This window comes from Somniosus microcephalus, chromosome 4 (assembly GCF_052327205.1).
Source record: "Somniosus microcephalus isolate GS21.2 chromosome 4, FLI_Smic_1.0, whole genome shotgun sequence".
NCBI classification, from domain to species: Eukaryota; Metazoa; Chordata; class Chondrichthyes; order Squaliformes; family Somniosidae; genus Somniosus; species Somniosus microcephalus.
The window spans coordinates 330,695,623-330,983,980 of NC_140990.1; positions in this window are offsets into that span (position 1 = coordinate 330,695,623).

The following is a 288,358-nucleotide window of genomic DNA, read 5'->3' on the forward strand; positions in this document are numbered from 1 at the left end:
TCCACTGATGGGTGAGATTAGAACTAGGGGGCATAATCTAAGAATAAGGGGCTGCCCTTTCAAAACTGAACTGAGGAGAAACTTCTTCACTCAGAGGGTAGTAAATCTATGGAATTTGCTACCCCAGAGAGCTGTGGAAGCTGCAACATTAAATAAATTTAAAATGGAGATAGACATTTTCCTAGCAGATAAGGGAATTAGGGGTTACGGGGAGAGGGCAGGGAAGTGGACGTGAGTCTAGATTCAGATCAGCCATGATCCTATTGAATGGCGGAGCAGGCCTGAGGGGCCGTATGGCCTACTCCTGCTCTTATTTCTTATGTTCTTATGTTCTTATGTTTGCAAAGACTGTGATTTAACTCGTAACTAATATGTTCAGCAATTAATAAGATATTATCATGTATAATCAGTTTATCTATGATTTATTTAGAACTTTGGTTATGATAATATTAAATGTATTCATCATAAAATAAGTGAATGAATAATGTGTTTTTTATTTTTTAATATAAGACACTAGTTTATACCAGACAATGTCAGTGATTTTTCTTTTAGTTCTTTATACTTGTGCTTTACGTAATGTAACTCCAAAACTATTGGCCTTAAAGTGTATGCAATGCTATGAAAAATGACTGCATTACTTTTGAAATTGATTCCATGCAGTTTAAAAATGTTCAATTTTTTCTTTGTAAATTAAAAAAAAAACTACACAATGCAATTGATTACAAGCTCACCAATTAACAAACTGCAGTTTGAGGAGGGGGAAAAAAAACCATAAGTATTATTGCAGAGCTTAAAAAAGACCTGCTATACATAAAAGAGGAAAAACAGAAGCTGCTGGAAATGCACAGCACCGGCATCTGAAAGAGAAAGATAGGTAGGTTGGCATTTCATGTATAACCCTTCAGCGGACTCAATGTTAATGAAAGGTTGCAACTGAAATGTTATCCCAGCTTTCCCTTTTAGATGATAATTGACTTTTCATTGTGTATTTATTTGCAGCATTTTGTCACATATCTGTCATATTATAGCATCTCGCTCACAGTGAGCTGCCTGAAGTGCAGTTACACGGTATACCATGGAATGCAGAATATAGTATTCTACTGCTAAGATGGTGCCTTCCTTTTAAAGTCACAAAGTCTAATTGCTGTTAGATACACACTGGGTAAGTCCAAGAATTTTAAATCCCTTCAATTAGACAAACAGACAGACAGACAGAGAAAGCAAGAGTATACACTATTTGATTAATTACTACAGTAATTATTTAATTAAAGATTTATCCTCTGGGGGAAAAGGAAACCTATTAATCACAATAAAATAGGCAAGAAGCTCTACCCACAGCTTGCATCTATACCTAGGACCATTGGCAACAGATCAAGGTTTAAGCCTAACAGATTAATATAACTAACTGCCCCACTTTCACATTCTTCCTCATAAACCTGGAGATGATGCAAATATCTTTGTAACCCTATGGGTACAAATGTAATAATTAAGCCTTAATATTGACAGTGCAGCATAATACAAAGCCTCGTAGACTAAAATCAATTGGATTTCAAAGGGAGTCGTGCAGATTTTCTGCTATTTACTTTCAAAGCCTGGGGAAAATGCTATTTTGGACTTGCACACTTAATAACTTTGCTGGGTTCCTTGGTTGAGCATATGATAGCTTGATTAGATTACCAATAGCAGGGAGGGAGCTGTTCAATTCTATCCATGCAGTTCATGCTGGTGTTAATAATGGCTTTCTCTACCTCTAAGACTGAAGTCTTTAGTGCGTACTTTACGTGGAGAGAACTGATTGTACTCCATACCAGATTTACAGTGTAAAATCAAATTGAAAAACTCTGCAACACAGATAACATTGTATTTTATTAATTTTGCCAAGTATGTTTTATTTGGAATCTTCATTCTGTAAGCAACCATATGGGATTAATCATATTTCTTGTTATCTAAATATTAAAAGCTAAGATACTTTTATGTTATGTATCTGCTGTTAAATCTGACTTTACATTTGAAATTGTATGTCACAGTTTATTGAGACTGCCCATATTGGTAAATGCATAACAGTAAAATCAATGCAAATTTCTGCAGAAGCACATTTTAGGCTTTCAAACTTCGATTTAGCTGTCAGTGAGCATCATACATTTACCTCCATGGATAAAGTGTCACTATCATAACCAAAGATTTTGCATTTGAAACTGCCAGCAGTAGACAACTTCATTTCGATATGGGAATTTTTCGCCAGCAGTACTTGGGTGCCTTAATACCTGAAATGCTCAATACCAGCATAACGATTGGGACATCTTTTCTCATCCAAATTGTCACTGAGGTTTATAATGGGTAGGTAGTCATTTCTGCTAACCCCGTCTGGATTTAACACATTCCTTCCCAGGCAGGTATTTCTGCCAGCGGGGGGTAATACTGCAGAGATCACGTAAATTAATCCTGCAGTAACACAACAGAATCGACCCCTCCTGGAAAAAAAAAGTTTTAAGGCCTAAGCAAGCTGTATTTTCCCATCACATTGGAAGTAATGAATGACAGGGAGTCATTACAAGGCAGTAATCTCATCTCTTGGCTTACATGACATCTCAAACTGTCAGAGCTAAGCTTTGAGTGTCTTATAACTGTCATCTGAAAACAGACATGAGACTGCAACCTTGAAATAACTCTCATGCATCTGTTACTTTTCTCCCCCTCACACACATATATATAATATAAATATTGTGGCATTCAAGGAGGTAGCTTCATTCTGAATTAGGATCGCTTCTTCTGCAGGCAATTCGCAAAGGTCTCCGACAGCCAGTGCACGCCAGTTAAGTGATGCACAATGATATACTCACGAAAGAATTGCGAATTGCGCTATGAGGTCTGCACTTTTAGAAAGTGATAAGCAGCACTCGGTTACAAGAAAACATTATGGCCGGTAATTTAGGGCTGGATTTTCTTTTGATTTACCGCCCATTTATAGGCAGTTTTGAAGCACTTATACAAAGTAAAATGAGGTGATAGGCCTGTGATGAAATATATGTCTTCATCAGCCCCTGTGTTTTACCTGCATTGTATTGTGTGTACCGCCCCCTTTTCCCCTATTGTGTGTATTGGCTCCGCCCCTGTCTTTTGTCATATAAAGGTCTCAAGAGCTGTATGAGTCATTCTGCCAGACGAATCCGATGTGGAATGACGTGCAATGTTCTTAGCGATTAAAAGCCTTCAGTTGAATCCTTTAACTTCTTGTCTTTGAGTTATTGATGGCACATCAAGGCCCAATGCCTCAAATCCGCTGCTAAATAAATGGCACCAAAATTGTCCTCTGCCAAAAACAGCATTCCCCGTCAATGCTTTCCGGGAGCCCCTCTTGCAGCATTTGAATGGTTCAAGTTGGCGCAGCTAACCCTCCTGCTTCATTTTTCCCCAATTTTCACTCTTAAGTACAAGCCTAATTAATATCTTCAGGATATAAGTGGTAATATGAGTAGCTGAGTGGACACCACATGGAGAGGGGGACATTTTGTTTCCTGAAGATTACTCTTACTCTATCTGCACATCGATTTTAGTTGATGGAGCTTCATAGAATCATAGAAATTTACAGCACAGAAGGAGGCCATTCGGCCCATCGTATCTGTAATGTATTATCACATGGTTTGTCACATGGTTTAGTATGAGCATGCTCAGTTTGCTCTGGCCTTGTAAAGCAAGCCCATGGACTAGCAACTCATCGTTTCTCTGTCCTTCATTTATTCTACCCACATATATTACATTTCTGATGACGAGAATGGAATCCCAAAGCCATTTTTAAGGACCATGAAAGGACACAGTGTTTAACCTTCGAGTGGAAAAGTTTAAGGTGAATTTGTGACACCTAAATTGAGTTTTTTGCGATGTTTTACTGTTAATGCTGATGCAGAATCATCTGTGCTTTGGCTTCGCTGGTATGTAGACACAGAAACAGCGGCATTGATTCTCACAGGTACACAGGTAGCGTGCTGAGTCACTGTTTGACGGAATCAGGACAATCATGGCCAGGCCTACGAGATTCATTGGAAGCCTCAGCATGTATGACCGAGCTCAAAATAAAGTAAATTGTGAACGTAATAAAGCAATTTTTCTGACAGAGATTGGGCCAGATGTCTACGGAACATTGACAAACCATGTGATAATACATTACAGTGTCTGTGCCGGGCTTCTTTTCTGCAGAAGGAAGGAATAACAAATGCATAACAACAGATTCTATTCAGACTTTTACTGCCCTGTTCAGCCAGCTTTGCAGAAAATACTCCTGTGCACTGGGGACATGGATTTCCCAATGGGAATCTCTTTACTCCTATGTTTTGAAGAGGAGTCTGACGAGGAGATGAAACTAGATTAGAGGCATGTTGAGTGAAGCATCACAGAAGGCATTTATTCCCTACTTCTTCTTCTTAGGCAGTCCGTCGGAACCGAGGCTGACTTGCTTCCACATTAAAAATGAGTTCTCAGGTGACTGATGAGTCCAATGCGGGACCTACAGTCTCTGTCACAGGTGGGGCAGATGGTGGTTGAAGGGGTGGGTGGGTGGGGTGCTTGGGTTGACGTGCGCTCCTTGCGCTGCTTGCGCTTGGCTTGCGCTTGCTCCCGGCGAAGAGACTCGAGGTGTTCGGCGCCTTCTAGGAGGCTATTCCTCCACTTTGTGCAGTCTTGGGCCAGGGATTCCCAGGTGTCAGTGGGGATGTTACACTTTTTCAAGGAGGCTTTGAGGGTGCCCTTGAAGCGTTTCCTCTGCCCACCTCTTGCCGTGCTGGAGCTCCGAGTAGAGTGCTTGTTTTGGGAGTCTCGTATCGGGCATGCAGAGGATGTGACCCGTCCATCGGAGCTGATCGAGCGTGGTCAAAGCTTCGATGCGGGGGATGTTGGCCTGAGCGACAACACTGATGTTGGTGCACCTATCCTGCCAATGGATTTGCAGGATCTTGCGGAGGCAGCGTTGGTGGTACCTCTCCAGTGCTTTGAGGTGCCTGCTGTACAAGGTCCATGTCTCTGAGGCATACAGCAGGGCGGTTATCACTGCTGCTCTGTAGACCATGAGCTTAGAGCCAGGTTTGAGGTCCTGGTCTTCAAACACGCTCTTGCTCAGGCGACCGAAGCCTGCACTGGCACACTAAAGGCGGTGTTGGACTTCGTCGTCGACGTCTGCCCTTGTTGACAGTAGGCTCCCGAGGTATGGAAAGTGGTCCACATTGTCCAAGGCCTTGTCGTGGATTTTGATAATCGGGGGGGCAGTACTGTGTGGCGGGGGCAGGTTGATAGAGGACCTTTGTCTTACGGATGTTTAGTGTAAGGCCCATGCTCTTTGGTGAATGTGTTGACGATGGTTTGGAGCTCGACCTCCAAGTGAGCGCATACGCAAGCATCGTCTGCACACTGTAATTCGATGACAGAGGATGGATCTGGACTGGAGGCGATGGAGGTTGAACAGTTTCTCATTTGTTCTGTAAATTAGCTCCACTCCAGCGGGGAGCTTACTGAGGGTGAGATGGAGCATTGCAGCTAGAAAGCATTGAAACTGGATTAGAGGCATGTTGAGTGAAGCATCACAGAAGGCATTTATTCCCTACATGCAGATGACCACTCACCTGGGTTTACAGACCAAGATAGTCTTATTTAGATTTTTCTGGATGGCAGTGCTTCAGAAGGCTGTGTTTTTCCACGGGGCCAACTGGGGAGATATGTCAACTGTTGGCTGAAGACCTGCAACCCACTTCCACCAGAAGAACAGCATTGTCTGTACCAGTCACCACTGCCCTGAACATTTTTGCACTAGGACCCTTCCAGGCAACATCTAATGACCTTTGCCACATTAGTCAGGCAACAGCTCACCACTGCTTAGAGAAGGTGACTGATGTTCCCTTCAAGTGTGCCATGCACTTCAAATCCTTCCCAATGGAACGAGAGAAACAATGAGGGAGAACTATCCAGTTTTACAGGCTGGCAGAGTTATTTCGGGTGACACTTAAAAGCCTGGTTGACAGACCCCCTCAATTTCAAGTGCAGGAAAGGCTTTTATTTTAAGTGTCTGGATAAATCTGGTGGAGCGCTGTAATTCATCCCAACAAGAGTAGAGTGCACAGAAAGGGAAGGATATGGAACAGGACAGCCAACACTCAGAGAAAGGCCATAAAAAGGAATCAATCTTTGTTTTAATTATCTATCTACAGGGGTAATTCCACACTCCCTGTGTGGAGCCGTGCTTGGAGGCAGTGCAGGTTGGAGAATCATGGCTACAATATTGTGGCCCAATCTCATTTCCACACTTTGTTTCAGCATAGAGGAGGAACTGTTGCTATAGCGACACAACAATTTTCCCACGTTCCACACCAAGCCATCCTTATGACCTCTCTGATTGGCACTTTGTTCTGAATTGTGGGCAGTCTGGAAATAAAACATAGGCTGAGACTGCATAAATTAATTTCACATGTGACCCTGACAACCACCAGAGAGATCGGAGGCTTGCATCAAACCCTTGAGCCTGTTCCTCTATTCAGTGCAAATCCATTTACACACCTTTGCTCCATATCCCTTAATCCCCCAACCAAACAAAGATCTAGCCACCTCAGTCTTGAACATTTCAATTGACCCAGCATCCACAGCCTTTTGTGTGAGAGAGTTGCAGATTCCCACTATCCTGAGTGAAAAAGTGCTTCCTGATTTCACTCCTGTATGGCTTGGCTGTAATTTTAAGATTATGCCCATTGTTCAAGATTCATCAAGTTGGGTCCTGGCACTGAATGGCCCAGAACTTGGTGTCGGGCTTGCCGCGCGTGCAAGCCCCCGATGTGCACTCACCCTGCGCGCTGACATCTGAAGCCTGGGCCTGCTTGCATTTCCTGTGACAGGCCCGGTTCAGATGTCAGCGCGCAGTGCTTACCTGATCCAGCGGCGTAGTTAGTGCGATGTGCCGGCTGGGATCAGGTGAGCACTGTACAACCAATCAGGGGAGGGGAAGGTTCATTCATGAGTTTGAGAGTAAGAACTGTCAAACTCATGAAAACTACGGGGGCCCAAAACACTATTTAAACTTTAAATAAAAATTTAAAAAACATCCCAATCATTAAATTAAGTATAAATAAGTTAAAAAAAATAATTTAAACAATAATTTTTTGTTTTGAAAAAAATAAATTTTTAATAAAAAGGGTCTAAAACTAAACTTACCTTATTGTAGATTCTTTAAAATAATAAACCTGTGGAAAAAAAATTCTAAATTACACTAAAACACCACTTACCTGTAAAAATAAATACTTACGTGTGCTTTTTACAATCGTAAAGACCGGAGGCCTTTAGACATGCGCAAATCCCCCAAAACAGAGGAAATCCAAGACGCACGCGCTGCCCCCTACAGCGCACGCGCTAGCCTCTTCACCTCTTGGGTTGGAGGAGAGGAAATGCCGGTTTTCAGCACATGCGCTGTGCATGCTGAAAACCGGCATTTCCCCCGGCCAGACGCGTGAGTACCCCTTCCGTACTCACGCGTTTGGGGAGGAATTACTGCCCCATTATATCCACCAAGTGCGCCAACCTGTCCCCAGAAAAGGTTTTAGTTTTATTTAAAAGAATAACTCTGGCAAATAACACGAGGGCGGAGTTCTAAGGAGAGGATTCAATCAATTACATAGAATTACATAGGGTCTACAGCACAGAAACAGGCCATTCGGCCCAACCAGTCTGTAGTGTATGTACCCGTCTACCTTTAAGGGAACTATTGAATGTAACCGTTCACCTTTAAGAGAACTACTTTAGGTGTGGCACTACTTGTTTGGCTTCTGTATACTGTAATACCGACAGTGACCACACCAGTATATAAGTGTTGTGGCAGGATTGCTGGGGCAGATTCGCCCTGACCTTCGAATAGTAAAGACCTGTTTGTTTGTTACTTCTGAAGTCTGTGTCGTTATTAACTGTACAGCTCACAGACTTTACAGTGGCGACGAGTCCGATCGTACCCTGCGGCAGGACTACCAAAGCAACTAAAGAGCGTCGAAGAGAGGCAACCGCCCTCGTCGTGCTGCTGAAAGAAAACACGAGGCTGCAGCAGGAGGAAGGAGGAAGACTTTAGCAATAAAAGCTTCCATCTGCAACAGGCACTGACTACCCTTCTACCACGGTGCGGAGTGAGCCGATCAGCTGGAAACAAGGCGGCTGCAGAGACTGTGAGTAGGGGAAGGTGTAGAGAATATCCGGAGGATAAGGGCTGTGCACTCGACCACGGTCGAGGGGGAATGGAGTCGGTCAGAAAGTCGGGTCCAACGGCGTCGTGAGACAGTCGGACCTCGATCGGCGGGAAAAGCCGGGCAGCGACCGCAGCCACGAAGCGCTGAAACTGGGAGTAGGCGCGGGAAGAGAAACCCAGCTGCAGCCGGGGAGGGAAACACCGGTCTGCGAGAGGGCTGGGAGGCGAACAGGAACCGTGCGGGTGGGAGAGAGAGACAGAGCCGAGCAAGGGGAGAGAGACTGTGCGAGAGCCAGTCCAGCGGCTGAACTGTTCTCCACCAATGGGGTACCCAGGGCCGGTAGAACCGAACGTGAGGGAGAGAGAGCGACAGAGCCGGGTACGGAGAGAGAGACTGCGCGAGAGCCAGTCCAGCGGCTGAACTGTCCTCCGTTAACGGGGTGTACCCAGCGCCGGTAGAGCCGTGCGGGCGGGAGGAAAAGACAGAGCCGAGTAAGGGGAGCTGTGCGAGAGCCAGCCCAGCAGCTGAACCTGTCCGCTGTGGGGAAAGCGTACCCCTTCCACCAGGAAGAAACGCGGGAAGCCGCCATTAGGCGGAGGAGACGACAGAAGCGGGAAATCGCCATTGAAGTGGGCGGGGAGAGAAAGGAAGAGCAGGAAACCGCCATTTTCGCGGGAAAACCGCCATCTTAACTGACATACCGCCATTGAAGTGGGCGGGGAGAGAAGGAAAGAGCGGGAAACCACCGATTTCGCGGGAAAACCGCCATCTTAGAAATAAACAAATAAATAAGAATACTTAAAGAAATACTAGTGCTGCTCCCAAGGGAAGAAAGATGCCTAAGCGAGGGAATATTAACGACTTTAATTCTGAAATAGAAGACTGGGCCACGTACGTGGAACGCATAGAGATCTATTGCGAAGCCAACAAAATAGAGGAAGACGACAAGGCGATAACATTGCTAAACTCGATGGGGGCAAAAACATACTGGCTCTTGAAGCATCTAATAGCACCAGATAAACCAGCGGATCAGACCTTCGAAGAGATTGTGGCTGTGCTGAAGGACCACTTGAACCCCACACCGTTGATGCTGGCTGAACGATTCAAATTCTACGCAAGAACGCAGAGGAAAGACGAAAGCAATGCGGAGTACTTGGTCGAACTGCGTAGGCTAGCGAAATACTGCCAGTTCGGAGGGAATCTGACAGAAGCACTGCGGGACAAGTTCGTATGCGGATTGTCCAAAGAAGGGACGCAGAAGCGACTACTGGAAGAGAACGACCTCACACTGGGCAGGGCTGTCCTTATAGCTGCATCGCACGAAGCCGCAGCGAAAGGAGCGGCGGAAATGCAACTAAAGGCGGCGGCACTCGGGGTGGACCAAATTACTTCAAGCACAACAAAATGCTACCGTTGTGGGAAGGCAACGCATGACCAGAATCAATGCTGGTTTAAGAACCAAGAGTGTAGGAAATGTGGCAAACTGGGTCACATCGCGAAGGTATGCCGGTCAGGGAAGAAGACCAACAATCAAAGGAAGCCATCACAAGAAAAGTACAACAAGGTACACAAGGTGGCTGAGAAGAGTTCAGACGAACAGAATTCAGACTCAGACCCAAACAACCAGGAGCTGGGTAGTCTGAGAATCCACAATGTGGGTAAAGAAACGGATCTACAAACCATCTGGGTCATACTAAAAATAGCTGGAGTCCAAGTAAGGATGGAGCTGGACACTGGATCAGCTCTATCAGTCATCAACCGAAGGGACTACCACCGGCTATTCTCTCACATACCTTTAAGAAATACCAAGTTCGTATTACAGACATACACGGGGCATAACGTATACCCCATGGGGAAAATAAGAGTCAAGGTGAGAGATAGGGGTAAAGAACACCCAAGAATGAACTTGTACGTATTACCTGAAGGAGGACCACCACTTCTAGGACGGGAGTGGATTAAGAAAATAGATATGGAATGGCACTACCTAAAAGCCATAATGAGGGAGGACTCAGTGCAAGCTATCAGCTCAGATTCTGAAATGGATGACGATAAGACCAATTCAAATATGGAAGACAAGGCTAAAAGGGACTTGCCGACGATGGGGAAGGAAACGAAGACATGCAGAAGGACGTATGTTACCAAGAAGAATAAAGCTGCAGAGCAGAACTCCAGGTTGACAGAGAATTCTGAGCCTTTTCAAGCAAAGGATTCATCCACGACGGAAGAACACCGAGTTCGGACTCAAACTTATGTCAAAGTACGACAACAATTAGAACAGTTGAGTGACCGTCTCGTACAAGAGATGAAAAATATGGAAAAGTTCTGGGACACCGAATGGGAGAACCTGGAAAGACAACAGAGACAGCTAGCTCAAGCAGAGAGCGACCATAGAGCCATCGTGGCCAAATACCAATCACATTCCCCTGATGCTGTTCAGGAACTAGAATATTTACAGAACGAACCAAAGGAAGAGGAATCTTCAGGAAGCCAGGATTTTATCCCAGTTCATCTCTACGACTCGTTGCAAGCAGAGTGTAACGAGTTGAAAGAACAGTATGAACAGGCCCAGACTACAATCCTGGAAGGGGTTAACTCGGCAACCTCCGAAAAGCTAGTTTTAGTGAAAGCATCTGAACAGCTAAAGGTTGAACATGAGCGAGAATTACAAAGGCTGCAGGAAATGTTTGATGAGCTCCAGGCCAAGACAGACTCATCGGTAGAGATTCCATCCATCGATGAAAAATTAGAGGTGGAAGACATAGCAGAACATGAAATTCAAGATGTCCAAGAACTCATTAAATTATTGAAGGCAACCCAGGACAAATATGAGGCGGCAATGGCCGAGGTTCAACAACTTGAAGAACATATTCAACTAGGAATTCGGGCAGTGGAAGGAAAGGCAACTGGAAGGATCACAGAGACTGTAGGAATGGCCCCTGAACAGGAGTTAGAGAACATCAAGGCGCAATTTCTTCGAGCGCTTAAAACCAAAGTACCGGAGGAAAGGAAGGTGAAAACATTGGAGGGAAAGGTGGATGAAATGGAGAAGACTCTAATCCACAGTGTCCCCGTAGAAGAGTTAACGGCCAGCCAACTCTTACACACGCTGAGGGACAAGACTCCAAAATGGGAACACGAGTTTCAGGGTTCAAAGGGAAAGAATTCGGAGCTTCCAAAAGTCACGGAGATAGCTGAGGTGGCAACACAGCTTTTACAAGGATGCCAAAAGTACGCTGAATTGCGTCAAGGGGAACAGAAGGGGGTGGAAACAGATACGCCAGTAGAAGGATTAAATAGCCTGACAACGAAATCCCCGATGGAAGGGAAGGTATCGAACTCACAAATGAGGCCAGTAGTGAAGGAATGGCAGACATCCCCGGAAGAGCGGAATGAATATGAATGTTTGAAGAAGTCTTTTCAAGAAAGATGGTTAGGGAAGGAACCACCGTCGGCTAACGTCCAGATGGATAAGAAGGAAGTAGAAGGGCCTCTCACTGGCCTAACTAAGGACTACCCCGAATATTACCATGACCTGTTGAGTGACACTGAATATTACGAGGATCTGGTCTGCTCAGTTTGTGATGAAAACTCCCAAAGTGCTGAAATCCGGATGAAGCACTTAAGGTCTAAGGAACATAGAGAGTTGGTGGCGCTACAGCTGGCAGCTGAGAAAGGAGCTCCGAGAGTGGCAAAAAGGCAGAAAAGAAAAAGAAGAAGCAGAAGGTAATAACTGTCTAAAATATTAGCACTTCTACCATCTCAGGCGGGACACTACGAAAGGAACTAAATTAGTTGAAAAACTGGAAAATATCAAGACAGCCAGTTGGTTGTAAAAGTCCGCACTGCTGGTTCAACAGGACGAAAGTTCAAGCTGTTACGTCAAGAAAAAGGCTATGGAGGAGTCACGCTAGCCATGTGAACCGGCTACACCAAAGAGATGTTGTTTGGAACGAGTCAAGATCAGAGACTGACTCTATGAACTGTTTCCGCAGAGACTGAACCTGTGAACTGTTCCCACCAAGATTATATCTGTAAATTGTTTTATATGACATTGACTCCACCGAGATTATATCTGTAATTTGTTTTATAGGAAGTTGAAGATATGTATGTTTAACGGGGACTCTGTAAGTAATAAGCTAAAAAGGGAGGATTGTAGTGTATGTACCCGTCTACCTTTAAGGGAACTATTGAATGTAACCGTTCACCTTTAAGAGAACTGCTTTAGGTGTGGCACGATTTGTTTGGCTTCTGTATACTGTAATACCGATAGTGACCACACCAGTATATAAGTGTTGTGGCAGGATTGCTGGGGCAGATTCGCCCTGACCTTCGAATAGTAAAGACCTGTTTGTTTGTTACTTCTGAAGTCTGTGTCGTTATTAACTGTACAACTCACAGACTTTACACAGTCCATGCCGGCGTTTATGCTCCATTCGAGCCTCCTCCCGTCTTTCCTCATCTAACTCTACCAGCTTAACTCTCTATTACCTTCTCCTTCATATGCTTACCTAGCCTCCCCTTAAATGCATCTATAGATACAAAATAATTTTGCGTGCTGGATGCTTCCATCTGGTGTGTGATAAAATGCAATGAATACAGAAAGCTAATATTGGAACTGGAGGATAGCATCTTGGCCAATCCAGCAAAAATGGAATAAAAAAGCACTATACCTAGTCAAATCGCCTTGATCTATTATATAAATTATGCATCAGATACTCTGAACATGCAGTCAATCAAAGATATATACAGCACTGCAAAGACTGGACTGCAAAGGAATAAAACTCAAGCATTTTGAAGATATAGCAGATGAATAAATCAACAGCAATTATTTGAATACGGAGTTTGAAAGACGGATGAATCTTGCAAAGGCCAGTTAAGGAGAATTAGGGATTCCATCTCTTCTCTGAAAGAATAGCAAATGTATGTTAACCAGAGGTAAAATTCATAACTTTCTCCCAGATCTATTCACATAGAGCAAGGTCTTATTACATGATGGTCGCACTTGGCTATTAAACCATGCCAGAAATATAACTAAGCTCATTAAATATTTAACTAGGGATTCATCACTTGATCTTATCTTTATCTTCCCATAGTAATAATGTCTGATGTTAAAGTGTGCAAAGTGAGTGCACCTGACCAAATATCATTCAGAATTTAAGCTTACAAGTTACGCGAGCGTGTTCAAAAGGGAACCTGCTGTGGAACTGGTTTTATATTGGTGGGTGATCCAGTTCATGTTTTGTATCTGATGCCACCACAATCTGATCGTCACAGGGAAGAGGTCAGGCAGTGAGAAGTTTTATATATTGACATTTTGGTGGGATCCTGTGGGCACTACAAAGACTGGCGAATACATTAAACCTGGAACAACCATTTGCTGAAACATCGTCAACTGTTTCCTCCAGTGGGAGTACTCTGGATCTGTCCGCTATGGGAGCACTCTGGATCTGTCCGCGATGGGAGTACTCTGGATCTGTCCGCGATGGGAGTACTCTGGATCTGTCAGCTATGGGAGTACTCTGGATCTGTCCGCTATGGGAGTACTCTGGATCTGTCAGCTATGGGAGTACTCTGGATCTGTCCGCGATGGGAGTACTCTGGATCTGTCAGCTATGGGAGTACTCTGGATCTGTCAGCTATGGGAGTACTCTGGATCTGTCCGCTATGGGAGTACTCTGGATCTGTCCGCTATGTGAGTACTCAGGATCTGTCTGCTATGGGAGTACTCAGGATCTGTCCACTATGGGAGTACTCTGGATCTGTCCGCTATGGGAGTACTCTGGATCTGTCCGCTATGGGAGTACTCAGGATCTGTCCGCTATGGGAGTACTCAGGATCTGTCCGCTATGGGAGTACTCTGGATCTGTCCGCTATGGTAGTACTCTGGATCTGTCCGCTATGGGAGTACTCAGGATCTGTCCGCTATGGGAGTACTCAGGATCTGTCCGCTATGGGAGTACGCAGGATCTGTCCGCTATGGGAGTACTCTGGATCTGTCCGCTATGGGAGTACTCTGGATCTGTCCGCTATGGGAGTACTCTGGATCTGTCCGCTATGGGAGCACTCTGGATCTTTCTGCTATGGGAGCACTCTGGATCTGTCCACTATGGGAGTACTCTGGATCTGTCCGCTATGGGAGTACTCTGGATCTGTCCGCTATGGGAGTACTCTGGATCTGTCCGCTATGGGAGTACTCTGGATCTGTCCGCTATGGGAGTACTCTGGATCTGTCCGCTATGGTAGTACTCAGGATCTGTCCGCTATGGGAGTACTCTGGATCTGTCAGCTATGGGAGTACTCTGGATCTGTCAGCTATGGGAGTACTCTGGATCTGTCAGCTATGGGAGTACTCTGGATCTGTCCGCTATGGGAGTACTCTGGATCTGTCCGCTATGGTAGTACTCAGGATCTGTCCGCTATGGGAGTACTCTGGATCTGTCCACTATGGGAGTACTCTGGATCTGTCCGCTATGGGAGTAGTCTGGATCTGTCCGCTATGGGAGTACTCTGGATCTGTCAGCTATGGGAGTACTCTGGATCTGTCCGCTATGGGAGTACTCTGGATCTGTCAGCTATGGGAGTACTCTGGATCTGTCCGCTATGGGAGTACTCTGGATCTGTCCGCTATGGGAGTACGCAGGATCTGTCCGCTATGGGAGTACTCTGGATCTGTCCGCTATGGGAGTACTCTGGATCTGTCCACTATGGGAGTACTCTGGATCTGTCCGCTATGGGAGTACTCTGGATCTGTCCACTATGGGAGTACTCTGGATCTGTCCACTATGGGAGTACTCTGGATCTGTCCGCTATGGGAGTACGCAGGATCTGTCCGCTATGGGAGTACTCTGGATCTGTCCGCTATGGGAGTACGCAGGATCTGTCCGCTATGGGAGTACTCTGGATCTGTCCACTATGGGAGAACTCTGGATCTGTCAGCTATGGGAGTACTCTGGATCTGTCCGCTATGGGAGTACTCTGGATCTGTCAGCTATGGGAGTACTCTGGATCTGTCCGCTATGGTAGTACTCTGGATCTGTCCGCTATGGGAGTACTCTGGATCTGTCAGCTATGGGAGTACTCTGGATCTGTCAGCTATGGGAGTACTCTGGATCTGTCCGCTATGGGCGTACTCTGGATCTGTCCGCTATGGGCGTACTCTGGATCTGTCCGCTATGGGCGTACTCTGGATCTGTCCGCAATGGGAGTACTCTGGATCTGTCAGCTATGGGAGTACTCTGGATCTGTCCGCTATGGTAGTACTCTGGATCTGTCAGCTATGGGAGTACTCTGGATCTGTCAGCTATGGGAGTACTCTGGATCTGTCCGCTATGGGAGTACTCAGGATCTGTCCACTATGGGAGTACTCTTGATCTGTCCGCTATGGGAGTACTCTGGATCTGTCCGCTATGGGAGTACTCTTGATCTGTCCGCTATGGGAGTACTCTGGATCTGTCCGCTATGGGAGTACGCAGGATCTGTCCGCTATGGGAGTACTCTGGATCTGTCAGCTATGGGAGTACTCTGGATCTGTCCGCTATGGGAGTACTCAGGATCTGTCCGCTATGGGAGTACTCTGGATCTGTCAGCTATGGGAGTACTCTGGATCTGTCCGCTATGGGAGTACTCTGGATCTGTCCACTATGGGAGTACTCAGGATCTGTCCATTATGGGATTACTCTGGATCTGTCCACTATGGGAGTACGCAGGATCTGTCCGCTATGGTAGTACTCTGGATCTGTCCGCTATGGTAGTACTCTGGATCTGTCCATTATGGGAGTACTCTGGATCTGTCCGCTATGGGAGTACTCTGGATCTGTCCGCTATGGGAGTACTCTGGATCTGTCCGCTATGAGAGTACTCTGGATCTGTCCGCTATGGGAGCACTCTGGATCTGTCCACTATGGGATTACTCTGGATCTCTCCGTTATGGGCGTACTCAGGATCTGTCCGCAATGGGAGTACTCTGGATCTGTCCACTATGGGAGTACTCTGGATCTGTCCGCTATGGGAGTACTCAGGATCTGTCCGCAATGGGAGTACTCGGGGCCTGTCCGCTATGGGAGTACTCAGGATCTGTCCGCAATGGGAGTACTCTGGATCTGTCCACTATGGGAGCACTCTGGATCTGTCCGCTATGGGAGTACTCAGGATCTGTCCGCTATGGGAGCACTCTGGATCTGTCCACTATGGGAGTACGCAGGATCTGTCCGCTATGGGAGTACTCTGGATCTGTCCACTATGGGAGCACTCTGTATCTGTCCGCTATGGGAGTACTCAGGATCTGTCCGCTATGGGAGCACTCTGGATCTGTCCACTATGGGAGTATACTGGATCTGTCCGCTATGGGAGTACTCAGGATCTGTCCGCTATGGGAGTACTCTGGATCTGTCCACTATGGGAGTATACTGGATCTGTCCACTATGGGAGTACTCTGGATCTGTCCGCTATGGGAGTACTCTGGATCTGTCAGCTATGGGAGTACTCTGGATCTGTCCGCTATGGGAGTACTCTGGATCTGTCCGCTATGGGAGTACTCTGGATCTGTCAGCTATGGGAGTACTCTGGATCTGTCCGCTATGGGAGTACTCTGGATCTGTCCGCTATGGGAGTACTCTGGATCTGTCAGCTATGGGAGTACTCTGGATCTGTCCGCTATGGGAGTACTCAGGATCTGTCCACTATGGGAGTACTCTTGATCTGTCCGCTATGGGCGTACTCTGGATCTGTCCGCTATGGGAGTACTCAGGATCTGTCCGCTATGGGAGTACTCTGGATCTGTCCGCTATGGGAGTACTCTGGATCTGTCTGCAATGGGAGTACTCTGGATCTGTCCGCTATGGGAGTACTCTGGATCTGTCCGCTATGGGAGTACTCTGGATCTGTCCGCTATGGTAGTACTCAGGATCTGTCCGCTATGGGAGTACTCTGGATCTGTCCGCTATGGTAGTACTCAGGATCTGTCCACTATGGGAGTACTCTGGATCAGGCCGCTATGGGAGTACTCTGGATCTGTCAGCGATGGGAGTACTCTGGATCTGTCCTCTATGGTAGTACTCTGGATCTGTCAGCGATGGGAGTACTCTGGATCTGTCAGCGATGGGAGTACTCTGGATCTGTCCGCTATGGGAGTACTCTGGATCTGTCCGCTATGGGAGTACTCTGGATCTGTCCGCTATGGTAGTACTCAGGATCTGTCCGCTATGGGAGTACTCTGGATCTGTCCGCTATGGGAGTACTCTGGATCTGTCCGCTATGGGAGTACGCAGGATCTGTCCGCTATGGGAGTACTCTGGATCTGTCCGCTATGGGAGTACTCTGGATCTGTCCGCTATGGGAGTACTCTGGATCTGTCCGCTATGGTAGTACTCAGGATCTGTCCGCTATGGGAGTACTCTGGATCTGTCCGCAATGGGAGTACTCTGGATCTGTCCGCGATGGGAGTACTCTGGATCTGTCCGCAATGGGAGTAGTCTGGATCTGTCCACTATGGGAGTACTCTGGATCTGTCAGCGATGGGAGTACTCTGGATCTGTCCGCTATGGGAGTACTCTGGATCTGTCCACTATGGGAGTACTCTGGATCTGTCCGCAATGGGAGTAGTCTGGATCTGTCCACTATGGGAGTACTCTGGATCTGTCAGCTATGGGAGTACTCTGGATCTGTCCACTATGGGAGTACTCTGAATCTGTCCGCTATGGGAGTACTCTTGATGTGTCCACTATGGGAGTACTCTGGATCTGTCAGCTATGGGAGTACTCTGGATCTGTCCGCTATGGGCGTACTCTGGATCTGTCCGCTATGGGAGTACACTGGATCTGTCCGCTATGTGAGTACTCTGGATCTGTCAGCTATGGGAGTACTCTGGATCTGTCCGCTATAGGAGTACTCTGGATCTATGCGCTATTGGAGTGCTCTGGATCTGTCCGCTATAGGAGTACTCTGGATCTATGCGCTATGGGAGTACTCTGGATCTGTCCATTATGGGAGTACTCTGGATCTGTCCGCTACGGGAGTACTCTGGATCTGTCCGCTATGGGAGTACTCTGGATCTGTCCGCTATGGGAGTACTTTGGATCTGTCCGCTATGGGAGCACTCTGGATCTGTCTGCTATGGGAGCACTCTGGATAGGTCCGCTATGGGAGTACTCAGGATCTGTCTGCAATGGGAGTACTCTGGATCTCTCCGCTATGGGAGTACTCTGCATCTGTCCGCTATGGTAGTACTCAGGATCTGTCCGCTATGGGAGTACACTGGATCTGTCCACTATGGGAGTACTCTGGATCTGTCCGCTATGGGAGTACACTGGATCTGTCCACTATGGGAGTACTCTGGATCTGTCCGCAATGGGAGTAGTCTGGATCTGTCCACTATGGGAGTACTCTGGATCTGTCAGCTATGGGAGTACTCTGGATCTGTCCGCTATGTGAGTAGTCTGGATCTGTCCGCTATGGGAGTACTCTTGATCTGTCCACTATGGGAGTACTCTGGATCTGTCCGCTATGGGAGTACTCTGGATCTGTCCTCTATGGGAGTACTCTGGATCTGTCCGCTATGGGAGTACACTGGGTCTGTCCGCTATGGGAGTACTCTGGATCTGTCCGCTATGGGAGTACTCTGGATCTGTCCGCTATGGGAGCACTCTGGATCTTTCTGCTATGGGAGCACTCTGGATCAGTCCGCTATGGGAGTACTCAGGATCTGTCTGCAATGGGAGTACTCTGGATCTGTCCGCTATGGGAGTACTCTGGATCTGTCCGCTATGGTAGTACTCAAGATCTGTCCGCTATGGGAGTACTCTGGATCTGTCCGCTATGGGAGTACTCTGGATCTGTCCACTATGGGAGTACTCTGGATCTGTCAGCTATGGGAGTACTCTGGATCTGTCCGCTATTGGAGTACTCTTGATCTGTCCGCTATGGGAGTACTCTGGATCTGTCAGCTATGGGAGTACTCTGGATCTCTCCGCTATGGGCGTACTCTGGATCTGTCCACTATGGGAGAACTCTGGATCTGTCCGGTATGGGAGTACACTGGATCTGTCCGCTATGGGAGTACTCTGGATCTGTCAGCTATGGGAGTACTCTGGATCTGTCAGCTATGGGAGTACTCTGGATCTGTCCGCTATAGGAGTACTCTGGATCTGTCCGCTATTGGAGTACTCTGGATCTGTCCGTTATGGGAGTACTCTGGATCTGTCCGCGATGGGAGTACTTTGGATCAGTCCGCTATGGGAGTACTCTGGATCTGTCCGCTATGGGAGTACTCTGGATCTGTCCGCTATGGGAGTACTCTGGATCTGTCCACTATGGGAGTACTATGGATCTGTCCGCAATGGGAGTAGCCTGGCTCTGTCCGCTATGGGAATACTCTGGATCTGTCATCTATGGGAGTACACTGGATCTGTCCGCTATGGGAGTACTCTGGATCTGTCCGCTATGGGAGTACTCTGGACCTGTCCGCTATGGGAGTACTCTGTATCTGTCCGCTATGGGATTACTCTGGATCTGTCCGCTATATGAGTACTCTGTATCTGTCCGTTTGGGAGTACTCTGGATCTGTCCGCTATTGGAGTACTCTGGGTGTGTCCGCTATGGGAGCATTCTGGATCTGTCCGCTATGGGAGTACTCTGGATCTGTCATCTATGGGAGTACTCTGGATCTGTCCGCTATGGCAGTACTCTGGATCTGTCCGCAATGGGAGTACTCTGGATCTGTCCGCTATGAGAGTACTCTGGATCTGTCTGCTATGGGAGTACTCTGGATCTGTCCGCAATGGGAGTAGTCTGGATCTGTCCGCTATGGGAGTACTCTGGATCTGTCCGCTATGGGAGTACTCTGGATCTGTCCGCTATGGGAGTACTCTGGATCTGTCCGCTATGGGAGTACTCTGGATCTGTCCGCAATGGGAGCACTCTGTATCTGTCCGCTATGGGAGCACTCTGGATCTGTCCGCTATTGGAGTACTCTGGATCTGTCCGCTATGGGAGCACTCTGTATCTGTTCGCTATGGGAGCACTCTGGATCTGTCCGCTATGGGAGTACACTGGATCTGTCTGCGATCGGAGTACTCTGGATCTGTCCGCTATGGGAGCACTCTGGATCTGTCATCTATGGGAGTACTCTGGATCTGTCCGCTATGGCAGTACTCTGGATCTGTCTGCTATGGGAGTACTCTGGATCTGTCCGCTATGGGATTACTCTGGATCTGTCCGCTACGGGAGTACTCTGGATCTGTCCGCTATAGGAGCACTCTGGATCTGTCTGCGATGGGAGTACTCTGGATCTGTCCGCTATGGGAATACTCTGGATCTGTCCGCTTTGGGAATACACTGGATCTGTCCGCTATGGGAATACTCTGGATCTGTCCGCTATGGGAGTACTCTGGATCTGTCCGCTATGGGAGTACACTGGAACTGTCCGCAATGGGAGTACTCTGGATCTGTCCGCTATGGGAGTACTCTGGATCTGTCCGCTATGGGAGTACTCTGGATCTGTCCGCTATGGCAGTACTATGGATCTGTCCGCTATGGGAGCACACTGGATCTGTCCGCTATGTGAGCACTCTGGATCTGTCCGCTATGGGAGTACTCTGGATCTGTCCGCTATGGGAGCACTCGGGATCTGTCCGCTATGGGAAACTCTAGATCTGTCCGTTATGGGTGTACTCTGGATCTGTCCGCTATGGGAGTACTCTGGATCTGTCCGCTATTGGAGTACTCTGGATCTGTCCGCTATGGGAGTACTCTGGATCAGTCCGCTATGGCAATACTTTAGATCTGTCTGCTTTGGAGTACTCTGGATCTGTCTGCTATGTGAGTACTCTGGATCTGTCCTCTATGGGAGTACTCTGGAACTGTCCCCAATGGGAGCACTCTGGATTTGTCCGCAATGGGAGTACTCTGGATCTGTCCGCTATGGGAGTATTCTGGATCTGTCCGCTATGGGAAACTCTGGATCTGTCCGCTATGGGAGTACTCTGCATCTGTCCGCTATGGGAGTACTCTGCATCTGTCCGCTATGGGAGTACTCTGGATCTGTCCGCTATGGGAGTACTCTGCATCTGTTCGCTATGGAAGTACTCTGGACCTGTCCACTATGGGATTACTCTGGATCTGTCCGCTATGGGAGTACTCTGGATCTGTCCGCTATGGGAGTACTCTGGATCTGTCCGCTATGGGAGTACTCTGGATCTGTCCGCTATGGGAGTTCTCTGAATCTGTCCGCTATGGGAGTACTCTGGATCTGTCCGCAATGGGAGTACTCTGGATCAGTCCGCTATGGGAGTACTCTGGATATGTCCGCTATGGGAGTACTCTGGGCCTGTCCGCGATGGAAGTACTCTGGATCTGTCCACTATGGGAGTACTCTGGATCTGTCCGCTATGGGAGTACTCTGGATCTGTCCGCTATGGGAGTTCTCTGAATCTGTCCGCTATGGGAGTACTCTGGATCTGTCCGCAATGGGAGTACTCTGGATCAGGCCGCTATGGGAGTACTCTGGATCTGTCCGCTATGGGAGTACTCTGGATCTGTCCGCTATGGGAGTACTCTGGATCTGTCCGCTATGGGAGTACTCTGGATCTGTCCACTATGGGAGTACTATGGATCTGTCCGCAATGGGAGTAGCCTGGCTCTGTCCGCTATGGGAGTACTCTGGATCTGTCCGCTATGGGAGTACTCTGGGTCTGTCTGCTATGGGAGTACTCTGGATCTGTCCGCTATGGGAGTACTCTGGATCTGTCCACTATGGGAGTACTCTGGATCTGTCAGCTATGGGAGTACTCTGGAGCTGTCCGCTATGGGAGTAGTCTGGATCTGTCCGCTATGGGAGTACTCTTGATCTGTCCACTATGGGAGTACTCTGGATCTGTCAGCTATGGGAGTACTCTGGATCTGTCCGCTATGGGCGTACTCTGGATCTGTCCGCTATGGGAGTGCACTGGATCTGTCCGCTATGGGAGTACTCTGGATCTGTCAGCTATGGGAGTACTCTGGATCTGTCCGCTATAGGAGTACTCTGGATCTATGCGCTATTGGAGTACTCTGGATCTGTCCGCTATAGGAGTACTCTGGATCTATGCGCTATGGGAGTACTCTGGATCTGTCCGTTATGGGAGTACTCTGGATCTGTCCGCTATGGGAGTACTCTGGATCTGTCCGCTATGGGAGTACTCTGGATCTGTCCGCTATGGGAGTACTCTGGATCTGTCCGCTATGGGAGTACACTGGATCTGTCCACTATGGGAGTACTCTGGATCTGTCCGCAATGGGAGTAGTCTGGATCTGTCCACTATGGGAGTACTCTGGATCTGTCAGCTATGGGAGTACTCTGGATCTGTCCGCTATGTGAGTAGTCTGGATCTGTCCGCTATGGGAGTACACTGGGTCTGTCCGCTATGGGAGTACTCTGGATCTGTCCGCTATGGGAGTACTCTGGATCTGTCCGCTATGGGAGCACTCTGGATCTTTCTGCTATGGGAGCACTCTGGATCAGTCCGCTATGGGAGTACTCTGGATCTGTCCGCTATGGGAGTACTCTGGATCTGTCCGCTATGGGAGCACTCTGGATCTTTCTGCTATGGGAGCACTCTGGATCAGTCCGCTATGGGAGTACTCAGGATCTGTCTGCAATGGGAGTACTCTGGATCTGTCCGCTATGGGAGTACTCTGGATCTGTCCGCTATGGTAGTACTCAAGATCTGTCCGCTATGGGAGTACTCTGGATCTGTCCGCTATGGGAGTACTCTGGATCTGTCCACTATGGGAGTACTCTGGATCTGTCAGCTATGGGAGTACTCTGGATCTGTCCGCTATTGGAGTACTCTTGATCTGTCCGCTATGGGAGTACTCTGGATCTGTCAGCTATGGGAGTACTCTGGATCTCTCCGCTATGGGCGTACTCTGGATCTGTCCACTATGGGAGAACTCTGGATCTGTCCGGTATGGGAGTACACTGGATCTGTCCGCTATGGGAGTACTCTGGATCTGTCAGCTATGGGAGTACTCTGGATCTGTCAGCTATGGGAGTACTCTGGATCTGTCCGCTATAGGAGTACTCTGGATCTGTCCGCTATTGGAGTACTCTGGATCTGTCCGTTATGGGAGTACTCTGGATCTGTCCGCGATGGGAGTACTTTGGATCAGTCCGCTATGGGAGTACTCTGGATCTGTCCGCTATGGGAGTACTCTGGATCTGTCCGCTATGGGAGTACTCTGGATCTGTCCACTATGGGAGTACTATGGATCTGTCCGCAATGGGAGTAGCCTGGCTCTGTCCGCTATGGGAATACTCTGGATCTGTCATCTATGGGAGTACACTGGATCTGTCCGCTATGGGAGTACTCTGGATCTGTCCGCTATGGGAGTACTCTGGACCTGTCCGCTATGGGAGTACTCTGTATCTGTCCGCTATGGGATTACTCTGGATCTGTCCGCTATATGAGTACTCTGTATCTGTCCGTTTGGGAGTACTCTGGATCTGTCCGCTATTGGAGTACTCTGGGTGTGTCCGCTATGGGAGCATTCTGGATCTGTCCGCTATGGGAGTACTCTGGATCTGTCATCTATGGGAGTACTCTGGATCTGTCCGCTATGGCAGTACTCTGGATCTGTCCGCAATGGGAGTACTCTGGATCTGTCCGCTATGAGAGTACTCTGGATCTGTCTGCTATGGGAGTACTCTGGATCTGTCCGCAATGGGAGTAGTCTGGATCTGTCCGCTATGGGAGTACTCTGGATCTGTCCGCTATGGGAGTACTCTGGATCTGTCCGCTATGGGAGTACTCTGGATCTGTCCGCTATGGGAGTACTCTGGATCTGTCCGCAATGGGAGCACTCTGTATCTGTCCGCTATGGGAGCACTCTGGATCTGTCCGCTATTGGAGTACTCTGGATCTGTCCGCTATGGGAGCACTCTGTATCTGTTCGCTATGGGAGCACTCTGGATCTGTCCGCTATGGGAGTACACTGGATCTGTCTGCGATCGGAGTACTCTGGATCTGTCCGCTATGGGAGCACTCTGGATCTGTCATCTATGGGAGTACTCTGGATCTGTCCGCTATGGCAGTACTCTGGATCTGTCTGCTATGGGAGTACTCTGGATCTGTCCGCTATGGGATTACTCTGGATCTGTCCGCTACGGGAGTACTCTGGATCTGTCCGCTATAGGAGCACTCTGGATCTGTCTGCGATGGGAGTACTCTGGATCTGTCCGCTATGGGAATACTCTGGATCTGTCCGCTTTGGGAATACACTGGATCTGTCCGCTATGGGAATACTCTGGATCTGTCCGCTATGGGAGTACTCTGGATCTGTCCGCTATGGGAGTACACTGGAACTGTCCGCAATGGGAGTACTCTGGATCTGTCCGCTATGGGAGTACTCTGGATCTGTCCGCTATGGGAGTACTCTGGATCTGTCCGCTATGGCAGTACTATGGATCTGTCCGCTATGGGAGCACACTGGATCTGTCCGCTATGTGAGCACTCTGGATCTGTCCGCTATGGGAGTACTCTGGATCTGTCCGCTATGGGAGCACTCGGGATCTGTCCGCTATGGGAAACTCTAGATCTGTCCGTTATGGGTGTACTCTGGATCTGTCCGCTATGGGAGTACTCTGGATTTGTCCGCTATTGGAGTACTCTGGATCTGTCCGCTATGGGAGTACTCTGGATCAGTCCGCTATGGCAATACTTTAGATCTGTCTGCTTTGGAGTACTCTGGATCTGTCTGCTATGTGAGTACTCTGGATCTGTCCTCTATGGGAGTACTCTGGAACTGTCCCCAATGGGAGCACTCTGGATTTGTCCGCAATGGGAGTACTCTGGATCTGTCCGCTATGGGAGAATTCTGGATCTGTCCGCTATGGGAAACTCTGGATCTGTCCGCTATGGGAGTACTCTGCATCTGTTCGCTATGGGAGTACTCTGCATCTGTCCGCTATGGGAGTACTCTGGATCTGTCCGCTATGGGAGTACTCTGCATCTGTCCGCTATGGGAGTACTCTGCATCTGTCCGCTATGGGAGTACTCTGGATCTGTCCGCTATGGGAGTACTCTGCATCTGTTCGCTATGGAAGTACTCTGGACCTGTCCACTATGGGATTACTCTGGATCTGTCCGCTATGGGAGTACTCTGGATCTGTCCGCTATGGGAGTACTCTGGATCTGTCCGCTATGGGAGTACTCTGGATCTGTCCGCTATGGGAGTTCTCTGAATCTGTCCGCTATGGGAGTACTCTGGATCTGTCCGCAATGGGAGTACTCTGGATCAGTCCGCTATGGGAGTACTCTGGATATGTCCGCTATGGGAGTACTCTGGGCCTGTCCGCGATGGAAGTACTCTGGATCTGTCCACTATGGGAGTACTCTGGATCTGTCCGCTATGGGAGTACTCTGGATCTGTCCGCTATGGGAGTTCTCTGAATCTGTCCGCTATGGGAGTACTCTGGATCTGTCCGCAATGGGAGTACTCTGGATCAGGCCGCTATGGGAGTACTCTGGATCTGTCCGCTATGGGAGTACTCTGGATCTGTCCGCTATGGGAGTACTCTGGATCTGTCCGCTATGGGAGTACTCTGGATCTGTCCACTATGGGAGTACTATGGATCTGTCCGCAATGGGAGTAGCCTGGCTCTGTCCGCTATGGGAGTACTCTGGATCTGTCCGCTATGGGAGTACTCTGGGTCTGTCTGCTATGGGAGTACTCTGGATCTGTCCGCTATGGGAGTACTCTGGATCTGTCCACTATGGGAGTACTCTGGATCTGTCAGCTATGGGAGTACTCTGGAGCTGTCCGCTATGGGAGTAGTCTGGATCTGTCCGCTATGGGAGTACTCTTGATCTGTCCACTATGGGAGTACTCTGGATCTGTCAGCTATGGGAGTACTCTGGATCTGTCCGCTATGGGCGTACTCTGGATCTGTCCGCTATGGGAGTGCACTGGATCTGTCCGCTATGGGAGTACTCTGGATCTGTCAGCTATGGGAGTACTCTGGATCTGTCCGCTATAGGAGTACTCTGGATCTATGCGCTATTGGAGTACTCTGGATCTGTCCGCTATAGGAGTACTCTGGATCTATGCGCTATGGGAGTACTCTGGATCTGTCCGTTATGGGAGTACTCTGGATCTGTCCGCTATGGGAGTACTCTGGATCTGTCCGCTATGGGAGTACTCTGGATCTGTCCGCTATGGGAGTACTCTGGATCTGTCCGCTCTGGGAGTACTCTGGATCTGTCCGCTATGGGAGCACTCTGGATCTGTCTGCTATGGGAGCACTCTGGATCTGTCCGCTATGGGAGTACTCTGGATCTGTCCGCTATGGGAGTACTCTGGATCTGTCCACTATGGGAGTACTCTGGATCTGTCCGCAATGGGAGTAATCTGGATCTGTCCGCTATGGGAGTACTCTGGATCTGTCCGCTATGGGAGTACTCTGGATCTGTCCGCTATGGGAGTACGCAGGATCTGTCCACTATGGGAGTACTCTGGATCTGTCCGCTATGGGAGTACTCTGGATCTGTTCGCTATGGGAGTACACTGGATCTGTCCACTATGGGAGTACTCTGGATCTGTCAGCTATGGGAGTACTCTGGATCTGTCCGCTATGGGAGTGCTCTGGATCTGTCCGCTATGGGAGTACTCTGGATCTGTCCACTATGGGAGTACTCTGGATCTGTCCGCTATGGGAGTACTCTGGATCTGTCCGCTATGGGAGTACTCTGGATCTGTCCGCTATGGGAGCACTCTGGATCTTTCTGCTATGGGAGCACTCTGGATCTGTCCGCTATGGGAGTACTCTGGATCTGTCCGCTATGGGAGTACTCTGGATCTGTCCGCTATGGTAGTGCTCAGGATCTGTCCGCTATGGGAGTACTCTGGATCTGTCAGCTAAGTGAGTACTCTGGATCTGTCCGCTATTGGAGTACTCTTGATCTGTCCGCTATGGGAGTACTCTGGATCTGTCAGCTATGGGAGTACTCTGGATCTCTCCGCTATGGGCGTACTCTGGATCTGTCCACTATGGGAGAACTCTGGATCTGTCCGCTATGGGAGTACACTGGATCTGTCCGCTATGGGAGTACTCTGGATCTGTCCGCTATGGGAGTACTCTGGATCTGTCCGCTATGGCAGTACTATGGATCTGTCCGCTATGGGAGTACACTGGATCTGTCCGCTATGTGAGCACTCTGGATCTGTCCGCTATGGGAGTACTCTGGATCTGTCCGCTATGGGAGCACTCGGGATCTGTCCGCTATGGGAAACTCTAGATCTGTCCGTTATGGGTGTACTCTGGATCTGTCCGCTATGGGAGTACTCTGGATCTGTCCGCTATTGGAGTACTCTGGATCTGTCCGCTATGGGAGTACTCTGGATCGGTCCGCTATGGCAATACTTTAGACCTGTCTGCTTTGGAGTACTCTGGATCTGTCTGCTATGTGAGTACTCTGGATCTGTCCTCTATGGGAGTACTCTGGATCTGTCCCCAATGGGAGCACTCTGGATTTGTCCGCAATGGGAGTACTCTGGATCTGTCCGCTATGGGAGTATTCTGGATCTGTCCGCTATGGGAAACTCTGGATCTGTCCGCTATGGGAGTACTCTGCATCTGTCCGCTATGGGAGTACTCTGCATCTGTCCGCTATGGGAGTACTCTGGATCTGTCCGCTATGGGAGTACTCTGCATCTGTTCGCTATGGAAGTACTCTGGACCTGTCCACTATGGGATTACTCTGGATCTGTCCGCTATGGGAGTACTCTGGATCTGTCCGCTATGGGAGTACTCTGGATCTGTCCGCTATGGGAGTACTCTGGATCTGTCCGCTATGGGAGTTCTCTGAATCTGTCCGCTATGGGAGTACTCTGGATCTGTCCGCAATGGGAGTACTCTGGATCAGTCCGCTATGGGAGTACTCTGGATATGTCTGCTATGGGAGTACTCTGGGCCTGTCCGCGATGGAAGTACTCTGGATCTGTCCACTATGGGAGTACTCTGGATCTGTCCGCTATGGGAGTACTCTGGATCTGTCCGCTATGGGAGTTCTCTGAATCTGTCCGCTATGGGAGTACTCTGGATCTGTCCGCAATGGGAGTACTCTGGATCAGGCCGCTATGGGAGTACTCTGGATCTGTCCGCTATGGGAGTACTCTGGATCTGTCCGCTATGGGAGTACTCTGGATCTGTCCGCTATGGGAGTACTCTGGATCTGTCCACTATGGGAGTACTATGGATCTGTCCGCAATGGGAGTAGCCTGGCTCTGTCCGCTATGGGAGTACTCTGGATCTGTCCACTATGGGAGTACTCTGGGTCTGTCTGCTATGGGAGTACTCTGGATCTGTCCGCTATGGGAGTACTCTGGATCTGTCCACTATGGGAGTACTCTGGATCTGTCAGCTATGGGAGTACTCTGGAGCTGTCCGCTATGGGAGTAGTCTGGATCTGTCCGCTATGGGAGTACTCTTGATCTGTCCACTATGGGAGTACTCTGGATCTGTCAACTATGGGAGTACTCTGGATCTGTCCGCTATGGGCGTACTCTGGATCTGTCCGCTATGGGAGTGCACTGGATCTGTCCGCTATGGGAGCACTCTGGATCTGTCAGCTATGGGAGTACTCTGGATCTGTCCGCTATAGGAGTACTCTGGATCTATGCGCTATTGGAGTACTCTGGATCTGTCCGCTATAGGAGTACTCTGGATCTATGCGCTATGGGAGTACTCTGGATCTGTCCGTTATGGGAGTACTCTGGATCTGTCCGCTATAGGAGTACTCTGGATCTGTCCGCTATGGGAGTACTCTGGATCTGTCCGCTATGGGAGTACTCTGGATCTGTCCGCTATGGGAGTACTCTGGATCTGTCCGCTCTGGGAGTACTCTGGATCTGTCCGCTATGGGAGCACTCTGGATCTGTCTGCTATGGGAGCTCTCTGGATCTGTCCGCTATGGGAGTACTCAGGATCTGTCTGCAATGGGAGTAATCTGGATCTGTCCGCTATGGGAGTACTCTGGATCTGTCCGCTATGGTAGTACTCAGGATCTGTCCGCTCTGGGAGTACTCTGGATCTGTCCGCTATGGGAGCACTCTGGATCTGTCTGCTATGGGAGCTCTCTGGATCTGTCCGCTATGGGAGTACTCAGGATCTGTCTGCAATGGGAGTAATCTGGATCTGTCCGCTATGGGAGTACTCTGGATCTGTCCGCTATGGGAGTACTCTGGATCTGTCTGCAATGGGAGTAGTCTGGATCTGTCCACTATGGGAGTAGCCTGGATCTGTTCGCTATGGGAGTACTCTGGATCTGTTCGCTATGGGAGTACACTGGATCTGTTCGCTATGGGAGTACTCTGGATCTGTCTGCAATGGGAGTAGTCTGGATCTGTCCACTATGGGAGTACTCTGGATCTGTCCGCTATGGGAGTACTCTGGATCTGTTCGCTATGGGAGTACACTGGATCTGTCCACTATGGGAGTACTCTGGATCTGTCTGCAATGGGAGTAGTCTGGATCTGTCCACTATGGGAGTACTCTGGATCTGTCAGCTATGGGAGTACTCTGGATCTGTCCGCTATGGGAGTACTCTTGATCTGTCCACTATGGGAGTACTCTGGATCTGTCCGCTATGGGAGTACTCTGGATCTGTCCGCTATGGGAGTACTCTGGATCTGCCCGCTATGGGAGCACTCTGGATCTTTCTGCTATGGGAGCACTCTGGATCTGTCCGCTATGGGAGTACTCTGGATCTGTCCGCTATGGGAGTACTCTGGATCTGTCCGCTATGGGAGTACTCTGGATCTGTCCGCTATGGGAGTACTCAGGATCTGTCCGCTATGGGAGTACTCTGGATCTGTCCGCTATGGGAGTACTCTTGATCTGTCCGCTATGGGAGTACTCTGGATCTGTCAGCTATGGGAGTACTCTGGATCTGTCCACTATGGGAGTACTCTGGATCTGTCCGCTATGGGAGTACTCTGGATCTGTCCACTATGGGAGTACTCTGGATCTGTCAGCTATGGGAGTACTCTGGATCTGTCCGCTATTGGAGTACTCTTGATCTGTCCGCTATGGGAGTACTCTGGATCTGTCAGCTATGGGAGTACTCTGGATCTCTCCGCTATGGGCGTACTCTGGATCTGTTCACTATGGGAGAACTCTGGATCTGTCCGCTATGGGAGTACACTGGATCTGTCCGCTATGGGAGTACTCTGGATCTGTCAGCTATGGGAGTACTCTGGATCTGTCCGCTATAGGAGTACTCTGGATCTGTCCGCTATTGGAGTACTCTGGATCTGTCCGTTATGGGAGTACTCTGGATCTGTCCGCGATGGGAGTACTTTGGATCTGTCCGCTATGGGAGTACTCTGGATCTGTCCGCTATATGAGTACTCTGTATCTGTCCGCTATGGGAGTACTCTGGATCTGTCCGCTATTGGAGTACTCTGGGTGTGTCCGCTATGGGAGCATTCTGTATCTGTCCGCTATGGGAGTACTCTGGATCTGTCATCTATGGGAGTACACTGGATCTGTCCGCTATGGGAGTACTCTGGATCTGTCCGCAATGGGAGTACTCTGGATCTGTCCGCTATGAGAGTACTCTGGATCTGTCTGCTATGGGAGTACTCTGGATCTGTCCGCTATGGGAGTACTCTGGATCTGTCCGCTATGGGAGTACTCTGGATCTGTCCGCAATGGGAGTAGTCTGGATCTGTCCGCTATGGGAGTACTCTGGATCTGTCCGCTATGGGAGTACTCTGGATCTGTCCGCTATGGGAGTACTCTGGATCTGTCCGCTATGGGAGTACTCTGGATCTGTCCGCAATGGGAGCACTCTGTATCTGTCCGCTATGGGAGCACTCTGGATCTGTCCGCTATTGGAGTACTCTGGATCTGTCCGCTATGGGAGCACTCTGTATCTGTCCGCTATGGGAGCACTCTGGATCTGTCCGCTATGGGAGTACACTGGATCTGTCTGCTATCGGAGTACTCTGGATCTGTCCGCTAAGGGAGCACTCTGGATCTGTCATCTATGGGAGTACTCTGGATCTGTCCGCTATGGCAGTACTCTGGCTCTGTCCACAATGGGAGTACTCTGGATCTGTCCGCTATGGGAGTACTCTGGATCTGTCTGCTATGGGAGTACTCTGGATCTGTCCGCTATGGGATTACTCTGGATCTGTCCGCTACGGGAGTACTCTGGATCAGTCCGCTATAGGAGCACTCTGGATCTGTCTGCTATGGGAGTCCTCTGGATCTGTCCGCTATGGGAATACTCTGGATCTGTCCGCTATGGGAATACACTGGATCTGTCCGCTATGGGAATACTCTGGATCTGTCCGCTATGGGAGTACTCTGGATCTGTCCGCTATGGGAGGACACTGGATCTGTCCGCAATGGGAGTACTCTGGATCTGTCCGCTATGGGAGTACTCTGGATCTGTCCGCTATGGCTGTACTATGGATCTGTCCGCTATGGCAGTACACTGGATCTGTCCGCTATGTGAGTACTCTGGATCTGTCCGCTATGGGAGTACTCTGGATCTGTCCGCTATGGGAGCACTCTGGATTTTTGCGCAATGGGAGCACTCTGGCTATGTCCGCTATGGGAGTACTCGGGATCTGTCCGCTATGGGAAACTCTAGATCTGTCCGTTATGGGAGTACTCTGGATCTGTCCGCTATGGGAGTACTCTGGATCTGTCCGCTATTGGAGTACTCTGGATCTGTCCGCTATGGGAGTACTCTGGATCGGTCCGCTATGGCAATACTTTAGATCTGTCTGCTTTGGAGTACTCTGGATCTGTCTGCTATGTGAGTACTCTGGATCTGCCCTCTATGGGAGTACTCTGGATCTGTCCCCAATGGGAGCACTCTGGATTTGTCCGCAATGGGAGTACTCTGGATCTGTCCGCTATGGGAGTATTCTGGATCTGTCCGCTATGGGAAACTCTGGATCTGTCCGCTATGGGAGTACTCTGCATCTGTCCGCTATGGGAGTACTCTGCATCTGTCCGCTATGGGAGTACTCTGGATCTGTCCGCTATGGGAGTACTCTGCATCTGTTCGCTATGGAAGTACTCTGGACCTGTCCACTATGGGATTACTCTGGATCTGTCCGCTATGGGAGTACTCTGGATCTGTCCGCTATGGGAGTACTCTGGATCTGTCCGCTATGGGAGTACTCTGGATCTGTCCGCTATGGGAGTTCTCTGAATCTGTCCGCTATGGGAGTACTCTGGATCTGTCCGCAATGGGAGTACTCTGGATCAGTCCGCTATGGGAGTACTCTGGATATGTCCGCTATGGGAGTACTCTGGGTCTGTCCGCTATGGAAGTACTCTGGATCTGTCCACTATGGGAGTACTCTGGATCTGTCCGCTATGGGAGTACTCTGGATCTGTCCGCTATGGGAGTTCTCTGAATCTGTCCGCTATGGGAGTACTCTGGATCTGTCCGCAATGGGAGTACTCTGGATCAGTCCGCTATGGGAGTACTCTGGATCTGTCCGCTATGGGAGTACTCTGGATCTGTCCGCTATTGGAGTACTCTGGATCTGTCCGCTATGGGAATACTCTTGATCTGTCCGCTATGGGAGTACTCTGGATCTGTCCACTATGGAAGTACTCTGGATCTGTCTGCTATGGGAGTACTCTGGATCTGTCCGCTATGGGAGTACTCTGGATCTGTCCGCTATGGGAGTACTCTGGATCTGTCCGCTGTGGGAGTACTCTGGATCTGTCCGCTATGGGCGTACTCTGGAGCTGTCCGCTATGGGGGTACTCTGGATCTGTCCGCAATGGGAGTACTCTGGATCTGTCTGCTATGGGAGTACACTGAATCTGTCTGCTATGGGAGTACTCTGGATCTGTCCGCTATGGGAGTAACCTGAATCTGTCCGCTATGGGAGTACTCTGGATCTGTCCGCAATGGGAGCACTCTGGATCTGTCCGCTATGGGAGTACTCTTGATCTGTCCGCTATGGGAGTACTCTGGATCTGTCCGCTATGTGAATACTCTGGATCTATCCGCTATGGGAGTACTCTGGATCTGTCCGCTATGGGAGTACTCTGGATCTGTCCGCTATGGGAGTACTCTGGATCTGTCCACTATGGGAGTACTCTGAATCTGTCCGCTATAGGAGTACTCTGGATCTGTCCGCTATGGGAGTACTCTGGATCTGTCCGCTATGTGAATACTCTGGATCTATCCGCTATGGGAGTACTCTGGATCTGTCCGCTATGGGAGTACTCTGGATCTGTCTGCTATGGGAGTACTCTGGATCTGTCCACTATAGGAGTACTCTGGATCTGTTCACTATGGGAGTACTCTGGATCTGTCCGCTATGGGAGTACTCTGGATCTGTCCGCTATGGGAGTACTCTGGATCTGTCCGCTATGGGAGTACTCTGGATCTGTCCGCTATGGGAGTACTCTGGATCTGTCCGCTATAGGAGTACTCTGGATCTGTCCACTATGAGAGTATTCTGCATCTGTCCGCTATGGGAGTTTTTTTTTAATTTGTTTATGGGATGTGGGCGTCGCTGGCAAGGCCAGCATGTATTGCCCATCCCTAGTTGCCCTCCAGAAGGTGGTGGTGAGCCACCCTCTTGAACCGCTGCAGTCCGTGTGGCGAAGGTACTTCCACAGTGCTGTTAGGGAGGGATTCTCAGGATTTTGACCCAGCGACGATGAAGTTACGGCGATATACTTCCAAGTCAGGATGGTGTGTGACATGGAGGGGAACTTGGAGGTGGCAGTGTTCCCATGCGCCTGCTGCCCTTGTCCTTCTAGGTGTTAAAGGTTGCAGGTTTGGGAGGTGCTGCCGAAGAAGCATTGGCAAGTTGCTGAAGTGCATCTTGTAGATGGTGCACACTGTAGCCACAGTACACCGGTGGAAGAGGGAGTGAATGCTTAAGGTGGTGGATGGGTGCCAATAAAGCGGGCTGCTTTGTCTTGGATGGTGTCAAGCTTCTTGAGTGTTGTTAGAGCTGCTCTCATCCAGGCAATTGGAGAGTATTCCATCAAATGCCTGACTTGTGCCTTGTAGATGGTGGAAAGGCTTTGGGGAGTCAGGAGGTGAGACACTCACTGCAAAATACCCAGCCTCTGACCTGCTCTTTTTGCCACATGATTTATGTAACTGGTCCAGTTAAGTTTCTGGTCAATTGTGACTCCCAGGAGGTTGATGGTGGGGAATTGGGCGATGGTAATGCCGTTGAATGTCAAGGGGCGGTGGCTAGACTCTCGCTTGTTGGAGATAGCCATTGCCTGGCACTTGTGTGGGGCGAATGTTACTTGCCACTTTCAGCGCAAGCATGAATATCGTCCAAGTCTTGCTGCATGCGGAGAGGGACTGCTTCATTATCTAAGGATTGCGAATGGAACTGAACACTGTGCAATCATCCGCGAACATCCCCCCTTCTGTCCTTATGATGGAGGGAAGCTGTCCTTATGATGGAGGGAAGGTCTTTGATGAAGCAGCTGAAGATGGCCGGGCCTAGGACACTGCCCTGAGGCAATCCTGCAGCGATGTCCTGGGGCTGAGATGATTGACCTCCAATAACCACAACCCTCATCCTTTGTGCTAGGTATGACTGCAGCCATTGGAGAGTTTTCCCCCTGATTCCCATTGACTTCAGTTTTACTAGGGCTCCTTGATGCCACACTCGGTCAAATGCTGCCTTGATGTCAAGGGCAGTCATTCTCACCTGACCTCTGGAATTGAGTTCTTTTATTCATGTTTTGTCCAAGGCTGAAATGAGGTCTGGAGCCAAATGAACCTGGCGGAATCCAAACTGAGCATCAGTGAGCAGGTTATTGGTGAGTCAGTGCCACTCGATACCACTGTCGAAGACACCTTCCATCACTTTGCTGATGATTAAGAGTAGACTGATGGGCGGTAATTGGCCGGATTGGATATGTCCTGCTTTTTGTGGACAGGACATACCTGGGCAGTTTTCCACATTGTCGGGTAGATGCCAGTGTTGTAGCTAAGCCTACACTATGAGTGGAATTGGAATTGCAGTGAACGTTCTTCTATGGGATGCTCCAAAACTGCTAGTCTTGCCAAGATTGAGTTCTGAATTCATCAATATTAATGCATCAATTAAAGGTGCCAGCCTTAAACTACCTTTGGTGAGCTGAGCAGCATCCTTTGCAGCTGAGGCATAGTTAGTACTGCCTCAGTCATTAAAAGACAACAGTGAATGTACATTTTCTGCCATTAAATTTGAAAATCATCGCGTTTGTATTTTAGTGGGTTCAATTCAGGTGTTGTTTAAAACTGTTACCCAGGAATAAAATGTGTACCTTATGCAGCGATCCACAGTATGTTAGAGCATTCACAGAGCTGTATTGAAGCTGGACTGTCCCTTTTGCCAGCTGTCTGTCTGCTATTCCTAGGTCAATGTAATACATTGAAAATCTCTGTGCATTTCAACCTGATTTACATATGGGACAATCAATCGCTATAGACTGAAGTAACATTCGCAAGACTTTTGAAAGGACAAATGGTCTGGATAAATTAATTATAGCACTTTAGGGGTCAGCCAGTGGCTCAGTTGGTAGGACCCTTGCCTCTGCAGTCACGAAAGTTGTGGGTTCAAGTCCCACTCCAGACACTCGAGCTCCAAAAAACCTAGGCTGACACTCCAGTGCAATGCTGATGGAGTGCTGCACTGTCAGAGGGGCCGTCTTTCAGATGAGATGTTAAACCAAGGCCCTGTTTGCCCTCTCAGGTCAATGTAAAAGATCCTATAGCACTATTTCAAGTTATCCTCGGTGTCCTGGTCAATATTTATCCCTCAATCAACATCACTAAAAAACAGATTATCTGGTCATTGTCACATTGCTGTTTGTGGGTGCTTGCTGTGCGCAAATTGGCTGCTGCATTTCCTACATTACAACAGTGACTACACTTCAAAAGTATTGCATTGGCTATAAAGTGCTTTGGGATGTCCGGTGGTCATGAAAGGTGCTGTATAAATGCAAGTCTTCTTCAAACCACTGATAAAGTTTTTTTTTTAATGGTTTGGTATCTTTGTCAGTGAAGGCACATAAAAGACAGAATAATGTTTTGTGTGACTTTAATAAAGAAATGTAATTGGGGGATAGTCATTTTTTAATGAAATTCTGTTCGATAGCTGTAGCTGATCTAATGTAAAGACAGAAGTTGCATTTCCAGTGGTGCTCCTTCTCGTCACAAAGTAGCAGAACAAGGCGGCATCAGCACAAGCTAGGGAGTAGGTTGGTTACCTACCCTGTCAACTGAGAAAGATATGTGACAGTAATAAAAATGCTAGAGATTCCCATCAGTGCTTCTGTGCTGGTGAAGGGAACAAGTCAGGGAATGTAACAGAAGTACTTTTATAACGAGGCTTTCCATAAACCATTGTATCATTAGCAATTCTTCAGCTAAAAGATTGAAACCTTATCTAGTTAGTTTGCATTCTACGTAATGAGGCACCCATTCCCCGTTCTTATCTTATATTTATAGGATGGTCTTAAGAAAGAAAGACTTGCATTTCTATAGCGTCTATTCATGACCACCGGACATCTCAAAGCGCTTTACAGTCAATGAAGTACAGGTAGACTACCCTTTATCCGGACTTCCGAAAACCGAAACCCTCTAAAAACCGAAGGTTTTTTCGTTCAGCGTAAGTCGTGCGTACGAACGAAAAAACCTTCGGTTTTTAGAGGGTTCCGGTTTCGGAAGTTCGGATAAAGGGTAAGTCGTGCGCACGACCCCCCGCCGACCCCCCCCCCCCCGCGGACCCCGCCGGCCCCGACAACCGCCGACCCCCCCGCGGACCCCGCCGGTCCCGACAACCGCCGACCCCGCCAGCCCCGACAACCGCCGACCCCCCCGCGGACCCCGCCGGCCCCGACAACCTCCGACCCCGACAACCGCTGACCCCCCCGCGGACCCCGCCGGCCCCGACAACCTCCGACCCCGACAACCGCCGACCCCCCCGCGGACCCCGCCGGCCCCGACAACCGCCGATCCCCCCCGCCGACCCCGCCGGCCCCAACAACCGCCGACCCCGCCAGCCCCGACAACCGCCGACCCCCCCGCGGACCCCGCCGGCCCCGACCCCCGCCGACCCCGACTGACTTACGCTGAGCGTCAGCGTAAGTCGTGCGCACGACCCCCCGCCGACCCCCCCCCCGCGGACCCCCGCCGACCCCCCCGCGGACCCCTGCCGACCCACCTTCCGAAATCCGAAATTCTCCTTTATCCGAAATTCGGCTGGTCCCGAGGTTTTCGGATAAAGGATAGTCTACCTGTACTTATGAAGTGGAGTCACTGTTGTAATGTGGGGAACACAGCAGCAAATTTGCACACAACAAGGTCCCAACAAACAGCAACTTGATAATGACACATAATCTGTTTTTGTTATGTTGGTTGAGGGATAAACATTGGCCAGGACACCAGGGATAACTCCCCTGCTCTTCTTCGAAATAGTGTCATGGGATCTTTTACGCCCACCTGAGAGAGCAGACGGGGCCTCGGTTTAACATCTCATCTGAAAGACGGCACCTCCAACAGTGCCACAATCCCTCAGCACTGCTTTGGAGTATCAGCCTAGCTTTATGTGCTCAAATCCCTGGAATGAAACTTGAACCCACAACCTTCTGACTCAAAGGCAAGAGTCCTACCCTCTGAGCTAAAGCTGCCACTTGTGGGAGACCACCATCAAGTACTGTGTGTTATCTGGATGAGGTATTAAAAACAGATGGCCACTGGGCTAGAGACAAAGAACACGATTGACGGGAGGCTTCCTGGGACCACAAGGGCCATCAGGAATAAGGGTGCTTTTATAATGTATATAAGGGGGACTTGGAGTAGAGATTGATAGAACGTTTCTCAGAGCAGAACTGGACACGCTCAGGTGACTGCAAGGCAAACTTGAGTTTGATCACCTTGGAACCTTGTAGATGTTAGTCAGGTTATATTGCAACGTCGTACTCACTCTGTTATAAGTATATAATCATTGCATTTTACCATCTTTACTTCTTGTATTGTAGCTTCTTTTATAACTTTGGAACAAGGCTCCCTCTATTCTCCGAGTATCAAAGACCATACCTAATATAAATTACTCACATGGAAAATAAATAGTTTTCCTTCCCGATTATTAACAAGTGGTCCCTGCTAATAATTGGCCATGTGTGTGTGGCTAAAATTTCAGCTGTGTTAAAAAAAAACTCATAACCCACAAGAAACAAATTCAGGAGTTAATTGTGTAGATAATCCACAATAATGAAGTATTAATACAGCAACAGGTGGTTGGCAGTGAATTACAATGTAGTAAGCTAGTGTTTTTTTGATGAAGTTATAAATGGTGAAAGAAGCTGAAGAAATAAGAATATGACTAGTGGAGAGATTTTGGACTTAATCTTAAATATTAATGTTTAAGCTTTCAGTTGCCAATTTGCATTGAGCTCGCTGTTGTGTTATTTCGACTGCTTCAGAAAATTTCTTTGTCGCATTTGACCCCTGGAATTATTACCCGATTCTTCAGTAGGACACGCAAGCCTAACATCACAAACACTACTTGGTATATTGCTACACTGCAGCTCTTGAATCACTGTAAAGCAGTTTTAAGAGCGAGAGAGATAGAGAGAGAGAGAGAGAGAGAGAGATGGTGCCCCAGCAACATTCCCCAAGAGAAATTACATATCACATAGCATAGCATAGCATAGCAGATAGGAGCAGGGGTAGGCCATTCGACCCCTCGAGCCTGCTCCGCCATTTAATGAGATCATGGCTGATCATCCAAATTCAGTACCCTGTCCCTGCTTTCTCCCCATATCCCTTGATCCCTTTAGCCTTAAGAAATATATCTAACTCCTTCTTGAATATATTTAATGAATTGGCCTCCACTGCCTTCAGTGGTAGAGAATTCCACAGGTTCACCACTCTCTGGGTGAAGAAATTCCTCCTCATCTCAGTCCTAAATGGCTTACCCCTTATCTTTGAACTGTGACCCCTGGTTCTGGACTCCCCTGCCATCAGGAACATCCTTCCTGCATCTAGTTTGTCTAGTCCTGTTAGAATTTTATAAGTTTCAATGAGATCCCCTCTCATTCTTCTAAACTCTAGCGAATATAAGCCTAATCGACCCAATCTCTCTTCATACATCATTATTCCTGCCATCCCAGGTATCAGTCTGGTGAATCTTCGCTGCACTCCCTCCATGGCAATAACATCCTTCCTCAGATAATCACTGCATGCCACTCTGAGAATCTCCCTTTTATCCCATGCTCTGTTTTCCAATCTACCAATTTTTATTCGTGCCATAAGTTGCCATCCATTCCATGCACCTTAATTTCATCCAGTAATCTCTTGTGTGAACCTTACAAAAGGACATCCATTGATCCTTTTCTCTCCACTATAACAATGCTTGTATGAAATGCTTCTATTAGACTAGTTGGAGATGACCTAATTTTCAGAAAACCATGGTAACGTTCCATAATTATCTTCTACTTTTCCTAGTGACCATTTACTCTGTCCCTGATGTTAACTGTATTTAGGTAGTGGGTATTAATTGGGGGCTCTCTTGTGTTCATATATATGGGGGTAGACTCAGGAAGCTTATCTTTGGGGGGTGGCGTGCGTAAATGGCATGTCATCATGTCATGTCATTCCATAAAGAAAGGCTGGTGAGTGACTGAAGAACAAGGTGCTATCTGGCTCTCCGACTTTTACACGTGATAATGGTTGTGTTCGAGTACCATGGTGGTGCAGAATCCGGATCCAACAGGCTTCCGACCCTTTCTAGCCCTGTTGTAAATTCCAGTACTGTTGGGAGTGAGACAGTGAGGGTATTGTAATGCAACTTAAATGAGGGATCAGTGTCATATTTCCCTCAGTTACATCCTTACCCAACATTTGAGGCCAGGGACAACAGTGGGTCCCTGCCAATCAGTGTTGCTAGGACCATGGGAGTTTAAGAAAGCTAAAGGCCAATTTTGCAATTCGATTCATTGCATTGCCAAGACTGACAGGAAAAAAATCAGAAGAACATTTAAGAAAATGTTGACGTTGGTTCTGAAGTCCTGTAGAGCCACAAACCCTGCAACATCTGCCCCACCAAACATTGGTGGGGCAGGCACCCCATTTGTGTCAGTACTTTGCATGGATACCCAAGCAAAATAGTTAAAATGGCTTGATCCTGGTACTGCTGAAGGAGCTGGAACATTAGCCGTGGTTGGATAGAAGTTCCACTGTGCCCCCCCCAAAGCCTCTCCAGGAATTCCATGTCATAGGAATTATTTCCACTGCTGATATTAAACTCAGTGCTTTGTTTGTCATTTCCGATGCTCCAGTGTCATCTTCAGTTTCCTGGCCTACTTATATTTTTATAAACTAGACAGCAACACTTCAAAAAGTAATTATTTGGCTGCGGTGTGATTTGAGGCATCTGGGAAAAATTAAACAAATTCATTATCTTTCTTTCAGGTGGAAAACATCCAGGTCGGGAAATTTGTCTGGATTCAATCCCTTCAGTTTATCCATTTTCTGTTTACACTAATCCCTATTAGCTTTACCTCTTCACTAATCTCTAGGCTTGCCTGCAGTGCTGGTATTATATCCTCCTTTTTCCACTGTGAAAACCAATGCAAAAATATTACTTTAGCAGTTCAGCTACATCATTGTCCTTTGCTATTTTGAGTAAAAGCTGATTTTAATGGGCCTACTACTTTTTAGATACTTATAACAACCTTTGCTATTAGCCTTGATGCCATCTGTCAGTTTGGCTTTGTTCCCCGACCTCCTTCTTCGCCCTTGTTACTTTCTTGGTTTTCTTTTGTGATCCGTAGGTAGGCAAAACGGTCGATCATCAAAGTGCCCTGTGAAATTTATTCTCAATTACAATTGTAAGTTTTTGAATCAAAACTTCTCACATCTGTTAATATAATTTCCCCAACCACTTGTAAAAAGCTTTTTGAGAAAAAAAAAAATTGTACATTTCTTTTTAGCTAAAAATAGATTTGAACTTAAAGGTAAAGAGAAACAACCAAAAGCTCTTTGCAATTTTCAGAATAAATCCAATTTTTACTTGGTTTTTAAAAAAATTTGTTCATGGGCTGTGGGCGTCGCTGGCAAGGCCAGCATTTATTGCCCATCCCTAATTGCCCCTGAGCAGGTGGTGGAGAGCTGCCATTTCAGAGGGCAGTTAAGAGTCAACCACATTGCTATGGGTCTAGAGTCACATATAGGCCAGACCGGGTAAGGACAGCAGATTTCCTTCCCTAAAGGACATTAGTGAACCAGATGGGTTTTTACGACAATCCAGTAGTTTCATGGTCACCATTACTGACACTAGCTTTTTATTCCAGATTTATTTAATTAACTGAATTTAAATTCCCCAGCTGCTGGATTTAAACTCATGTCTCCGGATCATTAGTCCAGGCCTCTGGATTACTAGTCCAGTAACACAACCACTATGCTACTGTTCCTCCTGGTTTATCATGTTATAAACTAGCATAAAAATTATATAAAGTTAGGACAAATTGTTTCTAAACTTTTGGGGAAATATTTCTGCTCAAGTATGTGTGGATATCAATGTGGGGACATAGAACAAATGATCACTTTGGGCACTTACAGTGTTGATATGCTACCACTATTGCATGAATGCAACATACTTTCCATTGACTTCAATGGTAATATAAATCAGGAGACATGTAAAACGGGCTGTCGACTCACTATAAACTGTTTACACTATCGCAAGTCAAGAGCAACCCCTTAGAGTGCTGATATGCTATCACTTCTGCATCATGCAAAGTACTTTCCAATACACACTAACTCTCGTTTCTAAGTCAGAAGATTGTGGGTTCAAGTCTCACTCCAGAGACTTGAGCACAAAAATCTAGGCTGACACCCCAGTGCAGTGCTGAGGGAATGTGGCACTGTCGGAGGTGCTGTCTTTTGGATGAGACATTAAACCGAGGCCCCGTTTGCCCTCTCAGGTGGGCATAAAAAACCCCATGACACTATTTCGAAGAAGAGCAGGGGAGTTCTTCCCCCGTGTCCTGGCCAATATTTATCCCTCAACCAACACCAAAATACAGATTATTTGGTCATTGCTGTTTGTGGGACCCTGCTGTGTGTAAATTGATGGCCGCGTTTCCCACACTACAACAGTGACTACACTTCAAAAGTACTTAATTGGCTGTAAAAGCACTTTGGGACATCCTGAGGTCATGAAATGCAAGTCTTTCTTCCATTTCAAAAGCAGAAGTGTAACTCATGAGTCAGATCAACAATTTGACTCCCAAATGCATTATTACTGTACAATAAAGGAGGCCATAACCGTGCAAGTCAATATCCACCTGGAACACAACATTATGGATCACTAAATAACTCCACACGATCTGAGCTGTGTGTGTATCAGCTGCCTCAACACGAGAAATACCATACCGCTAAAATGTAAATTAGACACACTACTGCTTGTTTTAGTAGCCATCTGGTAAGGAACACACTAAGGGGAATTTTAACTCTTCCCCAGTTGGCAGGAACAGAACGGACAAGCACTTAAAAATGGAATGGCTCCATTCCTGCCGATCTCTGACTTTTTTTTAACACCAGTGGTTTTGGTGGTGGATGAGAAGCCCGCCAGTCTCGGGCAGAAGCCTCAAGTTTAAATGCCAATGACATCACTAGGACCCCGATGGCAGTTTCACTGGGGTCTGGGTGCAGCAGCCCCCATGGCAGCTGGTGGGGGAAGGATGAAGAGGCTCTCCGGGTAAGTGAAAAGCTTTCCTTTGTGGGGCCACGATCTTCCACTGCGGGCAGTCACTCTGCACCCTCTCGTCACCCGTTCCGGGCAGTAAGTGGACCAGCGGCATTTACACAATGTGCAGGAGTTAACATACCTCAGACTCTGCTCCTCGCCTGCCCGAAACCCGCTCGGGATTAAAATTGATTTCACACTTCAGTGTTTTGAATACCCATGTTCAATACTATGGGCTGGATTTTGATACTGGAGGCGTGTAGGAGGCGGGACTACAACTTTTGGGGTTGTAGTCCCGCCTCCATCGAGTTGTGGCCAATCCACTCGATTTTCACTTGATTGACCTTGTTAAGCCTGCCCAGCAGGCTGAGCAGGCCAATTAAGGGCCACCCGGCAACAGGTGACGTCACAGATTGACATTTCATCTGTCAAGAGCTTTTGACAGCTGAAATATCAGCTCTTTGAAGCTGTCAAACACTGATAATCTGTACTCTAAGTTAATTACTTCCTTTCAGGCTGATTTAGAGATCTCTCCAGAACAGAAAGCTGAATGCTGCAATTTTTGACAGCTCGCGGCCATTCTGCTTTCTGTGGTGAGATGAGGGACTCCCGAGACCTGAAGGAAGGAAGGCTGTAAAGGTAAGTAAATGTAAGTAAAACTTCTTTAAACACACCAAACACACTTACCTCTGCACTCATGCACCCATCACTCACCTGAACACCGGACATCTCGACCCCTCCAAGCCCTTCAGCCCGACGGTCCGCCTCGCTAATTTGGCATGGTTTGGAGCCACCAGGAATCCCACACTTCAGGGATAAAAATAGGGATTAGGCTAAAAACTGCCTGTTAACAGGCAGTTAATTGGCACTAATCCCCTTCCCGCCTCGGAAGCGGCTCCCAGTGTGGGTCGGGTATCTGCCTCCTTTGAAACTGGCATGGAGGCGGGATGGGTTTGTGCCCCGATTTTGCAATTTTAAACCCCCACATGCCTCCAATCCCGCCTCCATGGCCCAATGAAAATCCTGCCCATTGTATTTTGTGTGTGTGCATAAACGTCCGGACCTACTAGCATCATAACACTGATGTTCTTGTCCTGCGCATGACCACGAGACAAGCGACCTGGACCAGTTGGCTGGAATGGCCTGTTTCTGTGCTGTAGACTCGATATACTTTGACCATTGTCAACATACAGGCCGTGTCAAAGGAAAGCAGAATTTTGTTCTGTCTAGTTGCTGCACACTAAAACAGCTAGCTACCTGTCTCTGATCCACAGTTTAGCAGCACCTGCCATATCAGCATCAAGAACTCCTGGGGTAGGAGGGGTGGCCCCATTGTGGGTTAGATAGACAGCAAAACTAAAAGTTCCAGAATGAGTCACAACCCCACATATCGATGGACTGTGGGCATTTCTGTGCTGTGCGCCAAAACTCTCATGTATTTCTCTTAGGCTCCTTATAACCAGCTGATGTAGAAGGCAGACTATCATTCCATCACACTAGACCAGATTCAAATCCACATCGCAGAGTTGAAGGGACAACGATCTAATTCATGGTGGCACCTTGTCCCCTATTTCTCAATTGATTGTATACTTGGTGCCATATCGCATACTTCTGCTCCTAACTCTTATGTTCTTGAATCAAACACCGCAATCTTGTTCTATTTCAGTACATTTGTCACAGAAATATTACTACAGCACTCAAAAGGTCAGTTGGCTTCCTTAAACATCTGTAATATAATTATGATGAACAGAACATGAAGTCGTTGACGATTGGTATACAATTTCAGTTGTGGGAGATAATAAATACTAAAATTGGCTTTCTTCGCTGATCATTCTTTGCCAATAACAGCAGCACCTACGCAAGTGCATTATATAGCAGCGTACTTTGAAGTGATCGATGAAAGGTTCCAAACAGTCCTCTTTACTAAGGCCTTGTGGAATTAAAAAGCAAGGACTCCAGCAAATAACTGTCCATCATGTTCAAGGACAACATTTGTTCAGTTTAAGCGTAATGATTTGCAAATCCAAAAACTAAACTCACATTTGCACCTTGCAAGTGTATTGACAACCTGCCAAAGTCCAAGACTGAATGTTGTTGAAATTGATCACTCTTTACTGCAGTTATTAATGGTAGTATTCTTACAGTAAAACATCCATATGTATGATGAAAGGCAGCCATTGTTATTTGTAGGATAAGTTAGGCATAAGAGTGGAAGTCAATATCCATTTGCTTGTCGTGTAAATACCAACCTGGAACACAGATTTACAGATCATGACAATTAAAAGAGAAAATTGCTGGGAATACACATCCATTGTGGAGGAAAGGCAGGTTATGATGTTCTGGGCGTGTGGCCTGAACTTTTTTAAATTTCAGACTTTTACCTTTTTAGTTTCAGATCACTGTGCAATTCCACAACAGTTGAACGCGCGCAGTGTCTCAATGTTGAAATAAAATGTACAGTGCACCTTGATTTTAGGCTTCATTATCTATTTTCTTGTTGTATATATCGATAAAACAATACTCTCTATCTGGTTTAAGGGTGTTGGCGTGGTGCAATGTGTAATACAACTTCAGGCGTGATAAGCCATAAGGGAGTACATTTTCAACTGGCTGCCCAGGCGTAAAACCAATGTTGCGGATCGGCCGTCCATTATAGAAGCTGCCCAATTTTCATTTCCATTGCGGTTACTATACCAGACGACCGGTTTGCAATGCCAGTTTTACAGCAGGTTGAAAATCCATTTGGCCCATTGTGCCTGTGCTGATAAAGAATGTATTGGACGCATACTTGACAATTAAACACACCCGAGTTTAAAACATGGATAGGGAGGGAACTAACGGCAAGGGGTAGCAGTATTAAGTAGAGATAATTGCCCGCAAAATGGATAGATAGCAATCCCAGCAATTATGCCAGGATCATGGCCACTGGTGATCTCTACTGCTGACCTGCTGGAGTTAGTGGGGGTCAGTTAGCGATAAACCCAATTGAATGGCCCTAGCGGGTATTAAAACATAAGAAATAGGAGCAGGAGTAGGCCATTTGGCCCTTTGAGCCTGCTCCGCCATTCAATAAGATCATGGCTGATCTTCAACCTTAACTCCACCTTCCCACACTATCCCCATATCCCTTGGTTCCTTTAGTATCCAAACATTTATTGATCTTTGTCTTGAATATACTCAACGACTGAGTGTCCACAGCCCGCTGGGGTAGAGAATTCCAAAGATTCACCACCCTCTGAGTGAAGAAATGTTTCCTCATCTCAGCCCTAAATGACAGACCCCTTATTCTGAGATTGTGACCCCTAGTTCTAGACTCCCCAGCCAGGAGAAACATCCTCCCAGCATCTACCCTATCAAGCCCCTTAATTTTTATACATTTAAATGAGATCACCTCTCATTCTTCTAAACCCTAGGGAATATAGACCTAGGGGGAGAAATTCAGTTGGCTGCACCACCCGTTAGCGCCTTAAGAGGGTGCTAAGTAGGTCGCAAGCCACTGCCCATGCCTCCCGCTAAATTCTGCGGGACGCTAGTGGTGGCGCTAGCCGTTAGCGCTGCGCCGCTACCGATGACGTCATCGGTGTGCGCAGCGCCCCGCTCACGCCCCAGCCGCAATATTTGGAAGCGCCCCCTGATTTACCGCCGGACGCTATGTGAGACCAGTTCAGGGGGGCCTACCTGTGGCGGGGGAGGCGCAAATTAAAGGAGAGGTGCGGGGCGGCCATTTTTGTTGTTGGCCGCCTGCCAGCACCTGCCTGCGCTCCCGTCCCCGGTCTCCTGAACACCTCCCCCGCGGAGTGCCAACTGCGTTCCAAGAGCCCGGCACTTCTCCTCGGTGCCGGGCTCTTTTGCCGGCACTCGCGATCCTCAGGGGCCCAGCTGGGCCCCAGATCGCGCTGCACAAGGCCCCTCTCCTTTAAGAAGGGGATGAAGGCCTGCAATACCGCAGCGCGACGTGCCGCAGCGTGTGGCGCTGCGACACGTTGCACCCCGATATTCAGTCGCAGCGCCCCAAGAGGGATGCAGGGCGCCTCCAGTAGCGCCGCACTTCCCTTTGGGGTGCTACCACTGAATTACCGGCGGGCGGCCGCAAATTCTTCCGGGGCGCTACTTTTAGCGCCCTGGCAAGGCTGGTGCCCCAAATGGGGCTATAGTCAATTTCTCCCCCCTAGTCTCCACAATCTCTTCTCATAGGACTATTCCCCCATCCCAGGAATCAGTCCAGTGAATCTTCATTGCACTCCCTCTAAGGCAAGTATATCCTCCCTTAGCAAAGGAGACCAAAACTGAACATTGTACTCCAGGTGTGGTCTCACCAAGAACCTCTATAATTGCAGTAGGACTGCTTTGCTCTTATACTCCAAACCTTTTGTAATAAAGGCTAACATACTAGTTGCTTTCCTACTTGTGTCACTAATGGCGCACAGAAGTAAAAACTAGCAACCCGCATTCCGGCCTGAGTTACGGTGGGAGTGTGCCAGAAGGGCTAAGAAATATTAGTCCTATATACATAGCACTAGAGCATAAATTTAGAAATGACTTGGATTTATGAAGTGCCTTTCATGTTCTCAGTACATCCCAGAGTGCTTCATGGACAATGAATTACTTATGAAGTGTAGTCACTGTTGTTGTGTAGGTAATGCAGCAGCCAATTCACTCAAAGCAAGGTCAGACAAACAGCAACAAGATGAATCACCAGTTAATCGGTTTTGGTTGAAGGATGAATGAACCCAACGGCAGAGCACCACAGGAAGGGAAGGCTATTATTTTCAATATGCCTGTTCTAGCAAGGCAGACTGGGGCTACAGGTTAATGTCCCGTCCGAAGAATGGCAACTCTCTTGATCTTCTGGTTCAAAGGCAACTGTCCCAGCACTAACTCAAGACTGACGCCAAATAATCCATTTGTTCGACATGCGTAACCCAAATCTCTTCATTGTCTGGCGCTGTTTTCCCTACCTTCGCCACCCCTTATGGCAGCTCTCTTATCTTGCCTGCACACTCAAGAACTTTCCCTTCCCAATGCCCGCTTCTCTTGACTGCCTCCCACAGCTTCCTCCTGCTTCCCTTCTCTTCACCATATCTCGCACCGCGCAGCAACCGACTGGACCACATGCCTCGCCATTCCAACAGCTCGTTACCCTTACCCTGCCTCTTGCCAGCTTCTGAGCTCTCCCTTGTCTCTATCTTTTCCCCCAGTCCACAGTGCTGCTGCTTTTCCTTCATCCACCCCCGAAAAGGTCCCACCCTCTCTGGGCCAGATTTTCCCCCATTCGCCAATACTCGCACTTTTCCTTCGCCTGCCACCTCCATCTGCCAAACCTCCCACTATTCAAATTAAACAAACCACTGCTCCTTCTCCACTAAAATCATCAACTCTTTAGCTTCCCAATCCCACCAAAACACCACTCGCCCTTCAACACCCCTATTCAGTCCATCTCCTCACAAAAACACCTCCCCACTCAAACTGGACTTCACCCCGAATTTTTCCTTTACCTCATAAAGTTGCCATGAGCATCAACACAAGCAATTTACTGCTATTTTTTAAAACTGGCTCTTTTTATGCTGTTTACTTTTTATAGAAAAGTTAAATTTATTCCTGTTCATTGTAAAGATTTTTCTTTGTGCTTATCAAGACAAAGGAATTCAGTGTTGAATGGAACAACGTTTCCAATTTTTATGGCCAAAGTCACCATTATTCACCTCAAGAGCATTTTGTCTCTGAAGGTCACATAAGAACATAAGAACTAGGAGCAGTCGTAGAACATTTAGTCCTTCGAGGCTGCTCCGCCATTCAATAAGATCATGGCTGATCTTCTACCTCATCTCCGCTTTTCTGCACTATCCCCGTATCCCTTGATTCACTTAATATTCAAAATTCTATCGATCTCTGTCTTGAATATACTCAACGACTGAGCCTCCACAGCCCTCTGGGGTAGAGAATTTCAAAGATTCACCGCCCTCTAAGTGAAGAAATTTCTCCTCATCTCAGTCCTAAATGGCCAACTCCTTATTCTGAGACAGTGACCCCTGGTTCTAGACTCCCCAGCCAGGGGGAAACATCCTCCCTGCATCTACCCTGACAATTCCTGTAAGAATTTTGTATGTTTCAATGAGATCACCTCTCATTCTTCTAAACTCTAGAGAATATAGGCCTAGTCTACTCAATCTGTCCTTGTAATGTAGGAATTAAGGAATTCCTACGAATAACGGAGATCGACATAAGAGAACAATTAAACAGGTCTTTACTCAACTGAGATGCCAAGAGGACTGCCTCGGCAGCCCCGTGGTTTGCGACGTGACGTCATCGCGTTTACCCGCGCTCTTAAAGGGGCCACGCCCCGTAAATGCAAACTCTATATACAAAACACAGTAATGCCTAACACAATGGTACAGGTTTAGGCTGGTGTTAGAACATCATTAAAGAGAATTATATACAGTTAGCCAGAGTCATTCAGTGGTTCTGCCACATGCGCCCCCCCCCAGAATTCGCTTTAACGGACAAAGTCAAACGGTGAGGGGGTCTGACGAGCCTGTCAGAATGACTCCTGTACTCTCGAGGCGGAGGTTGCTGGTCGGCTAGTGGTCTGGCGGGCGGTCGCATTTGGTCTGCCGTAACGACGATGGGTGGCCGACCCCGCCTCGGCGGTTGTGCTGTCTCGACGGGGCGGTCAAGGTCTAAATGTGCTGGCTTTAAGCGGTCGACCGAAATGTGGTCCGGTTTACCACCGACATCTACCGTGAAGGTTTTGTCCCTTGCTTCCAACACGCGGAAGGGACCGGTATATGGGGTCTTGAGCAGATCCCTATGTGCGTCATGGCGAATAAAAATGTATTCAGCCTTGTGAAGCTCCGTGGGAACGTGTGACCTCTGCAGCCCGTGGTGCGAAGTGGGCACCGGTGCGAAACATCTGTCCGCCTCTTGGTGACTAGCAAGCTGGGCAGATGCAGACCATGGCTCCGTCGATGTTGGTAAGAAATCCCCCGGGACTCGCAGCGGCTGACCATACACAAGCTCCGCTGATGAAGAGCGAAGGTCTTCTTTGGGGGCCATGCGAAGGCCCAACAGGACCCACGGTAGCTTGTCTGCCCATCCAGCGTCCTGGAGGCTGGCCCTCAGGGCGGCTTTCATTGACCGGTGGAAGCGTTCGCAGAGGCCATTCGCCTGTGGGTGGTAGGCTGTGGTGCGGTGCAATTTGACACCGAGTCCTTGGGCCACTGCGTTCCAGAGTTCGGAGGAAAACTGCGGTCCCCTGTCTGACGAAATATCTGCGGGCACTCCGAAACGGGCGATCCAGGAGGAAATGAACGCCCTGGCCACGTCCGCCGAAGTAGTGGATGACAGGGGGACCACCTCCGGCCATCTGGTGGTGCGGTCAACCATGGTCAGGATGTGTGAAAAACCATGGGAGGGTGGGAGTGGTCCTACCAGGTCCACGTTGACACGGTCAAAACGTCGCTCCGGAACTGTGAAGGTGGCCAACAGAGCTTTGATGTGGCGTTGTACCTTGGCCTTTTGGCAGACCACGCAGGTGTTGGCCCAGTCACGGACGTCTTTATGCATGCCATGCCATACAAATTTCACTGACATCAGTTTCTGAGAGGCCTTCATTCCTGGGTGTGACAACCCATGTATAGTGTCGAACACTTTGTGGCGCCAGACGACCGGCACGACAGGGCGAGGATCTTGTACAGAGACGTCACACAACAGCGTGGTACCTGCCGAATGGAACTTGGTGTCGGCCAGCTGGAGGCCAGTGATGGCCGTTCTGTAAGCTTGGACTTCTGGGTCTGAGGCTTGGTCCGCTGCCATGAGGGCGTAGTCGATGCCCAAATGAACCGTATTGACGATCGCGTGGGAGAGGCAGTCTGCCACCAGGTTGTCCTTACTGGCCACGTGCTGTATATCCATGGTGAATTCGGATATGTAGGTCAGTTGACGCTGCTGTCGGGCTGACCACGGTTCAGCGGTCTTGGCCATTGCAAAGGTTAGCGGCTTATGGTCCACAAAGGCGGTGGAAGGACATCCTTCGAGTAGGAACCAAAAATGGCGGATGGCCAGAAAAAGGGCAAGCAACTCCCAGTCGAACGTGCTGTATGCTCTCTCATTCTGCCGTAGTTGACGGCTGAAGAATGCCAATGGCTGCCATGTCCCGTTCACCCACTGCTGTTGCACGGCACCGACTGCGTAGTCTGACGCGTCGGTGGTGAGGGCGATGGTGGCTCCTGGCAGCGGATGCGCAACATAGTCGCGTTGGCTAAGGCGTTTTTGGTGTCGGTGAACGCTCGGGCTATGTCATCCGTCCAGTCTACCGGGTTCTTGCCAGTCTTGCCCTTGAGGGTCTCGTACAGGGGCCGCATGAGTAGTGCCGCCTTAGGCACGAAACGGTGGTAAAAGTTTACCATGCCTAGGAATTCCTGCAGGGCCTTTACATTCTGCGGACGTGGAAAGGATGTCACCGCCTCTACTTTCGAAGGTAAAGGAACCGCTCCCTCTGAGGTGACGCGATGCCCCAGGAAGCCAATTTGGTGCAGGCCAAACTGACACTTATCCGGGTTGATAATCAGGCCGTGTTGGCTGAGGCGTCGAAAAAGGGTGCGTAGGTGACAGGTATGTTCTTCCTCAGTCGGACTGGCAATCAGAATATCATCAAGGTAGACAATGAGGCACTTGAGGTCCCGCAGCACGGAGTTCTTTAACCCAAACAGCATTCGTAGAAACTCAAAGAGGCCGAATGGGGTGATGACTGCGGTCTTCTGGACGTCTTGTGGATGAACTGGGACCTGGTGGTAGCCCCGGACGAGGTCGACTTTTGAGAACACAGTGTTCCCTGCTAAATGGGCAGAGAAATCCTGAATGTGGGGGATCGGGTACCGGTCAGGAGTGGTGGCGTCGTTTAGGTGCCGATAGTCGCCGCATGGCCGCCATCCGCCGCCAAGCTTCGGGACGATATGGAGGGGTGAAGACCAGGGACTATTTCACCAGCGAAAAATCCCTAACCGTTCCATGGTTGCGAACTCCGCCTTTGCGACCGCCAGCTTGCCAGGTTCCAGGCGCCGGGCCGGCGCGTAGACCGGGGGGCCGTTGGTGGTGATGTGGTGTTCCACACCATGTTTCGTGGCTGTGGAGGAGAACGTGGGTCTTGTTAGGTCAGGGAATTCGCCGAGCAGGCGAGCGAACTCATCAGGAGTCGGGAACGCACAGGAGACGGTGCGCGACGTAGTGTTACTGCGGTAACATGGAAGAGAATTAAAAGTTGCTGCATTGATCAGCCGTCGGTTCCTAACGTCGACCAGGAGGCTGTTGGCGCACAGGAAATCCGCGCCGAGGAGGGGCTGGGAAACACTGGCCGTAACAAACTCCCAGTGACATCATTGCCCCCCGAGGCACACCTCCACTCGCCGCCAGCCAAAGATCTGAATTGCTCCGCCATTGGCTGCTTCAAGGGTGGGGCCGTGATTCCCCGTCTGCACATCGAGGGCGGACGTGGGTAAAATGATGCACTGTGCTCCGGTGTCGCACAGAAAACGACGACCGGAGAGAGTATCAGTGATGAACAGCAATTTTCCCGCGTTGCCTATCGCCATCGCGGCCGCGGGGTGCCCGTTAGACTCGTTCCTCGGTGGTTGCAGTGTCAGTTGTTGTTTGGTTTGTTGGGGAAAACTGCAGGGAGGGCGGCAACGCTTCGTCTTCGCGCCGAACTGCACGTGGTAGAAACACAGCCCAGCAGGCTGACGAGCTGAGGCGGCGTCTGTGGGGGATGGGTGCCTCGTGGCGGCGCAGTTCTGGCGAGTTACAGCGAAAATTTTGTCAGCCTCCGCAGCGAGTGTTGCGCAGTCTTCAACTTCAGATCTGGCCAGGGCAGCTTGTACCTGTTCAGGCAGTTGGCTGAGGAAAATCTCGCGGAATAGGAAACATTCCCGTTCTGAGCCCAGGAGTGTGAGCATTTGGCTCATCAACTCTGAAGGCTTGGAGTCCCCGAGCCTGGGCAAAACGAGTAATCGACGGGCGCGCTCTGATTTTGTGAGCCCGAAAACCTGCAGTAACCGCGCTTTGAGGGTTTCATACTTGCGCTCCGTTGGGGGGTTTTCGAGGAGGCTGATGATCTGAGAGGCGGTACAGCTGTCGAGTGCGGAGACCAGATAAAGTACTTGGTCTGATCCGCATCGATGTTCCTCAGGGTGAACTGGGCCTCGACCTGAATAACCACGAGCGCGCTTGCTGCTCCCAGAACTGCGGTAGCTTTAGGGAAATGGCGTTCGCTTCCATGCTGTGCTCTTCTTTTGTGAAAACGTTCACAAAAACGGGGTCACCAATGTAGGAATTAACGAATTCCTACGAATAACGGAGATCGACACAAGAGAACAATTAAACAGGTCTTTACTCAACGGAGATGCCACGAGGACTGCCTGGGCAGCCCCGTGGTTTGCGACGTGACGTCATCGCATTTACCCGCGTTTTCCCGTGCTCTTAAAGGGGCCACGCCCCATACATGCAAACTCTATGTACAAAACACAGTAATGCCTAACACAATGGTACAGGTTTAGGCTGGTGTTAGAACATCGTTAAAGAGAATTATATACAGTTAGCCAGAGTCATTCAGTGGTTCTGCCACAGTAGGACAATTCCCCCATCCCAGGAACCAGTCTGGTGAACCTTCGTTGCACTCCCTCTATGGCAAGTATATCCTTCCTTAGGTAAGGAGATCAAAACTGTACACAATACCCCAGGTGTGGTCTCACCAGGGCCCTATATAATTGCAGTAAGACGTCCTTATTCTTGTACTCAAATCCTCTTGTCATAAAGGCCAACATACCATTTGCTTTTCTAATTGCTTGCTGTACCTGCATGTTAACTTCCAGTGATTCATGTACAAGGACACCCAGGTCCCTCTGAACACCAACATTTCCCAATCTCTCACCATTTAAAAAATACTCTGCTTTTCTATTTTTCCAACCAAAGTGGATAACTTCACATTTCTCCACATTATGTTCCGTGTTCTTGCCCACTCACTTAGCCTGTCTATATCCCCTTGAAGTCTTCTTGCATCTTCCTCACAACTTACATTCCCACCCAGCTTTGTATCATCAGCAAACTTGGATATATTACATTTGGTCCCTTCATCCAAATCATTGATGTAGATTGTGAATAGCTGAGGCTCAAGCACTGATCCTTGCGGAATAGCTATGCAATTAGAATCACGGGGAAAAATTTGGTTGCTTGCGCCTCCCATTAGCGCCTTAAGAGGGCGCAAAGCAACTAGCGCCCGGGCGCGGCGATGTTTGCGCCGCTCATGAAATTGACGACATTTTGCGGTGGCACTAAACACTACCGCCACGATCTCCTGCGCCCGCAGATCGTGACGTCAGTCGAGCGTGCAACACCCCGGACCGAATATTGAGTGGCCTTACCACCTGCTGCTAGCAATGACAGGTTGAGGGGAGCGTTTTGCAGTCGGGAAGGGACTGCGGGAGCACCATTTAAAGGTGACCGCTTCCTGCCTTTTTTTGTCGGCGACATTTCTGCACCACGCATTCTGAATGAGAGAGAGAGACTTCTGGAGATATTCAATGCTGTGTTGAGGAGTTTTGGGTGCTGAACAGCACTTTGCAGATTCATTTTGATTTGCCCTTCCTTGTATCGATTTAGAAGAGACTGTGGGGGCTGCACTCTGAGCACTTTCCCTGGGCCTCTCCATTGTTCTTTCCAGCAGATTTGATGTACAGGTCTCTCCAGGCCGAGAGTCAAGGCTGCAATGAGCAGGGTGTGGATGGAGAGCAAGATCGACCCTCCCCTTTAAGAACTGGCCGGCGCCATTGTGTCTGTGTTCCATCGCTAACTAACATCACATGAGCTCAGCCAGCTCTCTGAGGTAAACTATGCGCCCGGCCGGCCGATAATTTTGCCCCAAATGGGGCGATATTGAATTTCCCCACCACAGAATCTTACAGCACAGAAGAGGGCCATTCGGCCCATCATGTCTGTCCAATTTAATCCCACACCCCAGTCTCCTAGGAGTACTATGTGGATACTGATCTTAGTGCGGACACCCAATCAGCACAGATGACTGCAGCCCAGAACTCCTAACCTCAAACAATCCTGCAGACTCAGCTTCCACAGCAACTGGCTTACAGGTACATGACACTACACCGTTGTTTTCCCATAGCCTTGCAAACTCTTCCCTGTCAAGTATTTATCCGATTCCCTTTTCAAAGTTATTATTGAATATGCTTCCACCACTCTTTCAGGCAACTCGGAAAATTGCCCAGGTGTGTCCTGTCTGCAAAAAGCAGGACAAATCCAATCCGGCCAATTAACGCCCCAATCTTTGTCCAAACATGGACAAAAGAGCTGAGTTCCAGAGGTGAGGTGAAAGTAACTACCTTTGACATCAAGGCAGCACTTGACTGAGTGCTCCAGGTGTGATCTCACTAAGGCCCTATATCGTTACAGTAAGACTTCTTTACTCTTACACTCCATTCTTTTTGTAATAAAGACTAACAAACCATTTGCTTTCCTAACTGCTTGCTGTACCTGCATGTTAACTTTCAGTGATTCATGCACAAGGGCACCGAGGTCCCTCTGAATACCAACATTTCCCAGTCTCTCACCACTAAAAAAATATTCTGCTTTTCTATTTTTCCTACCAAAGTGGATAACTTCGCATTTCTCCACATTATATTCCATCTGCCATGTTCTTGCCCACTCACTTAACCTGTTTATATCCTCTTGCATCCTCCTCACAGTTTATTTTCCCACCTAGCTTTGTATCATCAGCAAACTTGGATACATTACACGTCCCCTCATCCAAATCATTGATATAGGTTGTGAATAGCTGAGGCCCAAGCACTGATCCTTACGGTACCCCACTAGTTACAGCTTGCCAATGCGAAAATGACCCGTTTATTCCTACTCTCTGTTTTCTGTCTATTAACCAATCCTCAATCCATGCTAGTATATTACCCCCATCCCATGAGCCCTAATTTTGTTTAATAACCTCGTGTGTGGCACCTTATTGAAAGCCTGCTTAAATTCCAAATACACCACATCTACTGGTTCCCCCTTATCTATTCTGCTGGTTACATCCTCAAAAAACTCTAACAGGCTTGTCAAACATGATTTCCCTTTCATAAATCTGTGCTGACTCTGCACTATCCTATTATTTTCTAAGTGCCCTGTTACCACATCCTTAATAATAGATTCTAGCATTTTTCCTACTACTGATATCAAGCTAACTGGTCTGTAGTTTCCCATTTTCTCTCTCCCTCCTTTCTTAAATAGTGGGGTTACATTTGCTACCTTCCAATCCGCAGGAACCGTTCTAGAATCTATGGAATTTTGGAAAATAACAACCAATGCATCCACTATCTCTATAGCCAACTCTTTCAAAACCCTAGGATGTAGGCCATCAGGTCCAGGGGATTTATCAGCTTTCGGTCCCTTTAATTTCTCCAGTACTACTTTTTTACTAATACTACTTTCTTTCAGTTCCTCATTCTCGCTAGACCCTTGGTTCTCCACTATTTCCAGGAAGTTTTTTGCGTCTTCTTCCGTGAAGACAGACACAGTATTTGTTTAATTTCTCTGCCATTTCCTTATTCACTATTATAATTTCTCCTGTCTCAGCCTGTAAGGGACTCACATTTACTTTCACTAATCTTTTCCTTTTTACATACCTATAGAAACTTTTGCAATCTGTTTTTATGTCTCTCGCTAGTTTACTCTCATATTCTATTTTCCCTTTCTTTATCAATTTTTTGGTTCTCCTTTGCTGAATTCTAAAATCCTCCCAATCCTCAGGCTTACTAATCTTTTTTGGCAGCATTATAAGCCTCTTCCTTTGATCTAATACTATCTTTAAGTTCTCTTGTTAGCCACGGTTGGGCCACTTTTCCTGTGGGGGTTTCTGTGCCTTAAAGGAATGTATATTTGTTGTAAATTATGTATTAATTCTTTAGATGCTAGCCATTGCTCATCCACTGTCATACCTTTTAATGTAATTTCCCAATCTACCTTAGCCTACTTGCCCCTCATACCTACGTAGTTTGCTTTGTTTAGATTTAAGACCCTAGTTTCAGATTTAACTAAAACTCAATATAAAATTCTATCATCTTATAGTCACTCTTCCCTAAAGGCCCCTTTACTACAAAGTTATTAATTAACACTTTCTCGTTGCAAAATGCTAGATCTAAAATAGTCTGTTCCCTAGTTGGTTCCTCAACATACTGATCTAGAAAACTATCTTGCATACATTCCTTTAATTCATCCTCCACATTATTACAGCAAATTTGGTTTGCCCAGTCTATATGTAGATTAAAGTCCCCCATGATTACTATATTATCCTTGTTATATGCGCCTCTAATTTCCTGATTTATACACTGCCCTACATTACAACTATTGTTTGGGGGCCTATAAACAACTCCCACCAATGTTTTCTGCCCCTTGCTGTTTCTTAGCTCCACCCAAACTGATTTTACTTCTTGATTTTCGGAGCTAAGATCCTTTCGCTCTACTGTCTTTATCCCATCCTTTATTATCAGGGCTACCCCTCCCCCTTTTCCATTTTGCCTATCCCTTCAAAAAGTTGTATGTCCTGGAATATTTAGTTCCCAACCTTGGCCACTTTGGAACCACGTCTTCGTTATGGCTATTAGATCAAACCTGTCAATTTCTATCTGCGCTATTAATTCATCTATTTTGCTGCGAGTGCTTCATGCATTCAGATATTGTGCCTTTAGCTTTGACTTATTTCTCCTTTTCCCTGATGTCACCTTAGTCACTGATGCCTTATTACCTTTGTTACTCTCTCTGTCCCTTCCTGACCCACTCTGCATATTTTTACCCAAAACTCTACTCTGCTGTAGAGCCTTGACATTTCTCTCGCTGCTTTTAAATTTACTCTTTCCTGAATCCTCCCGCCACCCTCTTTAAAGTTTAAAGCCCTGTCTACTGCCCTAGTTATTGGTTTAACAACCTCTTGTGTGGCACCTTATCGAATGCCTTCTGAAAATCAAAATAGACCACATCCACTGGTTCCCCCTTATCTATTCTGCTAGTTACTTCATCAAAAAACTCTAACAGATTCGTCAAATATGATTTCTCTTTCATAAATCAGTTTTGACTCTGCCCAATCATATTATGGTTATCGAAGTGCCCTGTCCTGTTTCCATGCCCCTTATACTGTAATAGATTCGAGCATTTTCTCTACTACTGATGTCAGGGTGTTCCATGATCTAGAAATAATGGCCCAGACATTCGGGTCGGGGGCTTCCCGCGGGTGCAAGCCCCCAACCTGCACTTACCTTGCGCGCCGGCCGTTGAGCTGTGGGCCCCCGTGGAATTCCGATCCTGGGGCTGCTCCAGCTGCCGGTGCGCAGTGCTTGCATATCCCAGGGGCGCAGTTAGTTCGATGTGTCCCCTGGGATCACGTGGGCCATGGGGAGCCAATCGGAGCAGGGAATGCTCCATTCATAAGTTTGCCAGGAAGTGCTGTCAAAACTTAGAAATACTACGGGCCCCAAAACATCACTAAATCTTCAAATAAATTTTAAAAAAACATCACATTTTTAAAATAAACTATAAATTACATGAAATAACTATTTTAAACAATAATTTAAATTTTTGAAAAAAATAATGTTATTTTCTAACGGGGCTAAAAATAAACTTACCTTTCTTTAAAGTATTTAAAAATAATAAACCTGTGGAAAAAATGTTTTAATTTTAATTAATTCACCACTTACCTTGTAGAAAGGCCTTACGCCTGCTTTTTAAATGTGTAACTTCTGCAGACTTACCCTCCTGGGAAAACTTGTAAAAAAAACATAAGTTCGATGCGCACGCGCAGCCTCTCCCGCGCACGCGTTCGACCTCTGAACCCCTTCTTTCAGGGGAACAGAAGTGTCGGTTTCCCGCGCATGCGCAGTGCATGCAGGAAACCAGCACTTCCATTGGGCTTACGGGTGAGTACCCCGTGCGTACTCACCCGTGGAGACCCGAATTTCTGGGCCAATATTGTGGAATTCAGCAGGATATTAGTTTTCCCACTGTGTGGGGAAGTTGCTAATTTCCCTGTTAATCCATATCTTCATTTTAGCAAGGAACAAACAAAAAATGCACAGTCTCGGGAGAGACAAAGCCGCTGTGTCCATGCGCGCCGCCATCTTGTCACTTGCCAAAGCAAACGGCTGTGACGTGTCTGAACGACTATCGACCTGTCGCACTCACACCCATCATAATGAAGTGTTTCGAGAGACTGGTCCTGGCTCACATCAAAGCCTGTGTTCCCGCCTCTCTTGACCAACACCAGTTTGCCTATCGCGCAAACAGATCAACAGAGGATGCAATCACAACTGCTCTACATTCTGCATTGAAACACTTAGACGGTAAAGAGACCTACATCAGGATGCTGTTCATAGACTACAGCTCAGCATTCAACACCATCGTCCCCAACAAGCTGGCCACCAAACTCCACACTCTTGGCCTGAACACTTCCCTCTGCAACTGGACCCTGGACTTCCTAACAGACCCCAGTCTGTCAAATTAGGTAACCACACCTCCCCCCCCCTCTGACCCTGAACACGGGGGCCCACAAGGTTGTGTGCTGAGCCCCCTCCTCTACTTCCTCTTCACCCACGACTGTGTGGCTGTTCATGGTTCCAACACCATCATCAAGTTTGCGGATGATACCACGGTGGTAGGCTAGATCACCAACAACGATGAGTCAGCCTACAGGGAGGAGGTCCAGTACCTCGTGAAGTGGTGCGCCGATAACAACCTGGCCCTTAACATCAAGAAAACCAAGGAAATCATTGTGGACTTCAGGAAGTCTAAAGGCGGAAGACACACCCCGATCCACATCCAAGGGGCTGTGGTGGAAAGGCTGGGCAGCTTTAAGTTCCTCCGAGTCCACATCACGGAAGACCTCTCCTGGTCCCTCAATACCTCCTCTTTGGTGAAGAAGGCCCAGCAGCGCCTATATTTCCTAAGGAGGCTGAAGGGATGCAACCTGTCACCCCGGATCCTCTCTAACTTTTACCGCTGCACAATGGAGAGCATCCTGACGAATTGTATCACAGTGTGGTATGGCAGCTGTAGCTCCTATGACCGGAAAGCCCTGCAGCGGGTAGTCAAAACTGCCCAACGCACTACCGGCACCTGGCTACCGACCATTGAGAACATCTACCAGAAACGCTGTTTACAGAGGTCACTGACCATCATCAAAGACCCTACCCACCCCAGCCACAGTTTGTTCGCCCCCCTGCCATCTGGGAGACGCAACAGATGCATTCGCACCCGTACGACCAGATTTAGGAACAGTTTCTTTCCCAGGGCTGTCATCCTACTGAACTCCACAAATAAACTCTAAAGCCTGCACACCTGTCAATGCACTTTATTATGTTTATGTTTATGTTACAAGCCAAATGTATGTTAAATGTCTTAATCAAAATGTACACTCTCGGGAGCCGCAAGCCTACATTTCGTTGTACTGCACTTGTGCACTAACAATGACAATAAAGTTGATTATGATTATTATTATTAAACAAATGGGCAGGTCAGACCATAGAAATCGAGAAGGGCAACAGCATTTCAAATCAAACCAAATTAGACAGTCGTGTGTGGAGAAGCATTGACATCCATTTAGATTCACTTTATTACTGAATTTAAAAAAGTTTCACAATGGTTATTCATTCAATGTCAATCTCAGCTGGTATTAAATAAAAACATTTACCTGTCCACGATTGGATACAATGTAATGAAATCTGTTTGTTCTTGCCTGTATTCGTTTTGCACTCATGTATATTACCCTCCCCCACATGGTGTATGGTTTCACTTCCTCTTTCCTGACTAACCTGTATGACTCATTCCTGCGAGCCAGTCAGTGTGTTGAGATGTTAGCTCTGATCTTAGTGATTAAAAGCCAACTTGTTAAAGTCTATTACTTCTAGTTTTGTGGTTATTGAAGGCACATCAATTTTAATCACTAAAGAATACTAGGATGGATCGACTCCTAAAACCAGAGCGTCTGGACTTGGATCCACATTCTGCTGAAGCATCAAATCAATTTGGACACTGGCTCAAATGCTTCGAACTCTTTGCGAGGGCCTCATCCGCTAGCGAGGTAGATAAACTGAGTCTACTGACTACTCGCGTTAATCATCGGATTTATTCATTCATCCGGGACGCCACCTCTTACATGGAGGCCATCACTATCCTGAAGGCCCAATACCAGAGGCCAGTAAACGAAGTGTACGCCAGACATCTGCTGGCTACACGCAGGCAGCGACCTGAGGAATCAATGGACGATTTCTTACAGGGCCTAAAGGACTTGGTCCGGGACTGTAACTGCACGGCCGTGACGGCCAATGTGTACTCTGACGAATTGGTCCGCGATTCCTTCATCACGGGCCTCAAATCGAATTATATCCGGCAGAGACTGCTGGAGAAGGAGGTCCTGGACTTAAAAAAGGCAGTGGCCACTGCGCGATCGCTGGACGTGGCCCAGAAAAACTCTGACTCTTATTCTTCCGGCCATGCGGCCCTCACCGCCTCGTGCACGCCGAGCGGGCCGCCATCTTGGAATCAGCCATCTTCCCCATCCAGGTCTCAGACTAGCTCTACACCGCCGGAGTCCCCACACAAAAGTTCACCCAGGAGTCCTACTACAGTGGCAATGTCTCAAGGCCCGAAATGCTACTTCTGCGGCCAGGCCAAGCACCCCAGACAACGATGCCCAGCGAAGGACGCTACATGCTTCAAATGTAAGAAAAAGGGGCATTTTAGCAAAGTCTGCAGGGGGAATCCGATTTCCAACTCTGTCACCACCTCGTGCGTGCCGTGCGGGCCGCCATCTTGGGATCCGCCATCTTTTCCCGACTCAACGGCCGCCCAGGGCCCAACAGTGGCTTCGATCACGGTGGATCAATCCAGGCCACACCCGTTGACAAAATCCATGATGGACATACAGGTAAACGGGAATTTAATGAAATGTTTAATTGACTGTGGGAGAACCGAGAGTTTTATCCACCCTAGCCTGGTACGGCAGCACTCATTAACGGTAACCCCTACACGGAGCAGAATTGCTATGGCTGCTAAGCCCCACACTTCGGACATTTTGGGCTACTGTGTGGTAACACTGACTGTAAAAGGCACGGACTACAAGGATTTTAAACTCCTCGTGATGCCAGAACTCTGTGTTAATGTAATCTTGGGCCTGGACTTCCAGTGCCACCACGAAAGTGTCACGCTAGCATATGGTGGGTCCCAGCCGCCACTCACAGTCTGTGGCCTGTCAACCTTAAAAATCAGCCCGCCCTCTTTATTCGCTAATCTCGCTCCGAACTGTAGGCCCATAGCGACCAAAAGTAGACGGTACAGTCTGGAAGACAGACACTTTATCAAGGCAGAAGTGGACAGACTCCTGCGGGAAGGCATTATTGAATGCAGTACCAGCCCGTGGCGTGCCCAAGTAGTCATAGTTAAAAATAGCGAAAAGAAACGGATAGTAATTGACTGCAGCCAGACTGTTAATATTTATACCCAGCTGGACGCCTACCCTTTACCCCGCATATCAGAAATGGTCAACCAGATCGCGCAATCCTGAGTCTTCTCGACTATCGACCTCAAATCCGCGTATCACCAGCTCCCCATTAGAACGGAGGACCGCCCATACACCGCCTTTGAGGCGAACGGACGCCTCTACCATTTTCTCAGAGTGCCCTTCGGGGTAACAAATGGGGTCTCGGTCTTCCAACGTGAGATGGACTGCATGGTTGACGAGAATAAACGACAAGCTACCTACCCCTATCTGGACAATGTCACTATCTGCGGGCACAACCAGCAAGACCACGATCTAAATCTTGCGAGATTTTTAAAAACTGCCCTAAAGCTGAATCTAACCTACAACGAAGACAAATGTGTCTTCAACACAACCCGTCTCTGTATCCTCGGCTGTGTGGTGGAAGATGGGGTAATTGGACCGGACCCTGACCGATTACGCCCCCTAAAGGAACTGCCCCTGCCACACAATCCCAAAGCTTTAAAAAGGTGCCTGGGATTTTTTTCGTATTATGCCCAATGGGTGCCCAATTACTCTGATAAGGCCCGACCCCTCATTAAATCAACGTCCTTCCCACTATCAGCTGAAGCTCGGGAGGCTTTCACCAGTATCAAACAGGACATTGAAAGGGCTGCACTGTGTGCAGTGGACGAAAGCATTCCCTTTCAAGTCGAAAGCAATGCGTCAGACTTTGCTTTAGCTGCGACCCTCAATCAGGCTGGGAGACCTGTGGCCTTCTTCTCCCGAACCCTTCAGGGACCTGAAATCAGGCACTCTTCTGTCGAGAAGGAGGCACAGGCTATAGTGGAGGCAGTGCGGCACTGGAGACACTACCTAGCCGGCAAACGTTTCACCCTGCTCACCGACCAGCGGTCGGTGGCTTTCATGTTTAATAACAAACAAAGGGGGAAAATCAAGAATGACAAAATACTCAGGTGGAGGATCGAACTATCCACGTTCGACTATGATATTATGTACAGGCCGGGAGCCCTTAATGAACCCCCAGACGCCCTATCGCGGGGAATGTGTGCCAGCATTCATACGGACAAATTACAGGGTCTCCACAATGACCTCTGTCACCCAGGGGTCACCCGACTATACCATTTTATAAAGTCCCGCAATCTGCCCCACTCCATCGAGGAGGTCAGGGCAATGACCAGAGCCTGCCGCATCTGTGCGGAATGCAAGCCTCGTTTCTACAGGCCTGACCGTGCACACCTTATCAAAGCCACACGGCCATTCGAGCGCCTAAGTCTGGACTTCAAGGGACCCCTTCCCTCTGCCGACCGTAACGTATACTTCCTCAATATCATCGATGAATATTCCCGCTTCCCCTTCGCCATTCCCTGCCTAGACATGACCAGTGCCACGGTCATCAAGTGTCTCGGTAATCTATTCTGCATGTTTGGCATGCCGAACTACATACACAGCGATAGGGGGACGTCATTTATGAGTGACGAACTGCGCCAGTTCTTGCTCTCAAAGGGGATAGCCACTAGCAGAACCACTAGCTACAACCCCCGGGGTAATGGGCAAGTGGAAAGGGAGAATGCTACTGTTTGGAAGGCTGTCACGTTAGCCTTAAAGTCAAAAGGCCCTCCGACCTCCCGTTGGCAGGAAGTCCTCCCAGACGTGCTCCACTCCATAAGGTCTCTGTTATGTACAGCCACTAACGCTACCCCTCACGAAAAGATGTTTGTTTTCCCCCGGAAATCGACCTCGGGCATATCTCTACCCGCGTGGCTGACGTCCCCGGGGACAGTACTATTGTGGAAGCACGTGAGAGGCCATAAAACGGACCCCCTTGTGGAAAAGGTACAGCTCCTCCATGCAAACCCTCAGTACGCCTATATCGAATACTCTGACGGGCGAGAGGACACTGTTTCCATAAAAGACCTCGCTCCCTCGGGGAGCGGAGAGAACGATGAGAGACTACCCGAGGAAGACCTACACAAAGAGACAGGACGCCCAGAGGTATCAATACCCAACTTTAACCTGGAGGACACTGCAGATAACCTGGAAGACACTGTGGAGGCCCGGACAGCGGAGGAACCAGAATCCACTCCCCTAGAGGCACCCCAACCGGCTTTGCGCCGATCACTGAGAACCGCAAAACCTCCTGACAGACTCACTTATACCAATTTTTAAGAAACATCACCCCGATGGACTAAATCTAAAGAAGGGGTGAATGTAATGAAATCTGTTTGTCTTGTCTGTATTCGTTTTGCACTCATGTATATTACCCTCCCCCACACGGTGTATGGTTTCACTTCCTCTTTCCTGACTAACCTGTATGGCTCATTCCTGCGAGCCAGTCAGTGTGTTGAGATGTTAGCTCTGATCTTAGTGATTAAAAGCCAACTTGTTAAAGTCTATTACTTCTAGTTTTGTGGTTATTGAAGGCACATCAATACTACAGGCATGAATGTCTTGCTGTGTGAGATATGTCCACTGTCCAGTACAAAGCAAAAATAATTCCATTTAGAAGTTGACTATTAAAGACCATGGGGCCAATTTTAGCATCCGTGGAAGGCGGGCACAGTGGGACTAGTGTCTGCTGGAGTGCACCAGCACTGAACAGGGCCAATTTTCTGGCTTCAGTCTCACTTACATATGGCATTGCCCTGGGATTTCTGGGACTTCCCCAGCGAGACAGACTTGGGCCTGTGCCTACAACAGGTGCAGAGCCAGGGCAGCCAGAGATATGAGGAGGAATTTGATGTACCCAGCCCTTCCCTCTTCAGTTTCCGCTCTAAGCAACAGCACTTTTTCAGGAGCAGCCAAAGAAACGAGCATTCGAGCTTGATTCCAGGCAGCCTCAGATCAGAGAGTCTGAAGGGGCCGCAGCAAGGAAAATGAGGTCTGCATAGGTAAGTCCTACCTCCTCTTCAGCCAGGAGGCCTTACACAGTGGGAAAACTAATACAGGAAACTTTTGTTTATCCGGAGGTTGTATGTCCGGAAACCTCGATCTAACGGCAGAAATCAGCAGCCGTTTTGTTAGGTTTTTCTTCTTTTTTTTTCTTCTCCTAGCATTTTTTTAAACAGTCAGTCTCTGGAAAGCCTCTCTGAAGCTGTTGCTAAGCTATAGAGACGCTTCCAAGGTACGGGCCGACTGTTTACAAGCTGTTGCTAAGCAACAGTGTTTGTTGTCAGATACGGAGATGAAAACCTCCGTACCCTTCAACATTAACGCTGGTCTGTCCGGAAGTTTTCATAGATCGGCATCACGCTGGTCTGTAAGGGGTTTTCCTTGAGAGATTTCCCTGAGGTTTCTCTCTCTAGAGGCCTCTCTCTCTTGCACAGTAAACCTTGAGTGGTTCGACCCACTCACCCCTTAGATTCTATACTCTGGACTTAGGCGCAGGAGCTACAATGTAGAGAAGACTCTTGTAGACCAAGTTTGATGAATCAAAATGAAATTTTATTGCAAATGGAAAAATACCAAATCAAATGCAACACAGATAAGAGAGTACATGGGAGGGAAAAACAAACACAATCAAATCATAACGACATTATACTAACTAAGGCAAATACAGGCATCTTATACTCTACAAAGATCATCATGAAATAAGGAAACACACGGAGCATCGAGGGACAACAACTCATGTTAATTGTACCCTTAAATCCACCCCCTTATTAAACCTATCTAGATCGGATTGTGAAGGGCCAGAAACATGCTCACCAATCCCACTAGGAAGTGCAAGGGTTTTGAAACCGAGTCTGTGTTTGGTCCTGTCAGGCGTTTCGTCTCCACGTGGATCGTGGAGCCCCTGCGAGCTGTGCCACACCTCTCTCCTGAGGTGGGGGTCGGGGGCAGCTGGACACCGATGGGCCTGGATGTCGGCGGGGTCGAGGATCGTCGGCTCGACCCTGGTCAGGGGAGCCTTGGGCTGGTATGGACCCTCTGTTATCGGCTACGGCCCGGGGATGGTCGATGATCTCCCGATGGTTTCCCCCGGGGCGGGACGCTGGTTTCGAGCAACTTTCTTTATGCAGTCATGATTATTCTTCTCCAACCCAGCTCCTCTCCGCCCAGCTCAAAAGCTGGACCGGCTGCTGAGGCTGCAACGACTGTCCGACTATAAAACTGTCTTTTAGCTCGACTCTCCTTGTGACTGTTCAAGCTTGCCGATTCAAGCTTCTCCCAGCGTCTTCTCCCAAGCTGTGTGTCTGCCCGATCTACTGCCGTGTCGAGTCGTGTCCAACTGCCGTGTCAACTGCCGTGTCAACTGCCGAAAAGTCTCTCCAGATATACCTTTCTTCCAGAGGCTTCACTTCCCGCCCAAAATCAGGTTAGTCTTTGTTTTAATTTTGGCGGGCTGTGAGCACAGTGGGGTAGTTATTATATTTAAAATGTCTTAAACGGCTGGTAACAGGCCCATCTCTGGTTTGGAATTACCTCCATTGTTTTGAATGTCCTGCTGATCTCGTTATCTAGTCCTGGGTGCTGTCCTCATGAATATGAAATTGTCCCCTTTTGTCTGGGGCAACATCTTGATGGCCTCTGTCTCCAGGCCGATCTTGACTAGATCTGCATCTAATCCATATGCATACGTGTGGGTCTGGTTTCGTTCTCTCAGAAACGGCTTCCAGAACTTACTGTGGGTTGAATCCACAAAACTGTCTGAGGTTGCACAGGAACCATTTTAAAGTGTCCCAATAAGCTGATCACATGGTATGGTGGCCATTTTGTATGCCCCTTTTTCTGGGCTTCTTTTAAAACAGTCTTTAGAATCACGGCCTCTTCTGCCATTTAACCCTTATTAATATTAAATCCAATTTTGCGAATCCTACAGGTCCCGTCGGTGCCGGATATTGCGAAGTTTCCTGTATCCTGCTGAATTCCACATTATTTCTAGATAACGGAACACCCTGACATCAGTAGTAGAGACAATGCTAGAATCTATTACAGTATTAGGGGCGTGGTAACAGGACAGGGCACTTCGATAACCATAATATGATTGGGCAGAGTCAACACTGATTTATGAAAGGGAAATCATGTTGCTAATGGAGAACTGCAGCCAGAAGGCCCAGAGACCTTGACGCCCCACATCTACACGTTTCTCAGGCCTGTAGTTGCACGTGTGTTCTTGTCCCCATTTCCAGCCATAAGAACCTGCCAAGGAGCCTGCCTGTTCCAAGAGTGCAACCAGGCTGTGCAAATATCCGAGCTCACCAAATTCAGTCGGTCTGAGGCCTTAACAGGTGCGGGCCACTTTGGACAGTTTCCATAACAATTGTGAGAATCCTGGCGTGCTAATAATCTAATGTGCCCACTGAATAGTTACAGCTGACTTGGATTTGTCTGCCATTGATATCAATAGCAAACAAAGTGCCCAGATTCAGATGTGGCTGTGATTGTCATTTTTATGGATAGGAAAAAATAAGCTGACAGGTGTCTCACGAATGAAACAGTAGCTTCAGCTCATGCAAGATAAGAGCCCCTTGTTAATTGAGGCACGGTGGTGAGATAGATAATGGCATTCCGCAGCTATGCGTCAGTGAGAGAATAGTTGCTCCAGGAATTACTAAGACAACATCGGTTATGGTCATGGGTGAAGTTAAACTAATTTATGAAGCCTCGTAACAACATAGGAAAAGGTCACAGTTGATGAGCTTTTCATTGGTTTGTATGTTAAGCTTTTGTTTCTGACAATGTTGCCAGCTGTATGTCTTGCTTCTCAAATATAATGAAATGAGGCACAACAATGTGTGCTGAATTGACAGGATAATTATTTCTGCAAAGAGTGAGTAATTAGCAAACATGGTACACTGCCATGATCTGGGCTTTCCTGAGACAATGCTCTTTGTTGGAATGTAATTATAACGATAAGTATGCTAACCCACTGAGACTTCATTAACTCAATTCTGCTGATACTGCTTATAGAATCAAAGAATCTTACAGCACAGAAGGAGGCCATTCAGCCCGTCCTGCCTGTGCCGGCTCTTTGAAAGAGCTGTCCAATTTAGTCCCACGCCCCAGCTTTGTTCCTCATAACCCTACAAACTAGTTCCCTTCAAATACATGTTCAATTGCCTTTTGAGTTCCCGATGCAATCTGCTTCCACCGCTCTTTCAGGTCATTTGCCAATTACTTTAAATCTGTGACCTTTGGTTACTGACCCGCTTGCCAGAGGAAACAGTTTCTCCCTACTTGCTCTATCAAAACCCCCTCATCATTTTTAATACCTGTTGTGTATGTAATATGTGTGCTACTTTGAACCTATGGACAGGACTGCACTACTTGTAGGGCGTAGTGATACGCAGTACCACTCCTGGCCATAGGGGTATAAATAGTACTGTGGGTACTGATCTCCCCTCAGTTCCCGCCTGTGGGCATGAAGTAAAGACCTACGTATAGTCCCTACCTCCAACCAGTAAAGACCTGTTTGAGTTATACGTTTAAGTCTTTGTGTTAATTGTTCAATACAATACACATACTTAACACTGGCGACGAGTCAGGTTCTTACCCTGCGGCAGTTGAAGAGAGGTTTCAAACATCACCACCCCACTAGAAGCGACAGGCTTTAGGACTCTGAAGCCTCCATCAGCGACTGAGCACTGGAGTGCAGCAGCCATCCTGACAGCTTCCAGCGACTGACAGAAGTCTTTCTGCAGTTTCCTTGTTCAACCTAGGTGGTGGGGTAAGCCGTGCAGCGTCGGCTGCAAAGACAGGGCTGGGGAAGTTGGAGAAGATAAGGGCGATCGCAATCCCTGATAAGAGCCGCGGTGAAACGCGCGAGCGGGTAAGCCAGAGCCCGGGAGGGAGTGAGCAAGAGCCGCTTCGGTCGGGAGCCACTTGGCGATCCAGCGATCGCATCCGCTGATAAGGGCTGCACTCGGGCGATCGCGGCGAAGGTAAGGGCTGCACTCGGGGGCTGAAGGGAGACGGCGTCGGGGGACGGGTGAAGACCGCCAAGCGCGGGAAAGCCACCATTTTGTGGGCGGAGGACGACGGCAAGAGCGGGAAGCCGCCATCTTTGATAACAAGTAAACAAAATAAAATCTGAGAAATTGCAAATCTACAATGCCTAAACACGGGAATATTAGCACCTTTGATAGTGACCTCGAAGATTGGGCCATATATGTTGAAAGAGTAAAAAATTATTGTAAGGCCAATAAAATTTGTGACCAAGATAAAGCTCTAACATTATTAAATTTAATGGGTGCGAAGACATACGGGCAATTGAAACACCTGTTATCACCAGATGAACCGGCGGATAAGACGTTCGATGAGATTGTTACTGTCCTGAAAGATCATCTAAACCCCACGCCGCTGATGCTAGCAGAACGATTTAAATTTTATGACAGAAGGCAGCTACAGCATGAAAGCAATGCTGAATATTTGCTGGAATTGCGTAAATTAGCGAAATATTGCCAGTTTCGAACGGGACTGACAGATGCACTACGAGACAAATTTGTGTGTGGTTTATTTAAACAGGATACACAAAAGCGACTGCTCGAGGAGAATGAGCTGACGCTTGAGAAGGTGGTCACTATGGCAGCAGCACACGAAGCCGCAGCGAGAGGCACGGCAGTAATGCAGCTACGGTCACCGGAGCTCAGTGCACACAAATTGGGTGTGAGTTCTGGCAAATGTTATCGTTGTGGAAAGACAACGCATGATCAGAACCAGTGTTAGTTTAAAAACCAAGAATGTAGAACTTGTGGTAGGCTTGGACATATAGCTAGAGTATGCAGGTCAGGGAAGAAGACCAGCAACAAGAAGTCACCGCAAGGAAAATACGCAAAGGTACACAAGGTGACCGAACAGGAGTCCGATTCAGACGCTAGCAGTAATGAACTGGCTAGCTTAAGCTGTAATGAACTGGCTAGCTTAAGAGTACTCAACGCTGGTAAGGGTGCAGACCTCCAGACAATTTGGGTCACTCTTCAGATAGAAGGAGTCCAAGTAAAACTGGAATTGGACACTGGATCGGCATTGACGGTCATAAATAAGAAAGATTACGGAAAGTTATTCCAACATATTCCCCTACAGGATACGGGGATTATATTGAAAACATACACGGGGCAAAGAGTGTACCCCATCGGGAAAATAGAGGTTGCAGTGGTCCACAAGGGCGAAGATAGTCAAATAATGGACTTATATGTGATATCTGAAGGAGGTTCTCCACTACTAGGACGGGAGTGGATTAGGAAAATGAATATGGACTGGCATTTCCTACAAACAATAACGAGTGAGAACTCGGTGAAGATAGTCGGCCCAGACTCTGGAACGGATGATGGTAAGCCCAACTCAGGTGCAAAAGACAAAGTTTCAGCACAGAATTCCACTGAGCAACAACAACATAGTTTAACTGTGGATTCTGAGTCTGGCAAGTCTACTGATGTGCCCATTTCTGAGGGACACCGGGCTCGAACTCAACTCCATTTCAAACTACAACAGCAATTAGAACAAATGCTTCGCCGTTTTGAGCAAGAGTTGAATGCAACGAAAGAGTTCTTTGATATAGAGTTGGAGAATCTGGAAAGACAACAGAAGCAGCTGATGGAGAAAATGGAGCAGGAGCACACAAAACGTCTGATGTCAGAGGAGTTAACGGTCAGCCAACTCCTGCATATGCTGAAGGACAGGACTCTGAAATGGGAAAAACTTGAACACGAACTTCAATATTCAAACGAAAGGGGTTCGGAGCTCTCAAAGGTTATTGGAAGAGCTGAGGTGGCAACACAGACTGAGATGACTGCAACAGAGCAGCCCTTGGATGCCAAAAGTACGCTGACTCACGTCAACGTAGAACAACAGACCGCTGAAACAGCTGCTCCGGTAGAGGGATTGAATAGTCCGATCAATCAATCTCCAAAAGAAGTTGAAGTAGTAAAATCTCAAATGAGGTCATTAGTAAACGACTTGCTGAAAGCCCAGAAAAAGCTGGATGAAGAGGTACGCATGAAGAAGTCTCTTCAGGAAAGATGTCTGGACTTGGAACAAAAGCTGGCTAACGCCCAGCTGGGTATGGAGGAAATAGAAGACCCTCTCGCTGGCCTAGATCAGGACGACACCGAATATTACTATGTCCTGTCCTGCCCAACTTGTAACTTCGACTCCCACCATACAGAAATCATGGAGGAGCACCGAAAGTCTACGGAACATCGGGAGAAGGTGGCTCTACTACGGAAAAAGGAGGAAGAGAAGGAGGAACTGCGCATGCAGCTGGCAGTTGACAGTGGAGCCCAGAGAGTCTCCAAGAAGCAGAAAAGGAAAAGTCGAAACAGAAGATGACCCATCTGAACCATTATTACCTCTACCAGATCACACACGTGGTCCCTCCGAACGGAGCCAATTCAGTTCGGAAGTTCAAACTGTTAAATCCATGGAAGGACTATTGAATGAGTCACTCCAGCAACGTGAACCGACTACACCACAGAGATTGAATCTGTGAACTGTTTTCCGCAGAGACTGAATCTGTGATCTGTTTTGACATGAAGTTATCTATGTATCTATGTTATTCTGTTATGTAAACCTGAAGTTATATATGTATATATGTTATTACGTTATGTTAAATGGGGAGATGACTGTAAAGCTAGGAAGGGAGGAATGTTGTGTATGTAATATGTGTGCGACTTTGAACCTATGGACAGGACTGCACTACTTGTAGGGCGTAGTGATACGCAGTACCACTCCTGGCCATAGGGGTATAAATAGTACTGTGGGTACTGATCTCCCCTCAGTTCCCGCCTGTGGGCATGAAGTAAAGACCTACGTATAGTCCCTACCTCCAACCAGTAAAGACCTGTTTGAGTTATACGTTTAAGTCTTTGTGTTAATTGTTCAATACAATACACATACTTAACAATACCTCTATTAGGTCTCCCCTTAACCTTCTTTGCTCTCAGGAGAACAATCCCAACTTCTGCAATCTCTCTACATAACAACAAATTGTATTTATATAGCGCCTTTCACGTAGTAAAACATCCCAAGGTGCTTCACAGGAGCATTATAAGGCAAAAAAATTGACACCGAGCCACATAATGAGAAATTAGGGCAGGTGACCAAAAGCTTGGTCAAAGAGGTAGGTTTTAAGGGGCGTCTTAAATGAAGGAAAGAGAGATAGAGAGGCCGAGAGGTTTAGGCAGAGAATTCCAGAGCTTAGGGCCTAGGCAACAGAAGGCACGACCACCAATGGTTGAGCGATTATAATCAGGGATGCTCAAGAGGACAGAATTAGAGGAACACAGATATCTCCGGGGGGAGGGGGGGGGCGTTGTGGGGCTGGAGCAGATCACTGAGATAGGGGTACAGAGATAACCAAAGTCCCTCATGCCTGGTATCATCCTGATAAACCTCCTCTGTACCACCTCCAAGGCCTTGATATCCTTCCTAAAGTGTGGTGCCCAGAATTGTACACAATACTCCAGCTGACGCCTAACCAGTGATTTGTAAAGGTTTAGCGTGACTTCCTTGTTTTTTATTCAATGTCCCTATTTACAAAGCCAAGTATCCCATACACTTTCTTAACCACCTTGTCAACTTGCCCGGCCACTTTCAAAGATTTGTGAATATGCAGCCTCAGGTCCCTCTGCTCTTGCACGCCTGTCAAAATAGTACCATTTAGATTATACTGCCTCTCCATGTTGCTCCCCTCAAAGTGCATCACTTTACACTTAGCTGCATTAAATTGCATCTGCCATGTGTCTGCCCATTTCACCAGTCTGTCTATGTCCTCCTGAAGTCTGCTACTATCCTGCTCACTATTTACTATGTTGCCAAGTTTTGTATCATCCGCAAACTTCAAAATTGTACTCCCTATACCTAAGTCCAGGGCATTTATATATAACAAGAAAGCAATGGTCCGAATACTGACCCCATTTGGCAGGGGGATGGGCACCAGGATGTAACAGTAGAAAGGGGAAATAAAGTGCTCAAAGGATTGGGAGAAGCAGAGAGCACTAAAGTAAGAAATAGTAAAGTATTAGGTTGGGTCAAACTAAGAGAGAATACAAGATGGTCTACATAAGAACATAAGAAATAGGAACAGGAGTAGGCCATTCGGCCCTTCGAGCCTGCTCCACCTTTCAATGAGATCATGGCTGATCTTCTGCCGCAACGCCATTCACCGGCCCTATCGCCATATCCCTTGATGCCCTTACTAGTCAGAAATCTATCGACTTCTGTTTTGAATATACCCAATCACTGAGCCTCCACAGCCCTCTGGGGTAGAGAATTCCAAAGATTCACCACCCTCTGTGTGAAGAAATTTCTTTTCATCTCAGTCCTGAATGGCCTACCCTTTATCCTGAGGCTGTGGCCCCTGGTTCTAGACTCCCCAGCCAAGGGAAACATTCTCCCAGCATCCACCCTAACAACCCTGTAATAATTTTGTATGCTTCAATGAGATCCCCTCTCATTCTTCTGAATTCAAGAGAACACAGGCCTAGTTTACTCAATCTCTTCTCATACGACAGTGCCGCCATCCCAGGAATCAATCTCGTGAACCTTTGTTGCACTCCCTCTATGGCAAGTATATCCTTCCTTTGGTAAGGAGACCAAAATTGTACATAGTACTCCAGGTGTGGTCTCACCAAGGCCCTATATAATTGGAGTAAGACTTCTTTACTCCTGTACTCAAATCCTCTTGTAATGAAGGCCAGCATACCATTTGCCTTCCTAATGGCTTGCTGCACCTGCACATTCACGTTCAGTGACTCATGTACAAGAATACCCAGGTCCCTTTAAGCATCTGCATTCCCCAATCTTATACCATTTAGGAAATAATCAGCCTTTCTGTTTTTTCTACCAAAGTGGATAACTTTACATTTATCCACATTATATTCCATCTGCCATGTTCTCGCCCACTCACTGAGCCTGTCGAGATCCCCTTGAAGCCTCTTCACATCCTCTTCACAACTGACACTGCCACCTAGCTTTGTATCATCAGCAAATTTGGAAATGTTACATTTAGTCCCCTCATCCAAATCATTGATATAGATTGTGAATAGCTGGGGCCCAAGTACCGATCCTTGCAGTACCCCACTAGTCACAGCCTGCCATCCTGAAAAAGACTTGTTTATCCCTACTCTTTGTTTTCTGCCTGTTAACCAATTCTCAATCCGTGCTAGTATATTACCCCCAATTCCACGTGCCCTAATTTTGTTCACCAACCTCTTGTGTGGGACCTTATCGAAGGCCTTCTGAAAATCCAAATACACCACATCTACCGGTTCCCTTTTGTCTACTCCACTAATTACATCCTTAAAGAACTCCAATAGGTTTGTCAAACAGGATTTCCCTTTCATAAATCCATGTTGACTCTGCCTAATCTCACTATTAGTTTCTAAGTGCCCAGTTATTGCATCCTTTATAATAGATTCCAGCATTTTCCCAACTGATGTGAGGCTAACAGGTCTGTCGTTCCCCGTTTTCTCTCTCACTCCTTTCTTAAGTAGCGGGGTTACATTTGCTATCCTCCAATCTGCAGGAACCGTTCCAGAATCTATAGAATTTTGGAAGATGACAACCAATGTGTCCACTATGCCAATGGCCACCTCTTTCAAAACCCTAGGATGTAGGTCTTTTGATCCTTGGGATTTATCGACTTTTAGTCCCATTAATTTTGCTAGTACTGTTTTTTTACTAATAATAATTTCTTTAAGTTCCTCATTCTCGCCCCACCCTTGGTTTTCTCGTATTTCTGGGAGGTTTTTTGTGTCTTCCTCCGTGAAGACAGAAACAAAGTATTTATTTAATTTCACTGCCATTTCCTCATTCCCCATTATAAATTCTCCCGTCTCTGACTGTAAAGGACCTACATTTACCTAAGATGGGTTTACAGTGTATGTATGTGAACGCACGAAGCGTAGTAAACAAGGTAAGTGAGCTGCAGGCACAAATAGCCACATGGGAATATGATGTTGTGGCAATAACTGAGACCGGGTTCAAAAAAGGGCAGGACTGGGTATTAAATATTCCTGGTTTATAAGTTGTTCAGGAAAGATAGGGAAGGAAAGATAGGAGGTGGTGTGGCAGTATTGGTTAAGGATAATGTTATAGTGCTGGAGAGGGAAGATGTCCTGGAGGGGTCAAGGACATAATCTATATGGCTGGAGTTAAGAAATAATAGAGGTACCATTACACTACTAGTTGTATGCTATAGACCATCAAATAGTGGGAACGATATGGAGGAGCAAATTTGCAAAGAAATTACAGAGAGGAGCAAGAACTATAGAGTAGTAATAATGGGGAATTCAACTATCCTAAAATAGACTACAATAGTGTAAAGGGCAGAGAAGGGGAAGAATTTCTGAAGTGTATTCAGGAGAACTTTCTTGATCAGTATGTTTCCGGCCCGATAAAGGAGGAGGCATTGCTGGATCTGGTTCTGGGGAATGAGGTGGGTCAAGTGGAGCAACTGTTGGCAGGTGAACATTTAGGGAACAGTGATCATAGTATCATAAGATTTAGATTAGCTGTGGAAAAGGACAGGGAGCAATCTAGAGTAAGAAAGTTTAACTGGGGGGAAGGCTAATGTCAGTGGGATGAGAACGAATCTGGCTCGGGTAAACTGTTCCTGTTTTTATTACAAAACTAACAGTTGCTTGGATATGTGTGGATTAATTAAGGAAAGCCAGCATGGATTTGTTAAAGGCAAATCGTGTTTAACCAAATTGATCGAGTTTTTTGATGAGGTAACAGAGAGGGAGTCTTACGAGTAAGGCAGTTGAATTGAAGGTGTTGATGAACACATGGGAGTATGATATTGTTGCTATCACAGAGACATGGTTGAGGGAGGGGCAGGACTGGCAGCTCAATATTCTGGGGTATAGAATCTTCAGGCGAGACAGAGGGGGGTGTAAAAGAGGAGGGGATGTCACAATATTAATCAAGGAGTCAATTACTGCTGTAGGGAGGGATGATATCTTAGCAGGTTCCTCTAATGAGGCCATATGGGTAGAACTTAAAAACAAAAAGCGGGCAAGCACTTTGCAGGGAGTGTACCAAACAGTCAGGGGGAGACAGAGGAACAGATATGTAGGCAAATCTCAGAGAAGTGTAGAAATAATAGAGTAATAATAGTAGGGGATTTAAACTTCCCCAATATTAACTGGGATAGTCAGAGTGTGAAAGGCTTAGAGGGTGCGGAATTCTTAAAGTGCATCCAGGAGAGCTTTTTGAGCCAGCATGTAGAAAGTCCTACAAGAGAGGGGGCGGTACTGGACCTAATTCTAGGGACTGTAGCCAGGCAAGTGGTAGATGTGTCAGTAGGAGAGCATTTTGATGACAGTGACCATAATTCGGTGAGATTTAAGGAAGTAATGGAAAAGGACAAAGATGGACCGGAAAGAAAGGTTCTAAATTGGGGGAAGGCCGATTTTAATATGATAAGGCAGGATCTGGCCAAAATGGACTGGGATCAGCCAATTGTAGGAAAATCCACATCAGAGCAATGGGAGTCTTTCAGAAAGGAAATAGAGAGAGTACAGCTCCAACATGTTCCCGTAAAGGTCAAGGGTGGGACCAACAAGCCCAGGGAACACTGGATGTCAAGGGATATACAAGACTGGATTAGGAAAAAAAGGGAGGCTTTTGGCAGATACAAAGGACTAAAAACAGTGGAAGCCCTAGAGGAGTATAAAAAGTGCAGGGGGGCACTTAAAAAAGAAATTAGGAGAGCGAAGAGGAGGCATGCAAAAACACTGGCAGGCAAAATAAAGGAAAATCCCAAGGTGTTTTCTAAGTATATTAATTTCAATTTCAATTTTATTGGTCACATAACTAAATACAAGAAGTGTAATCTAGTCAGTGAAATGCTTTTTTCTTGACGAGCCGAGAGCACCAAGCAGCAAGAACACTGAGCTGCCTGGTATGCACGGAGCTCGCAAGGACGGCAGCCATCTTCATCGGCGCCATCACAAAAAAACACATACCGACATATACACGCATGCATACTTTAAATATAAATAAAGCGGGCATAAAATAAATGTGGTAAACCACTTTTATCGTTCACTATCGTTACACTATAGTTATCACTGTTATATCGTTACTCTATGGTTATCACTGTTCACACTGTTGTATCACTGTATGAGGTCGCCTCTTGTCACACTGTTATACCTGGGCTGACCACTGCTGACTCCACCCATGGCTCCACCTACCTGCCCAGGTATAAAGGTGGTCGACTGGCTGGTATTCCTCCTTGTTGGATCCGATCACCCACGAGGGTGGGCTCTGTTATTTAGCCAATAAAAACCTATAGTTACTTTCTTAACTCGTCGCTTTTCATTGGATGAATTGATAGGTATATCAATTTTATTGGCTAAATTTTAAAATGTCGTTCCCTGAGCAGCAAAGCGAGCAGCAAAACGACCAGCCAGACGCTGAGCTACAACAGCCACAGCAGCCAGCTTGGCTGCGAGCCCTGTGGTGATTATTCCTTGATTAGTAAAAGTATTGTGATTCGTTGTTTGTTAACTGCCTTGGGATATGTGTTGTAATCTCATTGGTAGTTGATGATCACATGATGTGTTGTGGCTACCTTAAATTCAGTCCTTTTCTAGCTTTAGTTGGGACTGGATGTAGAAAGGTATGCTGCCGATTTTAAAGTTAATAAAGCCTAACTTTGGAAGGCAAATCTATTCTTTATTTCAATTTATTAACTTTATGTTAGAATGGAGCGATATCTTCAACCAGAACGATTCAAGGCTGACCCCAATTCTGCTGGAGTGGATGGTAAATGGAAACATTGGTATTGTACATTTAAAAACCTTTTGGGCGTGTTGGATCAAGAGGCTCTAAATAAGCTGAATATGCTGATCAACTACATTGACCCGGATGTATATAAATATATTTTGCACTGTAAAACTTATGAAGAGGCTACTTCTACATTGGAAAAGATTTTTGTTAAACCAAAGAATGAGGTATTTGCACGTCATCTTCTATCTGCCCGTAGGCAGCAGGTGGTAGAATCTTTGGATACTTATTTACAAGCACTTCGGTGCCTTAGTGTTGAATGTAATTATAAGGCTGTGACGGCTGAAGAATATAAGGACGAATCGGTACGGGATGCTTTTATTAATGGATTACTGTCTAGATCAATTCGTCAGCGGTTGTTAGAAAATAAGACTCTGGATCTTAAAAGTGCTTTTGAGCAAGCTTCTACATTGGATATGGCTCAGAGAAGTTCGGATTCTTATGCTCTTTTTAATCGGCCTGCGACTATGGTTTCGGCAGTTTCGGATGAAAAGGAATTATGTGGACTTAATGGGAGTGGTTTACTAGATTTTGAAACAGTTTCTACTTCGGCGGCCGTTGCCTCTAGGATTCAGAAGTGTTATTTTTGTGGGAATATCCGGCACCCTCGTCTGAAGTGTTCTGCTTGGGAGGCTGTGTGTAGTAAATGCGGCAAGAGAGGTCATTATGCACGTGTGTGCAAATCATCAGGTTCAATTACCTTCCCTTCTCCTGGTGTGGGAGGGTCTTCCTCCACTACCTCTTCTGTGACTATTCAGCCTTTAGATAGGGCGTTTATTGCATCAATTTCTGCTGCATTTGCTCATGGCCTAAACAAAGCTATAGTTACGGCTCAAGTTAATGGGTTGGAAGTGAAGGCCCTTATAGATACGGGCAGTACTGAGAGTTTTATAAGTCTTCAGTTTGCGAAGGAGAAGCATTTGAAAATTTCGCCTGTTACGTATCAGGTGTGTATGGCTCAGACGACCCTTACTTCACAAATAGCTGGTTGTTGCTTTGTGAAAATGGTTCTTCTAGGTAATACGTATACTGATATACGCCTATCTGTTTTGCCTAATCTCTGCGGATATTTTGATTGGACATGATGTGCTTCAGTTACACGAGTCTCTTAGTCTTTCATTTGGAGGGACTAAGCCACCTTTATCTATTTGTGGATTAACCTCTTTATCTATTCCTCCATTATCACTTTTTTCCAATTTGATGTTGGATTGTAAGCCAATTGCTACTAAGTCAAGAAGATATAGTAGTCAGGATAGAGAATTTATTAATTCTGAAGTTCAACGTCTCTTATTGGAAGGAATCATTGAACCTAGTTGTTCGCCTTGGCGAGCACAGGTAGTTGTCACGACTAACGAGAGACACAAGAAACGAATGGTGATAGACTATTCCCAAACTATTAATAGGTATACTCAATTAGATGCGTACCCTTTGCCTAAGATTGATGAGCTTATCAATAAAGTATCTCAGTATAAAGTTTTTAGCACTATTGACCTAAAGAGTGCTTATCATCAGATTCCTATTGTTCAGAAGGATCAACCATATACGGCCTTTGAGGCTGGTGGAAAGCTGTATCAGTTTTGCCGAATACCATTTGGTGTTACTAATGGTGTTGCTTGTTTTCAACAGGCAATGGATGCTTTTATAAGTGATAACTCCCTCTCTGACACCTTTTCATACTTAGATGACATCACAGTGTGTGGCAAATCAAGGGTGGAGCATGATTCTAATTTAAAAAGATTCCTTCAAGCTACGGAAAAAGTTGGTTTAACTTTTAACAAAGAGAAATGTGTCTTTTCGACTACTGAGGTAAATCTATTGGGGTATATTATTTCGGGAAATAAGATTAAACCAGATCCAGAACGTCTGCGACCATTGATTGATTTACCTTGTCCTACTAATTCTAAGGCTTTGCAACGAGTTGTTGGACTGTTTTCTTATTATTCGAATTGGATTGCAAATTTTTCACGGAAGATCCGGCCTCTTATTCGGGTTACGACATATCCTCTATCATGGGAGGCCAGGACATGTTTTGAGAATTTTAAAAAGGATATTTTAGGAGCAGTTGTGCATTCCATTGATGAGCAGGTTCCCTTTGTGATTGAGACGGATGCTTTGGATTTTGCAATTGGGGCTACTTTGAACCAAAATGGAAGACCTGTGGCCTTTTTCTCACGTACTTTGAATAATAGTGAAAAAAGACATTCCTCAATAGAAAAAGAGGCATACGCAATAGTAGAAGCATTGCGTAAATGGAGACATTATTTATCGGGGCGACATTTCACGTTGGTAACTGACCAAAAATCTGTGTCCTTTATGTTTGATGTTAAACATTTTGGAAAGATTAAAAATGATAAAATAATGAGATGGAGGATTGAGTTGGCATGTTACCATTTTGACATAGTTTATCGTCCGGGGAAGGATAATGTTGCTGCTGATGCACTGTCGAGGGCTTATTGTTCGGTGATTCACGGAGATACGCTTATTAATCTTCACAATGCCTTATGTCATCCTGGGGTTACGAGGATGATAGACTTTGTACGCAGTAAGAACTTGCCTTTTTCAGTTGAAGACGTCAAGCGGCTGACTTCATCATGTTCTATCTGTGCTCGGTGTAAACCGAATTTCTTTAAGCCTCAACGAGCTCATCTTATAAAGGCTACTTCTCCTTTTGAACGTTTGAGTGTTGATTTTAAGGGACCTCTTCCTTCAACTACTCAAAACCGATATATATTTACTGTTGTGGTTGAGTTTTCAAGGTTCCCTTTTGCTTTTCCTTGTGCAGATGTATCAGCTGCTACAGTTATTAAATGTTTGACTCAACTTTTTGTCATCTTTGGGATGCCTGCGTATATCCATTCGGATCAGGGAAGTTCTTTTATGTCTTCCCAGTTGAAGGAATACCTTCAGAGTCGGGGAATTTCTACTAGTCGAACTACCCTGTATAATCCCCAGGGTAATGGACAGTGCGAACGATACAATGGGGTGATCTGGAAGGCAGTTATGTTGGCGTTGACATCCCGGAACCTTAAGAATACACAGTGGGAAATGGTACTGCCTGATGCCCTGCATTCCATTAGATCATTGCTTTCAACGGCTACTAATGTGACCCCCCATGAAAGGCTCTTTAACTATCCGTGGAGATCTACTACGGGATATTCGGTACCTTCATGGCTTACTATGCAGGGACCTGTGTTGCTTCGACGCCATGTTAGATTGTCAAAATATGACCCCTTGGTGGAGGAGGTGGAGCTGTTGGAGGCAAATTCCCAATATGCTCATATTCGATTCCAAGATGGGAAAGAAAGTACTGTTTCAATTAAAGACTTGGCTCCTTGTGGGGGCCAGCCCTCTTCTGAGGAGGATAATAATGGTCATGATTTGGATAATGTGGATGCTGTTACAGATACTACGAATATTTCCAATCCGATTGCAGATAATCATACTTCTATTAGTCAGCCTTTGATAGATGTTTATGACCGTCCCAGTGCATCTTCTGATGGGATTTCTAATCCGGAAACCGTTGAGAATCGGGATATGGATAGCCTTCCTGTTGAAGATACTTCTGTGGCTTCTGGCGTGGGAGGGCAAGGAATTTCACCAAGGTTAAGAAGGTCGACACGAACAAGATATCCGGTCGACCGATTGAAAATGGACTTTTAAATTGATAATGTTTTAAAAATTGTTGAAATATTATAGTATATTGTTTTAGTTGAGAGATACTTAATACTTATGCGTAATGTTATTATTTGTTGTTGTTCATTTAGTATTGTGTTATGTAAATAGTTTTATTCTCGTGCATAGTTTAGTTGTAAATAATTAATTGTAAATTGTAAAAGTTATTAGGTTGGAGTATATTTTAAAGGAGGGGTGAATGTGGTGATTATTCCTTGATTAGTAAAAGTATTGTGATTCGTTGTTTGTTAACTGCCTTGGGATATGTGTTGTAATCTCATTGGTAGTTGATGATCACATGATGTGTTGTGGCTACCTTAAATTCAGTCCTTTTCTAGCTTTAGTTGGGACTGGATGTAGAAAGATATGCTGCCGATTTTAAAGTTAATAAAGCCTAACTTTGGAAGGCAAATCTATTCTTTATTTCAAGCCCTCAGACCACCGTACCTGGATCTAAACCCACAGGCTGCAAACTCAGCCCTCGACTTCGAACACTGGCTGAGCTGTTTCGAGTCCTACCTGGGAGAATCCGGCGTGCCTCAGAGATCCAAGCTAAGAGTTCTGACCGCCCAAGTGAGCCCTAAAGTATTCGCACTCATCCGGGACCTTAAAACATACGAGGACGCCATCAACCGGCTGAAAAGACAGTACCAGAGCCCGGTAAATTCCATGTATGCCAGACACCTCCTAAGATCCCGCCCGCAACAGCCAGGAGAGCCCGTGGATGAATTTTTACGGGTGCTACAAGCACTCGGCAGAGACTGTAACTTTAAAGCGGTAACGGCGGCAGAAAATACTGAAGACAATGTCCGCGATGCCTTCGTGAAAGGCCTGCGGTCCGACTACTCACGGCAAAGACTACTGGAAGCAAAGGACCTCGACCTGGACAAAGCTGCAGCCCTCGCTCGCTCTCTAGAAGTGGCCCATCGGGACCTCGAGGCATACTCAAGGTACTGTAACTCGTGACCCTGGGACATGGGACCGACCCCGACCGCAATACCCCCCGCAGCAACCCTCCTGGGACCTACCTCAGCGTTGGCGTCCCGGACCCGATCGAGACCGCCACCCCCGGTACCAGCTCCGACATCGGAACCCCGCGATCGGGCCGCCGGCTGCTTCTTCTGCGGCCAGGCGAAACACCCGAGGTCGCGCTGCCCTGCCAAAAACGGGACCTGCTCGACCTGCTTGAAGAAAGGCCACTTCGCAAAGGCCTGCAGAGGGGGATCAACAGAGGCCAGCAGTGCCTCATGCGAGCTGTGGGGGCGGCCATCTTCCATCAAGGCAACAGAGGCCAGCATCCCCACATGTGAGTCATGGGGGCGGCCATCTTTGATCCAGGCAACCGACACCAGCAGTGCCTCATGTGAGTTACGGGGGCAGCCATCTTCTCCACCATTTTGTCCAACCTCGTGGGAGACGCCATTTTACCCACCACGCTCGACCGCCACCGTGCCTCTAGACCCGACTACCGCCTCACCCGCAGACTACAGCAACTTGCTCAGCTATACACTAGCCTCCGTCACACTGGACCAAGCCCGCCCGCATCACCTGTCCAAGTCCATGATGGACATCAAAGTAAACGGCCACGCCACGACCTGCCTCTTCGACAGCGGAAGCACGGAGAGTTTCATCCACCCAGACACGGTGAGCCACTACTCCCTCCCTGTCCAGCCAACGCGCAACCGGATCTCGATGGCATCGAGGTCCCACGCCACAGACATCAGCGGCTACTGTGTTGTGACCCTGTCGGTTAAGGGTACGGAGTATAAAAATTTTAAACACCTCGTCCTGCCCCAGCTATGCGCTGCCGTCCTACTAGGGCTAGACTTCCAATCCCACCTCCAAAGCGTCACGCTAGCATATGGCGGACCCCTCCCCCCACTCACAGTCGACAACCAGCAGATTTTAAACCGCCCACCGCGTAACACCTGCGGCCTATCCACCCTCAAGGTCCCGCCACCTTCCCTGTTCGCTAACCTCACCCCCGACTGCAAACCCATCGCTACCAAGAGCAGGCGGTACAGCGCCGGGGACAGAGCTTTCATTAGCTCTGAGGTGCAGCGTCTCCTGAAGGAGGGCATCATCGAAGGGAGCACCAGCCCCTGGCGTGCCCAGGTCGTGGTCGTTAAGACCGGCAATAAAAACCGCCTGGTCATCGGCTACAGCCAGACCATAAACAGGTACACCCAGCTGGACGCATACCCCCTTCCCCGCATATCTGATATGGTCAATCAGATCGCACAATACCGAGTATTCTCTACCATCGACCTTAAGTCGGCCTACCACCAACTCCCTATCCGCCCTGAGGACCGCCAGTATACCGCCTTCGAGGTGAATGGCCGCCTCTACCACTTCCTTAGGGTTCCCTTCAGCGTCACCAACGGGGTTTCGGTCTTCCAAAGGGAAATGGACCGGATGGTTGACCAGAACGGGCTGCACGCCACGTTCCCCTACCTAGATAACGTCACCATCTGCGGCCGCGACCGGCAGGACCATGACGTTAATCTGGAGAGATTCCTCCGTACGGCCCAACGGCTGAACCTCACCTACAATAAGGAGAAATGTGTGTTTAACACCTCGCACCTTGCCATCCTCGGCTGTGTAGTAGAGAACGGAGTCATCGGCCCCGACCCCGAAAGAATGCGTCCCCTCATGGAGCTACCCCTCCCCCACTGTCCAAAGGCTCTGAAGAGAACCCTGGGGCTCTTCGCCTACTATGCCCAATGGGTGCCCAATTATGCAGACAAAGCCAGACCCCTCATGAAGTCCACATCCTTCCCCCTTACAGAGGAAGCGTGCGCAGCCTTCTCCCTCATTAAAGGAGACCTTGCCAAGGCCACAATGCACGCAGTGGATGAGTCCATCCCCTTCCAAGTGGAGAGCGATGCATCCGACTTCGTCCTAGCCGCTACCCTTAACCAGGAGGGGAGACCAGTGGCCTTCTTCTCAAGGACCCTACAGGGCCCTGAGATCCGACACTCGTCGGTCGAGAAGGAGGCCCAGGCGATTGTGGAGGCGGTACGACGCTGGAGGCATTACCTGGCAGGCAAACGATTTACCCTCCTCACCGACCAGCGTTCGGTCGCTTTTATGTTTAATAACAAGCTGAGGGGCAAAATCAAGAATGACAAGATCTTGAGGTGGAGAATCGAGCTCTCCACCTATGATTATGATATCTTGTACCGGCCAGGTAAGCTGAACGAACCCCCTGATGCTCTGTCACGAATTACATGCGCCAGCACGCAAAGTGATAGACTTCAGACCCTCCACAACGACCTCTGCCACCCCGGGGTCACCAGACTTTACCACTTCATTAAGGCCCGCAACCTGCCCTACTCCATCGAGGAGGTCAGGACCATGACCAGGAACTGCCAGACCTGTGCCGAGTGCAAACCGCACTTCTTTAGGCCGGACAGAGCAAGCCTGATCAAGGCCACCCGCCCCTTCGAGCGCCTGAGCATCGACTTTAAGGGGCCCCTCCCGTCCTCTGACCGTAATGTGTACTTCCTCAACATTGTTGATGAGTACTCCCGTTTCCCCTTTGCCTTCCCCTGCCCAGACATGACCAGTACCACGGTCATTAAATGCCTGAACGACCTCTTCGCCTTGTTCGGGTTCCCAAACTATATACATAGTGACCGGGGCTCCTCCTTCATGAGCGAGGAACTCCGTCAGTTCCTACTAGCGAGAGGTATTGCCGCAAGCAGGACCACCAGCTACAACCCCCGAGGGAACGGCCAGGTGGAAAGAGAGAACGCGACGGTATGGAAGGCCGTCCTCTTAGCCTTAAAGTCTAAGGGCCTCCCAACCTCCCGCTGGCAGGAAGTCCTCCCGGCAGCGCTGCATTCCATCCGGTCACTACTTTGCACTGCCATTAACGCCACCCCCCATGAACGAATGTTTGTTTTCCCCAGGAAGTCGACTACGGGAACCACTCTACCAACCTGGCTGACCTCTCCGGGGCCAGTCTTGCTGCGAAAGCACGTGAGGGCCCATAAAACAGACCCCCTGGTCGAGAGGGTGGACCTCCTGCACGCCAACCCCCAGTACGCCTATGTGGCATACCCAGACGGGCGGGAGGACACAGTCTCCTTACGAGACCTCGCACCCTCGGGCATTCCGGAGACACCACCTTCACCCCCCCCCCCACCACCTCCCCAATTCCAGCCCAGGTAGACGGCATGCCGGAACCCCACGAGCCTTCGCCGACCACGCAGACACCAGCATTAACATCGGATAATGCAACACTGCCGCTGCGACGATTAGAAAGGCTTACGAGGCCTCCGGACAGACTGACATACCAGAACTGGTAGTACACTTCACCCCGCCGGACTCAAATCTAAACAAGGGGTGAATGTGGTAAACCACTTTTATCGTTCACTATCGTTACACTATAGTTATCACTGTTATATCGTTACTCTATGGTTATCACTGTTCACACTGTTGTATCACTATATGAGGTCGCCTCTTGTCACACTGTTATACCTGGGCTGACCACTGCTGACTCCGCCCATGGCTCCACCTACCTGCCCAGGTATAAAGGTGGTCGACTGGCTGGTATTCCTCCTTGTTGGATCCGATCACCCACGAGGGTGGGCTCTGTTATTTAGCCAATAAAAACCTATAGTTACTTTCTTAACTCGTCGCTTTTCATTGGATGAATTGATAGGTATATCAATAAATAAAAGACATAAAAAGACAGCACATAAAATGAACAAGCAATAATGTAAAAAAAGTAATTTCTACAGTAATTACATTGATATTTCTACCCAGGCTTCTAGAATAATCTCTGGTTACAGGGTGGCCGCACTGGGAGAGCATCGTGAGGAACTCACAACTTATAATTAAATAAATTTAATTTAATTAATTAATTAATTAATAAAATAAAATAAATAAAGTGCCCCCTCAGTCTTTCTCGATGTTTCCATCTTGGTTTCTCTCGATGTTTCCCCTCTCTCTCTCTCGATGTTTCCTGTCTTTCTCGATGTTTCCTCTCAGTTTTTCTCGATGTTTCCCCTCGGTTTCTTCCACACACCTGGCCTGCACATTACCCTGGCTGTCCAACTTGGCGTCCTGGCAATCGGGTTCCGCTCCAGCTCTCATCCTTCAAACTGTCTCTCCAGCTCTCGACCTTCAAACTGTCTCTCCAGCTCTCAATCTTCAAACTGTCTCTCCAGCTCTCGACCTTCAAACTGTCTCTCCAGCTCTCGACCTTCAAACTGTCATTCCAGCTCTCGACCTTCAAACTGTCACTCCAACTCTCGACCTTCAAACTGTCTCTCCAGCTCTCGACCTTCAAACTGTCTCTCCAGCTCTCAACCTTTAAACTGTCACTCCAGCTCTCAACCTTCAACCTATTAAGGGCAAGAGGATAACCAGGGAAAGAGTAGGGCCCATTAGGGAGCAAAGTGGCAATCTGTGTGTAGAGCCGGAAGATGTATGTGAGGTTTTAAATGAATATTTTGCATCTGTGTTCACTATGGAGAAGGACGATGCAGGCATAGAAATCAGGCAGGGGGATTGTGATATACTTGAACAAATTAGTTTTGAGAGGGAGGAGGTACTAGCAGTTTTAGTGTGCTGAAAAGTGGATACATCCCCAGACACTGACAGGATGTGTCCCAGGCTGCTGTGTGAGGCAAGGGAGGAGATTGCAGGGGCTCTGACACAAATTTTCAGAACCACTCTGGCCACAGGGGAGGTGCCAGAGGACTGGAGAACAGTTAACGTAGTACCATTGTTCAAGAAGTGTAGTAGGGATAAACCAGGGAATTACAGACCAGTGAGCCTAACATCAGTGGTAGGGAAATTATTGGAAAAAATTCTGAGGGACAGAATTAGTCTCCACTTGGGGAGGCAGGGATTAATCAGGGAAAGTCAGCATGGCTTTGTCAGGGGGAGATCATGTCTAACCAATTTGATTGAATTTTTCGAGGGGGTGACTAGGTGTGTGGATGAGGGTAGTGCAGTTGATGTAGTCTACATGGACTTCAGTAAGGCTTTTGACAAAGTCCCGCATAGGAGACTGGTTAAGAAGGTAAGAGCCCATGAAATCCAGGGCAATTTGGCACATTGGATCCAAAATTGGCTTAGTGGCAGGAGGCAGAGGGTGATGGGCGAAGGTTGTTTTTGTGACTGGAAGCCTGTGCCCAGTGGTTTACCGCAGGGATTGGTGCTGGGTCCTTTGCTGTTTGTAGTGATTTAGATTTTGATATGATTTAGATATGAATGTAGGAGGTATGGTCAGTAAGTTCGCAGGTGACACGAAAATTGGTGGAGTGGTAAATAGCGAGGAGGGAAGCCTCAGGCTACAGGACAATATAGACGGGATGGTTAGATGGGCAGAACAATGGCAAATGGAATTTAACCCTGAAAAGTGTGAGGTGATGCATTTTGGGAGGACAAAAAAGGCAAGGGAACACACAATGAATGATAGGATCCTAGGAAGGACAGAGGACCAGAGGGACGTTGGCGTGCATGTACATAGATCCCTGAAGGCAGCAGGACAGGTAGATAAGGTGGTTAAGAAGGCATATGGGATATTTGCCTTCATTAGCTGAGGCATAGAATATAAGAGCAGGGAGGTTATGATGGAGCTGTACAAAACGCTAGATAGGCCACAGCTGGAATAGTGTGTACAGTTCTGGTCACCACACTATAGGAAGGATGTGATTGCATTGGAGAGGGTGCAGAGGAGATTCATCAGGATGCTACCTGGGCTGGAGCGCTTCAGCTATGAAGAGAGACTGGACAGGCTGGGGTTGTTTTCCTTAGAGCAGAGAAGGCTGAGGGGGGACCTGATTGAGGTGTACAAAATTATGAGGGGCATAGATAGGGTAGATAGAAAGGAACTTTTCCCCTTAGTAGAGGGGTCAATAACCAGAGGGCATAGATTCAAGGTAAGGGGCAGAATGTTTAGAAGAGATTTGAGGAAAAACTTTTTCACCCAGAGGGTGGTTGGAATCTGGAACTCACTGCCTGAAAGGGTGGTAGAGGCAGGAACCCTCACAACATTCAAGAAGCATTTAGATGAGCACTTGAAACGCCATAGCATACAAGACTATGGACCAAGTGCTGGAAAATGCGATTAGAATAGACAGGGCTTGATGGCCGGCGCGGACACGATGGGCCAAATGCCTCTTTCTGTGCTGTATAACTCTTATTACTCTATGACTCTATGAGGGTTAATAAGGGTAATGTGGTTGACGTTGTGTACATGGATTTCCAAAAGGCGTTCGACAAATTGCCACATAATAGGCTTGCCAGCAAAGTTGAAGCCCATGGAGTAAAAGGGACAGTGGATATGAAATTGGCTAAGTGACAGGAAACAGAGAATAGTGGTGAACGGTTGTTTTTCGGACTGGAGGAAGGTATACCGTGGTGTTCCCCAGGTTTCGGTTCTAGGTCCACTGCTTTTCTTGATATATATTAATGAGTTGGACATGGGTGTACAGGGCACAATTACAAAATTTGCAGATGACACAAAACTTGGAAGTACAGTGAATAGTGAGAAGGAGAGTGATAGACTTCAGGAAGACATAAACAGGCTGGTGAAATGGGCAGACACGTGGTAGATGAAATTTAACGCAGAAAAGTGTGAAATTATACATTTTGGTAGAAAGAATGAGGAGAGAACATATAAACCAAATGGTACAATCCTAAAGGGGGTGCACGAACAGAGAGACGTGGGGGGGAAATGTGCACAAATTGTTGAAGGTGTCAGGGCAGGTTGCAAAAGCAGTTAAAAATGCTTATGGGATCCAGGGCTTCATAAATAGAGGTATAGGGCTGGATTTTCATTGAGGAGTCGGGTAGGAGGCGGGACTACAACTTTCGGGGTTGTAGTCCCACCTCCATCGAGTTCTAGCCAACCCATGCGATTTAGACTTGATTGACCTTGTTGAGCCCGCCCAACGGGCTCAGCAGGCCAATTAAGGGCCACCCAGCAACAGGTGATGTCATATATTGATATTTCATCTGTCAAGACCTTTTGACAGATGAAATATCAGCGTTTGACAGCTGTTTGAAGCTGTCAAACACTGACAATCTGTACTACAAGTTAATTCCTTCCTCTCAGGATGAATTAGATAGCTCCCTGGAACAGAAAGCTGAATGCTGCAATTTTTGACAGCTCGCAGCCATTCTGCTTTCAGTGCCAGTGAGATGAGGGACTCCCGAGACCTGAAGGAAGGAAGGCTGTAAAGGTAAGTACATGTAAGTAAAACTTCTTTAAAAGCTTTACACACACCAAATACACTTACCTTTGCACTCATGCGCCCATCACTCACCTGAACACCGGACATCTCGACCCCTCCAAGCCCTTCATCCCGACGGTCTGCCTCCTCTAACTTGCCGTGGTTTGGAGCCGTCGGGAATCCCACACTTCAACATTAAAAATAGGGATTAGGCTAAAAACTGCCTGTTAACTACCTGTTAACAGGCAGTTAATTGGCACTAATCCCCTTCCCGCCTCAGGGAGGCGGTTCCCAGTGCGGGGCGGGTACCCGCCTCCTTTGAAACTGGCATGGAGGCGGGTTGGGTGCGGGATGGGGTTGGGACCCCTGATTTTGGGATTTTAACCCCCGCACGCCTCCAATCCCGCCTCCACGGCCAAATTAAAATCCTGCCCATAGAGTACAAAAGTGTGGAAATTATGATGAACCTTTATAAAACACTGGTTCCGCCTCAACTGGAGTATTGTGCCCAATTCTGGGCACCACACTTTAGGAAGGATGTGAAGGCCTTAGAGAGGGTGCAGAAAAGATTTACAAGAATGATTCCAGGAATGAGGGACTTCAGTTATGTTGATTGACTGAAGAAGCTGAGGTTGTTCTCCTTGGAGCAGAGAAGATTCAGAGGAGATTTGATAGAGGTGTTCAAAATCATGAGGGGTCTGGACAGAGTAGATAGAGAAACTGTTCCCACTGGCAGAAGAGTCGAGAACCAGAGGGCACAGATTTAAGGTGATTGGCAAAAGAACCAAAGGCGACGTCAGAATAAACTTTTTTATGCAGCGCGTGGTTAAGATCTGGAAAGCACTGCCTGAAAGGATGGTGGAGGCAGACTCAATCATGACTTTCAAAAGGGGGTTGGATAAGTATCTGAAGGAAAAAAAATTTGCAGGGCTACAGGGAAAGGAGTGAGACTAGCTGAGTGTCGGCACGGGCTCAAAGGGCCGAATGGTCTTCTTCCGTGCTGTAACCATGCTATGATTCTATGATTCACTTCATACTTCCATCCATTCACCACTACTCTCTGCCTCCTATTTCCTAGCCAATTACATACCCAAGTGACCACCATTGCTTTAATACAATAGCAAAAATACTGCAGATGCTGGAAATCTGAAATAAAAACAGAAAGTGCTGCAAATACTCAGCAGGTCAGGCAGCATCTGTGGAGATAGAAACAGAGTTAATGTTTCAGGTCGATGACCTTGCATCAGAACTGGTTGCTTTAATACTAACTGCTTCTATTTGCCAAATAAGTCTGTTATGAGGTACTTTATCAAATGCTATTTAAAATTCCATATATACTACTTCTCCTGCACTACCTCATCAGGTTAGTCAGACACAGCCTTTAATAAATCCATGCTGGCTGTCCCTTATTAACCTATGCTTCACCAAGTGAGAATTAATCTTGCCCTTGCCAATGGTCTGTAGCACCGTAGTTTTCCCACTCTGACTGGACTTAGACACCTAGATAGACACCTTGTCAAATGGAAAACGTTCTATTGTTGGAAAACAAATTCACCCATTTGAACACAAAATCTATTTGGTACTTTGCTCATTTTTATAGAAAACTAGTCTCAGGACAGTGAACTTATTTTCAGAATGTCAAACTTGAAGGGAAGAAAAAAATAAAGTTTTGCATTTATATAGCTCCTTTCACGACTTCAGAATGTCCCAAAGTGCTTTACAGCTAATGAAGTACTTTTGAAGTGTAGTCACTGTTGTAATGTGGGAAACATTGCAGTTAATTTGCACACAGCAAACTCCCACAAACAGCAACGTGATAATGACCAGATAATCTGTTTGTGATGTTGATTGAAGGATAAACATTGGCCAGGACACTCGGGATAACCCCACTGCTCTTCTTCAAATAATGCCATCAGATCTTTTACATCCATCTGGGATCTCTTACTTCTCATCCGAAAGACAGCATCACCAACAGTGCAGCACTCCCTCAGTACTGGCGTGCCAGCCTTGATTTTGTGCTCACAGTCTCTGGAGTGGGGCTTTGAACCCACAACCTTCTGACTCAGAGGTGTGTATGCTACCAACTGAGCCACGACTGACATCCTTGAGACCCTGGGCGGGGATGCGTGCTATTGCACATGCCAGCCCACAACTTTCTGATCGTGAGAGTGAGCATGCAGAAAGTTGCATGCTGGTGAGTGCAGAAGTGGAAAACCCTGTCCCCTGCTTTTTATATCGGACCCCTGGCACTAGACCGCTCCATGAGAGGATTCCACAGATCACTGAGGTCATGAGATTTCTGTTCCTCCGTCATCCGCACTTTTCTGCATTTGTTGACTTTATTTTGTTTTTGCTGCTGCCTACTTATAAAAATGTTTTTTTTTAACAATGACAGCTACAGTATTGGCAGGCCTTAAAATTCACATCGTTTTTTTTGTGGCAGTTGAGTCATTGGCGGATAATTTCTTAAAGGTCTCTTAATAACACCAACATGAGATATCGATGCAAATTTTGCATGGATTTAAATTCCATAAGTGGCCCACAAAGATTTAAAAAACTTGGGCAGCCCTGGTTCAAGGGCTTTAGAATATTCAAAAATATGCCATAATTACTTAAGGTAATACATTTATAATGAGCTCAATTGGAGTTGCTAATCCACTGGAAGTAATTGTTTCATGCGAAATGAATCCATTGTCAGAAAATGGGACCTTTGGTTGAAACCATCAAAACAAACGTTAACGCCAAGAGGCTTCTTTCTATTTATTGTGATGTTGGCTTCAAAATACTCAGAAAATAGGGCACTATGCTCAGTAAGATTGCCATTTAGTTGTATTCATAAAGAGCATAAAAGTGAAGTATGCAACACAAATAATTATGAATATAATTTTTCTGTAACTTTATTGCAGAATGAAAAGCTTAATATCAAATTAACTCTTTGATTGAATTTGACCAGCGATACACAGCTGTTGCTCATAAGTAACTAAGCACTGAAGTTTGAATAATCCATTCCCACGAGTGATTACAATACAGTGGCCTCCTTGAGAGGATCACTTCCTCTTGTATGCCATAGAAGTATCTTAACATCAAATTACTACCCTGTAATCACTTCCAGATACCAGGATGGGGAGTAGATAATAATCACAGAAGGAGAATTACATTTTAGTTTTTGTATTTTTGTATTTTCTGTGTGGTTTTTCCATGATATTGGCAAATCAATGATTGGCACATTGCCACTGTGGGTTTAGAGGAACATGGGTAGGCCATTCAGCCCCTCGAACCTGTTCCGCCATTCAATGAGATCATGGCTGATCTGTGACCTAACTCCATATACCTGCCTTCTCCCCGTATCCCTTCATACCTTGGGATAACAAAAATTTATCAAACTCCGGCTTAAAATTAACTGCAGTTTGTGGAACAGAGTTCCAAACTTCTACCAACCGTTGCGTGCAGAAGTGTTTCCTCACTTCACTGCTGAAAGGCCTGGCTCTAACTTTTAGGCTATGTTCCCTAGTTCTAGACTCCCCAAGCAGCGGAAATAGTTCCTCTCTATCTACCCTTTCAGTTCCCCTTAATATCTTGAAAACTTTGATCAAATCACCCCTAACCTTCTAAATTCCAGGGATTGCAACCCTATCAAGTGACAATGTGCAGCATAATGTTATGAAATGATGGCAAAGCTGTACACATAAAACCATAAGAACATAAGAAATAGGAGCAGGAGTCGGCCATTTGGCCCCTCGAGCCTGCTCCGCCATTCAATAAGATCATGGCTGATCTTCTACCTCATCTCCACTTTCCTGCACTATTCCCATATCCCTTGATCCCTTAATATTCAAAAATCTATCGATCTCTGTCTTGAATATACTCAACGACTGAGCCCCCCACAGCCCTCTGGGGTAGAGAATTCCAAAAATTCACCACCCTCTGAGTGAAGAAATTTCTCCTTAACCCAGTCCGAAATGGCCGACCTCTTATTCTGAGACGGTGACCCCTGGTTCTAGACTCCTCAGTCAGGGGAAACATCCTCCCTGCATCTACCCTGTCAAGCCCTGTAAGAATTTTGTATGTTTCAATGAGATCACCTCTCAATCTTCTAAACTCTAGAGAATATAGGCCTAGTCTACTCAATCTCTCCTCATAGGATCATCCCCCCCATCCCAGGAACTAATCTGGTGAACCTTTGTTGCACTTCCTCTATGGCAAGTGTTGAGTCTGAGTGTCCCAGATATGCTTATTCTAAATCACTGGACACAGACAACAAGAATAACTTAAACAGGTCTTTACTAATCGAAGGTCAGGGCTGCACTGCTTAGCAAATTACTACACAGAGTTTATATACCGGTGTGGTCACCACCGGTACTACAATATACAGTAGCCAAGAGAAAGTAGTCCATCTCTTAAGGTAGTCTCTTAAGGTGGTACAGGTTACATACACCACAATTGCTCCCTTTTTAGCTTAACAGTGTACATCCCAATTTAAACATAACATGGATAACATATATACAAATTCATGCAAAACTGTTCAAAGATTCAGTCTCTGAGGAGGCCTCCTGATCCGAGTTGGATAACGCCTTTCAGGGGTCTCTGATTCTCGTTGCTGGGGTGACTCATCTAGTTGATCTCTTATGGATTGGACATCATCAGATACATTGGCGTCTGAGGTAGATGCTTCAGGGTCACTAACTTCTTCCACTGGTGTCTCCATCGTAGTCATGGGTTCGACCCTTGTCCTCGATTCTACAAGTTGGTCAGCATGACGTCGTATTACGTTTTCACCAATATCTACCGTGTACATCAGGGGTCCTTGTCTGGCACGAATTGTTCCAGATTGCCATTTCTCACTCTTATAGTCCCGGGCTAACACTGGTTGTCCTATTTCGAAACTCCGAGTGGTCTTGTTATTTATATGCTGGAACTGTTTGTTTTCAACTTCCCTCCGCACATTTGGTTTTAACAAGTCCAACCTGGACCGCAACCTCCTGTTATAGAACATCATGGCAGGGCTTTGATTTGTCACTGCATGAGTGGCGTTCCGATATGCCATTAGGAAATTGTCCACCTTGTGTTGTAGTGGAATCTGGTCTTCGCTCATGGCCTTTATCGCCTTTTTGAACGTTTGTACAAATCTCTCGGCCAACCCATTTGTAGCCGGATGATATGGGGCAGAGGTATAATGTTTCACCCCATTCTTCTTCATGAATTTCTGGAATTCTTCTGACACGAACTGCGGTCCGTTATCTGAACATATTTGTTCTGGCAATCCATTTCTCGTGAATATCGTTCTTAGAACTGCGATCGTCTTTTCCGAGGTAGTGGTCGCCATCTTAATCACTTCTGGCCATTTAGAATGTGCGTCTACCGCAATTAAAAACATGGAGTCCATGAATGGACCTGCGAAGTCAATATGTACATGTTGCCATGGGGTTGAAGGCCATTCCCATGGATGCAGCGGTGCAATTGGAGGTGCATTTTGAACTTTTTGGCACCCTGTGCAGCTTTTAGTCAGATCCTCTATTTGTTGGTCGATACCTGGCCACCACACATAAGCCCTAGCAAGGCTTTTCATCTTGACTCCCCCCAGATGACCTTCATGCAGTTCCTTTAGAACTCTCTCCCTTAATTTAGGAGGAATAAACACCCTTGTTCCATACATCAATGTTCCTTGACAGACGGACAGCTGTTCTCGTCTGGCTGAGAATGCCGGTAACAGTGGTTCACCATGAGCTGGCCATCCCTTCACTGTCAATTTGTAGACCCGAGACAGTGTCGGGTCATTCCTGGTTTCTCTCTCAATACTTGCATTGGTGATTGGTAAACATTCGATGATGGTTGAGTGAAATAACTCAACAGGGTCAACTGTCGGTGCCTCTTCCACTGTAGGTAGTGGCAGGCGCGACAGCCCATCAGCATTATCATGTTGCTTTGTACCTTTGAATTCGATCTGATATTGATGTGCCCCTAGGAAAAGGGACCATCTCTGGAGCCTCTGCGCTGTCATCACCGAAACACCCTTCTTAGGGTTAAAAATGGAAACCAACAGCTGGTGGTCTGTCAGCAGCGTAAACTTTTGCCCTTGCAGGTAATGATCAAATTTTTTTACTCCCCACACAAGGCTGAGAGCCTCCCTATCTATCTGAGCATAGTTGCGCTCAGCGGAGGTCAATGATCTGGATGCGAATGCAACTGGTCTTTCCAAGCCACTTGGCAAATTATGTGAGAGCACTGCCCCAATACCATATGGAGAAGCATCACAAGCTAAACGAATAGGCAGCGTTGGGTTAAAGTGAGCCAACACTTCCTTAGAGGTGATCAATGCCTTGCTTTTGTGAAAGGCCCGCTTACAGTCCTCGCTCCACTTCCATGGCACTCCCTTCTGCAAAAGAGCGTTCAGCGGGTGTAGCACCGTGGATAAATTTGGCAGAAACTTATGGTAATAGTTAATCAACCCTAGGAACGACCTCAACTGGGATACATTTTCCGGAGTGGGAGCCTTCACAACAGCTTTGATCTTGTCAGGTGACTTGTGAAGCCCCTCCTGGTCAATGACGTGACCACAGTATGAGATTTGCTTCTGAAAGAACTCACATTTCTGGTGATTAACTCGAAGTCCATATTCTTTCAATCTGGTGAGCACCTGTTCCAAATTTGCAAGGTGTTCCTCATCATCATCTCCTGTAATCAGAATGTCGTCCAGGTAGCATTGTGTGGCTGGAATTCCCTGTAATGCCTGCTCCATGGCCCTTTGCCAAATCGCTGGAGCCGATGCCACTCCAAAAACCAGTCTATTATACCGATATAAGCCCTTATGCGTGTTGATCGTGAGATACTGGCGTGACGCTTCATCAACTTCCATCTGTAAGTACGCCTGCGCCAGGTCTATCTTGGTGAAGTGTTTCCCGCCAGACAACGAAGCGAAGATATCCTCAATCCGTGGAAGCGGATATTGCACCGTGTGAAGCACCGGATTAACAGTGATCTTGAAATCGCCACAGATGCGAACCTTCCCCGGTTCCCCCGGCTTGTTACTCGATGAACGCTTCATGACGGGAACAATGGGCATGGCCCATTCACTCCAGTCCACCTTTGACAGTACTCCGGAACATTCTAGTCCTTCCAGCTCAGCTTCCACAGCAGGTCGTATCGCATAAGGTACCGGTCTAGCTTTGAAAAATTTCGGGTTTGCATGTTCTTCAACCTTGATGTTTGCCGTAATTCCTTTCAGTGTTCCCAGTCCCTGCTGGAACACCTCTTTAGCATCGTCCAATATTCTGGACAGTCGTTTAGGTTTGACATCGTCCTTTTTACCAGAATCTACAGTTAGTGCTTTTAAGGAATGCCAGTCCATATTTATTCTCCTGATCCACTCCCGTCCCAGTAGTGGTGGACCTCCCTCAGGTAACACATATAAGTCCATTCCTTGGCTTTCTTTACCCTTGTGGACCACCTTTACCTTTATCTTTCCAATGGGGTATACTCTTTGCCCCGTGTATGTTTTCAATACAATCTCCGTATCCCTTAGGGGAATGTGTGGAAATAACCTTTTGTAATCTTACTTATTCATGACCGTCTATGCCGATCCAGTGTCCAATTCCATCTACACTTGGACTCCTGCTATCTGAAGTGTGACCCAGATAGTTTGGTGGTCTGCTGTGTTACCCACATTATGTATTCTTAGACAACCCAGTTCCTTACTGCTGGAGTCTGAATCCGTCTTCTGTTCATCCGAACTGTTCTCTGTCACCTTTTTGCACTTTTCCTGCGGTGACTTTTTGTTGCTGGTCTTCTTTCCTGACCGGCATACTTTAGCTATGTGACCTAGCCTGCCACATTTTCTGCATTCCTGATTTTTGAACCAGCACTGGTTCTGATCGTGCGTTGTCCTTCCGCAACGATAACACTTTACTGCACCCAATGCCATTCGATTGGTGCTGAGTTCCGATGACCTTAGCTGCATTTCCGCGGTGCCTCTTGCTGCGGCCTCGTGCGATGCTGCAATGTTGACAGCTTTATCAAGCGTAAGGTCCTTTTCCTCTAGCAGTCGCTTTTGAGTTCCTTCTTTTAGTAATCCACACACGAATTTATCTCTCAGAGCGTCTGCTAGTCTTGTACCAAACTGACAGTACTTTGATAGCTTGCGCAGTTCAATTAAGAATTCAGCGTTGCTTTCCTCTTTCCGCTGCGTTCTTCTGTAAAATTTAAATCGTTCCACTATCAGCAGCGGCGTGGGGTTTAAATGTTCTTGCAGGATAGTAACAATATTCGCGAAAGTCTGATCCGCCGGTTTATCTGGTGTTACAAGGTGCCTCAATAACCCGTACGTCTTCGCACCCATTGAGTTTAATAAGGTTAGTGCTTTCTTATCATCTGGTACCTCATTTGCTGTACAATAAACTTCAATGCGTTCTACATACGTGGCCCAATCTTCAACATCGCTATCAAAAGCAGTGATGTTACCGTGTTTAGGCATCCTTGAGAGTTTCTTTAAATATTTTATTTTTCAAAAATGGCGGCTTCCCGCGCTTGTCTTCTTCCCCCGGCTACTAAAATGGCGGCTTCCCGTGCTTGGCGGCTTTTCCCGCGCTTGTCTTCTTCCCCCGCCGACTACAATGGCGGCTTCCCGCGCTTGTCTTCTTCCCCCGCTGGCTACAATGCGATGACTGCGCTGTTGCCGTTCTCGCCTCCCAGCGGTTCTTAATTTCCCCGACGCTGCTTTTGCTCCCCCGCGGTTCTCGTGGGCATTAACGCTTCCCTCGTTGCTGCGCCTCTCAGCCCCCATTGCAGCCCGGCCCTTTACACCGGCTGCGGTCAAGTTCTCCGCGGTTCTCGTGGCATTAACGCTGCCCTTGTCGCTGCGCCTCTCGGCCCCGATTGCAGCCCGGCCCTTTTCACCAGCTGCGGTCGAGTTCTCCGCCCTTTTTCCTCCAGTTTCCCTCCCCTTCTCCACTGACAACGCGGCCGACTTTCTGCCCGTGTCGCTAGATCGGCTTACCCACCACCGTGGTAGAAGGATGATCACTGCCTGTCGCTGATGGAGGACTTCGTGGTCAGTAATTTCAACCCGGGTTCTCGATGCCTCCCGTGCGATGCGGTGCTCAGCAGGATGATGAGGGTGGATGCCTCTTCTCGACGCCCGTTCTGAGGACGAAGCTGCCTTGGATGCAAAACTGCCGCAGGGTAAGATCGGACTCGTCGCCACTGTTGAGTCTGAGTGTCCCAGATATGCTTATTCTAAATCACTGGACACAGACAACAAGAATAACTTAAACAGGTCTTTACTAATCGAAGGTCAGGGCTGCACCGCTTAGCAAATTACTACACAGAGTTTATATACCGGTGTGGTCACCACCGGTACTACAATATACAGTAGCCAAGAGAAAGTAGTCCATCTCTTAAGGTAGTCTCTTAAGGTGGTACAGGTTACATACACCACAGCAAGCATATCCTTCCTTAGGTAAGGAGACCAAAACTGTACACAGTACTCCAGGTGTGGTCTCACCAGGGCCCTATATAATTGCAGTAAGATGTCTTTACTCTTATACTCAAATCCTCTTGTAATAAAGGCCAACATACCATTTGCTTTCCTAATTGCTTGCTGTACCTGTAATGATCAATAACATGTCATTCTATAGTGGACACTAGGTGGAGCCGTAGAGCTGTGTAGAGCTGTATATAGCTGTATGTATATAAGACTACACTACCCAGCTGTATAGATATTAAGACTACATTACCCATGAGGCACTAGGCTACCCACAAGGCAACAGTCAAGATGGCAGCCGGCACACAGGAGCACACATGCTGCATCTCTACAGATACTGTACCTAGAGAACGTGTACTGAATAAATGACTAGCTAGAAGCTAGCTGTGTTCATAATAAGAATGTCTAGTTATTAATTAACATAAGAGTACCTACATGTTAACTTTCAGTGATTCATGTATAAGGACACCCAGGTCCCTCTGAACACCAACATTTCCCAATCTCTCACCATTTAAAAAATACTCTGCTTTTCTATTTTTCCTACCAAAGTGGATAAGTTCACATTTCTTCACGTTATATTCTGTTTGCCATGTTCACAATCAGCATATGTTATTTGGAGGTTGCTTCGATTGCAATTGGAATATCATTCTTATCCAATAAGCAAATAAGGATGCATGCATTCTGAGCGACAAAGTCACAAGTACATCATGGAGACCTTGCACACAAGTGGGCAAAATAATGGTGCACCTACTGAGTATTCTATTTAAATAAAAATAAATGATAAAATCCGAAAATACTTTACATTTAATTTTACTGGGAACAAACGGAAGGGAATGCTCCAGTTTGCTTTCCCCCCTCTTCAAAAGCTACTTGGCAGACAAATAACTTTAGAGCCAACAAGGTGAACTGCTGCAGTTCAAACACGAGGCAACTGTCAGGACATTAGTTAAATTATTTAGCTCCTTTATTAAAATTTGCAAATTCAAAATGTTCGCCGCATTTCTCTTCAAAATGTAGATGCAGTTAATGGTGGTAATGAGAGCTGGGATTTGCAGTGTCTGCATTGGACAGGATATTAGAGAGCTAATTTGAATCAGGATTTCGGCACTTTGAAGGCATATTTAGGAGATTCAATCAATTTGTGAGATTTCCAACATGATAACCAAAGTGCTGTTGAGGGAAGCAAGGGTGAGGTAAAAATATTCATTCATATTGTCTCACTATGCAAGCCATAAAAGGGTCGAGTTCGTCTGCTGCCACGCCCTGGACACTGCAGCCCTCCAGCTAGGCCTAAACACTGCTGCTGAACAGAAATAGCGCCGGGAAAGATGCAGAAGGCCCGTGAACGAGCGCAGCGCTTCTCTGGCCATGATTTGAAGCTGCTGGTTGGGGCTTTGGAGAGGAGACGCAAACACCTGTTCCCGGACAGTGGGAAGAAGCCTGCGACCAGCGTCTACAGGAAAGCCTGGAGGGAGGTCGCCATCAGGGTGTCAGCCAACAGCGAGGTCCCCAGGAACTGTATCCAATGCAGAAAAAAGTTCAATGACCTCACGAGGATTGTCAGGGTGAGTAGCCTTTCCAGTGTCCTCCTCATCCTTGCATGTGCACCTCACATTATGGGCAAAGGGACCTGAAAGCCCTAATGGCCAGCCCTCATCCAGCAGCTATGGGACTGGCATGAACATCAATTGCACATTCTGCACTTGATACACTGGCCAAGCTATTCGACCATGGGAGGCAGTGCACACCAGATCAGGGCTCCACACTGGCCAAACTATTCGACCATGGGAGGCAGTGCACATCAGATGAGGGCTACACACTGTACTTAGAGGCCGTCCTTTCTCTTGCAGGCCAAGCTGGCCCACAATCAGAAGAGCCGGACTGAGACCGGGGGAGGCGGTCCCCAGATCCAGCAGCTCACTGACCTGGAAGAGCGCGTGGGTCGCCTCATGGGAGCCCGGGTGATTGGCCCCGTTGCCAGTGGAGATGCCGACCCTGTTCTGGGCACCAATGGTAAGGACATCACCTTTTGGACCTCTCTCGTCCCACTTGCGCATCAGATCTACATCCTTTGCCACTGTCCGACCAATGCGCTGAATGCCACCACTCATGCCTCCCTCGCTGACGCCCTCTCCTCAATCTAAAGCTACTCTTGTCCCTTCCTGCTTTCAGATGGTGAGGAGGAGGTCCCTGAAGCTGCCACTGACAGCCCCTCGGAAGAGGAGGAGGAGGAGGAGGAGGAAGAGGAAGAGAAAGGCGGCCCATCAGGGGAACCCTCACCCGCGCCAGGGGATGCCAATGTAGGGGACACGTCTTCCCTGGAGGAGAGCATGGGGGAAGTGTCGGAGGGGAGTGTCGCTCCTGGGACCAGTGGCGTGCAGCAACGCAGGGGGTGTGCGGTTGCTCAGCGGCCTTCTTCCCAGAGGGGTGTAGTTGCCGGGCCCAGTGGCATCCAGCAACGCGGGAAGGGTCGGCCAGCTCGGCGGCCTTCTCCCCAGAGGGAGAGTCCGGCCTCCAGTCCGCCGACGGTCAACTCCGAGGAGCTGCGCCTCCTCGATCAAATGTCCGTGGACTCGGAGCGCCGGCACACCGAGCTCATGGGGGTTGTGGCACGGATGCCTGAGGCCATCGAGTCCCTGGCTCATAGTGTGGCCGAGTTCGGGGCCTCACAGGCCAGGAGTTTGGAGCTATTCGGGGCAGCACAGGACGCGAGCCGTGCCGAATTCGTGGCAGCACAGGCAGCGAGTGGGCAGCTGATCAGTGGTGCCGTGCAGTCACTGGCTGGTCTGATGCAGTCACAGACCAGGGCAGCACGGGCACTCACTGCTGCCACACTCGCTGCGTCAGCCAGGCATCGCCAGGACACCCGCCGCGCTGTAGCAGCACAGCGGTCTGTCGTTCGGCACATGGCAGCGCATGCTGCAGTGCGGGCCCGGGCGAGTGCCAGTGTGTCACTTGACCAGCGGCGGCCTGCCATACGCCAGCTTGCCCCCATTCCTTCAGCCGCCACTGTCACTCCCCCAGTGGAGCTGCCACGAGATGCTGGTCCGACTGATGCTCGCCAGCCACAGCTGCAGCATTCACCAGCCGGCCCCTCGAGGCCCAGACCTCGTCTAGGCCGACCCCCAAGGGCATCTGCCGTGATGACATGTGCCCCTCAGGAGCCTTCCCCCAGCCTTGCAGCAGCCACTGGCCACGGTTTGAGGAGGAGCAGCAGGGCGGCCAGGGGCCGCCAAAGGCTGGACAAGGAATCGCCCTCGCGGGCCACAAAGTAGAGGGTGTGGACAAATGTTTGTTTATATTGGGATGGTTGTTTTGTTTCTGGGGATGGTTGTTCTGTTAAGGCCGAGGATGAAGGCCATTTTTGTTCAAATGTTTTGTTATTCCTCCCCAGGTTGTGGGAGTGAGTCATGTGTGTGACTGTTTTTTGGGGGGTCTTGTCAGTTTTTGGGTTTCATGTGGGAAGGGCCCTGAGTTTGTTCAATAAAGCATTTTATTTATTCATATTGTCCATGTTTGATCTTTCAAGTGTTTGTTGCCTTAAGCGGCTGAGGGCTTGCGGAGCGGCTGCATTCATGTTCTTTCATTGGCACAAGCCATTCCCTGACAGGGGGCCTAGAAGTGACGTTCAATAAGCCGCCGACGGGCGGCCCTTGGACCTTGTGCCTCCCTCCTGGGCTGGTACTCCTCCTCCTCCTCCTCCTCCTCCTCCTCCCCCTCCTCATGCTCCTCCTGCTCCTCCTCCTGAGGTGGTGCTCCAGCGTGAGGTGGCAGTGCCTGAGTCCTGCGGATAGCCAGGTTGTGCAGCATGCAGCAAACGACCACGAACTGGGAGACTCGCTCCGGCGAATACGGCAGAGATCCGCCGGAATGATCCAGGCAGCGGAACCGTTGCTTGAGGACGCCAATTGTTTGTTCTATGATGTTCCTAGTCGCTTGATGGCTCTCGTTGTATGCCTCTTCAGCAGGGGTCGTGGGCGCGCGGAGCGGGGTCATGAGCCAGGTACACAAAGGATAGCCTTTGTCCCCGATAAGCCATCCTCTTGGGTGAGGCTGTGCCTGGAAGATATCAGCCACAGTAGTCTGTCACAGGATAAAGGCATCGTGGCTGCTGCCTGGAAAGCGGGCATTGACAGCTAGGATGCGCTGCCTGTGGTCACACACCAGCTGTACGTTGAGGGAATGGTAGCCCTTCCGGTTGCGGTAATCCTCGGGATGGTCCAGAGGTGCCCGCAAAGCCACATGCGTGCAGTCAATGGCGCCCTGCACCATGGGGAAGCCCGCGATTCTTGCAAATCCCACTACACGCTGCTGCTGCCTCTCCAGGGTCATGGGGAAGGAGATGAATTGGTGTCTCCTTCTGAAAAGGGCATTGGTGACCTGGTGGATGCAGCAATGGACGGCGAACTGGGATATGTTAGCAATGTCCCCAGCAGCTGATTGGAAGGAGCCGGTGGCATAGAAGTTCAGAGCCACCGTCACCTTCACTTCCACCGACAGAGACGTCCTGCAACTCAGCTGTGGACGCAGATCTCTGTGAAGCAGATGGCAGATCTCTGCAACCACCTCCCTTCTGAATCGCAGCCTCCTAACACATTGCGCGCCAGTCATGTTGAGATACGAGACCTGCTGGCGGTATTGCCTGAGTGGGTAAGGCCCACGTTGCCGACGCCTGTTGCCCCCTCTGCGTCTAGCCAGGGCTGCCCCTCTAACCCAGCGTCTGCGAGCCCTTCCGACATAATCCTGAAACTCAGCATTGGCACCCCATGCAGCCCCCATAATATGCTGGCAAACAATGAGATATCAGTGAAGGCGAATTGCCAAGCTCTGGCCTGAAGCCAAAAATACCTGTCCTAGTGTTGGCCCAAAGCAGTAAGCTCCCTTCCTTGGTTTTTTTCAAAAAATCCGTTGCACAGGAGTGATTGCTGCAAAATGGCAGCCCTTTATAGTGCAGGGTAAGTGCCCTTTAATTTGCGCTCCCCGCGGCCCGCTTCGGCTGTGTACCGTTCCACTCCACAGTCGTTAGGGCCGCCCGGCGCACAATGGGCCGGCGCGACTGAAGTTCCGGTTTGGGGTGCACAAAAGGCGTTGCACGAGGAAATGACGTCATAATCTGCGCGCGCAGCAGGGCGCGCGCAAAGACTTTGCGCCGGTGCTAAATGTCTACTGAAGTTGGGGCGAGGCGCAGATCGCGCTCCGCCCGGGCGCTAAGCGCCTAGCGCTCGAGATCTACTCCTCCTAAGGCGCTAACGGCTGGCGCACGCTACTGAATTTCTAGGCCATAATTTCTTATTACTTTTCTGCCCTTGAGGTAATCTTGCTTTCCCCTCGGAGAGCAGCCAAGCACCTGCCAATCTGGAGAAACCACCAGCAGCATTGGTAGCCAGCTTCTATTTGAGCTCAGGGTGTGCCTATTTAGACAACTTCCCCTTAGGGAATCTTGGTGCAGTGGCCTTAAAGGGACAGACCAAGTTAGAAACATAGAAACATAGAAGATAGGAGCACGAGTAGGCCATTCGGCCCCTCGAGCCTGCTCCACCATTCAATGCAATCATGGCTGATCATCCAAATTCAGTACCCTGTCCCTGCCTTCTCCCCATATCCCTTGATCCCTTTAGCCTTAAGAAATATATCCAACTCCTTCTTGAATATATTTAATGAATTGGCCTCTACTGCCTTCTGTGGTAGAGAATTCCATAGGTTCACCACTCTCTGGGTGAAGAAATTCCTCCTAATTTCTGTCCTAAATGGCTTACCCCTTATCCTTAGACTGTGACCCCTGGTTCTGGACTCCCCCGCCATCAGGAACATCCTTCCTGCATCTAGTCTGTCTAGTCCTGTTAGAATTTTATAAGTTTCAATGAGATCCCCTCTCATTCTTCTAAACTCCTGTGAGTATAAGCCCAATCGACCCAATCTCTCCTCATACGTCATTCCTGCCATCCCAGGTATCAGCCTGGTGAATCTTCGCTGAACTCCCTCCATGGCAAGAACATCCTTCCTCAGATAAGGCGACCAAAACTGCACACAATACTCAAGGTGTGGTCTCACCAAGGCCCTGTAAAACTGCAGCAAGACATCCTTGTTCCTGTACTCGAACCCTCTCGCTACGAAGGCCAACATACCATTTGCCTTCTTAACCGCCTGCTGCACCTGCATGCTTACCTTCAGCGACTGGTGCACAAGGACACCCAGGTCTCGTTGCACTTCCCCTTCTCCCAATCTATTGCCATTCAGATAATAATCTGCCTTCCTGTTTTTGCCACCAAAGTGGATAACCTCACATTTATCCATGTTATATTGCATCTGCCATGCTTCTGCCCAATCACCCAACCTGTCCAGTTAGCAGTTAAATTTCACAACCATATTACAAACCCCAGAGTACCTGTCAGTAATGCAATGAGTGATCAGCTACTTTTGGCAATGATGTTATTATGCTCAGGCACGTTTTTATAGTGAAAAATAAGAATCACATCACTATTTCTCCCCATCAACCGAACAAATGCAGAGAATTCAGGATTTAAAAAACCCCCAGCTTTTTGGGTGGATTTAGCTTTGAGTTTCCACCAATACGCCTACTGGCAGACTTCAAACACATGGACCATGGTCACCACCTGCCATTTTTGTCAGTCCAGTTTTTGCGGGGGCGGGTGGAGGAGGGAGATCGTGGGGGCGGGGGTGGTGAGGGCCGATCACAGGGAGAGTTGGACATTGGCGAGGGGGGGAGGCGGGGTGGGGCGGGGAGCAAAGCTATGGGGAAAAGGGGCAGGGGAATGGGATTACAGGAAACTTCGCGATATCCGGCACCGACGGGACCGAGCTGCTGCCAATCTATCAAAACTTCTGGATAGACCAGCGCTAATGTTGAAGGATACGGAGGTTTTCATCTCCGTATCTGACAACAAACACTGTTGCTTAGCAACAGCTTGTAAACACTCAGCCCATACCTTGGAAGCATCTCTGAAGCTGTTGCTAAGCTACAGAGACGCTTTCCAGAGCCTGACTGTTAAAAAAATGCTAGGAGAAGAAAAAAAACCTAACCAAAACGGCTGCTGATTTCTGCCGTTAGATCGAGGTTTCCGGACATACAACCTCCGGATAAACCAAAGTCTCCTGTAAATGGATAGCTATTTCAAAGAGCCGGCACAGGCACAATGGGCCGAATGGCCTCTATCTGTGCTGCAGATTCTAAAATAAGTTCAAAGAATCACCTGCAGGTTTCTTTTTGTAGCCTCCAGCCGTCCCTTTAAGGACCTCTGCTTTGGCCATTGTAGAGCCTGAAAAAGTAGTCAGAGCTGTGACAGCGCAAGGTCTGACTACTATAAACAAATTTGGCGAACTGGTCCGGAATTGGCCATAGGAGACTCATTTCGATATTGAGGCGAGGCCTGCGCTCATTTTTGTCGGCTGCCATGCGGCCTACAGAAAGGCACTGCTGAATTTACCAGTGGCTTGGGCACCAGTGCCAATTGGGCATAGGCCTTCTAATTGCTAAACCTGTCATCGTTGCGCCCGCATCACGTCCTTAAAATGGGAGCAATGATGTTGAATTTAGGCCCATAAACCTTTAAAAAAAAAGTCAGACGCAAGAACTACATAAGACTCGCTTAAAAGTCAAGCTGTCGCAAATATGCTGTACCCTGACGTGTGCAACATTACCGGAAGAGTTAGCTGATTGGTTAGGAAATTTTATGCATGATTTTAGAGACTCATTGATAAAATTTGGTCACAGCCGAAGGATAAGGGGTAAGCCATTTAGGACAGAGATGAGGAGGAATTTCTTCACCCAGAGAGTGGTGAACCTGTGGAATTCTCTACCACAGAAGACAGTTGAGGCCAATTCATTAAATATATTCAAGAAGGAGTTGGATATATTTCTTAAGGCTAAAGGGATCAAGGGATATGGGGAGAAAGCAGGGACAGGGTACTGAATTTGGATGATCAGCCATGATCTCACTAAATGGCTGAACAGGCTCGAGGGGCTGAATGGCCTACTCCTGCTCCTATCTTCTATGTTTCTATGTTTCTTTGCATTAGCTGGAAATATAGTGGAATATTTGTTGTTGTTGGCTCTACCTCCTTCTTTAAGATGTTCCTTAAAATTGACCTCTTTGACCAAGCCTGTCCTAATATTATGCTTATAATATGCCTCGTGTCAAATTTTGTCTGATCACGCTCCTGTGAAGTGCCTTGGGACGTTTTACTACATTAAAGGCGCTATATAAATACAAGTTGTTGCTGTTTGCATGCATGCTTTTTGTTACTTTTATCATAATAACCGGGAGCAAGCGGAAGCCAAGCGCAGGCAGCGCAAGGAGCGCACGTCAACCCAAGCACCCCACCCACCCGCCCCTTCAACCACCGTCTGCCCCACCTGTGACAGAGACTGTAGGTCCCGCATTGGGCTCATCAGTCACCTGAGAACTCATTTTTAGTGTGGAAGCAAGTCATCCTCGGTTCCGAGGGACTGCCTAAGAAGAAGAAGAAGACTTTTATCACTATGTTACATCAATCAGCCATTAATAATGCTTAGGATGCAAAGGATGAATAAATGTGCACTTTAGAAAAGGAACAAAATTGATAGAGTTTAAAAATGTTTGGAATTTAAAAATAAAATTCAAACATTTTAAATCTTGTTATTAATTGTGAACTAATATGAAAGTTTAAATAAAAAAATAAAAGCGTGCATTTATTCAGCTTTTTGAAAGCTGATAAGACACCATGGATGGAAACAGGTCATAAAAGGTGTGCAATTGAGCAGAGGAAAGTCGCAGCAGTTCCCAGCTGAAAGAGGTGTTTACTGATGCTTGGATATACTCACTTAAGTGACTGCTGCGCTTTGTGTGAATATCCTGCTTCATTCATCACTGTCACAAAAATTAAACCATTCCAACCATACAAACATCTGGGGGAATGCTAAGCCACAGAGAATCTAAACTGCTGAAATTCTGAATTTGAGTGTTATAAACAGACCTGCCATTCATTGCAAAAATAATAATCAGGCATTTCTGAAAGTTTAAACTTGAACGTAAATCATAATTCAAAGAGCTTTATGCCTCTCTGGCCCACAGATATTGTAGACAGATAGGTGGCAATCTGTCAGATATATTTTAAATACGGCATTCCTGTTGAACGATTAGTTCATTCAGACCAAATAACTATAGCGAGGACAAGCAAAATCGTCTAATTCTTTTTCACTGTAATTGTAATCATAAAATTACAGAAAAATAGCTGCTATTAATATACATCCTAAATTCTTGCACTTATGGCTGTTTATAATAGAATCTATTTTAATTTAACATTTTTCAAGAAACCTAGGGGGGTGAAATTCCTATTGTTAGCGCCTCTGGTGGGTGGCGCTAACGGGGCGCAAATGGCTTTTCGCTCCCACCTTGATATACCTATCAATTCCTCCAATAAAAGGCGAAGAGTTACGAAGGTGACTAAAGGTTTTTATTGACTAAATAACAGAGCCCACTCTCGTGGGTGATCCGATCCAAGCAGGAGGAATACCAGCCAGTCGCTCACCTTTATACCTGGCCTGGTGGGTGGAGCCAAGGCGGAGTCGGCAGTGGTCATCCCAGGTATAGCAGTGTGGCAAGAGGCGACCTCGTACCGTGATACAATAGTGGTCAGTGATACAGTTATAACGAACAGTGGTGAACAGTGCTAACTACTAACAGTGATACAATAGTGAACGTGGTTTACCACATTCACCCCTTGTTTAGAATTAAGTCCGGCGGGGTGAAGTGTACTACCAATTCTGGTAGGTCAGTCTGTCCGGAGGCTTCGTAAGCCTCTCCGATCGCCGCAGCGGTGGTGTTGCCTTATCCGGTGCTGGTGCCTTATCCGGTGTTGATGCTGGTGTTTGCGTGGTCGGCGAGGGCTCGTGGGGTTCCGGCATGCCGTCTACCTGGACTGAGGTTGGGGGGGGTGGTGGCGGTGTTTCCGGATCGGCTGAGGGTGCGAGGTCTCGTAGGGAGACAGTGTCCTCCCGCCCGTCTGGGTACGCCACGTAGGCGTACTGGGGGTTGGCGTGCAGGAGGTTCACCCTCTCGACCAGGGGGTCCGTTTTATGGGTCCTCACGTGTTTCCGCAGCCAGACCGGCCCCGGGGCGGTCAGCCAGGTTGGTAGAGTGGTTCCCGTAGTCGACTTCCTGGGGAAAACGAACATTCGTTCATGGGGGGTGGTGTTAGTGGCCGTGCAAAGTAATGACCGGATGGAGTGCAGCGCTGTCGGGAGGACTTCTTGCCAGCGGGAGGTTGGGAGGCCCTTAGACTTTAAGGCTAAGAGGACGGCCTTCCATACCGTCGCGTTCTCTCTTTCCACCTGACCGTTACCTCTGGGGTTGTAGCTGGTGGTCCTGCTTGCTGCAATACCTCTCTCTAGGAGGAATTGCCGGAGTTCCTCGCTCATGAAGGAGGAGCCCCGGTCGCTGTGTATATAGTTCGGGAACCCGAACAAGGCGAAGAGGGCATTCAGGCACTTAATGACCGTGCTACTGGTCATGTCGGGGCAGGGGAAGGCAAAGGGGAAACGGGAGTACTCATCAACGATGTTGAGGAAGTACACATTACGGTCAGAGGACGGGAGGGGCCCCTTAAAGTCGATGCTCAGGCGCTCGAAGGGGCGGGTGGCCTTGATCAGGCTTGCTCGGTCCGGCCTATAGAAGTGCGGTTTGCACTCCGCACAGGTCTGGCAGTTCCTGGTCATGGTCCTGACCTCCTCGATGGAGTAGGTCAGGTTGCGGGCCTTAATGAAATGGTAGAGTCTGGTGACTCCGGGGTGGCAGAGCTGGTCGTGGAGGGTCTGAAGCCTATCGATATGCGCGCTGGCGCATGTCATTCGTGAAAGGGCATCAGGGGATTCGTTCAGCTTGCCTGGCCGGTACAAGATCTCATAATCGTAGGTGGAGAGCTCGATTCTCCATCTCAAAATCTTGTCATTCTTGATTTTGCCCTTCAGCTTGTTATTAAACATGAAAGCCACCGAACGCTGGTCGGTGAGGAGGGTAAATCGTTTGCCTGCCAGGTAGTGCCTCCAGCGCCGTACTGCCTCCACGATCGCCTGGGCCTCTTTCTCGACCGACGAATGTCGGATCTCGGGGCCCTGTAGGGTCCTTGAGAAGAAGGCCACTGGCCTCCCCTCCTGGTTTAGGGTGGCGGCTAAGGCGAAGTCGGATGCGTCGCTCTCCACCTGAAAGGGGATGGACTCGTCCACTGCGTGCATCGTGGCCTTGGCTATGTCTCCCTTAATGAGGGAGAAGGCCGCGCACGCCTCCTCCGTGAGGGGGAAGGAAGTGGCTTTCAGGAGGGGTCTGGCTTTGTCCGCGTAATTGGGTACCCATTGGGCATAGTAGGCGAAAAGCCCCAGGGTTCTCCTAAGTGCTTTAGGGCAGTGGGGGAGGGGTAGCTCCATGAGGGGGCGCATTCTTTCTGGGTCGGGGCCGATGATTCCGTTCTCCACTACGCAGCCGAGGATGGCAAGGCGCGTGGTGTTAAACACGCATTTCTCCTTATTGTAGGTGAGGTTCAGCCGTTGGGCCGTACGGAGGAATTTCTCCAGATTCGCGTCATGTTCCTGCCGGTCGCGGCCGCAGATAGTGACGTTATCTAGGTAGGGGAATGTAGCCTGCAGTTCGTTCTGGTCAACCATCTGGTCCATCTCCCTTTGGAAGACCGAGACCCCATTAGTGACACCGAAGGGGACCCTAAGGAAGTGGTATAGGCGCCCATTCGCCTCGAAGGCGGTATACTGGCGGTCCTCAGGGTGGATAGGGAGTTGGTGGTAGGCCGACTTCAGGTCGATGGTCGAGAATACTTTATACTGTGCAATCTGATTGACCATGTCAGATATGCGGGGGAGGGGGTATGCGTCCAGCTGGGTATATCTGTTTATGGTCTGGCTGTAGTCGATGACCAGGCGGTTTTTATCGCCGGTCTTTACGACTACGACCTGGGCACGCCAGGGGCTGCTGCTCCCCTCGATAATGCCCTCTTTCAGGAGGCGCCGCACCTCAGAGCTAATGAAGGCTCTGTCCCCGGCGCTATACCGCCTGCTTTTGGTAGCGACGGGTTTGCAGTCAGGGGTAAGGTTAGCAAACAGAGAGGGTGGCGGGACCTTGAGGGTGGAGAGGCTGCAGGTGTTACGCGGTGGGCGGTTTAACGTTTGCTGGTTGTTGACTGTGAGTGGGGGGAGGGGTCCACCGTATGCTAGGGTTACGCTTTGGAGGTGGGATTGGAAGTCCAGCCCTAGTAGGACGGCAGCGCAGAGATGGGGGAGGACGAGGAGTTTAAAGTTTTTATACTCCGTGCCCTTAACCGACAGGGTCACGACACAGTAGCCGCTGATGTCCGTGGCGTGGGACCTCGATGCCATCGAGATTCGGCTGCGCGTTGGTAGGACAGAGAGGGAGTAGTGGCTCACCGTGTCTGGGTGGATGAAGCTCTCCGTGCTTCCGCTGTCGAACAGGCAGGTCGTGGCGTGGCCGTTCACTTTGATGTCCATCATTGACTTGGACAGATGGTGCGGGCGGGCTTGGTCCAGGGTGACGGAAGCTAGTGTGTAGCCGAGCGAGTCGTTGTCATCTGCGGGCGAGGCGGTCGGGCGTGGTGAGTAAAATGGCGTCTCCCACGAGGTAGGGCCCCATGAGGCACTATTGGGGTCGGTTGCCTTAATCAAAGATGGCCGCCCCCATGACTCATGTGTGGGGATGCTGGCCTCAGTTGCCCTAAACAAAGATGGCCGCCCCCATGACTCATGTGTGGGGATGCTGGCCTCAGTTGCCCTAAACGAAGATGGCCGCCCCCATAGTTCGCATGCGGCACTGCTGGCCTCTGAGGATCCGCTCCTGCAGGCCTTGGAGAAGTGGCCTTTCTTCAGGCAGGTTTTACATATGGAGTTCTTGGCTGGGCAGCGCGACCTCGGGTGCTTCTCCTGGCCACAAAAAAAACAGCCGGCGGCCCGATCGCGGATGCCCGATGTCGGGGCCGGTGCCGGGGGTGGCGGGGCCGGTCGGGTCCGGGACGCCGACGCAGAGGTAGGTCCCGGGGGCGGCGCTGGGAAGGGTGCTGTGGTAGGGGTCGGGCCCGAGTCCCAGGGTCGCGAGCAGTACCTGGTGAATGCTTCCTGATCTTGGTGGGCCACTTCCAGGGAGATAGCGAGGGCTTCAGCTTTTTCCATGCTGAGGTCTTTAGCTTCCAGCAGTCTTTGCCGTGAGTACTCGGACCGTAGGCCTTTCAGGAATGCGTCGCGGATATTATCTTCAGTATTTTCGGCTGCCGACACCGATTTAAACTCACAGTTCCTGGCGAGTGCATATAGCGCCTGTGAGAATTCGGCTACTGATTCTCCTGGCTGTTGCGGCCGTGATCTTAGGAGGTGCCTAGCGTACATGTAGTTTACCGGGGTCCGGTACTTCTGTTTCAGCAGGTTGATGGCGGTCTCGTAGGTAGTCATGTCCTCGATGAGAGTGTATACTCTCGGGCTCAGTTGTGCCTGCAGGACACTTAGTTTGGATGCCTGAGGGACGCTGGATTCTCTCAGGTATGATTCGAAGCAGACCAGCCAGTGTTTAAAGTCTGCGGCTGAGTTTGCTGCTCGTGGGTTCAGGTCCAGGTACGGCGGTCTGAGGGCTCGCAGCCAAGCTGGCTGGTGTGGCTGTGCTCCTGGGAGCTGCGCTGGTGGCTCCTCCGCCGGTTGTGACTCGTTGTTGGACATCATTAAATTTAGTCAATAAAATTGATATACCTATCAATTCCTCCAATAAAAGGCGAAGAGTTACGAAGGTGACTAAAGGTTTTTATTGACTAAATAACAGAGCCCACTCTCGTGGGTGATCCGATCCAAGCAGGAGGAATACCAGCCAGTCGCTCACCTTTATACCTGGCCTGGTGGGTGGAGCCAAGGCGGAGTCGGCAGTGGTCATCCCAGGTATAGCAGTGTGGCAAGAGGCGACCTCGTACCGTGATACAATAGTGGTCAGTGATACAGTTATAACGAACAGTGGTGAACAGTGCTAACTACTAGCAGTGATACAATAGTGAACGTGGTTTACATGGGAGGTTAGTAACGGCGGTGCTACAGGGTATCGCCCCGATCTTCTGCGCCCGGAGATCATGATGTCATCTCTGGGTGCAGCGCCGCGGTAGTGCCTCAGGAGAAAAGTTCCCCTTCACGCCCCGCAGCAGCGCCGGGCGATGTTACCGACTGCTGCACGGGTCGCGAACAGTGAGGCCGGCCGCTCGCGGGGCGCAACTTAAAGGCGTGGTGGGCGGCCGACATGAAAAAAAACGCCAAATTTAAAAAAGAAATTTCTGAGCACCGGACGGTGGCTGAATGCCACAATCGGTCAGCCTGGCACTGGCACTCCCGCAGAGCTCGCAGCGTGGGAGCCCTTTCCCTCGAATGCAGGAAGAGCCCCTGCAACATGGCAGCGCCACGCATGGCCACATGTGGCACTGCTGAGCACATCGCCCCGGATCGGGACATTCCCCGCCTCTTGCCCGCCAAGAGGCAAGCGGAGCGCTTGATTTAATGCTCCACTTCCCTCTTGGAGCAAAAAATGGGAATTTATCAACTGTTTGTAAAGGTTAGCGCCTGGCGCTAACTTTTCAAACATTTTTGACTTAGCACCCCAAATGGCCCTCTAGGGGAATTTCTCCCTGCCGAATCCCTCTGGTGGTTTTCTTGTCCACATTACAGGAGCCAGGAGATTTGAGACATGATATGTGTTAAGTATAGCATGCTTGGGAGGAAGAAGGCGACTTTCGACCTTTGGCTCCCAGTGCCCTCCACCACCTGGGGTTTTTCTCGCGTCATGTCTGGCTCTGTTGTAGACTAATTGATAGAGACTGATTGCTATGATAGTCAGCAACTCCATTATCATTGCATCATGCGACAACCATGACGATGAATTAGATGGACTTTGGTCTTTTGTTGTCTAGCAAGCCCTATGTTCTTACGAGAGGACCTGCTCCATGCTTCCACCAACATAGATTCAACCTGGAGAATTAGCTAAAGCTGCCCAACAGCTTTGAAAAACCTGAAATAGCCCCACAAGCTAACAATGGGGCTGGTATATGAAAACAAGTAGTTGATATGGGCTTTGTACCTTAAGGGCGCGATCTTGCCAGCCCTGGGGAGGCAGTTATGGAGGCGGGAAAATGGCAGAATTTAGGGGCAGGTGCCCAACCCGCCCCCAACCCGCCTCCGTGCCAACATCCCAGGGGGCGGGTAGCCATCCCATGTCTGGTCCCGTCTCCTTGGAGGCGGGAAGGGGATTACAGCCACTCCATTACAGGTAGTTAAACGGCAGATAAGAGAATTATCCCCATTTTGCCCACACAAGTGCAGGCTTCCTGAAGGCTCCGAACCCCGCTAGGGTCACCGAGGCGAGTAGTGGGTCTGCGGGGGTCAGAGGGGTGCAAAAGTGTGCTGTGAAGGTAAGTGATGGGTGCAAGTGTGGAGAGGTGAGTATGTGAGGTAAGTGGAAAGTGTTAGTAAAAGTTTACTTACCTTTGTTTCTTCCTGCAGGCGTCAATCGGTGTGTATGCAGAGACTCTCACACCTCCGCGGCAGAGATGACAGATGGCCGTTGCATTCTCCAATGCAACAACCATCTAATTTCTGCAAAAGAAAGAGGTTTGATGAGGTCTTGAATTCAAAAACTCATCAAACTACAGAGAATGTCAGTGTTTGACAGCTTCACAGAGCTGTCAAATGATGACAATTCATCTGTCAAAAATTTTTGACAGATGAAACATCACTCACTGATGTTCCCTGTACCCGCTTTCCCTTAATTGGCCTGCTAAGCCCACTGGGTGGATTTAACAAGGTCAATCAAAGGAAAATAGCGTGGGTTGGCCAGAAGTTAATGGAGGCGGGACTGAAACCCAACAAGTGGGAGTCCCGCCTCCAAAAGCTCCCCATTGTCAAAATCCAGCCCTCAGTAGCAGTAGTACTCAATTCTACACTTGTATTAGAGGAACAAAAAACCAAGGGCATGAAAGGCTGAAAGGGAAAATCCAAATGCTCAGGATACAAATTGGTGATGCATTTCTAGTGATTGCTGGCAGTCAGGAGGCATGTTCCCCAGACAAATTTTTGAATCTTTACATTAAAAATTATAGGGGAGAAATTTGGTATTGCCCTGTTTGGGGCACAATTATCGGCCGGACACAAAGATCACACACCAACTGGATATTTAAGGAGTGGAACCCCTTGCAGTTTCGGAAAACCTCTGCATTCTCATGCAGTGCCTGCAATGCCACATGCATGCAGTCAATGGCACCCTGCACCATGGGGAAGCCCGCTATCCTCGCAAAGCCCAATGCGCATTCATGCTGTTTGGCCCGGTTCATCAGGAAAGAGATGTACTGGCATCTCCTTTTATAGAGGGCATTTGTCACCTCCTGGATACAGCAATGGACTGCGAACTGGGAGATATTGGCGATGTTCCCAGTAGCTGCTTGAAAGGAGCCGGTGGCATAAAAATTCAGAGCTACTGTGACCTTCACTGCCACCGACAGAGATGTCCTGGTCCTCAGTAGAGGCTGCAGATCTGTCTGCAGCAGGTGGCAGAGCTCAGTGACCACCTCCTTGCTGAAGCGCAGCCTGCGCAAACACTGTTCCTCAGAAAAATTAATGTAGGAGAATTGTTCCCGGAATACCCTGGGAGAGTAAGGTCTCCTGTGCCGAGGCCTGTTGGAACTCCTCCCTCTGGCCATGATTGCCACTCTCTCTGCATCTCTGATGCCTCTGATTCTGCAGGCGCAGGACGATGCCCCGAATCAGTGCAGCCGTCATAGTCTCTTGACAATCGAAGCAATGAAGGTCAAATTCAAAAGAACCTGTAAAGTGATGTTAAGTAGCCAAAACTACTTCACAGAGCATTGACTCTATGCAGAAGTCTCTCTATCTCGCTCTCAGAATCTCTTTCTCTCTGTCAGAATGAGTGGTGCAAAAATGTTTCCCACAAAAAAAGGCAGGAAGAGGGCGCCATTAAATAGCGCTCCCCCAGCCCCTTCCCGACTGCAAAATGTTCCACTCTCCCTATCGTTGCTTGCGGCAGGCGGAAAGGAAGGGGGCGCCACTCAATATCCGGTCCGGGGCGCCACCAGGGTGTTGCACACTTGACTGATGCCATGATCTGCGGGCGCAGGAGATTGTGGTGGTAGTGTTTAGCGCCGCCACAAAAACTCTGGTCAACTTCGCGAGCGGCGCAAACATCGCTGTGCCCGGGCGCTAGTTGCTTTGCATCCCAACGGGAGGCGCAAAGCAACCGAATTTTTCCCCCCATGTATTTTAAGCACTTTTATAATTCACAATTAATAGATTTTTAATTTAAAAAGGAACAACAAAGTGATATTTATTTTCAACAGAGCGTCCAAACCATATGTGGGTAATAGGGCAATTTTTTTCCCCAATTGTTTTTGATGGTGGTAGGGGCCGTATGGCCTACTCCTGCTCTTAATTCTTATGTTATTATGTTGTGGGGATTGGAAGGGAATTAGTCCAGTTTCTCTCTCATTCCACGGAGCAGAGCCTGGTGGCAGTGTGTGATGGCAACAAAATTGCTGGTCTATGCCACAAAACTAGGATAGTCTAAATGAGCTTTTCTCTTTCTTACAAGAAGGTAGCAACGAACTTGAATTTGTATAATGACTTTACACAACCTCAGGACATCCCAAAGGGCTTCACATCCACTTTTTGAAGTGCACAGACTTTTACTTCAAGAAACATAGAAGAAGATAGGAGCAGGAGTAGGCCATTCGGCCCCTCGAGCCTGCTCTGCCATTCAATGCGATCGTGGCTGATCATCCACATTCAGTACCCTGTCCCTGCTTTCTCCCCGTATCCCTTGATCCCTTTAGCCTTAAGAAATATATCCAACTCCTTCTTGAATATATTTAATGAATTGGCCTCTACTGCCTTCTGTGGTAGAGAATTCCATAGGTTCACCACTCTCTGGGTGAAGAAATTCCTCCTCATTTCTGACCTAAATGGCTTACCCCTTATCCTTAGACTGTGACCCCTGGTTCTGGACTCCCCAACCATCGGGAACATCCTTCCTGCATCTAGTCTGTCCAGTCCTGTCAGAATTTTATAAGTTTCAATGAGATCCCCTCTCATTCTTCTAAACTCCAGCGAGTATAAGCCCAATCGACCCAATCTCTCCTCATACGTCATTCCTGCCACCCCAGGTATCAGCCTGGTGAATCTTCGCTGAACTCCCTCCATGGCAAGAACAACCTTCCTCAGATAAGGCAACCAAAGCTGCACACAAAAGCCAACAACCAAATTGTGTGCAGCAAAAGAGATGAATGACCATCTAACGGCACTGAAAATATTGGATAGCTTGGCTTTAGCACATAGAGGAAGATCAGGTGTAAGGAGCACATGGCCATAAGGGAGCCTGGCCAATTTTCCTCTATGTGCTGCACATCACCTTGTCCAAGACACCCAGGTGTAATAACGGGAAAAGCTGCTTTAATCTATTTTCGAGGGAAGACTAATAGCCATGAATCCAGGAGAGCTTCCTACACTTCTTTCAATTGCTCCATGGGATCTTTTACATACACCTGAACCAAAAGAACAAGCAGATAGGACCTTGGTTCAAAGTCTCTTCCGAAGCACCTCCGGCAATACAACTCTCGAATGTCGGACTACAGTATGTGCTCAAATCATGACAAGGGACTTGAAGCCACAACTCCTGACTGAGTGGTTAGTGTGCGACCAACTGAGCCAAGTTGACACACACTCATGCACAACATTTGCAACAACAGTTGCATTTATAGTTATGTCTTTCACATTGCTAAACATGTTCCAAGACACTTTGGGCCCAATTTGAATCATAATCATAATCAACTTTATTGTCATTGTTAGTGCACAAGTGCAGTACAACGAAATGTAGGCTTGCGGCTCCCGAGAGTGTACATTTAGATTAAGACATTTAAACATTCAACATACATTTGGCTTGTAATACATTAACATAAACATAACCATAATAAAGTGCATTGGCAGATGTGCAGGCTTTAGAGTTTATTTGTGGAGTTCAGTAGGATGACAGCCCTGGGAAAGAAGCTGTTCCTAAATCTGGTCGTACGGGTGCGAATGCATCTGTAGCGTCTCCCAGATGGCAGGAGGGTGAACAGACTGTGGCTGGGGTGGGTAGGGTCTTTGATGATGGACCGTGACCTCCGTAAACAGTGTTTCTGGTATATGTGCTCTATGGTCGGTAGCCGGGTGCCGGTAATGCGTTGGGCAGTTTTGACTACCCGCTGCAGGGCTTTCCGGTCACAGTAGCTACAGCTGCCATACCATACTGTGATACAGTTCGTCGGAAAACGGGTCGGGGGGGGAACACTTAAAATAACGGACGTTAACTTACCTCATCAATCCCGCTTCCTTCCCGTCATGTCCCCGTATTAACCTGCTCTTTTGAGCAGATGAACAATAGACGTCAGCAGGGCCCGATCGGCAATTTTACGCTGAGGCCTGAGCGGGGTGGGCAGTGTCGGCTCCCCCGTCAGGCAAATCCTGCCAGGAACCGGATCCCGGGCCAGAAGTTGAGCTTCAAATTTATTTTCCAGGTTAACTTGTGGTCCAAGAGGGGCAGGAGTGTTCCTCTGGGCCTTACAAGGAAGCCTCGGGCCTGCCTTGCACTGGGCTCCCACCTCCGCCTCCCCCCCCACCCCACCCCACCCAATCGCAGCCCGACCCCACCCCACCCCACACTGATCATATCCCCTTACCCTCGATCGTGTCCAGGCCCCCCCTCCCGATCACAGCCAGAGCCTCCACTAACTGCCGTGGACCGTTCCCATAGTCCCCTGGCTGCGGCCTCCTGCCACAAAATCCCCCGCCCACCCGCTGCCCAGGCTATCAATTTGTCTGGTTGTTGGGCGGGAGTCTGCATTCTTTTATTTAAACCCGACCTTATTAGGTTTTCCCCATGCTACCATGCTCCCCCGCACTCTCCCCATTAATATCTTTACCTCGGTACTCCATTTATTACAATATTATCGCTAAGTTACACAAAATGTTATAAAAATGTTGATCTTATATTCAAATAGTTAGACGGGGCATGCACGTGAAAAATAACAGTCTAAAATGCCGCATAATTGCCATGGCTACTATAGCTGGTCAAAAGCTGGTTATTCTGCAACAAGTGGCTCACCTCCTGACTCCCCAAAGGCCACCTACAAGGCACAAGTCAGGAGTCTGATTGAATATTCGTCACTTGCCTGGATGGGTACAACTGCACCAACACGCAAAACTCAACAGTGTAATATTTGCATATTGATTTATCATTGGCCCGCAGGCAGCTGTATGGAATACCTATTATATTCACATGTGATCACATGCTGAGTTGTCATTGGCCTGCAGGCATCTGTAAGGACTGCTATTGTTTTGGAAGACCCAGGGCCCTGACTCCATCTTGTGCACATGGCGCTGTATTGATTGAGAAAGCTTACAGACCTGATGCTTCATTAAAAGAGTTTAAACTGTAATACTCCGTTGTCCTGCAATTTATTATTTTTTACAAAGTGTGCAAAACAAGACAAACAGCATCTAGGACACAGCAGTCAGCTTGATCGGTACCTTATCAACTAGTCTAAACTTCCACCCCCTCCACCACCAGCACACTGTAACTGCAGTGGATGCACCGCAGCAACTCACAAAGGCTTCTTCAGCAGCACCTCCCAAACTCACAACCTCCATCACCTAGAAGGACAAGGGTGGCAGGGGCATGGGAACACCATCACCTGCAAGTTCCCCTCCAAGGCACAAACCATCCTGACTTGGAAGTATATTCCCTTCCTTCATCACCGCTGGGTCGAAATCCTGGAACTCCCTCCCTAACAACACTGCAGGAGCACCTTCATAGAAACATAGAAACATAGAAGATAGGAGCAGGAGTAGGCCATTCGGCCCCTCGAGCCTGCTCCGCCATTCAGTGAGATCATGGCTGATCATCCAAACTCAGTACCCTGTCCCTGCTTTCTCCCCATATCCCTTGATCCCTTTAGCATTAAGAAATATATCTAACTCCTTCTTGAATATATTTAATGAATTGGCCTCAACTGCCTTCTGTGGTAGAGAATTCCATAGGTTCACCACTCTCTGGGTGAAGAAATTCCTCCTGATCTGTCCTAAATGGCTTACCCCTTATCCTTAGACTGTGACCCCTGGTTCTGGACTCCCCGGCCATCGGGAACATCCTTCCTGCATCTAGTCTGTCTAGTCCTGTTAGAATTTTATAAGTTTCAACACACGGACTGCAATGGTTCAAGAAGAAGACCCACCGCTACCTTCTCAAGGGCAACCAAGGATGAGTAATTACTCTCGGCCTTGCAAGCAATGCCCACGTCGCAATAATGAATGTTAGCAAACAACGTCAATAGCGTGCAGTTTTGCTGCTTTCAGCCTTTCTTTTCTCAGTTATTAGCTGTTTTGGCAGAGCAATTATCCTCGCTAATGTATGGTGCCAATTCTGCAGGGATAGAGAAAGATAATTTGCAGTGATTACAGAAAACTCAGTACACATGGGGAACTTCGCTGTGTAATATTATCATGCAAATGCTTCGTGCAACAGTGATGATGACACATTTAAAATAAAATTGATGGGCCAAAAAGGCTTGTTTCTTTCCTGTAGTCTCTGTCGAAATAGCAGAATGAGGATTCTGAAATGAGCACATTTTACATTCTTACCATAATATTGCACGGTGTATTTCCAAGATTAGCTATTTATTAGCTATTTTCATCCACTTCTGATTAAGAGTATTTTTGAGTTTCAAATTTATTTAAGAAGTCACTGTTGACCAATTTAACTTCCACTAACGATTACGGAGCCATAGTTTTAGACATCGGCCTCCGACAGCATAATCGCTACTAACACATTGGTGAACTTCACCCTTCCAGTCACTGTTAAAGTGGGATTGGTTCTCTATGGGTGAATGGTCATTAACTGCAAAGGGTTGTTAGCAATGGTGTCTAATAAGAGAGTTGCTCTTCCGTTTACATCTATGGTATTGTTCGACTGCAATTACATTGCAGCGTACATGCCGTGCGTTTTTTTTTTGCCCCTTGTGCTCTCTTAGCAGATGAAAGCTGGGAAGCACTTACAGAGAGAATTAGAGTGAGATGAACATCTGCAAGAACTACACACTAAAGGAGGTAATCACAGAGTGATGCTTCACATTAAATGCAGGATTTGGTGTCCCCCTTTAACGCACTTTAATACCTGCATGTCCTCTACAGCCATCGTGTTTTTGCACTGCGTGCTGGTTTTGCGGGCAGAAGAGTTGTCCATAGTCGGATGACTAGCCTATTTCAATTGTTGCCATCAATTGTTGGGGAGTCATGTGGCAGCTATCAGTTCCAGCAAAGAACCACACTTCTCCTGTGAGCTGCAGGGCAACATCAGCATTGGAAAGACAAGTAGAGGAGGCAGCCATTACTGGCCCAAGGACATTTCAACAGTGAGGACCACGCTCAAATGAAGAATGTGGCAATTATCTGTTGATGCTTCTAGCTGACTGGCAATAGTGCCACATCCACAGCAACCTTCTTGAGTCGCTCTTCATCTTGTTTATTCCCTAGATGCTCCAGCTCATTGGTGTTCTGCTGATCCTTTCTCAATCATAACATTATGGAGCACACAGCGCACCATTACTATCTTGTACACCTCCTCTGGAGAATTCAGTAATGCACCCCCCAGAGATACAGGCATCAAGACTGCAAGACTTTGCTCCGTCAGCACCCTTGTTTTGACATGACCTTCATTATAAACATCCTGAGCACTGTTGGCTACCTTGACTAGTATCATCAGCCAAGGTTGAAGAGGGTAGCTGAAATCCCCCAGGAACCATCCATCCAATTTCACACCTCCGTGAAACAGATCATGAATGTTGGACTGTTGCAGCTCTCAGGGTATCGAATATTAATGTGGAAGATACTCCCGCTGACATCACATACTATCTAGGTATTGATTGAATAATGTGCTTTCTTTAACTTTTGCAGAGCATGGTTTATTTTAATGAAGCCAAAATGGGCTTATGTCTGCAATTGTGATGCCCTCCACCAGGAGGAAGCTGTCAACATCAAAGAGGTCTCCAACCTGGATGCCTGCTGATATGGCTTGGTGGAAAAATGCACTTTTGTGAGTATGTGCCTCAGCAGAGCCTTGATGACATTGTGGATGCATCAGTACACCATGGCAAGGCTCATTCCTTTCAACTCCTCTGAGGCAGCTTTGAAAAACTCCGAAGAATAAAAAATTAGGGTTGTGGCTACTTTAAGACGCATAAGGAGTCATTTTCTGATTTTGCGCAGCAGAGGGAAGCCTCACCCACCGTGAGCCATTTAGGACAGAGATGAGGAAGAACTTCTTCACCCAGAGAGTGGTGAACCTGTGGAATTCTCTAACACAAAAGGCAGTTGAGGCCAATTCATTAAATATATTCAAGAAGGAGTTAGATATATTTCTGAAGGCTAAAGGGATCAAGGGATATGGGGAGAAAGCAGGGACAGGGTACTGAATTTGGATGATCAGCCATGATCTCATTAAATGGCGGAGCAGGCTCAAGGGGCCGAATGGCCTACTCCTGCTCCTATCTTCTATGTTTCTATGTGTGCAAAGTAGGGAAATTACCCTTACAGCCTCTCAAGGCAAGGAGCCGGTCAAATGTACCACGCGACAGCCATGTCCTTGGATATCCGCATGTACTGTATGCAGTTCACATTCAAGCTGGCCTTCCCTCACCCTCCCACCACCACAACTCTTTGGAGACCCAGCACTAACCAGAACTGAGAAGTTATAACTACCAGGAAAGACTGAACTCTAGAAAAGAGAAGGCTGAATAGTGACCTGATAGCGGTCTTTAAAATTAGGACGGGGTTCGATCGGTTAGCTGTAGAGAAGACGTTTCCACTTGTGGGGAATCTAAAACTTAGAGGCCTTAAATATAAGATAGTCATCAATAAATCCAATAACAAATTCAGGAGAAACTTCTTTATATACAGAGTGATTAAAATATGGAGCTCGCTACCACAAGCAGTGATTGAGGCAAATAACATAGATGTATTTAAGGGGAAGCTAGATAAGTACATGAGGGAGCAAGGAATTGAAGGATGTGTTGATAGGCTTAGATGAAGTAGGGTGGGAGAAGGCTCATGTGGAGCATAAACCAGATGGGCCGAATGGCCTGTTTCTGTGCTGTAAATTCTATGTAATTCTAAGTTACTAAAAAATAAATTCAGCAGACATGGTCACACCTTGGGCGTTGCTACTTTGCCCTTTCATTTTCTTTATATGCCTGCTTGCCTATAATTTTCTGTCATTTTATGCTTCTTCTACCTTACTCTTCATCTTTTTCATTCTGTTGTAATGTTTCCTATTTAATTCTGTACTTGTTTTTTTTTTAATAATCTCTTTTTGCCAGAGTATCAAATTTCTATTTTTCCCCGAGCCTCCTGCGGCAGAGAGGGTGGATAACCCGCTCCCAGACCTCCGCCAGTGCCATTCTGAAACATCCCCTAGGAAACACAGGATAGCGGCTGGAGAAGAAATATGATTTAATTTTCTCTTCGCCTCTGCCCCATCCTAGTTCAGCTCCAATAAATCATCTAAGAGTAATGAATCCCCACGTGCAGAAATTTTTGATTCAGTGAAATATGAAATATGAAAGCCAAATTCAATTCAACAGGATAGAATATTACTGAAGATCATTTCCAGACCACATAAGTTTAGATAATTTGACAGCAAATAAGGCTGTGAGAAAAAATTACTGACAGTCAGACGTTGCCTTTTATCAACAAGATTAATCGCGTGCTGGGATGCACCTCAAAAGCATTTGACTACATATTCTAGAATGTTCACACCATGGAAACAGGCCACATGGTCCATCAAGTATATGCCAAGTTTTTTCTCCATGAGCCACGTAGTTTAATTCTCTTCTGCTCGCTCCCCATATTAAAGATCTTTAAAATTCCTATTTTTCAAGAAACCAATTTAAATTGGATACGGGGATGCGATATGGAGTGAAGCTATAGTAGGAGGTGATGCACAGCCAAATATACAGGAAAAAACAAGTCAGCCTGGAAGGCAGAGCAAATCTGTAACGGCACAAGGGAGAATGGCAAGGCTGGATGGCATTTATTTTAATGCAAGGAGTCTTGCGAGTAAGGCAGATGAATTGAAGGTGTTGATGAACACATGGGAGTATGATGTTGTTGCTATCACCGAGACATGGTTGAGGGAGGGGCAGGACTGGCAGCTCAATATTCCGGGGTATAGAATCTTCAGGCGAGACAGAGGGGGGTGTAAAAGAGGAGGGGGTGTCGCAATATTAATCAAGGAGTCAATTACTGCTGTAAGGAGGGATGATATTTTAGCAGGTTCCTCTAATGAGGCCATATGGGTAGAACTTAAAAACAAAAAGGGGGCAAGCACTTTGCTGGGAGTGTACTATAGGTCCCCAAACAGTCAGGGGAGATAGAGGAACAGATATGGTGGCAAATCTAAGAGACCTGTAGAAATAATAGGGTAATAATAGTAGGGGATTTCAACTTCCCCAATATTAACTGGGATAGTCAGAGTGTGAAAGGCTTAGAGGGTGCGGAATTCTTAAAGTGCATCCAGGAGAGCTTGTTGAGTCCTAAAAGAGAGGGAGTGGTACTGGACCTAATTCTAGGGATTGTAGCCGGGCAAGTGGTAGATGTATCAGCAGGAGAGCATTTTGGTGACAGTGACCATAATTCGGTGAGATTTAAGGAAGTCATGGAAAAGGACAAAGATGGACCGGAAATAAAGGTTCTAAATTGGGAGAAGGCCGATTTTAATATGATAAGGCAGGATCTGGCCAAAGTGGACTGGGATCAGCTACTTGTAGGAAAATCCACATCAGAGCAATGGGAGTCTTTCAGAAAGGAAATAGAGAGATTACAACGCCAACATGTTCCCGTAAAGGTCAAGGGTGGGACCAACAAGCCCAGGGAACCCTGGATGTCAAGGGGTATACAAGAATGGATTAGGAATAAAAGGGAGGCTTTTGGCATATACAAAGGACTAAAAACAGTGGAAGCCCTAGAGGAGTTTAGAAAGTGCAGGGAGTACTTAAAAAACAAATTAGGAGAGCGAAGAGGAGGCATGCAAAAACACTGGTGGGCAAAATAAAGGAAAATCCCAAGGTGTTTTATAAGTATATTAAGGGCAAGAGCATAACCAGGGAAAGAGTAGGGCCCATTAGGGACCAAAGTGGCAATCTGTGTGTAGAGCCGGAAGATGTAGGTGAGGTTTTAAATGAATATTTTTCATCTGTGTTCATGATGGAGAAGGATGATGTAAGCATAGCAATCAGGCAGGGGGATTGTGATATACTTGAACAAATTAGTATTGAGAAGGAGGAGGTACTAGTGGTTTTAGCGGGCTTAAAAGTGGATAAATCCCCAGGCCCAGACGAGATGTATCCCAGGCTGCTGTGTGAGGCAAGGGAGGAGATTGCAGGGGCTCGGACACAAATTTTCAGAACCTCTTTGGCCACAGGGGAGGTGCCAGAGGACTGGAGAACAGCTAACGTAGTACCATTATTCAAGAAGGGTAGTAGGGATAAACCAGGGAATTACAGGCCAGTGAGCCTAACATCAGTTGTGTTAGCGTCGTAGCACTATGGCACGGGGGATTGTAATATACTTGAACAAATTAGTATTGAGAAGGAGGAGGTACTAGTGGTTTTAGCGGGCTTAAAAGTGGATAAATCCAGACTTGGAAAGGCAAGGATCAATCAAATATAGTCAGCATGGCTTTGTCAGGGGGAGATCATATCTTACCAATTTGATTGAATTTTTCGAGGGGGTGACCAGGTGTGTGGATGAGGGTAGTGCAGTTGATGTGGTCTACATGGACTTCAGTAAGGCTTTTGACAATGTCCCACACGCGAGACTGGTTAAGAAGGTAAGAGCCCATGGGATCCAGGGCAATTTGGCACATTGGATCCAAAATTGGGTTAGTGGCAGGAGGCAGAGGGTGATGGGCGAAGGTTGTTTTTGTGACTGGAAGCCTGTGTCCAGTGGTGTACCGCAGGGATCGGTGCTGGGTCCTTTGCTGTTTGTATTGTACATTAATGATTTGGATGTGAATGTAGGAGGTATGATCAGTAAGTTCGCAGATAACACGAAAATTGGTGGAGTGGTAAATAGCGAGGAGGGAAGCCTCAGGCTGCAGGACGATATAAACGGGTTGGTTAGATGGGCAGAACAGTGGCAAATGGAATTTAACCCTGAAAAGTGTGAGGTGATGCATTTTGGGAGGACTAACAAGGCAAGGGAATACACAATGAATGGTGGGACCTTGGTGTGCATGTACATAGATCCCTGAAGGCAGCAGGACAGGTAGATAAGGCGGTTAAAAATGCATATGGGATACTTGCCTTCATTAGCCGAGCCATAGAATATAAGAGCAGGGAGGTTATGATGGAGCTAGTTAGGCCACAGCTGGAATACTGTGTGCAGTTCTGGTTGCCACACTATAGGAAGGATGTGATTGCATTGGAGAGGGTGCAGAGGAGATTCACCAGGATGTTACCTGGGCTGGAGCGCTTCAGCTATGAAAAGAGTTGGGGTTGTTTTCCTTAGAGCAGAGAAGGCCGAGGGGGGACCTGATTGAGGTGTACATAATTATGAGGGGCATAGATAGGGTAGATAGAAAGGAACTTTTTCTCTTAGTAGAGGGGTCAATAACTAGGGGGCATAGTTTCAAGGTAAGGGGCAGGAGGTTTAGAGGGGATTGGAGGAAAAACTTTTTCACCCAGAGGGTGGTTGGAATCTGGAACTCACTGCCTGAAAGGGTGGTAGAGACAGGAACCCTAACAACATTCAAGAAGCATTTAGATGAGCACTTGAAACGCCATAGCGTACACGGCTACGGACCAAGTGCTGGAAAATGGGATTAGAATAGACAGGGCTTGATGGCCGGCGCGGACACGATGGGCTGAAGGGCCTCTTTCTGTGCTGTATAATCACTCTATGACTCTAAATTTATGCCGTCTCGTTAACATCTCATTGACCAATGCACATAATCTATCAATAGTTAGCGCATTGTAACCCTTCATAATCTTCAAGGCCTTTATTAAGTCACCCCTTAACCTTCCCAACTCTAGCAAAGAAGCCCTAACTTCTCAATTCTCTTCATAACTGCAACCCCTCCTCTGTAGTAGCAACCTGATGCGTGAATCAAAGCTGCATCTTTTCCATTGCTTTACATCGTTTTCATTATAGGGGACCCAAAACTACACAATATTGTAACTTATTGTAACAGTGGCCTAAGGTCTTCTATAGCTTGAACATTACCTTCCAGATTTCATGTATTATGCCTCCAGATACAAAACCAATGATTTAATTCCCTTTTATCATCTTTTCTACTTGCGCCGCTTTAATAAAGGAAAGGAAAAAAAATAAAGACTTGCATTTATATAGTGCCTTTCACGACCTCAGGACATCCCAAAGCTCTTCACAGCCAATTAGATACTTTTGCAGCCTGGTTACTGTTCTAATGTAGGAAATGCCACAGCCGATTTGCACACAGCAAGCTCCCACAATCAGTAATTAAATAAATGACCAGATCATCCCAGCGGTGGCTATCAGTTGTAGTGACCTCATAGAGTCAGTGGTGTTCCTGAAATTTTGCATCTGTTTTAGGTGTTGCTTAAGGGATAACTGTTGGCCAGGACACCGGGAGACTTCTTTGAATAGTGCCCTCAGATCTTTTACATCCACCTGAGAGGACAAACGGGGCCTCAGTTTAACGTCTCATCCAACAGTGCAGCACTCCATCAGTCACGTACTGAGATGTCAGCTTAGATTATGTGCTCACGTCTCTGGAGTGGGATTTGACTCAGAGTTGAGAGTGCTACCACGGCTGGGAGTCAATGGCCTGTGTATTTGCACATCACAGTCCCACGGCTCCTTAACGTCATTTAAAATTATACCATTTAAAGTGTATTCCTTTGCCTATTCTTACTTCCATAATGTATTACTTCACATCTCTCTACAGTAAATGCCACCTGCTACCTATCTGCCTATCCTACAAGCCTATCTATGGCTTGCTGACGTTTTTCAAAGTCTTGGTCATAACTTACCATACTCCTCAATTTGGTTCAATCAGCAAATTTTGATATTCTCTTAATTTTGATGTCCAGATCATATATTTATATAATTCCACACGACGTTATCTTGGCCATAAGTCTGTTATGCGAAATGTTTACTAAATGCTTTTTGAAAATCCATTCAAATCACTTCCACTACATTTCCTTTATCTATCCTTCCTGCTACTTTTTTTTCCCAAATATTTCTAGAAGGTTGCTCAAGCTTGACCTTCTCTTTAGACATCCATGCTGGCTTGCCCTGATTCACATGTCTTTAATAATTTCCACTCATATTACAAACTCCAGGCCCCTGATATTCTGGGGAGGTCAAAAATGGCTGAAGAACCCGGCAAGGTCAGGGGACGAGGAGGTCCTGCCGAACATAACGGCAGGACCTGATTCTTACTTTTTCATCTGTTACCCCTGGTGTTCCTGCCTGGCCAGTGGCCGGGAGGAACACCAGCAGTAGGAGGCTGCATCCGAGGACCCTTGGGGACAGTCCCCAGCAATCAGGAGTGGGGGGGGAGGTCAGAATCGGGATAGGGGTGGTGGGAAGAGAGGTCGCCAATCGGGAGTGGGGAGGCCGAAGGCTTCCTTGCGAGGCCTGAGGGGAGCATGCCTGCTCCTGCTGGCCCACAAGGAGCACTGAGAAAGGCACTTACTGTGTGGAAACCCACGCAGTAGCAGTGAATTTTAATCCATGCTCCCAATTGCACTGTGGGAGCCCAATTTAAATATGTTAATGAAGTGTCCCACCTCTCCTTGGTGGGTCACTTGGATGCCCCGATATCCGCCACCTTAAAAATGGCAGCGGGCATGTGCACGCCATGTTAGAGACGCATTCCCCGTATTTATGTCTTTAACCCCCTCTCCCTGCCCCCTCCCACCCATCATGGGGGGATATTAATATCGAGGTCTAGTGGTTTATCAAAACCAGAAGTAGGTCTAACTGGCTTACCTCTGTCTCCTTTTGGAAGAGGGCTATCAATTATATCACCATACATTCCTAAGCCACAAATTTCCTTTCTGTAGATATTTAGAGAATTAAGGTCATTTCCCCAGCTTCTCCCGGGACCCTCAGGTGTAAACCATCAGCTTCCTATAATTTGTCTACTTTGACTTTGAGTAACTTCTTCAGTACCATTTCTCTAAAAATAATAACTTCCACTATAAGTTTTTTTAAATACTTTCACGGGACGTGGACACCGCTGGCAAGGCCAGCATTTATTGCCCACCCCTGATTGCCCTCGAGAAGGTGGTGGTGAGCCGTCTTCTTGAACCGCTGCAGTCCGTGTGGTGAAGGTGCTCCCACAGTGCTGTTAGAGAGAGTTCCAGGATTTTGACCCAGCGACGATGAAGGATCGGCGATATATTTCCAAGTCAGGATGGTGCGTGACTTGATGGGGAACTTGGAGGTGGTGGTGTTCCCATGCGCCTGCTACCCTTGTCCTGCTAGGGGGAAGAGGTCGCGGGTTTGGGAGGTGCTGTCGAAGAAACCTTGGCGAGTTGCTGCAGTGCATCTTGTAGATGGTACACACTGCAGCTACAGCATGCCGGTGGTGGAGGGAGTGAATGTTTAAGGTGGTGGATGGGTTGCCAATCAAGCGGGCGGCTTTGTCCTGGATGGTGTCGAGCTTCTTGATCTTCAATTCTCCACTGTTCTGTGCTGATTGTGCGACCCCAATATCTACCTGCTCTGTGGGAACTGAGGCAAAGGTCTTGAAATAGGGAATATTTTAAGATCTGCAAAGGCAATTTAGTCGATCAAGCTTTTTTGATTGGTCTCATCATATTCCTCTACCTCTTCTTTCTTGAGTGAAAAAAAATGTTGAATCTATTTATGCCATTTGCGTCGCTTTCCTCCTCTGGTTACTTGTTGGCTGATCCTCTGACTCTTTGTATGAAATAGTATTTCCTTAATTCCCTAATAACTCCCAATTTTAAAACAATTTGCCTGGACCAACTTATTCAACCTGACATGAATCTTGTCATTCATGTGGAAATGACTTATGAAATAATATTGGGCGGCCTGCTGGTGGCGCTGTCCAGGGAGAGTAGAAATACTCGGGCACGGGCCCAGCTTGCTCAGGACATTCTTTAACAGGAACTAGTGAAGGACAACTAGACCTCCATGTTGTGAAACAGTTGATTAAAGCCTTGTTTAATACTCAGACCAAGTGCCTGTAGTTTTCTTATGTCACAACCCTCTTCATAATGTTGAAACTTTCTGTTAGGTCACATCAAAGTCTTTTCTTTACCCATGAGAACAAATCCAACTTCTTTGATTTTTCCTCATAAAGTAGATTCCTAAGACTGGTTATTATTTGAATGCTGAACACTGCATCCTCTCAAAGGCTTATGGTTTCTTATCTTCTGACATGTCTTTCCTATCCTCTAATAATCCAAAAATATACAATTCGAAAGGAGCTGTATGTCTGGAATTTTCATAATAAGGCTGCTAATTGATCATTATGAAGAGTGATGGGCTCCTATAGCAATGGCAAGTCGTATAGTGCCAAGAAAAATAGCCATAATAAGTTATTACCTTCTCTCTTCTATCATTCTTGTGTATTGCATAACAATTATATAGAATTACACAGTATTTACAGCATAGAAACAGGCCATTTGGCCCAATGAGTCTATGCCAGTGTTTATGCTGCACAAATCACACACAGAATCACACAGAATCCCCACAGTGCAGATAGAGGCCATTTCGGCCCACCGAGCCTGCACCGACACATATCCCACCCTATCCCCGTAACCCCACGTATTTAATCCCCTAACACTAAGGGTGTTCGTGTTAGTTAAATGCCTCCTCCCAACTTACATCATCTCCCCGACAAGTGGAAACATCTTCTTAAAAAGGCTAAATGAAACCCTTTATTAATTTCTACTATTTGGCAGAATTGAGAGAAGCTTGGCTCCATTCAATGTATGAACTTGTTTTACAGAAGATAGATACCTCTTTATTTATCTTCCTTTGATTCACAACAAGGTTCCTTGAGGGAGTCTGTGCTTGTTTTCATTCAGCAAAGGAAGACAGCAAGGATTTGATCTAGCTTTCAATATGCCAAAAGCGATCGATGCATGTCGGCTACTTAGCTTCACCTTAGGACTGGATATAATGTTATGAACACTCAAGCAATATTTCAATTCAGAAAAAAATATTTTTTGTTTCCTTACAGAGCTGATGATAATTTGAAATGGACTCCCAGATAATGCAGTTAGTGCTCTTTAGATCAGTTAAATTTAGAAGTATTGTATGAGTATGTTGGTTGGGAATGGGATTGGAAGTTATTATAAGGATAAGTAGAGATGGATAAATCAAATGCCGGATGGAACATAACGGTTCCTCAGCTGACAGAACCATTAAAATAACATAACTGGTCTTCAATATATACGGTAGGACTAAATGAAGAATTCTGTAAAATATATATTAAATTAGGTACATGGGGTGCTAGCATCATCAAAAACGTATTATGAATACCTGTTACTTCTGTAGATTGACCCTGTGATAGCCTTTTCAATGTTGCTGGTCTCATGTTGTGTGACGCACAATGGTGGCTGTTTTACAGTGAGAGTATATCATCCTGTGATTGCACAATAAGGCTATTACGTTCCCACAAATCTCCTGAAATGCATTTTCCATCTGCAACTTTTTTCCTCAGTAATTGAATTTCTATGTCCAAAATAAGAGCTTTTAAAATATATATTTTTAAGTTACTTATTTCACGATAACGTGATGAAATTTATCCTCAGCCTCTCCTTAAAGCCTGGATGTTGTCTTGAAATTTTTTCCCAGATTTGTGGCTGTGTGAGCTGTATGTTTTTACAAATTACTCGATTGAACATCTATTTTTCATTACATTGCTTTCGGGAAACAAGGAAATGGCAGAGACTTTGAACAAATATTTTGTATCTGTCTTCATGGTAGAAGACACTAAAAGCATCCCAATTATAGTATATAATCAAGGAGCAAAAGGGAGGGAGGAACTTAAAACAATCACTATCACTCGAGAAAATGTACTAGGCAAACTAATGGGACTAAAGGCTGACAAGTCCCCTGGACCTGATGGCCTGCATCCTAGGGTCTTAAAAGAAATGGCTGCAGAGATAGTGGATGCATTGGTTGCAATCTTCCAAAATTTCCTAGGTTCTGGAAAGGTCCCAGTGGATTGGAAAACCACAAATGTAACGCCCCTATTCAAGAAAGGAGGGAGACAGAAAGCAGGAAACTATAGGTCAGTTAGCCTAACATCTGTCATTAGGAAAATGCTGGAATTCCTCATTAAGGAAGTAACAGCTGTACATTTAAAACAGCATATTACAATCAAGCAGAGTCAGCATGGTTTTATGAAAGGAAGATTGTGTTTGACAAATTTATTAGAGTTCTTTGAGAATGTAACGAGCAGGGTAGATCAAAGGGAGCCAGTAGATGTAATGTATTTGGATTTCCAGAAGGCATTCAATAAGGTGCCACATAAAAGGTTACTGCACAAGATAAAAGCTCATGGTGTTGGGGGTAGAATATTAGCTTAGATAGAGGATTGGCTAAATAACAGAAAACAGAGTCGGGATAAATGGGTCATTTTCAGGTTGGCAAACTGTAACTAATGGAGTGCCACAGGGATCAGTGCTGGGGCCTCAACTATTTACAATCTATATTAATGACTTGGATGAAGGGACCAAGTGTACTGTAGCCAATTTTGCTGACGATACAAAGGTAGGTGGAAAAGCAAGTTGTGAGGAGGACACAAAGGGGTCGATTTTCATTGACCCGTGGAGTCGGGAAGGGAGGCGTGCAGGGGGTTAAAGCCCTGAATTCGGGGGTCCCGACACCATCCCGCCCCAACCCGCCTCCATGTAAGTTTCAAAGGAGGAAGGTACCCGCCCCACACTGGGACCCAGCTACCCGAGGAGGGAAGGGATTAGTGCCAATTAACTGCCTGTTAACAGGTAGTTAACAGGCAATTTTTAGCCTAATCCCTATTTTAAAGCTTGAAGTGTGGGATTCCCGACGGCTCCAAACCACGCCAAGTTAGAGGAGTCGTCGGGTTGAAGGACTTGGAGGGGTCGAAATGTCGGTGTTCAGGTGAGTGATGGGTGCATGAGTGCGAAGGTAAGTGTGTTTGGTGTGTCTAAAGTGTGTAAAGAAGTTTAAATTGCCTGTACTTAACTTTTCAACCTTCCTTCCTCTAGGTTTCGGGAGTCCGTCATCTAACCGGCACAGAAAGCAGAATGGCCGCGAACTGTCAAAAGTGACAGCCTTCAGCTTTCTGTGCCGGTGAGATTTCTAACTGAGTCTGTGTAGAAGGACTCAGGTTAGAAGTAAGACTGTCAGTGTTTGACAGCTTCAAACAGCTGTGAAACACTGATATTTCATCTGTCAAAACGCCTTGACAGATGAAATTTCAGTCTGTGACGTCACCGGTTGCCGGGTGGCCCTTAATTGGCCTGCTGAGCCCGCTGGGCGGGCTCAACAAGGTCAATCAAGTTAAAATTGTGTGGATTGGCTGCATCTCGATGGAGGCGGGACTACAACACTGAAAGTTGTAGTCCCGCCTCCTTCCCGGCTTCTGAATGAAAATCGCCCCCAGAGAGTCTGCAAAGGGATAGAGATCGGTTAAGTGAGTGGGCAAAAATTTGGCAGATGGAGTATAATGCGGGAAAATGTGAGGTTATCCACTTTGGTAGGAAGAATAGAAAAGCAAAATATTATTTAAATGGAGAGAGACTACAGAATGCTACGGTACAGAAAGATCTTCCTTGTACATGAAACACAAAAGGTTAGCATGCAGGTACAGCAAGTAATTAGGAAAGCAAATGGAATGTTGGCTTTTATTGCTAGGAGGATGGAGTATAAAAGTAGGGAAGTCTTGCTACAGCTGTAGAGGGCGTTGGTGAGACCACACCTGGAGTACTGCGTAGAGTTTTGGTCACCTTATTTAAGGAGGGATATACTTGCATTGGAGGCAGTTCAGAGAAGGTTCACTAGGTTGATTCCTGAGAGGAAAGGGTTGTCTTATGAGGAAAGGTTGAGCAGGTTGGGCCTATACTCATTGGAGTTTAGAAGAATGAGAAGTGATCTTATTGAAATGTATAAGATTCTGAAGGGGTTGGACAGGGTAGATGCTGAGAGGATGTTTCCCCTCATCAGGGAATCTAGAACGAGGGGGCATAGTCTCAGAATAAGGGGTCGCCCATTTAAGACAGAGATGAGGAGGAATTTCTTCTCTCAGAGGGTCGTGAATCTTTGGAATTCTCTACCCCAGAGAGCTGTGGAGGCTGGGTCACTGAATATATTCAAGGTGGAGATAGACAGATATTTGAGCTACAGCGTAGTCAAGGGTTATGGGGAGCGGGCGGGAAAGTGGAGTTGAGGCCAAGGTTAGATTAGCCATGATCTTATTGAATGGCGGAGCAGACTCGAGGGGCCGAATGGCTGACTACTGCTCCTATTTCTTATCTTCTTATGTGTTGCTCAGCTCTCCTTTTTTATTTGCATCCCTCATCACCAGACAAACAGATTAAGAAGCCTCAAGTGAGAAACCTATTAGCTTGTATACAAGTCACTGCAAACAAGGAACCCAACAAACAAGCCAGAAGAAATATAACAAGCCCATTTAAAATTGGGATCATAAACAGCACTAATAGCTAGATGGATGTTTGGATTAAAAAATACAGCTGCTGCAAAACAATATTAAAGTTATCTGACAGTAAAGGAGTCTGGGGTTGTTTTCTTTGGAACAGAGGAGGTGAAGGGGGGACCTAATTGAGGTGTATAAAATTATGAGTGGCCTAGATAGAGTGGATAGGGAAGGAACTATTTCCCTTAGCAGAAGGGTTAATAACCAGGCTGCATAGATTTAAGGAAATTGGTCAGAGGTTTAGAGGGGGTTTGAGAAGAATTTTTTTCACCCAGAGGGTGGTGCGGGTCTGAGACTCACTGCCTGAAAGGGTGGGAGAGGCAGAGACCCTCATCACATTTAAAAAGTACTTGGATATTCACTTGAAGTGCCGTAACCTACCGGGCTACGGACCAAGTGCTGGAAAGTGGGATTAGGGTGGATAGCTCTTAGTCGGCCGGCACGGACAAGATGGGCCGAATGGCCTCCATCTGTGCTGTAAATTTCTATGATTCTAAGCAGTGACAAAAGAGCAAAATTATAGTATTAATACCAAAAGTGTGGATACATTATCTAACAGACACCTGGCAGTAAGGTAAAGGAAGATAGACTTGCATTTATATAGCGCCTTTCACAACCTCAGGATATCCCAAAGCGCTTTACAGCCAATGAAGCACTTTTGAAGTGTAGTCACTGTTGTAATGTAGGAAACGTGACAGCCAATTTGCGCACAGCAAGGTCCCACAAACAGTGTGACAATGACCGGATAATCTGTTTTAGTAATGTTGATTGAGGGGTAATTATTGGCCAAGACACCGGGAGCAAACTCCCCCGCTCTTCTTCGAAATAGTGTCATGGGATCTTTAAGTCCACCTGAGAGGTGGATGGTGTTAAGTCCGTGAATGATTGAGACACGGACTAGCAGGAGAGAAAACAAACAGATCTTTACTGGTGAAAGGCATAAACGAAACTAAACAACAGAGGCTCTCTAGCGCCTTTTATACAGGGGTGGTCACTGCCGGTACTGCAGTCTGAGACCAGTTATTCTCTTAAAGGTACATACACAACAGATGGGGCCTCGGTTTAACATCTCAAGTGAAAAAGAGCACCTCCCTCAGTGAAGTGTCAGCCTAGATTTTTGTGGTGAAGTCGGAACTTGAACCCACCACCTTCTGACTCAGAGGCGAGAGAGCTGCCCACTGAGCCCCGGCTGACACTGGTAAAAGGCTGTTCTTCCTTCAAGCAGTTCAGAGGGCATCATAAGCCACAGGCGCAAAGCTTAAGGTCATGATAAACAAAAGTATAAGCCCTGAGTGGAATTGCACCTTGTAACTCACTCCAAGATAGTTATTTTATAACATATATATATTGTAAAAGATGTTTCTTAGAACTAAGATTTTATTTATTATAGCTTTTTAACAACATTAAAATGTTGAGGCATCATGATGATATGAGACAAAGGGGGAAAATTCAGTTGTTTGCACCTCCCGTTAGCGCCTTAAGAGGGCGCCAATTGGGGCGCAAAGCAACTAGCGCCCGGGCGCGGCGATGTTTGTGCCGCTCGCGAAATTAACTAGACATTTTGCGGCGGAGCTAAACACTTCCGCCACGATCTCCTGCGCCGGCAGATTGTGAGGTCAGTTGAGTGCGCAACGCCCCGTTAGCGCCGCGGACAGGACATTGAGTGGCGCCCCCTGCCTTACCGCCTGCCGCTAGCAACGACTGGTTGAGGGGAGCATTATTCTGTCAGAAAGGGACTAGGGGAGCGCTATTTAAAGGCGACCGCTTCCTGCCTTTTTTTGTCGGTGATATTTTTGCACCACGCATTCTGAGAGAGAGAGAGACTTCTGGAGAGATTCAACGTTGTGTGAAGGAGTTTTGAGTACTGAGCAGCATTTTCAGATTGATTTTGATTTGCCCTTCCTTGCTTCGCCAGCACTCTGAGGTAGCGCCTCACTCCTCGGCCTTTGCGCCTTAAGACAGGTGTGAAGCGCCTGATTTAGTGCTCCAATCACCTCCAGGGCGATAAAAGCCAAGTTTGCTGTCGGAGGCGATAATTAGCGGCAGGCGCTGAACTTTGCACACGGCCGATAATGGCGCCCCAAATGGGGCGATACTGAATTTTTTCCCCAAAGAGTGTTAGTGCTGATTGTGGCACTGGACCTGAAAGTATAGTGTATCAGAATGCTCTGCTTTTTTCTTTCTACATCAATATATGTATGTGTAGAAATTCTGGGGGTGCATTTGTAGGGGGGCGGACGGGGACTTCTGTCTACAATTTTACCATGGCGCGAACCCCACCAGAAATTGCAGAGTCAACTAATTTAATTCTTCAGAGACTGTCAGACATCACAAATACAGCCGACCATACTACAGTTACACCAAGGGGGGGAACGATTTCATGCTGATGGGAATTGTGTGCTGCATCACACAGTTTCCCTGTCTGAAACTTCACTGTCGTTTATTACAAACTATTTTCTTATAAACTGCGGCCACATGCCACCATAAATTCCAAATATCATTCAATAAGAATGTAAGAAAAGGACAAAAAGAAACCACTTGGCCCATCAAAACTTAGCGCCCTGGTATCTTAACTCTCCTGACATAACATCCAACTATATTTTGAATGACCCCCCAATGCTTTTGCACCTATTGCCTTCCCTGACAGATTACTCTAAACACTTACCACTTTTGGAATAACACGCAATATTAGCTTGACACTCCAGAACACTCATTGAAACAGTAACAAAGTCAACAAGAGCTTTCATTAAAACTATAAAGCTTTAACTTGCAATTCTGTACAAACAATGTATGTATTATTAAAAATATTGCACACATTTCCTGTCCACACATAGTAATTCCTGTTGTCATGATTTTTGGTCAGGCATTTCTGTCAACATTTCCTATTCAATTCTGCTACGGGAACTGTCACGACATAGTGCAGGCTCTGGCCACTAGGTGGCTCCATGGACCGAGTTTTTCAAGTTTCTCTCCCAACGCCATCATGATCGTATAAATAAAAACAAAACCTTCTATCCATCAACTGTCTGTGAGCAGTTCCACAGCCAATTTACTGGTGTATATTTTTTTAAAATTAGTTTATGGGGTGTGGGCATCGTTGGCAAGGCCAGCATTTATTGCCCATCCCTAACTGCCCTTGAGAAGGTGGTGGTGAGCCGCCTTCTTGAACCGCTGCAGTCCGTGTGGTGAAGGTACTCCCACAGTGCTGTTAGGGAGGGAGTTCCAGGATTTTGACCCAGCGACGATGAGTAAATACCAGGGACCAAGTCAATCGCAGGATTCAGTATGATGCAAATAAACTGCTTGAATTGTACTCTCGGTTTACAGCTAGATTAGGATACAACTGAGATACACCCTTATATCCAAAGGTAGACAAATAGAGTGCAAGACAAAGAGAATGACAGAGAAAGGAAGGAAAAGAAATTAGATGACAAGAGAGCGTGAGACAGTTACAGGAAGGTACATACATTTTTTGTCCATCTGCAATATCACAGGAGATTCAATATAGATAAGTAAAATAATATAGTACCGCTCTTTCATATCATTAAACTATGTTCATAAAAATAGGAAAAACAGTGAAGTGTTGAGCCATCCTTAACTTTAAAGTAATCGATGCTTAATTGTTCATTTGGCAAAATTCTCAGTTCATTGGGGGAAAAATTTGGTTGGTTTGCACCTCCCATTAGCGCCTTAAGAGGGCGCTAAGGGGGCACAAAGCAACTAGTGCCCGGGCGCGGCAATGGTTGTGCCGGTCATGAAATTAACTAGACATTTTGCGGCGGCGCTAAACACTACCGCCACGATCTCCTGCGCCGGCAGATCGTGACGTCAGTCGAGCGTGCAACGCCCTGGTAGCGCCCCGGACCAGATATTGAGTGGCGCCTCCTGCCTTACCGCCTGCCGCTAGCAACGACAGGTTGAGGGGAGCGTTTTGCAGTTGGGAAGGGACTGGGGGAGCGCTATTTAAAGGCAAAATCTTTGCACCACGCATTCTGAGTGAGAGAGAGAAGACTGCAGGAGATATTCAAAGCTGTGTTGAGGAGTTTTGGGTACTGAGCTGCACTTTGCAGGTTCTTTTTTATTTGCATCGATTTAGAAGAGACTGTGGGGGCTGCACTCTGAGCTCTTTCCCCGGGCCTCTCCATTGTTCTTTCCAACAGATTTGATGTGCAGGTCTCTCCAGGCCTAGATTCAAAGCTGCAATGAGCAGGGTGTGGATGGAGAGCAAGATCGACCCTCCCCTTTAAGAACTGGCCGGCGACAGTGTGTCTGTGTTCCATTGCTGACTGACATCACATGAGCTTCGCCAGCGCTGTGAGTTAGTGCCTCGCTCCTCGGCCTTTGCGCCTTAAGAGAGGTATGTAGTGCCTGATTTAGCGCTCCAATCACCTCCAGGGGCGAGAGAAGCCAAGTTTGCAGTCGGAGGCGATAATTAGCGCCAGGCGCTAAACTTTGCGCCCGGCCAATAATCGCGCCCCAAACGGGGCGATACTGAATTTCTCCCCCATAAGATCCTGAGGGGTCTTGACAGGGTGGATGTGGAGAAGATGTTTCCTCTTGTGGGAGAATCTAGAACGAGGGGTCACTGTTTCAAAATAAGGGGTCGCCCATTTAAGACAGGGATGAGGAGAAATTTTTTCGCACAGAGGGTCGTGAGTCTTTGGAACTCCCTTCCTCAGAGGGCAGTGGAAGCAGAGTCTTTGAATATTTTTAAGGCAGAGGTAGTTAGATTCTTGATAAGCAAGGGGGTGAAAGGTTATCGGAGGGTAGGCGGGAATGTGGAGTAATCAGATCAGCCATGATCATATTGAATGGCGGAGCAGGCTCGAGGGGCCGAGTAGCCTACTCCTGCTCCTAATTCGTATGTTCTTATGTATTGCATACACATTAAACAAAAGTACTTAATTGGCTGTAAAGCACTTTGGGAAGTCCCAAGATCATGAAAGGCGCGATATAGATGCAAATCTTTCCTTTTCACACTGCTCAATGAAAGTTTAAAACATTATAACAATGTGGGAGCACCATTCACTTCATATCCATGCAGTCTAGCAACGTGCCTTCTAATGAAAAGGAATACATTACAATTAAAGGTCAAGGGCTCATTATAATTTCAATGCGACAACTGTCTGAATTATAGAGACTAGACATAATTATTGGTATAAAGCCAAATTGTACCATTTTGTAACATGAAACCTGTTGAAGGTGGAAAATCCATGTGCTATAAAAACTAATCAAGCAATTTAATTGAACAGAATAGAGGCCGCTATCTCAACAAATGAAAAAAATAAATGTTTGAATTGGTAACCAGTATATTATATGATTTAAAAAATACTAAAATTTAAACCCTTGCTCACCTTGATGTCATGACACACATTAATGTCAAAACTTTACTGCCATCACTTTTACCTGCCTATATACAGTAATTGAAACTCCCCTGGTCAACTCTGACAGAACCTGTAATCACCGCACTCTGGACACTCGAACCACTCAGAAACAACATGTGCTTCAAACACAAACCTGCACATGTACAAATCATGGCATCTGATGTTCAGTGTCATCCATTGTAGACGTACATGTCAATGTTAGGGGGAGATATTGGAGAGCTGGGTTTGTTTTCATTAGAGCAAAGGAGGTTGAGGGATGATTTGACAGAGGTGTACAAGATTATGACGGGTTTGGATAGGCTAGACGGTGAAAGGCTGTTCCCATTAGTTGATGGTACAAGGACTAGGGGACACAGATTTGAGGTTTTGGGCAAGAGATACAGGGGGGAGGTGAGGAATAACTTTTTTACGCTGCGAGTGGTGAGGACCTGGAACTCGCTGCCGACGGAAGTGATGGAAGCGGAGACAATCAATGTTTTCAAGGGGAGCCTGGATAAGCACTTGAGGGAAATAAACTTGCAGGGCTGCGGGGATAGAGCGGGGGAATGGGACTGACTGGATTGCTCTACAGAGAGCCGGCACGGACTCGATAGGCCGAATAGCCTCCTTCTGTGCCGTTATGACTCTATATTGGTGGTGCTGTGGCAGAGCCACTGAGGGACTTTGAGCAACTGTACATAATTCCCTTTAACGAGGTTTTACTCCAACCTAAGCCTCTGCCAATCTGTTAGTGATTTCTGTGTTTGTCCATACTGTTTGCATGTACGGGGCGCGGTCCCTTTAAGACTGCGGCAAAGCGCGAGTAAACGCAATGACGCCATGCCGCTAATCACGTGACCACCCAAGCGCGGGAGAAACGTGATGACGTCATGACGCCATCCACGGGACCGCCCTGGCAGTCCTCGTGGAGCCTCCGACCAGCAAAGACCTGTTTTCGTTGTTCTCCTGTATCGATCTCGACAAACTGTTTAAACTTGTTAGTTCTGCATTAAAACTTGTTTGTTTGATCGCCTGAGTCGACCTCAGTTCTTAGACAGGAATTTGGCAATTCCTACAGTGCTTTGAATTTCAGGGAAAACTGGAACATGAATGATGTTTAGTCTGTCTAATGCGTCTGTATTGTTGGCTTGGGTGAGAGTTGACCTGAGGAGTTAGATTTACACTGGTAAACCAGTATAGTGCAGCAGGAGTGAAATCAGTCTGGGGCAGCAGGAACTCGATTCTTAGCGGCCACAACTTCATAGTAAAATACTTCAAGTAATTCAACGCCAAATAGTACTAAGTTCACAGCCTTGCTCAGAAATTCAACAAGTTTAGATGGCATTGGGAATGTGAGCTTCACTTCACAGTAATGAGTGATTGTCTCACGTTGAGGTACAAGTTAAAACATTGGAGAAGAAGCATCAACCTTTATTTAACTTAGCACAAGATGGCTTGCACTGGGTGTCAACGTGTAGAAGAAAATGTTCTATTCTTCTCACTGGCAAGCCTCACCTTGAAAGTACACACATTCGCCTCAAAATAAAAATGTGACAATTTAGATCGTTATTCGGAAATAAACATTTTGAAAAAGCACAGCACTTGTTGTCTGCTACCGTAATGTCAGTCCTCTACAAGATTATGATTGGATCGGCACTATGAGAGTCGCTGCGGCTTAAGCCAGATCCCTATTTTATGTCAGAACGACAAGAGCTGCTGCAGCTGAATCTTAACTTCCTGTATCAGTCCAAAATGTCGCCATGGAACACCAGCAGCGCAGCTTCACAATCGTTTCCTCTTGCTAGTGGAACATAAGAACATAATAAATAGGAGCAGGAGTAGGCCATTCGGCCCTTCAAGCCTGCTCCGCCATTCAATGAGATCATGGCTGATCTTCTGCCTCAACTCCGGCCCTATCGCCATATCCCTCGATGCCTTTACTAGTCAGAAATCTATCGACTTCTGTTTTGAATATACCCAATGACTGAGCCTCCACAGCCCTCTGGGGTGGAGAATTCCAAAGATTCACCACTCTCTGTGTGAAGAAATTTCTTCTCATCTCAGTCCTGACTGGCCTACCCTTTATCCTGAGGCTGTGGCCCCTGGTTCTAGACTCCCCAGCCAAGGGAAACAGTCTCCCAGCATCCACCCTAACAAGCCCTGTAATAATTTTGTATGCTTCAATGAGATGCCCTCTCATTCTTCTGAATTCAAGAGAATACAGGCCTAGTTTACTCAATCTCTTCTTATACGACAGTCCCGCCATCCCAGGAATCAATCTCGTGAACCTTCATTGCACTCCCTCTATGGCAAGTATATCCTTCCTCAGGCAAGGAGACCAAAATTGTATACAGTACTCCAGGTGTGGTCTCTCCAAGGCCCTATATAATTGGAGTAAGACTTCTTTACTCCTGTACTCAAATCCTCTTGTAATGAAGGCCAGCATACCATTTGCCTTCCTAATGGCTTGCTGCACCTGCACATTCACTTTCAGTGACTCATGTACAAGGACACCCAAGTCCCTTTAAGCAACTGCATTCGCCAATCTTTCACCATTTAGGAAATACTCTGCCTTTCTGTTTTTTCTACCAAAGTGGATAACTTCACATTTATCTACATTATATTCCATCTGCCATGTTCTCGCCCACTCACTGAGCCTGTCGAGATCCCCTTCAAGTCTCTTCACATCCTCTTCACAACTGACACTGCCACCTAGCTTTGTATCATCAGCAAATTTGGAAATGTTACATTTAGTCCCCTCATCCAAATCATTGATATAGATTGTAAATAGCTGGGGCCCAAGCACTGATCCTTGCGGTACCCCACTAGTCACAGCCTGCCATCCTGAAAAAGACCCGTTTATCCCTACATTTGTTTTCTGTCTGTTAACCAATTCTCAATCCATGCTAATATATTACCCCCAATTCCATGTGCCCTAATTTTGTTCACCAGCCTCTTGTGTGGGACCTTATTGAAGGCCTTCTGAAAATCCAGATACACCACATCTACCGGTTCCCCTTCGCCTACTTCACTAGTTACATCCTGAAAGAACTCCAATAGGTTTGTCAAACAGGATTGTCAAACAGGAAGTCTCTCAAGCACTGTTGTCTGCAACTCTGTGTAACTGCAAGGTTACGCCACTGAACCAGGGTTACGGGAGCATGAATTAGGTTACTGGGAATTTGGGTTCAGCAAGAAAGTCTCTGCCAGTCATTTAAGCACTTGGCAACCAACAGCATCAAACTTGCTAGATGTCTATCCTTGTCGCCGCTGTCTGCAGCTGCAATTCATTGCTATACCAGCCAATATACAAACATTTTAAACCTCAATAAAAATAAGTAGGAGGCCCAAAATGGATGTAGTTGAACACTTCAGAGATAATAAGATGTGATAGAAGGATTAGTGGCTTTGAAGAAGTTGAAAACACTCAAAAAATCAAATATTCATGTTACATTATCATGCCTAATAGGAAATTAGGATGCTACAGTTCCAGTTCAAGCTAAATATATTGTTTTTAAAACCTTGCAAAATCATTTCATTTTATCATGGTCTGAATCCTTCTACTAACAATAACAGGGAAATCGCTTGTTATAATTAGGGGTTTGAATACAAGAAGATTCTACCGAATACATAATTCGGTGTTGATTTCACTTTTCCGAAGACAGCTTATCAAGAATGAGCTGATGAATTTTTCATGCTGTGTTCATTGCTGTCAAGGATAATGAATCTCTTTTCCGCTGGATGTACTGGGGTAGAAATTGGTATGCGTTGCAGGGCGTAAAACAAACACAAAGCATACCAATTTAGTGTCGGGATGGCCTCTGCCCAATCTGCGCAAGCGTTGGTCTCACTGACGAATTTGTAGGGCCCAATTTTTAGGCGGACCAAGTGGACGCCTAAAACGGGCGTTAAGCACGTTGAATACGTCAATTGGGGGCGTAATGCCCGTTTTAGGACCCCTTGGACAAATTGGTCACCTCATGAGTGGGGCAGGCATCGGGCCTAACCCGCTCAGGCTTCTTCAACAGCCTCCATGGCCACCAACCATGGGCAAGTTTTTCAAAACACCTTCTTATGGAGCCAGGCGAAGCAGGAGTGTTCCCCAACTCCACAGGAGTCACAATCGTTCCGTCCTCCCCGTACCCCTTTCAGGATTTACCTGAGGGCCGCTTCCAGAGAGGCCAGCGGTGTATCCCATGGATATAAGGGGGCCCCAAGTATGCCAACAAGACCCAAGGACTAATTTCTATCGATCCTCAGGGTTCTTCAGGCATGCACTGCCTCTGCAGCATCGAGTCTGGGTCTGAAAACAAGTCCAGACTAATTTCTACCCCATGGAACCTGCCACACGATTTCATCCCACCATAGGATCTCTCCGCTGTTATGTTTCCTTTGCTTTTCTTCCCCAGTTTTCCTAACATAATTTTATTGAAACTTGCTGTAGCTGTCTGACAAAAATGGTGTAATATTTATTTTTAGATTGGCTTCTTTCTGTCACGGGTGTCTTGTTTTACACACTTTGTATAAAACTAATAAATTGCAGGACAATGGAGTATTACAGTTTAACTCTTTTATTAAGCATTAGGTCTGATGGTCTGACTCATATCAGCACAGTGGGGAAAAGCCTGGCATGAGGACCCCTAGCCTGGGTCTTCAAAACAATAGTAGTCCTTACAGATGCCTGCAGGCCAATGACAACTCTGCATGTGATCACATATGAATATGATAGGTATTCCTTACAGATGCCTGCGGGCCAATGATAATTCAATATGCAAATGTTACAACGGGGCATATAGGTTAGATGACAGCTACGCTCGTAGAAATCATACTTCAGCTTAACTTGATACAATGTTACAACAATTAATCAGTTTGATCTCTGGGTCAATTGCTTGAGGGAGGAGCCAAGCCAAACAATTCAAATCTAAGCATGTCATACGATTTCTTCCCGACATGTGTCCGGTTGGCAATGTATTGAATTCAACGGTTGCTTAAATTAGTTGCACAGCTCCAGTCCAAATCAACGAGTTTGATTGGGATTCCTCAAAGAATGACTATCTGACTGGAACCTCTGAAGAGAAGAGAAGTTGCAAACAATTATTATTTTCTACTATGGAAGGAGCCGATAAAGTTTAACAACTATTATTTTATGCAGCGAGCTGTTAAGGGCGCGGAATGCTTTGCCAAAGGGAGTGGATAAATATTTGAAGCAGAGAAATATATAGTGCTGTTGGGAGAAAGCAGGGCAATGGGATTAGGTTTAGATTGTGGCAGCAAAGTGCCTGCATGGACATGATAGCTTCAATTCAGACACAATTTGCTAAAACACATTCCTGGTGCCCACCCGAAGCCCTGAAGTGGAAAATCTTCCCTTATATTGTGCAAATGCAGCAGCTACAGGCTATAGGTTCGCCACAGGTATAATGGGCCAGAAATTCGGGTCCCCACGGGTGAGTATGCACGGGGTACTCACATGTAGGCCCAACGAAAGTGCCGGTTTCGTGCATGCACTGCGCATGCGTGGGAAACCAGCATTTCTGTTCCCTTAAAGGAAGGGGTTCAGAAGTTGAACGCGTGCGCCAGAGAGGCAGCGCATGTGCCTGGAACTTACGTTTTTTTTGCAAGTTTCTCCAGGAGGGTAAGTCTCCAGGAGTTACACTTTTAAAAAGCAGGTGCAAGGTGTAAAGTCTGTAGGTTGTGCAGTAAATAACTTCAGAGACTTTAGAAGTACAAACAAAACAGGTCTTTACTATTCAGTGGTCTGGGCGATTTCTGATCTAGTTAACGTATCACAACCCTTATATACTGGTGTGGTCACTATCGGTATTACAGTATACATGAGCCAATAAATAGTGCCACCCTAAAGTAGTGCTCTTAAAGGCGAACGGTCACATTCTATAGTTCCCTTAAAGGTAAACGGTTACATACACAACACTCCTCCCTTCCTAGCTTATTACTTACAGAATCCCGTTAAACATACAATCTTCAATTTTATATAAACAGTTTGCAGATATACCCTCGATGGAGTCAACGTCATATAACAATTTACAGATATACTCTCGATGGAGTCAACGTCATATAACTTCATGTTTAACATAACATAATAACATATATAACTTCATGTCAAAACAGATCACAGATTCAGTCTCTGTGGAAAACAGTTCATAGATTCAGTCTCTGTGGTGTAGTCGGTTCACATTGCTGGAGTGACTCATTCAATAGTCCTTCCATGGGTTTAACAGTTTGAACTTCCGAACTGAATTGGCTCCGTTCGGAGGGACCACGTGTGTGATCTGGTAGAGGTAATAATGGTTCAGATGGGTCATCTTCTGTTTCGACTTTTCCTTTTCTGCTTCTTGGAGACTCTCTGGGCTCCACTGTCAGCTGCCAGCTGCATGCGCAGTTCCTCCTTCTCTTCCTCCTTTTTCCGTAGTAGAGCCACCTTCTCCCGATGTTCCGTAGACTTTTGGTGCTCCTCCATGATTTCTGTATGGTGGGAGTCGAAGTTACAAGTTGGGCAGGACAGGACATAGTAATATTCGGAGTCGTCCTGAGCTAGGCCAGCGAGAGGGTCTTCTATGTCCTCCCTACCCAGCTGGACGTCAGCCAGCTTTTGTTCCAAATCCAGACATCTTTCCTGAAGAGACTTCTTCACGTGTTCCGCTTCCTCTAACTTTTTCTGGGCTTTCAGCAAGTTGTTTACTAATGACCTCATTTGTGATTTTAATACTTCAACTTCCTTTGGAGATTGATTGATCGGATTATTCAATCCCTCTACCGGAGCAGTTGTTTCAGCGTTCTGTTGTTCAACCTTGACATGAGTCAGCGTACTTTTGGTATCTAAGGGTTGCTCTGCTGCCATCTTCTCAGTCTGTGTTGCAACCTCGGCTATTTCAATAACTTTTGAGAGCTCCAAACCCTTCTCCTCTGACGATTTAAGCTCATGTTCATGGCCCATTCTTACGGTCTCTGTGTTTCTTACAGTTCCCTTTTCTTCCACTGAAAAGATTTCCAGTTGCATCTGTTCTTCAAGTCGTTGGACCTCGGCCATTGCCGCTTCATATTTATTTTGTGTTTCCTTTAATAATTTAACGAGTTCTTGGACATCCTGTATTCCCTGTTCTGGTATGTCTTCCACCACTAATTTTTTTCCTATGGATTGAATCCCTAACGATGAGTCAGCCTTGGCCTGAAGCTCATCAAACATTTCCTGCAGACTTTGTAATTCTTGCTTATGGTCAACCTTTAGTCGTTCATGTTCAACCTTTAGTTGCTCATATGCTTTCACTAACACGAGCTTTTCGGACGTTGCCAAGTTAACCCCTTCCAGGATTGTAGTCCGAGCCTGTTCATACTGTTCTTTCAACTCGTTACACTCTGCTTGCAACAAGTCGTAGAGGTGAACTGGAATACCATCCTGACTTCCTGAAGATTCCTCTTCCTTTGGATCGTTCTGTGTATATTCTAGTTCCTGAACAGCCTCAGGGAGATGTGATTGGTACTTGGCCACGATGGCTCTATGGTCGCTCTCTGCTTGAGCGAGCTGTCTCTGTTGTCTTTCCAGGGACTCCCATTCGGTGTCCCAGAACTTTTTCACCTTTTCCATCTCTTGTAGGAGACGGGCACTCAACTGTTCTAATTGTCGTTGTACTTTGACATAACGTTGAGTTCTAGCCCGGTGTTCCTCCGTAATGCATATGTCTGTAGCTTGAACAGACTCAGAATTCTCTGTCTTTATGCACGCCATCGATTTCCCAACCTTAGTCCGTGAGTTCATGTTAATCTTGTTTTTCATACATAAGCTGGACTTATCGTCTTCCGGCTTGGAGTCTGAGCTGCTTGTCTGCACCGAGTCCTCACTCGTCATTGCTTGTCGGTAGTGCCATTCCATGTCTATTTTCTTGATCCACTCCCGTCCCAGAAGTGGTGGTCCTCCCTCAGGTAGTACGTACAGATACATTCGTGGGTGTTCTTTACCCCTATCTCTCACCTTGACTCGTATTTTTCCCAGGGGGTATACATGATGCCCCGTGTATGTCTGTAATACGAATTTGGTATTTCTTAAGGGTATGTGAGAGAATAGCCGGTGATAGTCCTTTTGGTTGATGACGGATACAGCTGATCCCGTGTCCAGCTCCATTCGTACTTGGACTCCCGCTATTTTTAGTGTGACCCAGATCAACTGTAGATCAGTTACTTTACCCACATGGTGGATTCTCAGACTATCCAGCTCCTGGCTGTTTGGGTCTGAGTCTGAATTTTGTTCGTCTGAACTCTTTTCAGCCACCTGATGCACCTTGTTGTACTTTCCTTGTGGTGGTGGCTTCCTTTGCTTGTTGGTCTTCTTTCCGGACCTGCATACCTTCGCGATGTGACCCAGTTTGCCACATTTCCTGCACTCTTGGTTCTTAAACCAGCACTGATTCTGGTCGTGCGTTGTCTTTCCACAACGGTAGCATTTGGGAGTGCTTGCTGTAATTTGGTCCACCCCGAGTGCCGCCGCCTTTAGCTGCATTTCCGCCGTCCCTTTCGCTGCGGCTTCGTGCGATGAAGCTATGAGGACAGCCCTGTCCAGTGTGAGGTCGTTTTCTTCCAGAAGTCGCTTCTGCGTTCCTTCTTTGGCCAAGCCGCATACGAACTTGTCCCGCAGCGCCTCTGTCAAATTCCCTCCAAACTGGCAGTATTTCGCTAGCTTACGCAGTTCGACTAAGTATTCCGCATTGCTTTCATCTTGCCTCTGGGTTCTGGCGTAAAATTTAAATCGTTCAGCCAGCATCAACGGTGTGGGGTTCAAGTGATCCTTCAACACTGTTACGATCTCTTCGAAGGTCTGGTCCACTGGTTTAACTGGTGCTATTAGATGTTTCAAAAGCCCGTATGTTTTTGCTCCCATCGAATTTAACAAAGTTATTGCCTTGTTGTCATCCTCAATTTCGTTGGCTACGCAATATATTTCTATGCGTTCCACATACGTGGCCCAGTCTTCTATTTCTGCATTAAAGTCATTAATATTTCCTCGCTTAGGCATCTTCTTCTCTTTTTGAGAACAGTACAAGTATTACTTTACTTATTATTAATTTTCTTCTCTCTTCTTGAGAACACACCAGCCTTTCTGAAAAATCTTATTACTTTTCTGAAATTCTTAATAATTTCCAAGATGGCGGTTTCCCGCTTCTTCCTTCTTCTTCAGCGGTTTTCCCTGAAAAATGGCGGCTTTCCCGCGCTTCTCGCTCTCCCCGCCCACTTCAATGGCGGTTTTCCCGCGCTTGGCGGTCTTCACCCGGTCCCCCGACGCCGTCTGTCAGCCCGAGTGCGGCCCTTATCTATAATGCGATCGCTGGATCGCGAAGCGGCTGCCGGCCCTTATCTGTAGATCCGATCGCTCTCGCGGCTCTCGGCCCTTATCTGGAGATGCGATCGCTGGCTTGCAACGCCTCCCGCTCGGCTCTGGCTCCCCCGCTCGCGCGGCTCTCGGCTCTGACACTCCCGCGCCTACTCGCAGGCTCAGCGCTTCGTGGCAGTGGTTGCTGCACGGCTTCTCACATTGCCCGCGGTCCGGCTGTCACCCGACGCCGTTGGACCCGAATGCTTTGCCCTTCCCACTTCAATACTTCTACCCCGTTTTTTTTAAATTTATTTGTTTTAACTACTCACAGTCTCTTCGGCCGCCTTGTTTTAGGCTGATTGGCTCGCTCAAGATGTGGTAGCAGGGTAATCTGTGCCTGTTGCTGCCGCAGCTTTGCTGTTAATCTTCCAGCTTCCAGTAAGTACTATACTTTTAGTAGACGGAGCCTCGTGTTTTCTTTTTGAAGCTCTCTGCTACTGGTTAGTCTTGCCGCAGGGTACGATCGGACTCGTCGCCACTGTAAAGTCTGTAGGTTGTGCAGTAAATAACTTCAGAGACTTTAGAAGTACAAACAAAACAGGTCTTTACTATTCAGTGGTCTGGGCGATTTCTGATCTAGTTAACGTATCACAACCCTTATATACTGGTGTGGTCACTATCGGTATTACAGTATACATGAGCCAATAAATAGTGCCACCCTAAAGTAGTGCTCTTAAAGGCGAACGGTCACATTCTATAGTTCCCTTAAAGGTAAACGGTTACATACACAACACAAGGCCTGCTTTTAACAATGTAAGTGGTGAATTAATTAATATTAAAACATTTTTTCCACAGCTATATTATTTTTAAATACTTTAAAGAAAGGTAAGTTTATTTTTAGCCCTGTTAGAAAATGTAATTAATTTTTTCAAAAATTTAACTTATTGTTTAAAATAGTTATTGCATGAAATTTATAGTTTATTTTAAAAATGTGATTTAAAAAAAAAATTATTTGAGGTTTTAGTGATGTTTTGGGGCTTATAGTATTGATAGGTTTGACAGCTCTTCCTGTCAAACTTATGAATGGGCATTCCCTGCTACCATTGGCTCCCCATGGCCCACGTGATCCCAGGGGACGCATTGAACTAACTGCGCCCCTGGGATACGCAAGCACTGCGCGCCGGCAGTTGGAGGAGGCCCAGGATCAGAATCCCACACGGGCCCACAGCTCAACGGCCGGCGCGGTAGGTAAGTGCAGGTTGGGGGCTTGCACCCGCGGGAAGCCTCCGACCCAAATTTCTGGGCCATTATTTTCTACTATGGGAGGAGCCGATAAAGTTTAACAACTATTATTTTATGCAGCGAGCTGTTAAGGGCGCGGAATGCTTTGCCAAAGGAAGTGGATAAATATTTGAAGCAGAGAAATATATAGTGCTGTTGGGAGAAAGCAGGGCAATGGGATTAGGTTTAGATTGTGGCAGCAAAGTGCCTGCATGGACATGATAGCTTCAATTCAGACACAATTTGCTAAAACACATTCCTGGTGCCCACCCGAAGCCCTGAAGTGGAAAATCTTCCCTTATATTGTGCAAATGCAGCAGCTACAGGCTATAGGTTCGCCACAGGTATAATATATTCAAAACCAGATTCGCAGATCATTATTATACTCAAGAGAAGTTGCCAAATTAAGGGAAAGATTAAAACCAAAAAATGTGACGTCTAAAATTGGAATGTTTTATTAAATCCTTGAACAATTGATCGATCTTAGCTCTGAAATAATGTTTAGGTGCCCGTCTCGAATCGTGTGTTCGGTATCTGATTTGCAGTGTCATGGCGTAGACATAGTTGGTGCAGTGATGTGATGTTTATTAATTGCACTAGCAACAATTAATGGCACATCATCAATACTGCAAACACTTTCATTTTTACCGTGTTGCCAGGTTGTCCGATTTAGACATCTTCCACTCTTGGAAGGCAAGCCATCTGTTTAACACATGGACATGTGACTACCTCTAACATTGCCATGACCTGAATTCACCTTGAAAGTAGGTAAACTTTGTGTCATTCACTGTAAAATCAATGGTCCGATTTCTTGCTTTCACTATCAACTGCATAACTTAGCAAAATTAATGTTGACTGGGTCCGATAATGCACTGGCAGACGCCCAGTGGGCTTAAGAGTATCAGGTGTCTGTTCCCCAAATAAACAAGCATGGAGTTCTGAGGTCTGCCACGCACCTCAGCTAGCCGGAGCATCCAGTGAAGGTGGGCCAAATGGAGGGTGTTCAGAGCCTCTGCATGAGGTGTGTTCAAGGCTCATTAACCCCACCCTAAACAAATTTAAATTAGGGGACCTCCACCCATGTGATTGAAGCAATTCCCCAGTCACCTTGCAGCCATTTACATAGAAACATAGAAACATAGAAGATAGGAGCAGGAGTCGGCCATTCGGCCCCTCGAGCCTGCTCCGCCATTCAATGAGATCATGGCTGATCATCCAAATTCAGTACTCTGTCCCTGCCTTCTCCCCATATCCCTTGATCCCCTTAGCCTTAAGAAATATATCCAACTCCTTCTTGAATATATTTAATGACTTGGCCTCAACTGCCTTCTGTGGTAGAGAATTCCACAGGTTCCCCACTCTCTGGGTGAAGAATTTCCTCCTCATCTCAGTCCTAAATGGCTTACCCCTTATCCTTAGACTGTGACCCCTGGTTCTGGACTCCCCCGCCATCGGGAACATCCTTCCTGCATCTAGTCTGTCTAGTCCTGTTAGAATTTTATGAGTTTCAATGAGATCCCCTCTCATTTTTCTAAACTCCAACGAGTATAAGCCCAATCTACACAATCTCTCCTCATACGTCATTCCTGCCATCCCAGGTATCAGTCTGGTGAATCTTCACTGCACTCTCTCCATGGCAAGAACATCCTTCCTCACTAAAATGGTCGTCTTACCTCTTCCCTGCTGCCCCCTTTCCTACCTACCCTTCTCCTCCTCAGCAGACAAAATTGTTGGTGCTCATCGGGCAGCTAGTAATGTTTTTCTGACTACTAGCCACCAAAATTGCTGCCCCTACACCACCCCCCAACCCCCACCACCCCTAGTGCACCTGGCGAACCATGAGCATCATAAGTGATTCGCAATTATTCAGGACCCATAATCAGCAGACCACCCTGGGATCCTTGTTTTCCCACCGCAGCCCACCCGCTTTTGCTAACGAGACCCGGCGTTCAACATGGAAGTCCAGAAATATCGGCCTATCACCTTAACCACCATCCACTCTGAAATCTACCCTTCGGTGTTTCAGTCCCGGAGTGGGACTTGAACACTCAACCTTCCAACTCAGAGGCAAGAGTGCCACCACTGAGCCAGGATGCCATCACTGCTTTGTGTATAAATGTGATTTAAATATATACTTAAATTTAAATACTTCATATTGAAAAACGTGCTCTACAATGTCAGCCGTGACACGTTGGTAACCCTCACCACTCTGAGTCAGAAGGATGTGAGTTCATAATCCCACTCCAGAGTCTTGAGCACAAACTCTAGGCTGACACTCCAGGGCAGTACTGAGGGAGTGCTGCACTGTCAGAAATGCTGGGCTGGATTTTCATTCAGGAGTCGGGTAGGAGGCGGGACTACAACTTTCGGGGTTGTAGTCCCGCCTCCATCGAGATGTGGCCAATCCACGTGATTTTAACTTGATTGACCTTGTTGAGCCTGCCCAGTGGGCTCAGCAGGCCAAATAAAGGCCACCCGGCAACAGGTGACGTCACAGACTGAAATTTCATCTGTCAAGAGGTTTTGACAGATGAAATATCAGCGTTTCACAACCGTTTGTGTAAAGTCTGTGGGTTGTGCAGTTAATAAATACACAGACTTCAGAAGTAACAAACAAACAGGTCTTTACTATTCGAAGGTCCGGGCGAATCTGCCCCAGCAATCCTGCTACAACACTTATATACTGGTGTGGTCACTATCGGTATTACAGTATACAGAAGCCAAACAAATAGTGCCACACCTAAAGTAGTTCCCTTAAAGGTGAACGGTTACATTCAATAGTTCCCTTAAAGATAGACGGGTACATACACTACAATCCTCCTTTTTTAGCTTATTACTTACAGAGTCCCCGTTAAACATACATATCTTCAACTTCCTATAAAACAAATTACAGATATAATCTCGGTGGAGTCAATGTCATATAAAACAATTTACAAATATAATCTCGGTGGAAACAGTTCACAGGTTCAGTCTCTGCGGAAACAGTTCATAGATTCAGTCTCTGATCTTGACTCGTTCCGAACAACATTTCTTTGGTGTAGCCGGTTCACCTGGCTAGCGTGACTCCTCCATAGCCTTTTTCTTGACGTAACAGCTTGAACTTTCGTCCTGTTGAACCAGCAGTGCGGACTTTACAACCAACTGGCTGTCTTGACATTTTCCAGTTTTCCAACTGATTTAGCTCCTTTCGTAATGTCCCGCCTGGAATGGTAGAAGTGCTAATATTTTAGACAGTTATTATCTTCTGCTTCTTCTTTTTCTTTTCTGCCTTTTTGAAACTCTCGGAGCTCCTTTCTCGGCTGCCAGCTGTAGCGCCACCAATTCTCTATGTTCCTTAGACCTTAAGTGCTTCATCCGGATTTCAGCACTTTGAGAGTTTTCATCACAAGCTGGGCAGACCACATCCTCGTAATATTCAGTGTCACTCAACAGGTCATGGTAATATTCGGGTTCGTCCTGAGTTAGGCCCGCTAGAGAGACTTCTTCTTCCTCCTCACCCGTCTGGACGTTAGCTGACGGTGGTTCCTTCCCTAAACATCTTTCTTGAAAAGCCTTCTTCATGCATTCATATTCATCCCGCTCTTCCTGGGTTATCTGCCATTCCTTCACGACGGACCTCATTTGTGAGCTCAATACCTTCCTTTCCATCGGGAATTGCGTTATCAGGCTATTTAACCCTTCTACTGAAATAACGGTTTCCACATTCTTCTGTTCACCTTGACGTGATTCAACGTACTTTTGGCATCCTTGTAAAATTTGTGTTGCCACCTCAGCTATCTCCGTGACTTTTGAGAGCTCTGAACTCGTTCCCCCTGAAGATTGAAGCTCGTGTTCAGATTGTTCCCCTTGCAGAGTCTTGTCCTGCAGCATATGAAGGAGTTGGCTGACCGTTAACTCTTCCCTGGGAACACGGTGGATCAGAGTCTTCTCCATTTCATCCACCTCTTTCTCCAATACTTCCACCTTACGTTCCTCTTGAACTTTGGCTTTCAGCACTCGGAAAAGTTGCGCCCTGATGCTCTCTAGTTCATGTTCAGGGACCATTCTTACAGTGTCCTGTTCTTCCACTGAAAGGATTCCCAGTTGAATCTGTTCCTCAAGTTGTTGAACCTCGGTCATTGCCGCCTCATATTTGTCTTGGGTGTCCTTCAATGTTTTTATAAGTTCTTGGACATCCTGTCTTTCATGCTCTGCCATGATTTTCACCTCTAATTTCTCATCTATGGATGGAGCTTCTATCGATGAGTCTGTCTTGGCCTTGAGCTCATCAAGAATTTCCTGCAGCCTTTGGACTTCTTGCTCATGTTCAACCTTTAGTTGTTCATAAGCTTCTACTGAAACTAGCTTTTCGGAGGCTGCCGAGTTAACCCCCTCCAGAATTGTAGCCTGGGCCTGTTCATACTGTTCTTTCAACTTCTCACACTCTGCTTGTAAGGAGTCGTAGAGAAGAACTGGAATAAAATCCTGGCTCCCTGAAGATTCCTCTTCCTTTGGTTCATTCTGTAAATATTCTAGTTCCTGAACAGCATCAGGGGAATGTGATTGGTATTTGACCACGATGGCGCTATGGTCGCTCTTTGCTTGAGCTAGCTGTCTCTGTAGTCTTTCCAGGTTCTCCCATTCGGTGTCCCAGAACTTTTCCATATTTATCATCTCTTGTATAAGACGGTCACTCAACTGTTCTAATTGTTGTCGTACTTTGACATAAGTTTGAGTCCGAACTCGGTGTTCTTCCGTCGTGGATGAATCCTTTGCTTGAACAGGCTCAGAATTCCCTGTCAACCTGGAGTTCTGCTCTGCAGCTTTATTCTTCTTGGTAACATAAGTCCTTCTGCATGTCTGCGTTTCCTTCCCCATCGTCAGCAAGTCCCTTTTAGCCTGTTCTTCCATATTTGCATTGGTCTTATCGTCATCCATTTCAGAATCTGAGCTGATAGCTTGCACCGAGTCCTCCCTCATTATGGCTTTTAGGTAGTGCCATTCCATATCTATTTTCTTAATCCACTCCCGTCCTAGAAGTGGTGGTCCTCCTTCAGGTACTACGTACAAATTCATTCTTGGGTGTTCTTTACCTCTATCTCTCACCTTGACTCTTATTTTCCCCATGGGGTATACGTTCTGCCCCGTGTATGTCTGTAATACGAACTTGGTATTTCTTAAAGGTATGTGAGAGAATAGCCGGTGGTAGTCCCTTCGGTTGATGACTGATAGAGCTGATCCAGTGTCCAGCTCCATTCTTACTTGGACTCCAGCTATTTTTAGTACGACCCAGATGGTTTGTAGATCCGTCTCTTTCCCCACATTGTGGATTTTCAGACTACCCAGCTCCTGGTTGTTTGGGTCTGATTCTGAATTCTGTTCGTCTGCACTCTTCTCAGCCACCTGATGTACCTTGTTGTACTTTTCTTGTGGTGGCTTCCGTTGATTGTTGGTCTTTTTCCCGGACCGGCATACCTTCGCGATGTGACCCAGTTTGCCACATTTCCTACACTCTTGGTTCTTAAACCAGCATTGATTCTGGTCGTGCGTTGTCTTCCCACAACGGTAGCATTTTGTTGTGCTCACAGTAATTTGGTCCACCCCGAGTGCCGCCGCCTTTAGCTGCATATCCGCCGTCCCTTTCGCTGCGGCTTCGTGTGATGCAGCTATGAGGACAGCCCTGTCCAGTGTGAGGTCGTTTTCTTCCAGTAGTCGCTTCTGCGTTCCTTCTTTGGACAATCCGCATACGAACTTGTCCCGCAGTGCCTCTGTCAGATTCCCTCCGAACTGGCAGTATTTCGCCAGCCTACGCAGCTCGACCAAGTATTCCACATTGCTTTCGTCTTTCCTCTGCGTTCTTGCGTAGAATTTGAATCGTTCAGCCAGCATCAACGGTGTGGGGTTCAAGTGGTCCTTCAGCACAGCCACAATTTCTTTGAAGGTCTGATCCGCTGGTTTAGCTGGTGCTATTAGATGCTTCAAGAGCCCGTATGTTTTTGCCCCCATCGAGTTTAGCAATGTTATCGCCTTGTCGTCTTCCTCTATTTTGTTGGCTTCGCAATAGATCTCTATGCGTTCCACGTACGTGGCCCAGTCTTCTATTTCAGAATTAAAGTCGTTAATATTCCCTCGCTTAGGCATCTTTCTTCCCTTGGGAGCAGCACCAGTATTTCTTTAAGTATTCTTATTTACTTGTTTGTTTCTAAGATGGCGGTTTTCCCGCGAAATTGGCGGTTTCCCGCTCTTTCCTTCTCTCCCCGCCCACTTCAATGGCGGTATGTCAATCAGGATGGCGGTTTCCCCACGAAAATGGCGGTTTCCCGCTCTTCCTTTCTCGCCCCGCCCACTTCAATGGCGGTTTCCCGCTTCTGGCGTCTTCTCCGCCTAATGGCGGCTTCCCGCGTTTCTTCCCGGTGGAAGGGGTACGCTTCCCCCACAGCGGACAGGTTCAGCCGCTGGCTGGCTACCGCGCAGCTCCCCTTACTCGGCTATGTCCTTTCCTCCCGCCCGCACGGCTCTACCGGCGCTGGGTACACCCCGTTAACGGAGGACAGTTCAGCCGCTGGACTGGCTCTCGCGCAGTCTCTCTCTCCGTACCCGGCTCTGTCGCTCTCTCACCCGCACGTTCGGTGCTACCGGCCCTGGGTACCCCGTTGGTGGAGAACAGCTCAGCCGCTGGACTGGCTCTCGCGCAGTCTCTCACCCCGTTTTCGGCTGTGTCTCTCACCCACTCCCGCACGTTCGGTTTTGCCGGCTCTGAGTACCCTGTTGGTGGAGAACAGCTCAGCCGCTGGACTGGCTCCTCGCAGTCTCTCTCTCCGCACCCGGCTCTCACCCGCACGGTTCCCGCTCGTCTCCCCAGCCCTCTCGCAGACCGGTGTTTCCCTCCCCGGCTGCGGCTGGGTTTTTCTTCCCGCGCCTACTCGCAGGCTCAGCGCTTCGTGGCTGCGGTCGCTGCCTGGATTTTTCCCGCCGATCGCGGTCCAGCTGTCACCCGACTCCGTTGGACCCGACTTTTGGCCGGCACAGCTCCCCCTCGACCGAGGTCGAGTGCTCTGCCCTTATCCTCCGGATACTTCTACACCTTCCCCTACTCACAGTCTCTTCGGCCGCCTTGTTTCTTGCTGGTCGGCTCATTCCGCAACGTGGCAGAAGGGTAGTCAGTGCCTGTTGCTGATACAGTTTTTGTTGTTAGTCTTCCTGCTTTCTGTTGTTGCAGCCTCGTGTTTTCTTTTGGTAGCACGACGAGGGCGGTTGTCTCTCTTCGACGCTCTTCGTTGCTTTTGGTAATCTTGCCGCAGGGTACGATCGGACTCGTCGCCACTGTAAAGTCTGTGGGTTGTGCAGTTAATAAATACACAGACTTCAGAAGTAACAAACAAACAGGTCTTTACTATTCGAAGGTCCGGGCGAATCTGCCCCAGCAATCCTGCTACAACACTTATATACTGGTGTGGTCACTATCGGTATTACAGTATACAGAAGCCAAACAAATAGTGCCACACCTAAAGTAGTTCCCTTAAAGGTGAACGGTTACATTCAATAGTTCCCTTAAAGATAGACGGGTACATACACTACAGTTTGAAGCTGTCAAACACTGACAGTCTTACATCCAGCATGAGTCCTTCTACACAGATTCAGTTAGAAATCTCTCCTGCACAGAAAGCTGAAGGCTGTCACTTTCTGTGCCGGTGAGATGAGGGACTCCCGAGACCAAAAGGAAGGAAGGCTGAAAAGGTAAGAAAAGGAGATTTAAACTTCTTTAAACACTTTAAACACACCAAACACACTTACCTTTGCACTCATGCACCCATCACTCACCTGAACACCAAAATCTCGACCCCTCCACGTCCTCCAACCCAACGGCCCACCTCGCAAACTTGGCGTGGTTTGGATATAAGAACATAAGAACATAAGAAATAGGAGCAGGAGTAGGCCAATCGGCCCCTCGAGCCTGCTCCGCCATTTAATAAGATCATGGCTGATCTGATCCTAACCGCCAATCTACTATCACAGAACCATCTCCTGAATGTAACAGAATTAGACACACGAAATAGGAGCAGGATCAGGCTACACAGCCCCTGGGCCCGCTCCGCTACCCACAGGACCATGTCCGATCCGAACCTAGACTCATGTCCAAATTCCTGCCCGCTCCCCGTAACCCTTAATTCCCTTTACTTCTAGGAAACTGTCTATTTCTGTTTTAAATTTATGTAATGATGTTGCTTCTACAGCTTTTTGGGGCAGCATATTCCATGGACCTACCACCCTCTGAGTGAAGTAGTTCCTCCTCATCTCAGTTTTGAAAGAGCAGCCCCTTATTCTAAGACTATGCCCCCTAGTTCTAGTTTCACCCATCATCAGGAACATCCTCCCCGCATCCACCCGATCCAACCCCTTCACAATCTTATATGTTTCAATAAGATCGCCTCTCATTCTTCTGAACTCCAATGAGTAGAGTCCCAATCTACTCAACCTCTCCTCATATGTCCACCCCCTCATCCCCAGGATTAACCGAGTGAACCTTCTTTGTACTGACTTGAGAGCAAGTATGTCTTTTCTTAAGTATGAACACCAAAACTGTATGCAGTATTCCAGGTGCGGTCTCACCAATACCTTGTACAACTGAAGCAATACATCCCTATTTTTATATTCTATCCCCCTAGCAATGAAAGCCAACATTCCATTGGCCTTCTTAATCACTTGCTGCACCTGCATACTAACCTTTTGAGTTTCGTGCACCAGGACCCCCAGATCCCTTTGTACTTCAGTACTTTCCAGTTTCTTGCCATTAAGAGAATAGCTTGCTCTACGATTTTTCCTGCCAAAGTGCATAACTTCACACTTTCCAGTATTGTATTCCATCTGCCAAATCGCTGCCCACTTACTTAGCCTGTCTATGTCCCCTTGCAGGTTTTTTATGTCCTCCTCACTCACTACTTTCCCTCCCATCTTAGTATCATCTGCAAACTTTGATATGTTACACTCGGTCCCCTCCTCCAAATCGTTAATATAGATTGTAAAGAGTTGGGGACCCAGCACCGACCCCTGCGGAACACCACTAGTTACTGATTGCCATTCTGAGAATGAACCATTTATCCCAACTCTCTGCCTTCTGTTAGATAGCCAATTCTCTATCCATGCCAGAATATTACCCCCAATCCTGTGATTTTTTATCTTAAGCAATAATCATTTGTGTGGCACCTTGTCAAATGCCTTTTGGATGTCTAAATACACTACGTCCATTGGCTCCCCTTTATCCACCCTATATGTTGCTTCCTCAAAGAACTCCAGCAAATTTGTCAAACATGACTTCCCCTTCATAAAACAATGCTGACTTTGTCCTATTAAATGATGATTATCCAAATGTCCTGTTACTGTCTCCTTAATAATGGACTCCAAAATTTTACCTACCACAGATGTTAGGCTGACCGGTCTATAGTTTCCAGCCTTCTGTCTACTGCCCTTTTTAAATAAGGGTGTTACATTAGCAGTTTTCCAGTCTGCCGGGACCTTTGCTGAGTCCAGGGAGTTTTGGAAAATTATTACCAATGCATCCACAATCCCTACCGCCACTTCCCTCAAGACCCTAGGATGTAAGCCATCAGGTCCAGGTGATTTATCCGCCTTGAGTCCCATTATTTTACCGAGTACCACTTCCTTAGTGATTTTGATCGTGTTTAGCTCCTCCCCCCCATAGCCCCCTGTTTGTCCCGTGTTGGGATATTCTTAGTGTCTTCTACTGTAAAGACTGATACAAAATATTCATTCAGTGTTTTTGCCATCTCCATATTTCCCACCATTAATTTCCCGGTCTCATCCTCTAAGGGACCAACATTTACTTTAGCCACCCTTTTTATTTTAATATAACTATAAAAACTCTTACTATCTGTTTTTATATTTTTTGCTAATTTACTTTCATAATCTATCTTCCCTTTCTTAATCAATCTTTTTGGTTTTTTTTGCTGTCTTTTAAAGTTTTCCCAATCCTCTATCCTCCCACTAGATTTGGCTACCTTAAATGCCCTTGTTTTTAGTCGAATACTATCCTTAATTTCTTTACTTAGCCACGGATGGCTGTCTTTTCTTTTACACCCTTTTCGTCTCAGTGGAATATATATTTTTTGGAAGTTGTAAAATAACTCCTTAAATGTACACCACTGATCATGTATCGTCTTACCCTTTAATCTATTTTCCCAATCCACTCTACTCAATTCTGCTCTCATACCTTCATAGTCTCCTTTATTCAAGCTTAGCACGTTTGTTTGAGATCCAACCTTCTCACCCTCTAATTGAATATGGAATTCAACCATGTTATGGTCACTCATTCCAAGGGGATCCTTTACTAGGACATTTTTAATTAATCCTGTCTCGTTACACAGGACCAGATCTAAGGTTGCTTGCCCCCTGGTCGGTTCAGTTATATACTTCTCAAGAAACCCATCCCTAATACACTCAATTAACTCATCCTCAAGGCAGCCCTGCCCAATTTGATTTGTCCAATTAAATGATAGTTAAAATCCCCCATAATTATAGATGTTCCCTTATTACAAGCCTGAACTATTTCCTGATTGATACTCCGTCCAACATAGTTGCAACTGTTCGAAGGCCTATAGACTATGCCCACTAGTGTTTTTTCCCCTTATTATTCCTTACCTCCACCCAAACTGTTTCATTATCCTGATCTTTTGACCCAATGTCATTTCTCTGTATTACAGTGATTCCTTCCTTTATTAACATAGCCACCCCACCTCCCCTTCCTTCCTGCCTGTCCTTCCTGATCGTTAAATAACCTGGTATGTTTAATTCCCAGGCATTGTCACCCTGCAGCCATGTTTCTGTAATGGCCACAAGATCATACCCATATGTAGTTATTTGTGCCATTAACTCATCTATTTTGTTACGAATGCTACGTGCATTCAGATAGAGAACTTTCAAATATGTTTTGTGACACTTAGTTCCTGCTTTTGCCCTTTTTATTACTTTACCTTTTACTCCATACCTTCTGCCCCTTCCTGACACGCTCTGGATTTTAATTTCCCCACTGCTACCTAAGTCTATGACCTTCTCTGTTGTCATTTTAATTATTTGCTCTCTAGGAACCTCCCCCCCACTAGTTAGTTTAAAGCCCTCTCTACAGCCCTAGTTATATGATCCGCCAGGACTCTAATCCCAGCACTGGCCAAGTGAAGCCCGTCCCTACGGAACAGCTCCCTCCTGCCCCAGTACTGGTGCCAGTGTCCCAGGAAGCAAAACCCATTTCTCCCACACCAGTCTTTGAGCCACGCATTTAACTCTCTAATTTTATTGGTCCTAGCCAAATTCGCTCGTGGCTCAGGTAATAATCCAGAGATTATTACCCTTGAGGTTCTGTTTTTTAATTTGACCCCTAGCTGTTCATACTCCTTTAACAGAACCGGCTTCCTAGTCCTATCTACGTCGTTTGTACCAACCTGGACCACGACAACTGGATCCACCCCCTCCCACTGCAAGTTTCTTTCCAGCCCAGAGGAGATGTCCTTAACCCTGGCACCGGGTAGGCAACACAGCCTTCGGGACTCTCGCTCTCGGCTGCAGAGAACTCTATCTATCCCCCTAATAATACTATCCCCTACCACGACAACATTTCTAGTTACTCCCCCCTCTTGAATGGCCTCCTGTTCCACAGTGCTGTGGCCAGGTTGCTCATCCTCCCTGCAGTCCCTGCTCCCGTCCCCACAGGGAGTAAGAACCTCGAACCTGCTGGACAAGAGCAAGGGCTGCGGCTCCTCCAGCTCTACCTCCTGGATCCCCGTACCTGCCTCACTCGTAGTCACACCATCCTGTCCCTGACCATGGGCTACATCTGAATTAATTAACTTCATAGGTGCGATCACCTCCTGATACACAGAGTCCAGGTACTTCTCCCCCTCCCTGATGTGTCGCAGTGTCTGAAGCTCAGACTCCAGCTCATCAACACGGAGCTGGAGTTCCTGTAGCAGCAGACACTTGTCACAGATGTAATCACCATGAGCCTCAATGGGGTTCACCGGCTCCCACATCTCGCAACAGTAACACATCACCTGCTCCATTCTATGTAATTAATTAAATTTTTTATTGTTAGTTATGGACACCCTCTGCCCGATTATAGATGCTAGTATCCCCTTTAATTAATTGGATTTAATTGAAATCAATCCCTCTAATTACACCAGTTAAATGGTTTACCAACAGTCACTCTGCACCAGAAAGGCCTTATTAATTACAACCCACAGAGTTAAAGTTTGAAAAGAGCACCTAGCACCCCACTTACCCGAACTCACACACTTACCCAAACTCACAGCACTCTCTGCTGACTCGCACTCAGTGCTTGCTCGCACTAGCCTGGTCTTTTTATACTGTTTGTTTGTTTACAGGCAAATGAGTCACCCCTGCTGATTAGTTAGAAAACTGGTTTCCACTGCCTGCTGTGCCAATTTACTCCTACTGCAGTGTAACCTTGTTTTACTCTTCTTAAACCAACAGAATCTCAAATATTTAACTTTTCCCCTTTACTTAAACTGCTTAAGTAATCTTATCAAGAATGATTTAAAGAGAAATAACAATTAAAGAACTCACACACTTACCCAAACTCACAGCACTCTCTGCTGACTGCCATTGGGAATCCCACACTTCAGCATTAAAAATAGGGATTAGTCTAAAAACTGCCTGTTAACTACCTGTTAACAGGCAGTTAATTGGCACTAATCCCCTTCCCGCCTCGGGTAGGTGGGTCCCAGTGCGGGGCGGGTACCCGCCTCCTTTGAAACTGGCATGGAGGTGGGTTGGGTGCGGGATGGGGTCAGGACCCCTGATTTCGGGATTTTAACCCCCCACACGCCTCCAATCCTGCCTCCATGGCCCATTGAAAATCGAGCCCGCTGTCTTTCATATGAGACGTTAAACCAAGGCCCCATCTGCCCTCTCAGGTGCACAGAAAAGATCTCATGGCATTATTTTGATGAAGAGCATGGAGTATGTAGTGTATGTACCTTTAAGGGGGAGAACTACTTTTTACAGCTCCTGTATCCTGTAGTACCGGCAGTGACCACACCTGTATATAAGCCCTGAGTGGTGCTCTGTACAGTCAGTTGCAGTTTGAACCCTCATTCAGTAAACACCTGTTGATCATTCCCTGCAGTCTTTGTCTGATTATTGAAGGACACCACATTAAGATACCCGGCTCTAACATTGGCGACGAGAATGATGCGAACCTACCTGACCTCCCAGGGATTCGCTCCTGGAGAACAGTGGAAGGAGGTCGAGTCCAGAAGCACGGGCATCGCAGGGGAGGCTGTCGAGAGCCAGGCTTGGCTTTCCAGCCACGGTGGTCCAGCAAAACGGGCTGGCAACAGGTACTGCGCAGACCCTTCCTGGACAGCGGTGGCTAGAGCCGACCGAGCGGCACAGAAAAGGCCGAGCAGCGTCGACGGGGGAGAGAGAGAGGGCAGAGCGCACGGGGCGCAGCCGGTGTTCAAAGGCCGAGCAGTGTCAATGAGAGAGAGCAGAGCACAGCCGGTGTTCAGGACCGAGCGGCGTCAACAGGGGAGAGAGGCGAGAGAGAGCAGAGCGCAGCCGGTGTTCAAGGGCCGAGCAGCGTCAACGGGGGAGAGAGGCGCGCAGGAAAACGCGAGGCACTGCCAATGCCACGAGGACCGCAGAGAGCGGCATTGGCAGCATCGCAGGAGCAGTGCACGAAACCCACAGGGCGTCGCCATTTGCCAGGAGGACCACCGAGAGCGGCATTGGCAGCAGCGCGGGAGACGCCATTTTAAGCCGCTGCGGGGAAGAAAGGACAGCGTGGGAGACGCCAATTTAAGCCGCAGCGGGGAAGAAAGGAAAGCGCGGGAGACGCCATTTTAAGCCAGTCTAACCACACCCAAAAATGCGAAAGAGTGGCAGTATCACAGCGTTCGACAATGAAGTCAAAGATTGGACGACATATGTCGAACGCATAGAAGTATACTGCAAGGCGAATGAAGTGCCAGATGACAAGAAAGCGCTGGTATTGTTGAATTCAATGGGTGCAAAAACGTATGGCTTACTATGTAACCTAGTAACCCCAGAGAAGCCAGCAGAAAAGGATTTTGAAAACATAGTATCAATCTTACAGGACCACTTAAACCCCACACCGCTGCTGCTAGCAGAAAGATTTATGTTTCACAAAAGGAACCAGCATAAAGATGAAAGTAATGCTGAGTATTTAACGGAACTGCGCAAGCTATCGAAACACTGCCAGTTTGGAACGGGACTAGCAGATACTTTAAGGGACAAGTTTGTGTATGGGCTTCAAAGTGAAGGAACCCAGAAACGGCTTCTATCAGAAAAGGATCTTACGCTGGACAAGGCTTTCAGCATTGCAGTATCACACGAAGCAGCCGCACAGGGCACTGCAGAGATACAATGGAGACCGCAAGGATATGGCACAAATGAAATGTCATACGGAACAGTGAAGTTCTATCGCTGCGGCAGAACAACACACGACCATAATGATTGCTGGTTCAAGGACAAAGTGTGCAGACAGTGTGGAAAAGTAGGACACATAGCAAGAGTCTGCAGGTCGGGAAAGAAAACCAGCAGCAAGAAATCTCCACAGGAGAAGTAAAAGAAGGTACATAAGGTGACGGAGAGTAGTTCAGACGAACAGAAGAGTGATACAGACTCCGGAAGCAAGGAGCTGGGTTATCTGAAACTACATAATGTGATCAAAACGGAGGATCACCAAACTATCTGGGTCATGCTCAAGATAGCAGGAGTCCAAGTGAAAATGAAATATTTCGACAGGATCCACTGCTGGTGCTTCCTCCGCAGTAGGCAGTGGCAGGCGTGATAGCCCATCAGCGTATCCATGCTGTTTCGTGCCCTTATACTCGATATCATATTGGTGCGCCCCTAGAAAAAGGGACCATCTTTGTAGCCGTTACACAGTCATCACTGGAACGCCCTTCTTTGGATTAAAGATGGAGACAAGTGGTTGGTGGTCAGTCAGCAAGGTGAACTTCTGCCCGTGCAGATACTGAATGTAAACGAGCTTTCCAGAAGAGCAAAGCATTAATCACATCGAAAGAGGTGTTGGCTCATTTCAACCCAGCACTACGAATTCGGTTGGCGTGTGATGCATCACCCTATGGCATTGGAGCGGTGCTGTCGCACAAATTCCCGGACGGCTCGGAGAGGCCAGTAGCCTTTGCGTCTTGGTCACTAACCTCAGCCGAGCGTAACTATGCCCAGATTGACAGGGAGGCCCTCAGCCTAGTGTGGGGAGTGAAAAAGTTCAATCACTATCTGCACAGGCAGAAGTTCACCTTGCTGACTGACCACCAACCACTTGTCTCCATCTTTAATCCAAAGAAGGGCGTTCCAGTGATGACTGTGTAACGGCTACAAAGATGGTCCCTTTTTCTAGGGGCGCACCAATATGATATCGAGTATAAGGGCACGAAACAGCATGGAAACACTGATGGGCTATCCCGCCTGCCACTGCCTACTGCGGAGGAAGCACCAGCAGTGGATCCTGTCAAAATATTTCATTCGACTATAATTGAATGCTTGCCGGTAACTAACGCTGGTATAGAGAAGGAGACCCGAAATGACCCGACACTGTCTCGGGTATATGATTTGACGGTGAAGGGATGGCCAGCACATGGCGACTCACTGTTGCCAGCATTCTCATCCAGAAGAGAACAGCTGTCAGTATGCCAGGGGACCTTGATGTGTGGATCCCGAGTGGTAATTCCACCCAAGTTAAGGGAGAGAATGCTCAATGAGCTTCACGAAGGTCATCTGGGAGGGGTGAAAATGAAAAGCCTTGCTAGGGCTTATGTGTGGTTGCCGGGGATCGATTAGCAAATCGAGGACCTGACAAAGAGCTGCTCAGAATGCCAGAAGGTCCAAAATGCACCACCACATGCCCCTCTACATCCATGGGAGTGGCCCTCATCTCCATGGCAACGGGTGCATATTGATTTTGCTGGTCCATTCATGGAATCAATGTTTTTAATAGCCATGGATGCGCACTCGAAATGGCCTGAGGTGATCAAAATGTCCTCCACCACCACGGAGAAAACTATTGCAGTCCTACGGACCATTTTTGCCAGGAACGGCTTGCCAGAGCAGATTTGCTCTGATAACGGACCACAGTTTGTGTCCGAAGAGTTTCGAAGATTTATGAAAAGTAATGGGGTAAGGCATTACACATCCGCCCCGTATCATCCAGCCACAAATGGATTGGCTGAGAGGTTCGTACAAACCTTTAAAAAAGCAGTAAAGGCCATGTGCGATGACGACATTCCACTGCAGCATAAGCTGGACAATTTCCTGTTAGCCTACAGAAATGCGACACATGCAGTCACCAACCAGGCCCCGGCCATGATGTTCTTTAACCGAAGGTTGAGATCTCGTCTGGATTTGCTCAGACCAAATGTACGAAGAGATGTTGAGAATAAGCAATTCCAGCACATCAATGAGAAGCCGACAAGGAGCTTCAATGTAGGGCATCCAGTCTTGGCCCGCGACTACCGAACAGAGAAATGGCAACCAGGAACGATATGCACACGGCAGGGGCCACTAATGTACACAGTGGATGTTGGGGAGAACATTGTGAGACGCCATGCTGACCAGATCCTAGAGTCACAGGAACGAGTCAACCCCATGTCTCGGCCATATGTACCTGGTGAGGAACCCGACGTACAGGTCGCATCTACCTCAGAAACAATAGCATTGGAAGCTGATGAATCAACTGACGACAGGGTGTTAGAATCGCCTCCGCACCAAGAGCGAGACACTCGGGAAAGGCGTTATCCAGAAAGGATCAGGAAGCCTCCCCAAAGACTGAATTTATAAATAGACTACTTCCAGCTAATGTTGCATGTTAAAAGTGTTAATTGTAATTAGTTTGATATTTAATTGTTAAATGAGTGTTATGGCACTGTTAATCTAAAAGGGGAGGAATTGTAGTGTAGTACCTTTAAGGGGGAGAACTACATTTTACAGCTCCTGTATCCTGTAGTACCGGCAGTGACCACACCTGTATATAAACCCTGAGTAGTGATCTGTACAGTCAGTTGCAGTTTGAACCCTCATTCAGTAAACACCTGTTGATCATTCCCTGCAGTCTTTGTCTGATTATTGAAGGACACCACATTAAGATACCCGGATCTAACAGAGTAAACCTAAATTTAAATAATTTATAAACTTAAAAAGGAAAACTTTACAGGGCTAAGGGGGAAACAGGTGAGTGGGACTAATTGGTAGCGCTTTCAGAGAGCTGATGGCCAAGTGGCCTCCTTCTGTGCTGCATTATTTTATGATTCTACAGAAAAAGAACATGCATTTACATAGCACCTTTCACAACCTCAGGACATTCCAAAGTGCTTTACCGCCAATGAAGTACTATTTGAAGTGCAGTCACTGTTGTAAATGTAGGAAATGCGGCAGCCAATTTGCACACAGCAAGCTCCCACAAATAGCAATGTGATAATGACCAGCTAATCTGTTTTAGTGATGTTGATTGAGGGATAAATATTGACCAGGATACCGGGGATAACTCCCCTGTTCTTCTTCGAAATAGTGCCAGACGATTGTTGAGAGGGTAGACGGGGACTCGGTTTAACGTTTCATCCAAAAGACGGCACCTCCGACAGTGCAGCACTCCCTCAGTACTGCACTGGAGTGTCAGCCTAGATTTTGTGTTTAAGTCTCTTGGAGTGGGACATGAACCCACAACCTACTGCCTCAAAGGCAAGAGTGCTGCCCACTGAGCCAAAGCTGACACTGTAAAGCATGTTTTGCAAAGGAAATCTTCCTTCTCCATCTGTGGGTTCTTTTTGACACAGAATTGATACCAACTACCCGAAAAGAGCATAGACATTCAGTGGCTGTAATAGATCATTAAATATGTTTTCTAAAATTCCACAAACCCCACAGAATTGCAGCAATCAATATCATGCTTTCAAAAATGACAAGAAAAAGCTGGAACATAACCAACAGAAGGCCAAATGGCACCATAGCTGTTAGGTCCAAATAAGCACTCTGGAATCTTCTGTCAAAGAACAACAATAGCAATACAAGAGATATGTTGGCGTCTAATTGCTAAAATGCGCTCACATCCATCAGGGGGCCATGTATTGTTCAGTTGACAATATGCAAATACCATACATATAAATATCAACCTTGAAATGTCAAGCTAAAATGACACACTTGACCTTAGACACAATCACTAAGCAGTTCCATTTACAAAGGGGAAAGTGCTTCGCCTGAGATTCATCAGTCTGGTATGTACTGCAAGGAAATTAAAAGCACTGTATATAATAGCAGTTTTAATGTCATTGATTTCCATGACTACATTTCTGTTTTGTAATTCCTCAGGTCCCCAAAACTACATAAATTATGCTGTGACTTTCTGACATCTGCACTAATTACTCTACATTTCCTGTTCATGTTTTCGTTAAAGACTTTGGCCTAGAATTCAGTATCGCCACATTTGGGGCGCTACAGTCGAGCGTGTGCTAAATTTAGCGCCCGGCGCAACTTAGCATCACATTCAGCGAAATTGAGTTGCATCGTCCCAAGAGGTTGTTGCTGCGCTAAAGCAGGCGGTGCACGACTGTCCTAAGGAGCTAAGCCGGCGAGCCGAGGTGCTACCAGCGAGGGCGGGCGCAGCGCAGGTGCGGCTAGTTAGCGATTGCAGGCAGACACACTGGCGCCGGTCACCTCTTAAAGTGGGAGGGTCGATTTGGCTTGCAGCCACGCCCTGCACATTGGAGCCCTGATTCTAGGCCTGGACAGACCTGCTGCGACAACGTTACGCCTACGACCATGGAGAGGGCCAGGGAGCGAGCGCAGCGCTTCAGTGAGGGGTCCCTGAAGGTTCTGGTTGGCGCAGTGGAGCGCAGGCGACCTATCCTGTTTCCGGACAGTGGCAGGAGGCCACTGCCCAACGAATATAGAAAAGCTTGGAGGGAGGTGGCACACAGAGTGACCTCCAGCAGCATGGTCCCTAAGACCCCAATGCAATGCAGGAAGAAGTTCAACGACCTCACTCGGGTTGTCAGGGTGACTACCCTTTCCAGTATCCTCTTCATCCCTGCATGTGCACCTAACTTTATGGCCAAAGGGTCCTGAAAGCCCCAATGCCCAGCCCTCATCCAACACCTATGGGCCTCTCATGAAACTCACATGCACATTCACCACTTTACACACTGTCAGGGCTATTCGACCATGGGAGGCAGTGCAGCCAAGATCTGGGCTTCACACTGTCAGGGCTATTCCACCATGGGAGGCAGTGCAGCCAAGATCAGGGCTTGACACTGTCAGGGCTATTCGACCATGGGATGCAGTGCAGCCAAGATCAGGGCATTACACTGTCAGGGCTATTCCACCATGGGAGGCAGTGCAGGCAAGATCAGGGCTTCACACTGCACTCAGAGCCCGTCCTTTCTCTTGCAGGGCAAGCTGGCCCACAATAGGAGGCAGCAGCAACGGACCGGGGGGAGGCCGTCCTGAACTTAAAGACCTCAGTGATCTGGAGCAGCGAGTGGAACGGATTATGGCAGGCTGGCTGATTGGCCCCGTCGCCAGTGGAGATGCCGACCCCGTTCTGGAAAGCAATGGTAAGGTCATCACCTTTTTGATCTCTCTCTTTCCACTTGTGCCTCACACCAGCATCCTTTGCCACTATCGAAACAATGCAGTGCATTGCAGCACTCATGCCTCCCTCGCTGCCGCCCTGTCCTCACACTAAAGCAACTCTTGTACCTCCCTGCTTTCAGATGCTGATTCACCAGGTGAGGAGGCGGGCCCTCAAGCTGGCATTGTGAGTGAATCGGAAGGCGAGGAGGAGGAAGAGGAAGCCGGAACATCAGTGCCACCCTCAGCCGAGGCAGCCCATGGCCATGATGGGGATACGTCTTCCCTGGAGGGGAGCAGGGGGGAAGGGTTGAAGCTCCGGGGCCCAGCGGGCTACAGCAACGCGGGGGGGTGGTAGTAGGGAAGCTCGGCGGCCTTCTCCTCGGAGGGAGAGTGTGGCCTCCAGCCCTGCTACAGTGAGTGCAGAAGAGGTGCGGCTCCTTGCTGAAATGGGCGCCCAGGCGGAGCACAGGCACACTGAGCTCATGGCTGCAGTGGCAAGGATGCCTGACTCCATAGAGTCACTGGCAAGGAGTGTGCAGGAATTCGGGGCAGCACAGGCAAGGAGTCTGCAGGACTTCGGGGCAGCACAGGCAAGGAGTCTGCAGGACTTCAGTGCAGCACAGGCAAGGAGTCTGCAGGACATCTGCCCTAATTTCTCGTTATGTGGCTTGGAGTCAAATTTTGTTTAATAACACTCCTGTGAAGCGCCTTGGGACATTTGACTACGTTAAAGGCGCTATATAAATACAAGTTGTTGATATAATAGATGTGGGAGCATGTCAGCTACACAAGACAGATGCTGTCGCATCAACAGCCCCATTATTATCCCAGTCTCCTGGAGCTGGCTGTATGCCTCCTTCATCCAGCTATTAACAACAGTCTGTGCACTATTGTGCAGTCTGGTAACAGCCAGATGAATGCTGACATACAGCCCTGCATAATAGTTTGCAATTGGGAGTAGCTGAAAGAACAAATTGACTCTCTGGCAACTCTCCTGTTGCCTGCTTTAAGATGTTACAACTCAGAGCTCTGTCGAGTTATCTGAAGGTCACTCTGTAAGGTTTCATGGGTTAGCATTCATTTCACCTATGGCTGAGGTGTACCAGGATAGAACACACTCTATGGAGAATCTTTGGAGTGCAGTGGGCTCCCAAAGTTCAGCCACAAGCCTTCTCTCAATCTATAAATGGAACAAAGTGCCAAAAAATATATACATTGATGTAATGTTAATTTTGCACAATTTTGCACAAATTGATCCAGTACTGAACGGAATTATGATGGCGCTGCAGAAGTTGTGTTGAAATACTTGTAATGTAAAAGAATCTATCCTTTTACAATTAAAACCTTGGGTCTTGGTGAAGATAACTATGTTAATATGTACGTAGGTCTTACGATACAAGTTGATAGCTGATTTACCTGCAATATTTATCTGATTGTTGAAGTAAAATGTAGTTGTGTCATTTTTTAAAAGATCCGGTTGATTTGTAAATTTAAACGCTTCAGCACGTTACCTAGTCACTCTCCTAGGTGTCATTGCAGCAGTCATATGTGGCATTTTCTGTCCTGGGAATATTCCAACACACTCCCGGCTGGCCTCCCACATTCTACCCTATGTAAATTTGAGGTCATCCAAAACTCGGCTGCCCGTGTCCTAACTCGCACCAAGTCCCGTTCGCCCATCACCCCTGTGCTCGCTGACCTACATTGGCTCCCAGTTAAGCAACGCCTGGATTTCAAAATTCTCATCCTTGTTTTCAAATCCCTCCATGGCCTCGCCCCTCCCTATCTCTGTAATCTCCTCCAGCCCTACAACCCCCCCCCCCCCCGAGATATCTGCGCTCCTCTAATTCTGCCTTCTTGAGCATCCTTGATAATAATCGCTCAACCATTGGTGGCCGTGCCTTCTGTTGCCTAGGCCCTAAGCTCTGGAATTCCCTGCCTAAACCTCTCTGCCTCGCTACCTCTCTTTCTTCCTTTAAGACACTCCTTAAAACCTACCCCTTTGACCAAGCTTTTGGTCACCTGCCCTAATTTCTCCTTGTGTGGCTCTGTGTCAATTTTTTTGCCTTATAATACTCCTGTGAAGCGCCTTGGGACATTTTACTATGTTAAAGGCGCTATATAAATACAAGTTGTTGTTGGGACTCCTGACGACATTAATATCATTGTGGAGAGGGTTGTGATGGTTCCAACAGGGAAATTATTTCCTCTAAATAAAGGATGCACTTACATCCATCTCCAATGTGTTCATATAGAATAAAGCAATACTGTGCTGTGATGCATAAAGGTTTTGTTGCACATTGTTAGATCCGTGATTCTGAGGGTATGCTATTTTTCAATAACCACACGGATGCTGTAACTTAACAATAAACAGGTATTTACTGGAGGAGGGTAGTCTCAAGACTGGGGGTGCAGAGGCATGCGCAAGCTTATATACAGGTGTGGTCACTGCCGGTACTACAGTATACAGGAGCTGTAAAAGTAGTTCTGTCTTAAAGGCACATACACTACAATTCCTCCCCTTTTAGATTAGTAGTACCCCTAATATTCAAATAACAATTAACACTTTAACATGTACATTAAACAACAATAGTCCATTTATAGATTCAGTCTTTGGGGCGGCTTCCTGACCCTTTCGGGATAGCGCCTTTCCTGAGGTTCTTGTTCTTGGTGCAGAGGCGATTCTGACCCCTTTTCATCGGGTAGTTCATCGGGTTCCACTGCTACTGGTTCTGAGGTAGATGCTACTGGTATGTCGGGTTCATCCCCAGGTACTCGAGACATGGAGTTGACGCGTTCCTGTGACGCTAAGATCTGATCGACGTGGCGTCTCACAATGTTCTCCCCGACATCCACTGTGTACATTAATGGCCCCTGCCTTGTGCATATCGTTCCGGGTTGCCATTTCTCTGTTCGATAGTTACGGGCCAAGACTGGTTGCCCTACATTGAAGCTCCTTGTCAGCTTCTCATTGATGTGCTGAAATTGTTTGTCCTCAACATTTCTTCGCACATTTGGTCTGAGCAAGTCCAGACGAGATCTCAACCTTCGGTTAAAGAACATCATGGCCGGGGTCTGGTTGGTAACTGCATGTGTCGCGTTTCGGTAGGCTAATAAGAAATTGTCCATCTTATGCTGTAGTGGAGTTTCATCGTCGCACATGGCCTTTATCGCCTTCTTAAAGGTTTGTATGAACCTCTCAGCCAATCCATTTGTGGCTGGATGATACGGGGCGGATGTGTAATGCCTTACCCCATTCCTTCTCATAAATTTTTGAAACTCTTCGGACACAAACTGTGGTCCATTATCAGAGCAAATCTGCTCTGGCAAACCGTTTCTGGCAAATATGGTCCGTAGGACTGCAATCGTTTTCTCTGTAGTGGTTGAAGACATTTTTATCACCTCAGGCCACTTTGAATGAGCATCCACTGCTATTAAGAACATTGAGTCCATGAATGGACCAGCGAAATCAATATGCACCCGTTCCCATGGAGAGGAGGGCCACTCCCATGGGTGTAGAGGGGCATGTGGTGGTGCATTTTGGACCTTCTGGCATCCTAAGCAGCTCTTAGTTAGGTCTTCGATTTGTTGATCGATTCCCGGCCACCACACATAAGCCCTAGCAAGGCTTTTCATTTTCACTCACCCCAGATGACCTTCATGTAGCTCATTTAGCACTCTCTCCCTTAACTTGGGTGGAATCACCACTCTGGATCCACACATCACTGTCCCCTGGCATACTGACAGCTGTTCTCTTCTGGATGAGAATGCTGGCAACAGTGAGTCGCCATGTGTTGGCCATCCCCTCACCATCAAATCATATACCCGAGACAGCGTCGGATCATTGCGGGTCTCCTTCTCTATATCCGCGTTCGTTACTGGCAATCGTTCAATTATTGACGAATAAAATATCTCGATAGGGTCCACTGCTGGTGCTTCCTCCATAGTAGGCAGTGGCAGGCGCAATAGCCCATCAGCGTTCCCATGCTGTTTCGTGCCTTTATATTCTATTTCATATTGATTCGCCCCGAGAAACAGGGACCATCTTTGTAACCGTTGTGCAGTCATCACTGGAACGCCCTTCTTAGGATTAAAGATGGAGACAAGTGGTTGGTGGTCAGTCAGCAAGGTGAACTTCTGCCCATCCAGATAGTGGTTGAATTTTTTTACTCCCCATACTAGGCTGAGGGCCTCCCTGTCAATCTGGGCATAGTTGCGCTCGGCTGAGGTTAGTGACCGAGACGCAAAGGCTACTGGCCTCTCCAACCCGTCTGGGAATTTGTGCGACAGCACCGCTCCAATACCATAGGGTGAAGCATCACATGCCAAACGAATTGGTAGTGCTGGGTATAATGGGCCAACACCTCTTTTGATGTGATCAATTCTTTACACTTCTGGAAAGCTCGTCTACGTCCGTCATCCCGCTTCCATGGTACCCCTGTTTGCAGTAGGGTGTTCAGTGGGTGTAATACCGTGGACAAATTTGGTAAGAACTTGTGGTAGTAGTTTACCAGCCCGAGGAACGACCTCAGTTGTGACACATTTTCCGGTGCTGGAGCCTTGACTACTGCCTCAATCTTTTCAGGGGACTTATGTAACCCCTCTTCATCGATGACATGGCCACAATACGAGATCTGTTTCTGGAAAAACTCACACTTGTGGTGATTAGCTCATAGCCCATACTCCTTTAATCTGGTGAGCACCTTCTCCAAGTTGGCGAGGTGATCACTGTCATTTTCGCCCGTGACCAAAATGTCGTCCAAATAACACTGGGTCCCTGGAATCCCTTGCAGGGCCTGATCCATTGCCCTTTGCCAGATAGCCGGAGCCGAGGCTACCCCGAACACCAGCCAGTTGTATTGATAGAGACCTTTATGAGTGTTAATCGTAAGGTATTGTTTCGAAGCTTCTTCTACCTCCATTTGCAAGTACGCCTGGGCTAGATCAATTTTGGTGAAGCGTTTACCTCCAGATAGCGAGGCGAAAATATCCTCAATTCGTGGAAGCGGATATTGTACCGTGCGAAGGACTGGGTTCACTGTCACCTTAAAATCCCCACAGATGCGGACCTTCTTTGGTTCCCCAGGCGTATTACTCAATGACCTCTTCATTACAGGAACGATGGATGTAGCCCACTCGCTCCAGTCCACTTTGGACAGTACTCCTGAACGTTCCAACCCTTCCAGCTCTGCTTCAACAGCTGGTCTGATCGCATAAGGCACTGGTCTGGCCTTAAGAAACTTTGGGCTTGCATTTTCCTCTATTTTAATCGTTGCTGTTGTGCCTTTTAGTGTTCCTAGTCCCTCCTGGAACACTTCTTTTGCGTCAGTTAGCATTTTTGACAGTCGTCCAGGTGTAACGTCGTCATCCCTCTTGGCCTCAACCTTCAGTGCCTGTATGGAACGCCAATGTAATTGTATCTTCCGGATCCATTCACGTCCTAGCAGTGGTGGTCCTCCATCTGGCAATATATATATATCCATTTTAGGTATTTCCTGGCCTTTATATATCACTTTCACCCTTATTTTTCCTTTGGGGTAGACTTTTTGCCCTGTATACGTCTTCAAGACAATCTCTGTAGCTTTCAAGGGTATATGTGAAAATAGTCGCTTGTAGTCCCTTTGGTTTATGACTGTTAGGGCTGATCCTGTGTCCAATTCCATTTTCACTTGGACTCCGTCTATCTTGCGTGTAACCCAGATAGTCTGCTGATCCTCCATTTCGGTTACCTTATGTAGTTTCAGACAACCCAGCTCCTTGCTTCCAGAGTCTGTGTCACTTTTCTGTTCGTCTGAACCACTGTCCATCACCTGGTGTACCTTTTTGTACTTCTCCTGTGGAGATTTCTTACTGTTGGTTTTCTTCCCAGACCTGCAGACTCTTGCTATGTGTCCTGTTTTTCCACACTGTCTGCACACTTGGTCCTTGAACCAACATTCCTTCTGGTCATGTGTTGTTCTGCCGCAGCAATAGCACTTCCCTGTTCCATAGGACATTTCATTGGTGCCATATTCTTGCGGTCTCCGTTGTATCTCTGCAGCACCCCTTGCGGCTGGTTCGTGTGATACTGCCATACTGAAAGCCTTGTCCAGCGTAAGATACTTTTCTGATAGAAGCCGTTTCTGGGTTCCTTCAATTTGTAGCCCACACACAAACTTGTCCCTTAACGTATCTGCTAGTCCCGCTCCAAACTGGCAGTGTTTCGATATCTTGCGCAGTTCCGTTAGGTACTCAGCATTGCTTTCGTCTTTGTGTTGGATCCTTTTATGGAACTTAAATCATTCTGCTATCAGCAGCGGTGTGGGGTTTAAGTGGTCCTGTAGGATTTCTACTATGCTTTCGAAATTCTTGTTCACCGGCTTCTCTGGGGTTATTAGATTTTGCAGTAACCTATAAGTTTTTGCACCCATGGAATTTAACAAAACCAGTGCTTTACTAGCATCTGGCACTTCATTCGCCCTGCAGTACACCTCAATACGTTCCACATATGTCGCCCAATCTTCGACTTCATTGTCGAACGTAGAGATACTGCCACTCTTCGGCATCCCTGGGTGTGATTTAACTGTCAAAAATGGCGTCTCACGCGCTCTTCCTTCTTCTCCGCTGGCACAAAATGGCGTCTCCCGCACTTTCCTTCCTTCCCGCGCTCGCCCTTCTTCTCCGCTGCGGCTTCTAAAAATGGCATCTCCTGCGCTCTTCCTTCTTCTCCGCAGCTCAATGGCGTCTCCCATGCTCTCCCTTCTTCTCCCCACAGACACTGTTCAGCCCGTGAGCCCTGGCTGTGCTCTGCACGTTCTTCTTTTTATTTTTTTATTTTTTTCTCGATGCCACTCGGTCTTGAACCCAGCTGTTGCTTTACCCTCTCTCTCTCCGGTTTGTTTGTTTTTTTTCTCTCGACGCCGCTCGGCTTTCAACCCCCGGCTGCGCCCTGTGCGCTTCACCCTCTGTGTTACCCCGTCGACACTGCTCGGCTTTCTCTCCGCCATCGGTCGGCTCCAGCCGCCGCTGCCCGGGAAGGGTCTGCGCTGGACCTGTCGTCAGTCTCTTGCTGATCGTCATGGCTGGGGAACCAAGCCCGGCTCTCCACAGCCTCCCCTGCGATGTTCACTCTCTGCCTGACGACTGGGCGGTTGCTCATGGTCAACGCCCGTGTTCCTGGCCTCAACTTTTTTTTTAGTTGCAGGTAGATTCGAATCGACATTTGTCGCCACTGTTAGATCCGTGATTCTGAGGGTATGCTGTTTTTCAATAACCACACGGATGCTGTAACTTAACAATAAACAGGTATTTACTGGAGGAGGGTAGTCTCAAGACTGGGGGTACAGAGGCATGCGCAAGCTTATATACAGGTGTGGTCACTGCCGGTCCTACAGTATACAGGAGCTGTAAAAGTAGTTCTGTCTTAAAGGCACATACATACACACATAACATAGGGTGCATTTGGACTATAGACGTGCACTATATTATCATGAACAAAGTAACTTCACATTAATGCTGGAAGTGTAAATCCAGGTCAGTGCTCATCCCATTGGTACCAGACATTGAGCAGCCGAACCAGTGACCCCGAAAGACTTTGGTCCATTTAATTTTTAAAAAGAAAGACTTGCATTCCTATAGCGCCTTTCACAACCTCAGGACGTCCCAAAGCACTTTACAGCCAATGAAGTTCTCTTGACGTGTAGTCACTGTTGTAATGTGGGAAATGTAAAGTTCCCGAAATTTGTTTTTTAAATGTTTTCGGGCCAGTGATTTTCTCATTGCATTCTGATTTCTTCACTTTCAATGACATCAACTGATTGCAAAACCTTTGGAACGAAGTCTATTAGATTTTATGGGGCAAAAAGTAAAACTTTGCACTTGAAATTTTGCTGTTGCTTGTTTATTTTGTGAACTGCTTGAGTGGTTGTATCTCTTTTATGTATGTGTAACTATGTACCGGAGTGCGAACACAAAGCAGAGAGGCACAAAAAGGATTCAATTCAAGGAAGGATGCTGTCCCTAATCTGAAGGGAGTTGAAACCTTAATCTGGGCCAATACTTCAGTGCCGCACTGAGGGAGTGCATTGTCACAGGTATTGGCCCAGAAATTCGGGTCTCCACGGGTGAGTACGCGCTGGGCGCTCACCCGTAGGCCCAACGGAAGTGCCAGTTTCGTGCATGCACTGCGCATGCACGGGAAACTGGAACTTCCGTTCCCTTAAAGGAAGGGGTTCAGAGGTCGAACGCGTGCGCCGGAGAGGCAGCGCGTACGCCTGGAACTTCTGGTTTTTTTTGCAGGTTTCTCCGGGAAGGTAAGTCTCCAGGAGTTACACATGTAAAAACAGACGCAAGGCCTGCTTTTAACAAGGTAAGTGGTGAATTAATTAAAATTAAAACATTTTTTCCACAGGTTTATTATTTTTAAATAATTTAAAGAAAGATAAGTTTATTTTTAGCCCCGTTAGAAAATGTAATTCATTTTTTCAAAAATTTAAATTATTGTTTAAAATAGTTATTTTATGTAATTTATAGTTATTTTAAAAATGTCATTTAAAAAAAAAATGTATTTGAAGTTTTAGTGATTTTTGGGGCTTATAGTATTTATAGTTTTGTCAGCTCTTCCTGTCAATTTTATGAATGAAGCATTCCCTGCTGCCATTAGCCCTCCATGGCCCACGTGATCCCAGGGGATGCATCGAACTAACTGCGCCCCTGGGATACGCAAGCACTGCGTGCCGGCAGTTGGAGGAGGCCCAGGATCGGAATCCCACGCGGGCCCACAGCACAACGGCCGGCGCGCTAGTTAAGTGCAGGTCGGAGGCTTGCACTCGCGGGAAGCCTCTGACCCGAATTTCAGGGCCTATCTATAGTCTTTTGGATGCCATGTTAACCCAAATATATTCTCCCAGTATCCCAGCCATCATTGATCCCTCAACCAATACAAACAGCAACAAACAAAAAGATTAACTGGTCATTTATCTTATTTGTTTATATAAAGAAAGAAAGACTTCCATTTCTATAGCGCCTTTCACAACCTCAAGACATCCCAAAGCGCTTTACAGCCAATGAAGTACTTTTTGAAGTGTAGTCGCTGTTGTAATGTAGGAAATTCAGCAGCCAATTTGCACACAGCAAGCTCCCACAAACAGCTATGTGATAATGACCAGATAGTCTGTTTTAGTGATGTTGATTGAGGGATAAATATTGGCCAAGACCGAGGATAACTCCCCTGCTCTTCTTCAAAATAGTGCCATGGGATCTTTTACTTCCACCTGAGCGAACAGACGGGGCCTCGGTTTAACGGCTCATCCAAAAGACAGCACCTCTGACAGTGCAGCACTCCCACAGCACTGCACCAGAGTGTCAGCCTAGATTTTTGTGCTCAAGTTTCTGGAGTGGGACTTGAACCCACAACCTTCTAACTCAGAGGCAAGCGTGCTATCCACTTTTTTTTTATATACGTTATTGAACATTAGGAACATTTACAACATCGTGACATTTCATTGTATCATACAAATCAATTCCGCTGCTCTGCACAGCCATTCCACCGCCACATTTTAACATCAAAATCTGAAGTTTAATTTGTCTCCTGTAACATATATTAATCGATTGTACTTTAAAAATTGATTGTAAAATGCTATCTTTAAATTCCTTCCTGAATAAAATATCCACAGAGCCTTATAATGATCTTTGAGCTTATATTTAAAATACTCTTTTAGATTGATTCTCCTCCCCTTAAAAAACAGAGCATTCCTTCTTTGCACAATCATGAATCTAGCCAAACTGAACATTAAATTAATTGCCACTCTGCTAGACTCGGGCAGACTCTCCTGCAATCCCCATCTCAAAATTGAGTCCCACGGGATTCCCATTCTCGCTCTTCGGTCCCCACCCAGCAAAAAAAACTCCACACAACTGTCGAACATAGTACTTAAAATCATTTAACTGTGGACATAACATCAGTAAATGGGGCAGAGTCCCATCCCGTGTCCCACACATTGGGCAAGTTGCCCCCTCCACTTGTCCAATCTTGCACAAGACCGTCACGGTAAAAATCTGGTTATGAGCCAATTTGAAATCCAGTTCAATCCACTCTGGACATTTAAAATTCACCCACACTCCCTTCCAAATCCTGTTGAAGCCCAGCTGTGGGTATATACTCCGCCAAAACTTCTGAGCAGCAGGTGTCTTGAATCTCCATTCTCTAAATACCTCATAGAAATCTCGAGTATCACAGTTGTCAAATTGGACCAACTCTCCCCCTTTCTCAAGCAGAAAGCTTGGAAAAGCGGGACGCATTTTACTTCCTTTGGAGATTTCCGCATTTATTTCTTCCATCCAATCCTGTGTCATTGCCCTCACAATCTTCTCATACATGATCCCTATTGCTTTTTCCTCTACCTCCTGATCCTCCTCCCACACCATGTCCCTCACTATCGCATCCGGCAACCAACCTGGAATTACCTCGTATAATACAGCTTTCACACATATAATACCAGCTTTTATAAAAGCTTGATTAAATAAAGCCTCACCTTCAATATTGACCCAACTGTTCAAAAATAAGGGATGTTCTAAAAATTCCTCAGCCCCCTTGGGCATAAACTGCACACTTTTTAAAAATTGGGCCCAAGTCTTTACAACCCCCTTATAAAACCCAGAGAGAAGTTTAATCGATTTCAAAAACATGTTATTGTATTCCACCTTAAAGGGACTTTCCCCCAACCATTCCCCCCTACCCCTTCCTGCAACCAGGCATTGGGACTTACTATAATTCACTCTGGCTCCTGAAGCTCTACAATATTCCTCCAATACATCCATAGCTTTCCTCACTGACTCCCCATTTCTCAATGTTAAGGTTGCGTCATCTGCATATTGGTGTATCACCGACACCAGCCCGGAACTGGGAACCACAATCCCAACTACACCTTGTTTCTTTCGCATCATGTAACCTAATGATTCTGCTACCAATGTGTACAACAATGGGGACAGGGGACAACACTGTCTCACTGATCTCTGTATCGGAAAATACTTGGATAAAAAACCATTACATTTAACACAGCTAAATATGTTTGAATAAAAAATCCTTATCCATTCAATGAAATTTTCCCCGAAATCAAATGCTTCCAAAACCTCCAATAAAAACTCATGAGAGACCCTATCAAAGGCTTTCTCTTGATCTATCTTTAATACATAAGCCTCCCTCCCACTCTCTTCCATGAGCTCTATCGCATCTTGGATTGAGACCACAGAGTCTGCGATGTCCCGGCCTATGACTCCATAGGACTGAGAGGGCAAAACTATCTGCGGCAACACCTCCTTCATACGATTTGCCATAACCCTCGCCAAGATCTTATAATCCACATTTAACAATGTGATGGGCCTCCAATTCTTCAGATCCCTTCTATCCCCTTTATTTATATATAAGCTAAGCTTATGACACCTCTCCTCATAGATGGGGCCAGACTTCCCTCAATTTTAATTCCCTTAAAAACTCCTAAGAGCAATGGACTTAAAATCTCGAAAAATTCTTTGTAAAATTCTGCACTTAGTCCATCGGACCCTGGGCTTCCCCCCCCCGCCCCCTCATTCCACTTATTGCTATTTTTATTTCCACTAATCCTACTTCTTTGTCACACATGCTTCTCTCATCCTCCTTTAAACCCTCTTCAATAAAAGCACTAACCTTCTCCATCGCCAAATTGGAAATGTCTTCTTTTGTATATAACTCTTGATAAAAGCTGCTAGCCGCCTCTAAAATCTCCCCACTTTCATGAATGACCTTCTCCGCAACCTTCAACTCTCCAATTTATGATAATCTCTGTCGCAGCTTCTCTTGCTCTAGAAAATATCGAGTGCATTTTTCGCCCTCCAATGCATCTCTAGCCTTTGCATAGAGAATGGCCCCCTTGCATTTTTCAGCTTGCAATAATTCCCACTCTTCCTTTAGCACCCGGAACTTAGTCTCAGCTCCCTTATCCCCTCCGTCAACTGCTTTACAGACATCCGTAAACCTTTGGTTTATATTCTCTTCTCGATGCCGGTTAGCTGCCGCCCTCTTTTTCCCATAACGTACCGAAAAAACTTTTACCTCATATTTGAAATTGTCCCACCAAACTCTTCTTTCTTTCAAGAACAAACGTTCCTTCCGAGCATTCTTTATTATATTTAAAACCCCTTCTTTATAAGCAATTTCTTTCAGGTATTGTTTAAAATCCACAGCCCTGAACCGATCTTAACTCTGCTGTTCCTAATTCTAAGAACCAAAGCCAAGTGATCACTAAAAAATACTTTTTTATAATAAATCTCCATCACCTCAGAACTTGACCCTTCCCGCATTAACACAAAGGCCTAGAAATTGGGTTGGGGCGCCAAAGTGGCGCCAAAGTCGCCTGAGCGCAGGATTTAGCGCAGCGTTCGAGGCTTTAGCGATCGTCAGATATTCAGTTTCATTGCCCCTAGAGGGAGACGGGGCGAGGCTCGAGGCGCTCCGTGTCCCTCTTAGGGCGCTGAAACTGAATATCGCAGCGCAATGTGCCGCAGCGCCACACGCTGTGGCACGGCACACTGCGGTACTGCAGGCCTTCCTCCCATCGTTAAGGGGGAGGGGCCTGCAACAGCGCGATCCCCGCTCGCGAGTGCCGGCAAATGAGCCCGGCACCAAGGAGAAGTGCCGGGCTCTCGGGAAACAGCCGGCAATGCCGCGGGGGGGGGGTCAGGAGGCCGGGGACGGAGGTGCTGGCAGGCGGCCGCCTCCACCTTAACTTGCGCCGCTGCCGGCACAGCAAGGCCCCGTGAACCGGGTGCGGGTAGCAAACGGCGCAACTGCGGCGTTCGCTACCAAATATCGTGAACGGGGCACTGCGCACACCGATGACGTCATCGGTGGCGGCGCAGCGCAAATGGCTAACGCCACCATTAGCGCCCCTGCTGAATATCGCTGGAGGCGCAGCCAGTGGCGCTACAGCCACTGACTGCCTCTTTAGGCGCTAACAGGTGGTGCTACTCACCCAATTTTTCCCCCAAAATCTATTCGGCTCTGTTTTAAAACATCACCCACCCAACCTGTTCTGGACAATTCCTTTTTTATGGAGTTCCGGACTCTCCATAAGTCTCTCAAATTTAAATTTGCCATCATTTTTACAATTATCCCTCTGGAGTTAACATCCCTGTAATAAAATCTGTTTGTCTTGCCTGTATTCGTTTTGCACTCATGTATATTACCCTCCCCCACACGGTGTATAGTTTCACTTCCTCTTTCCTGACTAACCTGGAATGTTCCAGGTCTTGGCTCTTGGCTCCGCCCCTGACTTCTCTTACATAAAGATCCCAGGATCTATATGACTCATTCCTGCGAGCCAGTCAGTGTGTTGAGATGTTAGCTCTGATCTTAGTGATTAAAAGCCAACTTGTTAAAGTCTATAACTTATAGTTTTGTGGTTATTGAAGGCACATCAATTTTAATCACTAAAGAATACTAGGATGGATCGACTCCTAAAACCAGAGCGTCTGGACTTGGATCCACATTCTGCTGAAGCATCAAATCAATTTGGACACTGGCTCAAATGCTTCGAACTCTTCGCGAGGGCCTCATCCGTTAGCGAGGTAGATAAACTGAGTCTACTGACTACTCGCGTTAATCATCGGATTTATTCATTCATCCGGAACGCCACCTCTTACACGGAGGCCATCACTATCCTGAAGGCCCAATACCAGAGGCCAGTAAACGAAGTGTATGCCAGACATCTGCTGGCTACACGCAGGCAGCGACCTGAGGAATCAATGGACGATTTCTTACAGGGCCTAAAGGACTTAGTCCGGGACTGTAACTGCAAGGCCGTGACGGCCAACGCGTACTCTGACGAATTGGTCCGCGATTCCTTCATCACGGGCCTCAAATCGAATTATATCCGGCAGAGACTGCTGGAGGAGGAGGTCCTGGACTTTAAAAAGGCAGTGGCCACTGCGCGATCGCTGGACGTGGCCCAGAAAAACTCTGACTCTTATTCTTCCGGCCATGCGGCCCTCACCACCTCGTGTGCGCCGAGCGGGCCGCCATCTTGGAATCAGCCATCTTCCCCATCCAGGTCTCAGACCAGCTCTACACCGCCGGAGTCCCCACACAGAAGTTCACCCAGGAGTCCTACTACAGCGGCAATGTCTCGAGGCCCGAAATGCTACTTCTGCGGCCAGGCCAAGCACCCCAGACAATGATGCCCAGCGAAGGACGCTACATGCTTCAAATGTAAGAAAAAGGGGCATTTTAGCAAAGTCTGCAGGGGGAATCCGATTTCCAACTCCGTCACCGCCTCGTGCGTGCCGTGCGGGCCGCCATCTTGGGATCCGCCATCTTTTCCCGACTCAACGGCCGCCCAGGGCCCAACAGTGGCTTCGATCACGGTGGATCAATCCAGGCCACACCCGTTGACAAAATCCATGATGGACATACAGGTAAACGGGAATTTAACGAAATCTTTAATTGACTGTGGGAGTACCGAGAGTTTTATCCACCCTAGCCTGGTACGGCAGCACTCATTAACGGTAACCCCTACACGGAGCAGAATTGCTATGGCTGCTAAGCCCCACACTTCGGACATTTTGGGCTACTGTGTGGTAACACTGACTGTAAAAGGCACGGACTACAAGGATTTTAAACTCCTCGTGATGCCAGAACTCTGTGTTAATGTAATCTTGGGCCTGGACTTCCAGTGCCACCACGAAAGTGTCACGCTAGCATATGGCGGGTCCCAGCTGCCACTCACAGTCTGTGGCCTATCAACCTTAAAAATCAGCCCGCCCTCTTTATTCGCTAATCTCGCTCCGAACTGTAGGCCCATAGCGACCAAAAGTAGGCGGTACAGTCTGGAAGACAGACACTTTATCAAGGCGGAAGTGGACAGACTCCTGCGGGAAGGCATTATTGAATGCAGTACCAGTCCGTGGCATGCCCAAGTAGTCATAGTTAAAAATAGCGAAAAGAAATGGATGGTAATTGACTACAGCCAGACTGTTAATATTTATACCCAGCTGGACGCCTACACTTTACCCCGCATATCAGAAATGGTCAACCAGATCGTGCAATACCAAGTCTTCTCGACTATCGACCTCAAATCCGCGTATCACCAGCTCCCCATTAGAACGGAGGACCGCCCATACACCGCCTTTGAGGCGAACAGACGCCTCTGCCATTTTCTCAGAGTGCCCTTCGGGGTAACAAATGGGGTCTCGGTCTTCCAACGTGAGATGGACCGCATGGTTGACGAGAATAAACTACAAGCTACCTACCCCTATCTGGACAATGTCACTATCTGCGGGCACAACCAGCAAGACCACGATCTAAATCTTGCGAGATTTTTAAAAACTGCCCTAAAGCTGAATCTAATCTACAACGAAGACAAATGTGTCTTCAACACAACCCGTCTCTGTATCCTCGGCTGTGTGGTGGAAGATGGGGTAATTGGACCGGACCCTGACCGATTACGCCCCCTAAAGGAACTGCCCCTGCCACACAATCCCAAAGCTTTAAAAAGGTGCTTGGAATTTTTTTCGTATTATGCCCAATGGGTGCCCAATTACTCGGATAAGGCCCGACCCCTCATTAAATCGACGTCCTTCCCACTATCAGCTGATGCTCGGGAGGCTTTCACCAGTATCAAACAGGACATTGAAAGGGCTGCACTGTGTGCAGTGGACGAAAGCATTCCCTTTCAAGTCGAAAGCGATGCGTCAGACTTTGCTTTAGCTGTGACCCTCAATCAGGCTGGGAGACCTGTGGCCTTCTTCTCCTGAACCCTTCAGGGACCTGAAATCAGGCACTCTTCTGTCGAGAAGGAGGCACAGGCTATAGTGGAGGCAGTGCGGCACTGGAGACACTACCTAGCCGGCAAACGTTTCACCCTGCTCACCGACCAGCGGTCGGTGGCTTTCATGTTTAATAACAAACAAAGGGGGAAAATCAAGAATGACAAAATACTCAGGTGGAGGATCGAACTATCCACGTTCGACTATGATATTATGTACAGGCCGGGAGCCCTTAATGAACCCCCAGACGCCCTATCGCGGGGAATGTGTGCCAGCATTCATACGGACAAATTACAGGGTCTCCACAACGACCTCTGTCACCCAGGGGTCACCCGACTATACCATTTTATAAAGTCCCGCAATCTGCCCCACTTCATCGAGGAGGTCAGGGCAATGACCAGAGCCTGCCGCACCTGTGCGGAATGCAAGCCTCGTTTCTACAGGCCTGACCGTGCACACCTTATCAAAGCCACACGGCCATTCGAGTGCCTAAGTCTGGACTTCAAGGGACCCCTTCCCTCTGCCGACCGTAACGTATACTTCCTCAATATCATCGATGAATATTCCCGCTTCCCCTTCGCCATTCCCTGCCCAGACATGACCAGTGCCATGGTCATCAAGTGTCTCGGTAATCTATTCTGCATGTTTGGCATGCCGAACTACATACACAGCGATAGGGGGACGTCATTTATGAGTGACGAACTGCGCCAGTTCTTGCTCTCAAAGGGGCTAGCTACTAGCAGAACCACTAGCTACAACCCCCGGGGTAATGGGCAAGTGGAAAGGGAGAATGCTACTGTTTGGAAGGCTGTCACGTTAGCCTTAAAGTCAAAAGGCCTTCCGACCTCCCGCTGGCAGGAAGTCCTCCCAGACATGCTCCACTCCATAAGGTCTCTGTTATGTACAGCCACTAACGCTACCCCTCACGAAAAGATGTTCGTTTTCCCCCGGAAATCTACCTCGGGCATATCTCTACCCGCGTGGCTGATGTCTCCGGGGACAGTACTATTGCGGAAGCACGTGAGAGGCCATAAAACGGACCCCCTTGTGGAAAAGGTACAGCTCCTCCATGCAAACCCTCAGTATGCCTATATTGAATACTCTGACGGGCGAGAGGACACTGTTTCCATAAAAGACCTCGCTCCCTCGGGGAGCGGAGAGAACGATGAGAGACTACCCGAGGAAGACCTACACCAAAAAGAGACAGGACGCCCAGAGGTATCAATACCCAACTTTAACCTGGAGGACACTGCAGATAACCTGGAAGACACTGCGGAGGCCCGGACAGCGGAGGAACCAGAATCCACTCCCCTAGAGGCACCCCAACCGGCTTTGCGCCGATCACTGAGAACCGCAAAACCTCCTGACAGACTCACTTATACCAACTTTTAAGAAACATCACCCCGATGGACTAAATCTAAAGAAGGGGTGAATGTAATGAAATGTGTTTGGCTTGCCTGTATTCGTTTTGCACTCATGTATATTACCCTCCCCCACACGGTGTATAGTTTCACTTCCTCTTTCCTGACTAACCTGGAATGTTCCAGGTCTTGGCTCTTGGCTCCACCCCTGACTTCTCTTACATAAAGATCCCAGGATCTATATGACTCATTCCTGCGAGCCAGTCAGTGTGTTGAGATGTTAACTCTGATCTTAGTGATTAAAAGCCAACTTGTTAAGGTCTATAACTTCTAGTTTTGTGGTTATTGAAGGCACATCAGTCCCTAAAGGTCATCTGGGCTGAAATGTCCATCCGAGATAAAAAATACATTAAAATCCCCCCCATACAAGGATTTTCCACCTCTGCCACTTCAGTGAATAACCCCCGAAAAAACTTGCGACGCTTGCAATGTTCGTTCGGTGCATAGATATTAAAGAGATAGCAATTAAATTCCTTCATTTTTACACTTAGCTGTAAAAATCTCCCCTCAGTGTCCTTGTCCACCAAGGCAATGTTCTCTTTTATGGACGGACTCACCAAAACAGCCACCCCTCTACGGTTATTGTTTGCACAACTTGCAAACACCTCTCCCTTCCAAACCTTCCGAACTCTTTCTAGGACATCCTCATCCCAAAAGGTTTCTTGCAGACACAATGGGCAGGATTTTCATTGGGCCATGGAGGTAGGATTGGAGGCGTGTGGGGGGTTAAAATCCTGAAATCGGGGGGCACGAACCCATCCCGCCCCCAAGCCACCTCCATGCCAGTTTCAAAGGAGGCGGGTACCCGACCCACACTGGGACCCGCCTCCCCGAGGCAGGAAGGGGATTAGTGCCAATTAACTGCCTGTTAACAGGCAGTTTTTAGCCTAATCCCTATTTTCATTCTTGAAGTGTGGGATTCCCGATGGCTCTAAGCCATGCCAAGTTAGCAAGGAGGGCCGTCGGGCTGAAGGGTTTGGAGGGGTCGAGATGTCCGGTGTTCAGGTGAGTAATGGGTGCATGAGTGCAGAGGTAAGTGTGTTTGGTGTGTTTAAAGTGTTTAAAAAAGTTCTACTAACCTTTACAGCCTTCCTTCCTTCAGGTCTTGGGAGTCCCTCATCTCACCGGCACAGAAAGCAGAATGGCCGCGATCTATCAAAAATTGCAGCATTCATCTTTCTGTTCCGGAGAGATCTCTAAATCATCTTGAGAGGAAGGAATTAACTTAGAGTACAGATTGTCAGTGTTTGACAGCTTCAAACAGTTGTGAAACGCTGATATTTCATCTGTCAAAAGGTCTTGACAGATGAAATTTGAATCTTTGATGTCACCTGTTGCCGGGTGGCTCTTAACTGGCCTGCTGAGCCCGCTGGGTGGGCTCAACAAGGTTAATCAAGTCAAAATCGCGTGGGCTGGCGACAACTCGATGGAGGCGGGACTACAACCCCGAAAGTTGTAGTCCCGCTTCCTACCCGACTCCTGAATAAAAATCCAGCCCATCAAGTCCATGCCATTAAAACCCTGCAACAACTGCTGCAATTTCTTCTCACCCCTCTGTCCGTTCACATTAATTGAGACCAATGTAATCATGGCTCCGAAGAAGGGAAGTATGCCCAATAATCTCCCCATCATTTAATCTCTGGCCCTTCCCTCCTCTCATGCTCCTTCCCAACTTTTCGGCCAGCTGTTGCTTTTTCCTGCAGCCTCCGACTCTTTTTCACCTCCTGGTTGAACCTTCCCTGCTGTTCCAGCCTCTTCCTTGCATTAAGTTTGGGCCCAGGAGCTGCCCCTTCTCCCTCCTTCTGCCCTTCACTAACCTTTCCCTTTCCACATGATGCCACCCCACCCCCCACTTCCATGTCTCTGTCCCCCTCTAATTCCTCACTCTCTGGCTCTTCTGTAACCCTCTGTGCCTGCTCCCCGTCAGATACATAATCCTGCTCCCCGTCAGATACATCATCTCCCATAGAGAGTCTTCCTGCTATCGCGATTTCTCCAACAGTGCCGCTCCCTTCGACCTCATCTCCACCTCTGACCCTTGCTCCTTGATCATTCTTTCTCTGGGACAATGGCGCACCTATATTGCTCCCTTCTGGCGTCTTTGTCTCGCTGCTCCCATCCTGCTGCCCCTTTAAGGCTCCTGCCTCTTGCACCCTCTCCTTGTCTTGCCCCCTCCTGCTCACTGAGATGCCCAACTCCCAATCTTTCTTTGGAGTACTTTCATTTACCACGCACCCTGCTCCCGCCTCCTCTACCCCCGCAGACACCAGATTCTTTAGGGAGAGCTGAACCGTATTAAGACTCGAGCCTGCACTCGACCCTTGCTGCCCTCTGCTGTCTTTGTTCTTTTCCACTGTACTTGGTGTGTTTTCCGACATCTCCATCCTGTTCTCTGCTCCGCAATTTTCTGCCTCTTCCTGTGCTCTTTTCTCTTTCAATTTATCAGCTGTGTCCTCCAACTGCTCCGCTCCTCCGGCCGTTCCACTCACACCTCCTGCTCCTTCTCCCATCTCCTCGTCACTCATAGAGCCTCCTTCTGCCTCACACTCACAGCGGGTGGGGCCTTTGTGACACACCCCATAGCTCTCCGCTTTGCAGCTCCGAACGATGTGTCCAGACTCGCCGCAATTATAACAGTGCAAGTCTGGACAGTTTCTTACAAGATGGACGTGTCCAAGACAACAATAACAAACCTTCACTTGGTTATCATGCAGTACTCGGAAATACTGCACTCCTTCCATTGTCTCGAATTTCATGCTGTACGGTAATGACTTCACCCCCTCTGGGAACCACACCTTTACATAACGGGTTCCATCTGCTACCCGTGTTCCTGGATAGTATCTCCTCTTTATTGCTGAGCAAATTTTAATGTCCCACGACTCCAACTTTTTGATTAGCACATCGTCCTCAATATAAACTGGCAAGTTTAAGAATGAGACCACCACCTCTTCCGAATATAGCAGAAATACCTCCAAGAACTTATCGCCAACTTTCAAACTGAGTAACAGTCTTTCCACCTCCTCTCGGCCACTGACCGTCACCTCGAACCCAACATTCGGCTTTGGTCGGCAGGCAAAGCAGCTTCCCTCGCCACAGCCCTCATGTACCGCTTGGATAATATCCCAAGCTCGTATCTCCTTATCCTCACACTGAACCACCACCGTGTTTTCTTTTCCAAACCTCCTGGGGTCCCGGCCCAAATCTTTGGGCCTTTTTCTTTCCCTTCCAACCACAGTTTCTCCCCTAATTAAATTCATCTTGGGAACACTGTCCTCTGAGGGGCCCAGCACTCCAGACCCCTCAGCAGCCATCTGGCTGTTGTTTATGGGCCAAAAAGTCCCTAAAACCTGGAGAAAAAAAACCCACCACCATCTTTTTACAAACTCACTCCAACTCCCTGCAGCAATCAGGCAACCAGTAACACCTGCTCACTCCTAGCCCCTCCCACCTAGCGAGTGCTACCAACTGAGCCACAGTTGAGCTGTATGCAAATGGCTGCTGTGTAATTTATTGTCTGTGAAGTGCTTTAGGGCGTTCTGAGGATGTGAAAGGCACAACATAATTGCAATTTTGTTTCCTTTTTTCTAAAAGGGGTGCACATATCAAACCAAACAAACATTACTGCAAACAGTTCTGACGAAAGGTCTTCGACCTGAAATGTTTCTCTCTCCATGGATGCTGCCTGGCCTGCTGAGTTTTTCCAGCGTTTTCTGTTATTACTACAAACAGTTACACAGTGGAAAGATGGACACTTCCTCATGTGCACATATATTCTTAAGAACAGAACAACGTGAACTGTCGCTTTTAATTCAAATATTGCCCTTTCTCACGACAAAAAGGTAAAGTACGTTGTGAACAGAAGCAATGAGGGAAGTGTCCAGAATTGCTCACACACATTGTTGACCATTCTCTGCAACATGAAGGGAACTTGTCACACCTTCAGTGCAAATTGGGTTTAAACTTTATTTGAAAATATTACAAATGTTAAACTAATTCTTTTGTTTCTAACAATAAAAATTCATAATGGAAAGAATGCAACAGTCTGTAGAATGTTTCCGTACTGGAAAAGCCTGCATGTGTTCTACTGCTATCAACCAGTGAAATGGTTGCGGCACTTCACTCCTGGCTGCCTCGGGATGCTTTATTGCACTGAATAAACAAAACTGACAGCATCTTTGAGGAAACTAATAACATTTTCATTCAAGAAGACAAACTGCTTTCTATTCTACTTCACATAAATGTACTGCTGAGCCTAGAGTACAGAGAAATTACAAGCAGTGAGCCTTCGCTATTACAAATACATGGATATGTATTATTGATGAAGAATGTCTAATATGAACCAATTTAGATTAAATTCATGTAGGTCAGGCAGGATCAGCAGGACATGATCCTTTTAAGTCTGATGGATTATGGCCGCGATATTAATGCAAAGGCAGGTTCTGCGTGGGGGAGGGGGGGGAAGTGCATGTGCAAAACCTTAGGGTTGGGTCCTCTGATTTCAACTTGATTGATTCGTGACATTTTCCATCCGGGTTTCGCATCACATAGAAACATAGAAGATAGGAGCAGGAGTAGGCCATTCGGCCCCTCGAGCCTGCTCCGCCATTCAATGTGATCATGGCTGATCATCCAAATTCAGTACCCGGTCCCTGCTTTCTCCCCATACCCCTTGATCCCTTTAGCCTTAAGAAATATATCCAACTCCTTCTTGAACATATTTAATGAATTGGCCTCTACTGCCTTCTGTGGTAGAGAATTCCACAGGTTCACCACTCTCTGGATGAAGAAATTCCTCCTCATTTCTGTCCTAAATGGCATACACTTTATCCTTAGACTGTGACCCCTGGTTCTGGACTCCCCGGCTATCAGGAGCATCCTTCCTGCATCAATCTGTCCAGTCCTGTCAGAATTTTATAAGTTACAATGAGATCCCCTCTCATTCTTCTAAACTCCAGCGAGTACAAGCCCAATTGACCCAATCTCTCCTCATACATCATTCCTGCCATCCCAGGTATCAGCCTGGTGAATCTTCGCTGAACTCCTCCCATGGCAAGAACTTCCTTCCTCAGATAAGGCGACCAAAACTGCACACAATACTCAAGATGTGGTCTCACCAAGGCCCTGTACAACTGCAGCAAGACATCCTTGTTCCTGTACTCGAACCCTCTCGCTACGAAGGCCAACATACCATTTGCCTTCTTAACCGCCTGCTGCACCTGCATGCTTACCTTCAGCGACTGGTGCACAAGGACACCCAGGTCTCATTGCATTTCCCCTTCTCCCAATCTATTGCCATTCAGATAATAATCTGCCTTCCTGTTTTTGCCACCAAAGTGGATAACCTCACATTTATCCACGTTATATTGCATCTGCCATGCTTCTGCCCAATCACCCAACCTGTCCAAATCATCCTGGAGTTTCTTGGCATCCTCCTCACAGCACACACGCCCACCCAGCTTTGTGTCATCTGCAAATTTGGAGATATTACATCTAGTTCCCTCGTCTAGATCATTATTGTGATATTTTGAATAGCTGGGGTCCAAGGACCGATCCCTGCGGTACCCCACTAGTCACTGCCTGCCACTCGGAAAAAGACCCGTTTATTCCAACTCTTTGCTTTCTGTCTGCCAACCAGTTTTCTATCCAAGTCAATACCTTGCCCCCAATCCCATGTGCCTTAACTTTACACGCTAATCTCTTATGCGGGACCTTATCGAAAGCCTTCTGAAAGTTCAAATATACCACATCCACTGGTTCTCCCTTATCTATTTTACCAGTTACATCCTCAAAAAATTCCAGTAGATTAGTCAAGCACGATTTACCTTTTGTAAATCCATGTTGACTTTGTCCGATCCTGTCACTGTTTTCCAAGTGCTCTGCTATTACATCTTTTATAATGAACTCTAGCATTTTCCCCACTACCGATGTCAGGCTTACCGGTCTGTAATTCCCCGCTTTGTCCCTACCACCTTTTTTGAATAGTGGGGTAACATTAGCTACCCTCCAATCCATGGGTACTGATCCAGATTCCATCGAATGTTGGAAGATGATCAGCAATGCATCTACTATTTCTAGGGCCACTTCCTTAAGTACCCTAGGATGTAGATTATCAGACCCTGGGGATTTATCGGCCTTCAGGCCCATCAATTTCCTTAACACCATTTCCTTACAAATACTGATTTCTTTCAGTTCCTGCCCTTCATCAGACCCTATGTTCCCCGACATCTCTGGGAGGTTATTTGTGTCCTCCTTTGTGAAGACAGAACCAAGCTGCGCAGCGGGCATGAGGCGCACTCCGCATGTGACGCTATCCAATATGTCCACTATTTAAAGGGCCAATGCAGAAATGGAATTTGGAGGAGCCAGAAGGTGTTTAGCACGGACTCACAATGAGCAAGGCCAGCATCCAGATTCAATGATGCTGCCCTTGAATTACTGCTGGGCGCAGTCAGGAGCAGGAGAGACATAAGGGGTGATTTTCATTCAGAAGTCGGGAAGGAGGCAGGACTACAGCTTTCAGGGTTGTAGTCCCGCCTCCATCGAGATGCGGCCATTCCACGCAATTTTAACTTGATTGACCTTTTTGAGCCCACCCAGCGGACTCAGCAGGCCAATTAAGGGCCACCCGGCAACAGGTGACGTCACAGACTGAAATTTCATCTGTCAAGACATTTTGACAGATGAAATATCAGTGTTTCACAGCTGTTTGAAGCTGTCAAACACTGACAGTCTTACTTCTAACCTGAGTCCTTCTCCACAGACTCAGTTAGAAATCTCACTGGCACAGTAAGCTGCAGGCTGTCACTTTTGACAGTTCACAGCCATTCTGCTTTCTGTGCCGGTTAGATGATGGACTCCCGAAGCCTAGAGGAAGGGAGGCTGAAAAGGTAAGTACAGGTAATTTACACTTCTTTAATCACTTTAGACAGACCAAACACACTTACCTTTGCACTCATGCACCCATCACTCACCTGAACACCGACATCTCAACCCTTCCAAGTCCTTCAACCCGACGGCCCGACTCCTCTAACTTGGCGTGGTTTGGAGCCGTGGAGGAATCCCACACTTCAAGCTTTAAAATAGGGATTAGGCTAAAAACTGCCTGTTAACTACCTGTTAACAGGCAGTTAATTGGCACTAATCCCTTCCCGCCTCGGGTAGGCGGGTCCCAGTGCGGGGCGGGTACCCGCCTCCTTTGAAACTTACATGGAGGCGGGTTGGGGGTGGGATGGTGTCGAGACCCCCGAATTCGGGACTTTAACCCCCCGCACGCCTCCAATCCCGGCTCCATGGGTCAATGAAAATCGACCCCATACTTTTCCCCAGCAATGGAAGAAACCTGTGGCTCTCACCAAGCGGGTGTGGCTGGAGGTGCCTGAGGAAGTGAGCAGCCGGAGCGTTGTGCCCAGGTCTTGGATGCAGTGCAGGAAGCGGTTTAATGACCTAATCATGGTCAGGAAAAGTGAGTACAATTGCTGATTCATCTACATCCTATGGTGTATAACCCCTCCCCCTCACCCCCCACCCCACTCTGACTTGCCAAGCATACTCCATCACATCACTCCTCACATCCACTTAAGTTTCAGCACCAACCATCCTTCACTTTCTATGCACTTCCTTGCCTCCCCAAGTATCCAACCGCCACTGCCACTCACCCCAATCTGTCCGCAATGTGATGCATCTGTCTGATCGTCACCCTCATCAACTGCACTGCACCCCTCAGGTGAATACGTGACCTTCAGTAACTCACAGGTCTGCTCTTCCCCCCTTGTAGAAGAGAGCGCAAAATGCAAGGGGGCAGGACAGGATTGGAGGTGACCTTCACATGCAGAGCAAGAGTTGGTGGAGATGCGTGAGGACGATTCCTTAGAGGACCCAATTCCTTCTGAGAGTGCACTGTCACAGGAGGTACAGCCGTGCACCAGCGCAAATGCTCGCACTTTGGTGGGTCCACTTAGAGAGTTGGTTGGGTTTTCACCTGGTGATTCACAACTCACAAGTGAGCTCGAGCTGACACTGGTGACAGGGGCAGATGTGAAGAATCCGCATTGGGCGACCACAATCCTCCCCAAGCTCTGCTCAGCTGGACACAGATGCTGAACCCCAGGGGCCATCGTAGAGAAGGAGAATGATGGAGGTGCAGCAGAAACTTTGCGAGGCACTGACAGACGTGCCACGTACATGCTCCACAATAGCGGAGAGGATGCAGGAGTCCAGCTCCAACAATAATGGATTGATATCAAAGGTAATTGCGAGAAAGTCTGCCATGGAGAAGGTGGTCAAGCATGGATCTCAAATGAGTCTATGCAGGCCATGACCACAGCCATGCTGGAGATGTCTGCTGCCTGAAACAGGTTGACAGATCTCTTATCTGTGGCCTTACAATGTGTTACTGCTCTTCACCAAGCTGCTCTCCAGCAGATGGTAGGAGTGACGTGGCGCTGGCCCAGGAGGTGGATGATGGCGAAAGGCACATGGAAGTGGGAACTCCACTCAAAGCACTCCCACTTCTCACCCGCTGCCCCCACTTCAGTCAATAGCCCACATGCTGCCTCGTCTCCCGATGGCTGAACCTGCCTCAGCACAGTTGAAGGTGGAGCTGTTCTTCGGGGCACCAAAACCCAGAGGTCGTAGGTCAAAAGCATCTCAGCAATTCGGGCAGGGATCTGAGCAGCCTGCCTCTACCTCTGTTGAAGCTCAAGGGATGCACCACATAGAAGTGATAGAAAGCGAAAGTTAAAGCAATTGTAATTCACCAAGGGTATGCACATGGGTGTTTGACAAAATGTTATGTTGGCAAGTTTCCTTTTTTAATAATGGCACTTAAAATTTTTTGATTAGCACCACCTCCACATGGTGGTCATGTGGCTCTTGTGGGGTTCCTCACAGATGTCATGAGCCAAGTTGGAAAGGGGTATCACTTGTCTCCTACGAACCAACCCTTAAATCTGTTTCTTGGTACGAATATGTTTGGAACTTTGCACTTTGCAGTATAAAAGCATCATGACAGCTCCCAGGAAGTCTGGCGCACACCTGCATGAACCTCTTCTTGTGGTTGCACACCAGCTATACATTGATTGAATGAAATCTCTTGTGGTTGATAAATCCTCCTGGTTGATCTGGTGGTCCTCGTATTGCCACATGGGTGCAATCGATGGCACCCTGTACCTGTGGGAATCCAACTAGAGATGGAAACCTAAGTGCCCACTCATTCTGGCTATTACCGTCACTGGGGAAGTTGACATAAGTCAATGCCCTGGCAAACAACCCATCCGTGATCTGCCTTATGCATTTATGTGCAGCCGACTGAGACCCTTGCGATGTCTACAGTGATGCACTAGGAGGAACCAGAGGCAAAGATATTGAGGGCGATGGTGACTTTGACCGCAACAGACAAAACGTGGCCACCAGGCCCAGCGCCCAACAGAGAGCAGCTCGTCTTGAAGGATGCTACAGATGTTTGCGACCACCTGCCGTGTCAATCTGAGCTTGCGGAAACACTGCTCTTCAGATAGGCCAAGGAAGCTGAGCCACTGTCTGTAGACCCTTTCACATGCCTCCTGGATTGAAAACATCCATGGCGCCCCCATCCTGATGTTGTCTGTTTGAAAGCCTCTAAACTTCTCAAAAACGTCTATATTTACAAGAATTCTCTATGAAACGTTTGCCAGTGGGAACTGGCAAAGCAGCTGTAAGCACTGAGCCTTTATTGATATTAGGCAATCTGAACTTTAAACATCCCCATGCACTGCCACTGAATATTACCTCTGTTTCATTGACGAGTTTCCTGAGTTTGGCTAGAGGCGCAACTAGTTCTGGTGCACAAGTCTTCAGCACATTAGCCGGGATGTTGTCAGGGCCCATAGCCTTTGCTGTATCCAGTGCGCTCAGCCGTTTCTTTAAGTAGGGTAGATGTAGAGAAGATGGGGGAAAAATTCTGTTGTTTGCGCCTCCCGTTAGCGCCTTAAGAGGGCGCTAATGGGGCGCAAAGCAACTAGCGCCCGGGCGCGGCGATGTTTGCGCCGCTCGCGAAATTAACTAGACATTTTGCGGCGGCGCTAAACACTACCGCCATGATCTCCTGCGCCGGCAGATTGTGACGTCAGTCGAGTGCGCAAAGCCCCGTTAGCGCCCTGGACCGGATATTGAGTGGCGCCCCCTGCCTTACCGCCTGCCGCTAGCAATGACAGGTTGAGGGGAGCGTTATGCTGTCAGAAAGGGACTAGGGGGGCGCTATTTAAAGGCGACCGCTTCCTGCCTTTTTTTGTCGGTAACATTTTTGCACCATGCATTCTGAGAGAGAGAGAGAGAGACTTCTGGTGAGATTCAACGCTGTGTGAAGGAGTTTTGAGTACTGAGCAGCACTTTGCAGGTTCATTTTGATTTGCCCTTCCTTGCTTCGCCAGCGCTCTGAGGTAGCGCCTCGCTCCTCGGTCTTTGCGCCTTAAGACAGGTGTGAAGCGCCTGATTTAGCGCTCCAATCACCTACAGGGGCGATAAAAGCCAAGGTTGCTGTTGGAGGCGATAATTAGCGCCAGGCGCTAAACTTTGCGCATGGCCGATAATGACGCCCCAAACGGGACGATACTGAATTTTTCCCCCTATGTTTCCAGTTGCGGTTGAGATCAGAACAAGGGGCCATAAATATAAGACAGTCACTAATAAGTCCAATAGGGAATTCAGGAGAAACTTCTTTACCCAGAGAGCGGTTAGAATGCGGAACTCACTACCACAAGGAGTGGTTGAGGTGAATAGCATCGATGCATTTAAGGGGAAGCTAGATAAGCACATGAAGGAGAAAGGAGTAGAAGGATATGTTGATGGGGTTAGATGCAAGAGGGTGGGAGGAGGCCCATGTGCAGCATAAACACTGGCATAAATCTGTTGGGCTGAATGGCCTGTTTCTGTGCTGTAAATAATTGGTAATCTATATATATAAACCGGTATGTCTCTCTGTCTGTCTCTCTGTCTGTCTCTCTGTCTGTCTGTCCAGCTATACAATCAAAAGTTATAGAGTGTACCTACACGTATGTTATATCGAAAGAAAGCTTATCGTTAGGGGACTCTTGTAGGCATATTTACTTTTTCGTCAGACAAAAATTGTTTGGACAGTATACAAAAAACGTTCAAAAATCCTCAAAAATCCACTCATTAGCGGTTGACCAATCCTACCTTTCATTACTGTTGAGTGACGTGCTGCTTGACCAATCCAACAGTTCACTCACCTGATGGTTGACCAATCAATGCGTCACGGGCAGGTCCTAATCCTCCAGTCTCCCTAAACTTCGCCGCCATTTTTTCCATCCCCACAGGGACAGCAGCAGCAAAAGAACCCCCCACATTGCGGCTCCCGATCCCGCTCCCGCCCTGCCAGAGCAGCAGGTAAGTTGGGCTCACTCGGGCCGTGCCTCGCAACCGCTCGGCCCGACACACACAGCGGTCGGGGGAGCTGCAGCGGCCAGCCGTCAGCCGCGCGATCCGCGGGGGAGCTCAGCTCGGGTCTGTCTTGGCCCGACATCCCGGACGCGCCTCAAGCGCTAGGCCCCCGCACGGCCGCTATCACAACGGCACCGGGCCTCAGGCGCTAGGCAGGGAGAGGGGAGGGAGGGGGAAGGGAGGGAGGGAGAAGACAGCACAGGGAGAGGGGAAGAGGGAGAGAGAAGGGGGACAGACAAGGGCAGGGAGACCGCGTGCCCCAAAATTGCCCTGGCAACGCCAGGCACCCCTTGCTAGTACTTTATAATTCACTGGTCATGTTGTACCTACCTGTAAGAAACCTACTTAAGCAGACCAGGACGAGGGACCACCCATGGCGTGCCACTCACCCAGTTAAAGCTGGCAGCCATATGACCAGTTATTGATTAAAGCATTTGTTTTTCTTTGCTTTTCCAGGATAATTTCACTGCATTCTGCCTCATGCATTAGTTGGTTTTGGTGCGAATTCTGATACTTTTCCATTTTGTGGTTTTTGGTAGGCAGTGTCTCCCCATATTATTTAAATGGCACCATAGAAAGTGGTGAAGTTGGCATTTATTTTGGGTATCTGAATGGTGAGGAAGTTCATGTGGTGCTAAAAATGCAGGTGCAACAAACTTTTGTTTCTCTCTGCATTTGTCATAATCCTGGGGACCTACATTTCTAGATCTCTCCACCCAACCGGACATGTCTTCACTGCCTCCACTTTACAAGACACGCTGTTGTACCATATGCAGCAGGATGACCTGTAGACAACATCTGGAAAAAAGATTTGGTCTCCCTGTAGGAGCGAAGGTTGCCACTGCATGATGTTCCTTCCACGCCACCAGAGGAAAATGCGCCATATCAGACAGTCTGCAGTGCAAGACTCAAGCAACTGATAGCTGCCATGTTTGCAAGTTGGCAACACCTTCATCAGCTGGACAGGGCACAGAGCTGTCATGGATGATAGGTTTCCCTTTAATGCCACAGATGGCACTCGTGTGGGCATCAGGGTGCTGCATATTAGTCCTGTAGTTTCCATGCAAGGAAAGGTTTTGCACTCAATTAATGTTCAGGTAATATCTGACCACAGAAACATCATTGCGCACATCGTTGACCGTTATCCAGTAAGCAGCAGTCGACAGTGGCACCAGTTTTGGAAGGAGAAGAAATATGGCAGCAGCTGGGGAATAGCTCTAGGGGACATGAGCTAACTTCTTCACTCATTGCTGTTGACGTCACTGAGAAACCCCCTAACAGCAGAAAAGGCTGCGAGCCAGAACATCTGCTTGCTGCTCCATGTCTGCCAGTAAAGTTCATCCTGAATTCCCTACCTGCGGGAAAGGCGATGCAATGTAAATGTGTGCAAAATGGCATTGGTTGTGTACAGTGCTTGAAAGGATATCTCCCTGGGGATGTGGGAGTTCCCCAAAATAGGTTTGTATCTTATCACCATCTCGTCTCGTTTTGAATACCTCTTAATGTCTCTTCTCTTTTGTTCTCTCCCAGCCTGGCCTCTTAATCTATTTCATTCCCTGTGCCTCTTAATCTTGATAAAGGGTTTTGACCTGAAACGTTGACTCTAATTTCTCTCCACGGATGTTGCCTGGCCTGCTGAGTTTTTCCAGCATTTTCTGTTGTTATTTCAGATTTCCAGCATCTGCAGTATTTTGCTATCGTACTAGGTTTGTATCATGCCTGATGGACCCTTAGAAGAAATACGTGCAAAAGTGAGAATCACACTTACCTTCACCTTCCTCCTGAGGGGAGCAAACCTTTCGTGGCCAAATGCAAGGGGCCTGAATGCCTGCATTTGCACAGTCAGAACCTGCCTCAATGCAGCTTGTGCCTGTTCTTTTACAGTAAGGTGGTCTTCATTCCCAAATAGCAGCACTCTCCTTTGGTACAGCTCCTGTGGCAAGACCTCTAACTCTTCAGCATCAAAGGGAGCAATGTTGCTCATATATCTCCGCTGTGCCATTGCGATCAACTTCTCTACTTTCCTGTCTCCATCACAAATCACAAGACAAGTGCCCGGTGTATTACAAAGCAAACATCAGTTTAGGAACATCTGGCAATTTGGATGGTCAAGCTGAAGTGTGAGATGCGGGGGGCGGGGGTAACGATGTTCGAGTGGAGGATGGCATTTTGGGGTTATGGAAGGCAATCGGTGTGCATTAGAGGAGTTGTAAGTGCCCTTACCAAGAGTGTAGTGTGGGCATTGCTTTAAGAGGGTGAAGAGTGTGGGGGCACCCAGGGTGGGCAGGGAGAAAAGGGAGAGTGTGGCGACATTGGCTGCTCTCGTGAAGCATTTTTCACTTCTTTCTGCACTGTTGGTCGGTCCTGGGCGTGAGGCAGTTGGGAGCCAGTGCCAGTTCACAGCGGCACGATTGATGTTGGTAGTCCGTTGGGCTTCTTCTGCCTGGTGCTTTGGGGTGGTGCCCAGTGGACAACAGTTGGTACTTACGTGGTCATTGTCTGTGGGCAGGAAATGCATCAACTGATTTGGCTATCGGCAGTGTTCTACTGCTGATGGACATCTATAGAGTCCTTTTAAAGAGTTACGCCATTGTTGTGTGCAGTTTTGGTTGCCTTATCTGAGGAAGGATGTTCTTGCCATGGAAGGAGTGCAGTGAAGATTCACCAGGCTGATACCTGGGATGGCAGGAATGATGTATGAGGAGAGATTGGGTCGATTGGGCTTGTACTCGCTGGAGTTTAGAAGAACGAGAGGGGATCTCATTGAAACTTATAAAATTCTAACAGGACTAGACAGACTAGATGCAGGAAGGATGTTCCCGATGGTCGGGGAGTCCAGAACCAGGGGTCACAGTCTAGGGATAAGGGGTAAGCCATTTAGGACAGAGATGAGGAGGAATTTCTTCACCCACCTGTGGAATTCTCTACCACAGAAGGCAGTGGAGGCCAATTCATTAAATATATTCAAGAAGGAGTTGGATATATTTCTTAAGGCTAAAGGGATCAAGGGGTATGGGGAGAAGTCAGGGACAGGGTACTGGATTTGGATGATCAGCCATGATCGCATTGAATGGCGGAGCAAGCTCGAGGGTGTAGGATTCGCAAAATTGAACATTGTCCTATAAGGGTCTATTGGCAGAAAACGCCTTAATTTTAAAGACTGTTTTAAAAGAAGCCCAGAAAAAGGGGCACACAAAATGGCCACCAGACCTCGTGACCAGCTTTTTGGGACATTTTAAAATGGTTCCTGCAGTCCACAGGCAGCTTTTGTGGATTCAGCCCACAGTAAGTTCTGGAATGCAATTTCGGAGAATGCGAAACCAGACAGAACCCCATACATATGGATTGGATACAGATCCAATCAGATTGGCCTGTAGATAAAGGCCATCAAAATGTTTACCCAGACAAAGGGAAACAGCTCCAAGTTCAAAGGGGGACATCAAGACCCATTAAAGACAATACAAGGTCATTCCAGACCAGAGGTGGCAGTTACCGGCCATCCCGAAAGTACTTTAAACACAATGACTACCCCTCTGTGCTACAAGCCCGCCAAAAGTTAAACAAAAACTAACCTTGATATGGTGGGAGATAAGGGCCTCGATGAGAAGTATAATTGGAGACCCGGGATAGCTATCGGGAGAGGATCGGGTTCAGATGATCGAGAATCGAGTTCGAGTTCGAAGTTGGAGAGAGAGGTTCGAGAGGGAAGATCGAGTCAGCGCCCAGGTCCGGGGTAGCTATCGGGAGATCATCGACAAACCCCGGGCCATTTAACGAGACGAAAAAGACGGCGACCCTCCAAGAAGAAACCTATATGAAAATGGTCAAACAGTTGGTCTCTCTCCACGCCGACGTCCAGGCCTGCTAACATCCAGCCTGCCCGTGTCCATTACCTCGAGGGAGGAAAGAGTGTGTCGCAGCCCGCTGCGTTCCGCTGACCACGTGGAGACAGGATGCCTGAGAGGACCAAAACGCAGACTTCAAAACCTCTATTTTCTAACTGGGACTGGTGAGCTTGTTTCTGTCCCCTCATAATCTAATCTAGCTAGGTTTCGGGGGTGGGCATTTTAGGGGATAATTAACAATGAGTTGTTGTCCCTCGATGTTCCGTGTGTTTCCCTATTTCATGGTGAACCTTGTAAAGTATAATATGCCTGTGGGTATATTGGTTAGTACTGTATTATGATTTTGTTTTTCCCTCCCATGTACCTTATTTTGGCTTACATTCAATTTTTCCTTTATGCAATAAAATTTCACTTTGTTTCATTAAACTTGGTCTACAGAGTATTCTCTGCATTGTAGTTCCTGCCTCAAAGTCCAGTGTACGGAACCTAAGGGGTGAGTGGGTTGAACCACTCGGTAAATTACTGTGCAAAAGAGAGAGAGGTCTCACCAGAGAGAGAGACCTAGCAAAAGAAAACCCCTTACAAGGGGCCGAATGGCCTACTCCTGCTCCTATCTTCTATGTTTCTATGTATCTATGTTGCATGGAAGTCTCTTGGGCGAGAGAGGTTAGCAAAGTACATAATTTCTGCACTCAAATTTCACCAGAGCTGCACCAAAACTATTTAAATGAATTTACACCAGGAAACTTGTGGGTTAAGCCCTCTGGTAGTGAACGGCGTAACTGTCCAGCAGAAGAACAGCATAACTGACACCAAGGAAATTCAGAGCCCTCCGCGTTATAGTGGAACAGATAGCGTTGTAAAAGTAAACAATACAGCAAGTTTAAATGTAGTAATTTAAAAATGTATCATTGAGATTACCATTTAATATTCATCTCTGGTCGAGCACTTCCGAGTTTGCAGCCTGAACCATTAGAAGTATTCCTTTGAAGACCAATAGATCAGTTAAAATTGGGCGCTACAATATGCAGTTGAGTAAACACATTGGGGGAAAAAATTCAGTTGTTTGCGCCTCCCGTTAGCGCCTTAAGAGGGCGCTAATAGGGCACTAAGCAACTAGCGCCCGGGCGCGGCGATGTTTGCGCCGCTCGTGAAATTAACTAGACATTTTGCAGCAGCGCTAAACACTACCGCCACGATCTCCTGCGCCGGCAGATCGTGACGTCAGTCAAGTGCGCAACGCCCCGGTAGCGCCCGGGGCCGGATATTGAGTGGCGCCCCCTGCCTTACCGCCTGCCGCTAGCAACGACAGGTTGAGGGGAGCGTTATGCTGTCAGAAAGGGACTGGGGGGGCGCTATTTAAAGGCAACCGCTTCCTGCCTTTTTTTTGTTGGTGACATTTTTGCACCATGCATTCTGAGAGAGAGAGCGACTTCTGGAGAGATTCAACGCTGTGTGAAGGAGTTTTGGGTACTGAGCAGCACTTTGCAGGTTCATTTTGATTTGCCCTTCCTTGCTTCGCCAGCGTTCTGAGGTAGCGCCTCGCTCCTCGGCCTTTGCGCCTTAAGACAGGTGTGAAGCACCTGATTTAGCGCTCCAATCACCTCCAGGGGCGATAAAAGCCAATTTTGCCGTCAGAGGCGATAATTAGCGCCAGGCGCTAAACTTTGCGCACGGTCGATGTACTGGCCGCGCTAGACGTGCTCCTTTCTAGTTATCCAGCAAGTTAAACACTTATTCAAAATAATTCTTCGTGAAGCCGTTTGCTGTTTGAAGCCTTTACTTGAACAAATTTGTGAAACTGTAAACAAAGATAAAGTATGTTTTGTACATAAACTGAGTACTATACATTCGATATTACATAAGATATAAACATATTTACAACAGTAGAATAGACTAATTGTATAACTAACAAACATTTGGACTCACTTCTGTAACTATCAAATATTAACCTTTTATAAATATAGTGTTATCAAAATACTACTCTGACAACGTTGCTATTATGCTAAGAAACAAAGATACTCACAGATATTGCGCTTGGCCTAACATATGAAATCAGATTACATTGGATTGTGAAACCCTTATGGAATCCTCCATTGCTGCCAGGTTCTTCCTGGAATTCTACTTCCTGTGTTACACAGGAAGAAAGGTACGAAGGTCAAATGACCTCACATAGGAAGAAAGGAACAAAGGTCAAATGACCTCACACAGGAAGAAAGGAGCAAAGGTCAAATGACCTCTGCTTCATACAAACACACTGCTAACACAATAACCACCACCAGAGGGTGCTATCTGCACACATAAAATAGTCCATCGGTCCAGAACAGTCGATAATGGCGCCCCAAATGGGGCAATACTGAATTTTTCCCCCATTGACACTGATCATGATCTCTGCCGCCATTTTTTCAGACACAGCTGTTGATGATTCTGCTAGTTCCATTTACACCTCTTCGAGACCCATCTTTTGTTTCTTTACCTGTCCCATTATCCTCTCCTTTTGCCTTGTAAAATCATACCTTTTGTCATTTAATCTCTCCTGCCTTCCACCCTATCGCAGGCCTTCCCTTTTGTTCTTTCCTCCCCTCCCCCGAAAGGGGAAAAGTTAAGTTAGTGTAGAGAAGTGTTGTATGACGGGGCTTGGTTCTATGCAGACAATGGTCAAGGAGAGCAGGGTGCAACGTTACCAGACATAATCACGGGACGTAACCACAGGCTTGCAAACGCTGCAGGAAACTAAAAATGTTCAGGTCAGCAGACATGGCGAAAGAGCTGATGTTGCAAGATAACGTATCTGTGCAGGCGGGTAACCACAATAGGAATCACATGACTTAGGCAGCTGATGATGAGTCGGCCACAATAGACATGAAGTTAACAATTCTCAAAATTAGGGCAAGGGTGTGCTGATAGCCACCTGGTATTAACAGGAACTGGGACAAACGATGTTGTAACATAGAATGTTTTAGAAAAGAGGCGGGAACAATGTACAACGTGCCATTTGGATGTATAGATATCTGACCACTGCTGTACCAATTGGGAGAAGCTTGGCTTAGACAGGGCAGGCTGTCTCCCCACACGTGCGAATAAAGAATGTTTGAACTCTCAATACCTGACTTAGAGTCATACAGTTATACAGCACAGAAAGAGACCCTTCGGCCCATCATGTCCGTGCTGGCCATCAAACCCTATCTATTCTAATCCCATTTTCCAGCACTTGGTCCGTAGCCTTGCATGCTATGGCGTTTCAAGCGCTCATCTGAATGCTTCTTGAATGTTGTGAGGGTTCCTGCCTCTACCACCCTTTCAGGCAGTGAGTTCCCGATTCCAAACACCCTCTGGGTGAAAAAGCTTTTCCTCAAATCCCCTCTAAACCTCCTGCCCATTAACTTGAAACTATGCCCCCTGGTTATTGACCTCTACTAAGGGGAAAAGTTCCTTTCTATCTACCCTATCTATGCCCCTCGTAATTTTGTACACCTCAATCAGGTCCCCCCTCAGCCTTCTCTGCTCCAAGGAAAACAACCCCAGCCTGTCCAGTCTCTCTTCATTGCTGAAGCGCTCCAGCCCAGGTAACAGCCTGGTGAATCTCCTCTGCACCCTCTCCAATGCAATCACATCCTTCCTATAGTGTGGCGACCAGAACTGCACACAGTATTCCAGATGTGGCCTAACTAGCATTTTGTACAGCTCCATCATAACCTCCCTGCTCTTATATTCTATGCCTCGGCTCATGAACTTGTGTTAAGTATTTAAAATTACTCCACAACACCCCCTTTCCCTGCCTCTGCACTTGCTTAAAACCTGTTACACCTCTAACTTTTTCCAGTTCTGAGGAAAGGTCAGCGACCTGAAACGTCAGCTCTGTTTCTCTCTCCACAGATGCTGCCTGACCTGCCGAGTATTTCCAGCATTTTCTGTATTTTTCTTTTGACACTGAAGTGACAGAGGGTGAGCAGTACAGTGACATCTCAGCGGTGTTTTATAAAATATATGTTTTCATGCAGCGTCCACTTGAGGGAGACTATCCATGCCTTGTTACCTTCGAGTATGGAAGTTAAATTTTAATACCAGCAGGCAATAAAAGTGTTTTATCAGTACAATGGACCAGTACTATTAGTCATGGAGTAGGTTTTTCAGAGTTCCAATGTAAGAGCTAAATTTCCATAATATTAAAGTGTAAGCCATATTTCCATTTGTTGGATTCAGTTTATGCTATTTTATATTAACTTCTGACCATAATGTTTGTATTTCCCACAAGTATGAACACAGAGTATTTCAAAAGTCCATAAACGGTTGTCTTTTTCCCCTATTCAATTGAAACACAAACGATTTTCAGAATTGTAATACACTACAATCTATAAAAGCACACATTATTAGCTTTATAAATTCTCCGATCTACACCACTTTAAAACAATCACTGGTCAGAATTCTTTTCCAGACATAAAGCATTATTTCAATGAGAGTTTAATGTCTCAAAATATGATTTAATTCGTAACAGCAACACATTATAAGTGTCCTCCTTTGGCCATCACAGAGGGGAGGAAAAATCATACAAAGAAAGAAAGACTTGCATTTATATGGCACCTTTCACGACCACCGGACATCTCAAAGCACTTTACAGCCAATGAAGTGCTTTTTGAAGTGTAGTCACTGTTGTAACGTGGGAAACGCGGCAGCCAATTGCGCACAGCAAGCTCCCACAAACAGCAATGTGATCATGACCAGATAATCTGTTTTTGTTACGTTGATTGAGGGATAAATATTGGCCAGGACACTGGGGATAACTCCCCTGCTCTTCTTCAAAATAGTGCCATGGGATCTTTTACATCCACCTGAGAGAGCAGACAGGGCCTCGGTTTAATGTCTCATGCAAAAGGTGGCACCTCCAACAGAGCAGCACTCCCTCAGCACTGCACTGGGGTATCAATCTAGTTTTATGTCTCTGGAATGGGACTTGAACCCACAACCTTCTGACTCAGGAAGCGAGTGTGCTACCAACTGAACCATAGCTGACACTTGATACAATGCTGAAAGCCACACAGGAAACACTGACAATGGGTAATGCAAACTCCATGGCCCCGATATTAACAGGGAGGCAGGGGGGATGCGGGGGAGCCCGGGAGCATGGGGGAGAACCCTGCAAGGCTGGGGACATGGAGGCCCTGCCGATCTGTATTTATAATAATGGAACCGTCATAATTAACAATTTATTATATACAGTTTGTTATAATATTTCATATAATCATAGAAATGTACAAAGTCACACAACACCAGGTTATAGTCCAACAGCTTTATTTGAAATCACAAGCTTTCGGAGCAGCACTTCTAACATTTGTCCACCCCAGTCCAACACCAGCATCTTCACACCATAGAAATGTACGACACAGAAGGAGGCCATTCAGCCCATCGTGTTTGTGCTGGCCGAAAAAGAACCTAATCCCACTTTCCAGCTCTTGGTCCGTAGCCTTGGACCTTACTTCACTTCAAGTGCATGTTACAATTTTCAGGAGTAGAAGGTTATTATACCCAATTAGACCTTCCCTATTTGATAGAACAACACCAGCTCTCAGCCTTCTCACCATCCAGACTCAGAAGGCAAATGAATGGCTGGAATGAGTAGTTGAGTGTCCAATTATGTATATTGACATGGTAGCTCTTTTACTGGTGGTTGTTTGTGAAAGCACTGGCTGGACTGGTTTGAATGAGATTCCAGCTATTGATTGAGTATGAAATTACTCTTGCCTGTGTGTGATGTTGATTGGTTGTTTTGAAAATGCTACACCTGTGTTTGAATTAGTTCATGGGTCCAACTGATGGGTTTAAGTACATTGGAAAGTGAGAAGGCATTTAAATACATTGGAAAGTGCGAAGGCAGTTGTGTGAGTGGAGAGTGGTTTGCACAAAAGGTATAGTTGGTGTGATGCTACTTTCAGTTTCCCAGTCTAGTTTGTATGGCTGCACAATGGAAACAAATGCTGGGAGGGATGAGCATGATGTGGCAGTTTCTGGAAACTGAGTCTAGGACAACCACAGGTGTAAAAAGTATTTCCATGTGGAATCACTCGACCTTCACAAACAGTTGGAGATGCTCTGCATTATCTGGGAGGAGAAAGAATTTTTGAAAGGCACATTGCAGGTTGTCACCAGCCAGCTAGGGAGGACTAGTGAGGCAGAGGAAAAGAAGTGGTTAAAAATTCTTGGCACAAACGGGAAGGAGGACTTTGGCAAAGGCAGTGCAGGAAACTGAAGATGTCTGATGTGTCTATGATTAAAACAAGAATGTGGACACGGGAGGGTGGCGGCACGGTGGCATAGTGGTTAGCACTGTTGCCTCACAGCGCCAGGGACCCGGGTTCGAATCCGGCCTCGGGTGACTGTCTGTGTGGAGTTTGCACATTCTCCCCGTGTTTGCGTGGGTTTTCTCCGGGTGCTCCGGTTTCCTCCCACAGTCCAAAGATGTGCAGGTTAGGTTGATTGGCTATGATAAATTGACCCTTAGTGTTAGGGGGATTAAATACGTGGGGTTACGGGGATAGGGTGGGATATGTGTTGGTGCAGGGGTTACGGGGATCGGGTGGAATATGTGTCGGTGCAGGCTCGATGGGCCAAAATGGCCTTTATCTGCACTGTGGGGTTTCTGTGATTCTGTGATAGTACAGTACTATAGAGCAAGTGGTGAACTGGGGAGGAACAAGGTGATGTCAAGAAAAGGGTAATAGTTGAAATGTCTGTTTAAAATCAGCCTGGAACAGCTGAAGAAAGATTTCAGAGTGTGCAAATGGGGGGCCTAAATTTGTGTGGCGCCTAGGGTGCAATGCAGGAGTAAAAGTTGCAGAAGTGGCTTTTCAGGGGTGGAAAATTGGGTGCAAGCTGGGAAATGCTAGGTCTGCACTCAGCAGAGCAGGCAAGCAAAGCTTTGGCTGGGGCCTGAGATAGCTGGAAGTTCCATGCCCTACAGAATGTCTGTGATGTCTCGGCCTGAGGGAAGGCTTCACCTGCCAGAATTCCTATGGCAGGGACCTCCTTTTGTGCCATTGGATGCTGGAAAGAAGTCAATGTCTAGGTGCATGGAGGGTCACAAGTAGGGCCCTAATCCTGTTGGGAATGTCTAATCCCAGGCAACTTAGAAGGCGGTCAGTTGTGGCCAGCTCGGCTTCTGAGCAGCATCTTCTGCTCCCTCCCTGTATTGGGTGTTCTTCAAGTTCTGCCCATACTGGTGCAAGTGCCAACAACCAATATTGAAATCGGCTGACCCCAGATGTTGTGGCAAGGTATGGAGCAAAGGCCAGCTGCATAGTGGGCTTCCCACTCTGCCTCACTTGTGGAGGTGGAGGAGGTATAAGGATTTTTGGCCCTGTGCATTAATGTGCAACCATTTTCAATCAACCACAATATTGCATCAGTATTGATTTTTCTCTTATGAAAATAAATCTTTGAATAAGAACAGCCAGTCAGTCGATATATCAACTATAAAGTCCAACAGGCCCAGTTTTTAACAAATCAAAGAAAGTCACTGACCAATAAAAAATATAAGAAGTCACACAACACCAGGTTATAGTCCAACAGTTTTATTTGAAATCACAAACTTTCGGAGCTTGTGATTTCAAATAAAACTGTTGGACTATAACCTGGTGTTGTGTGACTTCTTACATTTGTCCACCCCAGTCCAACACCGGCATCTCCACACCATGGCCAATAAAAAATATTGTAACTTGTTTTTTTGTATTACTCTGCCACCTCACGTGGGGAGGGTAACCAGTTTGGTAATTGCGTATTGACAGGGGACTTTTCCATCAGAGGTTTCAGTTGCTGTTTAGACTGAAATTGCTTTGCATATTTCACACCTGATGTGTGTGTCTCTATGCCCTTGATTATCAGTAATTAGCTAATTGAAGCAAGAGAAACAATTTACTAACCTTTGATGAATAGGGGCATAGAAACACACACACAATGGCTTGAATGACCTCTGCACTTCATCTCCTCTCATTTTGAAGTTGTGAAACTATTGAATCAAACTTGATCTATGCTGCTTTCCTCTAATGCTAAAATATGCAATAATCTGGGTAGCACTTCTGTTGTTTCAGGACATGCTTTTCTATTGCCATTCACAATTTCAGATTTTCATCTTCAGTAGTTTGCTCAATCTTGGTCATTTTTTTTCTTCAAGTCGGAGTAAATATTGCAGCACATTAATATTTTTTAATCTTTTCTGTTTACAAATGTGTCAGTGGACATGACTTTCTCCTTGTTAACCTGCCAGCCGTGGCTTCAAGCTCGTCTCCACCTCCTTCCAAGGATGCTGTTAAGTGGATTGATGGGCAGTGTGCTGTGGTGTGGCATATAAGATAACTCTCCTCGTAGTGATCACAAACTGTGACACCTCATCTTCAGCAGCCATCAAACGTGATTGCAGGGCAGCTCTGTCAATTGCCTGCAGGTTTCTGCCTGCACGTTGGGTATCCTTTCCCGTCATTTTTGTGTGTAGTTTATCAATTCCCTGCTCCTTTAACCTTGGGTGAAGAAGAATGTAAGAGATTGCAGGAGGACATTCACTTCTGTGGTTCCTTACCCCCTCAATCTGTGGGAACGCCTTCACCACATGGACAGCCAATGGTTCAAGAAGAAGGCTCACCACCACCTTCTCATGGGTAATGAGGGATGGCCAATAAATGCTGGCCTTGCCAATGATGCCCATATCCTGAATTTTCTTTTTTAAATCTCTCCAGTTATCACCAATAATGTTTCTTGTCTCTCTCATCTATTTATATTCTCTTGCAGTAGCCTTCCCTGGTAACTTATTCCACAATGTTATTAAGATTTGGATGCAAAAATCCAGTCTATCTGTCTATCTTATCTCTAACCGCATTAACAAATTGTGTGCAAGTATTCAAACAGTCATCATATGGAAAGATTGAGATGTTGTCAATCCTTGAAAAATTCTCAAGGTCATCCTCTCTGGTTTTCCAAAAAAAACCAGATCCAACCTGCTTAAGCATTCTTCCTAACTTAAATTCTTGACATTTAGGGCTGGATTTTCATTGAGGAGGCAAAACTTTTGGGGTTGTAGTCCCGCCTCCATCCAGTTCTAGCCAACCCACGCGATTTTGACTTGATTGACCTTGTTGAGGCCACCCAGTGGGCTCAGCAGGCCAATTAAGGGCCACCCGGCAACAGGTGACGTCACAGATTGATATTTCATCTGTCAAGACCTTTTGACAGATGAAATATCAGCGTTTCACAACTGTTTGAAGCTGTCAAACACTGACAATCTGTACTCCAAGTTAATTCCTTCCTCTGAGGATGATTTAGAGATCTCTCTGGAACAGAAAGCTGAATGCTGCAATTTTTGATAGATCGCGGCCATTCTGCTTTCTGTGCCGGTGAGATGAGGGACTCCCTAGACCTGAAGGAAGGAAGGCTGTAAAGGTAAATAAAACGTCTTTAAAATACTTTAAACACACCAAACATACTTACCTCTGCACTCATGCACCCATCACTCACCTGAACAACGGACATCTCGAACCCTCCAAGCCCTTCATCCCGACGGTCCGCCTCGCTAACTTGCCGTGGTTTGGAGCCGTCGGGAATCCCACACTTCAAGAATGAAAATAGGGATTAGGCTAAAAACTGCCTGTTAACTACCTGTTAACAGGCAGTTAATTGGCACTAATCCCCTTCCCGCCTCGGGGAGGCGGGTCACAGTGCGGGTCGGGTACCCGCCTCCTTTGAAACTGGCATGGAGGCGGGTTGGGGGCGGGATGGGTTCGTGCCCCCCGATTTCGGGATTTTAACCCCCCACACGCCTCTAATCCTGCCTCCACGGCCCAATGAAAATCTTGCCCTTAAAGTCACCTTTTATTGCTTGTTTCTGTATCCTGTTCGGGGCAATGATATCCTTCCTTTGATAAGGTGACAAACCTAATTGTAATCCAGAGGGGTCTGAACAATGTCTTGCCTTTTTCAGTTTCTATTCTACCTCTTTGCTAATGCAACCCAGTACCTATTTGTGTATTTTACCTCCGCTCTGTCGAGCGCTCCGCTGATAAATTTATCCATTAAAACCCCCAAAATCTCTCTCCTGATCAGCACTCACTCTGGTGCGCATTACATTAGAAATCTAAATATAGAAGTACTGAGATAACAGAGGTAATGTTGAGGCACAGCAGGACAAACCAGGGCAAAATTGAAGACACAGGAGCATTATATCTGAACAGGGAGAGTAGGGAGCGGCCAAGGTGGAATGAACAACGCACTGGAAATTTGTTTTAACTGAAACCAGTTTGTGCTATTTCTGTACCAAAAACCGTATCGATCTCACACTGAAAGATAAAAGTGGCAGTTTATTTCCATTTGCGCAATAGCAAAACAGCAGAAACTCTATTTTTAAAAGATCTTTATTTGACGAAAGTACATTTGAGAAGGACTGTGGCAATTCAATGAACCCGTGCATGTGCCCTGCTAACTTAACTTCAGCAATGTTTTTGGCACATGGCACATCAGAAAAACTTTTTTTTTAAATACTTAAGGCACTGACTTCAAATTTTAGCCACATAATCTAACCCTGAGGCCTTCATTATCAATTACAATTCTATGTAATTGTAGCAATTTGCGATTATAATACAGTATGGTAAAATGAATAACCAGTTTCTTTGAGAGAAGGTTTGATGAAAACACAAGTAAAAAGAGCTAGAGAAATGGAAAGAGATCCCTTCATATCTCAGTTGATGGGTTCAATGTCTAGTGTGGAACCAAGTTCGGTAAAGTAGAAGGTCCCAAATTCAATACCCAACTTGATCTCCACTGAGGTAGAAGTAGGAGAAAATACAGTCAGTCTCTGGGCTGGGACGAGTGATTGGGGAGAACATAGGGTCCCTGTTCTTGATTGTTTTCCAGGAACCCTTGCTGGAAAGTCCTTTGTGCATGAACGTCAGGTGAGACTAGGATCTGACTTGGCTGTGTTGCTTCTTATGTCTGACACTTACTGATTAAACTCACACAAAGAATGGCCACTTGAACAAGGTACTTAGATAAGCATATGAGGGAGAAGGGACTAGAGGTTATGCTGATAAGAGTTAGATGAGGAAGAATGGGAGGAGGCTCGAGTGGAGCATAAAAGTCAGCATAGACTGGTTGGGCCGAATGGCCTGTTTCTGTGCTGTATACCCCATGTAAAGGTAGCAGAGGGAGACTGTTGAACAATATATTAAACTTGAGTTAAGACAAAAAATTTGACACTGAGCCACATAAGGAGAAATTAGAGACCAAAAGCTTAGTCAAAGAGGTAGGTTTTAAGGAGCGTTTTAAAGGAGGAAAGAGAGGTGGAGAGGTTTAGGGGGGGGAATTCCAGAGCTTAGGGCTGAGGCAACTGAAGGCATGGCTACCAATGGTTGAGCAGAAACCAGGAAAGGAAGGAATTTGGAGGGGTGTAAAAAGACACCAAAAAGGGTACGGAACTTTTTAAAAGAAGAATACTGCAGCAGTAGTCACTAATACTGGAAATTCAGAATGTGAACACCTCATCTTATAACTTGGAAATGCAGATAACTCCTTAGCTAAAGTAAAGTAAAGCATGCAAATACATTGGTCCCGATATTTACACAGTGGCGGGTAAGTGGGGCAGCGGAGCGGCGCTATTTTGTGTTCGGGAAACCCGAAATTCGGTCCTGCCGAATTTAATGGTAAACCAGTCGACCGGGCTAAATCCTAAAATGGAGTAACAATCTGAGCACGCAACCACATTAAAATATTTAAATGAGACCCGCCTCCTGGGAGCTGCTTGGTCACCCGCCCCTGTCCCATAAGAACATAAGAACATAAGAAATAGGAGCAGGAGTAGGCCAATCGGCCCCTCGAGCCTGCTCCGCCATTCAATAAGATCATGGCTGATCTGATCCTAACCGCCAATCCACTATCACAGAACCATCTCCTGAATCTAACAGAATTAGACACACGAAATAGGAGCAGGATCAGGCTACACGGCCCCTGGGCCCGCTCCGCTATCCACAGGGCCATGACCGATCCGAACCTAGACTCATGTCCAAATTCCTGCCCGCTCCCCGTAACCCTTAATTCCCTTTACTTCTAGGAAACTGTCTATTTCTGTTTTAAATTTATGTAATGATGTAGCTTCTACAGCTTTTTGGGGCAGCATATTCCATGGACCTACCACCCTCTGAGTGAAGTAGTTCCTCCTCATCTCAGTTTTGAAAGAGCAGCCCCTTATTCTAAGACTATGCCCCCTAGTTCTAGTTTCACCCATCATCGGGAACATCTTCCCCGCATCCACCCGATCCAACCCCTTCATAATCTTATATGTTTCAATAAGATCGCCTCTCATTCTTCTGAACTCCAATGAGTAGAGTCCCAATCTACTCAACCTCTCCTCATATGTCCATCCCCTCATCCCCGGGATTAACCGAGTGAACCTTCTTTGTACTGACTCGAGTGCAAGTATGTCCTTTCTTAAGTATGGACACCAAAACTGTACGCAGTATTCCAGGTGCGGTCTCACCAATACCTTGTACAACTGAAGCAATACCTCCCTATTTTTATATTCTATCCCCCTAGCAATGAATGCCAACATTCCATTGGCCTTCTTAATCACTTGCTGCACCTGTATACTAACCTTTTGAGTTTCGTGCACCAGGACCCCCAGATCCCTTTGTACTTCAGTACTTTCCAGTTTCTTGCCATTAAGATAATAACTTGCTCTACGATTTTTCCTGCCAAAGTGCATAACCTCACACTTTCCAGTATTGTATTCCATCTGCCAAATCTCTGCCCACTTACTTAGCCTGTCGATGTCCCCTTGCAGGTTTTTTATGTCCTCCTCACTCACTACTTTCCCTCCCATCTTAGTATCATCTGCAAACTTTGATATGTTACAGTCGGTCCCCTCCTCCAAATTGTTAATATAGATTGTAAAGAGTTGGGGACCTAGCACTGACCCCTGCAGAACACCACTAGTTACTGATTGCCAGTCTGAGAATGAACCATTTATCCCAACTCTCTGCCTTCTGTTAGATAGCCAATCCTCTATCCATGCCAGAATATTACCCCCAATCCCGTGATTTTTTATCTTAAGCAATAATCTTTTGTGTGGCACCTTGTCAAATGCCTTTTGGAAGTCTAAATACACTACATCCACTGGTTCCCCTTTATCCACTTCCTCAAAGAACTCCAGCAAATTTGTCAAACATGACTTCCCCTTCATAAAACCATGCTGACTTTGTCCTATTAAATTATGATTATCCAAATGTCCTGTTACTGTCTCCTTAATAATGGACTCCAAAATTTAACCTACCACAGATGTTAGGCTAACCGGTCTATAGTTTCCAGCCTTCTGTCTACTGCCCTTTTTAAATAAGGGTGTTACATTAGCAGTTTTCCAGTCTGCCGGGACCTTTGCCGAGTCCAGGGAGTTTTGGAAAATTATTACCAATGCATCCACAATCCCTACCGCCACTTCCCTCAAGACCCTAAGATGTAAGCCATCAGGTCCAGGTGATTTATCCACCTTGAGTCCCATTATTTTACCGAGTACCACTTCCTTAGTGATTTTGATCGTGTTTAGCTCCTCCCCCCCTTTAGCCCCCTGTTTGTCCAGTGTTGGGATATTCTTAGTGTCTTCTACTGTAAAGACTGATGTAAAATATTCATTCAGTGTTTTTGCCATCTCTGAAAATGGGCAGATGCAAGGTGGGTTGGGTTCAGGTTTGAGATTTTTAGCATTTTATACATCCCACCTGTTTTTGACAGTTAAAATTCCCCCATTGTTTCTGGATGTTTGGCACAACACAAGTTTTTAAAATAAGACATTGGGCTCGATTTTGCCAGGCCCGAGGAGGCGTGAATGGAGGCGTGTGGGGTGTTAAAATTGCAAAAAGTGGCAGGCAGGCCCGACCCCGCCTCCATCCCGCCTCCAAGCAATTTTCCCAAATGCGTGCTTTCTGATCCCGCCTCCATCCCGCCTCCAAGAGGCGGGATAAGGTCGTAAGGTCCTTAACAAACACTGAATTGCCTCTATAATCCCATTTTGAGAGGCCTTTCTGATTTTAACACTTTTCCCATGTGATGCACACCTCCTCTGGAACACGACGGTGAAACCTGGCAGTCAGCAATCCAATTGTGCTACCATCAGCTGCAGCTCCACCATTAAATAGGAGATTTGATCAGTCATCATTTGCAGGTGGCAGGACTTTGTTGTCTCAGGTCTGGAGGAACTTTTAGCAGGCATAACCACAGCTGTGGAAGTTTGGAGCCTGACACCCATCTCCAGTGTGATCTCCTGGGAAACCCCTCTCGCCACCTTGACTGAGTGCTTCCTCAACTGAGGCATCTACCAGAAGCATGGGAACCATTTATTTCCTTTCCTCCTGGACATCAGATTCGGACGAAGACCAGCCGCGGCAGCAGCAGAACCATGAACAACAGCAGCACCAACAGCAGCAGCAACAACAGGAGCGCCAAGCTGCTGCTCACCCACCTGAAGCCGCACAGGCCAGAAGGCGCCAGTGCATGGAAGCCTGTCGGCGCAGGACATACCCCCCAAACAGGGTCTACAGACAAAGGATCAGCTACCTCAACATGACTGAGCAGCAGTGCCAAAGGAGGCTCAGAATTTCACGAGAGGTAGTGGGTGACATCTGCGCAATGGTGCAGCAAGACCTGCAGCCCAGAGGAGCAGGTGGACACCCCTTACCAGTGGCTGTCAAAGTCACCACCGCACTCAACATTTTTGCCTCAGGCTCATTCCAGGGATCAGCAGCAGACATCAGCGGCATCTCCCAGGTGGCCGCACACACTTGCATCATGCAGGTAACCGATGCCCTCTTTGCCATCGCACAGAATCACATCCATTTTTCCAAGGATCAAGCAAGTGTCACGGCGGGAGCGGTTGGATTAGTTAATCTGGCAGGCTTTCCAACGGTGCAGACGTCGTTGACTGCACACATGTGGCCCTTAAGGCACCCCATCGCAATCCAGGTATTTTTGTCAACCGCAAGGGCGTCCACTCCCTCAACGTGCAGCTGGTGTGTGACCACAAGAAGGAAATTTTGCATGTTTGTGCCAAGTACCCTGGCAGTTGCCATGACTCCTTCATACTGCGCCAGTCTAGTGTGCCTCCGCTCTTCAGTCCGCCAGACCAACTTAACGGATGGCTACTTGGAGACAAGGGCTATCCCCATAAGACATGGCTAATGACGCCGTTGAGGAGCCCATCCAACGAAGTTGAGGAGAGCTGCAACTCCAGCCACATTTCCACCAGATCCATAATTGAGCAAACCATCGGCTTGCTGAAGATGCCCTTCAGATCAGGTGAAGCCCTGCAGTACTCAGCAGCCAGGGTCTCCAGAATCGTTTGCTGTGCATTTCACAACATGGCACAGCGTCGTGGCTTGCAGATACCTGAGGACCAAGTGGCTCCTCACATATCCTCCTCAGGTGAGGAGGAGGAGGAAGAGGAGGAGAAGAAGAGCGAAAATGAACATTTTGCAGAGGCCCATCAACCAGCGGCAGCAGTACGCAAGAACATTGCTGCCCGGGATGCAAGGAACGCACTCAACTTGGCCAGATTTGCTTAGCCTAGCCAATCAAGCACTTTTGCCTCGCAGCTTCTTACCTGAGCATCGACAATGGCCAAGAACCAGCGGATTTCTAGCATTCTGACCACCATACTAACAATTGCAAGTAATCCTAAGCCCCCAATGTGGAAGTCCCATTAGCGAAATGACACACGCCACAACTGCAACAGTTGCCATCAGAATTTTAATTTACAATAACCAATTGATGGCTTTTCAACATTAAACATCACATTTCACCCAAGTGACTACCCTTGTGACTATTTGTGCTGTATCTTTCTCTTACGCGTGCTCCTACGTGGTGGTTCCCCCTTGGCATCAGCAGATGTGGAGGCCCCTTGCTCACTTTCTTGCTGCTCGTGTCTCGACACCTTTGGCGGGTGTCCTCTGGGGTTGTGAACCTGTGAGGGCTCAGCAACAGTCTGCTGCTCCTGCGGCTGTGCAAGGGTTGAGACGCTGATCTCAGTTGGGTGGAGATTCTGGTGGGGCTCTGACCAAGGACTTGGCAGTGGCATGGAAGTGTGAGCGCTTGGAGAGGAGCCCCCAATTCCTGGTTCTCTGCCACCAACATCCCTCTCATGGGTCAGGTCCACCTCAGCGCTGCAAGTGGCTTGAGAGCACCTTGCTGCACATCAGGGGGGCCATGGGGACCCGTATCTACACTCATCATGTTTTCTACACTCTGGCGACTTAGCTCCTCCATGGCTGTAGCCATCCTCTCATCTACTGTAGCCATCCTTTCCACGGAGGTTGCCATCCTTTCCGTGGTGCTACGTTCATGCGCCAATGACGCCACAAAGGCTCTGCTCATGTTCACGATGGACTCCTCCATTCGCTCCACACTCGCAGCGACCCTGGTGGCAAAACCTGCCAGAGACTCCTGCGCCTGTTCCTGGAGTTCCAGCACCGCTGTTCTTCTGGATGGACCCAACGGCAGAGGGTCGACATGCAGCTGAGCCGAGCTGGCAGAGTCCTGCGCCCTCTGACTAGGACTCTCCACTGCTGTTCCTGTCTCCACAATTTGCTGATGCTCACTTGTGAGCTGTGATACACCAAGTGACAGCACTATTCTATCTCGCGATGGTCCCACCGTGGTGTGAGTGTCTGCGCTGGTGCTGGGATGGCTGAATACTGCTGACGCTGCACCCTCAGAGGATGCAGCTTCCTCTGAGGAGTCTGGAGGCTCAGGCCTCCTGGATAGTGGGGACGGGTGCTTGCGATGGTCCTGTGGGGGAGTAACGGAAAGAGTCAGATGTGAGGCCAAGGTTACATGCACACTGCATATTGTAGATGATCATAAGTCCATCTGTTAGAGCTTCAAAACCATTATCAGTGACTCATGCAATGTCAATGAGAGAGATGATAAACTACTCTGTCACCAGCTTTCTCTGATGCACCCGTCTGTCCGTCCCCCACTTGCGCATCGTCCTCGAGTCCCACGATCTCCAGGACCGCCTCCTCCCAAGGGTTGAGATGGGCTACTGAGGGTGGTCCTCCTCCTGTCCTCGCTCTTTGCCTCTTATTGTGAGCTCTCTCTTCCTGCAATGAGGGAGACAAGTGGAGTTTGAGTGAGAATGAAGGAGTGAGTGTAGAGAATCCATATCATAGATGCTTAGAAGGAGACAAAGATGGAGTGAGGTGGCAAGACCAAGGGCCCTCCCTGTGTTTTGTAAGTTGTTTTCATAGCATCACAGTGTTAGGGAGTGTGAGGGCTGCATAGTCGAATAGCTAGGTGAATGTGACCATGGAGAGAGAGGGAATGGGTAAGGGTGCAGGGATGTCAGTGTCAAGTTTGATGTGGAGGAAGAGGTTGGCTAAAGCTGAGTTCTGGTGAGGAGAGGCAATGGGGACCAGATTGAGGGTGATGGGAAAGTCATACTCACTTTTCCAGTGCGCAGAAGTTCATGAAACCTCTTCCTGCACTGAAGCCAGGTTCTGCAGATCAGCGACGAGGTGACCTCCTGGGCCACCTGGATCCACACAGCCTTCGTCTGCTGGGGAGGCTTCTTCCTCCCTGAAGAAGGGAAGAGCACCTGCTTACTAGCTCTTGCTCCCTCTACCAAAGCTTGGAGGGCAACGTCATCAAATCTGGGAGCAGACTTAGGTCTCCCGCTACTCATTTTGCCTCCAGGTCCCTCTCACAGCAAAGGCCAAAAGGTTGGCAGTCTGCAGAAGAAGCAAGGCTTCTTGCAGACCTTAAAATGCAGCGGCAATGATGACGTCATCGGAGGCGAGTTTCAGACAGAAAAACTAATTGGGCCATGGGTTCCCACACGCTGGAACTCAATTGCCCAATTAGGTGAAAATCGCATCATTCTCCCACATTGATTTGGAATTGGGTGGATAACACGAAAAGCGGACGACATGACCCCTGCCTGCCCAATGACAAAATCGAGCCCATTGGGTTCAAAGCAGAACATTGAATCAGATTTCCTGCATGTCACAGCTTGAAAGTAACTTGACCCAGACAAGTTGGCAGATTGATGTCTCTGCTGTATTCATCAGATGCCAGAGTGACTGAATGTAAGCACATGTTTGATATAAATACACAGCATTAGACATCTCGGTGAAGGCTTCAAATCTCTACGGCAGTGAGAGGCTGTCTGAGGCTACTTTGAGCAGAAATGGCAGTTCTTTCATGTGCACACAATCCCAGTATGAATGAGGGGATACCCCAGGTTCAGTGTACAGTCCGTTTTAGTTTTCTTACTTTGATCATGGCAAATCACACGAGAGAGTGTTCAATGATAATGAGGTCATGAGTAATGAAAAACTTTGGGGTAGTTCTTGACTTTGTGCGATAGTGTTCAATGGATGATAGCGAGTCGGCGGCCCATTTTACATCTCTCCAGATTTTTTAAAATTTCCATTGAAGTCGAAAGAAAGGAATTCTACTCCACCTGTACGGATAGTTATCAGCCACCATCTAACAGATACACAGTTCCCTGGCAGCACGCCAAGCAAACTATCTACATCTTAAGACAAAGCACCATACCACAACTCTTTCAACAAAAGGACAGGTTGGAAGGAGACATTGCTTATTCACTGCAACTTTGGCTCTTGACACCCATCGATTTTATTTTTTACTTTGTTCTTGGGATGTAAGCAATGTTGGGATGGCAGCATTTATTACCCACACCTAGTTTTGCTGCGGGCATTAAGACAATCATGCAGTATGGGACTGTATTCACATGTGGGCCATACTGGGTAGAGGTAGCAGGCCCCTACCTTGAAGGACATTAGTAAACCTGTTGGATTGTCACAACAATCCAGCAGCATTTTGCGGTCATTTTTTTCTCTCTTGCCACCCTCCATGTTGCCACATTTAGTGAATTCACTTTCATAACTTGCCATGTGAACAAATAGGCTGCTGGTCCAATTCTGTAATCACTAGACTATCATTCTCATTTTTTAGATGACCTTCAAATTCCAAAAGAGAGAATTGCTTCTGCCTAAAAAAAAATATGAAGTCCAAACTAACAATTTGCCAAAATGTTACCCAGAAAGTAAATCTAACCTTCAGTGCATCCTAAGAAAAAAGCAACTGGCTAAAAAATATTATGATTACGTTTGACATTTTTTTTTCATGAGAAGCAGATAGGAAAAAAACCTGTTGAATATTTAAAAATAATCATAATATTTAATCAGATTTTTGTAAAGGATATTCATGCAGAGACTTTCCTTGTAAAAGTGCTCTCCTTTCACAGACGTGTTTTGTATGCACCTCAGTACTGTTTTGAATCTGGTCTTGCTAACGTCAACACACATTGTTCTATAAAGGTTCATGTAGTTTGTTGACTTTAGTACGATAAGAGAGCTTTTTAAAAACTGTGTAAGAGGAAAAACTCGGTATCGACCATTTTGGGGTGCTAACATTAGCGCTCGGCGCTAATTAGCGCTGGCGACCACAAAATTGAGTTTTAGCTCCCCAAGAGAGAAGTGGAATGCTAAATCCAGCACTCTATTTCCTTCTTAAAGCACTAACGTCGGAGAGCAGGGCAGAGACTTCAGCAGCAATGCACACTGGGCCGTGCAGCGCTGCCGCGTTCAAAGGCTCCTTCCCTCCCTTAAAGGGAAGGGCCATCGCTGCAGGCTGTGCAATTTCAAAAGTACCTACCTGGACCACCGAGGCAGCCGTGATCCCGCACGATCAGCCCAGCACTCAAGCAGAGTGCCGGGCTGATCGATCGCAGGTAGGAACCCGCGAAAAAAACTAGAACGGGAAAGGTAAGTTTTTTTTCCACTTTGGGGGTGCAAAGGCACCCAATTTCACCCCCAAAGAGGTCTGAGAAGAACAGCAACAAGCACCTGGTAATAGCAGGTGGTCAGAAATGAGACACAAATTGTTTAACCTGACTTGGAAATCATTTAAGGGGGGAATTTTATCCTAAAACACTGGTGGGTTTGGAGCGTGGGGATACTTAAATTGTTAAAAATATCAGATTCCCGGCCTGAACTCACCTCCAACCGCCCACTTCCGGTTTTAACGTAGGTGGGACGGGGGCGGGCATCCAACCCGCTGCCAGGAGGCGGGACGTCAATTTAAATATTTTAATGAGGCTGGAAGCCTCTTCATTAAGCACCATTTTGATTTTAATTGTAGCTGGACGGGTTTTACACACCTTGTAAAGCCCGGCAGTTACAGCAAGGCGAGGACCGCTGACGTAAGAAAACTACTAGGCACTTGGTCTAAGCGTTAAACAAAGCTTTAATCAACTGTTCTACAACATGGAGGTCTAGTTGTGTCCTTCACTAGTTCCTGTTAAGAATGTCCTGCGCAAGCTGGGCCCGTGCCCGAGTATTGATACACTCCCTGGGCAGCGTCACCCGTAGGCCGCTCAGTATTATTTCATAAGTCTTTCTTTCATGAATGACTGATTCATGTCAACCGCTGCATCCAGGAGGTAAGTGCCATTCCACCTACCTCCTGGATCCAGGGTCCCTGCCTAACCCACCCCCTGCAACTGGAGACCCCCTTCCGAGGCCTCCGATCACCTTCCCGGACTCCCACCCCGCCGCCACTAATCATCCTGAGGCCGGCCATGATCCTCCGGTGATCTCTTCCCTCCCTTCTCCCACGGTCCCTCGACGGCCCCGGTCTTCCTTCTTCCCCCCTCCCCCCCCGCCCCACCTGATCCTCTGGAGGCCGACACCTGCCCCCATCGAATCCCTCCCTCCCGCCTCTGTATGGCCTAGAGCCACAGGCCTACCCGCCCGGCTGCTAGCCAGCCTCTCCATCTGGCAGGCTGTGGTTAGGAAACAGAGGCTTCAGCTGCAAATCAGGCCCTGCCGTTAAAGTCGGCAGGGCCTGCGGAAACCCCGGCCTCCTGGGATTCCCACCACATGGGAGCCCCCGCTCCAACCCGCCTTCCCCATGAAAATTCAGCCCGGTGAATCGAAAGTTTAAAAAAATTGATGTTAACAAAGTAACAAGAATGTTTGGGTATATGAAGGAATAAAAAGGATTATTATTTATTCTACCTAATAATTACGATAGCTATTTGCATTATACATTTTTTGTTAAATACATTTCACAATTAAATTTTTTATCCTTATCGCAATTTTGTGCTTAGCACGAAAGAGTTAAAATAGAAGTGTGAAGCACATACCCAAATGCTGTCTTCTTGACGATACTGTTTCCAGTTCCTTCCAGTATCACTGAACATCAACAGGTAACTTATTACCCAGTCTGAACTACCATAGCGGCCCTGAGTCGCAAGAGCTGTGATTTCTGTCCTCTCACCGAGATCTATCTGCAACCACTGGTATTTGTTAGATTCCAGCGGGGACCATCCACCTGCCCCTGAAATACAATAAAAAATAAAGTCATTGGTAAGAAAATGTTACTGAATTTCCCTTAAGTGTGGATAAGCAAATCTCAAATTTGTTTGGTTACCTGTATATATTTTATATTAAAGTAAAATTATCCATTAACAGAAAACAATGCAACTGCTAATTTCAGATGATTTATAAAGAAGACATGATCATTCTATATGAATTATAGAATCATAGAATGGTTACAGCACAGAAGGAGGCCATTCAGCCCATCTAGCCCGTGCCGGCTCTCTGCAAGAGCACTTCAGCTAGTCCCACTCCCCCGCCCTTTACCCGTAGCCCTGCAATTTTTTTTCCTTCAGGCACTTATCCAATTCCCTTTTGAAAGCCACAATTGAATCTGCCTCCACCACCCTTTCAGGCAGTGAATTCCAGATCCTAACCACTCACTGCGTAAAAAAGCTTTTCCTCATGTAACCTTTGGCTCTTCTGCCAATCACCTTAAACCTGTGTCCTCTGGTTCTCGGCCCTTCCGCCAATGGGAACAGTTTCTCTCTATCTACACTGTCTAGACCCCTCATGATGTTGAACACCTCTATCAAATCTGCTCTAAACCTTCTCTGCTCTAAGGAGAACAAACCCAGCTTCTCTAGTCTATCCACCTAACTGAAGTCCCTCATCCCTGGAACCATTCTTGTAAATCTTTTCTGCACCCTCTCTAAGGCCTTCACATCCTTCCTAAAGTACGGTGCCCAGAATTGGGCACAGTACTCCAGTTGAGGTCGAACCAGTGTTTTATAAAGGTTCATCATAATTTCCACGCTTTTGTACTCTATACCTCTATTTATGAAGCCCAGGATCCCGTATGCTTTATTAGCCACTTTCTCAACCTACCCTGCCACCTTCAACGATTTGAGCACATATACCCCTAGATCTCTCTGTTCATGCACCCCATTTAGAACTGTACCCTTTAGTTTATATTGTCTCTCCTCATTCTTTCTACCAAAATGTATCACTTCGCACTTTTCTGCATTAAATTTCATCTGCCACATGTCTGCCCATTCCACCAGCCTGTCTAGTCTTCTTTAAGTCTATCACTATCCTCCTCACTGTTCACTATACTTCCAAGTTTTGTTTCATCTGCATATTTTGAAATTGTGCCCTGTACACCCAAGTCTCAGTCATTAATATATGTCAAGAAAAGCAGTGGTCCTAGAACCGACTCCTGGGGAACACCACTGTATACCTTCCTCCAGTCCGAAAAACAACCGTTCACCACTACTCTCTGTTTCCTGTCATTTAGCCAATTTCGTATCCATGCTGCCACTGTCCCTTTCATTCCATGGGCTTCAACTTTGCTGGCAAGCCTATTATGTGGCACTTCATCAAACGCCTTTTGGAAGTTCATGTACACCACATCAACCGCATTGTCCTCATCAACCCTCTCTGTTACCTCATCAAAAAACTCAATCAAGTTAGTTAAACACGATTTGCCTTTAACAATTCCGTGCTGGCTTTCCTTAGTTAATTCATTCTTGTCCAAGTGACTGTTAATTTTGTCCTGGATTATCGTTTCTAAAAGCTTCTCCACTACTGAGGCTAAACTGACTGGCCTGTGGTTGCTGTGTTTATCCGTACACCCTTTTTGAACAAGGGTGTAACATTTGCAATTCGGCAGTCCTCTGGCACCACCCCTGTATCCAAAGAGATTGGAAAATTATGACCAGTACCTCCGCAATTTCCACCTTTACTTCCCTCAGCATCCTAGGATGCATCCTTTTTAAAAATTTGTTTATGGAATGTGGGCATCGCTGGCAAGGCCAGCATTTATTGCCTGTCCCTAATTGCTCTTGAGAAGGTGGTGGTGAGCCTCCTCCTTGAACTGCTGCAGTCCATGTGGTGAAGGTACTCCCACAGTGCTGTTAGGGAGGAAGTCCCAGGATTTTGACCCAGTGACGATGAAGGAACGGCCGATATACTTCCAAGTCAGGATGGTGTGCAACTTGGAGGGGAACTTGGAGGTGATGGTGTTCCCATGCGCCTGCTGTCCTTATCCTTCTAAGTGGAAGAGATCGCGGGTTTGGGAGGTACTGCCGAAGAAGCCTTGGCGAATTACTGGTGACTTATCTACTTTAAGTACAGCCAGCCTTTCTAGTACCACCTCCTTATCAAACTTATCCCATCCAGTATCTCAACTACCTCCTCTTTCACAATGACTTTGGCAGCATCTTCTTCCTTGGTAGAGACAGATGCAAAGTACTCATTTAGTACCTCAGCCATGCCCTCTGCCTCCATGTGTAGGTCTCCTTTTTGGTCCCTGAACTAGCGGTAAGAATGTGGAACTTGCTACCACATGGGGTGGTTGAAGCGAATAGGGTAGATGCATTTAAGGGGAAGCTGGATAAGTACATGCGGGAGAAAGGAATAGAAGGAGATGGCAATCGGGTGAGATGGAGTAAGGTGGGAGGAGGCTCGTGTGGAGCATGAACACCGGCATAGACCTGTTGGGCCGAATGGTCTGTTTCTGTGCTGTAAATCCTATGAATGTACTCTGAGATTCTCCTAACATTCAATGAGTAGCTGAACCGTACACACAAGGATGGTCCCAGATTCCCAGCTAAGGCACTACTGGGGCATTTCAATTGGCTTCAGTTAGGAAGGAGAAATTTTGGCCAGTATTTCCGCTCCTGATTGCAATCATTTGAACGCTGCTGAACGTGCACAGGGCCGATTTTTCTTTTTTCCTCTGCCTTTTGTCCAAGCAATGCATATTTCCTGTGCAAGAAGCAGAAGAAAAAGGTGCTGAAACTTGTTGCACCAGGTCTCAAGCAGCTTTTCATTGCCCTAGTACTTCCAAGGTTACCCCCAAGGGCAGCCTCGCGATTGCTTCCATCTGCGCCAGGCACATTGAAAGGCCACCTCGTTTTTCTGGGTCTGCTTTTGGTAGATGGCCGAACGGAGCGGTGCCCACAATTAGTGGGCCTTAGTACTTGCGGCCAGCCCTACTCAGAATGCCATCTATTCATGATCACGGGACTGAGTGCTGGGACCAAGTCTGAGCTGCAACAATTGGTGTCAGCTAAAATGGGATAAATAAGAACATAAGGGCCCAGAAATTCCAGAACGGGGCTTGCAGCGCGTGCAAGCCCCGTATTTGCACTTACCCCGCGCTCGTGCCGATCAGCTTCTGGGACGCCTGAACTTGCAGAAATAGAAAGCACATTCCCGGGCAGCGTATGATGTCACGCCGCCCAGGAGTGCAGCCAGCGCGAAGCCAGGAGCGTGCAGTGTAAGTGAGACACGCCCCTTGAGGTCTCAGTTTCACTGGACACGCCCCCAATGTTTCTGTCAAGCTGCTAAGGATTTTTACATGCAAAGCAGCAGTTTAAATAGGTTTTTGGAAGTTTTTTGAAGATTTTGGTAACTTTTATAAACTTTTTAAAATGTTTACATTATTTTGAGTAATCTGAAGTAGTTTTAAAGAGAATTAAAGCAATTTGAAGACTTTTAAAAGCCCTAAAAGAATTTTTTTAATTCCATTTATTTATTTAGCAATGTCGTCGTCATACGTGTCTTCACACTGTTCCCTTTGGGGAACTGTATGAAGTGGTGGAAGGATTTATGGCCGTGATTAACGCTCATTCCGTGACCGTAACCATCTTTGAACCAGCCATTAGGGCGGTTAGTCCTATGGCGGGAGGGTTTTACGGGCTCCCACAAGCTATACAAGGAGGGGGGGCCACCCACACCCACGGACGCAAATATCCCACTGGATGTCAACCCAGAATTTAGAGCCGGAGCTCCGACTCGACTTGCCGGGACTGTCTGGAGCGGGGTTCGAAACCCTACCCTGATCTGGCCCAGCAGCGGGGATCCTACCGCTATGACAAACGCCCAATCCGATTAGCAACGTGAAATTGCAGCATAGGGCTCCAGTCACGGGGAGGGAAAAGGCGCAGGAAACGTATGGGTGTCACCTTTTGTGCGGAGTGGGCCTTTTGCGTAGCAGTAAGCATCCCCGCCGCTGGGCCAGAAGGAGTAGGGTTTTGAACCCCACTCCAGACAGTCCCGGCAAGTGGAGTCGGAGCTCCAACTTTAAATTCTGGGTGGACATCCAGCGGGATGCTTGCGTCCGTGGGTGTTGGTGGCCCCCCCCCCCTCAGATGGGTTGTGGGAGCCCGTAAAACCCGCCCGCCATAGGACTAACCACCCTAATGGCTGGTTCAAAGATGGTTACGGTCACGGAATGAGCGTTAATCACGGCCATAAATCCTTCCACCACTTCATACAGTTCCCCAAAGGGAACAGTGTGAGGATACGTACGATGATGACCTCTTGCGCAATGCACCTCCTTGGACCCTCAGTCGCAGATGCGAGGGGGCAAGTTGTGCAATTGTTACATTTTTTATTTTATTGACATGTAAAATGTTGGCCCAGTAATTCCCTTCCAAATGCGCTAGTACGGTTGGGGTACTTACGCATCTGGCCGGATGAAATGCCGGTTTTCAGCATGCACCGTGCATGTGGGGAAAACCGGCATTTCCTGTCCTCTGAACGAAGGGGTTCAGAGGCAGAACGCGTGCGACTGCACAGGCAGCGCGTGCGCAGTATAATTCGCCGCTTTCATTAATGCTTTCAGTGAGGCCCAGTCATTACAACTTACACATGAAAAAAGCATGGGTACAGTTGCTCCAGAGGCTGCGGAGGAAGATATTTCTTATCGTGGAGCTTCTGAAAGTATGTATGTCTGTATATATTCCTTTGCGTGTTATGTATATATTCCTTTACTTATGTGTATGAATGTATTATTTAATTATGACTTTCAGAGAAAGTAACTTATTGGAAAATCATAATTAAAAATATACATTCATACACATTAGTAAAGGAATATAAAACATACATACATATACGTAAAGGAATATATGTGGACATACATACATAACTCATTCTCACATTCCATTCACACAGCCACAATTGCTCCTTCTACCTACCGTTCTGAAAACCCGTTTAAAAAAAAAAAATTAAAGTTTAAAACTTAGTTAAAATTTCTTAAAATAACTTCCCTCCCTTTCCCAAACCTAAATATTGCATTTCATAAGCTCCTCCATAAAATATATCTCCTTCCCCAGCCAATGAACAACTTTACACTTGCTTTTTTCAAGTGCAAGTTCTAGGGACTTACCCTCACTGAATCCATCAGTGAAATCTACAAAGTTCACTGCGCAAGCGCTGCCTGTGCAGCCGCATGCGCTGTGAATAGACCTCGGGTCTGGAAATGCCGGCGTTCCCCGCATGCACTGTTCCTGCTGAACGCCGGCATTTCCAACGGCCAGATGCGTGAGTAACCCGACCGTACTCACGCTTCTGGCCAGGAATTTCTGGCCCAAGAAATAGGAGCAGGAGTAGGCCATTCGGCCCTTCGAGCCTGCTCTGCCATTCAATAAGATCGTGACTGATCTTCTGCCTCAAGTCCATTCACCGGCCTTATCGCCATATCCCTTGATGCCCTTACTAGTCAGAATTTTATCGACTTCTGTTTTGAATATACCCAATGACTGAGCCAATGTAACTGGCAGACCAGTTAAACTGTAAAATTTAAACAAATCATCAGAAGAAAATAGCCGATACCAGGAGCACAGGACTTCAGGATAAAGTAAATAAAGAGTTACAATTGGCTCACCTGACAGGAGCTGTAAACCAGCACCAATATAGACTGACATAAGAGAGGTAAAGAACAAGCGTGCAGGTATGGAGGGTGACACAGACACAAAGCTGACAAAAAGGACCACGAGAGCCAGCACAGGGTTGAGGAATAGGAGCGCTGCACAAGGCAGAGCCAGGCAACAAAAAAAATGGCAGAGGAAAAGAAGAAACAGCACTGGCATCAGTGTGCTCTGAATTGGCAGAGAGAGGCTTAATGGTTCTGAGACTAATGAGTGGGGCCCAGTGATTTCACTCCACACTTTTGTACGAAATGTAGTCTTGCTCCAAATTTTAAGAAAGGGAATGCCGTAGATTAGACGCGTTCTTAGGGAATTATTAGCAAAGTATCATTGGTGGAGAGAGAAGTGTGGGCAGGAAGGCTGGTACAACAACAACAACAACTTGAATTTACATAGCGCCTTTTAACATAGTAAAATGCCCCAAGGACCATTACAGTAGCGTTGTAAAACAAGATTTGACACCGAGTCACATAAGGAGATTCTAGGGCAGATAACCAAAAACTTGGTCAACTAGGTAGGTTTTAAGGAGTGTCTTTAAGGAGGAAAGAGACGTAGAGAGGCGGAGAGGTTTAGGGAGGGAATTCCAGAGCTTAGGGCCTAGGAAGGTGACGGAACGGCCGCCAGTGGTGGAGCGATTAAAATCAGGAATGCGCAAGATGCCAGAATCAGAGGAGCCCAGATATCTCAGAGGGTTGTGGGGCTGGAAGAAATTAAGAGATAGGGAGGGGGCGAGGCCATGGAGGAATTTGAAAACAAGGATGAGTACCATCATTTAACAGCAAGATATTGAGTGCTTTCTCTCCAATGGATCCAATGTTTTGTGCAGATTACACTGCAGTAGAGTCTGTGGCCTAGAAATTCAGTTGGGTGCGCCAGCCGTTAGCGCCTTAGGGGGAGTAGATCTCGAGCGCTAGGCGCTTATCGCCCGGGCGCAGCGCGATCTGCGCCTCTCCCCAACTTCAGGACACATTTAGCGCCGGCGCAAAGTCTTAGCGCGCGCCCTGCTGCGCGCGCAGATCATGACGTCATTTAATAGTGCAACGCCCTTTGTGCGCCCCAAACCGGAACTTCACTCGCGCCGGCCCATTGTGCGCCGGGCGTCCCGAGCGACTGTGAAGTGGAACGGTACACAGGCCAGCCGGGCCGGGGGGAGCGCTAATTAAAGGGCACTTACCCAGCAGTATAAAGGCCAGCCATTTTGCAGCATTCACTCTTGTGCAACGGTTTTTTGGACAGAGACCAAGGAGGAGAGTTTACTGCTTTGGACCAACACTTGGACAGGTATTTTTGGCTCAGGCCAGAGCTTACCAATTATCTTAGCCTTCATTCAGAGCTCAGTGTTTGCCAGCATATAATGGGGGCTGCATTGGGTGGCAACGCTGAATTTCAGCCTTATGCCAGAAGGGCTTACAGACGCCGTGAGAGAGTGGCAGCCCTGGCTAGATGCAGAGGGGGCAACAGGCGTCGCCAACTGAGGCCTTACCCACGCAGGGTATACCGCCAGCAGACCTCCTATCTGACCATGTCTGCCGCGATGTGTGTTAGGAGGCTGCGATTCCGAAGGGAGCTGGTTACAGAGATCTGCCGGCTGCTTCAGAGAGATCTGCAGCCACAGCTGATGCGCAGGACGTCTCTGTCGGTGGCAGTGAAGGTGACGGTGGCTCTCAACTTCTATGCCTCCGGCTCCTTCCAATCCGCTACTGGGGACATCGCTAACATCTCCCAGTTCGCCGTGCATTGCTGCATCCGCCAGGTGACCGAAGCCCTTTTCAGAAGGAGACATCAATTCATCTCCTTCCCCATGACCCTGGACAAGCAGCAGCAGCGTGCAGTGGGGTTTGCAAGAATAGCGGGCTTCCCCATGGTGCAGGGCGCCATTGACTGCACGCATGTGGCTTTGCGGGCACCTCTTGAGCATGCCGAGGATTACCGCAACCGGAAGGGCTACCATTCCTTCAATGTACAGCTGGTGTGTGACCACAGGCAGCGCATCCTAGCTGTCAATGCCCGCTTTCCAGGCAGCAGCCACGATGCCTTTATCCTGCGACAGACAACTGTGGCTGACATGTTCCAGGCACAGCCTCCCCCAAGAGGATGGCTTATCAGGGACAAAGGCTATCCTTTGTGTACCTGGCTCATGACCCCGCTCCGCGCGCCCACGACCCCTGCTGAAGAGGCATACAACGAGAGCCATCAAGCGACGAGGGACCTCATAGAACAAACAATCGGCGTGCTCAAGCAACGGTTCCGCTGTCTCGACCGCTCCGGGGGAGCCCTCCAGTATTCGCAGGATCGAGTCTCCCAATTCATCGTCGTTTGCTGCATGCTGCACAACCTGGCTATCCGCAGGACTCAGGCACTGCCACCTCACGTTGGACCACCACCTCAGGAGGAGGAGCAGGAGGAGCATGAGGAGCATGAGGACGATGAGGACGAGGAGTACCAGCCCAGGAGGGACGCACAAGGTCCAAGGGCCGCCCGTCGTCGGCTTATTGAACGTCACTTCTAGGCTCCCTGTCAGGGAATGGCTTGTGCCAATGATAGAACATGATTGCAGCCGCTCCGCAAGCCCTTAGCCGGTTAAGGCAACAAACACTTCAAAGATCAAACATGGACAATGTGAATAAATAAAATGCTTTATTGTACAAACTCTGGGCCCTTCCCACATGAAAACCAAAAACAGAAGAAACCCCCAAAAAACACTCAAACACATTACTCGCTCCCACAACCTGGGGAGGATTAACAAAATAGGGCAACTAAAATGGCCGTCATTCTCGGCCTTCGTCCAAAACAAACATCACATCATCGGCCTTCAAAAAACAAACATCCAATTCTCGGCCTCAAGAAACAAACACAAATGGCCACACATTCGACTATTTGGCCCGCTAGGGCGATGCCTTGGCCATCTTTGGGTGGCCCCTGCCTGCCCTGCTGCTCCGCCTCAAAGTAAGGCCATTGGCTGCTGCAAGGCTGGGGGCAGGCTCCTGAGGGGCACATGTCGTGACGGCAGATGCCCTTGGGGGTCGGCCTAGTCGAGGTCTGGGCGTCGAGCGGCCGGCTGTTGATTGCTGCAGCTGTGGCTGGCCAGCATCAGTCGCTGCAGCAGCTCCTGGCAGCTCCACTGGGGGAGTGGCAGTGGCGGCTGGGGGAATGGCGGCAAGCTGGCGGATGGCAGGCGCTCGCTGGTCACCTGAGACACTGGCACTCGCCCGGGCCAGCACTGCAGCATGCGCACCAATCTGCCGAGGGACAGACCGATGTGCTGCTGCAGCGCGCCGGGTGCCCTGGCGATGCCTGGCTGACACAGCAAGTGTGGCAGCAGTGAGTGCCCGTGTTGACCTGTTCACTACCCGCAGCAGAGCAGCCAGTGACTGGACGGCACCACTAATCACTTGGCCAGTCGCTGAGAGATCTGCCCGGTATTCCGCCCGACTGGTGGCCTCTAAGGGCCCGAACTCGGCCACACTCCGAGAGAGGGAATCGATGGACTCAGGCAACCATGCCACTGCCGCCATGAGCTCTGTGTGTCAATGAATTTCTAGGCCAGTGACTCCTACTGCTTTTGACCTCGCAGCAGATGCATGTAGGCAGAATTTTAATGTGTTACATAATCTCTGGACTATTAGGCAGAGCCAACGATCGTAAAATGAAAGGTGTAGTTGAGAGGGTGAAAAATGTAACGAATGATGGTGTGGTGTGTGAGTTGGTATTAAAAGATCATTCTCTGAAAGTTGTCCCAGGCAAGTTAAAGATACAACAACAGAAAATGCTGGAAACACTCAGCAGGTCAGGCAGCATCGTGGAGAGAGAAACAGAGTTAACGTTTCGGGTCGATGGCCCTTCGTCAGAACTGGAAAAGGTTAGAGAAGTAACAGACTTTTAAGCAAGTGTAGGGGCAGGGAAAGGGAGGAGGGGAGGAAAGAACAAAAGGGGAGGTCTGTGATAGGCTGGAAGGCAGGAGAGATTAAACGAGAAAAGGGATGATGGTGCAAGGTTAAAGGAGATGGTAACGGGACAAGTTAAGAAACAAAAGATGACTCTAGATGGAGTGTAAATGGCAATGGCAGAATCATCAACAGCTGCCATGTGAGAGGAAAAAAAAGAGAAAAATGTTTTAAAAGGGGAAAGAAATATAAGGGTTGAGGTTATAGTCTGAAATTGTTAAACTCGATGTTGAGTCCAGAGGATATGTTTGGTCAAACAAGAGACCAAGAACAAGAAGAGTTCCCAATTACTCCCATTTATTTTATGTTTGCCGATTGTTATTGGTGATTATCCTGCAATCATGCGTTGGTGATAGAGCAAATATTTATTTCCACACTTTATTCATGGGAGCCCTAAAATATATACCATACCCAAAATATAGCCATTTTGCCTATAAAATATGAAACAACATAAGCAAGATTTACACAGACTATTACTTCAAAAGTATAGACCGGAAAATTGGACATCTAGACGCAAATGAAAATTAGTGAAATACAATTTTTTTTTACAATTAAAGAGTTTGCTCGCATTTATACATTTCCTTTCACATCAAAACCTCTCAAAGTGATTCACGCAATCAATCACTTTTTGAAGTGCAGTGACTCACGTTATTACTCTACTGCTTCTAACTTGCATTGACAACTTTGATTCAGAAATGTAACATTTGTGGATGATATAAAATTGAGGGGGCGGGTGGGCGGTTGAATCTGAAGCGGCAGTCAGCGACCTGTAAAATGAATTAGATAAAATATGAAAGTGGTTGGAACAGTCGCAGTTGGAATTTAACATGGGTAAGTGTTGCACATAGAAAAATTTGGCAGCATATGTACTCCATAGAAGGGTCGAGTTGAAAGAGATCTACTGGTGGATTCAGCACGTTACTTGTGTAATCACCGAAGGGTAGCAATTAACAAAGCAAGTCAAGTACTGAAATGTATAGCCAAAGTAGAGTGTGTCAGAAGCCATCATGCTTAAACTGGTCATAGAATCATAGAAATTTATGGCACAGGAGGAGGCAATATGGCCCATTGGCCTAGAAATTGGGTTGGGGCGCCAAAGTGGCGCAAAAGTCGCCTGAGCGCAGGATTTAGCGCAGGGATCGGAGTAATACCAATCGCCAGAAATTCAGTTTCAGTGCCCCTCGAGGGACACGGGGCGAGGCTCGAGGCGCTCCGCGTCCCTCTTAGGGTGCTGAAACTGATTATCGCAGCGCAACGTGCCACAGCGCCACACGCTGCGACACGGCACGCTGCGGTACTGCAGGCCTTCCTCCCACTGTTAAGGGGGAGGTGCCTGCAACAGCACGATCCCCACTCGCGAGTGCCGGCAAATGAGCCAGGCACCAAGGAGAAGTGCCGGGCTCTCGGGAAACAGCCGGCAATGCCGCGGGGGGGGTGGTTAGGAGGCCGGGGACGGAGGTGCTGGCAGGCGGCCGCCGAAAAAGCAGCCGCCCCGCACCTCCACCTTAACTTGCGCCGCTGCCGGCACAGTAAGGCCCCGTGAACCGGGCGCGGGTAGCGAACGGCGCAACTGCGCCGTTCGCTACCAAATATCATGAACGGGGCACGAATGGGGCGCTGCGCACACCAATGACGTCATCGGTGGCGGCGCAGCGCAACAGGCTAATGCCACCATTAGCGCCCCTCCTGAATATCGCGGGAGGCGCAGCCAGTGGCGCTACAGCCACTGCCTGCCTCTTTAGGCGCTAACAGGTGGCGCTACTCACCCAATTTCTCCCCCATTGTGTCTGCGCCAGCCGGAAAAGAGCTATCCACCCGAATCCCATTTTACAGGTCTTGGTCCGTAGCCTTGTAAGTTACAGCACTTCAAGTGCATATCCAAGTACTTTTTAAATGCAATGAGGGTTTCTGCCTCTACTACCCTTTCAGGCAGTGAGTTCCAGACCCCCACCATCCTCTGGGTGACAAAAGTTCTCCTCAACTCCCCTCTAATCCTTCTACCAATTACTTTAAATCTATGCCCCCTGGTTGTTGACCTCTCTGCTAAGGGAAATAGGGTTTTCCTATCCACTCTATCTAGGCCCCTCATAATTTTATACACCTCAATTAAGTCTCCCCATCAGCCTCCTCAGTTCCAAAGAAAAGAACCCCAGCCTATCCCATCTTTCCTTATAGCTACAGTTCTCCAGTCCTGGCAACATCCTCGTGAATCTCCTCTGTACCCTCACACCTTTCCTGTAATGTGGTCAAAGGACTCTGTCATGAGGAAAGACTGGAGAAAATGGATCCTTCCAGCCTTGAAAGGAGACAACTGATACAGGATCTCAAAAAGGTATATAAAATAGTAAAACAAACATAGAAAAGGTGCATTCAGAACACTGCTTCAAAGTCGTTGGTAGGAAAAACAAAAGTATCACCTGCGCCTTAGAAAATAAGAAACTGAATGGGGTAGAAGAGCAAAGGGATCTAGGGATACAGGTGAACAAATCATTAAAAGCAGCATCACAGGTCAGCAAAACAAATAAAAATGCTAACAAAGCCCTTGGATTTATTTCTAGGGGTATAGAATTCAAAAGTAGTGAAATTATGTCAAACTTCTTTAGGACCCTGGTCAGGCCGCACTGGTCTCCAGACTATAAAAAGGACAAAGAGGCACTGGAGAAAGTGCAAAATAAGATTTACAAGGATGATACCAGAACTGAGAGATTGCAGCTATCGAGAAAGATGGGACAAGTTGTGGCTTTTTTCTTTAGAAAAGAGAAGACTTAGAGGAGACCTGATAGAGGTCTGTAAAATTGTGAATGGGTTGGACAGGGTAGATGTGGAGAGAATGTTTCCACTTGTGGGAGAATCAAACACTAGGAGCCATAAATACAAGATAGTTACTAATAAATCCAATAGGGAAATAAGAAGAAATGTCTTTACTCAGAGAGTGGTTAGAATGTGGAACTCGCTACCACAGGAAGTGGTTGTGATAAATAGCTTAGATGTTTTCAAGAGGAAGCTAGACAAGTACATGAGAGAAAAAGGAATAGAAATATATGCTGAAAGGCTGAGATGAGGCAGTTGGAATGGGAGGAGACTCATGTGGAGGAGTATAAACACCAGCTCAGACTGGTTGGGCCGAATGGCCTGTTTCTGTGCTGTATATTCTATGTAAACTGTTATAGTAGGACCAAGGGGCACTCGGAAAAACTAGTGAAAGGGCAAATTTACCACAGAGATCACAAAGTTTGTCCTCGCACGAGTAATCAGTACATGGAGCAGTAGTGTGGGGGGAAGCTTTAGAATCATTAAAGCTAATGCTGTGATGGGAGAACTAAAGGTTCTTTGGGTGGTTGAGTTGAATATTCTCCTTCATTATTTGTATCTTGTGCTATTGTATCATAGTTATATGAGTAAATGCTACAGAGGGTCTGTATTCGCAAACAGCCATGAGATGAATGGCCGATCAATCTATTTTTTGGCAGTACTAGTTGAGGGAGGGATGTTGACCCAGACATCTGGAAAATTTCCTGCTCTTCATTCAAATGCGAATTTTTAACATCCATCTGAACCACTGGAATTGGCAGACAGGATCGTGGTTTAAAACTCATCCAAACAAATACCTTGAAGAATATCTTTATTCAAAGAGTGATAATGATTTGGATTGGATTAGTAGAGGCGAAAGCACTGGCATAATTTAAAATGCAGTTAAATATTATGATGGGTGATTAGGGTATTTGGGGATGGTCTTTAATCGGCCAAATGACATCAGGCTCACTGACTCTTCTCAGCCAGTTCTCCCTTGAATGTTTTAAAAATCTGGAGAAACAAAGACTGATAGAAAGACAAGAATGCTACCATTGATTATGATCCTCCATTAAAGTTTTTTGAATTTTGAAAAAGGAGTACTGAAGGAGGGACTCACTGTTTAACTTCATACCATGTATAGCATCAAGTACGAGTGTTAGCATCTGACCTATTGCATTTATCATCAAACTGCCGAAAATGAATATATGTCTTTTCATTATCATTCAGGACAGGTAGCTGAAACATGGATAGTTGTTGATCAATAGCCTGTGTCTTACCATCTCGTCTGTTCAGCTTTGCAAAGCCAGGGTTGTGACTGCTAGACAACTCGGAGGAGGAATCGAACACCAGCTGAGGCAAGTCAGACACCAAGTGATCATCACAGTCATCTGCCAGACAAAGAAGAGCATTGCATTAAAATCAATTAGCTGCACAATATGCTTCTGCTATTTGCAAGTGCAGCAGAGAATTTTAACAAAGCCTTCAGAGACCTAGAAGGTTGTCAAGCTCAAATCGCAAACCAAAAATCTGTGCAATTCATTAGACTAAGAGCACGTAACATGCTCTCTTACAGACTAAAGCAATTTATATATGTATTTGCTTACACATTTTTCCTTTTTTTTTGTTGATTATTTTCAATCCCTCTTTAGGTTACCCCCTCCTACACTACACACAAGCGCAAATGAGAGGATCGGTAAGTGGCCAGCTCACTGAACTCTGCTAATGGCACTTTGCAACCAGCCAATCTGAGGTGAACGAGAATGAAGCGGGTTAATTCACCTTCCCTTAGCTCATTCACTAAAGTGCCATGTCTTGAACCAGTTCCTCCCCTTAAACAGCTCAACTAGGGTAGAGAACCCACACATGAGGTGTGGAACTTCACCTTTACAAATCTACGGCAGAACACAGTAATAGAATAATGGCCCGGAATTTGCAGTCAGCAACAAAGCGATGGTGGTCGCCGCTGACCTTGAAGAGAGCTGCCCACAGAGATCTAGCGATTTTTGTACAGGAAACTCTCGATTTACCGGCACCCAAACAACCAGAAATCTCGGTTAACCGGCAAAATTTAGGAGTAGGTTCAGTAAAGTTTTTCTTCATATTAGTGGCTGTTTCTTGATTCCTGGCTGTGTAATCGGGGGTTCCTGCACTTATTGCTAAGCAACAGGGATGCTTGGTCTGTGGCCGGGCTTCTTGCACCTGTTCTAAGCAACAGGGAAGCCTGGATTTGTGGCTGTGTACGGAGCTCTCGTACCTTTTAACTATAACTCTCTGTAATCCGGACTTTTTGATAAACCGGCACCACGCCGGTCCCGTCGGTGCCGGATAAAAAAGAGTTTCCTGTTGTGTCAATTTCAGCTCTCCCAACCTTAGTTTGAATCTGGGCCAAAATCAAGTGAATCATCAGCATTCAGCACAGTGATGTCATAAGAACTTAAGAAATAGGAGCTGGAGTAGGCCATTTGGCCCTTTGAGCCTACTCCGCCATTCAACAAGATCATGGCTGATCTTCTACCTCAACCCCACTTTTCCACACTATCCCCATATCCCTTAATTCCCTTAGTTCCCAAAAATTATCAAACCCTGTTTTGAATATACTCAACGACTGAGCATCCACAGCTCTCTGGGGGTAGAGAATTCCAGTCATCAAGCTGGCTAAGCCACCAATCATATTGAAGAATTCTTCCAGACAGCAAACCAGGAAGTAAAATGCATAGATTTTAATTTACTTTTAATAAATTTTACAGAGAGTGAAATAAAGATTGGGACATACACATAGGATTAAGGTAAAAGCTAAAATAAAACAAACATTTAAAAAAAATTATATTAAAAACTTGTTATTTTTAATCATATTAATGGAAAAATTTGACATTCCACAAATAAAAAATAAGTTTTTCAGGGCTAGAATGGTTGTTCAGCAGTCAGTACACCATTTAAAAACCCAGTTACGCCTCTTTCAACAAGGCTTAATGTTTTAGGGGGGTTTTAACAGCAATATTGAATTGTAAAAGGGGAAATTTTCATCAGTTCAAATGATTTGAATTGACTGCCAGCTCTGGGGAGTTCCACAACACAACCTGTGACGGAGCAGGGAATGACTGACCGCAACATCAGGATATCCACGTTTATCTGCGCAGGCACTAAATCCTGAAGTTTCAGAAGGGTAATGCTGACAGTTTCATCGTCACTACCACCACAAAATCCGGGCCATTAAATATGCTGCGCCAACAGAACAAGCCTGAAGTGTTTCTTAGTTTACACCAATAAATTAAACAGTGATGGCAGAATGAAGAAATGAAAAATATTGCCTATTTGGCTTTTGATGCATTGTTTGCACAATAGGAGCGGCAGCTGGGGAAAATGATAACATAGACAGATGTCTCAAACAGTTACCCAGGTATTTTCTATGAGCTCGGAAAGACTTGAAAATCTTGTACCAGGCACAAGGGGGAGGTCACGAACCTCCAATAGCCTAATATACACTCGAGGAATTCATCAGTAACAATGCTCGAAAGTACTGATGCTCATCAGATCATAAATATTCACCACACTCACAGCTTCTGTCATGACAGATGGCTTACAGTGTACACACTCATTCAAAATGGGTAACAGTTTCAAAACAAATTATGCTGATTTATTTCATCTGTAAAATGATCACAAATTCTGTCATCCTATTAAGAAGTAAAACACAATGAAGAAAGCATAAGTACAATGGAAATAAATAGTTTAATTCCACTTTAATATGTTGTTTTGTAAAACTTGTCTGTTCCCGATTTCAGGTTTTATTTTGTTTCATTAAATTATTATGGAAGTAAGACAATTACTTGTTGTTCAATTGGTACTACAGGTAGACTACCCTTTATCCGGACTTCCGAAAACCGAAACCCTCTAAAAACCGAAGGTTTTTTCGTTCAGCGTAAGTCGTGCGTACGACTTACGCTGAACGAAAAAACCTTCGGTTTTTAGAGGGTTCCGGTAGCGGAAGTTTGGATAAAGGGTAAGTCGTGCGCACGACCCCCCGCCAGCCCCGACAACCGCCGACCCCGCCAGCCGCCGACCCCGCCAGCCCCGACAACCACTGACCCCCCCGCGGACCCCGCCGGCCCCGACAACCGCTGACCCCGCCAGCCGCCGACCCCCCCGCGGACCCGCCGGCCCCGACAACCACCGACCCCCCCGCGGACCCTGCCAGCCCCGACAACCGCGGACCCCGCCAGCCCCGACAACCGCCGACCCCCCCGCGGACCCCGCCAGCCGCCGACCCCCCAGCGGACCCCGCCGGCCCCGACAACCGCCGACCCCCCCACGGACCCCGCCGGCCCCGACAACCGCCGACCCCCTCGCGGACCCCGCCAGCCCCGACAACCACCGACCCCGCCAGCCCCGACAACCGCAGACCCCCCCGTGGACCCCGCCAGCCCCGACAACCGCTGACCCCCCCCCCGCGTACCCCGCCGGCCCCGACCCCCGCCGACCCCGACTGACTTACGCTGAGCGTCAGCGTAAGTCGTGCGCACGACCCCCCGCCGACCCCCCCCCGCGGACCCCCGCCGACCCACCTTCCGAAATCCGAAATTCTCCTTTATCCGAAACTCGGCTGGTCCCGAGGTTTTCGGATAAAGGATAGTCTACCTGTATAGTCTTTCGGCTAGGACATTAAACCAAGGCCCCGTCTGCTCCCTCGGGTGGATGTCAAATTTTGAAGGGAAGCCAGGGTGTTATCCTCGGTGTCCTGGGGCCAATATTTCTCCCTCAATCAACATCAGTAAAACAGATTATCCGGTCATTATCACATTGCTGCTTGTGGGAGCTTGCTGTGCGCAAATGGGCTGCTGCGTTTCCTACATTACAACAGTGACTACACCTCAAAAAAAAGTACTTCATTGGCTGTAAGGCGCCTTGGGATGTCAGGTGGTCGTGAAAGGTGCTATATAAATGCAAGTCTTTTTCTTTCTTTTTATAGTGTTATGGTACCTCTGGATCAAAGCTTTAAGGATCTCCAAGTTTCACCAGTCTGTCTGTGTGTGTATATGTGTGTGTGCGTGTGTGTATGTCTAAATGTATGTGTGTATGTATAAATGTATGTGTGTATGTATATATGTATGTGTGTGTATATATATATGTGCGTGTATGTATATATATATATGTGTGCGTGTGTGTATATATATATATATATGTGTGTGCACGTATATATATGTGTGTGTATGTATGTGTGTGTGCATGTATATATATATGTGTGTGTGTGTGTGTATATATAAATGTATGTGTGTATGTATAAATGTATGTATGTATAAATGTATGTGTGTATGTATATGTGTATGTGTGTGTGTATATATATGTGTGTATATGTATATATATATGTGTGTGTATATTATATATATATATGTGTATGTATATATATAAGTGTGTGACGTAATAAAACTCACTACGCACTTGGTTCGAGTATAAAGCAAGGCTTTAATCAACTTGTTTCAGAACATGGAGGTCTAGTTGTACTTCACTAGTTCCTGTCTTACAAAATGTCCCTGAGCAAGATGGGCCCACGCCCGAGTATTTATACTCCTTGGATGGCGCCACCAGCTGGCCATCCAGTGTTATTTCATGAGTCGTTTCTTCATGATGATGAGATTTATAACAGTGTGTATGTATATATATGCGTGTATGTATATATATACATGTGTCTCTATGTATATGTGTGTGTGTGTGTGTGTATGTATATGTATATATGTTTAAAGGAAAAAGCCATATTCCAAGAAATACACTATCCTATGAACAGATTTCTGATATTAATAATACATGACATACTGGGTTTAAAAGTCTGGAAAGCCTCGGCGACACAAACTGTCAATACAGGCTTCTGAGATAAAATGAAGTGTTAACACAAGCTGTAAGCACCACACAAGCTTTTGAAATGGGAATTGATTGTTAATACTGAGACAAAGACCCTATTGAAGAAGCAAAGGCTTGCTTCCGAGATGTCTGCAGTTTGGGAGAAACACAATAGCAATGCCCAAGTAAAGTGTTAAAAACTGACACTTCGAACAGGAACACAGAATATTAAAAAAACATGTGCCTTTGATAAAAGTAACATCAAATGAAAGACAGGAAACATAAGTCAGTAATATAACCAACTGAGATGGCTAGGAAAACAAACACCCTAGTTGAAGTGGTTTTGATATACATGTTGTAAAAGATACCTCCAGAACACTTTGAAAATATGACTTCAATAGATACACTAAGCAATTGCATCGTGTTTGTGTTGAACTTGGAACACATAGGAGTCACGATGTCTGATAATAACCAGTTAAGCCAATATTAAGAATTGAATGGAAGACCTTCGATAAAAATGACATCAAAGAGATGAATCTGTTGTAGCCATTTTATGATAAGTTTTGAAACACCTAAACAGCAGACTGCAAGCTAACAGCTAAATTGACAGTAAGAATAGAAAAGAAGTCAACAGAAAGAATGACTAGAGATAATTAGCTTACATCAGCAGAAAACCTCAAAGAATAAACCACTAAAAAAAGGTATAAAAATAGAGCTTTTCAGATGGAAAGTCAGAAGTCGCTGGGAAGGGCAAGCAATTCGCAACTTCAGAGTCACGTTCTGTAAGTTTTTAATTCTTTGAGTCTCGGGGATCGAAAAGGTACTTTTAATTTGATTTTGGTGGATATTCTAGATTAAGAATAATAGAAATGTAAAAATGTACGAAGTTAAGATTTGAGAATAAGGATCTCTGAGAATAAGAAATGTAAGCTATTTGTATTTTGAACTGTTAAAGTTGCAATTGACTCAACAGCTGTTAACTGTATGTCAGCTCTTAAATAAATCTATATATTTTTAGAATTGTCTCAAGTAGTATTTCTGTATCAAACTTGTGAACTCAATTTCTGTACACTCTTTTGTAAGGGATTGCAGAATTCTGGGGGGGGTTTCTGGACCCTCATAATATCCGGAAGGTTACAGTCTAGTTAAACTTATTAAAAGTGCTATCTGGAGGACGGTAACATCCTTACGTCATTCCTTTCCTTTAGCGAGAGATAGCCTGGACCGTTAGATCCAATTAAGCATCTTATAGAATTTGGCTATCTCTAACTTTAGTTGAAGGTGAACGTCTGGGGAATACGCCTGATCTGGGGTAGCCTGAAAAGGGCTAGGACTAGTAATTATCCCTTCATATGTGTGTGTGTGTGTGTGTATGTATATATATATAGTGTGTGTGTATATATATATAGTGTGTGTGTATGTCTATATATGTGTGTGTATGTATATATATATATGTGTATGTATATATATGTGTACGTGTATATATATTTGTGTGTGTATGTATATATATATATGTGTGTGTATGTATATGTGTGTGTGTGTATATATGTGTGTGTGTGTGTATGTATATATATGTATGTGTGTGTGTGTGTGTATATGTATGTGTGTGTATATATATGTCTGCGTGTGTGTATATGTGTATGTGTGTATATATATGTGCATATACATATATATGTGTATATATAAATGTGTGTGTGTATATATAATGTATATGGACACTCATTATACCCTTGGTAATAGTGATTAGCTCAAGTGCCACATTGTAGAAAATCATAATTTTCTGCTAAACATATACAGCATCTGTTATTTCACTGTAATTCGCTTTCTGTCAATTAAAACGCACTAGCATGGCATTACAGCTCATGTGGTACAACTGCACCATCGTAGGAATCGCAATGTGAATCATGACTTTTATTTGAATTATGGGACTCAGTCACTGCAGCCCACACATGTACTGAATGATAAGTTTGTTTTCGCTCTTGTTTTCAAATGAATTACTTTTTCTTAATAGATATAAGAATGGATGCTTAAAGTTTGGGTACAGCGGCTCACTAACACACCAACTGGTCTTCACTCTCCAGGCTTATGATATTATCTGGGCCAATTTTAAAGTGTTATTGACTGGAAAGACACCCCAAATTATGTCTTATTTTATATTTAACAAGCCGTGTTCCGTGAGTAATGGCAGAGGGAAATAGAACAAGCAATTGCTTTCTAATATCACAAATGAGGAAATAACTGCACTTCAATTTTGCACTACATTGATTGCCAATATGTTAGGGATCTGTATTATTTCTGCTCTCCTTCTTTATCAGTCCATAGACAAAAAGACAGGATGGGGAAAAAAAATTCAGGAAAGAAAAGTAGGTAATTGAAAATTTTTGTTCAGTTATATTTTTCACTTTGTCGTTCCACACTAGATTAAAAATATTGATGAGCATTAACAGTAGGGTAACTACTTCAGACTTCCATGAAAACAAGTGATCACTGCCCAGATGAGGGTGACCAAATGTTTACTCAATGCTATAAGAAGGTAACCAATTACAGGGGAGAAAATTCTCAAGGCCGGAGCGCAGAAACCAGAAAGGCTATTTTTATAGAGGGTAAGTAATGCTGTTGGGCTGAAGGCCACAAACATCATGGAATTCAACAATGGACCTATTTTAATTAATATGGGTTAAATTAATCAGGCCCGGGCACATGCCAGTGAAACCTCCAAAAAGCTTTGAAGTATTTTGATCGTGGAATTTTGTACCTAATGAATCGAGTGCTCAGGTCTACATGCCCGATCCCAATGTGGACATTTGCAGAATGCATGAATAAGCTCCCTGATTTAACCCTTGGGAATCGCTCTTTATAGGCTCACAGGCTTCTAAAATATATGATTTATGTGCAGGAACTCAGTCCACAAGAGTTTTAAAATCACATTACCAGGTAGAATCATAGTCGGAAAAATTCGGTATCAGTCATTTTGGGGCGCTAACATCGCCTGGGCGTTAACTTTAGCGCCCGGCACTAATTAGCGCCGGCGACAACGAAACTGAGTTTTAGCGCCCCAAGAGGGAAGTGGTGCACTAGATCAAGCACTCCACTTCCTCCTTAGGGCACTAACGTCGGAGAGCGGGGCAGAGAATTCAGCAGCGCTGCTCACTGGGCCGTTCAAAGGCTCCTTCCCTCCCTTAAAGGGAAGGGCCATCGCTGCAGGCTCTGCAATTTAAAAAGTACCTACCTGGACCACCGAGGCAGCCGCGATCCCGCGCGATCAGCCTGGCGCTCAAGCAGAGTGCCAGGGCTGATCGATCGCGGGCAGGAACCCGCGAAAAAAACTAGAACGGGAAAGGTAAGTTGTTTTTCCCACTTACCTCGGCTACCTTGCCTTGAATCATCGCCCCCGAAGCGGCCGGCTGCCCGATGCACGCCTCCTGCAGCTGTCGGTGTTTTCGGCCGGCGCTGCTGCAGGGGGCAGAAGTCAATTTCAGGTCCGGGGCGCTACCGGGGTGATGCGCATGGCAATGACGTCACAACCGGTGGGCGAAGGAGATCGGGGCGCAACGCCATAGCGCCACCGCAAAACTCCCGCCGAATCTGGCGGGAGTTGATGTTAGCACCACACCTGGTCGCAAAGCCATCTGGAGGCACTAACGGGAGGCGCAAATTTCACCCCCATACAGTTATAGAAATTTACAGCACAGAAAGAGGCCATTCGGCCCATCGTGTCTGTGCCGGCCGCAAAAGTGCTATCCACCCTCATCCTACTTTCCAGTTCTTGGTCCATAGCCTTGCAGGTTACGGCACTTCAAGTGCATATCCAAGTACTTTTTAAGTGTGAATGAGGGTTTCTGCCTCTACCACCCCTTCAGGCAGTGAGTTCCAGACCCCCACAACCTGCTGAGTGAAAAAAGTTCTCCTCAACTCCCCTCTAATCCTTCTACCAAATACTTTAAATCTATGCCCCCCAGTTATTGACCTCTCTGCTAAGGGAAATAGGTCCTTCCTATCCACTCTATCTAGGCCTCTCACAATTTTATACACCTCAATTAAGTCTCCCCTCAGCCTCCTCTGTTCCAAAGAAAACAACCCCAGCCTATCCAGTCTTTCCTCATAACTAAAATTCTCCAGTCCCAAAAACATCCTTGTAAATCTCCTCTGTACCCTCTCTAGTGCAATCACATCTTTCCTGTAATGTGCTGACCAGAACTGCACACAGTACTCTAGCTGAGGCCTAATTAGTGTTTTATACAGTTGAAGCATAATCCCCCTGCTCTTATATTCTATGCCTCGGCAAATAAAGTATGCCTTCTCAACCACCTTATCTATCTGCCCTGCTACCTTCACGGATCTGTGGACATGCACTCCAAGGTCCCTCTGTTCCTCTACACTTCTCAGTATCCTATCAGTTATAGTGTATTCCCTTGCCTTGTTCACCCTCCCCAAATGCATTACCTCACACCTCTCTGGATTGAATTCCATTTGCCACTTTTCTGCCCACCTGACCAGTAAATTGATATCTTCCTGCAGTCTACAGCTTTCTTCCTCACTCTCAACCACCCGGCCAATTTGTGTATCATCTGCAAACTTCTTAATCAAGCCTCCTACACTGAAGTCTACATCTTCAAGGAAACATCAGTGTCTCAGCCTGGGTTATTAGAATACAAAAATAATCTCATGCTTTCTCCTTTCCATATCACACTAGGCTATATTAGAAGCCAAAGAATTCCCCCCCTGCCCATTTTAACAGGTCCCTGTCCTGATTCACTGTCCTATTTTAGGGATTGGGGGGAAAAATTCAGTTGTTTTGCCTCCCGTTAGCGCCTTAAGAGGGCTCTAATGGGGCGCAAAGCAACTAGCGCCCGGGCACGGCGATGTTTGCGCCGCTCGCAAAATTAACTAGATATTTTGCGGCGGCGCTAAACATTACCGCCACGATCTCCTGCGCTGGCAGATCGTGACGTCAGTCAAGTGCGCAACGCCCTGGTAGCACCCTGGACTGGATATTGAGTGGCGCCCCCTGCCTTACCGCCTGCCGCTAGCAACGACAGGTTGAGGGGAGCGTTTTACAGTCAGAAAGGGACTGGGGGAGCGCTATTTAAAGGCGACCGCTTCCTGCCTTTTTTTGTTGGTGACATTTTTGCACCACTCATTCTGAGAGAGAGAGAGACTTCTGGAGCGATTCAACGCTGTGTGAAGGAGCTTTGGGTACTGAGCAGCACTTTGCAGGTTTATTTTGATTTGCCCTTCCTTGCTTCACCAGCGCTCTGAGGTAGCGCCTCGCTCCTCCGCCTTTGCGCCTTAAGACAGGTGTGAAGCGCCTGATTTAGCGCTCCAATCACATCCAGGGGCGACAAAAGCCAAGTTTGCCATCTGAGGCGATAATTAGCGCCAGGCGCTAAACTTTGCACACGGCCAATAATGGCGCCCCAAAAGGGGCGATACTGAATTTTTCCCCCTTGGTCTTTAAAGGGGAAATACGCTCAGCTGAATTGCACTAATCCTAAATGCAATAAATATATACCACCAAAAGCAAGGGACCTGGTACTGAGCCCTCCCGAACCCTACTGGAAACAGCCTTCCAGTCACAAAAACACCCATTGACCATTACCCTTTGCTTGCTGCCACTGAGCCAATTTTGGATCCAACTTGCCATTTTGCCCTTGGATCCCATGGGCTTTTACTTTTCTGACCTGTCTGTCACGTGGGACCTTGTCAAAAGCCTTGCTAAAATCCAGGTAGACTACATCAAAAGTGATACCCTCATCGATCCTCCTTGTTATCTCCTCAAAAAATTAAATCAAGTTAGTCAAACATGACCTTCCCATAACAAATCCATGCTGACTGTCCTTGATTAATTTGTGCCTTTCTAAATTATTATTACTGTCCAATCAGATTTTTTTCCATTAATTTGCCCACCCCCAGGTTAGGCTGACTGACCTGTAATTATTTAGTCTAGCCCTTTCTCCCATTTTAAACAATGGTACAACGTTAGCAGTCATCCAGTCCTCTGGTAGCACACCTGTAGCCAGAGAGGATTGGAAAATGATGGTCAGGGCCTCTGCTATTTCCTCTCTTACTTCTCTTAACAGCCTGGGAAACATTTCATCCAGGCCTGGCGATTTATCTATTTTCAAAAATGCTAAACCCCTTAATATTTCCTCTCTCACTCTGTTTATCTCATCTAATATTTCACACTCCTCCTCCTTAACTACAATGTCTGCATCATCCCTCTCTTTGTGAAGCCAGGTGCAAAGTATTAATTAAGGACCATACCCATGTCTTCCGCCTCCACACACAGTGTAGTGTCCGCGTATCAATAACACACGGACTGCAGGAGAACAATAATAACAGGTGTTTACTGAACAGAGGGTATGCTGAAACTGAAAGTACAGAAGCCTGCTACAGGTTTATATACAGGTGTGGTCACTGCCGGTACTACAGTATAAAAGCAGTTCTCTCTTAAAGGTACATACACAACAATTCCTCCCCTTTTAGATAAACAGTACATAACATTCATTTAACAATTAAATAATAACTAATTACAATTACAATTTTCTCTGTACTATATACATCAACTGAAGTAATCATTTATAAATTCAGTCTTTGAGGAGGCTTCCTGATCCTGACTAGACAGCGCCTTTCTCGAGTATCCTGTTCTTGCGGCGGAGTCGATTCTGGCTCATTGTCATTGGTTGGTTCGTCAGCTTCCAATACCACTGATTCTGAGGTAGACGCAATCTGTACTTCGGGTTCATCACCAGGTGCGCATGCTCGTGGTATGGGTTTGGCTTGTTCCTGTGACTCTAGAATCTGGTCAGCATGGCGTCTCACAATGCTCGCTCCAACGTCCACTGTGTACATTAGTGGTCCCTGCTGTGTGCATATCGTTCCTGGCTGCCATTTTTCTGTTCGGTAGTCACGGGCCAAGACTGGTTGCCCTATCTTGAAGCTCCTGGTTGGCTTCTCGTTGATGTGCTGGAATTGCTTATCCTCAACATCTCGTCTTATGTTTGGTTTGAGCAAATCCAGGCGACATCTTAGCCTTCGGTTGAAGAACATTATGGCTGGAGCTTGGTTGGTGACTGCATGTGTCGCATTCTGGTAAGCAAACAAGAAATTGTCCACCTTGTGTTGTAGTGGTATGTCGTCGTTATACATTGCCTTTATTGCTTTTTTAAAAGTCTGAACAAACCTCTCAGCCAATCCATTTGTGGCTGGATGATATGGGGCAGATGTGTAATGTTTTACCCCATTATTCCTCAAAAACCTCCGGAAATCCTCGGACACAAACTGTGGTCCATTGTCGGAGCAAATCTGTTCTGGCAAGCCATTCCTGGCGAAGATGGTCCGTAGGACTGCAATAGTTTTCTCTGTGGTGGTGGAGGACATTTTGATGACCTCTGGCCATTTCGAATGTGCATCCACGGTGATTAAAAACATTGAGTCCATAAATGGACCAGCAAAATCAATGTGTACCCGTTGCCATGGAGATGAGGGCCACTCCCATGGGTGTAGCGGGGCCTGTGGTGGAGCGTTTTGGACCTTCTGGCATCCTATGCTTCTCTTGGTCATATCCTCGATTTCTTTATCGATTCCCGGCCACCACACAAACGCCCTGGCTAGGCTCTTCATTTTTACCCCTCCCAGATGACCCTCATGAAGCTCATTGAGCACTCTATCTCTCAACTTGGGTGGAATTACCACTCGGGATCCACACATCAAGGTCCCCCGGCACACTGACAGCTGTTCTCTCCTTGGCGAGAATGCTGGCAACAGTGAGTCGCCATGTGCTGGCCATCCCTTCACCTTCAAATCATAGACCCGAGAGAGTGTCGGGTCATTTCGGGTTTCCTTCTCTATACTTGAGTTTGTAACAGGTAGACATTTGACTATGGTCAAATGGAATATCTCAACAGGGTCCACTGCAGGTGCTTCCTCCATGGTAGGCAATGGTAGGCGCGACAGCCCATCAGCATTTCCATGCTGTTTCATACCCTTGTACTCTATGTCATATTGATGTGCCCCTAGAAAAAGGGACCATCTTTGCAGCTGTTGCGCCGTCATCACCGGAACGCCCTTCTTTGGGTTAAAAATGGAGACCAGAGGCTGATGATCAGCCAGTAGGGTGAATTTCTGCCCGTGCAGATAGTGATTGAACTTCTTCACCCCCCACACCAGGCTGAGGGCCTCCCTGTCAATCTGGGCATAGTTACGCTCGGCTGAGGTTAACGAACGCGACGCAAAGGCTATTGGCCTCTCTGAACCGTCAAGGAATTTGTGTGACAGCACCATTCCAATGCCGTAGGGAGACGCATCACATGCCAACCGAATCGGTAGTGTTGGATTGTAGTGGGCCAATACTTCTTTTGAAGTGATTAGGCATTTACATTTCTGAAAGGCACACTTACACTCATCACTCCATTTCCAAGATACTCCAGTTTGCAGCAGGGCGTTCAGTGGGTGCAGAATTGTAGATAAATTCGGCAAGAACTTATGGTAGTAGTTCACCAACCCGAGGAACGACCTCAGTTGTGACACATTTTCCGGTGCTGGAGCCTTGACTACTGCCTCAATCTTGTCTGGGGACTTATGTAACCCCTCTTCATCAATCACGTGGCCACAATACGAGATTTGTCTCCTGAAAAACTCGCATTTGGGGCGGTTGGCTCGTAGCCCATATTCTTGTAATCTAGTGAGCACCTGCTCCAGGTTGGCAAGGTGTTCACTGTCATTTTCGCCCGTAACCAGGATGTCGTCCAAATAACACTGGGTCCCCGGGATCCCTTGCAGGACTTGTTCCATCACCCTCTGCCAAATAGCCGGGGCTGATGCTACCCCGAATACCAGTCGGTTGTACTGGTAAAGACATTTGTGAGTGTTTATCGTGAGGTATTTCCTAGATACTTCTTCCACCTCCATTTGTAGATACGCTTGGACCAGATCAATCTTCGTAAAGCGTTTCCCTCCAGATAGTGAGGCGAAAATATCTTCTGTCCGTGGAAGTGGATATTGTACTGTGTGCAGGACTGGGTTCACAGTTACCTTAAAGTCCCCACAGATGCGAACCTTCTTCGGCTCCCCAGGCGTGCTGCTCAATGATTTCTTCATTACAGGAACGATGGGTGTGGCCCACTCGCTCCAGTCCACCTTGAACAGCACACCCGAACGCTCCAGACTCTCCAGCTCTGCTTCAACGGCTGGGCGGATTGCGTACGGTACCAGTCTGGCCTTAAAAAAATTTGGGTTTGCGTTATCTTCGATTTTTATCGTTGCCGTTACTCCTTTTAGAGTCCCAAGTCCTTGTTGGAACACCTCTTTCGCATCAGTTAGAATTTTTGACAGTCGACCAGGTGTGACGTCGTCATCCTTTTTGTCAGCCACAGTTAGCGCCTGAATGGAATGCCAATCCAATTGTATTTTTCGGATCCATTCACGTCCCAATAATGGTGGTCCTCCATCTTGTAGTATATATAGATACAGTTTCTGTGTTTCCTTGCCGTTGTATTTAACGGGCACCCTTATTTTTCCTCTGGGGTAGACTTTTTGCCCGTGTATGTCTTCAATACAATGGACGTGTCCTTCAAGGGTATGTGGGAGAATAGCCGCTCATAGTCTCATTGATTCATGACAGTTAGGGCTGATCCTGTGTCCAATTCCATCTTTACTTGGGACCCTGCTATCATGAGGGTGACCCAAATGGTTCGGTGATCCTCCTTTGCGATCACGTTGTGTAACTTTAGACAACTTAGTCTCCTGCTCCCGGAGTCATTATCACTCTCCTGATCTTCTGAACTACTGTCCGTCATTTTTTTAACTTTCTTGTACTTTTCCTTAGTAGTTCTTTTAGTGTTGGTTTTCTTTCCCGACCTGCAGACTCTTGCTATGTGTCCCACTTTCCCACATTGCCTGCATACTTTGTCCTTAAACCAGCAGTCCTTCTGATCATGGGTTGTTCTTCCGCAGCGATAGCACTTTTCTGCTCCATATGCCATTTCGTTAGCACTATATTCTTGTGGTTTCTGTTGTATTTCTGCAGCTCCCCGTGCTGCTGCTTCGTAGGATACTGCCATGCTGAAAGCCTGTTCTAGCGTCAGGTCCTTTTCCGAAAGTAGTCGTTTCTGGGTTCCTTCACTCTGGAGCCCGCAGACAAACTTATCCCTTAAGGTATCTGCCAGTCCTGCTCCGAACTGGCAGTGCTTCGATAACTTGCGTAGTTCCGTAAGATAGTCAGCATTGCTCTCATCTTTGTGCTGGTTTCTTTTATGGAACTTGAATCTTTCTGCTATCAGCAGCGGTGTAGGGTTTAAATGTTCCTGTAAGATATTGACAATCTCTTCAAAACTTTTCTCCATTGGTTTAGCTGGGGTAATTAAATTCCGCAATAGGCCGTACGTTCTCGCGCCCATCAAATTTAATAATACCGACGCCTTCTTTCCATCAGCCACCTCATTTGCCTTGCAGTACACTTCAATTCTTTCCACATACGTGGTCCAGTCTTCTATTTCGTTGTCGAAAGCAGTGATACTGCCACTCTTCGGCATCTTGGGTGGTTTAAAATGGCGCCTCCCGCGCTTTTCCTTCTTCCCCAATGGATTAAAATGGCGCCTCCCGCGCTTTTCCTTCTTCCCCAATGGAATAAAATGGCGCCTCCCGCACTTTTCCTTCTTCCCCTTGCTGCCAACGCTGCTCCTAGCGTTCTAAAGGGTAATGGCGGCGCCCCGCGGCTTCGGCGTGCCTCTCTTTTCCTTCCCCTCGTTTAATTTTCTCTACGCTGCCCGGTTCTTGAGTACCGACTGCGCCCTGTGCACGCCACCCTCTCTCTCTCTCTTTTCCTCCCGACGACGCTGCACGGCCCCTTTGCAGAGCCGCTCAATCGAGCTCGAGCCCGCCGCAGTCCGGAAGGGTCAGCGCACTCCCTGCTACCAGCACGATTTGCTGGAACACCCTGACTGGGGAGCCAAGCCCAGCTCTCCACCGCCTCCCCTGCGATTCTCTGAACTCCGATGGATCACTGGGCGGTTGCCCGCAGTCGACGCCCATTGCTCTGACTTTGACCTCCAAGAAGCTTCTTTTCAGGGATGGATCCCCGTGAGGTGATGCAGTACTGCAGGTGAGTTCGAACCTGCTCGTCACCAGTGTAGTGTCCGCATATCAATAACACACGGACTGCAGGAGAACGATAATAACAGGTGTTTACTGAACAGAGGGTATGCTGAAACTGAAAGTACAGAAGCCTGCTACGGGTTTATATACAGGTGTGGTCACTGCCGGTACTACAGTATAAAAGCAGTTCTCTCTTAAAAGGTACATACACAACACACAGGTTAATTTTTTGGTCTCTAATAGGCCCTACTCTTTCTTCAGTTATCCTCTTGCTCTTTATATATTTATAAAACATCTTTGGGTTTGATTTTACTTGACAATATTTTTTCATGCCCTCTCCTTGCTTTCCTAATTTCCTTTTTAATTTAATCCACTGCACTTTCTATACTCCTCTAGGCTTTCTGCAGTATTTAACTCTCGGTATCTGACATAAGCTTTCCTTTTTTGCCTTATCCTACCCTGTACGCCCCTTGACATCCAGGGGGCTCTAGATTTGTGAGTCCCGCCCTTTTTCTTTGTGGGCCCATATTTGCTCTGAACCCTCACTATCTCCTCCTTGAATGCCTCCCACTGCTCTGACACTGATTTACCTTCAAGTAGCTGTTTCCAGTCCACTTTTGCTAAATCAAGTAGTTAAGGAATGATGGGTAGAAAAATCCAATGAGCTGCTTTAATCTTCTAGCTTTCATTTTTCATTTAGCGTGGCACTGAATCACAGAACAATATAAATTAGGTTTAAAGGTATCCAGAGGAGTATGATAAGTGATAATTACTCTTTGCTTTAGAGCACTGCCACTTATTTGTCTCAGAAAAGTAATTTCTTTGAAAAATATTCAATACATCAACAGAAGTGCACATATACTCTGCTTCATCAAGCAAGGAGTTGAGTGAATGCATTGATGTGAGTTGAGCCACAGAAGACTCCTTAAAATATAATTTTTTTTTGAAATAAAGGAAAAAGACCATCTTGCTACAAGCCTAGCCTTTTTGATTAATTTCTGTGCCACCTACCTGCCTTCTCACCATATCCCTCAATCCTTTCTTTAAATCTAGTTCACTCATGCATCAATTTACATTATTCTGCTCAATGGCTTTGTCTGCTAAATTGTTCTGAATGTCTATTACCCATTGTAACCTCTAACTTCCTCATTTTTAACATGTCCCCTCACCAACACCTCACCACCCCCCCACCCCTCCACAATATTTGGATCTTTTGTCATAAACACATTGGAATAATAACTGGTTGGCATACATGGTGCAGTTGATGGGGTGGGGGTGGTGAGGGGGAACTGTACATTACTTCTAGATGGGGGAGTTAGGATAGACTGAATGACTTTCTCATCTGTATTGAACGGTGATCTGCCTTGATTGCCTTAATCAGGACCTCATCATCTTAAAGCTCTCTATTAGGACAACTCTAAATTTCCTCCTTTCCAAAGGGAAGTCCAACTTTCTTTAACCTTTCCTCCAAACTTAGATTCCCGATGCACAGAATCATCTTGGCTGTTCAGCCCTCTCAAGGGCAACATCCTTCTTATAATTTAATTATCAGAACTGTACACATGTTGCAGATTGGGATCTTCTACAGCAACATAATATAGTTTTGACGTGTATTTTATTCCTCTGCTAATGTAGTGCAGCATCTTACTTACTTTTTAACATAGCCATGCATTTGACAGATGGTTTAATAGATGTAGCAACAATAACCTCTCAAGTTAGCCTAAATGCTGTCTTGTGATTCCTTACTCCCATACTCAATGTATGACTGGACAGGCACTTGAGGGAAATAAACTTGCAGGGCTACGGGGATAGAGCGGGGGAATGGGACTGACTCGATTGCTCTGCAGAGAGCCGGCATGGACGCGATGGGCCGTCTGGCCTCCTTCTGTGCCGTTGTGACTCTATGGGCTGGATTTTGTCAGCCCCGAGGAGGCGGGCATGGAGGCGGGACTGCCGGTAAAGTTGCAGAATTTGGGGGCGGGTGGCAAACCTGCCCCCGTCCCGCCTCCGTGCCCTCTTGCCAGGAGGCAGGAAGCCGTCCTGCCCCGGGTCCCATCCCCTCAAGGCGGGGAAGCGATTAAAGCCTATTAACAGGTAGTTAACAGGCAGAAAATAGGATTAACCCTATTTTCAGGTCTGAAGTGCAGGCTTCCTGACCTTGGAGAACCCCACCAGGGTGTAGGAGATGAGAAGGAGGTCTGCGGGGGTCAGAGGGGTCTGAAAGTGAGATATAGAGGTGAGTGATGGGTGCAAGTGTGGAGTGGTAAGTATGTAAGGTGAGTGTTACGTGTTATAAAATGTTCACTTACCTTTGTTTCTGCCTACGGCCTTCAGTCACTGTGGATCCAGAGTTCCGACATCTTCATTGTAGATTTCACAGACTGGCTGTTGGCTCCTCAGAACGAACAGCCAGCTGATTTCTGCAAAGTTGAAAGGTTTGATGAGTCCTGAACACAAGGTCTCATCAAACTACACAGAATGTCAGTGTTTGACAGCTTCACAGAGCTGTCAAATGCTGACATTTCTTCTTTCAAGAAATCTTGACAGATGGCACATCAAAAGTTGACGTACCCTGTCATGACTTCCCCCTAATTGGCCTGCTGAGCCCGCTGGGCGGGCTTAACAAGGTCAATCAGGGGAAAATCCTGCTGAATGGCCAGATGCTGATGGAGACGGGATTGAAAGCTGGCAAGCAGCAGTCCTGCCTCCAAAAGCTTCCCATTGACAAAATCCAGCCCTATGACTCTATGACTAATTACTTCACCCTTGTATATGACCCAATTACCTTAAGGATCCGAATCCTTCTGAATCTGGCTGCACTTTTTCTCATTGTTTGCAGCACCTATTATTTTGGGATCATCTGTAGAGATCAATATTTTGCTTACAATGTCCTTATCTTAGTGGTTTTTATGCTTCCAAAGTCCCAAAATGGATCCCATATTTTTCACTGCATGTTTTTTTGTGTGACCACAATAACAAAACGCTAAACAAAAAGGATAAAGACAATTAAGCTAATATATTTTGTCAAATAAGAAATACATTAACAATTGCTTGTTACTGCCATGCCTCATTAACTCATATATGTAAATTCCCAGACACTGAAAATGACTAGTTTGGCAATGCTTATTTAAACCGCATCACAGAATGTGCATAACAACAACAACTTGAACCTATAAGGTGCCTTTAACATAGTAATAAGTCCCAATACAAAAGCAAAATACTGCAGGTGCTGAAAATCTGAAATAAAAACAAAAAATGCTAGAAACACTCAGCAGGTCAGGCAGCATCTGAGGAGAGAGAAACAGTTAACGTTTCAGGACGCCGACCATTTGTCAAAAGGTTGAATGACAATAGGTCATTGACCTGAAACGTTGGTCACGATTTTCCCTACCTCGGCGGGTCCGTGGCAGGCGACGTTGATGGTGGGACTCGGCCCCGCTGTTGGCTAAATCCCGGCCTCCGACATGACTTTCTGATGATTGGGCTTGTTAAGCCCGCCCAGCGCAATTCCCAGCCAATTGAAGGAAGCGGGTCTGATGACGTCAGACACATCATCAGCCGGTTTCCTTAAAGGGACCATACGCAATTTGATTTTGACAGTTGTGCTGTCAGTGTTCTACAGCATTGAGGTGCTGCAAACACTGACGAGCACTGCAAAAAGGTGCAGGGCTGCACCCAAGCTCTCCCATGACTCCCTCCATATGCTTATGGAGGGAATCACAGCATGCAGGGAGGTCCTCTTCCCTTCCCATGGGCAGAAGAGACCTCCCCAGGAGATCAACACAGCCTGGTTGCACATTGCACAGGATGGCATAAGCAGGGATGCCATCAGGGGGACCAGGCTGCAGTGGCGCAAAATTTTCAATGATCTCAGTAGATCACAAAACTTTACTGCAAAGACTCCTCACCCTGCTGTGCCACTCATCACATCCACATCACTCTCCCTTCCCTACCCTACTCTGGCACATCCTTACTCACACCAACTTACCTTGCAGCTCCACCCATCCCTCTCTATCTACATTATCACATCCCCATCTCACTAGCCACCCCTCATACTCACCCTCATCCTAGTCCAATCATACCAACTAGCAACACACAAGGGTTGGCACTTGTTTGTTTTAGCCGATGTTCATGTGAAGTTTCTGGTAATGTGCTGTCAAACATTGAAATCTTTATTTTCAACACTTTGCTTTCTTGGACAGATTTTGTGCACCTTTGGAAGTGGCTTATTGAGGTGCAGTGAATGGTAAGACATAACAGTACCTCCCGCAATGCTGATGAATGTGAAAGGAATGGCTTGGGCATTGTAGGGATGCTTTATGATGTTGGTGTGAGGTGGTGCCAACCTGGTGCAACATATGCATCAAGGTTGTGCAGCATCAAGTGAAATGTGACCACGGTGAGGCCATCCCTGGCATCCCGGGCAGCAATGTGGTCAGGTGCTGATGCCCTCTGTCCTGAGCATCAGCTGATTGCAGAGGAGGTTGGTGTGGTTGTTGGTGCTGCTGGTGTGTCTGGTGATGCTGGTGTTGGGGCTGATTGTGGTCAGATTCTGAGGACCAAGGTGAGACAGTATAAAGGGCACCCATGCTGATGGAATAGATGGCAGGTGAAGTAGAGATAACAGAAGCGATCTGGCAATGGTGGGAGAGGTAATGAGGTAAGATTGCATGGAGATTTGTGTAAAGACTTGCAGCATCCTGAATCTGTAGTGGAAATGCAGTTTAGAGATGCTAGTGCTTAAGGAAAGATATCTGAATCAGCTGGGAGCTTTGACTTGACATTTGACGCTGTCAACTCATCAGCTGATTCAATGGCCACTGACCTCCTGCCTCAGCTTCACTGACGAGGTCCAGGCACAGCGGGAAACTGGTGGGAGGCCTGTGAAAGTTAAAAAGCTGGGGAAAAAAGCATTGTTAAGTGGCTGTAAACAATGATTTGAATTCGGTCCCCCGCCACTGCCTGTCGGGTCTGCTCAGCGCTGACAGACCCGACATCGGGAAGTGCAAGTGTGCGTGTTTGGAGAGTCGCTTTCCGACCCGCTATCAATCATTTTAAATTTCACAGCTGACCCACCACCAATCGGGTCCACTGAGCACTGGCAAAATCGCGGCCGTTAACTCTGTTTCTCGCTCCACAGGTGCTGCCTGACCTGCTGAGTATTTCCAGTATTTTCTGTTTTTAATACGTCCCAATAGCTTGCTTGTTCAGCTTCCTGGATCCTGCAATGTCTTAGTTCTAAAAATCAGTACATTGGAAAAATAAGCTATGAATTGAACAACCAGAAGACACCTGTTTTTCGCTCCCTCTTTCTTGTTTCCTTAATTTCCATCCTGTATCCATTTTATTCCCCTGCAGTAATGAAATCTCCATAGATATTGAAATAATGTCAAATAAACATCCGAGATAAACTGATATTTTTTTTGTATTTGCTACTATTGCAGACACCCAACTCATGACCGAATGGTTCAGTGTTTTGTTCCCCCTCGCTTCACTCAACCATTGGTGTCAGAGCCACCTCACCTCTATCTCTTTCGGAACTCCCTCCTTAAAGCCAGTCAGCCCCTCCATTTCTTTCACCGTCTCTTCAAAACGCCATCCTTTCAAACAAGCTTTCTGTCACCTCTCCTAACAGCACCATCATGGCTTGTGCTATTCATTTTACCTATTTTACCTAAACCGAGGCCCCGTCTGCTCGCTCAGGTGGACGTAAAAGATCCCACGGTATAATTTCAAAGAAGAGCAGGGGAGTTATCCCTGGTGTCCTGGGGCCATTATTTATCCCTCAATCAACATCACTAAAACAGATTATCTGGTCATTATCACATTGCTGTATGTGGGAGCTTGCTGTGCGCAAATTGGCTGCCGCGTTTCCCACATTACAACAGTGACTACACTTCAAAAATACTTCATTGGCTGTAAAGCGCTTTGGGATATCCAGTGGTCGTGAAAGGCGCTATATAAATGCAAGTCTTATTTTTAACCCCCCCCCCCATAAAGCACCTTCCTATGTTGAAGGCATTGTATAAACATAAGCTTTTGTTGCTGCATTCTGTTCACTCTACAAAACTTTAATATAGTTTTGCACAAACAACTTCCTTAAACTGTGAATGCAGAACTACAAGACGTGTGTATACTTACCAAGGTGAATGAGTAAACGTATTTTTCCCCTCAAAGTGTTGCGGATATGTGGAATAGATGAAATGCTGTTAGCTAAAGTTTTTATGAAAGACCTCTCCTGGTCCCTCAACACCTCCTCTCTGGTGAAGAAGGCCCAGCAGCGCCTATATTTCTTGAGGAGGCTGAAGGGATGTAATCTGTCACCCCTGATCCTCTCTAACTTCTACCGCTGCACTATAGAGAGCATCCTGACAAACTGTATCACGGTATGGTACGGCAGCTGTAGCTCCCATGACCGGAAAGCCCTGCAGCGGGTAGTCAAAACTGCCCAACGCATTACCGGCACCCGGCTACCGACCATAGAGCACATATACCAGAAACGCTGCCTACGGAGGGCACGGTCCTCCATCAAAGACCCTACCCACCCCAGCCACAGTCTGTTCGCCCTCCTACCATCTGGAAGACGCTACAGATGCATTCGCACCCGTACGACCAGATTTAGGAACAGCTTCTTTCCCAGGGCTGTCATCCTACTGAACTCCACAAATAAACACTAAAGCCTGCACATCTGCCAATGCACTTTATTATGGTCATATTTATGCTAATATACTGCAAGCCAAATGTATAAATGTATGTTGAATGTTTAAGTGTCCTAATCCAAATTGTACACTCTCGGGAGCCGCAAGCCTACATTTCGTTGTACTGCACTTGTGCACTAACAATGACAATAAAAGTTGATTTGATTTGATTTGATTTGATAAAGAAGAGTTCTAGACACAAAATGCATCAAGGGGTATGGGGAGAGAGCGGCAATATGGTAGTGAGATAGAGGGTCAGCCATGATCATACTGAATGGTGGGGCAGGCTCGAAGGGCCAAATGGCCGACTCCTGCTCCTATGTTTCTACGTTTCTATGTTTCTACAGATATTGCTAATTGAAAGCTATGTGTAGCATGACAGACCCTAAGGTGCTGGGACTATGGAAATCTCACAGCAAAGAAAGAAACTGGTGTGGTATGTGCAACGTAACTTGTAAAAAGAAAGAATTGCATTTATATAGTGCCTTACACAACCTCAGGAATTCCCAAAGCACTTTACAGCCAATTAAGTATTTTTGGAGTGTAGTCACTGTAGTAATGTGGGAAACACGGCAGCCAATTTGCACACAGCAAGCTCCCACAAACAGCAATGTGATAATGACCAGATACACCATTTTTTTCTACTGATGTTGGCTGCGGGATAAATATTGGCCAGGGCACCGGGAAGAACTCCCCTGCTTTTCATCAAAATAGCGCCGTAGGATCCTTTACATACACCCAAGAGGGCAGGCGGGGCCTCGGTTTAACGTCTCATCTGAAAGACGGCACCACCGACAGTGCAGCACTCCCTCAGCACCGCACTGAAATATCAGCCTAGATTACATGCTCAAGTCTCAGGAGTGAGGCTTGAACCCATGGCCTTCTGACTCTGAGTGCTACCCACTGAACCACAGCTGACAGTAAGGGTTAATAGGTAATCTGGAGATTTGTTTGATTTACCTCCTGGAGGTACAAGGAGAAGTTTGTAGAGCTTTGTAGCGATCAAATGGGTTGGTTGTAATTCTCAATCGGGCTGGTCAATGGAAGAAAAAGCCTGATGGCCCCAAATATCTCTCATTGAAATACTTTAAAGTCCCTAAAGTCGCAGTTTGAATTTTTCCTATTTATGATTTGTGTTCTATTAACTGCAAACAAAAGTATATTAAAAAAAATAGAACAACTGAACTGAAAAATGTTAATCATTTGTAATAAAATAAAGCATAATCAACCTGGCATTGTCATAATTAATTTATGATCTCTACAACTACTGCAACATTGCATTTACTAATAAAATATTTGGCAGCATAGGAACAGGAATAGGCCATTCTGCCCCTCGAGCCTGCTCCGCCATTCAATCAGATCATGGCTGATCTGCAACCTAACTCCACATACCTGCCTTTGGTCCAGATCTCTGCCTTTGATTAACAGAAAGCTATCAATCTCCAATTTAAAATTAACAATTGATCTAGCATCAATTGCCATTTGCGGAAGAGAGTTCCAAACTTCTATCAGCCTTTGTGTGTAGAAGTGTTTCCTAATTTCACTCCTGAAATATCTGACTTTAATTTTTAGGTTATGACCCCTAGTCCTAGAATCCCCAACCAGCAGAAATAGTTTCTCTTTATCTACCCTATCTGTTCCCCTTAATATCCTGAAAACTTTGATCAGATCACCCCTTAACCTTCTAAATTCTAAGGAATACAACCCTAATTTGTGTAATCTCTCCTCGTAGTTTAACCCTTGAAGTCCGGGTATCATTCTGGTAAACCTGCGCTGCACTCCCTCCAAGGCCAATATGCCCTTCCTAAGGTGTGGTGCCCAGAACTGCTCACAGTGCTCCAGGTGTGGTCTAACCAGGGCTTTGTATAGCTGTAGCATAAGCTTCTACCCCAGTAACCTTTCAGTATTACAATGATCTGTTAATTTATGCAAAAAGCAACACGAAAGGTCAACGTTAAGACTGTATTTGATATGAAAATATTTATTTTTAACCACTACAATTTTAAAGAGAAAGGTTCTGTAAAAACACGCTGGAAAAAAAATAACAAAGCAATTTTCAGTGGAATGTTGGATGCTATCTGGTTAGATGTATAGTGTGCACTTCACTGCATTTGAAAAATTGGCCTGTGGCTTTTATGGAATATTAAAAGAGAGATTATTCTAAAAAAATGAGCAGATTTGGTTCCCTACTCCAACATAAAATAAAGTGGAACATTAATTACATCCACAGTAAACTTCACTAGCTTAGAAACACTTCTCTTGAATAAATACCAGTTTGTCATTTAATAACATATACTTCATGCATTCATGTATCTATTAAGAAACAATTAAACAACATCTCCTGTAGCACTGTGCTGAAAATAAATTCTCCTTATTACCACCCAATAAACGTTTCACTTTTTCCTTCTATTGTTAGTTCTCCTGAAAGAACCTGAAGGTACTCTCATTTGCATTGCTTAATTGAATGTGCAGAGCATTAGGATTATTATTTTGACATTAAACATAAGATGCAGTACAATATCAATCCAAATCATTAATTGTGTGATTAAAATCCTTCATAGTTTAGTTAACATCTTTCTGTAGTACATGCCTAGCAGTCAGAATTAATAAGTCTAGATTCAGATGAAAATAATAGTGGGGAAAAGCTGCACAGTCAACAGTGGCAATGATTTGTTCTTCCCCAAAAGAATTACTAATTGTCTTTCCACTTAACGTCACAATTTTATCCAAAAGCAACAAAAAAAACAGCCTGTCATTTGTTCCTTGTTTTAAATCCAACCTAAACTGCTGAATTAAAGGAGTCTTTTCTCCGCTAGCTGCACAGTCCTTTTGCATGAAATGAGTTTGGATGGTGACAGGCTTATGATTTATTTTTAAATGTTAGGCGGCATTAGGTCTTAAAATGGATGCCGGTGTCCATTAGAGTGGCCGACCCGCCCACATTGTCTGGGACTCTGCCGGAACGGAAGGTTGATCTCCCGGGCAGTGCTCCAAACCATCCGGCCCTCGTGGCTTGCGCCTAATGTGCTTCTCACGGGACAGCTGCTGGCACACAACCCATCCTGCTTCCCGCCCCCACCATCCTACCCGCTCCAAGCTCCGCAGATATAGCTATCTGCCTTCTGTTTTAATCACTCCGCCATTGGCAGCCGTGCTTTCAGCTGCCTAGCCCTTAAGCTCTGAAATTCCCTCCCTAAACCTCTCCGCTTCTCCACCTCTCCCTCTCCCCCTTTTCGGATGCTCCTTCAAACCTACCTCTTTGACCAAGCTATTGGTCACCTGTCCTAATATCTCCTTAAGTGGCTCGGTGTCAAATTTTGTTTCATAACGCTCCTGTGAAGCGCCCTGGGACGTTTTACTCGATTAAAGGCGTATATAAATGCAAGTTGTTGTTGACAACCAGGCTCCCAGTCGTTCCCTGATGACCATTTCAGGAAGCAGCCTGGGAATTTCCTCCTAGCCGGTCCTGCCCCGCCACCGTAACATCTTCGGATGTGCAAGTCATGCTGCACTTCTGGCAGAGTTACCACGGCGGACCAGTCATGTGGAGATTCCAGGCATTACACTCGTAAGAATTTCAACTGTGTTCAAAAGTGCAGCCTGCAATCTTCTGGTAAGCGAAATGATTATATTAAGAAAGATCTGTGGGGGCTACATGTAACCCCACCTGACGCAGGGTCATCCAGACTCGAGTCGACATTGGCTTGTTCTCTCTGCACAGATGCGACCGGATCTGCTGTGATTTCCAGCAAAAAAAAACAACAAAAAAAACATGTTTTTGTCTGTTTTTTTGTTTTTCATACAGACCCCAGCATCTGCAATATTTGACCCCTTGTGACCCCACCTCATTGTTCTTTGATGTAATGTTTTCCTGACTGACCTGTTTGGACACCATTCACACCTTTGATTGCTGTGATTATCTCTCTGCCGAGGTGTGATAAATGGCAGTTAGAAAGATTACCTGTAAACATCTGACATTATTCTCTGACTATATAAGCTGTGTCTTTATGCATGTCTCCACTTCACCTGACGAAGGAGCAGCGCTCCGAAAGCTTGTGATTTCAAATAAAGCTGTTGAACTATAACCTGGTGTTGTGTGACTTCTTACATTTGTCCACCCCAGTCCAACTCCGGCATCTCCACACCATACATTACATTGTGTAAGGTCTGCTGTTCATGGATGGCATGTGCTCGTTCTTCTTTTTAAGTGAGCAGATTAAGGTAGGTGCCAAGCAGATTTCATCGTTACTCTGTTACTAGCTCCCTTCCGAGAAGTTGCAAAAAAGTACAACTTTGATTTCGACAGCTTATTTACATTATGAAGATGAGTTTATAAAGTTAAATTAGTTGACAGGTATCTGGATAACATGTTGCTAACATAACCATTAGCAAGCAAGCTAGGCATTTCTGCAAAGTAAAATAATTCAAGCTTGTCTAGTTGTCAAAGCTCTAGTTTAAAACTGAGCAAAATCATACTTGGAAAAATTGGGATCATGCAGCACAGAAGGAGGCCATTCGGCCCATCGTGCCTGTGCCGGCTCTTTGAAAGAGTGATCCAATTAGTCCCAATCACCTGCTCTTTCCCCATAGCCCTACAGATTTTTCCTTTTCAAGTTCAAATGTGAAAGTACGCATATGTCTCTTTATATTACTTAAGGTACCATTGTTCATTTTCTTCCTGAAATACATTAAAATGGATTCCCTTCAACGTTGATACCAGCCACATGGGCACATGGCAGCTGGTTCACAAAACGAGTGTTATAGTGAATAGTGACTCTCCCAAACTAGTGGCCTTTTTTACACTGGGGTAGTTTGTACACTGAGATAGTTGTGAAGCAGTTAAATCACTGCAATCTTAAAATAAATCATGAAGTGAAAAAAGTCTCGGCGCCGGAATGGACTTCGGAGTCTGGTAAATAAAAGGTACAGGTGGCGAAGTTCAACATCCAGGTTTGTAATGTGATATAAAGTTAAGCCACTGCACGCACATCACTTGGCCAATTGCTAATATTCTATTGTGTGTAGAAGCATTAATGGCATGAAGTGGCTCCTGAAACCTGCTATCTCCAACAGACCACCGTGTGGCCACAACTTGACCTTGACAGTGGAGGCCAAGGCAGCAAACAGCTCAGTCATCCAAACCGTCTCTGTTTTTTTTTCCTTGCTGGCTCCTTCAGGTTTCAGAGCTGGTGGATGTAGAAGTAAAGTGCGCTTCAATCAAACCCATTAAAAAATATATATTTCCTGACAGCAAGATTGCCATTCTTTTTTTTAAAAGTCCTTCTCAGAGTCCTCTCAATAAGCACCCTGGAAATGTGGGTTCTTTTGTTGCAGCTGAACTTGGCACCACTGACTTGTAGTGAGTACCACAAGCAAGTGTACACATCCAGCATTGAATCAAATACGTTTTTTACATTTCAAAAACTGAGCAGAGCATCCACTTCTTCACTACAAGTGGCGAACACGGCAAGGAGATTCGATCGTATTTTTTGTTGCATGACACGTTTTCCAATGCTTTTAGTTTAAAAAGGAGTTGCATTCTCTCGGAGCTATGGGTGAGATTGAAGCTTGACTGAATCATGTGCCTGATTTAATATTTTTACTTTAAATGTGCCTGATTTTGATTCCAAGTTTCCTTTAGTCAACTGAACATAAGAATTGAAAGATAACAAAATGCCACGGACCATCTAGTTCACCTTCTACCATCCTGGTAGTCACACGATACAATGATAATGGAGTTGCTGATTGATCATAGCAATCAATCTCTATCAATTAGTCTACAACATACCCAGACATGACATGAGGACCGAGGTCAAGGCTACAACTTTAAGAAACGCTCATTAAAATAGGAAATGGAAAACAAGAGGTGCAAATACTCAATGGCCTCCATGTCTCAGGTGGTGCTACTATAGCAGGAAGCTAATAAGGATTTGTCAGTCAATAAACCAATGGGTGCGGGCATGTGGGTTTGTGTGTGTGGGGTGGATGTGTGTGGGGTGGATGTGTGTGGGGTGGATGTGCGTGGGGCGGATGTGCGTGGGGCGGATGTGTGTGGGGTGGATGTGTGTGGGGTGGATGTGCGTGGGGCGGATGTGCGTGGGGCGGATGTGCGTGGGGCGGATGTGCGTGGGGTGGATGTGCGTGGGGCGGATGTGCGTGGGGCGGATGTGTGTGGGGTGGATGTGCGTGGGGCGGATGTGTGTGGGGCGGATGTGCGTGGGGTGGATGTGCGTGGGGCGGATGTGTGTGGGGCGGATGTGTGTGGGGCGGATGTGTGTGGGGCGGATGTGTGTGGGGCGGATGTGTGTGGGGCGGATGTGTGTGGGGTGGATGTGCGTGGTGCGGATGTGTGTGGGGCGGATGTGCGTGGGGTGGATGTGCGTGGGGCGGATGTGCGTGGGGCGGATGTGCGTGGGGTGGATGTGCGTGGGGCGGATGTGCGTGGGGCGGATGTGCGTGGGGCGGATGTGTGTGGTGCGGATGTGTGTGGGGCGGATGTGCGTGGGGCGGATGTGCGTGGGGCGGATGTGCGTGGGGCGGATGTGTGTGGGGCGGATGTGCGTGGGGTGGATGTGCGTGGTGCGGATGTGCGTGGGGCGGATGTGCGTGGTGCGGATGTGCGTGGGGCGGATGTGCGTGGGGCGGATGTGCGTGGGGCGGATGTGCGTGGGGCGGATGTGCGTGGGGCGGATGTGCGTGGGGCGGATGTGCGTGGGGCGGATGTGCGTGGGGCGGATGTGCGTGGTGCGGATGTGCGTGGGGCGGATGTGCGTGGGGCGGATGTGCGTGGGGCGGATGTGCGTGGGGCGGATGTGCGTGGTGCGGATGTGCGTGGGGTGGATGTGCGTGGGGCGGATGTGCGTGGGGCGGATGTGCGTGGGGCGGATGTGCGTGGGGCGGATGTGCGTGGGGCGGATGTGCGTGGGGCGGATGTGCGTGGGGCGGATGTGCGTGGTGCGGATGTGCGTGGGGCGGATGTGCGTGGGGTGGATGTGCGTGGGGCGGATGTGCGTGGGGCGGATGTGCGTGGGGCGGATGTGCGTGGGGTGGATGTGCGTGGGGTGGATGTGTGTGGTGCGTGAGTGTATCCAATCTTCAGACACACCAGTGAGTTCACGCTGGGGAAAGGCCGTTAGTCTGCTCCGTGTGTTGGAAAGGATTCACTCAGTTATCCAACCTACTGATACACCAGCGAGTTCAGACTGGGGAAAGGCTATTCACCTGCTCAGTGTGTGAGAAGGGATTCACTAATTTATCCAGTTGGAAGAACGTGCTCCATGTCTAATAGAGGGGGGAGAATGTGATCCGCCTTCCCATCTGGGTCACGGTCTCGCTCTCAACCCAACCTTTAGACCTGGATCATGTTCTTTCCCCATCCCCAATGTTCAATGCGCGCTTTAACTGTCCCCCGCCGAGTTCTTGACCTTCTCCCCCTCCCCCCCGAGTTCCTGACCATCTCCCCATCCTCTTCGAGTTCCTGACCATCTCCCCGTCCTCTCCGAGTTCCTGACCGTCTCCCCGACCTCTCCGAGTTCCTGACCTTCTCCCCGTCCTCTCCGAGTTCCAGACCTTCTCCCCCTCCCGGAGTTCCTGACCTTCTCCCCCCGAGTTCCTGACCATCTCCCCGACCTCTCTGCGTTCCTGACCATCTCCCCGTCCTCCCCGAGATCCTGGCCTTCTTCCCCCGCCCCCCGAGTTCCTGACCTTCTCCCCGTCCCCTCAGAGTTCCTGACCTTCTCCCCCGAGTTCCAGACCTTCTCCCCCTCCCCGAGTTCCTGACCTTCTCCCCCCCTGCCGAGTTCCTGACCTTCTCTCGCGCCCCCCCGAGTTCCTGACCTTCTCCCCCGCCCCCCCAAGTTCCTGACCTTCTCCCCCGCCCCGAGTTCCTGACCTTCTCCCCCGCCCCGAGTTCCTGACCTTCTCCCCCGCCCCGAGTTCCTGACCTTTTCCCCCCCCGTGTTCCTGACCTTCTCCCCCGCCCCGAGTTCCTGACCTTCTCCCCCGCCCCGAGTTCCTGACCTTCACACCCCTCCCAGAGTTCCTGACCTTCTCCCCCCTCCGAATTCCTGACCTTCTCCCCCCTCCCCGAGTTCCTGACCTTCTCCCCCCTCCCCGAGTTCCTGACCTTCTCCCCCCTCCCCGAGTTCCTGACCTTCTCCCCCCCTCCCCGAGTTCCTGACCTTCTCCCCCCTCCCCGAGTTCCTGACCTTCTCCCCCCTCCCCGAGTTCCTGACCTTCTCTCCCCTCCCCGAGTTCCTGACCTTCTCCCCCCTCCCCGAGTTCCTGACCTTCTCCCCCCTCCCCGAGTTCCTGACCTTCTCCCCCCTCCCCTAGTTCCTGACCTTCACCCCCCGCCCCGAGATCCTGACCTTCTCCCCCCCTCCCCGAGTTCCTGACCTTCTCCCCTCCCCGAGTTCTGACCTTCTCTCCCCTCCCCGAGTTCCTGACCTTCTCCCCCGCCCCGAGTTCCTGACCTTCTCCCCCCTCCCCGAGTTCCTGACCTTCTCCCCTGCCCCGAGTTCCTGACCTTCTCCCCTCCCCGAGTTCCTGACCTTCTCTCCCCTCCCCGAGTTCTGACCTTCTCCCCCCTCCCCGAGTTCCTGACCTTTTTCCCCCCTCCCCGAGTTCCTGACCTTCTCCCCCCCTGAGTTCCTGACCATCTCCCCCTCCTCGAGTTCCTGACCTTCTCCCCCCCTGAGTTCTGACCTTCTCCCCCCTCCCCGAGATCCTGACCTTCTCCCCCCTCCCCGAGTTCCTGACCTTCTCCCCCCGTGAGTTCCTGACCTTCTCCCCCCCGCCCCGATTTCCTGACCTTTTTCCCCCCTCCCCGAGTTCCTGACCTTCTCCCCCCACCGAGTTCCTGACCTTCTCCCCCACCGAGTTCCTGACCTTCTCCCCCCCTCCCCGAGTTCCTGACCTTTTTCCCCCTCCCCGAGTTCCTGACCTTCTCTCCCCTGCATCCGATCCTCTCTCCTCTTCCCCCCTCCGATCCCCTGACCTTCTCCACAGGGAGGAATGCATGGTTGAGGCCGCAGCTCTGCGGCTAGGTGCATGCACGCTCGGAAGCTCCGATGCGCATGTGCGGTTCCGCTGGGGGCGGGCGGTGTTTAGGCTGCGCCCCCATACAGTGCGCATGCGCCAAAGGACGGAGAAGACCTTGCAAGTAATCACTCCGAAAACGAATAAGAAGAAACAGAGCTAGGAAAAGGAAGATGTAGGGAAAAAAGGGGGCCACATGTACCAGAGAAAAAAAAGAATGAACCGTTAAATTGAATGGGTGGAGAACAGGAGATGGTTGACTGTTAGAACTGATAATGGCGTAAGACAAAAGGAGGCATGCTGAGAGAAATTAGAAATAGAAACATAGAAGATAGGAGCAGGAGTAGGCCATTCGGCCTCTCGAGCCTGCTCAGCCATTCAATGCGATCATGGCTGATCATCCAAATTCAGTACCCTGTCCCTGCTTTCTCCCCATACCCCTTGATCCCTTTAGCCTTAAGAAATATATCCAACTCCTTCTTGAATATATTTAATGAATTGGCCTCTACTGCCTTCTGTGGTAGAGAATTCCACAGGTTCACCACTCTCTGGGTGAAGAAATTCCTCCTCATCTCTGTCCTAAATGGCTTACCCCTTATCCTTAGACTGTGACCCCTGGTTCTGGACTCCCCGACCATCGGGAACATCCTTCCTGCATCTAGTCTGTCCAGTCCTGTCAGAATTTTATAAGTTTCAATGAGATCCCCTCTCATTCTTCTAAACTCCAGCGAGTATAAGCCCAGTCGACCCAATCTCTCCTCATACATCACATAAAAGGCATGTACAATATCCAGAGAATGTGTGGTTTGTATCTAAGTTGGAAGGGGAAGGGGAAGGGGAAATCCTGGCAAAGCGGAGCATGAAAAGCTGGCAAGCTCCAGTGGGTCGCGAGTCTGCTGGAAGTTAAAGGCAGGTCAACACAAGAGGTGCAGACCCACCCCACCAGTAGCGTACCGATGTACTAACATTTGAAGATTGCAGCAATCATCAAGTGATCGAAGGTCACATGATCAAAGGTCACCTGATCAAACCTCCCAGGAATGTTGAGTTGCCGATGGAGCAGTCCAGGTGCTCCTGGCTTAAACATGGAAGTTCTGGCTTCAGCTCTTGGGTGCTGCTCCAGTTCCTGATGATTGTAAATGACCGACAGCAGCATCTGCTCTCTGATTTAGTACATCTGACTTCAGCACAGAGTAGAACGCCCTCATCAAATCTACATGAGACAAAATTAAAAAGGACAAGAAGAGGGCCCACTCCTCCAGTCACGCAATCGCCTAGGAGACGCAAAAAAAAACGTTTAGGCTATATAAAGGCAAAAAAACTTTGGGCAATTCCACTCCGAACCCCAAAAGCAATCGATCAAGCTCCAGGAGACCACCGTGACTATACCACTATCTCCGTTAACCCACCCACCTTCAATAACTCCAGGTGACCCACCCCCCCCCCCAATCGCAGGAACTTGTCCAGCTCCACTTTGAACGCTTGCAGCGAACCTACACTCACCAGTGGCAACGTATTCCAGAAGTCGACGACTCGGCAAAAATAAATACTTCCTGGCATCTAACCTAATCATGATTTTGTAACTTGTACTGATGACCACTTGTTCTTACCTGAACACCTTTGACACTGTGTGGACTTTCTTTTAACCCTGGGCAGATATCAGGCAAGTAATGCGATTGCGTCACCTACCCGACGTCCTCAGCATGAGGCCCAGGCTATTTTGAGCTTGAAGACAATTTAACATTTGAATCGTCAAGCTGCGCGGGTTGAACCAGCGCTCACGGCCAGTTTGCCAATCGGGATGAGTGGGAAATAACAGCAAATGCTGGAAGCACTCAGCAGGCCAGGTGGCATCCGTGGAGAGAGAAACAGAGTTAACGTTTCAGGTCTGTGACCTTTCGTCAGAACTTTGTTTCTCTCTCCACAGATGCATAGAAACATAGAAACATAGAAGATAGGAGCAGGAGTAGGCCATTCGGCCCCTCAGGCCTGCTCCGCCATTCAATGAGATCATGGCTGATCATCCAAATTCAGTACCCTGTCCCTGCTTTCTCCCCATACCCCTTGATCCCTTTAGCCTTAAGAAATATATCCAACTCCTTCTTGAATATATTTAATGAATTGGCCTCTACTGCCTTCTGTGGTAGAGAATTCCACAGGTTCACCACTCTCTGGGTGAAGAAATTGCTCCTAATTTCCTAAATGGCTTACCCCTTATCCTTAGACTGTGACCCCTGGTTCTGGACTCCTCTGCCATCGGGAACATCCTTCCTGCATCTAGTCTGTCCAGTCCTGACAGAATTTTATAAGTTTCAATGAGATCCCCTCTCATTCTTCTAAACTCCAGCGAGTATAAGCCCAATCGACCAAATCTCTCCTCATACATCATTCCTGCCATCCCAGGTATCAGCCTGGTGAATCTTTGCTGAACTCCATCCATGGCCAGAACATCCTTCCTCAGATAAGGCGACCAAAACTGCACACAATAGCCGCCTGGTCTGCTGAGTGCTTCCAGCATTTTCTGTTATTTCAGATTTCCAGCATCCGCAATATTTTGCTTATTGTCTTAGGGATGAGTGGGAAATTTGGTGACTCCACCATGGTGTCAAGCCAGAAGTAATGAATGAAAGGGAATGAAGCAATCATGGGTAGTGGGAAGGGAGGGGGTGGGGAATGGTAGATGAGCTGGCAAGGGGCCAGAAGACTTTTGTGTGGTCAGAAGTACTTCCCTTTTTCTGAGGAGCTTGCCTCACTTGTAGAACTTTGAGGGACAGGCCTGTCAGTGGGGGCTGAAATTCTTCCCACTTGGATCCAGACAATGCTGCAAGCCGTAACCTTAACAGGAAGGCTGGTCCTGTCTGGTCAACCAGCGGGAAGCTTACCAGTGCCTACATAAGAAGATAAGAAGATAAGAAATAAGAGCAGGAGGAGGCCATTCGGCTCTTCAAGCCTCCTCTGCCAAAAAATAAGGTCATGGCTGATCTTCTTCCTCAACTCCACCTCCCCCCACTTTCCCCATATCCCTTGGTTGACTTAGTGTCCAAAAATCTATCGATCTCTGTCTTGAATATACTCAACGACTGAGCATCCACAGCCCTCTGGGATAGAGAATTCCAAAGATTCACAACCCTTTGAGTGAAGAAATTTCTCCTCATCTCAGTCCTAAATGGCCGACCCCTTATTCTGAGACTGTGACCCCTAGTATGAGACTCCCCAGCCAGGGGAAACATCCTCCCAGCAATGTTTCAATGAGATCACCTCTCATTCTTCTAAACTCTAGGGAATATAGGCCTAGTCTACTCAATCACTCTAACCTGGTAGGCGGCGCTGCTTTGCCTGATTAAATTCTAGCAGTACCCCTGTCCTCACTTGGATTCCCTATGACTTGGTTCTGCTAACAATTACATAAACTCTCTTGACTTGGGTAACCATGGCATGTCTCTGCGGAGAGAAAGTGTGAGCTCAATATTGGGCCCTTTTCAGGTATAGACTCTTAAACATGGCGATGGATTTCTGCATACCTCATATGCCCAGCTGAGTCACTGATAGAAAAAAAAGACTGATTAAATAATACTTTTCTGAGGGCCCCCTAAGTGATTTTGTATTAAATAAGATCACTCAATGATAATACCCAAATGGCTGCATCTTCTGAGAAAGTCAAGATACAGTACAGCAGTTCACCAGAAAACTCATATTAATCCATCTTTTTAACAAGGTTGGGTGCCTTGTTCTATTGTTCTGACTTCATGTCAGGAATATCAAGAATTGCTCCATTTCTGAACCATGAAATTGAAAGTCAGAAGCTCTGACAGATTTGCCAAAGGCGTTTTGGTGACCAGATAAAAGGTTGATATCACTGAGATGTTGCAACAGATTCATTTAGGACATGATTAACAGTAAAGTACTGGTGAGTTGTTACTGGGGATCTGGCTTTGATCGCTGCTTGTGGATAGACATGATCTTTGCTGCTCAGTTTAAGAAAGTTAAGAGTTTAGCAGGAATAATTGAAATAGATTAATTCAGGTAGGACATGGTAGCAGGCAATTGTTTGATTAAGGCTTCAAGAAATCAATTACCCATGCGAACAAGGCCCATGGTTTTTCTAGAATCAAGCTAATGAAGCAGATATTTAACTATCTTGGTCTTCACAGAAATCACAGAATCACAGAAACCCCACAGTGCAGATAGAGGCCATTTCGGCCCATCGAGCCTGCACCGACGCATATCCCACCCGATCCCCGTAACCCCTACACCAACACATATCCCACCCTATCCCCGTAACCCCACGTATTTAATCCCCCTAACACTAAGGGTCAATTTATCATAGCCAATCAACCTAACCTGCACATCTTTGGACTGTGGGAGGAAACCGGAGCACCTGGAGGAAACCCACGCAAAGAATGTGCAAACTCCACACAGTCGCCCGAGGCCGGATTCGAACCCGGGTCTCTGGCGCTGTGAGGCAACAGTGCTAACACTATGCCACCGTGGTCTTGTTCTAACAAAAGGTCATCTACCTGAAACGTTAACTCGGTTTCTCTCTCCACAGATACTGCCTGACCTGCTGAGTATTTCCAGCATTTTCTGTTTTTAATTTCAGAATTCCAGCATCCGCAGTGTTTTGCTTTTGTTTTGGGCTCGATCTTGTTTTGGCTGATTGACTTAGACCACTTTTTAAGAGACATTTGATACCTAGCCATGGATTTCAGATGTCTTTTAACAAATATGGTGTTCGACTTCTCCAGAGAGGCATGGCATGTAACTCAATCCTTCCCAAAAGTTAAGCACGGTATATCATTTGACATTTGACTTTGAGATGGAAATGGATTGTATCACTTTCTTACATATTCCTATCACAATTACAATGAAATTCGGGTCGGAGACATCCCGCGGGTGCAAGCCCCCGACCTGCACTTACCAACGCGCTGGCCGTTGTGCTGTGGGCCCGCATGGGATTCTGATCCTGGGCCTCCTCCAACTGCCGGCGTGCAGTGCTTGCGTATCCCAGGGGCGCAGTTAGTTCGAAGCGTCCCCTGGGATCACGTGGGCCATGGAGAGCCAATGGTAGCAGGGAATCTCTATTCATAGATTTGACAGGAAGACCTGTCAAACCTATAAATACTATAAGCCCCAAAACATAACTAAAACTTCAAATAATTTTTTTTTTAAATCACATTTTTAAAATAACTGTAAATTACATGAAATAACTTAAACAATAATTTAAATTTTTTAAAAAATTAATTACATTTTCTAACAGGGCTAAAAATAAACTTACCTTTCTTTAAATATTTAAAAATAATAAACCTGTGGAAAAAATGTTTTAATTTTAATTAATTCACCACTTAACTTGTTAAAAGCAGGCCTTGCGCCTGCTTTTTAAAAGTGTAACTGCTGGAGACTTACCCTCCCAGAGAACCCTGCATAAAAAATGTAAGTTCGATGCGCACGCGCTGCCTCTCCGGCGCACGCGTTCCACCTGTCAACCCCTTCTTTCAGGGGAATGGAAGTTCCAGTTTCCCGTGCATGCACAGTGCATGCACAAAACTGGCACTTTCGTTGGGCCTACGTGTGAGTACCCAGTGAGGACCCGAATTTCTGGACCCATACCAAATTCCACAAGCCCTCTCTTCGTATTTCAAAGAGTGCGGAGTTGGAAAGGTATAATATTGAAATAATATTAAGTCCAAATAATAATACATTTATTCTTTATATCACTGAACTTAAAAAGAATGAAGTACACTGGCTCTGATTTTAAAGAAATATGTGTTTCCTTCCTGAGGCGTGGGCATCAGTGGCAAAGGAGCATTTATTCACCATCCCTAGTTGTGCTAAGGGCATTACGAGTCAACCACATGAGTCACCTGCAGGCCAGATTGGCCAGGGGGTGACTAGTTTCTTCCCCTGAAGGACATCAGTGAACCAGTTGGGATTTCACAGCAATCCAGCAGCTTTCATGGTTATTTTAAGTTGTGCTAATTGCTAAATTACCAGATTTATTACATTTAGCTTCACAACTTGCAATGGTGTGATTTGATCTCATAACCCCTGGGTTGTTAGTCCAATAACATAAGCACTAGGCTGCCATTTGCCATAAACATGTTTTGTATTTATTTTGATGTATTATACTGAAGGCTTTGGAGAGGGTGCAGAAGAGATTTACTAGAATGGTTCCAGTTATGAGGGATTAGAGTTACATGGATAGACTAGAAAAGCTGGGAAGGCGAAGAGGAGACTTGATAGAGGTGTTTAAAATTATGATGGCTTGAGATACAGTCAATTAAGAGAGACTGTTTCCAATGGCTGAAGGGTCGATAATGAGAGGGCACTGATTTAATGTGATTTAAGGCGATTGGCAAAAGAACCAGAGGTGACATGAGGAAAAGCCTTGTACGGAATGAATGGTTAGGATTTGGAATCCACCACCTTATAGGGTGGTGGATACAGATTCAATAGTAGCCTTCAAAAGAAAATTGGATAAATACATGAAGGAGAAAAAATTGCAGGGATATGAGGAAAGAGCGGGGGAGTGGGACTAACTGGGTTGCTCTTCAAAAGAGCCGGTGCAGACTCGATGGGCCGAATGACCTCCTTCTGTGTTGTACTATTCTATAATTCTATATTGCAAAACTGTGAGGAAATATCATGTTGGAACTTTTTTGTTGAGACAAGTGTAAATATTTAATTAGGATCAGTGCTGGGACAATGCAGTTAGTGAGACTCCAGTTTCAAAAACTTATTTTTAATTTGTTCTTGGAGATGAGTGGCAGTAGCAAGGCTGCATTTATTGCCCAGCTTAGTTGCCCTCACAAGGCACACGTAAGGAGTGTGATGGAATACTCTCCATTTGCCTGGATAAGTGGGGCTCCAACAGCACTCAAGAAGCTCGACACCATCCAGGACAAAGCAGCCCGTTTGATTGGCACCCCATCCACCACCTTAAACATTTACTCCCTCCACCACTGGCGTACCGTGGCTGCAGTGTGTACCATCTACAAGATGCACTGCAGCAACTCGCCAAGGCTTCTTCGGCAGCACCTCCCAAACCTGCGACCTCTTCCACCTAGAAGGACAAGGGCAGCAGGTGCATGGGAACACCACCACCTCCAAGTTCCCCTCCAAGTCACACACCATCCTGACTTAGAAGTATATCGCCGATCCTTCATCGTCGCTGGGTCAAAACCCTGGAAATCCCTCCCTAACAATACTGAGGGAGTACCCTCACCCCACGACTGCAGCGGTTCAAGAAGGCGGTTCACCACCACCTTCTCAAGGGCAACTAGGGATGGGCAATAAATGCTGGCCTTGCCAGCGACGCCCACATCCCATGAACAAATTTAAAAAAAGTTGGTGGACCTTCTCCTTGATCTAGCACAATCCTTCTGGAGATGTTGCTCCCCCGGTGCTGTTAGGTCGGGAGTTCCAGGATACTTACCCAGAAGCTTTCATGACAATCTTTCTGGTGCTAGCCAATGTCCCAGATTTATTGTTGTAGATTTGGACATTTGAGAGCCTGACCGGCAGAGTGCTGGTGAGCCAGCAGGAAGGGCGGAGCCATTTTAAGGCTTAAGCCTCATTAGCGTGGATGCTGAGGGGGTGCTGCACGGTCGGAGGCTCTGTCTTTCAGATGAGGCGTTAAACTGAGGCCCCATCTATCCTCTCAGGTGGATGTAAAAGATCCTGTGGCACTATTCGAAGAGGAGCAAGGGAGTTCTCCCCAATGCCTTGCCAATATTTATCCCTCAATCACCGTGACTAAAAAAAACAGATTACCTGGTTATTATTGAATTGCTGTTTGTGGGAGCTTGCTGTGCGCAAATTGGCTGCTGCAATTCTCACAATGCAACAAGAGGTCAAGGGGTCTGGGGAGAGAGGGGGAATATGGTATTGAGATAGAGGATCAGCCATGATCATATTGAATCAAAGGGCCGAATGGCCTACTCCTGCTTCTATGTTTCTATGTTTCTATGTTTCTATGCAACAATGTCTACACTTCAAAAAAGTATTTCATTGGCTGTAATGCGCTTTCTCATGTCTTGAGGTTTATAAAGGCGCTGTTTAAATACAAATTTTTCTTTCTCTTTATAACCTCAACATCAGAATTTGAGGATGGGCTGCACCCGCATATAACTTGCATTATTCTAAGCTCATGAATTAATGGTGCCGGGTTACATGGTGAAAACATAGCACAAATCTTCCAAGAGTTGACAGGCTGCTGATTTTCAATGTGCTACACTGGGCAGCTGCTGAGTCGAAGGCAGGCACTTACTCATAGGAAGAGGAAGAAAAAAAAAGCACTAAGCTGGTATTTTTGATGGAACTATCAGCATTATAATATTAAGGCAGCTATTTCTTTTGTTTTATGCATGCTGGGGTAACCCTACCTCTCAATAGCAGTCCCTTTCTTCCTCTCGCCAGCTACCAAGAGGAGAAAATGGAATACATGCAGCAACTGTGGTGACATCTAAGAAGAAGGCTGGCAGGCCGTGAATAGAAACCCTGAGGCAAGTCTGCTAGATGAAGGACAATGGAACTGCAAGTGGCCTTGAAGCCATATTATGAGTACAACTGATCTACATTCATAACTTATGAATGTGGAACTCTGGCGCTAGGCAGAAAAAACAGCAATAACTAAATCCTTAAGCTGTGTCAGGAAATGTGCAAAGAGCCACAGGTCCACTTTAACAAAATAAAGACTAAAGCCTCGATTTTCATTGAGCCGTGGAGGTGGGCTTGGAGGCGTGCGGGGGTTAAAATCGCAAAAACTGGCAGGCGGGACCCCCCCGCCTGGTTCCCAACTCCGAGCAATTTTAACTCAGTCGTGTCTGATGGTCCAGACTCCGTCCCGCATCCAACAGGCGGGACTGGTCGTTAAGGGCCTTAACAACCACTAAATGGTCTCTAAAATCCTATTTTGAAAGGCCCTTGCAAATTTAACCCTTTTCCCACATGAAACACGCCTGGTGGGAAACACGAATGTGAAACCTGGTGGGAGCACTATTGGATTGCTGACTATCAATTGCAGGTCAACCATTAAAGAGGAGATTTGATCAACCATGATTTGCAGGTGGCAGGACTTAGTGGTCTCAGGTCTGGGGCAACTTTTAGAAGGCTTAACCATACCTGTGGAAGGTTGGAGCCTCACACCCATCTCCAGTGTGACCTCCTGGGAAACCCCTCACGCCACCTTCACTCAGCGCTTCCTCAACGGAGGCATATACCAGAAGCATGGGAGCCATTTATTTCCTTCCCATCTGGGCATTAGAGGAGCTCGAGCACCAGCCGCGGCAGCAGCAGAACCAGGAACAACAGCAGCACCAGCAACAGGAGCACCAGGCTGCTGCTCACCCACCTGAGGCTGCACAGGCCAGGAGGGGCCAGCGCCTGGAAGCCCGTCGGCGCAGGAGTTACCCCCCAAACAGGGTCTACAGATGCAGGGTCAGCTACCTCAACATGTCTGAGCAGCAGTGCTAAAGGCGGCTCCGACTTTCGCGAGAGGTAGTGACTGACATCTGCACAATGTTACAGCAAGACCTGCTGCCCAGAGGACCAGGTGGACAAGCATTACCAGTGGCCATCAAAGCCTCCACCGCAATCAACTTTTTTGCCTCAGGCTCATTCCAGGGATCAGCAGCAGACATCAGCGGCATCTCCCAGGCGGCCGCACACACTTGCATCACGAAGGTAACCGATGCCCTCTTTGCCCTCGCGCACAATCACATCCATTTCACCAAGGATCGAGCAAGTGTCACGGCGCGAGTGGTTGGATTAGCCAATCTGGCAGGCTTTCCAAGGGTGCAGGGTGTCATTGACTGCACACGTGGCCCTTAGGGCACCCCATCGCAATCCAGGTATTTTTGTCAACTGCAAGGGCTTCCACTCCCTCAACGTTCAGCTGGTGTGTGACCACAAGAAGGAAATTTTGCATGTTTGTGCCAAGTACCCTGGCAGTTGCCATGGCTCCTTCATACTGCGCCAGTCTAGTGTGCCTCCGCTATTCAGTCCGCCAGACCAACTTCACAGATGGCTACTTGGAGACTAGGGCTATCCCCTGAGGACGTGGCTAATGACGCCATTGAGGAGGCCAGCCAACGAAGCTGAGGAGCGCTACAACTCCAGCCACATTTCCACCAGATCCATTATCGAGCAAACCATCGGTTTGCTGAAGATGCGCTTCAGATGCCTGGATAGATCAGGTGGAGCCCTACAGTACTCAGCAGCCAGGATCTCCAGAATCGTTGTGGTTTGCTGTGCACGTCACAACATGGCACAGCGTCGTGGCTTGCAGATTCCTGAGGACCAAGTGGCTCCTCACATATCCTCCTCAAATGAGGAGGAGGAGGAGGAGTGCGAAAACGAACATTCTGCAGAGGCCCATCAACCAGCGGCAGCATTACGCGAGAACATTGCTGCCCGGGATGCAAGGAACGCACTCATCCTGGCCAGATTTGCTTAGCTTGTCAATCAAACACTTTTGCCTCACTGCATCTTACCAGAGCTTTGACAATGGTCAAGAACCAGAGGATTCCTAGCACTCTGACCACCATACTGACAGTTGCAAGTATTCCTAAGTATTCCTAAGGTTGAGTAGATTGGGACTCTACTCATTGGAGTTCAGAAGAATGAGAGGCGATCTTATTGAAACATATAAGATTGTGAAGGGGTTGGATCGGGTGGATGCGGGGAGGATGTTCCCGATGATGGGTGAAACTAGAACTAGGGGGCATAGTCTTAGAATAAGGGGCTGCTCTTTCAAAACTGAGATGAGGAGGAACTACTTCACTCAGAGGGTGGTAGGTCCATGGAATATGCTGCCCCAAAAAGCTGTAGAAGCTACATCATTACATAAATTTAAAACAGAAATAGACAGTTTCCTGGAAGTAAAGGGAATTAAGGGTTACGGGGAGCAGGCAGGAATTTGGACATGAGCCTAGGTTCGGATCGGACATGGCCCTGTGGGTAGCGGAGCGGGCCCATGGGCCGTGTAGCCTGATCCTGCTCCTATTTCGTGTGTCTAATTCTGTTAGATTCAGGAGATGGTTCTGTGATAGTAGATTGGCGATTAGGATCAGATCAGCCATGATCTTATTGAATGGCGGAGCAGGCTCGAGGGGCCGATTGGCCTACTCCTGCTCCTATTTCTTATGTTCTTATGTTCAATGTGGAAGTCCCAATAGCGAAATGACAGATGCCACAACTGCAACATTTGCCATCTGAATTTTTAGGTTCAATAACGACGTGATGGCATTTTTACAATAAACACAAAATTGCACCCAAGTGACTAACCTTGTGACTATTTGTGAAGAATTTTCCTTTTACGCGTGCTTCTATGTGGTGCCTCCCCTGTGGCTTCAGCAGATGTGGAGGCCCATTGCTCACTTTCCTGCTGCTCCTGTCTCGACACCTTTGGCGGGCATCCTCTGGGGATGTGAGCCTGTGACGGCCCGTCAACATTCTGCTGCTCCTGCGGCTGTGCAGGGGTTGAGACGTCTATCTCACTTGGGTGTGGACTCTAGTGGGGCTCTGACCGAGGGCTCTGCAGTGGCATGGAAGTGTGAGCGCTTGGAGAGGAGCCCCCACTTCCTTGAGGTCTGTCACCAACCTCCCTCTCATGGGTCAGGTCCCCCTCAGCACCTGCAAGTGGCTGGAGAGCACCTTGCTGCACATCAGGGGGGCCATGGGGACCCATATCTGCAATGGCAGTCCTACTCAGAAGAACTTCCATGAAGGTCTGGTTTCTCTGTTCAATAGATGCCCATCGCTCCACAAGAGATGTCATTCTATTCTGAACAATGACCATGTTTTCCATACCCTGGCGACTAAGCTCCTCCATGGCCGTAGACATCCTCTCCTCTACCGTAGCCATCCTCTCCTCTATGGTAGCCAGCCTTACCACGGAGGTAGCAATCCTTTCCACGAAGTTAGCCATCCTTTCCGTGGTGATACGTTCATGCGCCAATGACTCCACAAAGGCTCTGCTCATGCTTGCTATGTGTATTGTATGTACCTTTAAGAGCTCCTGTGTACTGTAATACCGGTAGTGACCACTCGGGTATATAAGCCTGTATAGCGTCTTGTATCTGTTAGTTCAGCCCTGACCTTCGACTAGTAAAGACCTGTTAAAGTTATTCTTGTGGTCTGTGTGCAGTGATTCATATTAACCATAACTGGAACACACAGACTTAACAGTGGCGACGAGTACGATCTTACCCTGCGGCAGAGACATATCCAAGGCAGTTTAACGGGCGTCGAGAAGAGGCATCCGCCCTCATCATCCTGCTGAGAAAAGACTCGGGTCTGAAGAGCAAGGAAGAATCCTGACATGAAGCCTTCCATCAGCAACAGGCAGTGATCATCCCTTCTATCACGGTGGCGGGTAAGCCGATCAGCGACGAGCAGCAAGTCGGCCACGTTGGCTGTGAAGTAGGGGAGGGAAAAACGGAGGATATAAGGGCGGAGAACTCGACCACGGCTGGGGAAAAGAGCCGGACAGAAGTCGGGGCCAGAGGCGCTTAGACTGGGGCAGCGTAAGGCACGGGAGCCGCGGTGAATGCAAATGCAGCCGATGTAAAAGACCGGGCTGCAAGCGGGCTGAGAGATGCAACAGCGTCGAGAGAGAGCTCGACCGCGACCGGTGAAAAAGGCCGGGCAGCTACCGAGGCCGCGAGGCGCAGCGACCGGGACAGCGTAAGGCGCGGGAGAATTTTTTTTTAAAAACCGCGGAGAACTCAACCGCAGCCGGGGGAAAGGACCGGACTGCAAGAGGGGCTGGGAGGCACGATTTGAGAACCGCTGGGGAGGACGAACGCAGCAATACGGCAATCGCCATTACAGCCAGCGGGGGAGAAAGGCAAACGCGGGAAGCCGCCATTTTCGTAGGCGGGGGAAGAAGACAAGCGCGGGAAACCGCCATTCTAAAAAAAAAATTAAAGAAAAATTTCTTTTTGTTTCTCAAGAAGATTGCGAGGATGCCTAAGCGTGGTAACATCAACGATTTCGATCCCGATGTTGAAGATTGGGCCACGTATGTAGAACGCATAGAGATTTATTGTAAGGCAAATAAAATATCCGATGAAGATAAAGCACTAACCTTACTAAACTCAATGGGTGCGAAGACATACGGGCTATTGAAGCATCTTCTATCACCAGCTAAACCGGCGGATCAGGCTTTCGCTAATATTGTTGCTGTCCTGAGAAATCATTTGAATCCCACACCGCTGATGTTAGCGGAACAATTTAAATTTTATGCGAGAACGCAACTGAAAGAGGAAAGCAACGCGGAGTATTTAATTGAACTGCGTAAGCTAGCAAAATACTGTCAGTTTGGGGAAAGACTGACAGAGGCACTGAGAGACAAATTCGTGTGTGGATTGTCGAAAGAAGGAACACAAAAGCGGCTGCTTGAAGAGAATGATCTTACACTTGATAAGGCTGTCACTATTGCAGCATCGCACGAAGCCGCAGCGAGAGGCACTGCGGAAATGCAGCTGAAGGCAGCGGTACTCAGCGTAGATCAAATGGCTTTGGGTACAGAGAAATGTTATCGTTGTGGAAAGACAACACACGATCAGAACCAATGCTGGTTTAAAAACCAGGAATGTAGAAAATGTGGCAAGCTTGGTCACATAGCTAAAGTATGCCGGTCAGGAAAGAAGACCAGCAACAAAAAGTCACCGCAGGAAAAGTGCAGAAAGGTACATAAGGTGGCTGAGAAGAGTTCGGATGAACAGAATTCGGATTCAGACTCCAACAGCAAGGAACTGGGTAGTCTGAGAATTCACAATGTGAGTAAGGAAGCTGACCTACAAACTATCTGGGTCACACTGCAGATAGCAGGAGTCCAAGTGAAGATGGAATTGGACACCGGATCGGCGTTGACGGTCATGAATAAGCAAGATTACAAAAGGTTATTCACACATATTCCCCTACGGGATACGGAGATAGTATTGCAGACATACACGGGGCAAAGAGTATACCCCATCGGAAAGATAAAAGTCAAGGTGATACACAAGGGCAAAGAACACCAAGGAATGGACTTATATGTACTACCTGAGGGAGGTCCACCACTTCTGGGACGGGAGTGGATCAGGAAAATAAATATGGACTGGCACTCCCTAAAAGCAATAACGGTAGATTCCGAAAAAAAAGATGTCAAACCTGAACGATTGTCCAGAATATTGGATGAGGCTAAAGAGGTGTTCCAACAGGGACTGGGAACACTGAGAGGAATTAAGGCAAAAATCAAGATTGCAGAACATGCAAACCCAAAATTTTTCAAAGCCAGACCGGTACCTTATGTGATACGACCTGCTGTGGAAGCTGAGCTGGAAGGGCTAGAACATTCAGGAGTACTGTCTAAGGTGGACTGCAGTGAGTGGGCCACGCCCATTGTTCCTGTCATGAAGCGTTCATCGAGTAACAAGCCAGGGGAACCGGGGAAGGTCCGCATCTGTGGAGACTTCAAGATCACAGTTAATCCGGTGCTTCACACGGTGCAATATCCGCTTCCGCGGATTGAGGATATCTTTGCTTCATTGTCTGGCAGGAAACACTTCACCAAGATAGACCTGGCGCAAGCGTACTTACAGATGGAAGTTGAGGAAGAGTCGCGCCAGTATCTCACAATCAACACGCACAGAGGCTTGTATCGATATAATAGACTGGTTTTTGGAGTGGCTTCGGCTCCAGCAATTTGGCAGAGGGCCATGGAGCAGGTATTACAGGGAATTCCAAGCACTCAATGTTACTTGGACGATATCCTGATTACAGGAGATGACGATGAGGAACACCTTGCAAATTTGAAACTGTTGCTCACCAGATTGAAGGAATATGGACTTCAAGTTAATCGCCAGAAATGTGAGTTCTTTCAGAAACGGATCTCGTACTGTGGTCATGTCATTGACCAGGAGGGGCTGCACAAGTCACCTGACAAGATCGAAGCTGTTGTGAAGGCTCCCGCTCTGGAAAATGTATTCCAGTTGAGGTCGTTCCTAGGGTTGATTAACTATTACCATAAGTTTCTGCCAAATCTATCCACGGTGCTGCACCCGCTGAATGCTCTTTTGCAGAAAGAAGTACCATGGAAGTGGAGCGAGGACTGTAAGAAGGCCTTTCGCAAAAGCAAGGCATTGATCACCTCAGAGGAAGTGTTGGCTCACTTCAACCCAACGCTACCTATTCGTTTAGCTTGTGATGCTTCTCCTTATGGTATTGGAGCAGTACTCTCACACAAGTTGCCAAATGGCTTGGAAAGGTCAGTCGCATTTGCATCCAGATCATTGACCTCTGCTGAGTGCAACTATGCTCAGATAGATAGGGAGGCTCTCAGCCTTGTGTGGGGAGTAAAGAAGTTTAATCATTACCTGCAGGGCCAGAAGTTTACACTGCTGACAGACCACCAGCCGTTGGTATCCATATTCAACCCTAAAAAGGGCGTTCCCATTATGACAGCACAAAGGCTACAGAGGTGGTCCCTTTTCCTAGGGGCACACCAATATGACATAGAATACAAAGGATCAAAACAGCATGGGAATGCTGACGGTTTATCGCGCCTACTGTTGCCAACGGTAGAAGAGGCGCCTACAGTGGACCCAGTGGAGATGTTCCACTCAACCATAGTGGAATGTCTACCAGTAACAAATTCTACCATTGAAAAGGAAACGAGAAATGACCCGACTCTCTCACGAGTCTACGATTTAACGGCGAAGGGATGGCCAGCACATGGCGAACCACTGTTGCCAGCATTCTCGCAAAGAAGAGAACAGCTGTCAGTGTGCCGAGGAACCTTGATGTGTGGATCCAGAGTGGTGATTCCACCCAAACTCCAGTATAAAGTGCTAAAGGAGCTTCACGAGGGGCATCTGGGTGGAGTGAAAATGAAGAATTTAGCCAGAGCGTTTGTGTGGTGGCCAGGTATCGATGGAGACATCGAAGAAATGACCAAGAGCTGTCTAGGATGCCAGAAAGTCCAAAACGCCCCACCACAAGCCCCTCTACATCCATGGGAGTGGCCCTCATCTCCATGGCAAAGGGTACATATCGACTTTGCCAGTCCATTTATGGACTCAATGTTCTTAATCGCGGTGGATGCACACTCCAAGTGGCCGGAGGTAATAAAGATGTCCTCCACCACCACGGAAAAAACCATCACAGTATTAAGGACCATATTTGCCAGGAATGGGCTGCCAGAACAGATCTGTTCTGATAATGGACCGCAATTTGTGTCCGAAGAATTCAGGAAGTTCTTAAAAAACAATGGGGTTAAGCACTACACGTCCGCCCCATACCATCCCGCCACCAATGGATTAGCTGAAAGGTTTGTCCAGACCTTCAAGAAGGCCATAAAGGCCATGGGTAATGAAGACATAAATCTACAACATAAGGTAGATAACTTCTTGTTTGCGTACAGGAATGCAACACATGTGGTTACAAACCAAACTCCCGCCATGATGTTTTTCAATAGAAGACTAAGATGCCGGCTGGATTTGATCAAGCCAAACATCAGAAGGGACGTAGAGAACCGGCAATTTCAAGGCATGAATGAAAGGCCAACTAGAACCTTCCAGATAGGTCAACAAGTTTTGGCCCGGGACTACCGTACCGAGAAATGGCAGCCTGGAACTATTTGCACACGACTGGGACCGCTGATGTATACCGTGGACATTGGTGAAAGCATAATAAGGCGCCATGCTGACCAGATCATAGAGTCATCCGAAAAGGGACAACCTACACCACAACTCTATACGCCTAATGATGAAGCAGAGATACCCATAGTATCTACCTCTGATCCAGTGATACTGGAACCAGATGAACCCGACACTGGCATTCAAGCCGAATCGACCTTGCCAAAAGAACCTACTACACCACCGAAAACTACTACACCACCGAGGCGTTATCCGGACCGAGTCAGGAAGCCTCCAGAGAGACTGACTTATAATTGATTAACTGCAGCAAATGTGTAGATTATTGTTCTTGTAAACATGTTAATTAATGATTACTTAAAATGTTATGTACTAATTATCTAAAAGGGGAGGAATTGTAGTGTATGTACCTTTAAGAGCCCCTGTGTACTGTAATACCGGTAGTGACCACTCGGGTATATAAGCCTGTATAGCGTCTTGTATCTGTTAGTTCAGCCCTGACTTTCGACTAGTAAAGACCTGTTAAAGTTATTCTTGTGGTCTGTGTGCAGTGATTCATATTAACCATAACTGGAACACACAGACTTAACACTATGGACTCCTCCATTCGCTCCAAACTCACAGCGACCCTAGAGACAAAACCTGCCAGAGACTCCTGCATCTGTGCCTAGAGTTCCATCACCTCTGATCATATGGATGGACCCAGAGGCCAAGGGTCGACATGCTGCTGAGCCGAGCTGGCAGAGTCCTGCACCCTCCGACTGGGACTCTCCACTGCCGTCCCTGTCTCCACAATCTGCTGATGCTCACTTGTGAGCTGTGATACACCAGGTGGCAACACTAATCTATGTCCCGAAAGTCCCACCGAGGTGTGAGTGTCTGCGCTGTTGCTGGGTGCGCTGAATTCTGCTGATGCTGCGCCCGCAGAGGTTGCAGCTTCCTCTGAGGAGTCTGGCTGCTCAGCCTCTTCTTCCTGGCTAGGGGGGACAGATGCTTGTGATGGTCCTGTGGGGGAGTAAAGGAAAGAGTCAGAGATGTGATACAAAGGCTACATGCACATAGCTTTTTGCAGATGCTCATAAGTGCATCTGTTACAGCTTCACAATCATTATCAGTGACTCATGCAATGTCAAAGAGAGAGATGGGAAACTTTTCTGTCACCAGCTTGCTGTGTTACACCCATCTGTTCATCCCCCATGTGCGAATCATCCTCTATTCCCATAATTTCCAGGACGGCCTCCTCCCAGGGGGTCAGGTGGGCTATTGAGGCTGCCCCTCCTCCTGTCCTGGCTCGCTCTCTTTTGTTGTGAGCTCTCTTTTCCTGTAATGAGGGAGACAAGTGGAGGTTGAGTGAGAATGAAGGAGTGAGTGTAGAGATTGCATAACATAGATACTTAGAAGGAGACAAAGATGGAGTGAGGTGACAAGACCAAGGGCCCTCCCTGTGTGTTGTCAGTTGTGTTCAAAACATCAGAGTGATAGGGAGTGTGAGGGTTGCATGGTGGAATAGTTATGTGAATATGAGCATAGAGAGAGAGGGAATGGGTAAGGGTGCATGGATGTCAGTGTCAAGTGGGATGTGAAGGAAGAGCTTGCTAAAGCTGAGTGCTGGTGAGGAAAGGCAATGGGGATCAGATTGAGGGTGATGGGAAATTCATACTCACTTTTCCAGTGCGCTGAAGGTCATGAAATCTTTTCCTGCACTGTATCCAGGTTCTGCGGGTGACTCCCAAGGAGTTGACCTCCTCAGCCACCTGCATCCACACTGCCTTAGTCTGAGTGGGAGGCCTCTTCCTCCCTGATGAAGGGAAGAGCACCTCCCTGTTGGTCCTAGCCCCATCCACTAATGCCTGCAGC